General features: G+C 40.3%; 15 protein-coding genes and 2 long non-coding RNA genes across 30 annotated transcripts; 8 read left to right on the top strand and 9 right to left on the bottom strand.

Moving 5' to 3' along the window:
- Positions 1–4230: 4230 nt before the first annotated feature.
- On the bottom strand, positions 4231–7338 carry rpl30 (ribosomal protein L30). The gene is made up of 5 exons (XM_026157067.2): positions 7153–7338; positions 6988–7036; positions 6385–6530; positions 5110–5240; positions 4231–4319 (listed from the first exon to the last, which is right to left on the bottom strand). Exons 2-5 carry the CDS (start codon positions 7006–7008, stop codon positions 4267–4269), a joined length of 351 nt encoding a protein of 116 aa, XP_026012852.1. The 5' UTR covers positions 7009–7036; positions 7153–7338; the 3' UTR covers positions 4231–4266.
- Positions 7339–8370: 1032 nt separating this feature from the next.
- Positions 8371–15925, top strand: LOC113014674 (uncharacterized). 2 transcript variants are annotated; one of them, XM_026156348.2, is made up of 5 exons: positions 8411–8583; positions 8711–8807; positions 11511–11789; positions 15175–15228; positions 15327–15925. In XM_026156348.2, the coding sequence occupies exons 2-5, from the start codon at positions 8717–8719 to the stop codon at positions 15338–15340; spliced, it is 438 nt and encodes a 145-aa protein (XP_026012133.1). In that variant the 5' UTR covers positions 8411–8583; positions 8711–8716; the 3' UTR covers positions 15341–15925. The 2 variants fall into 2 exon arrangements, with proteins under 2 accessions (XP_026012132.1, XP_026012133.1); XM_026156347.2 differs by having other exon boundaries at positions 8371–8807.
- On the bottom strand, positions 15918–27224 carry LOC113014634 (uncharacterized). 4 transcript variants are annotated; one of them, XM_080296581.1, is made up of 8 exons: positions 22560–27224; positions 22301–22391; positions 21580–21667; positions 20860–20901; positions 20662–20703; positions 20305–20347; positions 17578–17633; positions 15918–16659 (listed from the first exon to the last, which is right to left on the bottom strand). In XM_080296581.1, the coding sequence occupies exons 1-8, from the start codon at positions 22561–22563 to the stop codon at positions 16573–16575; spliced, it is 453 nt and encodes a 150-aa protein (XP_080152707.1). In that variant the 5' UTR covers positions 22564–27224; the 3' UTR covers positions 15918–16572. The 4 variants fall into 4 exon arrangements, 1 of the variants encoding a protein (XP_080152707.1); XR_013904818.1 differs by having other exon boundaries at positions 16609–16659; positions 20305–20410; positions 20662–20901; positions 21580–27224; XR_013904819.1 differs by having other exon boundaries at positions 16609–16659; positions 20305–20901; positions 21580–22924; positions 23948–27224.
- A 158-nt stretch (positions 27225–27382) lies between these two features.
- On the top strand, positions 27383–28248 carry LOC145423783 (uncharacterized). The gene is made up of 3 exons (XM_080296580.1): positions 27383–27615; positions 27702–27819; positions 27951–28248. Exons 1-3 carry the CDS (start codon positions 27514–27516, stop codon positions 28109–28111), a joined length of 381 nt encoding a protein of 126 aa, XP_080152706.1. The 5' UTR covers positions 27383–27513; the 3' UTR covers positions 28112–28248.
- A 1414-nt stretch (positions 28249–29662) lies between these two features.
- On the bottom strand, positions 29663–32786 carry LOC113014905 (2-iminobutanoate/2-iminopropanoate deaminase-like). Of its 2 annotated transcripts, none has more exons than XM_026156716.2 (6): positions 32505–32786; positions 31663–31768; positions 31507–31561; positions 31351–31419; positions 30571–30626; positions 29663–30068 (listed from the first exon to the last, which is right to left on the bottom strand). In XM_026156716.2, the coding sequence occupies exons 1-6, from the start codon at positions 32567–32569 to the stop codon at positions 30012–30014; spliced, it is 408 nt and encodes a 135-aa protein (XP_026012501.1). In that variant the 5' UTR covers positions 32570–32786; the 3' UTR covers positions 29663–30011. The 2 variants fall into 2 exon arrangements, with proteins under 2 accessions (XP_026012501.1, XP_026012500.2); XM_026156715.2 differs by having other exon boundaries at positions 32279–32691.
- A 1298-nt stretch (positions 32787–34084) lies between these two features.
- On the bottom strand, positions 34085–41254 carry stk3 (serine/threonine kinase 3 (STE20 homolog, yeast)). Its single transcript, XM_026156479.2, has 11 exons — positions 41095–41254; positions 38675–38755; positions 38421–38549; positions 37867–37981; positions 37384–37548; positions 37072–37239; positions 36839–36976; positions 36385–36510; positions 36090–36291; positions 35796–35986; positions 34085–35667 (listed from the first exon to the last, which is right to left on the bottom strand). Exons 1-11 carry the CDS (start codon positions 41115–41117, stop codon positions 35509–35511), a joined length of 1497 nt encoding a protein of 498 aa, XP_026012264.1. The 5' UTR covers positions 41118–41254; the 3' UTR covers positions 34085–35508.
- Positions 41255–46714: 5460 nt separating this feature from the next.
- On the top strand, positions 46715–58470 carry spag1a (sperm associated antigen 1a). The gene is made up of 8 exons (XM_026155806.2): positions 46715–47215; positions 48314–48413; positions 49497–49649; positions 49837–49994; positions 53878–54019; positions 54788–54914; positions 55025–55162; positions 56297–58470. Exons 1-8 carry the CDS (start codon positions 46861–46863, stop codon positions 56300–56302), a joined length of 1179 nt encoding a protein of 392 aa, XP_026011591.1. The 5' UTR covers positions 46715–46860; the 3' UTR covers positions 56303–58470.
- Positions 58471–58529: 59 nt separating this feature from the next.
- On the bottom strand, positions 58530–89127 carry LOC113014347 (E3 ubiquitin-protein ligase RNF19A-like). Its single transcript, XM_026155804.2, has 10 exons — positions 88908–89127; positions 68244–69120; positions 64758–64966; positions 64459–64603; positions 64168–64330; positions 63770–63884; positions 63437–63595; positions 62454–62673; positions 61708–61851; positions 58530–61583 (listed from the first exon to the last, which is right to left on the bottom strand). Exons 2-10 carry the CDS (start codon positions 68849–68851, stop codon positions 60797–60799), a joined length of 2550 nt encoding a protein of 849 aa, XP_026011589.1. The 5' UTR covers positions 68852–69120; positions 88908–89127; the 3' UTR covers positions 58530–60796.
- On the top strand, positions 72651–73723 carry LOC145423782 (uncharacterized). Its single transcript, XR_013904817.1, has 2 exons — positions 72651–73151; positions 73309–73723. It is a non-coding gene; the product is annotated as an uncharacterized LOC145423782 (long non-coding RNA).
- Positions 89128–92138: 3011 nt separating the features above from the next.
- ptpn2b (protein tyrosine phosphatase non-receptor type 2b) lies at positions 92139–110320 on the top strand. 4 transcript variants are annotated; one of them, XM_026156256.2, is made up of 10 exons: positions 92139–92379; positions 92911–93001; positions 93090–93190; positions 97816–97914; positions 99687–99824; positions 100442–100651; positions 102370–102531; positions 104046–104242; positions 104875–104970; positions 109374–110320. In XM_026156256.2, the coding sequence occupies exons 1-10, from the start codon at positions 92293–92295 to the stop codon at positions 109393–109395; spliced, it is 1203 nt and encodes a 400-aa protein (XP_026012041.2). In that variant the 5' UTR covers positions 92139–92292; the 3' UTR covers positions 109396–110320. The 4 variants fall into 4 exon arrangements, with proteins under 4 accessions (XP_026012041.2, XP_080152801.1, XP_026012040.2 ...); XM_080296675.1 differs by lacking the exon at positions 109374–110320 and adding an exon at positions 105756–105898; XM_026156255.2 differs by having other exon boundaries at positions 92153–92379; positions 104046–104251.
- Positions 110321–112296: 1976 nt separating this feature from the next.
- Positions 112297–115168, bottom strand: psmg2 (proteasome (prosome, macropain) assembly chaperone 2). The gene is made up of 7 exons (XM_026156209.2): positions 114946–115168; positions 113980–114151; positions 113627–113685; positions 113405–113523; positions 113144–113323; positions 112788–112908; positions 112297–112688 (listed from the first exon to the last, which is right to left on the bottom strand). The coding sequence occupies exons 1-7, from the start codon at positions 115000–115002 to the stop codon at positions 112608–112610; spliced, it is 789 nt and encodes a 262-aa protein (XP_026011994.1). The 5' UTR covers positions 115003–115168; the 3' UTR covers positions 112297–112607.
- A 3399-nt stretch (positions 115169–118567) lies between these two features.
- On the bottom strand, positions 118568–128280 carry LOC113015139 (putative 2-ketogluconate reductase). 3 transcript variants are annotated; one of them, XM_080296033.1, is made up of 7 exons: positions 128103–128280; positions 127850–127971; positions 121980–122358; positions 121714–121885; positions 120594–120772; positions 120423–120519; positions 118568–119387 (listed from the first exon to the last, which is right to left on the bottom strand). In XM_080296033.1, exons 2-7 carry the CDS (start codon positions 127964–127966, stop codon positions 119231–119233), a joined length of 1101 nt encoding a protein of 366 aa, XP_080152159.1. In that variant the 5' UTR covers positions 127967–127971; positions 128103–128280; the 3' UTR covers positions 118568–119230. The 3 variants fall into 3 exon arrangements, with proteins under 3 accessions (XP_080152159.1, XP_080152160.1, XP_026012861.1); XM_080296034.1 differs by having other exon boundaries at positions 127856–127971; XM_026157076.2 differs by lacking the exons at positions 127850–127971; positions 128103–128280 and adding an exon at positions 124445–124581.
- Positions 128281–132220: 3940 nt separating this feature from the next.
- On the bottom strand, positions 132221–133884 carry LOC145423744 (uncharacterized). The gene is made up of 2 exons (XR_013904785.1): positions 133553–133884; positions 132221–133429 (listed from the first exon to the last, which is right to left on the bottom strand). It is a non-coding gene; the product is annotated as an uncharacterized LOC145423744 (long non-coding RNA).
- A 2416-nt stretch (positions 133885–136300) lies between these two features.
- LOC113014818 (neurocalcin-delta B) lies at positions 136301–156934 on the top strand. 2 transcript variants are annotated; one of them, XM_080296578.1, is made up of 4 exons: positions 136301–136505; positions 150875–151305; positions 153079–153184; positions 154733–156934. In XM_080296578.1, the coding sequence occupies exons 2-4, from the start codon at positions 150928–150930 to the stop codon at positions 154825–154827; spliced, it is 579 nt and encodes a 192-aa protein (XP_080152704.1). In that variant the 5' UTR covers positions 136301–136505; positions 150875–150927; the 3' UTR covers positions 154828–156934. The 2 variants fall into 2 exon arrangements, with proteins under 2 accessions (XP_080152704.1, XP_080152703.1); XM_080296577.1 differs by having other exon boundaries at positions 136302–136505; positions 150872–151305.
- Positions 156935–161260: 4326 nt separating this feature from the next.
- On the bottom strand, positions 161261–181790 carry grhl2b (grainyhead-like transcription factor 2b). 2 transcript variants are annotated; one of them, XM_026156590.2, is made up of 16 exons: positions 181410–181790; positions 179554–179725; positions 178949–179016; positions 177236–177608; positions 176569–176627; positions 176274–176430; positions 175384–175495; positions 171379–171473; positions 167604–167762; positions 166697–166754; positions 166381–166520; positions 163516–163553; positions 163286–163377; positions 162438–162523; positions 162244–162308; positions 161261–162154 (listed from the first exon to the last, which is right to left on the bottom strand). In XM_026156590.2, exons 1-16 carry the CDS (start codon positions 181427–181429, stop codon positions 162040–162042), a joined length of 1809 nt encoding a protein of 602 aa, XP_026012375.1. In that variant the 5' UTR covers positions 181430–181790; the 3' UTR covers positions 161261–162039. The 2 variants fall into 2 exon arrangements, with proteins under 2 accessions (XP_026012375.1, XP_026012376.1); XM_026156591.2 differs by lacking the exon at positions 181410–181790 and adding an exon at positions 181122–181339.
- Positions 181791–189928: 8138 nt separating this feature from the next.
- znf706 (zinc finger protein 706) lies at positions 189929–192593 on the top strand. Its single transcript, XM_026157224.2, has 3 exons — positions 189929–190047; positions 191599–191734; positions 191860–192593. The coding sequence occupies exons 2-3, from the start codon at positions 191600–191602 to the stop codon at positions 191953–191955; spliced, it is 231 nt and encodes a 76-aa protein (XP_026013009.1). The 5' UTR covers positions 189929–190047; position 191599; the 3' UTR covers positions 191956–192593.
- A 4549-nt stretch (positions 192594–197142) lies between these two features.
- On the top strand, positions 197143–205961 carry LOC113014748 (14-3-3 protein beta/alpha-A-like). 2 transcript variants are annotated; one of them, XM_026156468.2, is made up of 6 exons: positions 197143–197280; positions 199131–199462; positions 201001–201124; positions 201767–201930; positions 204201–204296; positions 204395–205961. In XM_026156468.2, the coding sequence occupies exons 2-6, from the start codon at positions 199133–199135 to the stop codon at positions 204470–204472; spliced, it is 792 nt and encodes a 263-aa protein (XP_026012253.1). In that variant the 5' UTR covers positions 197143–197280; positions 199131–199132; the 3' UTR covers positions 204473–205961. The 2 variants fall into 2 exon arrangements, with proteins under 2 accessions (XP_026012253.1, XP_026012254.1); XM_026156469.2 differs by having other exon boundaries at positions 197240–197350.
- Positions 205962–207470: the final 1509 nt, after the last annotated feature.

The raw sequence follows: 207470 nt of genomic DNA, 5'->3' as shown, positions 1-207470 counted from the left end.
AAGATGCTCTTCCCTTCGGCAAACAGGCTCTTACTTGTTAGTACGTTATTGTTACTCATCTAGCAGGAAACCCTAGAATGAGAAACATTAGTCCATCTCTAGTTTCAAACCTAATATCTTCATTCTGATAATACATCAGACCAATACCTGTGCAGTTTATCATGTGACCTGATACAATGAGTATCATCATACCTACCGGTACATTCAGCCACGTTGGTGAGAGACAGGGATTGAAATTAAATTAAACATCTTAAGATTCTCCTTACTTTCATATTTTCTGTCAGACATACATTTGTAGAAGCTTTTTTCACAGTTGTGCATAATGAGCTCACCCTGTTTGAAAATAATCTCTGCATTGGGTTTTAAACTGTTTCTCTCTCCTCTTGGCTCTGATTGATGTCAGTGGCCATCTGTTTACAGAGAGCAGCCAATCAGAATAAAGTTGGCTTTAATGGGAGGAGCCGAATGGAAGGAGCTCAAACTAGTTTTATATACTGTGATGAATGGGAGCCCAGTGTAACGGGCTTTTTTTTTTTTTTTTTTTTTTTTTTGTGAGGTGGGAGTCCATTTAACATGCTGATACAGAAAATTATCAAACCGGTGCTTTTCCTAAGGCATTTTTTTTGGGAATCACTGCAGCAAGTAATAAACTGAATCATATATCCCAGCTGATTTCTAGCCTCGTGTTTCTATTATTGGATTCCAAAAATAAAAACATGGAGCTGAAACTGAACATAGCCAGCTAATTTAAAGAAATACTGTTATCTAAATAAAGTGTGGAATATGTCTTTTTATGTCTGTGTCTGAGCTTTTTTCAAACTTAGCCAGCATTTTTTCTCCTCATACTTCAGCAGCAGCTCTAAACCTTTAAGCAGCCTTGTTTTGAGACTACTGGGGGGAAAAAGGTCCTCAGAGCAACTGTGTACAAACAAGCTGGCAGATGAGAGCGGATTTAAAATGCTTCATAATGGTGGCCGGCATTACCTTGGGTCTGATGGTGCGATCCCAGACAGACAAGCTCACCTACTTTCTGCCACTGGGACGCTGACAGAAAATAAACTGGGTCACATTCTGTCCCTCTTCTTGCTGAACTGCTTGTCCAGGGCAGGGCTGCAGCACTGACATCTGATTCAAAAGGACTCTTTGAAAAGGGACACAATAGCCAGAAAGGGTTTGTTTGTTTTTTTGTGTGTGTGTGGGGGTTTTTTGTTGTTTTTTTAAAAAATATTTTTCTTCAACATCTGGCAGAAGGATTTGTACAGAATGACTATCCTGAAATTCTTCACCAAAATGTTTTTCAGGATTATTTTAACCAGATAAAACAAGTAAAGATAGATTTACTGAATTAGATACAAAAGAGAGACCTAAAATAGCTCTGTATGTGCAACCAGACAATGAGGGAAGTGTAATGGACAAAGATCCCAGTAAATGTCCACTCAGATTTAGAGTAAGTGATGCTTTTTACCACTGAAAAGTAATCAGTATAACATACAGGGCCTGCCAATGTGACGCAAAGAACTTTATTTCAGTTAAAAAGTGACATCCCAGAAAAACAAAAACTCATGTTGATGCCCCCAAAGTTACGCCGATGTCCTTTGATATCGTCCTCATTTCACACAAGGCACCTGCTTCATTAGAATGATATTACCAGAAATTATTTCATTCAGTTTAATTGGGAAATGAGAAAATGGCTTAGAGAAACAATGAGTGGAAGAAAACTGGGCCAAAGCACTCGATGGATGATGGACAGCTTGTATCTCTCTGGGTCATTGGGCAGGTGCAGCAAACTTACTGTTACAGCATCTAAGAGATTAATTTATTATATCATTGGTATCTTTCAGCAGGTTTTCAGGCACTGCACTCAGCCCACATGCTCAAAACATTCAAATTTGCACTAAATAGTACATCAAACACATTTTCCCAATGCACGTCCATTCTAAGTTCATGTATGCATTTATAACTGATGTCACCAGTTTGATTATAGCTTTAAATTGGTCTCATGGTATACACAGCAGTAAAAACAAATAGTTATTTCAGTAATTTGATTAAACATGTGAAAGATCACAGTCCCATATTTCTCACAGTAAGTAAATGTATTTTAAAGCACCTTTTAAAAGACAAACTGTGACGTGCTTTATATCAGATAAAACCAACAAAATAAAATGAATGAATGAACTAACCTTATGAATAAAATAAAGTTCACTATCAGTAACATCATAGCACCCACCCAGCTGAATAGAAACTCTGTCATGCTAGCTAGTACACAGTATGAGTTATTGTAACTAACTGTAAAAAGTTGGCACAATGAAAATAAACTACACCTAAACTTAGACTGCAGGTTATAACTTCTCACCTGAAGTTCAGTTCACCTGACACTCGGACCGGCGGCTGCCTCGGGTCTCTCCTCCTCCTGCCTCCCCTTTCCCTCATCTACCCGCTGGCATCTGTGGAAGCTCCACCATAGCCACCACCAAACAACGGAGTTATTTTTACACATCTGCCAGCATCTGGCCAATCCACCACCTTTCACTGTTTATACGCCCGCCCCCCAAAAAAACACAAAACCCCAAAACAAGCAAACAACAAAAAAAAGACCATTGGCCATTAAAAATGAAAAATCGCCAGTCCAGCCATGCTGCTTTGTGAACGAGTCCACTAAGATTACAGGTCACAGATTGATCTCCACAACTGTAAAGGTTTTGTCTCCATTAGATGTAGGGATTGATAACAAACCGCGTGCCATTAGAGCCCTCTTGCTCGCTGATGCTCACCATTCAGAGTGCTAGAGGTCAAAACCAGACCTGTGAATTGAATTCTGATTTTAATGGGGAGCCTTGATCAGCAGAGGTGTGATGTCTCAGTCCTCAGTGAAACCCATGGATGTCTCACTTTGAAAGGCATCTTTACTAGTCTGCTGCATTCAAGGCTCGAACCAGAGCCAGTTTTTATTAAGCCCTGGCTGCTGGGGATGTAAGATATGTGTGGGGGTTACCAGCATTTTTAAAATTATGATCAATGCTAAACACATATGGTGATGTTAAAGTTTAAAATCACTAAGTTGGTCCATGCACATTTCCATTGTTTTAAGAAAGATTTGGATACTTTGTTAAAATCTCATTTTTAATGTGCCGTTTTCTAAAAATAGGTCTATGGGAGATAAACCCAGTGTGCTCAGAGCCTTAAGATCACATCACATGGTCATCCTCAGATTGTTTTCTCTGCTCCTCAGGCAAACTTTTCTTTATTCTGTCATATGTAAGGCCCCCTGTCTATCTGCCATTGCTCTGAATTGTTCATGTTTCCCTGAGTGGTTCTCTCTCAGATGAAATCCTGAGAGCAGGCTTCTCCTTTTTAATACAACTGATGCAACTGCTACAATTTAGGGCACCAAAAAAATAAAAAAGGCCAGAGTCAGCCTCAGTCTGACGTGCATCAGCAGTTAAACATGAAAGGATTAATCAGCTTTATCCACCCACGCTACCAAACTGCCCTTCAGCAAGGCATCCGCTACAGCAGAGGATTTTTGTGGCCACGCCGTGACCTCTGTAGAAGTAAAAAGCTACACAGAAACTCCACAGCCTCATGGATTGGTTAACACCAGTTATGCGTTTCAGTGACTGCCGGGAGCCCTGCTACATGTGAACTCACAGCATACAAGACTTGTCCAACACACTGACGTTACACAAGCGCTGAGAAATGATGCTGCTCATCACCTACACTTGTTCATGCCGGTTAAAATCTCCAGATGAGTTACATAAAAGATTACATCGACAATATTAATCTGAGGCTTTTAAAGAGTGACTGACAACCAGGAGGCTAAATTTATTAAGTCTGCATTTAGAGAAGGGGTTTATTTTAAAAATCAAGTCAGCTATGTTTACAAGAGACCTGCACCACTTTGTTTTTGGTTCTAGCATTGAAGATCCAGAGGACATCAACTTTATGTGTAACAAATGTAGCCAACACCTTTTAAAGCTTTTAATGCCTGTGACTGAAGTGTCCTTACTCAAATACAGTCACAGTGCAGCACACAGTCATCCCAAAGCTTTATGTAAGTGACGGGGAAACAAAATAAAATGGCATAATTTTGACTGTGTGATAAATGGTCAGATCCTGGTGGTTTATGAGGTGACAATCCTATGAAGAAAGACCTCTTTAAACAGCTTCCTGTAACTGTCTACACAGGAGAGAAAAGGTTACAGCAATCAGAAATGAAAAGACAGCAGCTTCTTTCTGTTAACACCAACTTTATTTATAACAACAGATCTACTGAGCAGGCTGCTGCTGTTCCGGCATGCTCCTGATGATGTCAGAATCGCCTGAAGAGGAAAAGAGGAGCAGAGTCAGAGTCACTGCCACATATACAAAGACGCACACTTATACCGCCTGAAGAAATGCTGCATGTCCTTAAATGCCCCACACAAATAAAACAATAATGACACTGTGAGGATAAATGTTGCCACTGGAAGATCTCTATATAAACTGACTGTAAAGTGCTGGCAGTTCAACTAAAAGCTCTGACTAGCATTCATCTAGCAAACCACTAGTCCTGAGTGGGACTAGTGACAGCATCTGCCTCTAACAGGCTCAAGAGAGGAGGAGGGGTGTCAATCTACTCCCCAGGGAAGTCCACCATATCAGTGTCAGATCTGTCACTTTTGAGATATTTACTGTCATTTTAAAGCTTGTTTTGAATGTTATGTTGATTCATGGATTATGGTCATTTGTTCCAGTGGCTTTTCAAACTAAGAACAGGGTGCTAAAACAAAGACCTAAAAACAATCATTCCCTCCTGGCTACTCTCCATATTATGTGTTAAATGCTGTCCCTCTAGTACTTGTTAACTAAGATAGTTACATCTGGAACGTTTAATATCTCCTAGGGAACTAAAATATTGTTTTGGCTGAAATTCTTTTAGATTTATGTTTGTGAACTCGCCGCCCACAAATCAATTTAACTTGCAGGCAGTGATGCACACCAGCTGGTGCCTCAAACATCCCACTGGGCTTTTTTAACACTTTCTCCCACAGCGTATATAACATCTAATTCCTGTGGAGGTTAAGAAGTGGTTCAGTGAAGATAGGTTTCACAACAAAAATGAGTACTCACCAGGGTCGATGATAGCCAGTGTGCACACCCTGTAGTATTTGCCGCAGGCTGTGCCCAACTCGATGTTGTTTCCACTGTAGTGGTGGACACCAGTCTTGGCCAGCATAGCATAGTATTCAATCTCAGATTTCCTGGACAGGTAATAAAGGTAAATGTGAGCCAAACACACATGTGGTCAAATACTGCAACAAAGGGTAAAGCTGACACAAGACAATTTAAAATATAAAGAAACAAGTGCAGATAAGTACAGCCATAGATCCTTCTAACACTTGATTATACTGACTGTAGAGAAGTTTCTGCACATTGTTTTTTTGAGTTAACCACTTTATAATCAACATTTAGATGAAATTTGTTAAAATTGTAATGAATATCTCAGCATCTTCTACAAATCAATATTGGAGACAATTAGTGTACAATAAATAGCAGAGATCCCAAACTTTTCTGAATTATGACTGGCATCTGCTAGCTGTATCACATGAGTATGATTACATCAAACATGTAGCTGTCCTTACCTACTGAAAATTAAGTTTACACATGTATACTTTTGTGCCTCTGCACTAAAAGACAGCGCAACAAGTACAACCTTCCAACCTGCACAGAAATTACAAGGATGGGACCAACTATCTGATAGACCACCTGCCTCACGCCTGCATCCAAGCAACGTACGTTAAACCAAACACACACAAACGGAAAACGTATCACCACCTTCACAGGAAGATAATAGATATGAAAATCCAAACAACTGGGGTGTATAATTTCTAAATAACCTCTCCATGTGTGACGATGTTTGTGTAAAATTTTGTTCAGAGTGGCAATGGAGGCAGGGTACATACAGACATATATACATACACTATGATCAATGCAGTAAGATTTAGAGAAAGTGTTGATAATTGGTCATTTACTTTGCAGGTACACAGATTCTTACTATTGAAAATTAGTTGAACTATTTATGTTTTTGCTCATTATTACGCCATCTTTGAACATTTAGCCTGAATAATACTGATGTGAAACAACAAACAATAGAAACATTCACTGGTGAATGTCGTCTTATTCACTAGCACATATGTAGCAGCTCAATAAGGTAATACCAATTTATGTTTGCATCAGTGCCCTCCCATTAATTAACCTCACTTGACTTAAAAATTTTTTTTAAAATAATAAAGAAATAAAGAATTCCTTTTATTGTTAAACTTGTCATAGTTCTTTGTAGCACACTTTCGATTCCTTAGCTAAAATAGTGTATAGAAAAATATATTTAGGAAAGTCTTAATATACCTGAGAGCTGGGCAGTTGTTGGCCAGGATAACCAACTTGGCTTTTCCCTGACGGATCATCTTCTGGGACTGTTTGTAGCCCAGGACGTATTTTCCGCTTTTCATCACCAGCTGGAGACGGGAGTTGATGGACTCCATAGACTTTTTCTGAACACAGACACACACATATATCAAAATCTGAAGTCGGTGACAGTACAGGAGCTACACACCTCTCACACTCCACTACATATCGAATATAATAAATATGATAACTATAATAGGACACATAAAAAGCGCACACATTTAAACATGTTTTAACTTTATATTAAAGGGGGAAGGGTCCACGTTGCTGTCGTCATTTTCTATTAGATTTTATGAATTAGCATTAGCTCTACTGCCGGTACAGTTAAACATGAACTAAACGGGCGGCCACTAATAAACACTGTCATAACAATCAAGTATTTCATAAGATTTAAAGCAGCAAAAAATCAACACTAAGTGACACTGAGTAGAAATATCAAGTTTTAAGCGGAGTACTACAGCGCTAGCTAGCAGGCCCCGGCAGTTACACGTCTCCACGTGAAGCCTGGCCGTGCAGTAGCGCGTGCACTCCGGCCTCGCTCACCGTCTTCTTTGCGGCCACCATGTTTGCGGTTTAGTCCGGACCGGCCAACCTGCGGGCAGAAGGAGGATAGCAGAGGACTGTCGTTAAAGAGTGGGTCACAGCAAAATGTGAAAATGTGGCGAAAATCATATTTATTTTATAAATAAAACTCGGAGCTCGTCTTACTGTGAGTTAACTCCAATATGGCCTCGGAGAGAAAGGAAGTCCCATGGTGCACTGCGCTCGTATCACTTCGGCGAGCATGCGCAGAACAGGACTGGGCAGGCGGCTAAGGGTCATTTTCAGATACTTCTGCAGTGAGATATATAGTGGACAAACGCGTCTATTTGAAACATTTTACTTAGCTTTTTACTAAAAAATTAATTAATTAAACAATATGTAATAGCTAAACTTAAGCAAATCTGTGGTGTTTTACATTAAAAAAATGTGTATTATGGTAGTCTTTAGTATGCCTAAATATTAAAAGCAATACATAAATGGATTCATGCAACTAAATGTCATTTGCATAATATAATAAATAATAACTCAGAAGATTAACTATTTTTAATCAGTGTTAAAAAGCGATGTGTTGTTTAAAGATTGTACTTTACCACTTCCGAACGGTTGTGCTTTTATTTTGAAATTCGCTGCAGCGATCTAACTGAGTCCTCTTCACCCAGTGTCCTACTTTTAATGTAATTAGGCTGCTTTAAGTCGATTTTTAGTATCAAATCAATCATCGATTATTAGTTTGGTTTGTTATGAATATTTTCTATACTTCTGACAATCAAATGATGAATGGAATCTTTTTAACTCCGTAATTTGCCTCGAGTTCATTGAGTTCAGTGCCATCTTCATGTTTAAAAACTAAATGCTGACATTGCTCCCCCAACTCTGGAATAGCTTGCCAAACCTCATAAGAACTTCAATAATTTAAAAAATTAAATCGGCTCTTAAGACCAACATATTTTCAGTTGCTTTTGGTCAAGTCTGAGGTCCCGCGTGGATTGGTCACACAAATGTTTTCTATTATTTTGACTGTTTTTATATATATATGTTTTTTGTTATTATTTTTTAATTATCCATTTTATTATGTTGTCTGTTTATGCAAATGTAATTATACAATTAGGCTCTTGAGACCTGAATTACAGATGTGTGCGCCTGTTAAGCATTTTGGGTCAAAGACCGTCTGCTATATAATTAAAATGATCATGACTTAAATTCTAATATTACAGTTAAGCAAGCTAATTAATATAAAAAATGACAAACTCAAGGCTAAATTAAATATTTTGTAAGCTATACCAGCATTAGGGCTATTTACTATTGATGTTTGCTCAGTGGCACGTCGGCAGTAGAGCTATTTGTTGGTGTGGCGAGAGCGTCGCGCTTCACTTTCCCCGCCCCAAGAGGTGGCTTTTGCGCTCTGACTGAATAATGTATTTTCGTCCCTGAGCCAGCCTCAGGGAAACAGCCTAAGTTACAGTACACAACAAAAGCCAACATTTCACCTGCGTGCCCAACTGGAGACCTGCAACCACAACACAACAACCTGAAGTCGTTTACTGCAGGAAATGTGCGTAATTACGCACGGAACTGAAGGAATTTAGCGACCAGACGGTGCGTTTAGGCTGTCCTCCGAGGGTTTCTCATTTTACAGAAGCGATATATATGCACGACGTCATCAGTGCAGGCACAGTCAGTCCTCACCTCTTAACTTTGAGCTCACAGTCCTCTGTGTGCACAGGGCAGGATGGGATGCTCCACCAGTACCCAAACTTCAGCGGTAGATACGACTCGACCAAGCGCTAAGCTCGAGGAGAGCAACGGAGCCAGCACTACAGGTGAGACAAAGAAAGAAAAAAACAAAAAGAACAAAAAACATTTATACTTGTAAAGTATATGATATTAAATAAAGGTAGTGAGATTTCTGAAAACATAAACATCTGTCCAGTCGGGAGATATGTGCCATTCACTGCAAGTATCTTGCAAGTGGACAAATTTGATATTGTTTTATTTTGTCACAGTAAATATGTGAGAGTTTGACTGGAAACAAAGCTCTCATCCAAAAAAAAAACGACATCATATAGTTAAAAAATAACTTTGCATCTGTTTCTAAACTTACTTTCTATTGAATTCAGATTTGTTATTCAAAAAGGGTTTGATTAACAAATTTATATGGTTATTTTCATTCAGTCAACACAGTAAATAACTTTCTAACATGCTGGTAGGAATGTTGCATCATCCCTTTAATTATACTGAAGTGAGCACTGTTCTGATAAGGACTTGGTCTAAATGCAAATGTACAGCATCTGATGTCTTTATTTTTAATGAGGCAGAGCTCCACTGTGACAGGATGGGAAAGTTTATTGTCATTATTTAACGGTGGTTCCTGGCTCTGTCCTCTCTTCGAGAGAGACGGGGGCACGAAAGCAGATTTAGTGACAGTCTACAGTTTCATTAGGAAATGGAGAAGCCACTCTGGACGCTCCTTTGTTGTAGTAGGTCAGCGATGGCCCCGGCTGTGGTGCGTTTCAAGATTAAAAAAAATATGTTCAATTTTTTTTAAGTGTCATTTTTTACAAAACTTTTGATGCATTTGAATGGTGGAAATGTGAGTGTGCAGTTCTGCAGGCTTAAGCATTGTTTGACATAAGTGAAAGAAAAACTGGTAAAAGATTCACTAAGTGAGACCACCTCTGAGCAAGTGTCTCTTTGCACTCATTACAGGCTGCTTACTGCCCTGAAAGCATGGAGACACATACACAGAAGTCAGTACTTTCATGGACTTAGCTGATAAACCACTGACCCTGTTAAAGTGACAAGGAGAAATTTGCTTAATAAGTATGTGAGTAAATTTCCCAGCAGCATGGAATTAAACAGCTCATTCCTGTTTGTGACTCCCGCCTGTGCTCTGGAAATAGTGTCTTAGAGGTCACATGGAAATCCATCAGGATGTTTTCTTAAGTTTGCATGTGCCTGACTCGTTTCACTGAAAGTCACTTGTCACTCCCAACAGAGGAGAAGGAGGAAAAGTTTGTTGATTTAAAGACAAGTTATTTCAGTGCAGACAGACATGGCAAAAAATGAACAGAGGATCTAGTCTAGAATTAGGCTTGATCAGTTTATCCATCTACATCCAGGATATATTTGTATTGTTACTTGTTACAGTTATTTGATATCTCTCTTGCTGCATTGAGCATGTGTATGACAAAAGAATTTCCCTCGGGATAAATAAAGTTCTTTTTATCTTATCTTATCTTATCTTATCTTTTACATGCAGTCTATGTGGGCTTTATTGGTCCCCTTAAATCAGCAGCCTTCATTCAACTTTTCCAATTATGACCCAAAATCACAAAGACAGCATGTAGAATAATGTTTTCTGAAGTTTTATGTTGTCGTCACTGCTCCTTCGTGACACCTGTTTCAAGAAGTAATTTGCTTCTTCGCCAAGCTTCGAGGAGCTTTGAGAATATTAAAAGTTGAGAGTTAAGACTTTTGTGATCCATGCAAATACCTGCAATGCAAATTCTTCCGAAAAAAGTCAACAGGGAAGTGATGCACCCTGTCACGCAGCAACCTGTTTATAGAACTGTGCTGTTTGAGTATTTAAGTATTTATTAACCTCAGTAATAGAAACATTAACTTCCTGTCAGGCTCCTTTTATGTGTGAGCATTGGTTCTTCGTGCTGTGTTTTGTTTTTTTTGCTTTTTATACTTTAGCCCTGTGTTTTAGAAGCAGTGCATGGATTCTCAGCTCTTCCTGCTTCCATGGTTTGCATTCAAACATTCACAGTCAAAAATAAATAGAATTAGTTATCCACTGTTGGATGATGTTAATAGAATATTTGTGGCCTAACATGGGCCGGTCACAGATGAACTCTTCCCTCTGGTTTTGGATAAGTGACCTGTGATGCCATCATGGAGGGAAAACAAGCAAAAAATAAACTGAGGCAAAGGAAACACAATATTGATCCTACCAGAGTATCACTCAGGAATGCTTGTTCTTAGCAGATATGCTTCGTTTTTTAGATCTCTATATTCCACCGTGTCCTCAAATGACTTCTTTTGAATTGGTAAATTAAACTTAACTCAAGGTCCACTGATTTCAACGATCTGTGAGGTGAAACAGAAAGCTTTATAGAAAAATACTATGAGTGTTTAAAATCAATTTCAGCTAAAGGAGCACTGAAAATTATCCGCAGAACCACATGATCACCATTGGTAACCAAAAGTGAAAATGACCCTGGTGTCAAACTGTGCTATACGAGGCTGTGGCTCACAGTCACTGCTCGGGACTTTCACTCTTATTGTACATATATGATATAAACAGAGTTTTTTGTCAACATTGTATCATATTTTCACTAATATTGATAATATAAATACCTTATAATATGTCTGGCTTTAAGTGAAAGCCATTATTACTGTGTTTAAACTATATATCTACTGTAATCTATATTGCAGCTGTAATCTATAAAACTAGCTGTTCATATTATCCAAATAAACGGCCTGAATGAATGTTTGCTCATGCTTTTTTCTGCTAACAGGAGCGGCCAATGAAAATGGGAATGTAGCTGAGGACAGTGAAACTATTCCAGACCAGACACCTGCTGAGGGAAGCGATGCCAAGCCTGGAGATGAGCCTGCTGAAGAGCCTGCCGTGACAGCCGCGTCTGCAGACACCACAGCTGCAACTCCACCAGCAGCAGAAGAGTCTCAGGATGCAGCCAGCAGCCCGCCCGCTGAGACTTCAGCAGCAGCAGGAGACAGCACCGCTGAGACAGCAGCAAGCTCCTCAGAGGCTGAAGCTCCTGCCCCAGAGCCAGGTAGGCGGGAGTCACAAACAGGAATGAGGTTAAATACTCACAAAAGGCCTTTTACTACATATATTCTTAGAATCTGTAATGTTTTAATGTTTTATTTTGAATTCTTCTGCACATGACAACACCACTGTATCTTCAGTCTGAGCTTATAAACATGCACATTATAAATGCACGTTGTAATTCATGCAAAGGTGAACATTTATGGGAATCGCTGCTCACATCCTCGTGAAACGTATCGGGCAGACAAGGACAAGAACCTGTGTGTGCGTGCATAAGTTGGGTTACTTAAAATGACACTTCAGAACATTTGGAGTGGAAGATTTTCTCTCTTGACACCTCTTGAACAAGTTACCACAGTAGTCGCATAATTAATGTGTCCAAACAAGTGATGGATAAAATGTACAACAGTAACCTGAGCGGTGCTATTCCACCTCAACATGGGATGCCGCAGTACAAAGGTACGTAATGTCTCTTCCGTTTTTAGTTCCTCCGCAACTGTAGTAACTACGCAGTATCCAACAACACACTGGCATGACTTTGGCCTCTAATGAACACACCGGGGTGGCCACAAGAATGCGTTTCCAGGTCACACCTATGATCAGTACCTATTAAAGGATCTGTCTGCATATTGCACAAGCTTAACTGATCAGGTTAAATTTTCGTATGAATTCTTTTAATTACACGCTTTTGTGTAGTCGTGGATTAGACTACTTGTTGAAGTTTCACTGACTGAAACACACACAAAGCGTGATGTTGTTGAGGGTTTACCTTGTAAAATGTAACATTTATTAAAACCTGGCAGCTGTCATTAAGGGATTTGACATTTTGATAGAGGATAAAAAATAGCTGATAGCTTTTGTTTGGCCAAAAGCATTGAGGATATTTGTGTGATTTAAACTTGGAAATAAAGCATTTGTTGTGTTTGCTTTGCCTCCCAGCCCTCTGCTGTGAGTAGGACTCTAAATTAGAAATTTCTGCTGTAACTTCCAAGACAGCACCTCAGCAGGCTCTTCAGACCTGCATTGTGATAATAGCTCTGCATGCCTGTCCGCCAGCGATCATCTATACATGGAAGTGCTCTGTAGGAAGCTGCATGACAAGAGCAGCATTGCACTCACTGCTATCACAAAGTTACTTCGTGATGCAAATGACGAGCAGGTAGCAAATGATGATGAGGTCAACTTCATTTTCCTCTTTGTCTGATGCAAAGTGTTCATTGCAGTAAAGCGGGCCGAGCAGGGTGGCAGGTTAAACATCAAACACCAAACTTTTTAGAGGTTTTAGCTTCTATGAGACTCGATGCTGCTGTAGTGGGCGAAATTAAGTGAATGTTGCTTATTTATAAAAATGTATTCTTGTGTCTTCAGTCTAAGATCTGTGATGATTCTTGGAGTAATTTTTAGCCACAAAATAGAAGCATGAATGCCCATGTCTCAGAGCAATGCTGAAAAACTGTTTTATGCATGTGCTACTTTCAGACTTGACTATTGGATTTCCTTTTCCTTATCAGGTTTTCCTAAAATTTCCCTGAAAAGCCTCCAGTTGATCCAAAACACTGCAGTGAGAGCGCTAACAGGGACTAGAAAGAGAGAGCATGTTTTTCCCATATTGGCTTTTTTTCACTGGCTCCCTTTTTAATCCAGACTTGAATTTAAAACCTGTCTCCTCACATGCAAAATCATGAATAATCAGGCCCCATCAAATGTTAAAGACCTCACTTTGTTCTCCGCCTGCTGGCTTACTTGTGTTTAATAGAGTTTCCTAGAGCTGTCAGGGTTTAGGAGACAGATAGTCGCTCTACTTTTAAAATTAATTTTAAAAATTTCCCTTGTGATAAAGTTTATTCTTAGACTTACATTCATAGTCCTAGACTATAGTGATATTTTTACAATTCAGATTGTCTAAACACTCTGACGGTAACTGGAAAGAGAGACAATATTAGCGTCTCCAGATCCAAAGCACTGATTGCTTAGTCCCCATCATGACTATAGACCTCATACAGCCATATTATCCCAACAGAGCACTTTGCTCTCAGACTGTAGGCTTCCTAGAGTTTCCAAAAGTGGAATAAAAATTGTACAAAAAATATTCATGAAGTAATGCTACCATAAAATCTTCATGGATGTGTCTCACAGATTAACTGTTCATCATTTAATCATTATAGTTAGAAAATCATGATCTTCACCCCCTGCGCCATCCAACTTCACTCACTTTGAGTTCAAATATGGCCACAGCCCTGTGTAGAGATGCTGGATGGAGCATGTGTTTGTGTTGCCAACACTTTGTTGTCACTGTGGTATCATTAAGATGCAATCTGAGTCCACATAGAAACTAGAGCGTTCCAACACATATAGGGCTTCCACCAGCGACGAGCGATGTCGGGACGGCTGAGCCTCCACGCCTCCATTTCACAGCCAGTGGAGAGAGAGGATCGAGTGTCACATAAGCAGAGCTGACAGAGCGGCTCGTCCACTTCTGACGCAGCTACAGGTTGTTTTTAAGGAACGACTTGCTGGAAATCTGCTATTCCTAGTTCTGCAATATAAGTTTTAACACCTTCAGATTAAAGGTGTTTGCATGGAGATTAATTTCCTTTTCTGTTTGGGAGGGAGGCTTTAGTTCAAGTTCATGCAAAATCTGCACTTCAGACTACAACAATACTTTGGGAGTGTGCTGTAACACAGTCAGATGTTTTGTTTGTTTGCATGCAAACATGCTAACACTTCAACTCGGTTCTGGTTATTGTGTTCATTATGCTGCAAGCTGGAAATCTGACAGGATTAGAGTGCTAAAACATTTGAAAGGGGGTGATTTATGTTCACAGTTTTTCTAGCTCTATGTTTATATTTTTAACTCTAAACTACAATAGCTTAGCACGTCTTAGTCTGTCGCAAGGTCAGTTACTACATGTCTTCCTCCCAGTTTTCCTTTCTTCTTTCCACTGTCCAGTCAAAATATGGGCTTTAAATAAATATATTTTAAAAATGTAATCATAAGGCAACCGAGAATGCTGGCAGCAAGTATCCTAACAGTCCATCGAGCTGTTTCACATTTCTGACTTGGTGAAAGAGACAAAATACCACAAACCTGGAAAAATACACTCATCTTTGTTCTTCTGCTTGAGCCCACCACACCTGGACAGGTGGCCAGTCTGTCATAGGGCTAATAAACCTCACATAACATAACCTGATACCTTAAACAAACTGATCTAAAATGTGTGTGTGTGGTGCAGTAACACTGGGGACAAGTGTTTTCAGGAGAGTTTGTACCAGCTGTGTGGACAGAGGAGGACAGTAGTGTTTGGTCAGCACCTAAAGGCCAAAATAAGAAGAACACAGCTTAAATATGACGGCTTGTTCGTGTCTTAATTTGCTGTCTTTCTAAACAGAAAAAGGGGATGCCGGAGCGACTGACTCAGAGCCCAAAACAGACGAGACACCTGGTGAGCATCCCGGCAGCTTCCTCTTTATGTCACATGATCCACAAATTGGTATTTGAACTCTTCCAATATGCGTCCTCCTCTCTGCGTTTCTTTTCCAGCTCCCAGTGAGTGACGTGCGACATGACCGACTGCACAGAGGAGTTTATCTGCACGCATGAGTGAAAGTATGTCCGTGTGTGTGTGTGTGTGTGTATGAGAAAGAAAGACATTGTCTTGTTGCCAAGATCCAGACCCCATGGAAACCACTTTGAGTCCGGGTGCTCAGTCACCACTGTGCCTTCTTCCTCCTCCTGGATGTCTGCAGTCTCTCCTCTTTGACTGTGAATAGAGTTCAACAGCACTTAGGTTTCTTTATCTGTAACAGGTAGTAAACAGCTGAGAGAAGCTTAGATTACTATTTATTATCTGTAATGAAATAGCACCATAAACTGTATGTCCTTAACTTATTCTTGAAACCTAAGAGTTTGTTTCTGTGAAAACGAAAGCCAAAGTATATTAGATATTAGAAGATATTATATTTCTTTTTTGGGGGGTGAGGGGTAGCTAGCTTTGATTTTATTATCATATTTAAAGTAGGCGTAAATCTAAGAGGGTTTTTTCCTGATGTGTCATGATTTTTAGTATTCCCAAAAATCTGTAATTAGCAATAAGCTGTTGAAAAATTAAAAAGATCTTAAAATAAAACCGAGTACACATATTCTCTGTGTTTTAATTCGATGCAGGATGAAAGCAAACATGTCACACTGTGATACAGCATTTTTTTTTTTTTTTTAATGAGTGAAATTATCAAACCAGAAGCCAAGAGGAGGTTCAGATGATGTTGGGGCTTTTCCATCTGAGTGTCCAGTCCCACTGGATCCCTACTCTTTGTTTAATGAGCAGCCTCTGAGGTGTTAACAACTGAATGTGTGGACATCTATGAATGTCCACACAGTCTCCAACATTTCTGTGGACTTTGTTTACTTATAATTTTGGGTGTAATGAAAAAAACGCGTCAAATTTTTCCAGCAAAATTCCCTCCGCAACGGCGAATTCGTTGTACTGTGTTGTATTTCACACATACTAACCCATCCCTTCTCTGTTATGGTCAGTTCAGCTTCCCATTTCTTTTTAAGGTAAAAGGTTGTATCCTGTCTATCTTCTTCTAATGATCTGTAGAAGATGGAAATTGCTTTGAATTGTTCATAGCAATTGATTACTAGTTACAACTCAATGTTGCTCTATTGTAAATTTAAATATTGAAAGACTGAAAAAGACTTTGGTGAAATTCAGCGTGGCTCTTCAGGTGTTCTCTGGAAATACAATCAGGCTTCCACACTGAATCTATAATGACACTTGGTGGCGCTACAGCTTGTTAATGATGCGGCCGGCTAGTCTGGAGTCAGAGAGAGGACCGAGAACAACAATTGCCTCAATTTCCACCAGCCCACCCTGAGGAGAAAAGGAGGAGACGCAGATTGAGGCAAAATATGAAATGATAATATTGTCCAAAGATGAACACACACAGTCATTCAAAATCCCCCGCAAAAGGTTTTTGTACAAATCTCTGTAGTCCTATGAAAAACCAAGTGATCCCCATGACTCTGTAATTGTAGATCCACCTTTAGCAGCAATAACTTGAATTTGGCCTTGTTCTTTTTTCCAGCATTGCTTCAGTTCATTGAAGTTTGCAGGTATTTGTTTATATACAGCTCTCTTAGAGTCAGACTGATAGGCAGCATTATTTGCTTCTATAAGATCATTACAAATGTCCCTGCTTGGCATTTTGATAACACACAGCTGAATGATCCAAACCAGCAAACCGCCAAAACTTCTGCTTTTACAAAGGTGTTCACACTTGCTGATCATCAGATAATCCAGTGCATTTGATGATCAGCACCTGTCTGCTATTTACCCTCTGCATTCTCTGAATTCAGCTTCTCTGAAACTGTGAGGATGTGCTTTTTCCCCGCACAGCTGTTTCCCTGGCGTTTAATGTAAATTTAACCCAAACTGAACAAACAGTGGAAAAACAGGACTGAACATGAGGAAAATACGAGTTTAGCTTATACAATTTGACCGAATCCAAAAACGGCATTTGCAGTACATTTACTCATTTGTCCAAATAGCAGCAGAGTCTCCGCTGTGTGACAGTGTAAGCAAATTAAGTCCGGAAAACATGATTAATAGTTTAATTTGTGGTTTAAAATAAAATGCAAATCCCTCCTTTTTCAACCTTTCCGTTTCTGATCAGCATAAAAATGAAATTCATGACATCATCCATATGTGCACAGTAGCAGTGACTTTAAAGTGGGTGTGTCATAATGTAATACAGTGCTAAAGGTGTGTAAAGCTGTGGTTAACACTCACTCTGGGGAGAGCAGCGACTTGGTAGGCAGCTCTGGCAGGAAAGTTACTGCTGAAAACTGGGGAGGGAAAACATTTTCATTCGATTTGCATGCATTTGCAGAACCACGGTGAAGTTATTCACTTCCATCAGTGAACCCATCTATGAATCTCAATTTGAATGGTTCATTTCAGCTTCTAATAATATGAAAGGCTTTATTTATGAGTGGTTAGATTATTTACCCATGTATTATAGATAAGCAATAAAACAACAAGCACAGGTGCTTTGCAGCTGCTGGGAAGAAAGTTCCTTTGGCTGGTGTATAGCAGCAGCTGAGGATGGCTAACACACACACACACACACACACACACACACACACACACACACACACACACACACACACAACCTGGAAAGGCACTTTTTTTTCTTAACTTAAGATTTATTACTCATTATTAAAGCTTAAATGCAATTTACAATAAGCAAAACCAGCATCTACGGCTTAAGACATTTTAAAACAAGGTAATAATGCGCTGCCAGTATTGCAGCTGCATTTAGTGGGGGGTCAGCCATTATTCATTTATACACCAGCTTTCACTTATAGAAGGAGTTATAGTTGTGTGAAGGTTCACTCTGTACACGTGCTCTTAACCGGATGTCCTTTAAACCAGTGTTTATAAAGCCTGACTTTAGAGGATCAAAGTTTTAGTGAAACGTCTCCTCACCAGGGTCAGGGAAAGTAACCTGCCTGTGGTTTAGGTGGCAGTGCGAGAGAGAAAGGTGGGAGTTAACATCCATTGCAGCAATGCCTGCTGGGAGAGGTTCGGTTACACTTGTGTGCCTGCACAGTGGTGTCTATTTACAGCTCTCTGGGTGCCCGAGCTTCCATTACACCTGACTGTTATGATCGGCGAGGAGGATGTCATCAGGAAGAATTACACACTTTTAAAATTTTATTTAAAATATGCACTCACTGGCCACTTTATTAGGCACATCTTTTCAACCGCTTGTTAATGCAAATATCAAAATCAGCCCATCAGCAACTGAACTTAGGGATGTAGACACGATCGAGACGACCTGCTGAAGTTCACACTGAGCTTTCACAAACTGCTTTTCCACCAAGGTATGCTGAAGAGGATCTCTGAACCTGGGCTACAGCAGCAGAAGACCACACTCTGGGTGTCAGTCAGTCAAAAACAGGAAACTAAAGCTAGGACTTGCACCAGCTCACGAACATCCTGCCTTATATGATTAAGGCTTCTGCTGCTAGTGTTGGTGTAATGGTTTGGGGGGAAATGTCTGTGAAGGTTCTCAGTCATCCGGGTCATCGTAGTCAAAGGAGCTTGCAAAGAAAAGCGTCTGGACTTCTTTAAGTTGCTTGAAGACGTTTCACCTCTCATCCAAGAAGCTTCTTCAGTTCGGTTTGGGGGGAATTTTCTTGGCTTGCTTTGGGCCTTTTTAGTGCAAAGTAGCCACAGGATATTGTTTTTTTCCTCCATTAGATCACTGATAGGCTCCAGATAATTTTATTATATGTATTAGGGACAGTAACAGCATATTAGTATTCCTGTAACACACGCCGGGCTTCATAAATAGGAATGTGTAAACATGTCCACAAATAAAAACAATTTGAGGTGAGTTTCAGTTTATTCCTCTGATCATTTTCACAATAAAAGTCCTCTGAAAGAATCATTCATCATCTGTTTTACTTCCTCATTCCACAAACTCTGGGAGACATTAACTGACTTCCTCAAAGGTCCTTAAGCAGGCCACACACACACAGAGGAGGGAATTCACTTCCTCACTTTTAAGAGCAGCCTCCTTAATCATAGCCTCATTACCATAGTAACGCACCAGGACGCAGAACAACCCACCGATCTATCTAAAACACTCAGCACTCTGTAATTCAGCAGAAAGTCTCACACTGACCTGAAAATGGACCACAATCAGCTCTTATATAATTTAAATAGAATAACTGGCCACTGATTTGAGGAAAGCTCTGACCATCTTGGCTCAAAGCTGCCCCCTTGTGGCTACTTTCATGAAGAAGTGCATGCAGCGCAGTTTTTTAAGGCTTCATTAAGACTCCAAATTAATAAAGAGGCTTTTTTAACTACCACGTGACAGCATGAAATAAAGGGAAATCCTGCCATGTGTGTGAGACCTGTATGCAAGGCCAGCTGTCATAAGAAAGCAGACCACAAATCTACTACACATGTTCATTCATAAATTCCTATAACATCTCTATTTTTCTGGCTTGGATCCTCAACCCGTTGATAGGCAGCTCTGAACACCACATCCAGAACACCTTGGATTTTGTTGAGAAGGTGAGAGATGTCATTATGGAGGCAGATGAAACAATGGTCTTGTACAATGTTACATCTCTCTTCACTTGCATCCCAGTCATGGAGGCGTTGGAGGTAGTTCGTAAGAGATTACAGGATGATTCCAACCTCAACAACAGGAACACTCTCAGCATCGACCAAGTGTGTTTGCTTTTGGAACAATGGGTCAGTTCCACAGGCAGAAACATAGGTGTGCCATGGGTTCCCCAGTTTCACTCATTGTGGCCAATTTGTACATGGAAAAGGTGGAAAAGAGGGCTTTGTTTTCCTACCATGGAAACACCACCAAGTCATTGGTTCAGGTATGTGGATGACACCTGGGTGAAAATCAAATCTCAGGACGTACATCAATTCACGCCATCACATTAACTCGGGAGTCACACAGAAAATGTATGCTTGACGACTCACCGCCAGTCCCTGTAGAACTACCGGTCTCCAAACTGCAGCAGCTCTGCCACAAAGTTCAGAGAGGAATGTCAAAACCAACAGAAGAATATATTAGATGGATAGAAACCTGGGAGGAGGCAGCAAGGGGGAGGATTAGAAAAGGAGAGAGGAAAAGGTGTCTAGGTTGGTAAGGTTGAACTACTGTTGCTTAACAAATGTAACTCTTGAGACAGTATAAATCTCACTTCAAAAATGTTAAAACAATACAAAAAACAACAGGCAACAACACCAGAATCAAGGGATTAAGTCAAGTATTTAATTTAGAACAAGTCTGACGTATAAATGAAAAAGTCTCTGATGTGCAGTCTTGATACTCACAGCTTTCAGCAGCTGCTCCACCATCCTAGAAAGATCAATTTCCTTTAAGAAGTAACAAATAAAAGGATACCTTTTCTTTATAAGCCAAATCTAAATATGTTTGAAGGCCGCTCCAGTTTCAGGCAAATATTTCTTGACTCTTGCTTTATTCCTGGAGCCACTGTGAGTGATGCAGTTAGTGTCTCTGTGTTTACACACCTGGAACAGTTTCATTGAGTTCTGAACACTTGGGATCCTCCACTGGAAGACACAGACTTAGGTCAATTTTTTTTGCTGAGTATATTTTTCACAATATACTCAAAGAAGTAAAATGTTCTAACTCGGCATATCACAATTTCAGATTTTCACTAAAGAATCTTAGAGAATGACAGATACACAATATTCAACTACAAAAAACAAACTATAAGTCAAATCTAAATATATTTATTGCAGGCAGCATTTTGAGGCTCAAAGGTTTCAGCATGTGGTAATGAAGCAGAATGGCAACGGCTATACGGGGCATATAGGAGACATTGGTGTTAACTGCTGACCCGTTGGACTGTGCCACAATTGCACCTCAAAAAACACAGGCAGAGGAATAAGGACAACAATTTAAATTTCAAGTATCATTTAATTTTAATTTGTTCATTATGGTGTATTAAAATGAATCCACAGTGATATAACTACAGATCCAACTTTGATCCATGATCAATTGAAATAGCTCCAGCTTACAAACACAAGGAGTTGTACATGTTAGTATGCCACCACTAGATGGCAGTACAGTGAGTATTGAGGCAGAAGGAAAGACTAACAAGGACTGTCCAGACCTGTAAGATTTAGCTGAATGAGGGTCTTACTTTCTAAATCTTATGCAGTTTTGGAAGCCACGCTGGTGTACATTTTCATTTCTGCGTGGACATGTACTGAGGTTTAACTCACCAGCATGACAACACACCAGTTGAGGATCCCTATGTAGTTGCTGTAGCCGCTGGCTGAGCTCAAGAGAGACTCCTGTAGATCTTGACATCTGCAGAGAAGCACACAGTCGGAACGTTCACCGATGAATTTTAGAATATAATCAAACGATATCCACTCTTTCCTGTCTCACTCTTTTACAGTATCCTATCTCTGGTTTTGCCTTCTTTCTGTTTCTGGTGTTTATTTTCCTTCTCCTGAGCCTGCAGCCGATCTCTTTCACCTGTTCATTCTTTTTATACATTCAAACACTAATACAGACACAGTCGGGGCTTTAAGTCCATGGTTTAAAACAGATGTGAAAGAAAAATCATGATTATTGCATAAATGTCTTTTTGCCTTTACAGAACATTAACAGAAAAGTTTGTATTTCTTTCTAACTTAAAGTCTTAGAAGACAGGAGCAGCCAGACAATTTTCACACGTTTGTATCTTGTTTAAACACCCTCAAAGTTCAAACCTTCCTAGAAAAATAGGTGCAGTATTATAGAATGAAAACAAAGATCAAACCCTGTTTTCAGGTCCAGAACATGGGAATAGAACAGCTGCGAGATAATTCAACATCAATGGTAGCTTACGGAAGTAGAGGAAGCAAGAAGAATGAATTGAGTAAAGTTTGATTTGTCTGACTGTTTTCTTTCACTTAGTGTGCCTTATAATGGTCCGAAAAATACGGTAACTTCTACCTTCTTTTAGTATGTCCAGAAGTCCAACTTTTTGTGCTATGGTTACCATCTTCCTCTGCCTTTTGGGTTGTTGTGTTTGCTGGGGAGAAAACTTACAAACATACAGTACAGCACTTCAGAGTCACACTGGTAACAATCAAAGATTTATGTAAATTTGACAAGCTGAACGTATTCTGTACTGTATCACAAAATCATGAGGATGTGTGCTAGTCTTCCAGCACCACACAGTATTGAGGAGCAAATATCAGTCAGTGTATACCCATGATAGAGCGCAGTCCTGTCTCGGCCACATTAAACCAGTCAAAATACCAAACGAGGCCAACAGTGGCTCAATAAAGCCATTCTCCACAAGGACTTTCCATGAAGTTCGTCTTGGATCGCCAAGCGAAGAAGAATCAAACCAGCCAAGAGCAGATGAAGTGGATGAAGGTGAAGCAGGGCAGCACGGAGGCGAAAAGAGCGAGGGCAGTGAGGCGAAAAGAGATGAGAACAAGGTTCTCAAAAAGTAGATGACTGATGAGGTTATGTTCTGGTTTTCTTTGTCAGGCAGGAAGGAGCCCAGCGGGCGATGGTAGGTCATCACAGTGAAGGCGATAGCCAAGGCCGAGCCGACGGCTTTTAGAACTGAGGGAGAATGAGAGGCAGAGTTAGAACAAGAAAAGAGAAATGTTGTGAAGTGTGACACTCCACATAAAGCCAAACCAGCAGACTTTTAATGTATCATAACTTTGGCATATTTACAGAAATTTTAGGTTCATGTTGTGAATATATTGACCATTGAAGTACAAAAAACATAAAGAGAAAATGATCTAAATAACCTAGCCTAATGGTTGTGTGATGTATCAGTGAATAAAAATATCAACTGTAAACATAATTAACTGGCACATAGGTGTGGAAACTGACTGAAATTGTCTGTGGAGATTAACAGTAATTTTAAAAAAGAGCTAAATTTGTGCTGGGCTAAGATATTTAGACCATTTTCTCCTTCTTTGTGTTGGTAAAATGATCAGGGGAGCTACTGGAATTTTGCTTGACCACGTTTTTAAGAGAAGCCATAGTTACCTGTTCTTTCATAATATAGTCTGTTTCAGTTTAAGCGTTGTTTTCAATAAATTGTATGCTCAAAAAAAGCTTTATCTCAATCCCATTGCTTCTTGTTGCATGTTGAAGCTCTACTTGGAATCTTGTTAAGATAAAACCATGTTAAATATATATTGGTTTGCCAAGTGATCTTAAACGTTTGATAGGGGCTGTACACTGGCATTCAATTCTCTGTATAGAGAACACCGGTTAGCTAATGGTGTCGTCCAGTAGCCTAGCACTAGCAAAAAAAACAGGAAGCCAAAAGATAAATTCATGTATGAAATCCAAATAAAATATGTATAATGCTTACCGTCTATTAAAAAAATGTAATATAAGATTAGAATAGTGTTTATTTGTCTGCTTATTTATAAGGAACTCCATTAGCTTCCACAACAGTGGTTGCTAGTCTTCCTGGGGACTAAACCATCAAATACAATCAATTAAAATATTACACAATAAAGTGGATGCAAAATATCCACAATTTGGCTCTTACATCCACAGTGAGAGTTTACAGTTTTTAAAATAGAAGCATATAAATATCAATAACACTGAGGCAAAACACACCAATAATGTTGTTTAGATATTCTACTTTCCATGTTCCAGATCCCCAGAATTGATATTTTCACCGAATGGTCTTTTCTGTCTGCCAGTGTGTCATGCAGATTTCAAGATTAATAAGCTCTGACACTCAACCTGACAAAGTGTGAATTTGCCAAGGCCACTGTAACATACTTGAGCAGGGAAGTGGGACGTGGTCAGGTGCGATTAATGAATATCCCACACCTAAATAAAGGACTTGAACTGTGCAGATTCCTGGTAGGTTATTACAGGAACTTCCGCAAAAACTTCTCCTCCATAGTCCAGCCATTAACTGATCTACTTAGTCCAAAAGTGGATTTTATATGAAAGTGCAAAATTCCTCCTCTGCCACACTCCTGGCTGTAATCTAAAGCACAGCGTTAACATAACTTTATGGCAGTTCAGGTACTACCATAAACAAGGTATAGCGTCACATCAGCAGTGACAACATCAGTGACATCGCTTCACGTCCTTTATAAGATTTTTTTTCCTGATGTGTCATGATTTTTAGTATTCCCCAAAATCCGTAATTAGTAATAAGCTGTTGAAAAATAAAAAGATCACCTTAAAAAAAACCTAGTACACATATTCTCTGTGTTTTAATTTGATGCAGGATGAAAGCAAACATGTCACACTGATGTGTTACAGCATTTTTCTTTTTTTAAATGAGTGAAGTTATCAAACCAGAAGCCAAGAGGCTTGATGTTGTGTCCACTCCTACTGGATCCCTACTGTCTGTTTAACGAGCAGGCTGTGAAGTGTTAACAACTCAATGTTGCTCTTTTTTTTGGCACCTGTTAGATGTTTAGTAATGATGCTGGATTCGTGATTCCTTGCAAGCTTTGTTTACCATGTAACTGAGAGACATTAGATGCAAGCAGCTTGACTCCCGGGGGCGGGTCTAGCGTTAGACGTTTTCTCACTGGCTGCGTGCGCAGAGTATTACTTTGAACAGGAATAGGAAACAAGCATTAATGAACAATACTAATCAGATGTTCTACAGCACCTGAAACATTTGAACAAGCTAAACAAACACTGGATGACTGAATAAAATTAGCACTAAATCTGGTACTTGAACACAGTGAAATCTCTTCATTTCTAACATATTTATGGCTGTGATGAACACGCAGCGCTCTGAAAATGGGCTTAGGTTAAATTTAGAAGAGGGATGAATTAAAATTTAAAAAAAAACAAAAACATATTTCAAATTAATGTATGAATTTAACTGACAAATTCTGAGAGCCTGTGGGCGGGACCTATTTTCAATGGGCGGGACCTATTTTCAAACATCAAAGCAAAGAGAATCAGGCCATGACATCACAGTCACCAAAATTCTATAAATAGGGGTGAAACAGCACACTGGTCAAGCACGTTTCTTACTTACAGTCACGAGCGATTCACTAGACGAACTTTTGTTCTGCTACAGCCAACTTCAAACCCTGATTCACATCTGAATATCGAATTCACATCTGAATATCGAATTCACATTTGAATATCTTATTTAGTGTAACACGCTAAATTTGTTTCAAAGTTAAATATCAAAAATGAGCAATCAGGAAGGAAAACCAGAATTTGTCTTCACTCTGCCAAAGAGTGCACTCGACAACCTCATGCTGGTTAGGAAAGCCTTGCAAAACTCTCTGACTGAAAACAAACTTTTAAAAGAGGGTGAAAGTAGAGCCAGACAGCAAATCAAACAGATGATGACTCAAATTTCAAACATGCGCACCAAGCTGGAGCTGTATGAGAACCAAGCTGCAGGAGTCACTGACGAATCAGTGTCGCGCAAACCGCAGGTGAGCAGCGCCACCAAAGAAAAAGAGGAACAGACGTGTTCAGATCAGGAAAAGGTCAGCAACCTTGACCTTGAGATGAACCGTCTGAAAGAGCAGCTTCAGCAGAGGGACAACGAAATCCTGATGCTGAAACAGGAGAAGGACACTCTGTCTGCCAAGTTCACGCAGCTCCAGAAACATGAAAGAGATCTGAAAGAAACTATGTGGAATGCTCTGTGGAAAGAACAAACACTGAGAGAGAATCTGGAGCAGGAGAAAAAAGTCCTGGAGGAACAAAACAAGAAACTCCTGGAAGAACAGAAAGTGGTGAATGACACAAAAGAAGAAGTCAAAGAGGCCATCACAAAATGTCAGGATGCAGAGAAAGAACAGAAAGAACTGGAGGAGGACAAGAAAGCTCTGCAGCCACAGAGTGAGGACTCCAGCGAGATTAAAGAAAGTCAGGCAGAGACAAACATACCAGAAATGCAGACAGAACTGGACACGCAGAGAATAGAATTAGTAGAGTCTCAGACTGAAACACAGGAGACGGCAACCCCACAGTCGTCCTCATCTGATTGTCTGAGTGGGGAAAAGTTGTGTGTCAACAAAGTGATTGAGTTGGTGGTTTCACAGGCCATAGAACAAGTCTCCACTAAATACAAGCTCTTCACAGAGCGCCTCACTGCTGACTGCATCAGCGATCGCCTGATTGAAAAAATTTGGCCTGAAATTGAGCTGAAACATTTGGATCTATCCCCCAAATGTCTGAAAAACATAGACAAGGCCATTCTCAAGGATCTTTGCAAAAGACACAACTGCAAGGGAAAATATCTGATTTTCAATCTGAGGGAACAGCTTGATAGTATTACTGTCCCAACCTTCACCAAACACCTGTTGGCATTACCAACAAGAGTACTTAGTGTCTCTAAAAACAGGGAAGAGTACCAGGAGGCTGTGAAAAATGTCACCAAAGATCTGGTAATGCACGCTATGAAGGGAGAAAATGAGGCAGCTACATGGAATGCAGGAACATCAGAGTTTATTGTACAGAGGCTTTCCCACAAGATCTGGAACAAAATTTTGTCCAAAAGCTACAAAATGTCCATGGAAAACATTGAACAACTCGGCCTGAAAGTATCCAATGATCTCCGTGAAAAGTGGCCTTCTCCAATACTGTTAATGAGGTCAAGCAACCCAGTGGTTGACGAAGCGGTCGTCAGCATATTCAAAAAACATGCCAAGCTGAGGAGTCAAAATGTCATCTTGAGGGTTTTCTCATGTGCACGTTAAAATTGAACTGAAACGTGCACGTGATTATGTTACAAAACTCTTAAACTGGCGTCAAATATTCTTTTAATTCAGCAACCTAAATTACATTTTAAAACCCCAACTTCCTTCCCTCATCACTAACTGGCCGAGGCAGATGGCCACCCCCATCTCAGAGCCTGGTTCTGCCGGAGGTTTCTCTCTTTTAAAAGTGAGTTTTTCCTAGTGATGGGACGTTCTGTATCGAGGCTTCGGAGCGTGTGTCGAGTAATGGTGGGGGCGTTTCCGCGAAGCGCGTATCGAGGCTTGCTTCATTTATGGGAGGAGCTGAAAATGATGACGTTCGAAGCCTCGCTGCCCGGCTGTACCACGTGACTGGTTCATGAAGTGGTTCGAACTTTGCCGCGAGCTATGACAGCGATATAAACCCCTCAGACTTCATTCAAAAATGTGGGTGTTTGATGGAGAGTTGCGGTTAGAGAGAGTTTGGAGACCGTTTGGAGGTTTATGAGAGTGAGGAGAGAAAGTCAGGAGAGAATGGAGCCAGCTAAGAAGAGGAGGATGTCCTCCCCTGTGAGGGAACATTTTGATCTTATTCCTCCCAACAAGGTATGTAAATTTCTACAGAAGATGTATTTTCATGATACTGATGGTGCAATACAATTTATGTTAAGCTGTCTTTACTTTTGTACAAGGTGAAGTGTTTGCTATGTGCCAGGGAGCTGGGATATAACAACAACACCTCATCCATGCTTAGGCACTACAGAGCTTTGCATGAGAATAAGGGGAACACCGATTGTGGAGCAAGACCAGGTGAGCCATCAAATGCAATGATAATATAGGATGCAGTAATGTTACTAAATGATATAACAATATTATACAACTGTAATAAGTTACGTGTGTGATATTTATATTTGTGCTTTGTCTTTATTGTCTTTCCTCAGGAGAACAATCTCAAATAGATGAAGACCTGGTCAGCATGGTGATTGAGGACTCACAGCCATTTAGCATTGTGGAGGACAAAGGATTCAAAAGACTTGTTAAATCATTAAATCCTAGCTATGTTCTCCCCACTAAAAAGGTCGTAAAAGCAGTGAAAATTTAGTTTTTACAGAATAAAATGTGAACAGGCAGGACTGAGGCTCAAAGCCTCAGTGTGTAGCTGTCCATACCTCAACCTTACAAAAGCACAACTACTGTCCACACCCCAACCACACCTCACCTCACAGTAAATGATCATTTCCATTTCAAGCATTTCCAAATAATCATTTCCCATACTGCCACTATAAATATACACAGTATACTGCCATCACTACAATATACATGTTTTACACACTCCTTTTGTTGTTGACATTTACAGGCTGTGTGCAAAATGCCACACTCTTCAAATTCATGCCAGCTATTATTTTTACGTCCAGTAGGTGTCCTGCTAGAGCAAATGAAGCTTCATGAAGCTTCGCGTTGGGGTGAACCAATTGGATGAAAAGCTTCAGTGCTTCATGGGGCTTCATCTGCCCATCACTAGTTTTTCCTTCCCACTGTCGCCAATGTGCTTGCTCTAGGGGCTTAGTTTTTGTGCATTATTGTAGGGTCTTCACCTTACAATATAAAGCACCATGAGGGAAGTGTTGTTGGGGCTTGGCGCTGTTTCTTATCTCAAAATGTCCAATTACAACAGGACATTTTACGTTAAGAAACAGCGTCAAACCACAAATTAAAATAAAAAAATAAAATAAAAAAAAACAACTGTGACTTTGTGCTTTGTTTCATTTGCTGTAAATTTGCTAAGAATGTAATATAAGATTAGAATAGTGTTTATCTGTCTGCTTATTTATAAGGAACTCCATTAGCTTCCACAACAGTGGTTGCTAGTCTTCCTGGGGCCTAAGCCATCAAATACAATCAATTAAAATATTACACAATAAAGTGGATGCAAAATATCCACAATTTGGCTCTTACATCCACAGTGAGAGTTTACAGTTTTTAAAATAGAAGCATATAAATATCAATAACACTGAGGCAAAACACACCAATAATGTTGTTTAGATATTCTACTTTCCATGTTCCAGATCCCCAGAATTGATATTTTCACCGAATGGTCTTTTCTGTCTGCCAGTGTGTCATGCAGATTTCAAGATTAATAAGCTCTGACACTCAACCTGACAAAGTGTGAATTTGCCAAGGCCACTGTAACATACTTGAGCAGGGAAGTGGGACGTGGTCAGGTGCGGCCCCTTAGCGCCAAAGTGGTGGCGATTAATGAATATCCCACACCTAAATAAAGGACTTGAACTGTGCAGATTCCTGGGAATGGTAGGTTATTAGAGGAACTTCTGCAAAAACTTCTCCTCCATAGTCCAGCCATTAACTGATCTACTTAGTCCAAAAGTGGATTGTATATGAAAGTGCAAAATTCCTCCTCTGCCACACTCCTGGCTGTAATCTAAAGCACAGCGTTAACATAACTTTATGGCAGTTCAGGTACTACCATAAACAAGGTATAGCGTCACATCAGCAGTGACAACATCAGTGACATCGCTTCACGTCCTTTATAAGATTTTTTTTCCTGATGTGTCATGATTTTTAGTATTCCCCAAAATCCGTAATTAGTAATAAGCTGTTGAAAAATAAAAAGATCACCTTAAAAAAAACCTAGTACACATATTCTCTGTGTTTTAATTTGATGCAGGATGAAAGCAAACATGTCACACTGATGTGTTACAGCATTTTTCTTTTTTTAAATGAGTGAAGTTATCAAACCAGAAGCCAAGAGGCTTGATGTTGTGTCCACTCCTACTGGATCCCTACTGTCTGTTTAACGAGCAGGCTGTGAAGTGTTAACAACTCAATGTTGCTCTGAATTTAAATCTTGAAAGACTGAAAAAGACTTTGGTGAAATTCGTGGCTCTTCAGGTGTTCTCTGGAAATACAATCAAGCTTCCACAGTGAATCTATAATGATAATAATTGGTGGCGCTACAGCTTGTTAGTAATGCAGCCGGGTAGTCAGGAGTCGGAGAGAGGACCGAGAACAGCGATCGCCTCAATTTCCACCAGCCCACCCTGAGGAGAAAAGGAGGAGACGCAGGTTGAAGAAATGACTGCAGAGGCGAAATATTAAATTATAATAGTGTCCAAAAATGAACACACGCACACAGTCATTCAAAAAACCCCTGCAAAAAGCTTTTATACACATCTCTGCAGTCCCATGAAAAACCAAGTGATCCCCATAATTCTGTAGCTTGTAGATCCAACTTTAGCAGCAATAACTTGAATTTGGCCAAAAGCAGCATTTACACTACATTTACTCATTTGTCCAAATATCAGCAGAGTCTCCGCTGTGTGACAGTGTAAGCAAATTAAGTCCGGAAAACATGATTAATAGTTTAATTTGTGGTTTAAAATAAAATGCAAATCCCTCCTTTTTCAACCTTTCTGTTTCCAATCAGCATAAAAATGAAATTCATGACATCATCCATATGTGCACAGTAGCAGTGACTTTAAAGTGGGTGTGACATAATGTAATACAATGCTAAAGGTGTGTAAAGCTGTGGTTAACACTCACTCTGGGGAGAGCAGCGACTTGGTAGGCAGCTCTGGCAGGAAAGTTACTGCTGAAAACTGGGGAGGGAAAACATTTTCATTAGATTTGCATGCATTTGCAGAACCACGGTGAAGTTATTCACTTCCATCAGTGAACCCATCTATGAATCTCAATTTGAATGGTTCATTTCAGCTTCTAATAATATGAAAGGCTTTATTTATGAGTGGTTAGATTATTTACATAGATAAGCAATAAAACAACAAGCACAGGTGCTTTGCAGCTGCTGGGTAGAAAGTTCCTTTGTCTGGTGTATAGCAGCGGCTGAGGATGGTAACACACACAGACAACCTGGAAAGGCACATTTTTGCCTTAACTTAAGTTTTAAACCAATTTTTATAAACCAGTAAAGGCTGAGTTTAAAGGATCAAAACAGAGTTTTAATGAAACATCTTCCTTCCTTCCTTTCACCACGGTCAGGGAAAGTAACCTGCCTGTGGTTTCGGTGGCAGTGCGAGGGAGAAAGATGGGAGTAAATGCCTAGTGCAGCACTGCCTGCTGGGAAAGGTTGGGTTACAGTTGTGTGCCTGCACTGTGGTGTCTATTTACAACTCTCTGGGTGCTGGAGCTTCCATTACACCTGACTGTTATGATCAGCGAGGAGGATGTGAGTAGAAGGCTGCTGTCGAGCAGCAGAGAAAAAGCTAAGTGAGCGCATCGGTCAGGTGACTCCTAAACTTGTCACACTGTCATTTTCCCTGCTAGTGTGGTCAAAATGAAAGGAACAATATAGTGCTGGCTTACATGTCTTGTAGACCTCATTGACGTTGTTGAAGTCATTTATATCTGCGAGTAACACAGTAGTCTTCACCACTGAAATGAAAGGGTTTATGTGCTCTGAAAGCTCGTGTTTAAATTTCAGAACATGTGAAACATACGAGGAGAAGCTCAGTTTCTCACCGTTGCTGTAGTCGCAGCCGGCAGCTTTAAGGATCTCCCCAATATTGATGAGTGCCTGAAGGACACGATGGGAAAGATTTGTTCGTATTTTAGGAATCTGTTGTGGATGCAACTTCTGCTGTAGCTGATCTAAACACTGGCAGAAGTGAGTTTCACCTGTTTGGCCTGAGCCTGCACTCCTCCATCTACCAGCTTCCCGGAGGCGACGTCCATCCCCAGCTGACCGGAGATGTACATGGTTCTGTCCACGATCACCGCCTGGCTGAGGACGACACACACACACGTTTCTTTCTCAGGATGATGTTTCAGCAGGAGAAAGTGAAACAAAAGGCCAACAGTTCCAAGAAAATATTTCCTCACACCATTGCACCACCAGGCTGAATCACCGATACAAGGCACTTCCACTTTCCACACTTTCATGTTGTTTTTGCCGAATTTTTTTTCTTTCTTTATTCAAATCAGGCAACAAAGTATATATCTCATTTACATTGACATAGTTTTTTTTTCTTTTTTCCCCTTTTCCCTTCCCCTCCCCTCTTTTCCCCCTTCCCTTTTGCCGAATTTTGATCGAATGTTAAAGCATAAATCAAGACCAGGATACATTTTTCCAATCTTCTGTCCGGTTTGGTGAGTCTGTGTAAACTAGAGCCTCAGTTTCCTGTTGCTGGTTGACAGGAGTGACATCCACCAAATAAATGATAAACCACGTGAACTTCGATCGAGTTATGATGGATTTAGAACAAGTCCCAGCACTTTCTTCGGGACACCTTACCTGTATATTCCCTGCCTCACAGGAGCTTTTGGTGTGTAGATGATTTGGCGACGAATTGAAGCCATTATAAGCCAGCTGCTTGTCGACCTTACTCGGTTTCCTGCTATGCTGGGGCCCCTTTGCCCCACTGAGAAACTTTTAACTTTGGTTCTCTCTGTGAGTTCACTGAACTGTAAGACCAGGCCCTGATCAAACATCGGACTGTCCTTGTGCTCCCACGTCTCACCTGTATGGGCCGATGGCAGCCGGGGCCGACGCAGTGTTAACGATCCTTCTGTTGAGCGCAGACATGCTTCCCAGATTTCTTCAACTTGCTGCCAACCTTTCCGAAGAGCTGTGATTAATGCAACTGTGCAAGAAAAGCTGCAGAAAAAGAAGGAACACTGTTTCCGTAAAGTCTACCGTACCGCACTGAATAGAGGAGCAGCAGGCGCGCTTATAGCTATAAAAAGGCGTTAAATATAAAATGAAATGCGCCCTTGGCAGAAGAGTTACGGTGAAGGGCGTCAAAGCTGCCTTTATGAAGGCAAAGATCAGCGGTACTGCCCGAAGTTTTGATATCGATCCGAAACCAAGTAAATACAGGGTCGATAACGAGAGCCAGTGGGTCATAATTTATGCAATTAATCAGATTTAATTCACCACTAAATCACAGCGATTTTTATTTTCCACATTAGTTAACACAAAACATACTATTCAGCTTTTCATGGGAATTTTTTTCATATTTTTTGGCATCCAGGAATGTAAATGTACCTGTCTCTCTGTGCTAGAGGCTAAGAATAAAGCAGATGTGACAGTCAACACAAAAACTTTCATGCACTTTTCATAGTGTGTGTTTGTTGTATTTTTTTTTTCAATTCCAAAAAAAGTAACACAAGTCTACATAATGAAATCAGAGTATCTAATCCATCCACATCTAAAGATTAGACCAAAGCCAGCTCTGGTTAACTATAAGTGACTTTTATTACTTTTTCAACATTTTTGAAACTTTATTAAAGTATTACAAACAGAACATAATAAATTAAATGCTTACATTCCACTCTACACCCTTCAATCTTTACATAAACCGAATAAGTGAAGTAAATGAAGACAAAAATCATAATGATATAGCAAAAGGTGGCTTTAGGTAACTGTACATATTACAGCCAGTTCTAAAGAAACAAAACAAAATCATAAAAAACCCCAAAACAAACTATTGGACTTTTCAGTGTTCAATAGTTTTTAATTAAAGCAAAATTAAAGGAAGCCCACATTTTCTTCTTAAACATTACTCTTTCCTTATACAACAGCATTCTACTACAGAGCAAAATTAAGTATAAACATGCATAGTCCAACCACATTTACATGACCAAGGGCCAAAATATTAACAGCCAAATCAGCCACAATATTTAAACCAGTGTCACGAAAAGAAAAGAAAGCAGAGCGGTTAATAAATAAAGTGAATGCTTGTGTGAACTGCAGGCTTAATTCATGAAGGGTTTCCATCTGCTTCACCTACAAAACACATTCATATGTAACAGCAACCAGCAGATTCACTGCACGTTTTTAACATTAAGACAGGATGAATTCATTCATTCACAGGGTCATTATTAGCGCTTAAAAAGTAACACATACTTTAGCAGAAGAGCTGAATTAGAGCCAGAAGCCAGATACATAGACAAAAACAAAAAATGTAGTAACCATTCAACAAGCTTAATGATTTTTGGGAGTAAAAACCTACAAATTCTTTCCTTCTTTTCATTTTTTGATTAAATTCCTTTGAATTTGGTTATTAAAGTGGTCCAACAAGCATATGCAGCATGTGGGAAATTTTACAGCTGACTTCATTTATGATAAGAAAGGAAAACATTCCTCACTTATTAAAAATACAGGGGAAAAAGCCTTCATGTTCACATAAAAGAAGCCAAAGCTTGTGTCCCAAAACCCACAAAGCACATTTTTTGTCTTTTTCTCCCCTTCAAATATCAGGAAACAGAAAGCACTCTCACTGATAGCTGAAAAAAGCTGCAGGGTAAAAAAAAGAAAAAAAAGAAAAAGAAAACTTGAACCAATGGAGGAAAAATTATCATCTAAAAATAAAAAGAACAAGTAGAAATCACGTGTGTGGCTGATGTAGCGGCTCTGGTTTTAAGTACAACCGTTACGTCTTTCGAGTCTTTTTTTCTCAACCTGATGTGTTTTTCCTAAATTGGAAAACAGCAATTAAACCATTTATGCAATAATTCAGGGTCTGGCCTCGTCACTCAGCTCTCTTAATGCTGCCTCAAGTCAATCAGTCAAAGTGGAACAATCAAAAGAAATCAAAGTTATCTAAACTTAAACATTTAAAGAATGCTGTGCAGTGTTTAGGAATGACTTTCACCTTTTCCCCCTATTTGGAAATTACGTTTGTTTAACGTTTCAGGGTGTTGAGGATGAAGAGCAGTGAGGGAGTGTCGTGTGTGTTTACGAGGCACTAAAAGATGCTTCAGATCTGCCACTATAGACTGTGCACTGGGTGTATAAGGAAACCCAGAACGTCATACCTGAAAAACACCTAATTTAAATAAAAGATAATGCAGACTAAAGAGAAGCTGGTCCACAAAATAGCTGAAAACATGCGCAATCTGTTCTTTGACATTCACTGGATTTTTCTAAGCTTTCAATAGTCTCTCGTCCAACTCTTCTCCAGCTGAGGAAACAAACGTGACCATCCAAAGACTCGGTCGTTTTACTACATTGCTTATGTTGAAAAATCAGGTTTCAAATATTTTAAGGCAACTTCATCATCAACATCACCTCGATTGTCTTTGGTCATGGATGAACCTCCACAGCTTTTGTCGCAGGTATTTCCAAACTAGGCTCTATGTTTTATTTACAGTGAAGGTAAAAAGTCTCGGGGAGGTGGGGGGTGGGGGTAATGCCATTGACCTCGCTCGCTGCTCCTGCTGAAGAAAAGGCTTGTTGCTGATTAAAGAGGAAATTCTTTGTGTGACTCTCAGATGTGTTACAGCCACAGCTTGGTTCTCCTTTTTCTTTTTTTGGAAGGGTGTGGATTCCCAGAACCAAACAGACATCATCCAGTAAAGGAAGCATCTTACTTCACTTAGAGGTCAGCTAACAGGCGGCCAGAACAGCAGAGGGCATCCAATGAGATTGTTTTGGTTCCCCCGAAATCACTGGACAGAATTTGTTGTTTACCGTGGCTTAGGGAAATCCAGATTAGAGGAGGACAGGGTCAGAAGGGGCATTTAGAAGTTCTGTTGTCGTCTCTTCTTGGCATCCATTGCATCCAGGATGGGCTGCCTTTTGGCAGTGTAGCGCTGCCTGAGCTCCTCAATCTCCCGCTCCATCATGGGATCCAAGGCAGTCAGGCGTAACTGCAGCTCCTCAAAGTCCAGGTTCTTCAACTGAGAGGCAACACAGACAAACAATAGACGGAAAAAATGAGTCACAACACTCAGAGCTGCTTCTGTTTTGCTGCTGTAAACATTTCCACAATGAATAACACTACAACAGAGTCACGGATGACACTCACAAAGTCAAAGTCTCCGTCCTGAGGCACCTTCCAGTTGTCAGGGAAGACGTTTTTGGACTGGATATGGTAGCCTTGCTGCTCCTGTGCCTGGTTGTGGTTGTAGCTCTCCTGCTGCTGGGCCGCCTTGTTGTCCTGCTTGTCGAAGTAATCCATGAAGGAAGGACGAATCGGCTGCTGGGGGGTGGCATGTCCTGTGGAGGAGGAAATGGGTTAAACTCGAAGGTAACAAAATAAACTTTCTGGACAGAATATTTTGGAGACAGTCTCATTCAGGCAGACATCATATCCGCTCACTTCTCATCGATCCCTGGTCTTCCTCCTCGTCTTCATCGTCACTGTTGATGACCATAGTGCCAAGGTCTGACTCAAGCATAGTGCTGCCGTGCTCAATCATTGTCTGCGCCCCGTCGCTCATAGTGCTGGTGGCGCGCATGGTTCCGGCGCCCTCTGAGCCCGACTTAACCATAGTGTGAGAATCCACCTCAGTCTCTTCCTCCTGGATGGAATAAAGAACAGAGTTAAGACATGCAGCATTACATCTGAGGTTTCTTCACCCCAGACCTTTCTGTGAATAAATCACCACACGCACCGAGTTGTCATCCTCCTCTTCCAGCTCTCTCTGCTGCTCCTGCTGCCTCTTGGCTTTCATCTCCATGGCTTCAGTTATCAGGTCTCTCAGGATCGTAACTGGCTTGGCCTGGCTGATGAATGGATGCTGGAGATTCACAAGACCAAAAAGATAAAAGTTATATGAACTATATTTTACATGCAAATGTATTTCCATACGAGTATATCCACCCAGCATCATGTGTTACACCCTCTGATGTTTCTATGTGCCTGAGGCGGCATTAAATTTTCCATATTTACAAATCTCCAGGGTATCTGGGGAAGACTATTTGCTCTCTATTTTATACGTTTGCTTTCATCTTGTATCAGTTATTTGAACAGGGAAGGACACTAAGAGCAACTTAGTGTCCTTCCCTGTTCAAATAACATAATAATAGTAGTAATCCATGTATGTGGTGGCGAGGTCATCTTCTTACCTGTAGCAGCTGTGTGGCCGTCGCTCTCTGCTCCGGGTTCTTCACTAAACACTTCTTGACAAAGTCTGTAAACTCGTCTGACCAGAGCTCCGGCTTCCTGAATGTTGGAGGAGGGTTGGTCGGGATCATAAAGATTGCCTGCAGAAACACGATAACAGGATTAGGGTGGATTAAAAAAGAGGATAAAAGTTTTTCACAACACATTTAAAACAAGAACAAATGTTTCCACTCACTCTCATTGGATGAATGTCTGCATAAGGAGGTTTACCCTCTGCCATCTCTATGGATGTGATGCCCAGGGACCAGATGTCAGCTACACAGTTGTAGCCGATCTCCTGAATTACCTCGGGTGCCATCCAGAATGGAGTACCGATCACAGTGTTTCTCTTTGCCATGGTGTCCTACAGAGTGGGAATATATATTACCCCCAGACTTTTAGAGCATGACAGGACCAAGCGAGAACTCCTCAGAAGCAAATTACAAACAGTATCATGCTGGCAAACATTACTTCATCTTATCACTACTGACATATGCTGCAATTTTACCGTCAGCTGTCCAGCAACTCCAAAGTCTGCCAGTTTGGCGTGTCCCTCTGTGTTAAGAAGGATGTTTCCTGCTTTGATGTCCCGATGGATCTTCCTCATGAAGTGAAGATACTCGAGTCCCTTCAGCGTCGACTTAAGGATGGTTGCAATTTCATCTTCTGTCAGCTGAGAGATTGAAGATTAAAAACCAAACATGAACAAACAGACCATTAACTGCTGCACTTGTCTGTAGTTTTTTTTTTTAATCATTAGTTCGCTGAGTTCAGTTAAAGACAAGGTCAACCTGGAGATCTTTTCACTTTTAAGTTGTAATAAATACTGCACTTTGAATTGAAACTTTATCAAAAAATATTTTCTTCCTGACACAAAAACTAATGAATTAAAGCCACCATTGTAGTCGTTACTGACAACAGGTCAAAGGCACTTTTAAATAAAGTTTTAGCGCAGTTGCACACGTCGCTGCGGCTCAGCGTAGACACCCACCGTCTTGTTGCGCAGTCTGATGATGTCAGAGACAGAGCCAGCGCCGCAGTACTCCATCACAATCCACAGGTCTGTGTTCTTGAAGTAGCTGCCATAGTATTTCACCACATAGGGGCTGGGGAGGAAACGCAACATGGAGTGGTTATCAAAGGAGAAGATATAGAGCAGAAGTGAGAAAAAAAATCTCATGGATCCAGACACGAGAGAGCTACATGGGCTATGATGATGATGTCATACTTCCTCCTTTATTATCTCTGTAAAATGTCTTTTGAGGCTTTTCCTGGCTCAGAATGGACCTTTGAGAGAAGGCTGGCTAAGTGCAACTGGTCTGCGTACAGTTAACACTAACAGGCTCTTATCTAATTAAACAGAACAACTGTGCAATTCCCTGTTATTTAGGGCAGATGATAAGCAAAAATGTATTCTGAGTCTGCAAATAAACAATGATTTTCTCTCAAACCACTTTACTGGATGCCACATTTTTTATATTGAGGAAAAACCTTGCTTTCAAGGGCAAAAATGGGCGTATGGTATGAGACATACTGCTGTCCCACCTGTCACACTGCTGCATGATGGAGATCTCTTTGATGATTTCCTGCAGATCTGACTCCACAGGCACCTGCTTGATTGCCACCACCTGGCCGGACTCCTTATGAATGGCTTTAAACACGCTGCCATAGGAACTAAAAACACACACAAAGCTTAAAGTCACATGTATGGCTGCAGTACTTTATTACAACTGACAGCGCTTAAAAAACGATTTATTATGCAATGGTCAGCTGTAAAAATGGAAGTTAAGACTTCTTACCCTTCACCGAGTTTCTCGAGAACATCAAACACTTCCTCTGGCTGTTTCGTCAAACTATCTTCACTCAGCTTTTTCAGCTTACTGTAAAAAGGGAATAAGACAGCAATATAAAAGTGAAAGCAATGATAAGTGGAAAAGGCAAATCTAAACATTACAAAACAGGAGACACGGCATCGTTTCAGCATCTGTAAATAAATGAACGGCTGTGGGTGATTTTTAGTCTGGACATAAATGTCAAACACACTGAGACTGCAACCTGTTATTATTTCTGTTTGCTGTCATTTAAAGATATTTTTAGGCATGTGTATCGGTGCTTTCAAACACCAGAATATGAGGTAATACTTCTTCACAGATAAAAAAAAAAAAAAATCAGCACCGCAGCCAAACAGGAATAAGTCATTATTAGTTAAGTTCAAAGTGATCGACAAAAAAAGTTATTGTGAAAGTGAAAACACAACCCAGCATGCACTGTTCACTATTTTCTGACTTGATCAAAAATATTATCACGTGCAATACGAGACTAAAGGAGGTTGTTTCCCCCTGAGCAACGCAAGCTTCAATAAGGTTCCTCAGTCTGGCTCTAGTGAATAAATCAAACACAATGAATCAATGATTCAGTCATTTAAAAATGATCCTACATGAGCTCTGACTAAGACAACAAACAGATTGTGTGTGTTTTTCCTTTAAAAGGGTATTTCTATACTACCCCTTAGAAAAGTTTGCACTATATGAAGCTGGAAAGGCCCTCACATCCTGCTGTTCCTGTTAATTTCCACTAAGCAGAACAGAAACGTTCAAGTATGGTGTCCTCAAAGTCTTTCAGAGAAGCTTTTTACTGAAGGTGAGAGGAGCTGAAAACATTGCCGTTTTTTCTTGAATCCAAAATAAAAAAAACTTATTCAGTCTGAATTTCACATAGTGTTTTATAACTATTTCAATACCTATTATTATATTTATTATAATAATTATTAATATTATCATCATCATCATCACTTATTTTGCTCAAATATTTATTTTTGTAGACTCATTCTTTAATTTCATTGTACATTTATGAATGTTATAGTAAACTTTTAAGCACTATTTACTTTATATTTGTATTGTCTTTATATTACGCACACTTAATTTTATTTTTGTCAATGATTTCCAAAGCAGTTCTAATTTCTTTTGATTTTATCATTCATTTAAAAAATGTTACTATTCTATTATAATCATGTTATTTAAGATAAAATGTTTTTATTGCTAGTTAGTATCTCTGATTATGTTAACTACACACACATAGCTTAAATAGGAAATCTTTCCTACCAAACTCTGTCAACCTAAATGTTTAATAATATTACTTTATTATTATTATTATTATTGTTATTATTCATCCTTTATAGTGTTGTAACAAAAGGGTTGCTCATGGAATGGAATAAATAAATATTTCTCATCTGCACATCTGAACATGTGTGATCTCATAATTTAAAAATAGTACAGCAATCATACAAAGACTTCAGATCTGTCGCCTTGTGGTTAAAAAGCTATTCAGTAAAATTAACTTGCATTGTCTTTTTTTGAGCCTGTGAACTCATGAACCACCACAGAACAGAAACCAACTAAGTAATCAGTAACGTGTAATACTGGTTTGTCTTCAGGAATCGTGCCAAAAAATACCGTGTTCGACATTTAAACAGTTCTAAATGATGGCCTGTGATCTATCAAGCATATATCTCTTATAAAGGATTTCAAGTCACTCTGAGCAAGCAGTAGAAGCTGCAATCAGTATTTGGCAAAGTGGCTTTTATATATCTTTTATTTATTTGGATAAAATTTTTTACTGACATTCAAAATGTTTTTTTTTTTTAATAGAGATCACGCAAAGAGGCAAGCCAAAACATGGAGGACCTTTAACTTTTACAAGGACATTTTACGTGTCCAAGAAAGTCAATAACAATAACGCAGACTCATAAAGAGAGATCACGTCTTTACTATATATATATGTCTAACCCCTTCATAAAGCCTAATAACTAAAGCCTGTTTACAAATATAGGCAACAATATTAGACATAAAAAGACACAGTAATTCAATTTTTGCAGGACACTCGGGAAGCTAGAGACTGATTCAGTGCGATCATTCATGCGATTGAATGATATTTCAAGTGCAAATCTAACCACTGAACAAAACACTCTTACAGAGACTTGGGAACATAAAACGACCACATCATTAGCCAAATCTATTAGACACTCAATTGAGGGCTCAGGAAAGAGCGCCTCTGTGTGAGGAACGGTCTGTACATTCGTGAACAGAACTGAAAGTTTGAGAGAAGACTGGCAACGATAAGTTAGCTTAGCATCAGCTAGCTCGGCGACATCCACCGAGCGTTAGCTGTTCGGCTAGCTCGTTAATAATAGCATTTTTAGCGTAGTCAAATTAACACAAACCTTTTGGGCGCAGACGTTTCCATGATGTACGAGTTCAAAACTAAAAAGAAAACACACTAATAGGGACTCGTGGCACTTTTGGGACCAGCAGTCAGGACGAGAACATTGTCGACTGAATCGTTGTTGTCAAAAACTAAAGCAGCGCCAGCTGAGGGATCGTCAGATGACGGTGTTACGGCCTCAACGCAGCGCCCCCTGCTGGAGCGGAGTACAAACAAAACGGCTTAAAATACTCTCCTTAGAAACATTGAATAATTTGTATCAATTAAACAACTGAAACTTGTGAATAAAATGTTACTGATAATAGAGCTGTTCACAAAAATACAATTGCTTTCTCTGGTCTCTTTCAAAGACATCGTCCGACCAATCACAAGCGACTTTGCTGTGAGGTGCACGACTGTTCTACGCATGTGCAGGCAGGAGCCTTGTGGAGTATGAAAAGAGAGGTAAACAGCTACAGCTAACGTGTTTAAACGGTGAGAAACCTTGTTATTATCTTTCCATCCTGTGTACTCCGTATCGGTTAGGTTTATGCAGCGTTTTTAGATACTTTAAAGATATTTGTTGTTTGCTCTAAATACCGGTTGGGTTGTTTTAGTCTGTTTCGGGCAGTACCATGCTGTTTCTGGTAGCATGTTGTTAACAGTTATCTCTCTGTCTCTATTTTTTTGTTAAGAATCAGAAATGGATACGCAGAAAGATCTACAGCCGCCCAAGCAGCAGCCTATGATCTACATATGTGGAGGTATGTTACAACGTTTACTTTAGTAATACCACCGCTGGTAATGCAAACAGTACGATTTTACCTGCTCTAATGCAAACCTTTCATCACTGCCATCACGGCTGCTTCTCCTCTGGATGTTTTTCTTACATTACACCGCATAGACCTTACATATTGTTCATAATGTGTTCCTTCATAGTAACAATTATCTCATAATAAGTTGACAAATAATAAATTGCAGCTCAATTTAGAGTGTATAACTAGCCTCTCCGACATTAATAAATTAAGGATTAATCCGTAGTTAATGCTTCAGAGATCGCTAAGAGTGTATTTTTCCAGGTATTACAACACTAGTTTTTAGAGAAAACCGTCTAGCACACTATATCATGTCCTGTTTTACCTAATACATGAAAATTCGCATAACTACCGTCTGTAATTATAAATATGAGTTCAGTATTGGTACTAATTAACACTTGGAGCCCAAAACTTGCCTATTGTAAACCGGTCTGTGCATTCAAAGCTGTGATACCTGGCATGTGTGGAATTTCCGTTCACTGAAATTACATCTCAGGTGCCTTTATAGCCTCATGACCCCTACTCCTTTTCTAATCTCTGTTTTAATCATAGTTAGCTTGGGATAAGTTGATTGTATTGTTCTGTATGTATGTATGATGATTTTCTTTTTCTTTTTTTTACCTTGTGGGTATTTGTGCTTCCAGGTGCAAAACACAAGTACTAACTGAGAGTTACTGTCATGGTCCTGGGCCATGTGGGCCCAGTATTCTTAGTTTTCATGTGTTTTTGTATTTTGTTCTTTATTTAGGCCATGCTTCCTGGGTTGATCTGTTACGTTGTTCCTCATGTGTTTTCCCTTCGTGACTCTTACCCCCTGTGTGCCCCTCTGTGTATTTATGAGCCCTCGTCTCTCTTTGTGCTTTATTCTATGTTTTCCCTAGCCCGTTATGTCTGCGTTCTTCCCGTGCTCTCTCTCCTCCTGTCTGAACCTCTGTGCCTGTACCCGTCAGCGTTATGTTCACCCCGCCCTGTCTCGTTATGGTTATCTGTGTCACCTGTGTTCCCCGTGTGTTCCCACTTTCCTCGTTAACCCTCTGTGTATTTCTGTCTGCGTCTTCCTCTGTTCGGCGTCGCGTTCTCCCTCATGTTGCGTGGATCTCCCTGTGTCTCTCTGCGTATGTTAGTTTACTTTTCCCAGTTTAGTTTTGTATTTCCTATGTTCTGCCATTCCAGCATTAAAGCTGTGATTTTGAGTTCATCCCCGTGTCTGTGAGTTTTGCGTTTGGGTCCTCCTCCTGCCTGCCACACAGCGAGTCATGACAGTTACATGATGTTCTTGTGTTTGAATAGTGTCTTTACTACTTAATCCACTGTGGTGGAGACATCTGGAGGACATAACATACACATTAGGCTCACTAGATGTTTACAGTGGGAAATATTAAACCTCCTTTACAGTCTGATACAATGTTACTATTTTGGAACCAATAATAATTATTTCACCATGATTACGTAATGTTGGTCATCTTGCATCTGGAAAAAGAACCACCCTGATTTTAGTTCTAATAAGTTTTTTGGCAAGGTGTAAAAACTCAGTAACAATCTGAATGAACTGAAATGAATACATCTTACACATTATGGACTAAATGTTGGGCCACACCTCTTTGAATTCAGAGGCGTGCGCTAAGTGAATAAAAGTTACCAACACTCTGCTGACTCAGTAGCTGCATAGGTCCAAACTTTCTCTGTCATTAACATCAGCAGAAAAACTATGTGAGGGGGTGTTGCCCGCTGCTCTGCTCTGCTCAAACTGAACTTGACCACATAACACCATGTTTTCTCTCGTCACTTGCAGAATGTCACACCGAGAACGAAATCAAAGCCCGCGATCCGATCAGATGCAGAGAGTGTGGCTACAGGATCATGTACAAGAAGAGAACAAAGAGATGTATCCTTTTGACTTTGTGTGCATGAAGACAACTTGTGAAAACATTAAAAATGACCAGTTGACTTGTTTATTTCAGATGTGAGTCTTTTTGCTAAAGAGTGTTCAGATATTTTGATTTTGATTGATATTTTATGAATTGGTTGCTATGTTTGCTGTGGATTTCCTTGACTCTCTGATTTCAGTGGTTGTATTCGATGCCCGATGAAGAAGAGGAGAGGAGCAGTTTTGACTCTGTTTACTGTTTGTAGTGTGGGATCATGTAAATAAATAGACCTGGCTTCAGATTTGTGAACTACTCATTTTATTCTCGGTCTAAACAATACATTTGCTTGTCAAAAATGTATGAAAGTTTGTTTTGGTTTATTAAATAATAACTATTTTAACTGGTCAAGACTGTTTTTTCCCAGTTTTTCTAACTGATGAGCTGATTTAATTACCGGTAGTAGCATCTCCATGACGACAGGAAAATTTGTGTTTCAGCTCTTGTAGACTTTTCTATATTCATGTAGTCACGTGTAATTGGTCTGTTGCTATGAGATGTTTGCAGCTTTTCGACCCCTGAAATGGACTCTGCCTTTCAGAATAACAAAATGCAGCAGGGGGAAGTAACCTGATTTTGTGTAATGCAAACTGTTTTTTTGGCCTTTTTCATAGTAATAAAGATTAAATGAGACTGCGATGTTTTCTTCCCCTCACCCCCAAAGGTTTTTTTTTTATTGACTTTGACTGTAGGATGGTTATTGGTACCAGACAGGCTGATCTACCAGGATTTTCCCACAGCCATCTCCCAAAGAGAAAAAATATCCAGTGAGTGGCAGTTCTCTAGGTGAAATTGCATCATTGACGCCAGAGAGGATTGGACAGAGTTTTGAGACGATTAAAAAAACAAAAGAAAGAAAAAAGCAACAGTAACTCAAATGACAACTGCTTACAAGCGACTTATTCGGAAGAGCGTATCTGAATGCACAACGTAAAACCCTGAAGGAGACCGGCTACAGCTACAGAAGACCGCATTGGGTCCCTCAGTTTCCTGTCCACAAAGAACAGGAAACATACTGGCTCACCAAAATTGCACAATAGAAGAAGAATTAAAGAGTTAAGGTAACTGATTGCAAAAGGGGGACCAACCTGTCACGATCCTGGGTCTTATGACCCAGTGTTTTGAGTTTTAGTTCATTTTGATGTTTATAGTATGTTTAAGCTCATTAGGTCTCCTATGTTCATTTGCTTATTAGTTCCCCCATGTGTTTCCAACCCATGTTAAGTCTCCCCTGCTCTTCATGTGTTTCATGTCTGTGTCTTACGTTGTCAAGTTCTGGTTGTCATGTCTGCGTCTCATTATGTTTCCTATTTTATTTTGAAGAGATCTTGTGTTTTTATATTATGGTTTATGTTTTGAGTCCTTTGTTGTACTGTTTCTTGTTTCCATAGGTCTGTTATGGTTATCATAGGTTTAGTTCTTTGGCTTTGTCATATGGCTTCCCTGTGTTCCATGTTATGTCCACTGTGATGTTTTGTACCATGTTTCAGGTTCCTATGTTCTGTCTCCCCAGTTGCTGTTAAGTTTGCATGTTTAGAATTCAGTCAGTGTGTTTCCTGTTTTACTTTGAAGGTCCATGTCTCATGTGAGTATTTCTAGTTTTGCTTCCCTTGTCTCGTCAGTCCTGATTACTCCCAGCTGTGCTCTCCTTCTGTCTCATTCCCTCGTTATCCCTCTGTGTATTTAAGCCCTGTGTTTCTCTTTGTCAGTGTCGTAGTCTCCCTCATGCTGTGTGTGATTCTCCCCGAGTCTCCTGGTATACTTTATGATTAGCTTTCCCAGTTTAGTTTTGTATTGCCTGTGTTCTATTTTTCCAGCAATTAAAGCTGTGCTTTTGAGTTCAAGTTCTGTCCCCGTGAGTTTGCGTTTGGGTCCTCTCCTGCCTGCCACACAGCCGAAACATGACACAACCCAGTACAAGCAAGGTGTACTTAAGTGTCCATTGAGTGTATTTTTGATCTAAAGCAGCACTATGATAGCTTTAACTTCTTTAAATTACACTGTTTCCCCAAGTTTAGCTTTTAAGTTGATTTAAATCTAAATCTGTTTTTTTTGTTCATTTAGTCCCTTAATATCTGCATGGCAACTTTTTAGTTTGGCTTACCACAAAGATTTCAAACTGTTGCGCTCTCTCTACTCAAAGGTGCAAAAAGGTGCATATTACACAAATAAGACACAACAAATAATAGATAATAACAAAAAACTAAAATGATGTGTTTCATTAAGATGAGATACCAAATCAAATAGCAAACAAAGCCTTCACTGGGATCATTACTTGCACTTGGGTTTAGCAGCTATTTCATTTCAAACTTCCATCTTTAAAAGATTCTAATAAAACATTTGTGTGAACCTGTGATTTGATGTAATTACATGCCAAAATGTTGACCAATAGAAAATAAGCCTGATTTAATTTCCCGGTGCTGGACAGAGAGCTGCTTCCAGCTAAGATGCTGCTGAGAGAGTTATGAACAACGTGTTCTCATCAACAAAGTAATTACTTTGCTGAACTACCCTTTAGGTGACAAACAGGACTGGATTCAATGATTGTTTTCATTACTGGACTGGGTTTTCCATCAACAAAATGTAATTTTACATGATTAATATTCTGTTTGTTTGCTGTTGATCAGATTTGCAGCTCACTCCAATTATCCTAAGAGTAATTAAACATTTATATCTTTCCACTGTGTCAAAATGTTGCCTGTCAGTTACTTCTTCTCCAGTAATACAGCGTAAATCATGTATAATCGAAATTATAATGGGTTTTTTTCTTACAATTTGATGAATTAAAGCATCAAAGTGTCTCGCATGTGTGTGTCTGGTCCAGGTTTCCTCTGCTCTGAAGTCTAAACTGAGGCTCTCCCTTCAGAGCTGTCCTACTGCAGCACTGCATCGCTGTGGCACTCCCCCCTCCCCCTCGCTGACATCACATCTGACGCCTCATGTCGGGGGTGTGTCCAGCAGAAATCCCCATCCAGGCTCAGATGTAGCTGCGGCTCTGAGAGAGGTAGAGGCAGAGTTTGAGCACACTGCAGAGGGATTGCAGCTATGGGGAACGCGCAGGAGAAACCTCCGGGCGGCGGAGGAGGGGCAGCGAGCGCGGATCAGGCCACAGCAGGGAGTGGGACACGAAGCGGGGGTGGAAGCAGCGGGGGAAAGCCTCACATGGCTCCACAGAAGGGGGCGGTCAATGGCACTCAGAGAGAAAACAGCCCTGCTGGTGGGCAAGAGAAGAAGGAGGACAGCCCTGCAGTGGACACAAGTTACCTGGATGCTCCCGCCGGGGCCCTACCTCCTCACCTGGCCCGGCTCAAGAATGAAGGGAACCATCTCTTCAAACACGGACAGTTTGGAGACGCCTTGGAGAAGTACACCCAGGCCATTGAGGGATGTGCTGAAGCAGGTGGGGGGTGACATGAGCGGTTTCTTTTCTCTTACACAGCATGTGATCCTGGGATAAACAAATCTGATTATAGCCACGATACTATAGCATAGTTAGAGGAGCTTTATCTAACTGCTAATTTCTTGATTCATTGATTAAACCATGTATAGTTTTAGAAAATAACAGTAATTTTGCTACCAGAAAGTTATTTCTTGTTTATTTTCATCCTTGGATTCCTTGGAGTAGCTTTTCCACCTCTGTGACTCAGTGTAGAGTCGCCAAAAACAGCAGATGGGTGTCACAGAGCCTGAGAGACACCCTCTCGTAGCATCTGTGACTTAGCCCTGGTAAGGGTATCACAAACAAGTTGACTCAGTGTCACCTGGTTCCACAATCCAACGTATCCCGTGTCAGTTTTGAATGCATTATACCACTGTTTTTCCAGTCAGCCTGCAGGATGACTTCAGGTCACTTCACTTTTTAGCATGAAGCAGAGACACAAGGCGTCTCTGCACCGGTGATTTGTGATTGCAGTGGAGTGTTGGCACAAGACAAGTTGCTGTCGATGGAAGTCGTGTGCTGATGCATGGGGCTTTTACGTGAGGCTCAATGCCACGCTGCACAGAGAGCACTCAGCTGACTTTTACTCTTGTAGCTGGCAAGTGTGAAGGCTTTTTCTGCACTTGCACTGTAGCCAGATTCCAAACGTTTAGACTTGATTAATCATAGACTTCAATCAGAAAGCTGGTGAGAACAGTGTATGATAATGATGATGCGCTGTGGGTTGTGGAAGCTGTACATAAGACTGATGCTCTCCCAGCGGTTATGAAACTGCACTAGAGTGGAAAGGACAGTGGAGAAAATGACTCTACCGAGGGATCTCTTAACACAGCCTTTTATCTGTCTGCCTTTCACCCCTTCAGCGTTTCTGGACACTTGCAATTGAACTGCTTCACTTCTCTTGATTTCGCTTCTCTCTCGAGCACTTTAGGCCACAAAGTCTAAAGAACTGCTGGTAATATGGATGTGTAGCATGGCCTTACACCTGCTTTTCAGATCACAAGATGACGTAAATGAATCTGGTCATTCAGAAATGTGATTATGGTTGTCCCCTTGCAGGCATTGATAGTCCAGAGGACCTGTGTATTCTCTACTCCAACAGAGCAGCCTGTTACCTGAAGGAGGGAAACAGCACAGACTGCATACAGGACTGCAACAAGTACGTGACTAGTGTCGGTTTTATTACTGGTTATAACTTCCAGGTTTGAGAGATGAATCCACAGATCTGACATCACACCCCAAAACACTGTCAGATCACAGACTGTATTTAAAAGATGGCCAGAACCAGAACCGTTCTGGTGTCATGGTCGTAACCATCTTGTGGAGTGCTAAGTTTATGTGTGATTTTATTTGAGAGATAGCTGGTTTGAAAAGGCTCTGAATGCCACAAACAATTGTTGCCACTTTAATTTTCCCAAAGTGGCAACAATTACAGCCTGATTGGAACATCTACTCTTACCAGTACCAGCTTATAAAGAGAGAAACGCATAGATAGAGATTGGGCTAAAGAGATCAGCCAAGAAAACTTATGAATAACTTATTAAAGGGGGACTTTTTGTGCTTTTTTGTCTTATACTCACTATTTTAACAGAGTCAAAAGTGGGAGACACAGCAGGAACAAATCAGGGATAATGAGACAAGAGAATATGAATTAGATACAAAGCACAAAAGACAAAAGACCACCAAAACGAAGCAGGAAATAAGATACCGACAAAGGCTCGAACATGTGAAGTTAACAGTGAAAGACAAGAGACAGAGACAAGACTGGAGGGACACAGTGGGATTAACAAAAGGGAACCAATAAACCTTAAGTCATCTACAAGCAAGCAAAGAACTATAGGGACAAATAAAAAAGCTCATATTAAATAAACCATTAACAGAAGACCGTGAAGAATACTGAACTAGAACAAAATCATTTCTCAAAACTAGAGGAAGTCATGAACCTGCAAAACTCAAAAGCTGACATTACCCAGTTGGGGACACGTGGGCTGTGTTTTATTTAAATTCAATATTATTTACATGAAAACTGAATGACAAGCTGCTTTTCCACACCCTGATTGTAACTGTTTTCTCTGTAACTGTGGAACACAGCATGTAGATCATCCACAGTGATGCAGTTTTGGATCCAGCAGCTTCCTGCTTTTTGTTTCTTTGCTCTAAAGGCTGCGACAGCCTGTCGGTCAAATATTCATTCACATGTTCAGATCCCTCGGTCTCCGCCTCTTCTCTCTGATCCTCTTAGGGCTTTGGAGCTGCAGCCCTATTCCTTGAAGCCTCTGTTGCGTCGAGCCATGGCCTATGAGTCACTGGAGCGCTACAGAAAGGCCTACGTGGATTATAAGACCGTCCTGCAGTTAGACACAGGGATACAAGCGGCTCACGACAGCATCCACAGGTCAGCTGAACACAAAAATCCAAACACGGGAAACTTCAGCCGCTTCATGTGCTGGTGCATGTTTAGTCAGATTTTACGTAACACCAAGTCGTCTCAGTCATTTCAGTTTCCCTTTGGGTCCCTGCGCGAGTCTTGCTAATGCGAAACACTTTGTGATACTAGTTTCAGTCTCTTTGTTCTCTGACAGGCTCACAAAGATGCTGATTGAGCAGGATGGGCCCGAGTGGAGACAGAAGCTTCCAGAGATTCCCGTCGTCCCCCTGTCTGTGCAGTTGCAACACCGAGAGAAACCAATCAGCATCGAGCAGGCCCAGGCCAGGGCCGCCAGAGCAGCCCAGGAGGAAGGTGAGGAACAACCATTCCTGTGGGTTTAAGTGGTTAAATGTGATGAGCACATCTGATGCAAACAAAGAAGCCTTTTAAAGAAATCCAGATTTTCTTGACTAAAGACAGTTCTTTGGGTGATTTCATTCACGTAGCATTTTTAAAAGAAACAGTAAATAATTGAACAATAAAGCAGCAGCAGAAGTCAGTGAGCAGAATCAGCGTGCAAATGCTGAGTAGTGGTGAAGGTGCTCCAGCTGAGAGACTCTGTGTGTGTGTGTGTGTGTTTGTCTGGGTGTACTATCAATAATGCAAAGTAAAGACGATCCACACAGACTATAGTGCTGCTGTAATGGAACAATCCAGGTCAAGTTTCCTCTGCGCTCGAACTGCTCACAAGAACCAGGAGACTCCAAATGTGCCATAAATGCAAATATATGTAAATAGTTTTGGAGCAGTATAAGGCTGTAAAACTCACAACAACACTAACAGATAAATCTGTTTACTTGTACTTGTCTAATGAAAAACTCCAAACACACGATCTAACACATACAAAGCTGAATGAATATGAAGCCAGAAACAGAAGGAGACAGGAAGTGATCGAAGTTGTAAGTGTTAAAAGCAACATGTGTGCTGCTTAAATTTGTCACAGCAAATACGCAGCACTGTTAATCACTACCTCCTACAGTAATGCATTTTGTTCCATCATACTGAGGAGGAATGACGCCATGCCAACAATAAGAAATGTAAGACAGCATCTTAAGTTATTATAAACTGTGGTAAAATAAAGTTGTGGCCAGAAGTTCACATCTGCTCATTATGAGCAAGAATGTGGTGGTAACTTTGAGGTTTTAATGAGTTCATTGAACGTTTCTTTTTCCAGGGTGGAATGATTGTACTGCACACATCATAATGTCTTTAAAAGATAAGGATTGGGTGATTGGATTGGTTTGAATTTATTTTGAATTTTCTCTGATCCAAACAAGGTCAGCAGTATATATACATACAGCCCCATTAATATGTGGTTACATGCAAGTTGCACCTTGACAAGATGTCTTTGGTAGCCATCAGCAAGCTTCTGGAATAATTCTGGGTAGATATTTGAGTGATTGTAATGGCAGAAAACTTAATTTAAATTAGTTGGTTTTCTGGCTCAGAACCAGCTTTGACGTGTATTACACAAAGTTTCAGCGGGGTTGAAGTTTAATGTTAGCCTGCTTTATCCATTCATAATGGGAACGGGATCATTGTCCTGTTGGAACATGCAAATGTGTTCAGGTTTCAAACATCCAACTGTTGTGGTGAAGTTGAAGAATTTGGAGGTAGTCCTCCTTCTTCATTTTTCCATCCAACAATACCATTGGCAGCAAAACAGCCTCATAGCATGATGCTACCACCACCATGCTTGACAGCTAGTGCAGTCTTCTTAGGCTTGAAAGCCTCACCTTTACTCCTCCAAACATACTTCTTACCATTGAGGCCAAATAGTTTAATATTTGTCTCATCTGACCATTAAACTTTTCTCCAGAAGGAGTTTGCAAATTTGAAGGTGTCGATTTTGGAGCAGAGGCTTCTTTTGTGATCGGCACCATCTCAGTGTGTGGTGTAAAACTGACTTCACTGGACAGTGATGCTGGTGTCCCAGTAGCTTCCAGTTCATGGCTTGAGCCTTGTTGGTTCCTGAACATTCAAATCAATTTCCTCTCATATGAGGGTGACAGTTTGGGTCTTCTTCCGGACATTAGCAAAGTTGTGACACATCTGAATAACTTGTACTTATGTAAAATTGGACTGATGATCTTAGAATCTGCAGTTGTTTGTGTACATCTACAATTCTCTAATACAACAAGTCAATCTGAGTGTCTCAAATGTTCAATTCATTCATTCATAAACTCACGTTTGTGTTGTTTCTGTCTTCATGTTGATTTCCCCAAAACAGGAAATAAAACCGCAAACACGCAACACAAAACAACACCAAACTGTGCTCCTTAATAAAAGAGTTAAAATGAATTAAAATTCTGACAATTATAATTTTATCCGTTAAAACAATTAGACTTAATGAAGCCTCGAGTTCATTAATATGTTAATATGCCTTTAATTGCAACAACACAAGTTAAATGAGCATTGCATTTATTAGTTGAGCTAGCGTTAGTGGCGATGATTAAAGCTATTGCTCTCTCGGCATTTGCAAACACAGCTGTGTTATCCGCCAGAGGAAATTACATATCTATTGATGCTTGGATTGAAAAGAATTAAACACAACCTCTACAGCAAGCTAGCATCAAAATAACCCTGTAATCAAAGATTGCACAAGCTTGTGTTATTATTCTCCCACAGCCCCGAAACCTCCTAACCTGCCACTACGCTTCAGCGCCGGTGCCAGCGCGTCTGTTTTGACTGTGTTATTGGTAATGTTATTAGATTGTATCTGTTAAATTATCTCCTTACAGCTTGACTCCCAGCTTGTATCAGCTTCAGAGGTGATTGATCTCAAATACTCATGCTCCACATATCAATTTAGTTTCCCAGCAACAGAGCACTGAGTGGTTTGTGGTATCGACGGACGTCTCAGCTAAAGGAAAAAAATAAGCTTTCAGCACCGAGCTGCTTCAGAAAGCATGCAGGCCTTTTCACTTTGTGCTTTGGTTCAATTGTAAATGGATGAAAGTAGAATTTTCTTGGTAGAGAAAAATGAAAAAGAGTTTCAAAAGCTGGTTCAGGCTTTTTAATTCAGTAGTTTTATAGTGCTTTGGGCCTGAATGCTTTCTAAAGTAACTCTGTCTGAACACTTTATTAGTTATACTTTGTTATTACTGGGTTGGACCTCCTGAACTGTTGATATAAGGTGGGATTGATTCAATGCTTTCATGTATTTTTGCCAAATTCTGACCCTGACATGTGAATGTTGCAGCAATAATCATTACTCATCAGACCAGACAGCATTTCTCCAGTCTGTCGTCCAATTTAGGTGAGCCAGTATGAACTGTAGCTTCAGTTTCCTGTTTTTAGCTGACAGGAGGTGTGCTCTTCTGTTTCTGAGGCCCGTCTGCTTCAGGTTCCTCATTTGTTGTGCATTTAGAGATGCTCGTCTGCATGACTTGGTTGAGACAAGTGGTTATCTGAGTTACTGTTCCCTTCCTTTCAGCCTGAAGCATTCTCCTCTGACTTCTGACATCAACAGGCATTTTCTCCAGAGAACTTTGGCTCAGTAGATGTTTTCTCTGTTTTCTTTGACCATTGTCCAAAAACTCTAGAGATGTTTGTGGGGGGAAATCCCAGCTGGCCAACAGTTTCAGAAATACTCAGACAGAAAATCACTCACATCACCTTTGTTTTCTGTATCGAATCTTAATTTGAATTTCAGCAGGCCGTCTTGACCACATCTAAATACCTAAATGCACCGAGTTGCTGCCATGTGATTGGCTGATTAGATAATTTTGTTAAAGAGAAGTTGAACAGGTGTACCTAATCCAGAGGCTAGTGAGTGTATATTACTTTTAATGCCTGCTGAGCTCGTTTTTTCGAGAGTTGGCAGTAGTAGCTGTGTCATTTGATTAATGTTATCTTTTTGTGTACCTGTGAGTCTGTGTTTATGTTTAAGTACCGCTGCGTGTGTCTTTTCCACAACTCATTAGCCGCATTGGCTTTTTCAGCACAGCCGATCGCTAACTAAGGAGGAGTTGACTCATCTCCGCTGGTCCACAGAGACTGCTGCCGACAGGCTGGATTTATTAAGGCCTGAAACGGTGTGAAGAAATTGTAGAAGAGGCTTGTTGAAAGACAAACCATTCAGTACTGTCTGCCCCAGATCTGTCTAACCAATCAATAACTTGCACTGAAGAAAATGAACTCTTTATGAAGTTATCTTTTTCAGTTGGAAAAAAAACCATTTTTCTGCCAACAGCCAGAAGAAAAGAAGCCCACTTCACTTTGCTTAAACAGGAAGGCAACAGTCTGGTCAAGAAAGGCCACTTCCAGGAGGCCCTGGAGAAGTACAGTGAATGTCTCGCCATAAAACCTGACGAATGTGCGCTCCACACAAACAGGTATAAAAAAACAACCCAAACAGACGCTAGAATTGACTGGTCTTTGCAACAAGAGCGCCTGAATTACTTTACAAAAGAAACACTGTTTGAAAGGTGGGTAGTTTGATCGCCACCCCCCAAAAAATAACAGAATAGCTGCCTACATCAAGTAAGAAGCTTCAGCTCAAATATTGTGTAAAAATCCGCTGAAATAATGCCAGTTTCTCTACTCTTGCAGCAAAGGCTTAAATGAGAGTCGTTCTTCACCTTCACATTCCCCCAGTTGCTCGTCAGTGTCACAAGTTTTCAATGAAATTGCATGTTTTGATCTTACTTTGTCAGCACAGAAAAATGGCCTCTCGCGGTAGGGAGCTAATTCTCCATTTACAGGTAGACAGGGGGAACAGTAGAGGGCACCATATGACCACCTGGCATGTCAAATCTGATGCACTGCCAGTTGTTGCTCTGGATAAAGCCCCATGAAGGTGTATCGGTATATTTGAAAGGAATTTCAGATGAAATATTGTGTTGCAAACATGAAAGCCTAAACTGCTGGACACATGTGGATTCCCTGTAAATATTACATCCTGCAAAAATCTCTATATTAACAAGATATTGTGCGAAATGTTGGGGAAAATGCATCTGTCCCTACTCTTCTACAGTGCATATTTTGAAGATTTTTCATTTGTATTTGAAACAGTGTGGAGTAATCTAACCATGCGTAGCCTGATCCTCATACTGATCATCACTGACAGAGACCGTCTGACAAATCCTTTACTTCTCCTCCAGAGCCATCTGTCTCCTGAAACTGAATCGGTTCGAAGAGGCCCGGCAGGACTGCGATTCGGCGCTGCAGCTGGAGCCGAACAACAAGAAAGCCTTCTACAGACGAGCCCTGGCTTTTAAAGGTTTACAGGTGCCGGCACGCCCCCTCATAAACCTCTTCCTTGTCATTTTAAGATAATGCGTTGGATTTTTCTTCCCCCTCCCATTCCTGATTTCTCTGTATGAATAAATATCCTCTAGGACTACCTTTCAGCTAGCAGTGACCTCCAGGAAGTCCTCCGACTGGACCCAAACGTCCGGGAGGCGGAGCAGGAGCTCGAGGTGGTGACGGGCTTGCTGAGACAGAGCCTGATGGACAACACCGTGCACACACCAAGGGTAAAACAAGTTCATCATGTCGCCTTAAGCCCCTCAATTACTAGATTTAATTTTCATTGTAGTTGTCATTATGCAACACAAGGTTATAAAACTATACTGGAAGTTCAGTCCCTTTATGCAAGGAGGAGAGGTAGTGAAGGTGGGTGAGATTAAATACCTGGGGTGAACTGTCCAAAGCAAGGCTGCAGGCAGAGTGGAGCGGGTGGAGATGAGTGTCAGAGGAGGGTGTTTTGGGAGATTTAACCTTTTTAACTTGCTTTCTTATGCTTCTTTTCCTTTAAAGGTGATAGCGGCACATATGCCTCTTTCATTTTACTTGTTAATAAAAACCTTTGCTTTATTCGTTTGCCTACTTGTCTCAGTTTTTCAATCTGGACATGCTTCGTTATTTTCCTCACATCCCTCGGACTGTTAGGGAACGTGACAAGGAGCAACAGCAAAAGGGAGGTTTAGATGATTTGGAGACAGTGGCAATGGCAGGAAGTGGAGCTCGAGGTGATGATAAGCTATTCATTGCGAGTGACCACAATGAACAGGATTAGAAAGAGTAGAGTGCATCAGAGGGACAGCTCAGGCTGAGCGGGTTGGAGACAAAGTTTGAATGGTGAGGCTGAGATGTTTTGGACATCTCCAGAGGAGGGATAGTGGATATATTGGATAAAAGATGTTGAATATGGAGCTTTCAGGCAGGATGAAAAGAGAAAGACCACAAAGGAGGTTCAAGGATGTAGCGAAGCAGGACGTCCAGAGGGCTGGTAGGACAGAGGAGGATGCTAGAGACAGGGTGAGATGGAGGCAGGTGATCTGCTGTGGTGAACCCTGAAGGAAACAAACTAAAGAAGAAGAAGAGTGTGGAGGATTAATTTGACGGTTTTGAAACCTGAAGAAAGAAACTGTTCTGCTGGTACGGCAGCTGATACTTGGTAAACAAGTATGGGATGCTTTAATCACTGTAGTTGACAAGCCTCCAGGTCTGGATCCAGACATATCCCATATGTGTTTGTAACGTCTCCAATTAGTTAGGAACATGGCTTTACCACTTTATTATCTCCAGATAAGGCTTCAAGTATGTTACAAACTATTAAGACAAACAAAACCTCATAGAAAAGGCTAACCTTTGATGATTTCCTGCAGGTTTGATGTCTCCTGCTGGTTCACATGTGGAGACAGGTGTGGACACTTACCATACTGCTGCAGGACTTTTAAAGCAATCGGCTACAGCAAATAAGCAGCGTAGAAATGCAAATGACTATTTTTGAACTCCTGGGACGAGAACCGTGGACGACCAGCTTTTCAGCTCTGCTTCATCTGCAATGTGTGCGAACCACACGTAACTCCTGAGTACACAAGCTTACATAACGGTAAGCTTTATTTAAGGAGGCTAATGTCAAGGTACTTGTGACCCGCTCGCACTATAAATCATTCACGTTATGATGTAATGTCCAGTTTCATGTAACAGGCTCCAGAGCACTCTTACTTGTTAAAGAGTGTTGAGAGAGGGGAAAGAGAGTGCGTATCAAGCGTGCCTTACTGAGATTTTTACCACAGTTAGGATGAAATGCGCCAAGATTAAATGTTTAATTTTGATTGCGTTTTTTTTAATCTGCTTTGAAAGGAATGGATCAGTGCAGTGCAGGCAGTGTGTGTTTGTGTGTTGCACAGCAAGATATGAAAGCTTCAGCTATTTTATTCCAAAGCGTTTGTTATTGTTTACATGTAGTGTGATAAGAGCTGCTATTAATTTAAATAAGAAGCCAACAACATCACATAAACTATCATCACTATTAGTGTTGGGAAGTGCCCTAAAAGGCACTAACGTGAATTTCAGCTTCACCGGTTAGATTAGCTAAAAAAAAAGTCTGAGGTCAGCACTTTAGAGTGGACCCATGATGCTTTTCTTTATTTCATGCCTGATAAATGCTGCTGGAATTTCATATTACCACTGTTTCAAAAAATTACATCATCTTTTATAAAGTAATCATTGTGTTGTGTTTAACACTAGCGCTGAGCTGATGTCAGCTCGGAATACCCTTCCTTATATGGTCAATCAGCTCTAGCTATGTCTGAATAAGGAGGCGGAGCTAACAAGCACTGGGTTCTGTTTAGAAGCAAGTCGAAGGGCAGCCAATCAGAATTTGGGCTTGTAGTGAGGGGGAGGGGGGGCCTTAAAGAAACAGAAACTAAAAAGACTTGTTTCAGACAGACGATAAAAGACCAATAAGATACATAACGGTCACTTAACTGCAAATCAAATAATGTTGAATAAAAATTTTGAGTGAGTGGGACATGAACTAAAAGTCCCTTTTAAGCGACTTTTAGTTCACGTACCTCTCTGGGTTTAAATATCGCCCTGCTTAGGTTAGTGTTACAGTTTACAGAACAATGCACTGTACTGTAGCTCAGTAATTAATGTAATTAATGACTGTTTTGTTTTTGTGTAGGTATATAGTAGTTAAATTAAAGCTAATGTCCGCATGTCTGTGCCCTTATTGCTGCAACAAGACCCCCGATAAGGCTCTGATTAAACACCCAGATATATTTATCAAAAACTGTCATATTACAAGAAAATTATTTATTACAGTGATACAAATGTACTTTATTTAAGTAAAAACATCAATAACTCGTTTGAGTTGGGAGCCTAGCCTATAAGAGAAAGCAGCAATGCTTGCAAATTGAAAGCTTGTTTCCACCAATTTGGGGGGGGGGGGCGAGAAGCTCTGAATAAAAACAAAAAAAAAAACTTCATATATCTCAATTATTTACCTGTTATCTCATCCCCCCCTCCCCTCCCCAGTTTCAAGTAATTAATTGAGTTAATAGGACTTAAACGAAAATTTTGACTAATGTACCGTAAATTTTCTTTGGCAGAAAAGGCTTCCATGGAAAGTCATTTTTCAGCTTCCACCCTCAGGCTTGTCATTCTCCCACATTTCAGCCTGCGTTTGTGTGCAGGCTGAAATGTACTTTTACACACGTTTGAAAAGGACAAATTAGATGCTTACCAAGCTTTGCAAACATAATTTATCACCTCTGTCAACTCTCCACAGGAGCAGAAGCTTTTGAAATCACCCACATCCGCTATGTATTTCTTTAAAATGTAGCAAACTGTGCCACAGTTTATTTTGCAAGTATAAAAATATTAGGTTAGTTTTTTCCAGTCTTGTTTTCCTTTGTGTTGTAAAAATAAAAGGCTTATCTTAAAAAAAAAAAAAAAAATCTTGATGTAAAGCTTCATTCATGAATGTAAAAGCATGTACTGTATGTAAATAGACTGAATGCAAATGTAAATAAACTGCTACAAGAATGCATTAATGTGCCTGTGTTTTTTCAAATTGAAACACGAATAAATGAACACAAAACGATCACAGCAAGCTTGATTGTGAAGTTTATTAAACGATATGCATTTGCATGCACATTATAAAGCAAATAATTAGGTAATACATACTTTTTAAAATATCATAAGCTTATCTGACCCAATTAGAAAACACACCTGCCACTCGTCTCCAAATAATAAAACCTCGGAGGATCTATTTGACTCTGAAGTTGTATCATTTTCAGCAGCAGGTAGGTTACAAAACGGAGGGAATAACCTGCAGCTAGAGGCTTGTGAGGTTTACCAAAACATTTTATTTATTTATTTATTTATTTTTAGCAGATAGCCAGCTCACCACGAGCTGCCTGACGTCACAGAGGAGCAATCTGTGGTCGGGCTGAAAATGTGCTCCAGCTGCTGAAAGCTACCGTAGCCTGTAGTGTCACTGTGCTCACGATACTCATGATGCCGACTGCTTTGGATTAAAGGGATCTTATTGCCAACTTGTGCATGACATAAACTTTAAAAACTTTGGCTACTTCAGGGGAATATTAAAAACAAATAATCCTAACAACGATTTAAATTCAGATAAACATTTTGGTTGTGAGTACTGGGTTTAATCCAATATTTTATTGCTCTGATTTTCAATTTCTACGCACTAAAGTAGATTGCTTAAAAAATTATTCTGTCACTGTTGACGTGTCCACTGCAGCGGCCTGAGAGCGGCTCTTTGGTAGTTAACACCAGCTACTGCGACAGTCCGCATTAGCATTCTGGGAATGGTGTTTATCAAGTTTTGGTGCATTTTATGTGGCAAATATAATAACTATCAAATTGTTTTTACATTTATCATTTGTTGAAACACACAGAGAACAAAAACAAAACACAATAAAACCCCTCCCCCTCCCCCGAAAGGCACTGTAGGTTCAATAATTATAAAATTATCTGCATTAATCATTTGCAAGGTCTTCAGAAACATCACAAGAACATGTTGTAGTTAAAATACACCCAAAGCTCTGAATAAAAAATAGCTTTTTGATTTATATGAGGGGAAAACAATTTAACATTACTACTGTACATTCGCTACTGAATACTGATTAAGATTTATGTGCTCGGATAAACTTCTGACTGCAACTTGCTGCGGTGTGCCTGACACGCTTGTTCTTACTGCGTGGGTACTTCTAGTAGTTCTAGTTTTAAAACAAGTCTGAAATGCTTGTTGAAATGTTGGGATCTGCTTTGTTTTGTTTACAAGGAACAACTTAAAAATCCCTTTTCTTAAATACGCCGCACGATTCAATTCAAAGCTTGCAGTGAAGGTTTTTATATCTGCACAGGTGCAACCAAAACAACAACAAATAAAAAAGGAGAGCTCAAGGGATGAGTATTTGAGTATTTCTGATATCACAGTTCCCACCCGCTTATAATAAACAGTTGGACCCAACACAGGGCTTCAACATTAAAACCAACTTTCCCAAAATGGAAAATAAAATAAGCAAACACATGACAGGAATCACGTTTTAAACAAAAAGCAAAGATAATATTTTTCTTATATATGATTGCAGACCATAAAATCTGCGGGTGAATAGCTGGTCCCTCTAAAGTGTAAATGCTTGGCAGACGCCTCCACGCTCCTCTCCGACTCCTCTCCGGCGTTTCTCGCTGCCATTTAAAGAATTCACAGAAAGAGCTGGTGGTGGACCACAGCGGGGACACATCCCTCTGGTTTTTGCTCGTTTTTTTTTTTTCTTTTTTGCTAATGTGCTCAAGGAGAAGTTGGTGTGGATTTTTTTTCTTTATAGCAGCTCAGTTTTGTCAAGACATTTTATTTGCTCTTATCCGGCTTTTTCAGTTCTGCTTCTTTTCTTATTTGGGGAGGGAAAGGGTCAAATCTGGTTTGTGGGATTTGGAAAACCCACCAGGACTGAAAAGAGTTTGCAGATCATCATGAAAGCTGGACCTTCTGCACCACCTGATAACTTGCTTTACACACCTGTCCCCGTACATGCAACTCTACTTACTATAGGCCTTGAAGCACTGCTGGGTGCTTTAACATCTCGCTTAGATGTCACACATCTGGTCATGTTCTTGTTGCTCCTGAAATCCATCCCTCTCTCTCCATCTCTGACTTAAACCTCAACCCTGACATTCAGATATTTCTAAAAATATATATATATAATTAATTTATAGCCTTAATCTTGATCACCAGCTTCCCAAGATGCATGGAGGGTAGGGACGGTGCCTGCGTTTAACAGTGGCACTGGGTGATAAGGCTAACTGAGCTTGCTGTGTTTGTGCAGTATCATGCCTGAAGAGCTCCTTTAGATGTCCGTTTGTATACAGCGTTTTCTCGTTTGGTTTACAGGCTGCACAGCGCTGCAAATGGTCTCCTTCAAGCTCTCATCCTTCTCTGGCTCTGTGTCACCAACACTCTCCTCGCTGATGTACAGAAACGTCCCGCTACTTCCCTCTTTTGGCGAAGCAGGTGGAGATGAAGACAGCAGGCGGCAGGTGAAGGCTGAGTGGCTAATCTGAGGCGGGAAGTGCTCCAGGCGGTCGTGTTCCACCTCTGGCATGGGCGTGATGGTGACGTCACTGAAGGCGCTGATGGGATTATGAGGGTGGGCGTCCATCGGGGGAGAGCAGGGTGCAGGAGCCGGTCTCGAGGTCTCGGGGTCTGAGCAGCTGAGCTCAGATGAGAAGTGGCTACAGTGCGACTCAGCCACAGAAGGAAGGCTGCCGCTCAGGGACGGAGAATCGAACTCTGAGGAATTAGTGCTGCGCTGCTCCAGAAGCTGAGTGTCCATGTCTGTTTGGATCTCGTTAACTTTTGCCTCTCCTTTGCTGATGCTGCTGGCTTTTTTCCAACGCTTGCCCTTGCTCGTTTTGACCCCAGAGGTGGAGGCATCCTTTGACCACGGCGGGCAGGGGCAGGAGTGGTTGGCTTGCTGAGCACAGCGACAGGTGGAGGGACACGAGCACGTAGCTCCTTTCAGGCCAGCAGAGCTGCTACTACAGCTGGCTTCATCCAGGCTGCTGCTGGCGCTTCCGTGTCTCACCTTCTCCTGCTTAGACTCCACGTCTGCCTGCACCTCCAGACTGTTGTCTCTGCAAAATCAAATCACCTACATTTAACTTATTGGATCATAGGGCAGCTGCCTACAAGTCTAACAAATCTAGGTCACCAAATTCCTACTAGAACAAGGAGGATGTGTATAATCTGAGTGCTGACCTTTCCAGAGACATGTAGGCGTTGAGGATGGACCCCGCCATGGCTTTTGTGCTTGCGTTGTCGCTCATTGTCCCCAGACTGACTGTGGCAGACTCCCCACTAAGGCTGCAGCGTTCCTTCTGGACGTCGGCCTGGACTTCCATCCTGGAAAAGTAAAAGCAGTCAAAACAACTAGAAAGTCCAGTTGACAAGTGAACAACAAGCCCATCGATGTAGTTTCAGTCCTAAAACATTTAACACTGATAAAATGGTCTAAGGAGCTTGGAAAGCTCTAAGCTACACAGACACTGATAACATTGTGCGACTGCACCATTTGCCACTCACATAGAAGTGCAAAATTTCTACGATGAAGAGAAAATAATACAAAGAAAAAGAAAAAAAAAGACTAACATGCTTTTTTCTTTTAAGTGATGAAAGTAAAGAATGACGTCTCATAGCTTTTATTTTGAGTGCACTGCTGAGTTAAAGAAAGGAGTTAAGGAAATTTAGGAAGTTAAGGGTTAATTTTAATTCATCTGTCTGTTTTCTTAACCCCTTATATTCAATTTAGGGTCACGAGAAGGGGAGCTGAACCCTATCACAGCTTTTATCAGCTGTCAGCGAGAAGTGGAGTCCATTAACAGGGCCAACAGACACCCATTCACAAGTACGACCAATTTAGAATAGCTATTGGATTTTCCCTCAGACAGTGTTCTGTTTGGGCTCATCTGGGCGTGCTTATCACACAATCAGTCCAGTCCATTTACCGGTTGTAGCAGCTGCCCGAGAGGCTTCCGGTGATGCTGGTCCCAGCGAGGGCTGTGGTGCTGGCATTGTCACTCATGTTATCCCGCTGGGTGGAACTTACGCCGCAGCGCTCCATGTTGCTTCCGCTCACACTGAGGCTCAGGCCCGTCAGACCACCAACACTCGCACCATCGCCGAGGCTGGCGTTGTTGAGGCGAGTCTCCGCTACTGAGGTTGTGTCTGACCAGAGAAAAGGGGGACACAGTGTGAGCTTTTATTAGGCTACAGAATAGTTTGATGGACAAAACTAAAGCAACAATGTGGCTTTCTGATATAGTATTACTGTATCCTGTGACTATAAATGCCCAAAGAAGTGAAACTAATACAAATGGAGCATGGTCAGTAACGTCAAAGTGGACACACATAAGTAATAAACTCAGGAGTGAACTTGGTATGACTTTACCATGCATCCTGGAACAACACATCATTAAATTCTCATTGGAATCAAAAGGACATCATCACGTCTCACACCTTATGTTTCTGAAAAGGTCAAAGTCTTCGCTGTCATCTGTACTAATAATTATGACTTTCATTGATGACAGAAGCTGCGAGAAAACAACACGTCTCGCCGTCACGCAGAGCCCCTAGTTCATCACAATTGCTGATATCGTGCCAGTCATTTCACACAGTCACACGCCCTGAATACTTTTCTGCATCTTCCATCAACAGCCCTTTGAGTAATGAATGTCATGCGCATAAAAACAAAGGCATGGCCAGATGTAAGAGTAATGACTGGTATGCATTCCTAACCGTGAGAACAAACTCATACAGTAATCTTTTCTATCAACCCTGTTAAATATTTAACCTGAAAATTGACCTAAGCTAAATGCAGAGCACCATGGTGCTTAAAACAACATTTTTAATTATTCATTAACGGATCATTATTGTCTGAACTGTGACTTTAAGTTCTTCCCATAGCCTGTGTACAGTATAAGACTCTCACCTGTGGCTGCAGCACCGTTGCCTATGTTGTCATTTTCATCGTCAAACTCAATTCGCACTCCTTTCCCATTGCCGGCAGAGACTCCACAACCTCCGCTCCGGCACAGGGAGATCGGGACAACACCGTAGACGTACGCAAGCATGATGGGAACGCCAATTCCTAAATAACACAACATGAACAAAAATTATTATGACTGACACTTAGGTAAGGTAAGCAGATTAACTAAGAAAATACTGGTGGGCGAAACATGTTTAAACTCAGTGTGTTGGTACAAGCAAGGCACAATATGAAGGCATAGATGGTGAAACAAAACAAAAAGACATTTTTCCTCACCAACAGTGACCGCGGCAACCACAGGAGACACGATCACAGACAACGTCACGCCGCCAGCTATCACCAGGTTCCTCTTGTGTTTGGAGATGTCTTTGCCTTCATAGCGAGTATGAATCTGATGGGAATAATTGTTCAGTATGATTTAACTTCACACGCTTTGCAGTAAAGCCACAAATGATGAACACACACCTCCTTTTGTCCCCACATCTCAAGGCTGACATTTGACAAACTTGTTACATGCAAGATACTGTACTAGGAACACAAAACTGGTACAAAAAAAACCAAAAAAAAAACAGGCATAACACAACCTCTCTGTACTAATCTGCAAGATCTTCACCACTTCTCACTTCTCTGAATACACACATTTTGTACCCCTGTTGCCTGCTGGGAGCTCTCACCTTTCTGCCCACATAGACAGGGATGCCAATGATCATTGCAGGGATGGCGATGCCAGCAATAAGGGCGATACCCACAGGAGCACCCACCAATGTGCCAAGCTGCCACAGGATCTTCTTCTTTCTGCTCCACGGCTTCTTCCCCCAGAAGGTGCAGCCCGATGGACTGGGAGGAGACAAGAGAGATAAAATAGTTTCACAGGGCTAAGACAAAAAGAGAGCTGTAAATATTAAGCTGTAAATATTAAAGGAAACCTAAAAAATAAGAAAAGCATAGGGCGGAGGAAGTCTTACCTTAAATAGTGCAGATCAGAGATCTCCTTCATGCAAAGCCAACAGAACTCACAGCCGCAGACGGCGCAGGTCATGTGATTGCAGCTTCCATCGTTCATCTTGATGATGTAGGCTGCACAGCGAGGGCATGGTTTGATGTCATCACCTGGTGCAGAATAAAACAGACTGAATATTGTGCTTAAAATGATAAAGCTTCTGTGCACTGTGAATTTATCACAAGTGTCCTTTAATGTGTAATGCCAAAGAACAGGTCAGGTTAATCTGAGAGCTTTGTATGGTAGCACCTATCTGTGGGCTACCTGCAGCGCCGCTCTCCTGGCTGTAGCTGAGTGAGGACGACCTGAAACTCCTCAGCCGGAAGTGTTGGGCCCTTTGCTGCCGTGCGGTGTCGCACGTCTGGTTGGGATGCCACAGCTGTTTGCAGTGGTAGCAGAACTCTGTCCCGCAGCCCTCACGCCCGCAGGTGATCTTTGGGCAGCTGGCACATCCAAATGCAATGACTGCATAACTAAAAAGAGAAATGATGGTAAATAAAATTTGGTGAGACAGAATGGACTTGCCGCTACAGGTATAATCAAATCTGGAGGATGGCATATCACCATAGCAACCTACATCAGTCATCACAGTGGCTTATTAGAGGGCTTTTTTTGTGGCAGGAATGTTTCTTTTTATAAATGAGCACATAAAACTTGACAAAGTGACACCATAAAAGCCCGTTGCTGCAGCAGTCATTTATATCCCATCACAACTGCTGCTTTAAATAACCTGCTTTTATATCAGTGACAAGAATATTATGAATGGTAGTGACTGTTTCCCCCGAGCTTGCTGACTCAAAGCCCCCCTCGTGTCCCTCCAGGGGTGAGACATGGGGGATGGTTTCTGTGTTAGATACCGCAGCAGATATGACAGCTTCATTTAAACTCAGAGGCATTCAGGATCCTGCATGATGGTTATCACGGGGACGTGAGGAAAAGCAAAAACAGTGCGACAGCAAGCAGCTTGTAAGGAACTCTTAGTTGCTCCACTCAAACCCTGATCATCTTCCACATTTCTAAATGTGATTGTGTGAGGAGAACATGGAGGACGAGCCTCTTGCTCAGTTTAGGATGAATTCCCAAGAAAAAAAGACAAAAAAACCCAAACTCAAATTAAACAGACGCTGCAGCACCGTCTGACGTACACAGCTGTGAGTCAAGATCTTTGTTAACATGAGATGAGCATTTAATCTAATATAGCCGTTAACATCAGCTGACAGCAAGGGAGCAACAGCAACTGCAGCTGGAAACTTAAAGAGGCACGCTATTTGGTGGGAATCAATGGGATTTATAAGTTAGCGAATGAAGCAAAATGATAAGTTTGGAAGACAAGTTAGTCATACTAAACCCTTAAGGCTAACCTTACAAAAGGTAGATTAGAGTTATCTTAAATGCAAAGTTATATAATTACATCTAACATTTCTTCAAGGTCAGTGGAGGAAGGAGGAAGTTAAAAAAGAAATAAAAAAAAATAGAAGCAGTAGAGTAAATATATAAAACTATTCATCACATGTCAAGTTTCTGATGAAAGAAATGAAAGTGAATGTAAGCATTAACAGATAAACTCTGTTATCCTCTTATTGACACATTTGACAAGCAGCAGTAGAGGCTGAATGTGAACATGTACTTAAACAAAACAGCCAGTCTGCACAGTTTCTAGACAGTCTACACTAACACCTTGGTGAGGTGAACCGATGGCACGTTGTAAAAAGTGGTAAAATATTGCCAAATGGCCTTTTGGTATTATCCCCATCTTGTTTTCCTCACATACATTTTACTGTCAGACCATAATTCAACCAGTTTTAACTGGTAGTGTAACACCTACAGTGATATACTTGGGCTCAACTTTTAAAAGAAACCCCAAGCTTGCCCAAAATAGAAAAACTGTTTCGGTTATGCTTGCATGTAACTAAATAGGACACCATCCGAAACTGAGCAAAACTTCACTGCATAAAGATGATTCAGCTGTTTATTTAAGGAATAATGAGGACTCAAATTTGACAAACTTCACAGTTGAGCTGACCAACAGAGCCCAGTAATTTGCACAATTATACAACAATAAAGACTGAGAGCATTAACCAGCGAGGAGAGTGGCAGCAAGCCAGAGTCGAGCTGTTTGTAGCTGAGTTGCAACAAACTCATGAAAGAGCCATTATTCCAGCAGACAAGGGTCAGCACTGTTGATGCAAGACGATCATGAGAGTGAGTGAAGGGTGAAACCATTTCTGAAGCAGACAACAACAGAGCTGAACTGATCATGGCTGACTGGAGCAAAAATATAAAAAAACAAAGCAAAAAACAACAAAATAGTGCAGCCAGCACCTGGAGCAAAACCAAATACACACTGATGTAAGGGTACATTAGCAGTACACGTATGCTGTGTGCATGGAGGCAGTCACGGCCTAATGGTGCAATGAGAAGCAAGAGACGTATGGAGGTCAGTTCAGGACCCTGTGAGCAAACTATTGAGTCCCTCCCGGCTCGAAACATACAAGACCCTGAACTGACCTTAACCCAGTACTGCCTCTGACATATAAGAGAGAGAGAGAAAAAGAAAGATTTCCAACTGCAAGAAACAGCAGTTTATTAACATTTTTAGGAGGTTTGCAGAGCTCGTTTTTACCCCAAACCAGCAACTTGCAATACTTGCAAATTTTTTCCAACTTTAATAATTGAAATAGGGTTTTTGTTTTGTCTTTTTTCATTCAGCTTATAACTTGTTATTTTAGGTTAAATAACTTTTCGCCTTATTTTAAGATTATTATCACTGAAGGGTGTGTTATGCTTTCCTTTATTTTCTGTCACATGATGCTGAATGTTTATACTAAAACACTGCCATAATTTCAGATAATCTGGTCCGCGTATATAAAAACCTTTATACTACTCAAAATGCTTGTTGTGTGGTGGGTCTTCTAGTCTGATGTCAGCTGATCATGAATTTCCTTATATGGTCATTTAAGGCACAGCTACACTGATGGGAGGCGGTGCTTAGAATCACAAGGTTACAAGCTAGCCAAGTACAGCCAATCAGGAGAAAGAAGGACTTAATTGTACAGAAGCTAAAACGGCGTGTTATTGGCCAGTAGAGGACATACAGTGCACAGGCCAGTGAAGAACAAGTAAAATACACCTGATCCAACCATAAATTAGTTCATGTATTGTTCAGACTGTTATACATGCTCCTTCATTTGTGGCTATATACTGAATATTTGCTCATTTACAACCTATTTGCAGTCTGAACACAGCGGGCATCATCATAAACTGACTGCTCGCTGCTTTTGACTGACAGAATAAATGCGGCTATTATTGCTACGAGTTATTTTTAGCCGAGACATCAATGCAGAAGCTGGAGTAAACTTCACAGGGTCAGATTACAGTCTTGAAATTTCCTTGATCTTCTGCCTTAGTGTGTTATTTTAGGAGTTGGGCACTGGTTTAATCAAAGTTACAGAAGATCAGGCACATCTCAGGTAATTAAAACTAAGATTTTGGCCCATATGAATTTGCAGGTTTTTCAGGATAATATCACAGGCTTAAAATTTTGGAAGCTGTCTGAAATTTACACGTGCCTTGTTGTAATTAGTGCTGCAAATCTCAACTTTCCTTCCTACTCTTCAGTTACATTTGAATGTAAATCTAAAAGCCTTCATTTCCCAAGTTTTTGCCTTGTGTATTATGTTTGAACTACACCAACTAGTCCTGTGTGTTATTCACTCAGGGGCCATCTAATCCCTCAGCTGTGGTTCTTACCCGCAGTCAGGGGCTGGGCACCAGCGGCAGTCAGGTTCAGCCACCAGCCACCTCCTCAGCATGAACTCCTCGTACTTGTCCATGAGGGCTCGGTCTCCCAGGATCATCCTGATGTCGTGGGGGTTGAAGCGCTCAGCACACTCGGGGCAGCTGATGTTGACTCGTGACTCTGAGATCTCGATGCGCAGATACTGTCGCAAGCAGTCTGCGCAGGAGCGGTGGTGGCAGGTCATGATGTCTGGGAAGTGATCACGTGCGTGGCGCAGTAGGCACAAAGGGCACTCCAGCAGCTCTGACGAAGACCCTGGCACTGAAGAAGTTGACGCTACATCTAATGGAGAGTTGGTTGCAGTTTTATCCTGCAAAGTCTCTACCTGTGCAGTTTCGAGGCTGACGACACCATCCACCCCAACTTCAGCTTGCAGAGCCTTCGCCTTGCGCTTGGGGTCACGTTCGGGCCGGCGTCGGCGCCCAAAGATTGCATGGAGAGAAAGACGGCGCTTCTTGGGAGTCTTTCTAACTGTGGGGAGGCTAACAGAGGAGCCAGCAGAGTGAAGATCTCGCTCTGAGCCTGTGCTGCCATGATGCTGCTGGTGCAGGCTGCTCATCACGCCAAACTGGGCGCCACTGGTGCTGTGACCAGCAATTACCACATTGGGATCGGGGATTAGAGATGGTACGGAGAAGGAAGACGGAAAGAGGGACTAGGGTTTAAGGAAGATGCTCAGGAAATAGACTGCTATCTAGGACATGGTGGCAGGAACCTGATTTAGGAGGTGTGCAGGTGTGTGAGATGATCTGCCCTTGTTTTAAGTCACACCAGTTTAAGGGGTTCCTTTATGGCCAAGATGAACAAGTTCAGATGTAGGCCACAAACCTGAGGAAAAAAGAGAGAGAGGAAAATATCAGGTGCTGTGCTGAAGTCAAATGCATTAATTTTTAATTATCTGCTGCAAAAACAGAACCACTTGGCTGCAAAACGAGGCAACACTATTTCAAGATGCAAAACAACCATCCAACTAAAGAGAATCTTAAAAGCAAGACAGCCATCCGTGAGGCTGTTCACTGGCCTCTGTGTTAAAGCGTAACCACTTCTTTGACGTTTAAGAGTTTTCTGGCAGACTGCAGGCATTTTCTCAGGCGTGTCTTCTGTGCCTCTGAGTGTGTGCATGCTATTATTCTCACATAGCTGCATGCTTTCCCTCGAGTGTGTATTAGTCAAGTGTAGGCAAAACAAGACAAATCCTGCGTTTCCACCATAGATCTCAAAAGCAGCCACAGCTGTGCCTGTAGTTCTCTGCAGCCTCACCTAGCCTTAAGTACTTTCACTGCTTGTTTGCACAACTTAAGCATAAGCTCTTCACCTGTAAAAGCAGCGTGAAAACGCACTTGTGGTGGATGTGAAGGGTTTAAGGGTCAAAATAACAGGCATAACAGAGGCGAGTCTTAAATTTCATTGACTAATCCAATCTAGCAAATGAGATCAAAAATGCTTCATGAAGTTCTTTTAATCCTAACCACCTTCCACCTGACCTGGCCTATTTTTATCCAATCCATCCAACACAAAATTTACCATGATTGTTTTGCTTTCAGCAAAATATGCACGCTCTTCTAAACACAATTTTGTTTCCACACCTTTATCTTCTCGCAGTATTTAAAAAAAAATACATGAATAAATAAATAAATAAATAAACAGAATTACAGAAATCAACGCTTTCCAAGTTTGCCCTCACTTGACATGTCCTATATAACTGTGCTCATGTTTGTATAACTGTGCTCATGTTTGTATCATGAATTGCAAAGTATTTTAAAAACCCTAAAGCAATATAAAGGACAAAAGGGATTTCTACTGGCTGCTGCAGGCTGCAAACTTGTGTTTGCCATTAGGGACTAATTTCAGGAAAATTCCAGCGGGAGCCAAAAGGTGACTAATTAACAAGCCTGTTGCAAATCTAAACTGGGACAAAGCAACCATATGCACTCTCGTAACCTACAAACCTCAGTCTGACTGGCTGCTGTTTTTCCACCTTTAAGTACCATGGCATGTAGGCCGAAGTCAGCATCAACTACTTTAATGTTGGGGAAGGCTAAAAAGAAAAAAGTCTTTAGTTGCAGAGCCTGAAACCAGATTCAGTTCGGCACCTAATAATAACATACACTCAACTAAATTAATGTAACATTTTAACACTTTCAGTGAATCTGGTTAGTGGTTTGATCACGAGCTTGAAGCATTTTAAAAAGGCCATTAAAAGATTATAAATGCAATAAAATTCAGAAATGCGGTCTTTCAGGTGCTCACACTCAGCTCTGACTGACAACACCCAATAAAATCTGCAAACATCCAAAAAACAAAAAAAAAACAAAAAAACAAACAAAAAAAAAAAAAAGATGCTTGGATCAAATGACTCTTGATCCCAAACTGCCATTTTTATCTCCCAGTTTAGCAGCAGGCAGGTTCAAAAAGAAAAAACAAAACAAAAAACAACTCAAATGCATCCCAGTAGCCTTTTGATGCTGACTGAAACTAAATTCGGCCGACTTTTTGCACATCTACAAGCTCTAAATACAGCCAGTAGTCTGCAGACAGTGTCACGGCATAAGAGTCCCATCTCTTCAGAGACAAATATCCTGAAACGCACGTATGAACATGACAGATGTATGCAATACACTGGCAAACGCACATCTGACAACACATAATGTATTAAACCAGATGCAGGACTGTATCTGTATTACTGTTGGGACAAAACTGATAAGTACCTACCATTAGCATATGCCCTCATACCTAATGGCTACAATGCAAATGTTATTATAATATAAAAGACTTTAATTATGGTTAATAGCTGCCAGTTTTATTTACACAGCCCTTCACCTGCAGTTAGATGCTCCTTGCACATTCCCAGTTGTGTCATTAACATAATGAATAATGTAAATAAGGATAACCCTTAGTGCATAAACGTTCATATATATTAATGATAAGCTGCTCCTTCTCACACACACAGCAAGGGGGAAGTTACTTTGATGATTCCGTTGTTGGGAAGCTTTTACTGCATTACTGTAATATAAAGTGTTGCCATCAACTCAATGAATAGTATTTTATTTCACTTATCTCTTGGCAGCTCTACATATGTGTGTGTGCGTGTGTGTGTGTGCGTGTGTGTGTGTGCATGCGTGTGTGTTGAAGAGGAGAAACTATGACCGTAAATGACAGCAGTATGCCGCAGTCTAAAGACATAAAAATCTAACAGATAAACACCAATAAATATTTAACTGTTCATTGTTTTTATCTGAAGTCTGTTGCCATTTGTTAGTTTAATAAGTAGAGTTATATATGTTTATCTGATGTACAAGTTTATTACACCAATCAAGAGACTGGCTGGCAACCCTTTGGCAACCTCCGGTCATTAGGGAAAAATGTGTAGTGGTTGCTGGAGCTTGCTGGGTGAAATTGGCTGCAAAGAGGGTGCTGGTTATTGCTTTGGTTGCTCGCACATTGCTGTGGTCACCTGCAGTTTGCATGAAAGATGTCAACTTATCTGCAGACACCCACAAGCTAAACAAGGTGTGGTAGTGAGACAAAACGTTTACTTTCAAAGTAAAAGTTGTGCCCTCCCACTGAAACCAACATGTATCAAAAACAGTGCAACTTTTACTTTAAGTTTAACTGTAGCCTTTACTGGTTTGCAATGCACTCTTCAGAGTTTCACTATTGCTTGGTGAATATTTCCCAGATGGGACTGCTCTCCAGGCCTACATAAATGGGGCTTTAGTAACTTAGTATTTACTTACTAATAATTACTAACTTTTGACTCATGACTGGTGGTTGCCAACTGGTCTCTAGACCTGTGTGACTGAAGCCTTCAGTTTACGTGCACATCAGCTGTACTGATGTGTGAAATCCCCCAGAAACGATAGTTTTCTCAGCACTAAAATCCACACAACAATATTTGTGTAATGGTGGGCTCAATCTTTTCACTGAAATCCATGTGGAATCATCAAGATTTGGTATAAAATAACCGGTCTCAACAAATTCATCACTGGAGCCTTTAGAAATAGAAATGTTGAATTGGTCCAGCCTTAAATGTTAACAACTGTTGTCATTATATGACACAAAATATAGAAGTATTTCTTTCTGTTTTAACCACTTGGTTGAGGTCAATAATTAAACTTTATATTTGTTAAGTACAGCACTTCAGGTTGCTAGGAAGAAATTACAACAAACAGACAGTGTGCAGAAGACTAGACGTTTCCAGCAGACATTTTTTCTTGACTTTACCTCATAAGTATTTTTAATGTTACGTTAAGCTGTGCATTTAACTGTCACATAAAGATAAAGGAGAAAAAGCGTGCCAACCATAATTGCATCTCATTAGGCTGTAGCATTGCAGCCAAAGAATGAAAGTTGTAAAGAAGAATACACCTTAACTGGTGACTCCATTTTTTTTTTTACTTTCTTTAAATAAGAGATTCTGCATTTGAAATTTAAACTATGAAAAGCTGCTGTGTGCAAGGTGACACATGCACAGTGTGTCACTGACTAACAAAAGCAGTAAATCTTCCATATATAGGGCTTTGGAGCGTGATGTCACGGGGGTGGGCGTGGAAAGGATTTTGGCCCGATCCGCCATTTTGGGGGTCTAGCGCAAGTGAAAAGGGAGCGAAGGCACACACAACAGCCATGGTTCGTATTTGCTGTGTGGTCGGCTGCAATGTTCGATCGCACGACCAGCAAGAAAATAAGCTTGAAAAGGGTTTATCTTTTCATTCTTTCCCAACCTGGAAGCAACATGAGGCAGCTCGTGTATCGATGTTAGCAAACGAAGGCGTCCAGCCTGGAGAGCAGCTGTGAGACGAGCTCCAGTTCTCTTCCATCTCCAAATATCTGTTGGTGCTCCAGACATTTTCATTCCGGTAAGTTCTAAATATGTTCATATCACTCTTTATAGCCTATTAGTTTCATTTTCAATGCACTCTGAGCTCATAGCAAATTAGAACAAACATCCTACTGAGTGATTTTGCAGAACTACCGTCTATTTATAGAGTTGCTAATTATTTGGCATTATTGCAGCAAACCAGCCTATGAAATGGATGAAACATCGTGACTGGGTCCCAGCGCTACACGAGGGACCTGCTTCAAACAAACCACCATGCCAATCAGATTACTTCTTCCATGTGAGGGTGAAGAGGTGACCCTCCTGGATAAGATGGTGAAGGTTTGCTGCGTTTGGTGAACAGTGTGATAATAAAACCAGGGAAGAATGAAACCTGCTCCTGTTAAATGTTCTTAAGTCTTGTGCTGTTATTTTTTTCAAAAGATACAGTAAATAAAGTAATGTTAGTAGTGGGTGATATCATGTAAACACTCATGATTTTGTGTAAACATTTTGTCATTTGTAAACTATAAATGACATGGATTCTACACTGTTACTGATGTGATGCTCTATAAGGTGGTTTTAATAAAATAAAATAAAAAGAGGCAAAAATTAGTTTGTTTCTTTATTCAACTTTTGAACAGTGGGACTCAGTCAGTACATATTCAGTAAATGCAAATTATTTACACGGCAGTGCACTACAGGCATACATCTAGACTCCTCCACAGTAGCAGGTGGGATTTTCCTTTTTTGAGGACGGCTTCTTTTACCTGTCACTACAGATGGTCTGTTTATGTTTTGATCAAGAGCCTTTTTTTGGGCAGCTGAAGAGGAGAAGTCTATCTTATGGCCAACCTCTGGCTGTATCTTGGTCACATTACCCAGCAAAACCCAGTAAGCAGGTTCATCTGTAACAGTCCTTGTGCCACGATCAAGACTGTTGCTTCTACTTTAAACAGAAGAGCAGCGACATGGCTGCAGTTCTCTGCGACTCCGGCCATACAGCTGCAGTGGGCGACTTCAACCTTCCCTGTGATGCTCACAGTGACCCATGGCTGCAATGCTGGTTCATTCAGTCTTTGAGAGTGCAGCACCTGAAACACACACAGACAAAGTTCATTTAAAGACAAGAACTAATGAGCCAAGGCCGACACAAATGTGTTTTATCTACTTTATCATAAATGTAACAAAGTGTTTAGAAAGTTAGCACATACATGTGATTTTTCATTTCTTTATGTGTCCATCGCTGCATGTTAGTGTAAATCTGTCTGTTCTCTGTCAGAAACCTGCCTGCAGAGAATGAACCTAAAGTATGTAATGCAAGGATGTCATCACTTTAGAGATGGGGAAAGCATAAAGTGACAATTATGAATCACTTAATATGATAAGGAGATTCTGCAGGTCATTAATCAATGTATAAAACTAAAATAAAATGTATTTTTAGTGACACAGGATACAAACATGGAAGCAAGATGTATAATTAGGATTATTTATAATAAATATGAATAAATTAGTGCAATTTCTTTAACCATAAAGAATAACTAAATCCTTCAGGACAATGTCACATCAATGCACTGAACTCACTGTTATCCCTCTAACAGCCTCCACATGTTCTCACTGTAATTTCCCCTCATGAATGAATTTATGCTGCACTAATGTGAATGTTTGCAGGGAAATCAAACGCATTTCACACGCAGTACTCGAGCTGACTTACCTTTGTTTGAATGACGACTTGTACGCGCTGACTCCACAGACAAGGTACGAAAATATGTCAGGCTACGTCAGTAGCGCTAGGTGTTCGGGGTTTCTACTCCACGGCTGTATTTCATACGGGTCCACATTTCCAATGCACGCTATTTTCTGCAAGTACCGCTGCTTCGCCTCTGGACGCAATCGGTCTCTATACAGTTCACTCTCTTTTGAGCTGCTTTTAAGCATCTTTCTTGTAGTCGTCGTTCCAACACAGTGTGTTTTTTTGATTCGTAGACCCCGAAAATGGCGCTGCGCTCCCACAATGCATTGCGGCGTGACGTCAACTCCAAAGCCCTATTAGACTAGGGACCCTGAAGGCAAGTTATCATACAGCAGGCGAACCGCAACATGGGAAGCACAAGTGTAGGTGATGCCTGAATCCTGCAGTCCTACATTATAACACAATGTAATGACACACCAGGCGAAGTAACCAAGACATGGAGCAAGAGGAAATTTTTACCAAGACAGAAGAGCAATTTCAAGCAAACCACAAGTCAACGTGAAATTACACCCTCAGGCATAATTAAACTGGAAAATCCTTCCTCTTCTATGTGCCAAGCCTGAGCGGGACTTTCCATGTGACTTAGGTCAGTATGCACGATTGTGCGAGCACACGCACATGCATGTATTCAGGTTTTGTGGCTCAGGGGCAATCACATGCAAGCGAGGCTTACACACTGGGATGGTGTCCCAGTTCTTGAGACAACCTCAGGGTAAAAATCCTATTGAGATAGAATAAATGCTTTCAGTCTTCAGTCAACTCTTAAAGGAAATCACCAAGTTCGCATCAGCTCATGCAGTGTTATGACTACCATCGTGAGATGATTTAATCCCATGGTTTTCAAATGAAGATGCAGGTCAGTGTAAGGCCACATAGTTGCCTTTCATTTGGAGCCACACTATAATTTGTGTGTCAAAATGAAGAAGGGGAAATAGCAGTAAAAAGTGTCACTTGGCGTTACCGCGGTAATGGTTTTAACACGTAAAGCTCTTGAGACCAGAGCAATAACATGTTGGCTGCTGAGCTGCAATAAAGGAAATAAATCCAGGTTTCTCTTGCCTGTAATTTTGCAAAGAGACAATTAGGTGCACAGCCAAACTGCAATGGAACATTTTACGCTGTTGCCCTGTGAGTGCATGCTGGCACATCAAGCCTCAATTTCATAAATACTTTTGGTCATTTTTGAACTATTGATAAGTTATAAACAGAACCCCTGGCCCTCGCCCAAACAAACATCCTTTTCCAACCATTTCCAGTACCATCATTACAAAGTGTTTCTTCCACTTCCAAAGGTAAACAAGTCCATCAGCTTAAAAAAAAGCATCTAACAGTCAACATGTCGCTGATGATGATTCCATTCATTTAATACCATGTGCTGACCCGAAAAATCACCCTGATCTATTCAGCGGTAAGGTCACACCAGTGGAACGCTTCATCCCCTCGAATCCAATCAAAATGTCACCACTGGTTTTACAGACATGTGGACAAGCTCTAATCTAATGTACATATTAACTGATATTAAATGTTTTCCATATGATATAATATTTTTATTCCAAAAGTAGCTCTTAAACTCAGATAAAGTGAAAACAACAGGACACATATCAACCTCACCAGAGACCCAATGATACAATATTATCACATTTAACACACAGCAGAATATGAATTTTAGACTGAATTTTGATATTAGCATTGGAATAATATTTTCATGTATTGCAAGTTATCACCTTTTATCAACTTCAATTTATGTCCTTGGAGTTAAAGTTTGTCATTATCTGTGTTATGTAATAAGAAAGTCCAGCGTCTCTTGTGTCTCTTTCTTCAGTAGCTCTTATTGCTGTAATATTGCTTTGTGAAAAAGACAGAATGACAAACGACTTCACTAATAACAGTCATAAGCATTGCCTGCGCCTGACAAACCGAAGTGTTTGTATTACAGTCTGGACTACTGTAGTACTGCAGGTATTTTGAATGTGACACACTTGACTTATAGATTTTGGGTCATAAGCTGCTTATACAGACTTGGACTGCACTGATTCAATATTTGAATCCAATATCAGACTCACGAAACTAGATCAGATATCAGTGACAATGAAACAATCCACAGGACAACCCTTTCTAGGTAGTTAGTACGACACTTTCTCTGCATTTCAGTATAAGCCTTGCTTAGAACCCATATGGAAAAGATATATATAAATCTTATAAAGTTTGTATCTGTCTTGTATGAAATTTGTATGAAAAGCATTAAAGAGTGAAAACACATATAAGATCCCTTGAAAAATTATATAATGAAACTTGTATGTTTTGTATACTTACTAAAAAAATATATGAAAGTAATGAGAAAGTGCCACTTTCATGAGTAATCACATATAAGTTTTTACTATTTCTTTTCCATATGGGAAGTTTTTACTGCACTTACAGTAACATAACTTATTGCTGTCAACTTGATTTATTTATTATTCCACTTGGTCACATGAGTGCCGCTCAACAAGCTGTATACTACATACAAGAAGAGCCATAATGCTTTATTTATGACACCATGATCTGTTTGTGTAGATAACAAAAGAAAAGGGGAAAAAAAAAACATGAGATGTGGACTGGTACATATATAGCACGGTTCTAATCAATTTGGGCACTCAAAGAGCTTTCTGCTACAAGCCTCATTCACCAAATCTCACACACATTCATACTATACTAGGGCTGCTCAATTAATTGAATTTTAATCACGATTACGATCTGGGCTTTCAACGATCATTAAAAATGACTGAGCCGATTATTAGCCCCTCCCTCATTTATCCGCGACACCTTAAAGGCCGGTCCGTGAAAATATTGTCGGGCATAAACCGGTCCGTGGCGCAAAAAAGGTTGGAGACCGCTGATTAAGAGGACCCGAGGGAAGCTCGGAAAGCTAAGCAGAAGTTATTTGGAGAGGAGAGTGACTGCCGTTGGTTGAAAAGAGGTAAAAAAAAAAAAAAAAAAAAAAACTTCAGTGGTGTTGCACACTATTTTATATTATTTTTTAAAGTCATTGTTAACCCTTTAAATCCGGTCAGAGCAGCACGCTCCGTTTTGTGTAACTACTTTTAAATCCCTGTAGAATCTGAACCACGTAAGCTAGCGCAATAATTTGTTTTGCATATGAAACCGGAGGAGTTGTACTTACAACTTATGCCATCAGCTTGTCCTCGGTCACGGTTTCCTTCCACATATAGCTTTGCAAAAATTGCATAAAAAGCGCTTGCAGGAACAAAAACATAATATTCCAGAAACACGCTTTGCCGATCCGATCAGCTGTTCATAACACTTCCCACAGTGAAACAGATGTCAGCGCGAACTGTCTCATGTCCGCCATTTCCTGGCCGAAACCGGAAGTGACGTCATTTTCGCGGAAATGTAGTTTTTTACTTGTAGACCTTAAAAACCTCTACTGGTCATGTTTGACTTTTCTGAATAGTTTCTGGGATGCTTAGAACTCAAATTGCACTGCTGGAAATAGTTTATTTTGATGCACCTGCTGTTTTCTTTGCAAATTTGCATCATAGGATTGTTTTTTTTGTTTTACCTGCAGTGTATATAAAAATTGGTGTATCTCCAAAATAAAACTATGAAGACACTCAAAATAAATTTCCTGTTGTTGTAAACTATTTTTTGCAACTTTTTTGTATTTAAAGTTTTGAAGGATAAGCCTCTTAAATTTCTCCAAGTAGAAATATATGTAAAAAAACAAAACAAAAACGATTTTCAATTTTTTTGTAGTTTATTGCACTTTTTTGCAATTAATGTAGTTACTATGGACTTAATGCATACATATTATTAAAATATGGGCTATAACAGTTATTTAGCAACTTGAAATGCTCCCACAAATGGCACTACAACATGTAAAAAAATAATATAAGCTCTGGCGGACTTGGTTCTATAGTAGGTCTTAAAGGGTTAAATAAATATCGTCAAATAATCGCGATCTCAATTTCAGTGAAAATAATCGTGATTATCATTTTTGCCATAATCGAGCAGCCCTATACTATACTACACTATACTCTACTGTATCTAAGCACTTATACCCAACATTCGGATACACTCACACACCAACATTTTGCTCAAGGGTAAATGGGCAGGATGTGCCAGGGATCGATGCACCGATCTTCCAATTGGTAGAGGACGCGCTCTACGACCTGCGTAACAGCCCCCACCTCAAAGATTTAAAAATAAATAAATACATACAGCATGAAAAGCGCAGACAGTGGACAATGCTGATGGACCAACAACTGGACAAGCGACAGACCGGTTGTACCACATAGTTTTGACACACTGCAGGTGAATGGGCAGTTCAAAGCTGCCCACAAACTGCCTGCTCACTGCCATCGTTGAACCATAATTACCCCAAACGAGGTGCACTCAGACTCAGAGAGGAATTTTGTCACTTATTTTACTAATAAATAACAATTTAGCTAATATTTGGGGCACATAAATCTGTAATGTTTGCTGATGGACAGCACACTAGACACTCTAATAGAAATACTGTGTTGATTAAACTGGCATTTATATATATGTTTCACTGAGTGCCTAGCTGAATTCTCTCACCTCCCAACCCAGAGTCACACACCCTTCATAATGAACCAGAAAACATTTGTTTTGTGCCTTGGGAATCTAGGCTAACATAATTACGGTCCTGTACTTTAAACAGCTAAGCTGTCAACCCAGATGTGGCATTTCCTGTATCATGAATTGGCCAGTTTTTGTTTTTATAATCTACTTTTTCTATTTTTGAACCGAACCCAGTCCGTCACATTTCGGCTCTCATCATCTGACGCCCGTCTCATGTTGATTTAAAATAGTTTGCACTTGACTATGGGTGCTTTTTTGGTAATGTGATAGCATTATGAGGAAAACCTTTGGCGGTGAGTTTGGTGAGTCTATATTTAGGTAAAGATGATGCAAGCTCCCTGGGATATTGATAAAAATACTTTTACCATCCCAGACTGGAAATAAGTGGCTCTGAATGTTCCTCAGAAAAGTGTTTATCACGTACGCCAACTTCTGGTTACATTCCAGCTTGAGGACAGATTTCCTGATCATGACAATGCATTCAAAGTTCTTGGCGTGGGGCCAGGGGACAGCCCAGAGACTAGATGACAAACGCTATAGAAAATCTATTTTTTGTTTTACATAGCTGTGTTTACATATCACACCAAGAAGAAATAATTTAACTTTTGTACAGCTGTCACTGCTTCTATCCACGGGATCAGACGCATGGAAGCAAATTCAAACTGGTTATTGTTCAATTTCCCCGCACTCATAAGGTGTAGGCCAACTTTCTCTCAGCTGGACATCGAAATAAACCTGAAGGGTAATGACTCTATTGAGCCCATTATTTGCCAGACAAATATAATAATAATAATGTCTGACATTAAACAGAGAGTGGGGACAGGCTGTACATGAGCGAATGCCTCTGATGCTGCACTATTTACTAAACAGAGTCACAGGCAACAGGGCGAGGTACTTTTCCACTGTATCTGCTACACAGTGATGAGACAACAGCTTCTTTTGAAGTGCAATGATTGCGTAGCAAAACTCTATCATGTCATTATGACATTCATCTTCATGTATCACCATGGAGACAGCAGGGAAATATGACTTTCTACCACCTAGGACAGGAAGTGCTGATATCATTTTCCTATTTCACAAAGGGATAAACGAGAAAAATGAACCATTTAAATTTCACAAGTCAAGACACAAAACAAAAGACATAACTATTTGCAAAGCTACATTATAAACAAACTTTTCTTTAAGCTCTACATGCCAACACATTGTAATATAAACACAGTAAATAATAAGGCTGTGTTATAAAGAATGGACATTAGACACTCTGAGTGAGCTCTGCTTCATCCAACCATAAACGGGAAATAATGAACCCAACCACGGAGCTGTTGTGCATCGAGCTTTGCGTCAGCACGGTTAATGCCATATACCGACTGAAATCTTAAGCATTTCCAAACAGAGCTGAGAGCAAATTTCTCTCTGCAGCACAGCAGGGTTGTGAACTCTGCCATCATAACCACAGGGTTGTTGAAGAACTTTCCAGGCCTAAACTCCCCTCTGATCAGGCTTATGGTTAATTTACAGTGCTATGGTTGTGTCTCTTTGTGGAGGTATTGGTCTACAGAGGGCCTCTGGAGAGGGGTTTTCACCCTTAGCAAGCATGCCCTCGTCCAGTCCTCCATTAAGCATCAGGGAAATATGTATTTTAAAGACGTTAAAAGGTTTGTGTTAAAAGCCTGAACGAACAGAACCAAATAAAGTTTTAAAAGTAATAAAATAAAGAAATAACCAAGTAAATCTTGTAACCTAACAACATTTACTTTAGTTGGATGTTGACAATGCCCATCTTTGGCTTTATGCCGCTGCTTTTCATTTCACACAAACAAAACTGAAATTATGCCTGCCAGAGCCTGCCATGTAGCCAACGCCGCTGTCAGCATTTATACTTATGCATGGTTTCCCCGCACTGCCGCCAAAACACTGGTTAGCAGTGGGATATCTCTACTCGAGGTGATCCTTTCTCTTCCAGTCAATTAGAAAAATGGCAGAAGAAGAAACAATGCAATCAATCAAAAGGATATAAATACCATCACGAATGCCAAGTTGCTTGGTGATTTCTATCCAGATGCTCTGAAAATTCAAGTGTTAACTTCCAATAACGTTTGTGAAATTTGTGGTTACTTTCACAACTGACTGGCTATGGCAATGCACGTCTGTGTCACTGGATGCTGTGTACACTTCAGTTTCCTGTTTCAAATATTTTTATTGAGAGCAAGTATCATGATTGTAGTTTTTACAAATTGACATAACATAACTTATGCTCCTTTTTTTCTAAACTAACAAGGCAAATAATTAAACAACACCAACAAAAAAAAAAAAAAACAAAAAAAAAACAAAAAAAAAAAAAAAAAAAAAAACCCCGCAGTCACCCATAAGGGGTCCCAATACCCCGGCTGTCGGCAAAAGGGAAGAGAAACAAGTAAACAAAGTTTTATATTTTCCCAAGGTATATAAGTAAAGGGTGCCAGATTAATTCAAAATCTTTTACATTGTCATTCATACTATATCTTATTTTTTCAAGGTGAAGAGTGTTTATAAGTTCAGTAAGCCACATTTTTAATACAGGAGTCTCATTGCCTTTCCAAAGCTGCAGGATCAATTTCTTTGCAATAATCAAAGCATATGCCATAAACCTTTTTTGAGAGTGTTGTAAATTTTGTGTTTCGTTGGAAATCCCAAAGATGATTACTGTCGGATTTGGTTCAATCTTACTTTTAAAAATATTAGACATATAAGTAAAAATATCATACCAAAAACCCTGAAGCCTTGGACATAGTGCAAAACAATGTAACAGATTTCCATAGTGTATCTTGCATTTTTCACAGAGGGGGGAACACTCTGGATACATTTTGTGAAGTTTTTCCCTTGAATAGTGTAGTCTGTGTATAATTTTGTACTGAATTAAACAGTGACGGGAATTAATAAAAGGCGTATTTATGTTGTGTAAGGCCTCCTGCCAGAAATCTTCTGATAGGAGAGTCCCAAAATCTTTTTCCCACTCCTCTTTGATTGAAGTAGTTGAAGGTATACTCATCTCCTGTATTGAATTATAAAATAATGAAATTCTCTGTTCAAACCCCCTTCCATCACTAAGACATCTGTCCAAAGGATCGGACGATATGTTTTCAAATTGTGGCAGGTATGTACGGATATAGTCTCTTAGTTGAAGATATCTAAAAAAATGACTGTGAGGCAATCCAAATCTATCTTTTAAATGTTGGAATGACATAAAAGTATCATTTAGGTATAAATCTTTTAATTTACAAATTCCCAATTCCTGCCATATATTGAAAGCTCCGTCTACACATGATGGAAGGAAAGAGGGGTTAGCTGTAATGGATGTACACATTGATAGTTTTTTCAATTTGAAGTGCTTAATTATTTGTCTCCAAATTTGTACGGTATTATAAATCACTGGATTCGAATTGTAATATGAGTTTGTCAAAAGAATAGGAGAGAGTAGTATTCCACCAACACAGTAAGGAAGGCAATCCTCCCGCTCCATCTGTAAGCCGTTAGGGAGTATTGCTGTGTCATCCAATAGAAGGGAAATTATTCTTAAATTTGATGCCCAGTAGTAGTACATAAAGTTAGGTAGTGTAAGTCCACCAAGGGATCTATGTTTGCATAAGTGGTCTTTTTTTATTCTATGTGTTTTATAATTCCATATAAATGGCATAATGATGGCGTCCATCTTTTTAAAAAAAGATTTGGGCAAGAAAATTGGGATGTTTTGAACCAGATACAAATACTGCGGGAGGAATACCATTCTTATTGAATTCACTCTCCCTATTAAAGAAATAGGAAGTGTCCTCCAGTACTGAATGTTATTTTTAAGTTTCTCCAGTAAGGGAAGAAAATTCTCTTTCATTAGGGAGCTGTGTTTTTTTGGTATTGTAATGCCCAAGTAAGTGATTTTTTCATAGGTTATTTTAAATGGGAAAGATGTAAGCCATTGTTTATTCTCTAATTTAATGGGCAGTATTTCGCTTTTTCCCCAGTTAATCTTGTAGCCTGCGAAAGTACTGAATTTATCAATCACGGAGAGAATTGCTGGGAGGGATATTAATGGTTTTGTTATGTATAATAATATGTCGTCAGCATAAAGCGATATAGAATTAGAAGTGTATGTTGTATCATAACCGTGTATATCCATATGGGTTCGAATTGTCTGTGCTAAGGGTTCCAAAGCCAGGGCAAATAATAATGGACTAAGAGCGCATCCTTGTCTTGTACCTCTGCTGAGTTTAAACTGAGTTGATAATGTCTGATTTGTAAGAATTCTGGCTGTGGGATTATTGTAAAGTAGTTTTATCCAAGAGATGAAATCTTGTCCCAGTTGAAATTTTTCTAGGACTGCAAAGAGGTAGGACCACTCCACATGATCGAATGCCTTTTCGGCATCCAAGCTAAGTATAAGTAGGTCCTGTTGTACCTTGGGGGAATAGATTATATTAAATAGACGTCGAAGATTATTAAAAGAACTCCTGTTTGGAATGAAACCTGTTTGGTCTGAATGCACCAATTTATCTATTACTGTATTAAGTCTACTCGCTAGTATTTTAGCCAGAATTTTTTGATCAGAATTTAATAGAGAAATAGGTCTATATGATCCCACTTCCTCCAATGCTTTGCCTTTTTTTGGAAGTACTATAATAGTTGCTTCATTCAATGTTGGAGGCAATGCACGTCTGTGTCACTGGATGCTGTGTACACTTCAGTTTCCAACATGACATATACTCCAAAGTAGGGCTGCCACGATTAGTCAACTAGTTCCGATTACGTCGACTATTAAAATCGTCGACGACTAATTTAATAGTCGACGCGCCGTTTGAAGCTTTGTAAGATCCCAAAAGACGCAGGAATAAGTAGTAGAATTTAAGAGTGTAATAACGGACTGAAACAGAAGATGGCAGCACTGCATGTACAAGGATGCAAGCTGCCGTTAAACCCTGAAGAAGAAGAAGCTGTGTCCCAGAATTCATAGCGCGGCCCAACGCATTTGTCAACAATGGCGGCAGCTAGTTAGTTTTAATATTACTCTTATTATTCTTTCTGGGTCACAAAATAAACATTTAACATGTTTTCAGGCGAGAATGTAGCTGTGTAAACCTCAAATATCTGCTCAGTTTATCAGGACACCACATATTTTCAAAAGCGCTCCGACGTTTTCTGAGACGTCTGTTACCCACCAGCTCGATAGCTAGCCGGGGTTCAAGGCTCACTCGAGCCTGTGAGAACACCGGACTCCCGGCAAATCGTTTTCAAACCCACCGCCGTCTTTCGCTACTCAGGTTAAACATTTAATATAAGTCACTTAGATAACTTAAAAATTTTATTGTTTGGCTTTTTTTTTTTATATTTTATTTGTTCCTGAGTAAATCTGCTTGGCTGAGAAATAAAGTTATAGTTTTTACACAGCTGAATAAACGTCAAGCAGACAACTGATTATCAGAAGTATGAGATACTCGAGAGTATACTCCGGTGTCCTGTTATATTTTAGATAGCAAGGAGCAGACGGCTGAGTTTATTAAACTCCACCAAAACAATCTGGAGATGTCATTAAAATTTAATAAACTATCATCTTGTCTTTATTTTTAGTTAGCGCATACCTTAAACACTTCAAGCTGTAAGCTAATGATAGTTATATAAGAGCAGATGCATGCTGGTGCAATAAACTGTATGTTTTACGTCCAATGGATGCATGATCTGATTATTCGACTAATCGTAGAAATAATCAGTGACTAGTCGACTGTCAAAATAATCGTTTGTGGCAGCCCTACTCCAAAGTAACCACATTATCAGATAGATACAGACACATATGAGCTACGACAGACGCGAAATGTTCAGCGAGCAGATTTTTCAAGAGATCACTGTAACAAACGTGATACTTGCATTCAGTTTTAGTCTCCAGTTAACAAAGAAACCAATTCGCGTTTTGTACCTCACTCCTTAGCTGGTGTTTGAGGGCTAGTGGACATTTGATGCTCTGACTGCCTAAGTAACTCTCTAATCTATCAGCCTGTCACATGTCAATCAATTATATCCATACCATCTCTTAGTTTGGACGGGGACACACCACCTTTACGTGGCCAGCTGTTATTTCACTGGTTGTCACCTGAAATCGCTGAATATCATTATCCGCGTCATTTCTGGTTGCTGCTAGTCACATCCTGTGTCGCCGCCCCTTTAATTCTCAAATATGAAACCGCAATTAAATATCACCCAGGTCTTTATTTTAGAAAGTACCTAAAATATTTTACAGTGCTCAAAACTGACACAGTGGTGTTTGACTTATGCAAATATTTAACAAGAAAACAGCTGTTATACTTAGCAACCAGAGAGGAAAAAGAAATACAAACTTTAAAATAAACCTACTTCAAATGAATGGCAGTGTTCTTCTATAGTTGAGTCACACTCTCTTAGGAAATACAGCATATTTACTAGATGCAAGTCATGTTCTTCCCTTTCTTTGCTGATGCATTACCATCATTACGGGTCAGTGGATTTGTATAAAGCCATTGGCAGGACATGTATTGTGCCACAATGTGACCATGATTGGAAGCAGAAAGGAAACTTTTCAAGGGAAAAATAATAACTATATAAATAAGAGAAAAAAAAACCCTCCTTGTGCTGAATTCACTAGACCGGTGATGCTTTCCTAAAGTGTTTGCCATACGTAGGTCGATATTTAGGATTCCAATTTTTGGTCCACTGTTAGTTACTAATTTATAGTTCAATAATGACTTGTTGTCTGAAATCGAGTTATTCATTCAGTCTTAACTGTCCTGCTCTTCTTCCTCCAAGAATACCACAGAAGCTCATGTACCCTCTAAATCATCTGAGTTAACAGCAAAGTTGGTGATGAAGACATAATGCCAGCCTGATGTAAACATTACAAAGCCAAAGTCTTACAGCAAGTGAAAGGGCAAACACAGATGTCATGAATGATGTCAAGAGATTCCCAGGAACGAAAGTCATATTTTTTGGGGGCCAACACTCATTACTTTAGGGCAGAACAGGAGACATTAGGGGAATCCACTCCTTCAGTTCTCCACATTGTGCATCTCATCATCAATACATAACATAACAGTCCCTCCACTGTCCGCTAAAGACTTTTCACTATAAACAGCAGGAAGCAGATTGGTGAATTTATGGGGGACGGGGGACAGCACTAGCTATTTCTGTTCTACAATGAAGGAGGAAAGAAACCCCCATAAACAACGACTCACAATTCACCAGCAGAGATGAGGCTCACTGTGCAATATATGCCATGGACACACTGATTTCACAGCCTCTAAATTTATTTGGCTGAAATTCTACTGCCAAAGTCTACTAAAGCTACAGTAGAAGGGATATAACAGAACTAAGCTGAAGATTAAAATATGTCCTGCTTTAAGACCAGGATGAGTTTTATGCACATTTACTACGATATTCTTCAGAAGTCTATTTTATGTTATCTGGATTCCTGGTTACATAATCATAAACACAAAGATAAAGCTGTAATATAACCTATTACTGTTCCCACATAACAAAAGACTCACATTTTAATCATTTGTCACAAGCAGAAAACCCTAAAAACCCTATTAACCCTATTTGACAGTAAAAAAAAAAAAAAGATGTTTAAATATTCTCTGTCAGTTCCCAGCACATACTTATTTGCTAGTTCATTCAACAAGCCACAGAAAAAGTCAACATACGTGTATCATTCTAATAAGATAAGAGGGAATACTGCAATAGAGCAAATGTTGCTTCAGCTCAAGGGTCTTCTGTGGCTCGGCCACAGGTTACTAATAAAATAAAATAAAACCAAGAAGCTTTGAAGGAGTTTCATTTCAGCAGATTTGACAATTTGAGACTAGTCATCAGCTGAAACCAGTTCTTGTTTTCTGTCCCCAAACTTTGTTAGCTGCAAATAAAAGTTAAATGTATTATATCATAAAAGTACAAGAAGAACATTTTAACCTACTTTTTAGAAACCACCAATACACCTGTCAAGGGTTTTACCTAGCTAAGAATGTACTTTTTATTAAAGGCAAGGCAGGCGAGGACACAATGAGTCGGTGTTACCTTACCTGACAGAAACCTAAGGTGTTCTGATCATGTAATAAGGAAAAATGCAAATCATGCTTGAGTAAATAAAGTTCTCTGATGAATTTCCACGAGGGGCTGACCTCTATTAGTCATCTCTTTATTTATTTATACATTTTTTAAAAACAGATTTTCTCATCCGAAAATAGCAGGTGCATAAGATATGTGTAATATTTCTTTTAAAACAAATTCCTAGTTTCAAGAGATGTAAACAATAACATATATTTATGTGTAACATGGCAGTAGTACTACAGCAACAAAAAAGCTGACTAACCAAGTCACTTGTGCCGCTGAAAGAATAGTAAAGTTTGAGTTTCTACATTAAAACACCGAACTGACCAAGTTTTCCTAAAGCTACAGCACAAATGGTTTGGTTCTGTGTACAAATCCCAAATCTGGAATTAATTCTGTTCAAGTGAAATGCTACAGGGGATCAAGAGCAAGCAAAAGCACCGTGACTCACTGACGGAAAGCCCCAGTGAAGATGCCCTGAATTTATTTAACATGCATGCTTTAAAAGTCAGCACCGCCATCGAGGAAGGACTGAGCAACTGATATGCTACTACTAATTAAAACAGTGATACAAAGCGACAGCAGTAAACAATGTACAGAAGTATCTGTATTGAGATCATAATGTAATAGTTAAATTGATTTTACATGCAGGTTACTTAGTGTAAATCATTAACCTTCCCCCACAACCCCCAAAACAGAGAAGCAAACCGTCTTCACTTATAGATATATATACATACATACACACATACATACATGTATACTATATATGTATACATATATATTAGCCTAAATGTCTAACAAAACACAAAAGCAGAAGAACTTTGGCTAAAGTTGCATATTTTCCGAAAGTTCAACTGTGGCCACGGCTTTTAGAGCCCTAAACTAAAAGCTGGAAAGACCCAGCTCTGTCAACTTATTTTAAAAGTAGTAAAAACGTTCATGCATGAGATACCTTACTCGTCGTGTGGAGCTCAGCGCAGAAACGATCTAATATTGTTTACAATTTCCACTTGGCTAACCAGGGTTAGCCTGCTAGCTACGGGTGGCTAGTGACTTAACTTTAATCGCCCAAAGAGTTGCTGAGCAGCTGAGCCGAAGCCAAATGCTCACTCACTAACAAATACTTCAAGTGGGTGGTTTATATAAGCACCCCTTCGCGCTCGTAAACCTTTATTTGGTGTCGGATAAAGGTTTCTGTCGACCACCACTTTAACAAGGAAATTTTACAAGCTAACAAAGCTAAAAAAAAGAAAAAAAATTGCTAGCATCCCAGCAGCCTCGAAGAGAAGGAAGTTCTGATCTTACAAAAGCTCAGCTGGTTCGAGCTACGAGGTGAAAACTTACCGTCGTAAAACCTCCCCCTGATTTTCCTTTACTTCACAGCTGAAGTGTACACCGTTGTCTCCATTTCGCAGGAAGCAGTACCTGAAAATGTGTAGCAGCAGAAAAAACCTGGCAGGACAGCCGAGGTACATTCCCCGAGTCTGATTACCGCGGTCAAGTTAAACACCAAAATAAAACAACATTCAAACTTCCGATATGTAATATGATAATTTCACAATAAATGCTTTTCACGATAAAGGCTTTTCTAATAAGCGGTGGAAGAACCGATGTAAAGCAATATATGTATATATATATATATATATATATATATATATATATATATATATATATATATATATATATATATATATATATATATATATATATATATATATATATATATATATATATATATATATATATATATATATATATATATATATACACATATACACACACATGCAGCTGCTCCTCTGCACATGTCCAAACTATCTCAGTCTACCGTAAGTGTCCACACCTGTCTCTATATGTGATCCAGCAGGGGATATCAAACCTACAGGGAATGATCAAACGTTAGCCTTTTCTTTGGGGTTTTGTTTGTCTCAATAATTCACTACCTTTACTCCTTGCAGCTTCACTGTCTCACTCTCATTCACACACATAAATGGAAGTGAGAACACTTACATCCTCGTTCAAATCTTTAGCAATTCAGTTTCTTCTTGTTTTCTAAAGTCTACAATTTCTAATAGCTTTTTAATAGGTTGCAGCAGAGTAGGACAAACTGCATTCTGCATTATGTTCGACACACAATACAAAAAAGTGCATGACATAAACATTTGTGGCACTATATGTCATACAAAATTATTGATGATTATCTTTCAAATGAAAGTGTTATTTAATTTGGATGAATATTGTATTTGTTTGTTTGGGGTTGTTTTGTTTGTTTGTTTTTGCAGTGTCTGTCTACCATTTAATGTGTGTATCTTATCTCTCCCAAATTGTCTAAAGTTTCTTTAATTTGTAAAACTTACAAATGGCAGAAGATGACACTTTTATCTTGTCAGATGCTTTTTAAATAAGCTGCCATCTAAAAATAAAGAATTTTGTTTAAAAAGGCTAAACATATTAAGAATTTGGATTAATTTGTGCTAAAATGTTATTTTCTGATAAGCTCTTATGAGTAAAATAACATATTATTTGCAAATCCAAATAAAATCACCTGGACAATTTTACCACCTTTAACATTTTACTCTTACTTTTTTACCTACTTTTACTTTTCCCGGACGAAGCTTTTATTTGTGAAATAACTCACTGAGTTAGAAAACTTCTTCCTTGTTGCAGCTGATGACTTGACACGTTGACCATGCCTGTGTTTACGTAGCAGAGGAAACACTGTCCCCCTGCGGACATTGCTGAGTAGTTTTGTAACACACCCACAACTCCAGCATTCAACTTCTTTTTATGAGTCATCCTAATCGAAAAATAACACTGACTGTATTTTTGCCATGACCACTAACAAGTCTTAACCCAAATATTTAGTGGTCGACTACACGGAGAACACTTTTATGTGTCTGGTCTCAACACCAGGACTTTCCTTTACATCTGCTGTACTGTGGGGAAAAAAGAGAGAAAGAAGGGAACGTCACTGTAATAGTAGTTTTTTAAAAATGTTGTCTTAAGAACAACTTTCTTCTTCTCAAAGCAAGCTGATATTTGTTAGTTGTTGATAAGTAACATGTCTTAACATGACCATGACTGCCCAACTTTAAAAAGTTCACTAAAGTTTGTGACGGTGTGCAGACGGTGTACATCACAGTAACTATATAAATTGAAATTCTGTGGTCCTCTATCTGATCCTTCATTCCCTCAGAAACAAACAAACAAAAAGCCAGTTGAACCATTAGCTTTGACAAACCTGCTACAGGTGAAAAGGGAAATGTGAACCTCTGTAACATTAGAAATGCTTCATTTGACCCCTTTGCTTACTTTGACTAACAAGAATCAGGTTACCCAAGTGTACTTTGTCCTCCTGGGAGTTTTGTTTTATTTAACAGAAACTTGTAATTGTTGTGTTGTTTTTGTTTTCTGTCATTGGTGTAATATATGAAGAAAAATAACTCTGCTGTAATAACTCATTGCTAAAACGCCATTCATTAGTACTCCTTTTGCCTTCAAAGTTACCTTCATTTTCTTTGGCCTAGATCCAACAAGGTGCTGAAAACATTCCTCAGAGTGTTTGATCCATATTGACAAAATATTATATTATTAATTCTCCCATTCCAACACTTCCCAAAGGTGCTCTATTGGATTGGGATCTGGTGACTGTGGAGGCCATTTGAGTACAGTGAACTCACTGTGATGTTCAACAAACCAGTTTGAGCTTTGTGACATGGTATGCTATCATGTTGGAAGCAGCAATCAAATGATGGGTACCCTGTGCTCATACAGGGATCATTAGCAAAAACATTCAGATAGGCTGTGGTCTTTAAGCAGTACTTAGTTAGTAGTAAAGGGTCCATAGTGTGCAAAACAATATCCCCACCCCATTACACTATGACCAGTTATAGTCTAAATGCACTAAGTTGCTGCCATGTAATTGTATTATTAGATATTTTCTTTAATTAGCAGTTCAGCCGACATATTTGCTTAAATGAAAATGACTTTATGCTGAAACTTTAAAAATGTATTGCTTTCTAAAAGTGTGAACACTGTTATTTTCCAATTACATAATGTAATAACAATGTATCTATGTCAAAGATACATTTGCTTTTTGAATCATTGTTAAAATGTTTTAGTTTTAAATACTTTAATAAATACCCCCCCCCCCCCTCCCGGCCCCCCAAGCAATCTTTATTTGCCTGCCAGGCTTTTAATTTATTTGATAGAGGTAATAAAACGGATTATTTGCCATCAGAGCAATAGATACTGAATGAAGCTTTAGTGGCATAGAGATATTCTAATAATTTACAAAATACTAATGTAAAACACACACACACCAACACACACACACACGTACACACAACAGACAACTTATAAAAGGGAGCATGGTTAAAAAAAAAAAAGCTTAAAAAAATGCGCACCAGTGCATTTTTAATATGAAATTAGATAGAACTCCGTGGATGTATACTGTAAACTAGTCCTTCAGACAAAGTTTTCTTGGAGTTTGACATCTTGTTTGTTCGCTAAACATCTTTGATGCATTTGATTCGTTAACCGCTGGAGGGACCTCTGTGGCGCATGCGCACCTTTCTCACTTTTGGATGACAACTGCGGCAGAGAGATAACGGACAAACACTCAGCGAGAGCTCCGCGGCGAGGGCAAGGGTTCACTGTTCGGGTAAAGGTTTCTCTGTCCTAAATAAAGTAATGAGGTAGAAAGTCAAAAAGTTAACCAACCCAACCGGCTATGGAACAGATTGGCACGGCTACGGTGAAGATGGACCAGAAGTTTGAGGAGATAGATTCAGAGGGCCGGTGGCAGAAACTCTACTCAGTAAGTCTGTTAGCATAGCAACCGCAAAGCTAACGCGGATTGTGAGTACTTAAAGCGCGCATTTATTGGAGTAAAACTAACAGTCCGGAATGCATTTACTATAAAGTTATAACCGTCTTTCCTAAATAATTTCCTTTGTAGCTCATTTTCATGATTTGCGTTATTTTTAGAAGTCGCTGACATACTTTACTTTTAATGTTACCGAAAGCTTAGTCAATGTCATAAGCCCGTGCATATGGTTGAAGCGATTAGCTACATTACATAGCTACGGACTTGTTTACACTGTTAAATCCGCTCTCCCCCCGGGAAGATCCTGCTCTTAGTTCATATGTAATGACTGCCGAAAGTTACCGCGTGTGTTTACGAGTAAACCAACTGGTTTTCTGATTGCTCTCATGTGATAATATATGCCTAGTGAAAATGCTCAGAGAGGGGCGGAACTGAAAATGTAACCGCTTGAATTTGGTACACGTAGTGATTTGTTTCATTACTTTTTCTTTTGTGTCGCTAAACCTTACTCCCGCTGTCCAGGAAATCAGGAACCAGTCCCACGAGTGTTCCTACAAAGTGGCAAAGTATCCGGAGAATCGCAACAGAAACAGATATCGGGATGTCAGTCCATGTAGGTAAACATTTGTATAAAGGCCAGACTGTTTACCTGTCAATTCACAGCCCATGCCCAAATAACATTTCCCTTATCCCACTTGCAGTCGATCACAGTCGGGTGAAGCTGAAGAACACAGAGAATGACTACATCAATGCAAGTCTGGTAGTGAATGAGGAAGCCCAGAGGAGTTACATCCTGACTCAGGCAAGTCCAAGGAGTTCTACACCATGGTTAACCCTCTGAGGTCTAAGTCATTATATGTGCTATCTCCTAACCCTAATCCTGCCCCACAAATGGTGCTTGGAATTTTATCAAACTAAAGCAAATACCTGAATCCCAAATATCTGTTGAGATGTTCAAAATATAACGCTGAATGTGATTCAGAACACGTTTTGCTTTTGTATGTACTATTTTATGTAGTTTAACAGTATCATTAGCGCATCATAAAGTGTTTAATAAGCTTCCACAACATGGGTCCACAAGATAGACAACATAATCATGGTTATTTTGTTGGCTTCAATCTGTTTTTGTGCAGTAGGACTTAGATGCCTCAAACTAAAACATACTTTACTGCTCTGTCATGTTTTTAGTTTGAAGTCTGCGCTTTTGACACAAGTTGAAACCTTAGACTCGGTGAGGATAAGGTTAAGATGCTAGGTCATCTTAAATCGGTCATGTAGTTTGGACACCAGAGTGTTAAGGATCTTGCTTTTAGGTCCATATAGTCCATTATTTATTAACACTGACTGATTATTTAGGCCCTAAAATATCTCTCTATATACACTTTTAGTTCTGTAATATTTATATGAATGTGGCTTTTCCCCCCAGTTCTTATCAAACTGTGTACATGTGGCTAGTTTGCATAATAGTTTCTGCATATGCCCTTCTTCTCCTCATAATTATTTATTATGTTAACCTGTGTACAATTACCACCCGGTTTGTTATTTAACCTCAGCCTCCAATTTCTAAAAATCCACAAAACCCAAACTAAAAGAGCTCAAAATAAATAAAGCAGGTTGGATGTTTCATTTGCTGTTAGACAGAGTTATTTGCATGTGGAAATAGACATAACACGGCACAGCAAATCCCTGAGCTGAGTAACTCAATCTGTTATCACAAGAAAACAAACTTCCAGGTGAGAATTTGACTAAGGGCGACCTGTTTAGAGATATCGACTCACACTTTTACCCCCATTCTCACATCAAAGAAGAAGCAAAGAGTTAAAGTCTGCATTAAAGTGGGAACATTAGGATTTTTTTTGTAATATTCAGGTTACTGGCTTGACTTGGCAGACGTGAATAGACCTGTTTGTAAGAGGTTATTAATGAGACTTACCTCTGAATGTAACCTAACCCTGTTTGACAAACAGAAACTGAAGTGGTCCTTCTTGCTTCCAGCGCCTCCTGAGACCAAAGCTCTTGTTCAGAATACAATTTTAATTTCTCCTAGTTATTTTGGATTAATTGGACCTGACAGTATAAAAACTAAGCATCACCAAACAAAGTTGTTTTTTCTTCTTATGGGGACACTTGGTTTGTTTTACACCATAAGACAATACAGTTACCAGTGTTTGACCCTTTAATCCCCAATTACTGTGGCTGTAAAACTACAAAATAATTCTGATCTTTGAGCTGGCATTTGAATTTTCTCTCTATCCCAAAATGTTTGATGAGTTATGGTAATGTGAAGCACACATGGTAAAACCTAGGCAGAGCTGATTTCCCTGTCTGTATTCAGACTACAGTACCTTGTAGATACTACTGTGTTGCCATGATACATCAAATATTGCCATAAAGTTGGTTTTCTCTATCTTCCGGATCAGTTTGAATTTTGTCTGTAGGACAAACAGTGACAGAATTACAGTCAGTTAAAGAGTGGCTGTGAAATGGACTGGCCGCTGAGCCGATGGTATATAAAGGGTGAACTTTATTGAGCAGAGTGAAGTATAAGGTGCATTATAGCTAAAAAAGTAAACCCCCCCATATGAGGAAAGCTGGTCATAGGAAGTTCCATAATGATCCATATGTGCTTATTCAAATCCTTTACACACATGGCACACCTGTGGCGGCTTCATTTATTATTTTAGCTCAGTTGTTCCTGATATGGAGATTAGCAGTCAGAAGTAGACAGTTAATCAAAATCCACATTGTTGTTACTGAGGCAGCTGAGCTATCATATGTCTGGTTGCACAGGTTCTGAGGTCCATTACACAGATTTAAAAATACTTCTTAGTAATTCTGTTCCTTTTACTAATTCAGACATGTTTTTGTTGTTAGTTTTATTGTTTAGTTTAATTTGCTTTGCTCATCCAGCCAAAGGACCGTGTCTAATGCCACAGCAAGTTCTTGTGAACTGTGGCCGTCTCTAACACAGTTCACAAGAACCACTATTCCTCTGAGTTTTTGTCATATTTTAGTGAAATAAAATATGCGCGTGGTGATTATCTAATAGCTCTTCACTTAAACTGTGCTGAAAGTCAAGGTCACATTTTTTTGTGAGTTGTAAAGGATTGTGACGGATGAGCTACTGTGTCATTGACGTTATGGCCAATTTAAATTCAACGTCATGAAAGTCCAGTAGTGCTTATTGTATCAATATTGTGCTAATAGATGTTTACCAACACTGTCATGACCTCTCTCATCCTTTATATTTAAATTCAGGACTTTGTATTAGCATGGCAGTTTGTATAAGATATTAATATAACACTAAGATATGGTATATATTAATTATACTCGGTGTGGTCAGTATATCTTCTGTGGTTGTGTGTTTGCTAGTAACTCAAAGAACAAGATATGGCAAAAGACATCCTGAAAACTGTGGAAATATATTTAGTTACATCATAAGCTGTGGATATTACACATGAACTGAAGCTTTCGTGTTTAAAAACAATCGCTGAAATACAGAGATGCTTTTGGAAGCAGCACGTCTCATCCAGCTTGCAGGCTGGCTGCCAGGGTTGCTGCTTGTCGGATAATGATGTCTAAATCTCTCTACCACCGGTTGTAATTGCAGTTTTGTTGAAAATATTTCCTTATATCACTAACTCTGTCAGTGATTTTTTTTTAGCCTTTACTAATTAAATCAGAATGACTGCAACAACATATTATATAATGACATTAAGATAAAAGTCATTTGAAACCTAAGAAATACCACAAGTTTGTGAAGCGAGAGAAGAGAGGTAGGCTAGAAGCTGTGAAACACTCACGTTAACAGAGTTTTATTTATCAGAAGGAACACTGATCTTTTATTGCTTCTTGAAAAGAATTAAAGGGTGTTTTCACATAATTAGCCTTTGAAATTCTTTTTATTGCTACGTTATCTGGCGTGACTAATAGTTGTTGACATTTTGAGGACACAGTTATTACAAATATCAGCTGAAATTCTCTCTTTAAGAGTCAGGAATTCATGCCACAAGAGTTGTGGTGATCATGTGACGGGTTTCAGTTGGTGCAAAACGTTGTATGAAACCAAAACCTTTACCATTGGTTCTTAACCAGACGTGCATTCTTCCTACACAGATTTGAATATTTTCAAGTCTTCAGGAAATGAAAGGACAAATGACTTCAACGGTCATCACCACAGTTAAACAGCCCGGGCTGATAAGACTCTTTATTTATGATTCTGCTCACCATGCACTGACTGCTACCTCGCTAATTTAAAGCTACTGAGCGTTTTCACGATTAAACACGACAACCCTGTATCGCGTGTTTCTCACTTCAGTAACAGATTGTAAAGAGTTGGGCCGGAGGATATTTTTGAGATGTTGACTAACAACATTTTTTAGTCTAGTCTTACACACTTGAGTTCTGTCAGTCATCCATAACATCCAGTGGGTTATTTTTTTTTCACACTTTTTGTTTTCTTGTATTGCTTCTTTGGAGATGAGTCATCTGTGGTTTGTTAAAATGTTACAGCATCCCACTAGTCTGATCAGAGTCAGCTGAAAGTAGTTACACAAAGCAATCATTACACATTTAAAACTATAACCAAAATTGCAGCAGTTACTTTCCACATCAATAAATGTGATGATGATTTTTTTTTTAAACTTTTAATCCTTTAATTTTCTTTCTTTTTAATCCCGTATGTTATGTTTTCTTGGCTGTGATGATGGGCTTCTCTGTGGCTGACGACTGAAGACCGCGTAAAATGTTCCTCAGCATAACTCCAGAGAAATGGCTCGTGAGGTCAAGTTAATTCCTGTAGCACATTTAAAACAAAGTGCTGTAAAATTATCAACAGAGTTTGAAAAAAAGGCATCATAAATTGAAACTCATTATGATTGAAATGCTGAAGAATAAAAAAGAGTTTTCAAAGAGTTTTGAATGTGTCTAATGTTGGAGAGGTCCTGATGTGAAGGAGCAGGGTTTTTTTAATATCAAAAAAATGAGCCGGTCATCTTGATGTTTAAGCACTTGTATTTTTTATTTCTGTTTAGCAGGAATGCAGCAGAGACTACTGACTACTGTACCTCTGTCTTATGTATTCTGAACATAAAGGCAGACTTTTAAGAGACTCATGAAAGACCTTTGACATTTTGATGGTTTTCAGCCCACCAATAATTTACTCAGCTCAGCCACATGGTAACCTTTAGCAGTTTTGATCTTTAACTCTTGCTGTCATGCGGCAAATCTCTGCGGCATGCTGACCATAAGATTAGAGACCAACCTCTGTGTGTTGCATGGCTAATATATTGAGTGGATCTGATGTTATTGTTCAAAGCATAGACATCACATGAATTTGTTTTGTGGACCTCCCACTCTTCCAGCTGTGTAACTGATTGAAGCGTTTGTTTGTTTTTCTGTTTATTTATTTATTTATTTTGTCCACAGGGCCCCCTCAGGAACACCTGTGGTCACTTTTGGCTCATGATCTGGGAGCAAAAGACCAAAGCAGTCATCATGCTCAACAGAGTCATAGAGAAAGGCTCGGTGAGTGTAGAGTACAGCAGATACAGATTACACTCTCTGGTATGACTTCTGTTATTCGACTGTGTGCACCCACACACAGAAATTTGCAGAAATATCAAATAGACCACAGAAAAACTTGTCAAGAGATCGACTGTTTTATCTTCAGCCACACACACACACACGCACACTTACTTGCTTGCTGGTAGTGTGAAATAATTTAAGCACTTTTTAGTGCTCATATTAAACTTTTTAAATGGTCAGATGTCAAGTAACACACCACATTTACATCCACGATGAAATATCCAATAATCATGACTGCATCCATGGATCCAATGACGTTTTCCTAAGAACTTCACAGCGAGGTCTCACAGTGTTTCGGTTTGATGTGTATTTGCAAAGGGTTCAGTTTTCCCTCGTCTCATCACAACAGTAGAGAAATTCCCACATCCAAGTCTTGACTTGACTTCAGTTGTTAATTACTTTTAAGCTGGCCCAGGCCCACACTCTCTGGTAAATATTTTCATTCAAATCCTTCACTAAGCTTTAAGTAATCCTGTTAATAAACAGGGAAACAAACAAATGGACAGACCTAAGCATCACGTGACCTCCTTGGCAACAAAAAGCCAACATTTGGTAAAAAGAGGCAGTCGGTGATGGCGATGGATAATCTCAACCCCCCAACTGAGGCCTCACAGACAGCTGTTTACTCAACAGGGTCGGTTCCTTACACATCTTAGTATCGTCCTTTTCTGTAGCGATTTTAAATCTGGCTGAAAATGCAATCTTTTGTTTTTATTTTCCAAACCAGCATTCCTGAGATGTCACAATGTGATATTAAGCCCCTTTTTTTCATAATCACAACATTATCTGATAACAGCTCTACTGTGTTTTTTTTGCCTATACTGGCATGAAACCTGAAGGAATTTGTTTTTCTTACAACACTGGCCGACAGACCTCGCAAGGATGACTTAAGTTGTCTTTTTCGACACGCTCGTGTTACTCTGCACACACTGAAACAATAACCTGGCATCCTTATATTTACACACTGCAAAAGCCATTTTGGAAAAGCTCCATTTGAGTGGGAGAAATGTGTTTTTGTTTGTTTGTTTTTTGTCTGGATGCAGAGCTGCAACATGAAACGTGAAAAAATGTGGGTTTATAAATTTTAGAGGCTTAATCTGTATGTACTCTCGCCCTCCTCCTGTCAGCAGGATTACTGGAATTCAGTGTTTTGACAGTGTGTTCACACACAGATGTATTGAGTGGATCTGGGATGCAGCCAAACCTCTCAACTCCTCTAACTCCAGTGATCCTGCAATGTTCAGATTAAACACGCACACTAAAAGTCTGTCGTGCAGAGCAGCTGTGACCTCTCTGTTTCTCCGTAAAGCAGCTGAAGTGGATCCTGCTGGGTCATGAGATTCACTCTGTGCCGGTTTTCTTTGAAATGAAAGATACAGAGCACCTAATCAACAGATATTTTTAAACTCACAAGGATCTTCTCTGTAGATTGGCAAAGTTGAGTGATAAACTTAGACTTGCTGAATTGGAATTGAACAAGGCTTTACATTTGGCAGGGACTAACTGACATAAACGTCTACAGGAAGGAAGTACACAAATACTTTTTTTAAGCAGAGTTATACATGTTTTGTGTCATGTGACGTTAGCGTCAGTGTCACCGGGTAGAATTAAGAAGATATTTGACTGCAATGTGTGTAAAGTTATTATTCAGCGTCCCTGAATAGCCGCTTCTACTTCTCCTTTTAATGTGTGTGTTTCCTCTCATGTGATAGGAAAAGTGTGCCCAGTACTGGCCCACAGCAGAGGAAAGGGAGATGGCCTTCAGAGACACACGCTTCTTGGTCACACTGCTGTCAGAAGACACCAAGTCTTACTACACCACCAGAAGGCTGGAGCTGCAGAACATTCAAGTAGGCCACAGCATTACTCAGTGTGGGGAATTACCAGCAAAAGGTGGCGAAGGAGAAGTAAAATTTAGAGGTTTCACACCAAAGATTTGCCCTTATTCACTAATGACACATATTATTATTATGTTTTGTTTTTTTATCAGATTTTTACAAAGCTTTTCTCCCACGCAAACAAAGGTTTTGCAGTGTGGAGGTGGGAAGATGTCGATGGAAAATGTAAATGAGGTGCAAACGATGCAAGAGAGCAGTCTGATACGTTTTAAATAAATGGCAAATGCACAAAGTACAGCGTAAAATCAAATCATTTAATTTTGAGTTTCTGTAATCCTCCAGCTACTTGTTTCATCATATTTAAAATGAGCGCCAAAAGGAGCGTTCTTAATGGAAATTTACAGCCAAGTTTATTTTGCTGGATTGGTGTTTTTTCAGGAGCAGGTTTATTCAACAAAAAGAAACTGAAAGTGTTGTTGCTGACTTGTTTGCCAAGTCCAGTTCTTAAACTGAAGTAACCTCCAGTTACCCCAGTCAGCACTGATAAAGACAACTGAAAGTGTAAATACACATAGAGCAAAGTTTTAGAGTTTAACTGCTAGTGAGCCCTGCTTTATCTCCTTTCACAGACAGGGGAGAAAAGGGAGCTCTACCACTTTCATTACACAACGTGGCCCGATTTTGGTGTCCCCGAGTCCCCGGCTTCCTTCCTAAACTTCCTCTTTAAGGTGCGGGAATCTGGAGCACTGGGCACAGATCAAGGACCAGCTGTGGTGCACTGTAGCGCTGGAATCGGACGCTCAGGGACGTTTTCACTAGTTGACACATGCCTGGTCCTGGTAAGTCCTGGGTCTTTGTTCTACGCAAGCTCCGACTGAATGCGTTTCATGTATTTTTGCTACCTCCACCAAGGAGATTATTTTTGTAGTAGTGTTTGCGTGTGTGTCATTCTGCCTGTAAGCACAATAGCTTGAAAAGCTTTGAATGAATTTTGATAAAACTTTGTAGGGGTGTAGAGTGGGGTCATGTTAATGGTCCATTAAAATTTGGCTTACATCCACCAATGTCTTCAGGGTCAACATATTGATTTAATGGTCGAAAATTACTAAAAACGCTTTATAACTTAGAAGCTACAAGTCTTAGAAGCTTGCAGTGTATTGTCAACATATAGAAAGTATGGTATATAGAAAGATTTATCATATCATGCCACATTTGACCTCTGATCTTTCCTTCACAGTCAACAGATTGAGCTAAAGGTCAAAGAGATAATAATGCTATATAGAGATATTTTAAAATGTGTTTCTTACTGCCATTGTTTGTATTGACAACATAGAGGCAGTGCTATATGGGGATTCTAAGTATATTGTTACTTTGGACCTCTGTCCTCTTCTTCAAGGTGAAATAAGGTCAAACCGCCATAAAAGATCTTTTGTGTTTAAAACTCTCCTTAAATTCTGCTGCCTTTGTTTGTATTGGCAACATTTAAGAAATGAAACTGATACATGGGGATTTTAAAAATCACTTTATAGTTTGGATCGAAGTTTAATTGTGTCAGGTTTGACTTTTGACCTCACTTTTACATTTCACATATGCCTTTCCTTCGAGTTGACCTCAGAATCTGTTATTTTCAATGTACTACACATTTTCTTATTTACGTTGAAAAAGGACAAAGAAAACAAAAACAAAATGAATATACACAAAATACAATACTGTTCTCTTAAATGTAAATACTGCCCAGAGGGTGCGCTGCCCTGGGCGAGGTTTGCCCTCTTTGACCTGTGCTTATTTTAAAGATTAACACACAAGTTATTATTTGACATTTGTATGTGCACTTTATGTTAAGAAATGGCATGAGCTCAGTAACTTTCGTAATGAATCTATTGGCGCTTGAATATGAAAATAATTGTGTTTGAATGTCTGACTGACGCACCTTAAGCACATAGATATAAGAGAAAAAATGCTGAAAAAATAAAAGTGAAGTACATTTACGTTTATCCCACACTCCAAATACAACACAGTTTTGCATTTTGAGAAAACGCAGTATAAGGGTACAAAAATATTTTTAAAACTTCTACACTGAAATTATGGCTGTCTTTGCTTGCCCTTCCTCCTAAAAGAGCACAGTAAGGTGTAGCTTTAGAGGCAGGTTTTGATAGTTTATATAACATCCTGGAAATAAAGCCTGTTGGGAAATGTCAGAAAGCTCCTTTTTCCTCTAAACCAGCTGGCAAGCTGTCACTGTGTTTGTGTTTCATTGACAGAATCTGGCAGGCTTCCAGAGTGATAATGTTGTACTGTAGTTAACCATTCACTGTCCTTATTTTATGTGAGTTTACTCACTATAGCCTTCCAAAACAGACAGTGCTTTGAATAAATACAGGATTAACTTAAAAATACAGACTCAAACATTCAGGTTATTTACAAGTTTATGCTGTAGATGAAAAAATAATGGAGATTAAATTGATTTGGATTTCCCTTTGAAAACATGGGTTAACATAAAGAGATTTGGGATTTCCTTCTGGTTAATGGAAATGTGTATTATTGCTGTATCTTCTAGATGGACAAGAGGAAAGACCCCTCATCAGTAGACATCAAAAGCATCCTGCTGAACATGAGGAAATACCGAATGGGCCTGATTCAGACTCCTGATCAGCTGCGATTCTCATACATGGCTGTCCTTGAAGGGGCAAAGTTTATCATGGGAGACTCATCTGTACAGGTAGCTGTTCCAGACAGGAATAAAAAAATAAAAAACAATTAGGTGACTTTCTTTCTCAATCCGTTGTTCGTGTGTAAATTTGGAGGCCTGTGTGTAGTCCCACTTTTTTAGCAGGAGTTATTTTTTTCTGAAAAAGATTTAGAATCAGCAGACTGCGAAATATTTTCATATTTTACTGGGGGCTTACTTTGTGAATTAGTCAAAGAGAGATGGTGGAATATTTGGGGATTGGAAAGCCAGGCTGACAACTTGAGATCTGAAGGCTCAAACAAAGTATTATAATAAGCCCAGTGTGAATTACAATGCAAGAAAATGATAACTAAAACATTGGTATTCTGTTCTTCCATTTAAACTCAGACTGTGTGTTGAGTCTGAGCTTTTCTAGGACACATAGATAAACACAAGTATAGCAGTAAATATAAATCAAACGCATGGTATCTGTTTACTTTATATGGAAGGAATATTATTTATCTACAAAATCCCCAAGTTGTAAATCAAGGGAACTATATTTGTCAGTAAGGGAGCCACATTATGGCCACACTGATTTGGTTGGTGTGCATCACTATGATCCTGCTGGGTGCAATGTGTTCCCAAGAAAATTATTGCTTTTTGCTTCCTGCGCACTTGTTGAAGTAGTAAACATAAATTTTTTGTTGCGCAAAAGGGCAAGTGTGCAATTGTAAAGCGCAAACTGCGTCCAGGATGGAAACAATTGTATTATACTGCTAATACAATATATGCTAATACAATACAACTTTGACTCTTTGCAAACATCTGCACAGACAGCATGCAAATGCTAAGCTAGGCAAGACTCAGAGTGATGTTAAAGCTGAGTGCATGCAGTCCTCAGCCCAGCACCCAGAGCCTGATCTTCAACACGTAACAAAGGAAGTGTTGAGCAGTCAGACTATACCCTCCATTACTCCCTGTTGATGTTTCTACAGTAGAATCACCATGGCGATTGCCATGTAACGTGTAGTGTAACTAATTACTCCCTCGAGGGAGTAGTTAACTAACAATAAATGTGTAATACATTACCCCAACACTGCTACAAACCGAATACAAAGTCAACTTTTAGTCTTTACTTACAAAATAACTGTTTCCGTCTTTGCTCTCTGTCTTCAGCAATTATTGTGGAGATGAAGACAAGAGCAGACAAGGACACAGCAGTAATGTATTCAGAGCTAATAGGTTTAGAAGACTGCGATACACACTACCAAATTCTTCTTAAAATTTAGGTTTTGTTTTCTTTTGAGAGTCCTAAAAGGTAGACAGATTTTACATTGTATTGTCTTTGAATCCTTATCCTTGAAAAATGCTATCTGAGACAGTCCTTTACATGCAGCACCAGGCGCTCTGCGTTGTATTTACGTATTTAACCTCATAAACCTAACCTGCTCTATATACTTTTGTTGCACAATGTCATTTTACAGAGTGGAAACACACAGAATGTTTTGTCACTGGAAAAAAGTACTGCTGTTCCCATCCTGTTTGCTGTCAATCTTTCCGTGTAGAATCAGTGGCGGGAATTATCCAAGGAAGATCAGGAGCCGCTATCAGAGTCTCCCCCTGCACCTCAGCCACAGGCCAGGTGTCCGACGGAGCGGCACAATGGCAGCCAGCAGGAGGACGGAGGGGACTACAGACAGGACGGCAAAGCGCCTGCACAGTCTCCCTGCAAGGAGCAGGAGCTCGATGGCAGCACAGCACAGTCAGTACAGTGAGTCTGATAAACAAAAAGCGTGTGTAGATTATCAGCCAATAATCAGCTGATTGACCTATTACTGGTTCAACTTCTAACAAAGTATGAATGTCAGAGTGAGGATAGATGTAAAGTGAATCCGATGAAACCCATAAAAAATAGAAGAAAAAATTAAACTGGGATTAAAAAACCAAACAAAACAATGAAATTAACTGAAATGACACTTTGTACTTAAATTTTAAATGGCAAACTTAGAGGAAACATCTTTAGTTTTAGACTTTTTCAGTTTGGTCACATTTGTCAGCACAGCCGATTGTCATTATAAAGTGTGTTTTAAAACTGGTCTGACTTCTTTATTCTATCCCAGGCAATTACTTCCCACATTATAATAACTGAAAATACTGAAACTTACACTGATTCTAATGAGAACCAAACTGAAATGAGAAAATCCACTCTGGAAACAAATCTGAGAAAAACTAGAATCTATAAAACCAGGAGTAAAAACTGATGACAAAATGTTAAACTATACCGTCTCTGTTTGGTGTCATTTGGACTTGGCTACAGGCTACATGTGTAAAAAAAAATTAAATGTACCGTTGTTACTAAACAACTGTTTACCTGCGTTCCTCCTTTCTACGCAGAAAACGACGCAGGGAAGACAGCATCTCCAAATCGAGCACAGCCAAGACACCCCAAAGCAAGTCCAGGACAAATGACTCTGAGAGGAAGAGAAAAAGGTGATTAAAGTTTTGGTTTAAACCACTTTTTACTCTCTTTTTTGTTTTTTATAGTCAAATCATCAAGTTGGTGTTCTCTGGGATGATTTTTCATGCACCATGTCAGTACCTGCTGAAATTTGGACTGCCAAGCGTTACATATGTGTGTAAAAAATAATCAACGTGGGCAAATTTAGGTAGTCCATTGGGGTTAATTACCCCAATGGAAGTCAGGTACACCACTGTGTTGTATTTAATAAATGGCTTTAGCAGTAAGCGAGGTGTTAAAATGCATAAATTGAGGCATCGAATGATTTTGCACTCTCTTAGGTCTTTATTTTCTTGTAGACAGCGGAGAAGAATTTTTATTTGACCACTGTTACGATGTCAAATACAAGAGGATACAAGTCATTTTTCAGCTACACTTTAATTTACTTTAAGGGATACACAGGCTTTCCCAGTGTGTGACTTAAACCTCTAATAGCAGAAGTTACCCCAAGTCGGTCTTGAAACTTCATTTTTTTTAGCTTTTATAATTTTCTGTTTCTGTTTCTCATAATTCTTATGCATCGACTCCTCTAGCCTAGCCAGCTGACACACAGCTTACGTTCTCATGAAGGCACAGGTTGACACCTTATTTCTGATGACAGTGCACCTCAAGAGAAAAAAAAAAACTGCTTCTCACTGAATCACTTCTGAGAAGGCAGCCTTTGTTGTGTGACATGTCAGCGTTGTTCCAGTAATACAGGCAAAACTGCGCCATTTCTGTGAAGATCTTACACTGTTGTTGTGGTTCTCCTGGACAGTTTGGGCTGCATTTGCTGCACATGACAAGAGCTCGGCTGTCCGGCGGGGGGCGGTGTATCTTTACCCCCCTCTGAGGCAGCAACGACAACCACGGAGAGCGCGTTTAACGGACGAAATTTACCCGCAGCTTTAAAAAACAAAACAAAAGAAAGAACACCCACTCTTGTACATGGAGGTCTGTGTGTTTGCGTGTGTGCAGGTGTGTGTATGTAAGTGTGTATTGCTGTGTTTTCTCTTGGGGTTTTGTTCTTCCTTTGATGATTTGCTTGGCTCTTGTGGTTTTGGAGTTGTTAATTTTGGCTGCACTCTAGCATGCTGCGCGAGTGTGAGTACATTTGTGGTTGTTGGTTTTCGAAACTCTGAAATGTCAGGTTCGGTTGGAACAACGCAAAATGCTAATTATTATTATGCATCATATATTTGAATTTGCCGTCAGCGTTTTATCTCTGCAGTAAACCCTGTCAAGAAAGTGGGCGTACGAAAGATTAATCAACAACCTCTGCTTTGAAAATAAAAGTCATGCAAGGAAGGAGGCCTGGAAAGAGAAGGCAGAAGCATAGATTGTCCCTTGGCAGTTATAGAAAAATACATCAGTGATTGGACCTTTGATGAAGCCCTCCATCCTGCCGTTCTGACAAATGAGGAGTGGGTCTGACTGAAAACCCAGCTGAGTCTACTGATGGTCAAACGCCCACAGCTTCAGTTTTAAAATCTTGATACCTGTGCTCCAGCGGAAATCCACTCGGTGTTTTGTCAGTCGATGTATTTCTGAAATATTCGGTTGTTGTAAGCAGCTGAAAGTGCCCCTCTATGGATCAAACGCCACATCAAGATGCAGTCAGCGCTAACTTTTGAAAAATCAGCAGTCTTAGCTGCTCACAGCAGTTTGCTTTCTGTTTTCACAAAGCTCATTTTAAGCTATTTGCTGGCTAACACACAAAATAAGCAGCACTGCCAAAGTAGCAGTGAAACACCAGAAAAGCTTTTTTTTTTAAAAAGGCTCTGGTTCCAGATGTGAATTTCCCCATTCATTTTCTCTATTTACTTTTCCTAAAATCCTCATACTGAGAGTTTTAGGCCTTGATCAAAGCCAAACAACCCATGAGGTAAAGCATGACCATAAAAATCTTTGTTTGGGATCACAAAATTAAAGGAAAACAAAAGAAAAAAGGTGCATTACTGGGTACACAATTAATGGTGAAGAAATTACTCGTCCCAATAGTGCAAAACCTAATCAAACTGAATTCTTTTCATTTCTGTATTGCTGTAAAATAATAGTGTTGTGTGTGTGTGTGTGTGTGTGTGTGTGTGTGTGTGTGTGTGTGTATATATATATATATATATATATATATATATATATATATATATATATATATATATATATATATATGTGTGTGTGTGTGTGTGTGTGTGTGTGTGTGTGTGTGTGTGTGTGTGTGTGTGTGTGTGTGTTTGTGTTTAGTAAAGGATAGTGTAGTTGTGTGTATGGTACAGTTCTTTGTTCCCGATTGCAGTGACAGCTCTTGCAGTTTCTGAACTTTCTTCCCACTAAGCAATCTGCAGATTTAAACATTGCCACGGTAACACCAGCCTCCACCAATCACAGACGTTGCCGATTCAATTTAAGATTGTGGGTAGGCTAGTTTTGTTTTTTTGGTTTTATGGCCCATAATCAAAAATCCTCCTGGAGAACATGAATGGGATTTTTACTTCTGGAACCTCACCTGTGTCATTGTAACATTTGTGAGAGGAAGCAGCCAGAAGTGCATCTCAAACACACAAATCAAAGAGTTCAAAGATATATTGATGTATTTTCAGGATGATAATTAAAAAACAGTCTAAAGAGTACACAGCTGATTGCAGCTGCCTGTGGCTCTGCTAAGGCGTACCCTGATTTGTGATCCTTTTTCTTCTAACTTAATGGAGACAGTAAAATATATTAAAATAATCTTGTTGAATTCGGAAAGCCTCCCTAAACAGTTGCCCCCCACATAGAAAGAATGCAGGTTTAAAGAACATCTGCTTTGGCTTAACTTTTTAAAATAATGAGTGGATATGTCTGGATTTGCTGCATGTTTTTTCTATCTTGAGGACTTTATTGTGTCTGTTTTCCTAGTGGATTTGTGTATTGTGAAGTGCATCAATTGTGTTTTGGACTTTATAAAGTTTGAATATTAAATCAGCAGCTTTTCTTACTTAAACAGGCTGGAAGATCAAAAACACTTCCTGTTGCTCAACTAACAACTAATTTTTAGATCCTTTTCTTTTCTTTTCTTTTTTCTTTGCTTGTGTGTCTGGAAATAGTTGAAGTGCCTGTAAGTTACGTAAAGCGCTTCAGTGTTTACTTCTATCCAACCAACAGTCCCAGACCTCAAAACGGAAGAGGCTGAAACTACACACATGTAGTTTGATGTGTTATTAAAGCAGTCAGAGTTAATGTAAGTGTAATTTCAGGCCCGACTCCAGCTCTACAGCAGTCATCTACGTTCTTCATTTTAGCACTGATCATTAGATCTAATGGAGAGGGCAACTTTTGCTTTACTTTACAAAAATATTGAACATTTCTCTGAGATGTGGGGAAAAGCTTGGCTGTATCCGTAACATACCATTGTTGGTTGTGATTACACTACGTCTTTACCCTTGCACGTTGGAACTGGAGGAGCTGGTTTGGTAGCTCACTTTGACTCTATGACTACATACTACAGTTGTGTGCAGGGCTTTTCCTGCCTAGAGGAATTTCTGGCACCCTCCAGAAAGTGCAATAAAAATCACTGCCATTGTTTGTTGAAATAGAATTTACTCGAGCATGATAGACTTGAATTAACACAGACTCCTTACCTTTACTGTACTCTGGGTGCGGCTGGGTACTACACTGTAGCATTTCTGTATACCTGAACTTCAGTAGTGTGTTGGTAACGTTCCCCACAGAAGCACAGATTCATACAGTACCACAGCCAAGTGTACGCATCATCAGCAGCACAGGGCAAACCACACCAGCAGTCAAAACACGAGCAACTTCAGCAGCTGGATACTGTTGGAGGTTGGCCTTTTAAAACAAACACTGGGCACTGAAATATCATATTGGTATCTAAAAGCTAGTCCTAAAAGCAAAGAACGAAACAGGGATGTCTTTGGACGCTTTAAAATAACGAAACATTTTCGTGTTTCAGCTGAAAGCTTCTGAACCACTCGGGGGTTTTCCTGGCTCTCATCGAGCCTTTGGAGGGTACATAAATATGATTGGTTGAGACAAAGACCTCAAGTTACAAAAGGTTACTATGGTATTGCTGGCCATAAACAAATAAACAGTTGTGGTGATCTTTTTCTTTTGGGGGGGATTTTTGTATGCAGGAAACCCCCTGTGAGTGTGACGAGTTTTATTAAGCATAACAGCTGCTTTTGCTGCTCTGATAGTCGGTCTGATGTTGATGTGATCAAAGTGATCTTTAGATTCCTGCTTTCTGCGGTTTCATCACGGCAGCTCGGCCAAGCCTAAGATACTAACGGGATTTTTCGTAGCACGGCTTCCTTTGATCACTCTTAAGCTTCACTGACCGACAGAAAAAAGTTTTTTTGAGTTTAACAGGAACTTATTTTTCTTTATTTTCTTTTCACAGGGCGAAAACCAGCGACTACTAACCACCTCCACCTGTAGCCACAACTCTGGCAGCAAAGCCAACATCGGCAGGGAACTCCAGCTCTCTCCCAATCTTCCTCACCTCCATGTCCTCAGCTAGCGCTCCTTTTCCTTTTCATTGCTTGTGTGTCTTTTTTTTTCCTTGCATACCGGCCTATCATCATTAGTTAGAGCCAACATTTCTGTTTCTTCTACCATCAGGAACACATCACGTCCACCTCCGGCTCACCTTTCCGATCTCTCATCCTCATTGTTTACAGTGGACACTTTGACATTCGTTTAAAGACAAGCACACCAGCGCTTTACCCCTCTGGCCACACCTCAACCTTAAACTGTCAATGCTGCTTCCGGAGTCAAAAGATTTGTTTTTTCTTTCTCTCGCTCTCTTTTTTGGCATTAATAATATTATTTTGCAGCTTTCTCATTCTTTTACGCTCATTTACATTCATGAAATTCAGACTGAAAATAGGGGCTATGCATTGCCAATTTGTAATGCTGTTTATATGTGTATTTTTGGAAAAGGGTAAAAAACATTTTTTCAGAGGCAAAAGTAAAAAATGTTCTATTTTTTATAATAAATTACTTGAAGTTTTTCAGGTGATGTGGGGCCGGCTGAATGAAACACACTGTCTCGCTCCCATGTGAGAAATTCAGTGACATGTAATGTTTCCATGATGTACATAGTGTTCTTCTTTTTTTTTTTAAGAGAGATGTGTACAAAATGACATATTTTTGCTTGTAAAGGAAACCCTGAATACCAAAAGAAGAAGAAAAAAGGACGAAAGCTTATGTTACACACCTGGATAAAGTAGAAAGCTGATTTAAAGCTGACTTGTTCTCCTTTTGAAACAAATTGTCTTAAGTTTGTTTTTGTTTTTTAGAGTGTAATCTGTAATTAAAACTGGTATCATCTAGTTTACATACAAACTGTTCTTCTGTGGTTATTTATCTACAAACCTGTTGGTTTGGTGCTATATTAATGAAATATAACAATAATAATAATAATATTAAAACAATAATATATGTCTTCTTTTGGATGAAAAGAAGTTGGATAAATTGGAAGAATTAGTATTTGGTTAGCTAAAATTATCAGTTGTAAGCTAAACGAAGATTACAAAGACACATAACCATCCATAAAATTATATTTAGTCATTTTTTAAATGTAATTTTATGATGATTTGGTGTTCAAGATGTAAAACTAAACATTTTTAGTAGCAGGAGGATAGATTTTTGTCAGTTTTTCCTTTAGTTTTCATACTAAGCTAAACTAGCAGTATGTAGGTTGTTGCCCACAGTGGTTGTAAATGCTGAGACCCAGTAAATATAGTAAGAGCTATACAACAGAAAAAACCCAGTTTAAAATAGTTGTGTTTGTCCATGAACAATTTATTGTGTTCAAATTTTATTCTATGTTGTATTTTGTTGGTTTACTTCCGTGGCATCTTATAATCTTCTATCTAAGTTCAGGATGTGAGAGAATCCTAAAATTTAGGATAAGAAATATTGTCAGTATTAAAATATTTGAATTAAAAACCTGAATTAAAACTATATAGAAAACAAAATGCAGCTTCTTGCTTAAGAAATGGGACGACTAATAAAAACAAGACTTGGAAGTGGGCGTGGTCAGCACCAGAAGCAGGCTGAACTGCTGATGACAGGACAGTTTTGACTGTCTCATTGTTGCAGCAGATTCATCAGACCAGGAAATATACTTCCAAATTTATTCTATTGTTTAGTTTTGAAGCCTCAGTTTCCTGTTCTTGGCTGACTGGAGTGGCACCCAGCGTGGTTTGCACTTCTGCATATCTCATTTGTAACCAGTAATTCTGAGTTACTACTGATTTCCTGTCAGCTCAAAGCAGTCCTCTGCTTCTCCTCTGACACCAACAAGGTATCCAGAAAATCACTGGATATTTTATCCTTTTCAGACCATTCTCTGGAAACTCTGGAGATGGCTATGTGGGAAACTCCCAGCAGATCAGCAGTTTGTGAAATACTCTGACCAGCACGTCAAACAACCACACCACATTCACCAGTGGCTTAAATGATTTTTCTTCCTCATTCTGAGGCTTGTTTTGAACTTTAGCATGTCATCTCAAGCATGTCTACATGCTTAAATGCACTGAGTTGCTGCCGTGTGATTGATTGATTCGATTATTAGAGCAATTGAAAAGGTATAACTACAGAAACAGGTGAGTATCTTTTGTACCCTAACAAAAAAATAACCAAAACAATATTATTTTTTCTCTTCTTCAATGTGGTCAATTATGCCTATCAAATAAACATTAAGTGGCTTGTGTGTACATATTTAATAACTTATTTATGCCTAAATGGCACTTAGTAGAGTGCTTTTATTACAAAAAATGTTTTGAACTCCTTAAATCTGCCCCTGATGAATACCCCCATATTAATTTAAAAAGATATAATTAAAAGTAATAACTTGAAAAATCATTAGCAGTAAAAACTGAACTGAAATGAGCAAACAAAAGTGTGAAAATGAAACTGAAAACAAATCCAAGATACAAAACTATACTAGGAATCCTCAACTGCTTATACACCATTTTATTTAATGTCCTCAGTTCAAATTTACTTGTTTCTTTCAAATTATTCAGATCCAGGACTTTATTTTATTGCTCTCCCTTAAAAAAATCTCTGCTGTCAGCAGGACATTCCTTTCCCACAAGTGGTCTACACACAGAAAATGATTCAGACTGAAAGGAAAACCACAAAATGGCTTGAATCGGAGCGTTGTGCTGTTGTTACCATTATAGGTTGTAGAAAAGAATCAAATTACAGAGAGGTGGGACTGCCAGGAATACAGCATGGAGCCTGGCCAACCACTTTCAGTTAAGTGGGTGGAGGCTTAATCCAGTGATCCACAATCAAGATGAATTCACACCACATTCCTGTAGCAACGTTTTATTAGAAAAACATTTTTTTAAACCAGGAAATAGCAGTCCAGAAGTGAATGTTTGGGTCACATCCTGTATTTGTACATTTTATTTTGTTATGTTTGAGTTATTTAAGATACATTTCCAAGACGGAGGAGATTTATGTGGGCAATTTCCATCTTTCTATATGTCAGCGCTGCCATCAGTCACCGGGTTTGACCCCAGTCGAGAGTTTGCTGAGGTCTGAAAACGACAATATGTGGAGCAAACGTCTTGCATTAAACACAAATTATAGAGGGTAAAAAACTAAAACACTATACATATCAGAACAGTGCAGGCGGGATGCCGTTTCCAAACAGGAGACTCCAGGAAGTCGGGATCTTCCATTTGTTGGGCTGTTTGCTCTGAAAGGAGAATTGGAGAGCAATGATTCTCCTCACAGTGACATTACCACTCCTCTGAAACTTTAGGTTGCTTTAATGCTGCGCCGTGGTGTCACTTACATTATCGTCCAGCAGATGGAGCCAGTCGTTGAGGTGGTTCGCCAGAGTGAAGGCATCGGGGATGTTGTCACCTTCTGAACAGAAGAGCAGCAACACAGCCAGCGGGAGGTCCTCTTTGCAACTGTGCAGCACACGTGATCACACAAACACAAATAATATTAACAAGGAAGTCTTACTGAGGCGTTTCAACATACTGAAAAAGTGTCTGAACACACCTTTATTGTGATTTATATTGGAATAATTATTAAACTGTAACAGTGACCCATGCTCTTACACACAAAAATAAAAATCATTTTAAAACCAGCTCCCTGTGTTTTTGATGATCTTTTGTCTACCTGCAGGTCTCCTGTCTCTACCTGTCTGTGTAAAGTCCTTTGGTGATGCCTCCTCCGGGGATGCAGAGTCGTGGTTCCGTGTTTCCGTCTGTGAGTCCGGGGAAGGCCGGGACTCGCTCCATTTCCCTCCAGCCCAGCTCCTTCAAAGCGTCCGCGCTCCCTTTCAGCAGGGACGGCGTGACCAGGTACCTCAAAGGAGTGCTAGCAGAGACACGTGTTTGTTGAGCAGACATGATTGAAAAATGCAAAAGTGAAGAAATAAGGCGATGGCGTCGTACTTACCCCTGCAGCTGCTGGTCATCTCTCTGGTAGGCGTGGCTGCTGGAGAGGACGACAGTCCTGGAGAAGCCGCTGGATTTGATCCAGGACACGAGCAGCTGACGAAACTTTTTGGTCTTTGACTGCAGTTTAAACAAAGGTAGAACAAAAGAAAACAACAATAGGCATACAGTATGAAGGGAACTCAGAGAATGAACTGACGTCATACTGATGACTGATTGTTACCTGAAGAATTGGTGCTCTGATCTGAAGGACCGCCAGCTTCAGTTCTGCTGCTGCGTAAACTGTGGATTACAGAGGGTTACTTTTCTTTTGACTTCACAGCAGCTGCAGACAAAACTGCTGATCACCTGACTGATGGTTGACAACAACAGGACTAATGTCAACTAATAAGACAGTGCTGATTAAAAACAACCAGAAGATCACAGTTGGGATAGCGGACATCCCAGCGCACAGCAGTAAAGAGACAGTAGACTTGAAGGGAACATTTCTGAGTTGTTTTGTTTTTGTTTTTAATTTCTGATCAGAAATGTCGACATCTCTGTGTTAGACAGGCACCAGCAGTGACCCAACTGTACCTTCAGCAGGAGTGTGCAGCTCCTCGCCATCTTCTTTGCTGCTGGCATACGGGTTGTTCCCGGCCATCGGGATGAGACAGTCAGTGTGTATGTGGCCCACCCTACTCATGTTCAGAGTGGACACGATGAGATCCACGGCCAGCTGACCCACGTTACCTACAGCCACCGCAGGCTGGAGGAGAAAAGAGGGAGAGAAGTAACAAAAGTAAAGAGAAGGCGAGAATCGTTTTAATCACTTTTTCCTTTTCCTGAGCACATTTTAGTTGTGCAAAACATCTGATAAAGAAAAACATGCGTTAGAGAGGTCCAGTTTTTACTAGGCCTCTAAGTTTTTTTCAAGTTTTAGGACAGTTGCATTTTTTTTGTAGTTTTATTGCACTGTGCAAGTTTAAAGTCACCCCTTATTTCTTTATATTTTGCAATAACAATGGAAAACAGGTGCAACAAATTGTTCAAACATACATGGAAATACAGCAGGCAAAAACAAATTTGCACTATTATTCTTTAACATTTTCCATAGATGTAACTAAAACAATGGGAATAAACGTTGCCATGCATTATCGTGACAGGGTGCGCGTAGTGTCATGTGTCATTCATTCATCCCTTGAGTTAGGTGTCTTTTATGAGCTTGAATGATTCACAGGTAAATATTTAGTGGCTTGACACACAAAAAGACTGCTCTGAAAATACAAAGAAATAAGGGCTGGCTCAAGACTGTGCCTCTGCGTCCCTCCACAGTGGACAATAAGGCTGTAACCGTGGCGCAAACACCCAGCTTGAATCCAAGGGGTTTAACAGGACTTTTGCATTACACGTGTAGGAATTAAAGGTATTTTTATACACAGCCAGTTTCTTGGATGAAAATCACAGAAGTGAAGCTTTTGTTTTTCCCTGGTGATTACACGAGTCTCATATGAAAGCATGAAGCAGGAACTGATGGGAGGATTATTTTCGTCCGTCACTCACCATGACGAGGGTAAAATCTCTGAAGGAGGGTGCTGAGCTCTGCGAGGAGATAAACATGGTGCTGTTCAGCCAGCAGGCACACACGACCCTACAAGCCTTCAGATAAACAAACTAAATTAAAAGTTAGACGTCTAAATTACAATCCCAAGGCAACTTTCGCTTCTATTTTCATTCCTCGCGTTGTGGACCTGCTCGGCTCTGTGTCGACTGTTGATGACGGTTTCAGTACCACGCGGGGATGCCCAAGTTAAATGTTACAGTGAAGCTTTGTTTGTTTTTTAATAGTTTTAAGTAGACTTCTTTAACAAGCATCCACAGATTTGTTTAAAGCTCCAAGTGTTTTTTTTTACTTACTGTCATTTAAAGTGGTGTTTTATGTGTTTCTATTACGATCAGGCATGTTAACGGTCAGACTGTAGCTCTGCAAAGATTTACTGCGCGTTAGAGATCCTCAACTCTGTTGCCTCAACTGTGCTGTGTTCATTTATCTATCGATACATACATCCATAGATCCATCCATCCACCCATCCGTCCGTCCCTCCTTCTGTCCTTATATGTACTATTGTATGTGTGGTAAAAACATACATAATTTATTTACACTCGGCAGAATTGCACATATAAATATATATACATGCTTCACAGAAGCATCAGGAGTCAGCTGATGTTCATTCACGCTTCCTTTCATTTTTATTCTATTTTTATTTCTCTTTAAATGAAGGATGCCTTCAAGGATGTGGTAAAGGGATAATATATTCCTCTCCAGCTTGTTGTGCTTAAAGTAAGATTAAAGGTGGTGTAGAAGATGAAAATTGCATAACAATCAGACATGTAAGTTACTAAAGAGAAATAGCTTTAATTAGTCAGTTTGCAACAGGTCAGTAACATGGTTGGGCATAAAAAGAGCACCTTAGAGTGGCCGAGTGTCTCAGAAGTAAAGATAGCCAGAGGGTCAACAATCAAGTTTACAAATTCTGGAACAATTTTAGAATAATGTTCCTGAATGTAAACTTTATGAAGATTCTGAGAATCTGTAGGAATCTCTGGGCGCAACAGACAAGGCTGAAAAATCGATACAGGATGTCCGTCATCTGTGGGCAAGGCGTTAAAAGCAGGCCTGATTCTATCATGGATATCCCTACATCTGTCACAGGGTGGAAGTAATTTTAATCTTTTATTCTGTGAGTTTCACGGTGTCTGCATGCTTTTATTTTGAAAGTGAACTACTTCCAGCCCACATCTCCCCAATTAAAATAATGTCTTCGCTGGGCTAAATCTAATTTAAACTGAACTGAGGCAAAGTGAAAAACTGTTCTATGGTCAGACGAGACAAGATTTGAAATCTTTAAAGTCAGATGTGGTAAACAAATTATGAAACCAACTGAAGAAGATTTCAATGTAAGGGTCTTCAAGCAGCTTTTTAAACTTTTTTAATGTGTCTGAAACAAGCAGAGCATCATTTAAAACACAACTTAATGATTCTGTTTACACTGTATGCAAGAAGCCATTAACCCTGAGTACCCCACATGTAAGAGTTCATCATTATTATTATGTGATGTACTGCTCTGGCTGCAGAGCGTGGGTGTCTTCAGAGACATATTACCTGGGTAAAGGTTCAGGATGAGTCACATCTAAAGCTGCAGCTCGAATTTCTCCAGACTGCAGAGCTTTGACTAAAGCATCCTGATCAACAACCAGACCTGAAACATGAAAAGTCACAAAATCAGGCTGAAAGCACAGAGACTGGTGAGGACTCGCATCTCTGCTGACGTTGACCAGGGTTGCAGTGGGTTTCATGAGGGACAGCTCCCTCATGTGGCTGATCAGGCCTTTGGTTTCAGGGGAAAGGTTGACAACGAGCACAACAAAGTCGGCCTCCCTCAGCAGGTCATCCATGTTCTCACAGTAACTCGCCCCCCACTGACTGCTCATCTTCAACGCTCCTGAACAATACACACACACAAAATAATCACAAATGTACAATAAACACTGTATTAACGTCAGATTTAAAATTGGGATATTTAATATATATTTAAACAGCATCAAGTCAGTTAAATATCTGGTATATTGATCAGTTGAGTAGCAGAGGGAGTTTAATCAGTATCAAATGCTTTGGTGATGATAAAAATTAACACCAGGTGCACTAAAGTGGCAACAATGAGACAAACCTTAAAGCAGGAATTGGTTTTACAGGCGGAGGCTAGTGACATTTTTCTCTCTTCTTCTTTTCAAACTGTTTTGTCCCTAGTTTTGCATTTGGCTAGGCTCAGTGTCACTACTGGTATCATGATGCCTGGACCCTACAAAGGCTGCACTAGTAGTCCAAGTCCTCCAGCATGGCACGCCAATACTTGCCAGAAGATTTGCTTCCAGCACAGTCTCAAGAGCATGAAGGAGCTTCCAGGAGACAGGCAGTTACTGTAGGAGAGCTGGAAAGTCCTTAACTCATCAGCAGGACTGGTATTGGCCTCTTAGTGCAAGGAGGAGCCTGATAAGCATTGCCTGAGCTATAAAATAACCTCCAGCAGGCCACTGGAGAGAATGTCTCTGACTAAACAATCAGAAACAGACTTCATTAGGGTGTTCTGAGGGCCCGACATCCTGGCCCTGTGCTCACTGGAGCCTGGTTAACATATTCAATAGAATACCAGAATTGGCAGGTCCAGGGTGGGCGCCCTGTGCTTCACACTGAGATCTGATTTAATTTTGTGTTAAAGTGTTCCTTTAATTCTTTTGAATAGTGTGTATTCATTTCACTATAGCAGGATATTTTCGATCAGTTATTACAGAATTTTCTGTCGCATAAACTCATAAACTGTCCAAACTGTGCTTACCTTCTGTTTCTGTTGTGATACAGGATCTTCATATCAAACCCTTTGCTTCTCCGAGCAATTCTGTATCCGATGTGTCCCATTCCTATGATCCCCAGAGTCGACCCGGTGACTTCGACTCCCATCGGGTTTTGTGGTATACTGGTAGTATTGGGGTCAACAGCTATTTGGTGACCTATGAGAAACATTTTTCTGCTTGTAATAAAGTTGCTTTTCTGCAACCTTATTACATTATTACCACTAGCGGCCCAGCAAATTTTAGGGTTGCAGTTATGCTGCAGTAGGTCTAAACTGCTGGGGGATTCCCATTATGCACTGAGTTTTTCTTCTTCAGTCAACTTTTTCACTCGTATTCTGTTTATACACCTCTCTACATTAAATTATTTAATTATTATTAATCTCTGGCTCTCGTCCACAGCGTGTCTTTATTCGGTCTTCCTCCCTTAATCCCAACCAGTTGCGGATTAAGGGTGCCGCCCCTCCCCGAGCCTGGTTATTCTTCTTGTTGAAAAGGAGTTCTTCCTTCCCACTGTCACCAAAGCACTTGCACATATGGGGGCCATATGCTTGTTGGGGTTTTCTCTGTTTTCTTTCTTTTTTTCATTGTAGGGTCTTTACCTTACAATATAAAGCACCTTGAGGCAACGGTTGTTGTGATTTGGCGCTATATAATTTCAACATTAAGTTATAAAAATTGAATTGAATTAAAAAGTAGGCAACACAATGGCCTCAGTAAAAGAAAGAAATGAGTTCCAATAGTGACCAGTAGAAAACCACCACATTCACACGGAAAATAGGGTACACAAGATTTATTTTTCTTTCAAAGCTGGAGATGTAATTCTGGCCAGCAGTCCAGGGCATAAGTGCACCATGGTCACAGTTATCAGCCTGGTTCCAAACAGGAAAAGATGGTCACTCATAAGGACAAGCAGTCACATATCAGCCTTGCAACTTCCCCAAAAAGACTTTCCACCCACCTAAAAGGCCTTGTGTTAGTAGGAAGTGAGTAATAATAATGAGTAAGAATTATAATAATAATTACACATATTTTCCACTGAAATGACATCAACATACTTTAAAAACATGTGACATGTAAAAATAAGAAGTTTTTTTTTTTAAACTCGATTAATAAACTAAGAGTGGTTGCATTCAAGCTGCAACTTTTCTTTCGTTCTTTGACTTTTATTGCAAGTTTTTTGCTAACGTGAACATGAAACAGTTTTTCCTCAAACGAATTAAAGTTTCAACAGTCAGTCAGAGATTCAACACAGTTTATCCTATAGCAGGAATATTGTCCTATTCTTCACAAAAACCTACGTTTTTACAGTTTGTTGCCCAACAAGTGTCCACAATAAAACCAAAGAGCCAAAAATAAATCTCTAACTAACACCAGCTCACCTTCTTTTATAGGAGGGACAGAAAAAAATAGAAAAAATTCTTGGCAATATTAATTAAAATCATTTCAACTTGACTTCATTGGGAACAGGTAGGCCATTCACAGCTGCTACGGCATTATCCACCATGCACTGAACCGTCCGTTTTATTGTAGCATAGGTGTAGGTGCCAACGTGGGGTGTGATGAGTACATTAGGCAGGCTGAGGAGAGGGTGATCCCTGCACAGAACACAGCAAGAAAAGCATCAGGAGACAGCTGATGTTCATTCATGCTTCCTTTAATTTTCATCCCATTTTGTGTGACTGCATGCACAGGCTGGTAAAGGGGGGATATTTTCCTCTCCAAACAAAATGAACACATCAGAGAGAGCGAGGAAAAACGGCTCAGACTGAAACACCACAGAAGACAACAAAAGTGCATGATGACAGAATCATTTCCATTGTTAATACCTAACCAAATCACAAACACTCTCAGGGAGGTAGGTGTAATATTGTCACAATCTACAATGAAAAAATACTCTCATGAATTTCTCAAGGCAAAAAAATGGAATACTATTCAATGGCCAAGTCAGTCACATAATCTCAACCCAATAAAAGATCCTTTTCAGATAGTGAAGACAAAACTGAAAGAAGAGAGACCCACAAACCAGCTGAAAAAGAAGGCGGATGCAGTAAAGCTCTGGCAGAGTAGAAAACACAGCATCTGGTGACACTCATTGGTTCTAGACTTCAGTAAGTCATTGACAGCAGAGGATTTTTAAACAACTGTTGAAACCCGTCCTTATATTTAGCTTTTGTTTTTAGTTTTTCCAATTAATTTTGAGTGTCTAAAAAATGTGTAAATGTATATATAAACATGTCTGTAATTCCTAAAGAGTTAATCTATTACTTCTGTTGAACCCCTTGAATTAAAGCTGAAAGTCTGCGTCTTAATCAGACTGTTTGATTTAAAATCCACTGGGTGGTGAACAGAGGGAAAATTACAAAGATTTTGTCTTTGTCTGACAAATAATGGACTTAACTGTACATCTTGAAAAAATATTAAATGTAAGATTCTTCAAGCGTCACACTGAAACCAGCACTGCATGGCTTAAAACACAACTTAAAGGCCCTGTTTTGTTCTAATAAGAGTCTGTTTACACTGTATGCAAGAAGCCATTAACCTTGAGTGCCTCACATGTAAGAGTTCATCATTATTATTATGTGATGTACCGCTCTGGCTGCAGAGCGTGGGTGTCTTCAGAGACATATTACCTGGGTAAAGGTTCAGGATGAGTCACATCTAAAGCTGCAGCTCGAATTTCTCCAGACTGCAGAGCTTTGACTAAAGCATCCTGATCAACAACCAGACCTGAAACATGAAAAGTCACAAAATCAGGCTGAAACTCAGAGACTGGTGAAGACTCGCAGTCACAGTATCCTCACCTCTGCTGACGTTGACCAGGGTTGCAGTGGGTTTCATGAGGGACAGCTCCCTGTGGCTGATCAGGCCTTTGGTTTCAGGGGAAAGGTTGACAACGAGCACAACAAAGTCGGCCTCCCTCAGCAGGTCATCCATGTTCTCACAGTAACTCGCCCCCACTGACTGCTCATCTTCAACGCTCCTGAACAGCACAAAAAAAAAAAGCAATCACAAATGTACAGTTAATGCTGCCACATTTATTAATGTCAGATTTCTTTAAAAGCTGGGATTCAAAAACACTATAGTGCCAAAAGCATTTGCTCACAAAACACACGATGACCTCAAATGAATGTCGTGTTTTTAATTCCGCTCCGGACTCGTGAATCTCAACCCAGCAGCAGCGGTAACGTTTGCACGTCCTCTCCCGTTAATGCGGCAGGTGAATAATCAACTAACAGTGCATATTATGTTAGCGCGATCTGCCTTATTACAAAGCCTGCCATTACTGTGCATTTAGGTGACCATGATGAGAGAGACAGACAGAGTCTGGCTGGCTCAGATGCTGGCAGTTCTCGCTGCAGTCTACCGGTAGCATCTCCTTTCGGGCCAGGATAGACGAAAGTTCAGTAAGTGAATGTGTTTAATTGTAGGCAGGGACATTACTGGATATTCTTGTGTAATTGCTACAGAATAATTTATTTTATACTTTGTTATTGCTACAGAAGAATATTTATTTTATTATTTTACGTTTACAATTTTTTTTTCCTGGGGACCCTGTGACACCCCATTGAAGAGCCATAGGCTGGATCTCTTAAGATCTCACTGTTGGGTTTGTAAGACCATGTTACTCCTAAATTTCTATCTTGTTCAAAGAGAAGATATTAAACAAAGTTCCAAGCTAATCGACCTCAGTGTTCTCCTTTTTTAAAAAGAATTGATAAGAGAATTGATAAAGAATCGAATCATTAAACAGAATCGAAAACGGAATCGTGAAAATCTTATCAATACCCATCCCTATTTACAACGCTACATCTGAGTTTTGCATTGGGTGAGTGAATACTTCTGGCAGTAGTGAAGTACTGTGTATCTATTCAGGTCACTTTAGCAGGATTTTTTTGATCTGTTCGATGAATTGGTGCTTACCTTCTGTGTCTGTTGTGATACAGGATCTTCATATCAAACCCTTTGCTTCTCTGAGCAATTTTGTATCCGATGTGTCCCATTCCGATGATCCCCAGAGTCGACCCGGTGACTTCGACTCCCACCAGGCTTTGTGGTATACTGGTAGTCTTGGGGTCAACAGCTATTTGGTGACCTATGAGAAACATTGCCATATTTCCAGTTTAAATATCTTTGGGTTTTACTCAAACTGCTCCACCCTGGGATCAGATTTCAACCTTTGACCTCACCTTCAACTATCTTTCTTGCGGATGCCAGCAGCAGACCCATAGCCATATCTGCAGTGGCGACACTCACCACGCCGGGCGTGTTGGCCACCTTCACCCCGAGACTGGTAATGTACGGCACATCCAGGTGGTCGATGCCCACTCCTCCATTGGCGACCACTTTTAGTGATGGAAGCGAGCTGAGCAGCGACGGCTCGGCTGCAGGGAAGGTGTTCCACATCAGTATGGCCTGGATCTTTGGGCCGTGCTGCTGGGGGTTTTGTAGAAAGTCTCTGAGGCAGATTATGTTGAAGTGTTGTTTTATTATGTCAGTGACCTCTTCGATGAAACCCTGCTCGCCCACCTCTGAGATCAGAGCCCACGGTTTGTCCTCTGCCATCGTCTGATTGGATAAAGCACAGGATTCGTAAAGGAGAGGGTAAACAGAAAAGAAAGGCACTGGGACCAGTTCCCACCTGTTTCCAAACTTTACACTACGATCTGGATTATTGCCTAGCATTGACATTAGTTAAAATCCAGTTTTATCTTTTTTATTATCCCCAAATGTATCATCCAGATGACTAGAACCACTGACAGGTAAATTGAATGACATTGGTAACCAATGCTACGGTGGTACCTGTCAAACGTTGACGTGTATTTAGTATTAAGTACATAAGAATTGCTTTTTCTAGTCCATTTCCTGAACATTGTAGTTTCACTACGGCAGACCCACGTCATTGACAGCTGCCGTGACACCATTACGTAGCCATGCTCGTAGTGCATGTAGCTTGGGAAGGTTTCTAATGAATCGCTGCATTCTTAAAGATTTTGAATGGAGTCAGGTGACCAAACAGAAAAAAAACCCATTTCAAATGGAGTTTAAAAAAATGGATGTACATGGTTGTATTTTCTGTGATAGTGAGTTGGCAAATCTTTTATTTTAGTGTATTACAATGCAGTACTTATGGTTGCAGGCCAGGGGACTCATCCTGCCCCAGGATGTGAAACAACTGTGAAAATAATCAAGACTGGAATCTGTTCAATGAATACTACCAATTTGCTTTTGTTGGGGGAAAACTCTGTAAAAGACCCAGGAGAAATAAAGACACAATGAGACAAGATCACTTTTTATGCTTTAACGTGCACACGGGTAAGCTGTTCAGAACAACTCACAACGTGTACAGAGGCTGGGCACTTTTTATAGGAAAGACAGTGAGAACAGGATAAGAAAATACAAAACAGATAAAATAAACAACTCCATATATGGCGCTAGTCTCGTCAGCAGAGAGCTGGGAGAAAGCTGTGAGAGATAAAACAATCTAAAACAATATGTCCCAAAACAGTATGTCTTTGCTGAGAAAGTCTAAAAAGATAATTCTAAACTAATCTAACCATAGACAAAAGGGCATGCTTGCACATTTAAAAGAAGGTAAAGAAACATAGAATCATTTTTCCTGTAACAGCTTTTAACTGAAATATTTGTATTCACAAATGCAGAATTTTCAAGGCTAACCCTGACTTGACTGGAAGAATGATCTAAATCTGTTTAGTAAGTTTCCGAAGGTATTTAAAAATGGATCAGCCCTTAAATTATTCTCATTACTTAATCATTTTAAGTTAATCTTACTGAGTGACCCAGAATTATGAAGAACAATTACCAATTAACAAAAAAGTTTCAACTAATTCCTCTTGTGGGACACCCACACTGTATGTGTGCAGAGCTTCAGCTCCATGCACTCAATGACTCTGGAGAAATTAAAGGACATAATAGTTGACATGAAATTCTCAGTTGATTACTCTACCTGTGTGCCAACATTCACAAAGATGCCGCAAGATTCCAGAGAAATTAAAGGAAATTTCTTCTCAACTGCAAGAAGATTTGACTGAATTTCCAATAGAAGTAAATCAAATGAAAAATTAAAAAACATATTCTCTTCATATCCTCATTTTCATTTCTTCATTTACACACACACACACACACACACACACACACACACACACACACACACACACACACACCCCTTTACTGTGTCTTCAAAGGCACACTATAATAAACGTAATTCTGATGTGTCAATCCTTTTTTTTTAGTCTGTTGAACAAAAATAAGCAACGAAGGAGAAGCGCTACCATAAAACTTAGTGCAGGAGCGCAAGAAAATTTAAGCCGCAGATAAGCGGCGGTTAGCTTCACGGAGACCATTTTAAGGTCGTTAGGATTCTCAGCTCTCTTTTCCCTACTCCCTTATGTACCATCCTACTCTCTTTCCTTGACCTCGATGACATTTCGAAGTCAAAGAAAAGTTGTTAAGAAAAGGCGACAAGGTGTACTTTTGGAAGGTATAGCCCTAATGTTTTCTTAAAATCACCACGTTTTTCATTAGCTCAGTGTTTTAGGTTAAATGCTCTGTGAGACTGTCGGTCACAGCCCACCCCTGGACCAGGCTCAGCAGCACGACCCACAAAACCTGTTTATGTTGTAAATTCACTCACAGTTGTTGAGCTCTTTCCCGGGTGCTCCTCAGAGAGGAAGAACTCTTTAAGGAACGCGCAGGATTTCAAAATAAGGGCTCTTAAAAGCAGTATGACTTGAAACGACAGATGTCTCCTTAACATGGATTTCTTATTCAAACATTTAAACTTAGATCATATTATTACATAACTGGACGTCTTTATTTACTAAAAATGACAGCTCACTTATTGTTTTTAATCTTATATATATATATATATATATATATATATATATATATATATATATATATATATGTATACAGTGGGGCAAAAAAGTATTTAGTCAGCCACCGATTGTGCAAGTTCCCCCACTTAAAATGATGACAGAGGTCAGTAATTTGCACCAGAGGTACACGTCAACTGTGAGAGACAGAATGTGAAAAAAAAATCCATGAATCCACATGGTAGGATTTGTAAAGAATTTATTCGTAAATCAGGGTGGCAAATAAGTATTTGGTCACCTCAAACATGGAAAATCTCTGGCTCTCACAGACCTGTAACGTCTTCTGTAAGAAGCTTTTCTGTCCCCCACTCGTTACCTGTATGAATGGCACCTGTTTGAACTCATCATCTGTATAAAAGACATCTGTCCACAGCCTCAAACAGTCAGACTCCAAACTCCGCCATGGCCAAGACCAAAGAGCTCTCGAAGGACACCAGGAAAAGTATTGTAAACCTGCACCAGACTGGGAAGAGTGAATCTACAATAGGCAAGCAGCTTGGTGTGAAAAAATCAACTGTGGGAGCAATCATCAGAAAATGGAAGACATACAAGACCACTGATAATCTCCCTCGATCTGGGGCTCCACGCAAGATCTCATCCCGTGGGGTCAAAATGATCATGAGAACGGTGAGCAAAGATCCCAGAACCACACGGGGGGACCTGGTGAATGACCTGCAGAGAGCTGGGACCAAAGTAACAAAGGTCACCATCAGTAACACACTAAAACGGCAGGGAATCAAATCCCGCAGTGCCAGACGTGTTCCGCTGCTGAAGCCAGTGCATGTCCAGGCCCGTCTGAAGTTTGCCATGAGAGCACATGGATGATACAGCAGAGGATTGGGAGAATGTCATGTGGTCAGATGAAACCAAAGTAGAACTTTTTGGTATAAACTCAACTCGTCGTGTTTGGAGGAAGAAGAATACTGAGTTGCATCCCAAGAACACCATACCTACTGTGAAGCATGGGGGTGGAAACATCATGCTATGGGGCTGTTTTTCTGCCAAGGGGACAGGACGACTGATCCGTGTTAAGGACAGAATGAATGGGGCCATGTATCGTGAGATTTTGAGCCAAAACCTCCTTCCATCAGTGAGAACTTTGAAGATGAAACGAGGCTGGGTCTTCCAACATGACAATGATCCAAAACACACCGCCCGGGCAACAAAGGAGTGGCTCCGTAAGAAGCATTTGAAAGTCCTGCAGTGGCCTAGCCAGTCTCCAGACCTCAACCCCATAGAAAATCTGTGGCGGGAGTTGAAAGTCGGCGACAGCCCCAAAACATCACTGCTCTCGAGAAGATCTGCATGGAGGAATGGGCCAAAATACCAGCTACTGTGTGTGCAAACCTGGTAAAGACCTATAGTAAACGTTTGACCTCTGTTATTGCCAACAAAGGTTATGTTACAAAGTATTGAGTTGTATTTTTGTTATTGACCAAATACTTATTTGCCACCCTGATTTACGAATAAATTCTTTACAAATCCTACAATGTGAATTCATGGATTTTTTTTTCACATTCTGTCTCTCACAGTTGAAGTGTACCTCTGGTGCAAATTATTGACCTCTGTCATCATTTTAAGTGGGGGAACTTGCACAATCGATGGCTGACTAAATACTTTTTTGCCCCACTGTATATATATATATATATATATATATATATATATACACATTTCAAAGCTTTAAGCATTATTAATACCTCAGGCTCTTCATGCAAACAGAGTCAGAGAGAGTTATTTCGATCACGTTTGTTCATAATGTGATTGTTTACTTATTACCGTAACAACGATAATAATCAAGTAACAATTAAAAATTAGTAACGAGGCAATCCTTTATATCTTAACCCTTATGTGTAACCAAATTCAACAGGTGTAGACTTATTAAACAACGCGTGCGGACATATATGACAGTTATAGACAGATATACTTGACAAAAGGAGCTTTAACAACAACAACAACAACAGCAATAAAAGCAGCTAGCATTCAATATTATTATCTTATTTTTTTTATTCATCATTTCATAAGAAGCTTTTAGTTAAGGTCACTGCCCCACTTGAGTGGCTCCAAACTGTGGTGGTTTTACACACTTGCCTAACAAGTGAAAGACGCCCAGAGACGCAAATCCCTTTGGGGTTGTGTCAGGAGCATTCCACATAAAAATAAAGAAAGAAATTAAGAAATCATCCTTAAGGTGTGTGGAGAGGAGCAACAAAGTAGTGAAAAGAAATAGGTTTGCATAAAAATTAAGAATTGTTGAACAGAGGAAAATAGATACTCCTGCTGAAAAATAGTATTATCACTGTTTAAGGAAGTTAATTTGAAAGATCATATTTGTTAAGCAAAAATACAGAGAGACTGAAAGAGTCTGGGGCAAAACTGACTAGAAGAGAATAATAAAATAGGAATAAATGGGGATAGTAGATCCCTTACTGGATTATCAGCCTAATAAAAGATTAAAAGCTAAATAAGTTGAAAATGGAGCTGATTGAATTGAATACAAGTGCAAAAAGGATGAATTGGATCTGGAGCATAAAATAAACTAGATCATAATTATAATATATACAAATTAATAATAGCAATAATAATTTAAACTAATATTAATACTATTAATAATAACAGAGCTGGGATGAAAACCAGATAAATAAATCACACAAACACATAATAAATGACATAGGGAGGTTTGTGTGGTGTTTGGCAAATATAGAAGGTAGTGGTGATGATCTAAGAACATCTGGTGTGGAGGGTGTGACAGAAAAATAAATAAATAAGAGCATATTTTGGTTAGAAAGAAGATACGAGAATCAAGATGCCATCAACAAATAGATCTAAGTGAAATGCAGGAGTGTAGAGGATAATAATAATGTCTCAGAGATTGCATGTCAAATGTACAGTGAGGTTTAGTTATCACTTAGCTTTGCTATGTGTTGTCTTGCTGTTCATATGACTCGGTTTAATAAACCCTGTTTCAAGAATTCTGCTCTTTTCCAGAGGATCTTTGATTTTAATTGGATCTAAAAACTTGGTTACCTTGTTGTCTTCAAAATTTCTGACCCAACATCATTCGTTTCCATCATTTTCCACGCTGCACACACACAATCTGATACTAAATGATACAGGTCACAGGATCTCCTGAATGTCTTCACTGTAAATGAGAAGCTGGACAATACCATTACTTTCTTTAGCTGGCACACAGGTTTGTGCGGGATCGTCGCCTTAAGAACCCAAGAGGCAAGTGCTGGAGCCCACAGGTTCCTTACACGCCGGGTATAGCACAGACTGCTCATTCTGGCTGAAAAGTTAGTGATATTATGCATATTAATTACGAGCTCAGTAACAAAGAGCCCGTAGGCTGACAAAATTATTCCAAACATTCCTGTGTGCTTGGAGACCAAGTGTTTTTAAAATAAGTAAGAGAGCTACCTTTCAGCTGAAACCTGGGTGGTTTGTCTCTGCTGCGTCCTCAAACTGGCATGAAGAGCGAGCTGGTGGGAAAAGAGCTTGTTCTAGAGAAATATTAAACACATAAGACCTTACGAGGATTATTTCTTTGACAGCACATTGTGACATGTACTCCCTCCAGCACGGAGAAGAGAGAACGGGAAGAAACCACTGTTCCCAGCGACTGGGCAGGTGGCTGTTTCCTGGATGCTGATTGGTGCACCAGCCTTAGAGAACGATCAAAGGTCAGTCGCCACTGTCCATAAAGAGACAGTCCATGAAACTCAAAGGAAGTTTAGAGTACATTTGGTTTATAAGTAATCTGGAAACCATTTAATGACAAGGGCAGAGTAAAAAGAAAAAGCGTCATTAGCACAAAATCAAATAACAAATTTTTACATTATGAACAGTGTTTAACCCCCTAAATATTATGCATTGTACACATGCAATTCATCCTAATTAGCATAACTGGAGGCTATAAAAGCTTTATTTTTTTCACCAAACAACCCACATATGCTCAACCATAAGAATATAAGCCAGTGCATCCAGTTATCCCAAATTTCTAAAAGAGTTCAGATGGGTCACGTTCACATCAGTCATGATGAAAGTCCTGAAAAACTGGTGAAGTCAGAAAATTTAAGGAAAACTGAGGCTGTGGGAGATGAAGAAGATGTTACAGTAACTCAGACATTTTTTTCTGCTTATCCATTTCAGGGTCACAGAAAAGGCTGGAATCTACCCCAGCTGTAGGAGGGGAGGCAGGTTACACTTATAACAGGTCACCAGTCTGCCTCGGGGCTAACACAACTGCTCCTCGACTGGCTCCTCGACTGGCCCCACAGCAGCTTGTGCTCCCACCCTTACATCATTTACCCTGAAAACACATATGTGTCAGAGCCGGATGGAAATAGGAGCATTTTTAAACATGCAAGACTGGGACCAGTCGCAGTTCTCGATGATTTTGTTGAACGGTGAGATGAGCCCAAACTTCAATTAAACAGTCTGACACAATGGTCACTGCTTTCAGAAAATGCACTCATACACAAGAAGTCACGTACTTTAAGGGACGGAAGGCAGAATTTTTTGAGTCTAATAAATATCTTAAAAGATTTACTGATTGAAAGCTGAACTTTGAAACAAACTATGAAGCTGCCAGCAGAGGAAGAGAAACTGTCCTCTTTGTGCTGACTAAGAGCTCTTAACGACCAAAAGCTTCTTACAGCACTGAACTTCTCTCTGAGCCTCAAATACTTGGATTTCCACAAGGACACAGATTACTTTGAGCATGCAACCACTAGGTGGCAATCAGACATTAATCTGTGACTCTGGCGTGGAGTGGAGACCTGCTTGAGACTCTGCAACAAATTAAAGCTATGAATCTTCAGGCAGCAGCCATGCTCTATCACGCAGTTTGCTAAATATATATGTAACATTATATATATATATACATTTTTAAAGATTTTATTACATTTTTAAAATCTCTTGTAAACAACTGTTTTTTAGGGAGATAGAAGATATGCTCACTTAGCAGTTTAGCCTCTTAAATTTAAAATAATGACAAAGTACATGAGCGGAGAAAGACTCTTGTTCTAAGTCTGCATGTCAGTAAGTATAGTTAGAGAAAGGTACACAGACAGTGTGAAATACTTACTTTCTTACTAAAGAAAGTAAGAAAGTAATGCATGTATTTTGGTTTGAAGTGTTGTGAAATGTTGTGTCATCACATGATTTCACATTACATCATTTAAAACTATTGATACTTTTTAAATAATATAAAATGATCATTTTCAAATTAATGCAGGGTTTGTAGCAAAATGTAAGAATGTAGTGTCTTGTTTTGGTTTGATATTTTTTTATGTGTATATGTGTGCGTGTGTGTGTGTGTGTGTACACTTGCATATGGTCTGGTTATGAATCAGTGAACAATGATTTGTAAATTATTAAATAGTATTGAGCAGTGTAGGATCACATAAGTGTAAACATCACCCTACTCTTTTTCAGGCATGTAAATTGTGTTGTATAAAAAAAACTCAACGTTGTATTTCTTTTGCTTTGTTTATTTTCTGTTTTCATATTTACATGTCAGAAATAAAACATTTAATCAGTCAATCAGTCAAGTATCACGCTTGTCATAAATACACAGTGATAACACCCCTAGTTTGGACGGTAAAATATTTGCAAAGCTTGCATACAAAGCTTGTCTAACCACCTGTCATACATGCATTGTAAGCAAACACAAGTTTGCCAGGAATACTGCTCTGCAGCTGTAGTTCTTTGAGATAAGGTAGAAATGCTAAAATTGAGGAGGGATATTTTAGGGCCACTTTTCTTGTTTGATCAAACACATTTTGTAGTGTTGCTGCAGAGCTTTACATATCACCCTCACCTGATGAACCTGAGGTGTTTGCTTTGATGTAATTGCCTCTGTGTGTGTGTGTGTTATGCATCAAAGCATCAGGGAAGGTCATGTGTGCAAGGCGACTGCAGATCAGCAGCTTTCCTGCTTTTTACTGTTGCATAATCTCAGGCTCTCCTCTTCTTCTCCCTCTGTCCTTTCACTCCTCCTCCACACCTGTGTCTGTCTTTTTCTTTTCTCTTTCTCCTCTTCACCGGCTCCTCCCATCCAGCTCGACCTCACCCTTAAGCGTGTACGGAGCTGCAAGCTTCTCTCTTTCTGTGGCCAAGAGTCATTTAGGCTTTCATTAAGCCAGTTCAGATCTCCAGCCAAGCTCCACTTCCATCTGCTGCCACATCTGACAGCAGGTGGCCTTTTAGCAAAGTGTTGACTCACATGGTAAACGCAGCGATTACATCTCCGCCTCATTGCACAGCACTTTCAGTGCTCTTCGTCTCTGATCACGTGATTCGTGTCAGATGAGAAGGTCAAAGGAGAGTTTGGATTTTTGGGGAAATACCAGTTCTTCCAAATAAACACGTCACAATTCATTATGACAGAGTTTGTGGCGTTGCATGTTCGAATCTCATGTCTAAAGAAAGGTGACAGGTGTTACAGCTGGCCTTAGGTGTCACACTTCACATGACACAGCAAAGAGAGAACAGAGAAAGGAAAAGTCCTTAACTACACTGCCTGTAATAGATCGCTGACATGAGGCCCATCCTTACTCTGCTTATCGGCAGCACACAGCTCTGAAGTCGTGCCTTTTTTTCTCTGTATGAGCAGATAAAAATAAAACAAAAAGCCATGGAGAGGACACAGGACTTTTATATTTATTCAGTGCTGTCTTATCTACTTCAACATTTTTTATTTTTGTTTTTCATGTATATTTGAAATGTGGAGGAAAACACAAAAATGTGCTTCATTTAGATGATTTTTTTTTCCCTTGCATGAATGTACCCACGAGGGCAATTAGTGGACTTTGATATTACCATGTGAAACATAGTCAAGAACTAAAGCGAAACATAAAGCTCCGGCAGTAAAAAGTTCACATTTGCACAGTTTCTTCTAGATTGTAAGGTGCAAAGGTTTGTGTTCATTTAAATATAAAAAGAAATGCAATAAAAACTCATATTTACTCTTAGATTTAAAAGCTTTTACCATTTATTCAAGTTCTGTCAAATAAATGTTCCCAAAGTTACACATCTCAAAGGTGCTCTACTGGATTTAGATTGTTGTTGAACATTGTAATGTTCAAGAAACCAGTTTGAGATGATCTGAGCTTTGCAGCAGCCATCAGATGATGCAAGCAACATTTTTTTCTAATCTTCTGTTATCAAATTTCAATCAGCCTGTGTGAACTGCAGCCTCAGTCTCCTGCACTTAGCTGACAGGAGCGGAGGTTGGTGTGGTCTTCTGCTGCTTCAAAGTTCGGAGATGCTCTTCTGTATATGTTGGTTTTAACAAGTAGCGATGCTCAGTTGGAATTTCAGCTGCGTGCCTGAATGCAGTGAATTGTGCTAACAAGGAAAATGAACAGGCGTACCTAAGGAAGTGGACAATGAGTGCATATTGGCCCTGTTACCTCACGGCACAAACCTTCTTTACTCCCTGCATGTGCCTGGTGGCTGTAGGTGCAGACATGAGCTTCAGTGAAAAATCTGAGTGGTTGGTGAGGCCAGAAAAGCAAACCCATTTCCAGGTGTAATGAGTACCGCATACCTGACCTTTATTTAAAGGTCAGTTTTTCTTCACTTACATTAATGATCAAAATCCTGGAGACTTATCTCTACAACGTACAAACTGCAACAATGCAAACAAGTACATCATATCGACTGTACTTTTAAAGGTACAAAAAGATACTCCACATTGTTTCACTACTATTATTTGAACAAACAAAAGTATCTGATTATTTGGCTGTTCAATTCTAAAAAATGAACAATAACTGAGTAAATAAATAAATGAAAACAGATGGAAGATCTCACGGCTAATTAGGGTAATAGTGACATGAACAAACGAGGGAGGCAGAGACTGACAGCTGAGAAGAAAGGATAGGTTTGGCTTCATCGCTCTGTGAATAACTACACGGGGGACAAAAGTTAGTTGTGCGTGCATCAAAATGAAACTTTTTATTGGTTAAACAACAGGACAGTTTTTCTTAAGAAGTGCTCCTAAATCCCTACTGAGATTTCCATCACAGGAACATGTTTGTTTTTAGTACCATTGGTATTGGTTTCGGGCCTTTTCTCTTTCTTGCAAAGATTTCTCTGTATTCTCTAAATCTTGGTAATCTTATGATGACAAATATTAGGTTGGAGAAGTGTTTGCATACACAGCGGCAAATCCCTCCTGATAGACTTCTAATATTGCACTTTATCTTTTGTCCCCAAAATTATGTTGTTGGCATTAAATTCAGAAATCCATCCACAAATAACCGATGTGCTGACTTTGTGCCTAAAATAATTTACAAATCACAGCATTCTGTTTGCATAAACTGTATATTTTACACAAGATCCAGACAAGTCTGTCGTTGCTAGAGGACATCTGCAATCCATTTCTCTCAGTAAAAAGTTGGACTATTTCATTATATAAAACACCTGTCTTCAATGACTCAGGCCACTCTGTGAAGCTGGGCTATTCTTTCAGAGGACATCCCCTCCTGCAGGTGCTGATGTCGTGCAGAAGCAGAAACCACACACATACATGCAAAGCTGACACCTGAGTCGCTGTGAAGAAGCCTGGCACGCAACGCGCATCGTGTTCTGGTTGAGAATAAATTCACCTGCTGGGTAATCCAGTCAGCCTGAGCATTAGCCTGCCGTGCATGACGTACAGCGCAGCACAGTGAAGTCGCAGGTCACCTCAGTGAAGCTGCTTTTGTGTTCTCATTGCTTCTCTCTGAACTAGCATTTGTCTGCAAATACAAAGACACATAAATAATACTTGGAAATCAGACATGTCTATACAGCATCAGTTTGTTAATAACTTTTCGGACCAGTGCCGGGAGAAATTTTTGAAAATAAGAATATAAACTCACTGAGCAGCAAAGACATCATGATGCAATCCTCCATGAGAATCTGAGTGCAAGTTTTTTGAATGTGCAACTTTTCCTTAATAAGATAACAATCCTCAGCCTAGGGACGACTGCCAAACAGCTTAGCTCACCTCCAAACTTTGGCCACACTCCTCAGCAGGTTCAGCAGCTCAAGGCTGGCTCTGTCTGATTAGGTAACAGATAATCATTAAGAAGAGGTTGTTGGGCCTCTGCTGTGCTGCTCAGTGGCTTCTCCATCCAGAACCGCCTACTTAGCCTCATCCGTAAAGCCGCTGTTACCTAATGATGGAGCCCGTGTAGAGCCATGGGCTGACTGATTTAGAAAGACTCTTTGCTGTTTGAGCTGGGGCACACCAGGCTTCACTAGTGTGCGTGTGTGTGTGTGTGTGTGTGTGTGTGTGTGTGTGTGTGTGTGTGTGTGTGTGTGTGTGTGTGTGTGCAGCTCTTCAATGGACAGCCAGTCAGATCAATGTTATGCAAACCTATTAGTCAGAGGTTGCAGTGTTGGCTTCACACAATACTCAGGGACTCTAGCCCCGGGTCAAACACGCTGATGAGCTCTCACCTCAGTTAAGAGTAACAATCGGTTAAAGGCAGCAACAGAGAACTGCGGCTTTATATCATCAAACAGTGCTAGAAAGACATTAATGTCACTGCATTAACTGCATTTTGTCCTTAAACAAGCATTCGTGTTTAAATTTGTACCATTTTCAAACTTGAAAATTGATGCATTGAGATTTTAGCAGCTTTTCCATCTGTCTGTATGTTTGCATATACGGTTAAAACCCAAACTTTTAAATGCAGTCTAATTTTGTTATATTTTTGTACAATCACATTTCCAGAAACATGATTTCAATCGAAGATTTCTGTGTAACGCATAGTTAATAACGCAATGCAATGATCCAGATGTGCAGTGGGTGGCAATGTTCTTATAGAGTGCAATACTATCTTAAATGATTTTATTTCACTTATCATTGTGACTGTTTCACTATAATCACTTATAAAATTGTGATTTTCTGTGTGTTTGCATTGGACAATTCACAATAAAGGAATCTGAACCTGGACCTGATGTGACTTTGAATGTGATCTACTGGGATTTTCCACAAAAACATTTCTAGAGTTTGCAGAATATGATCTGAAAAACAGAAAATAACCAGTGAGAGGCAACAGGGACTTAAAAAAACCCCCCACTTGTTACAAAGTATGCAGAAGAGCATCTCTGAATCACAACATCATGAACTGTAAGCAGCGGGCTACAGCAGCAGAAGAGCACACTGAATGCCACGCCTGTAAACTGGTACAGGAAACTGAGGCTACAATTCACAAAAACTCACCAGAGTTAAACAATAGAAGACTGCAAAAATGATGATGAGCCTTTATGTTTGTTGTTTTTGCTAAACAGCATGAAAGCATGGATCCATCCTACCTTGTATCAACAGTTGAAGCTGCTTATGTTGTGATCATACTGATTGCACAAAACTGTATTTGTTAAACTTTGAATGATCTACTGGGTGTGCTCGCTATCTCCCTGTTTCAACAGATGGTGTTTCATGATCAGATTTTGTTGTTGCAAGCACCACCGCTATGTTTATAAGCTCATCTATTCAGGAAACAAAGTTAAGTGAATCTGAGCAAGGGAGGCCATCACCCTGCTGAATAATTATTCTGAATTCTATTGTAATCCTTTATTACATATTTCAACACTAGAAAGAGATCAAAAGAAGCTGAGATGATTCCTGTGAATGGATATGTGATTAATGTTCATCGAACATTGTTTTGTACAGGTAATGGATTGCTGTGATCAGTGTGATGAGCATTTTGCTGACTCGACAGGAGGGAGGGGGTTCTCGGTGTACTTCATAAGGCCATTAAGAATATACTCCCTGGAACACAGTCTGAATAATCCCTGTGGCTTTGACTTCCTTTAATCATCTTAGCCAAAGCATGGCTCCCAATGTGCCTGCATGGGAACACCTGTACTGGGCCACAGCAAATGGATGGTGGTTATCATCTTAATCACCCTCCTGTTCCTCATGCAATACTCAGAAATAAGCAAGCGCATTTATGCTGATCAAGAGAATGCAAAACAAAGCAAGTAAGCTGAACTTTAATGCAAATGACTGAAAATGTAGTCTTAGTGTCAGCTGTTTATCTTTATCATTTGAATCCATCCGAAGGTCTAGTTTGCACACATCCCACATTAGGGGAGAAACAAACAGTACGGCAGGTAAAAGATACAGAACGCATGCAAAACTGGAGAAAATGTTTAAATAAGAGCCGGAGTTGCCATAAACTGTGTAAATATTTAGTAAAAGGTGGCGCTGTATGTGCAGCGTTATTTAATTTTTTTAATGGTAAATAATTTGTAAGCAATTAATAAGTAAATAAAAGTATAAGTTATTTTAATGCTTTTTAAATTATTTTAAACAGGTTCTTGATCTGTATTCTTGTGTATGTGCATCAGGTGGCCATTAGCCACAAAATGACTTATAAAACAATTACTTCTATATGTTTATAGACCATTATAAAACATTAATAAACATTAATAAGCACATAGATGCTATTAAATACAGTGGGGTTATGTTTCATTTGATATACTCTTTAGTAAACGAACAACTTGTGGCTACAGTTTTTAAATGCTAATCGCCATTCAGGTGCCGGGCTCCTGTTGCCAGGAAACCGTGGCTTCCCATTGGCCGCTGCCGCTCCACGTGATGCCGAGCCTTGACGTCACGCCCAGAGGCTGTGGGGCTAAGCAGAGTGTGTGCAGCGGATCGGGAAAAGAGCCTGGTAGAGTTTGGACTGCGAGCACCCGGGAAACTCCAGCTCACCTACCGCACAGCTCTGCTTCCTCTGAAACGTTCACCGTCCTCGTACTAATAATGGACTTCTAAAGAGACTCCTAACGAGCCCCCCACAGCAACTTGAAAGCGAGGTAAGCGGTCGCTGATGTTGTGTTCGTCTCTTTCTTCGCAGTTTGCCCGCTTCCTCATACTTTGTTTCCCACCCCTCCTCAGTTTTCCCTCCCCGCACTCAGGTGAGATGACTTTACAGGTTGAAGAAGCGTCCTTGTACCGCTTCCAAAGCGCTTGCCTCCACTTTTATTCGCTTGTCTTAAATGACCAAAACAAGCAGCCTTTTTTGCACATGTTTTTCTAACATAACTTTGCAGTTGCAGAGGTATTTCGCGACGCTAGCAGCGGATAAAGCTTTACCTACATTTCTAATCGGATGAAGGTGCTTCTTCTTGTCCTAAATGAGCCCCTGAAGAGAAGAGAGGTGTTCGTTTTCAGTCTTTGCACTCTCCATTTGATTGAAGCAGGAGTGAGAACAGGAAGTGAAAAAAGAAGGGAGTCCTGCTACCACACAAGGCTGAGTGAAGCAGGGTATCTCATTTCAGCAAATGCACATCAGTTAGCCAGTGGATTAAAGCAGGGCAAGGGTAGCTTTACTGGACTGGTGGTGCTGCTTCACCTTTGTCAGGTGAGTGGGCAATCTGCTTTCTGCAGAGTTTCTGGTTAAAGTGTGGGGTGTCTGGTCAGTGCACTAATAAGCTGTTGGAAGAAGACCCAGAAGGAAAACGCACAAAAAGGAAAGCCACTGAGAAACCACCAGAAAGCGTTTCAAATATTTGCAGGCTTCTGCTTCTCTTATCTGAGTCTTTTGCTTTTTGTTTGTTTAGTGTAGTTGCATGCACTGCAGACCACATGTAAGCCTGCTTGAGCTGCATATACTTAAGGCAAAGAGTCTCTGTTAGCTTAAATAACAGAAGTCTGAGCATTTTGACAAACATAACGTGTATTTTAATTTAGAATAAAATAAATCCCACTTGTAGAAGCTGTCCTTTTGATTTCTTTTGAGGGATGGTAAAGGCTTCAATTTTATATAAGTAAAACTGAAATGAATTGAATCTTTTGCTTTATCAAGAGACTCTGGCTTAACCTGACACAAATCATGTTTTGTTTTTCCTATAGAACACACATAAAACATCCCTCTCACTCTTCCTGAGGTTGAGCAAAAGTAATTAATAAATTTAATGCGAGTTAAATGGGTATGGATTGATTAATTTGGTTAGCTCATAACAAAAAAGCTGAATATTTTTGCTGTTTAATAGCAATCAATTGGTAGCAATTGGTGCCCATTATGTGAAGATTTCCTCCCAACAGCATGTAGAGTAAATAATTAATATATAAAATATTGACTCTGTTGGTTTCAGGTTTCCATGAGACGGACCAGCAGCTAATGTAGGATTAAACTGACTGAAGCTCCATCTCCAAGTAGCTCCTCCAGGCTTCAGTTGAACTCGTGCAAATTTCTTTCTTTTTTTAAGGCGTCTTTTTGGTTTCATTTGTTGATGTAAACACTGTGGTGCATTACGGTTGAGTTTCCTCTGATGGTTCCAGTGAAGTGGCCACGGGGGGATCAGACAGGGAGGTGGTGTGAGGGGGAAAACATTAACGGACACAGAAGCCGAGAAATAAATCCGAGAGTTCAGTGGTCCAGAAGAAATGGGAGAAAGGAGGGTCATTCGCATGCAAAGAAAACAGAAAACACACTCACACACGAAACCTCTAGCTTCCAGACTTCTGATTCGATTTTAGTAATTCAACAGCTCGAGCGGCCAATACAGCATAACAAGATAATTGAAAGACCTGTGGAGGGTGGAGTCGAGATAATGGCCCCCTTGGTGTCAAACGCTTTCAGGATGCTCACAGATGTGTGCTAAATTTGAACAGATGTTCTATTTTCACCGGCGTGGGTGTCTTCTCAGTTTGTTTTGGGCCAGACTGACCGCACTGGTAGCCTGGTCTGTAGTTAGGCTTGTCTGAGCAGCAGTCTGCGCCTCTTTAAATTGAATTACACTTTTTTAGAGAGAGTAGACTGGGGGGGGGGATAAAAGGAAGTGAAGGAGAAAGCTGGAGATAACACGAGAGAGAAGAAACAGATTCCGACCTGTCACATGGACTGTGTTTTGGATAGAAAGCCACATTTCTGGCATGCAGATATCTCTGACTGAGAGGGGTGGGAGTTGTTTAGTCATCTGATAGATTGACATTTCCATCTCTGTAGCCTTTTGTCTTTACAACAGGCTGTTTCAGGGAGAGACTCACATTTAGAGACTCTGTGCAAAAATAAGCGGCCCTCTCATGCAATCAGTGGCATTTTGCTGTGAGTGTGTGATGGCGTTTGTCCGTTCTGCAGCTCTGCCTCCTTTGGAGTCGTCGTCAGAGACGCTCCTTTTTTTTCTTCTTTTTTTCGTTTTTATCTTGTTCTCATTCGCTCCCTCATAATGGCTTCGGTGTCATGATTGTGGTTTTCTGCAGCGCCTTGACGCACAACGCTGTCTCACAATGGGAGCTCATGTGCGCTGAATTATGATGAAGTTGTTGCCGTGGGAAGGGAAGAAGTCGTTTTTGACATTGGAGAGCAAAGTGCACGTTAAGCATATGTCGAACGCCAAAAGGTTCGTCGCGCAAGCATGAAGTTAAAGCTAGAGGAGCAGATGGATTAACTGTCTGTTCTGTATGTCCATTAATAAAACTGTGGATATGTTTCAGCTAGACACATAAATTTGGTTTTATTTTATTTACTTATTTATTTTCTGGGGATTTACCAATAAATTGCTGGAATATTGGCTCCCTTGTCTGATATGTATCCTTGGAAAAAAAACAGTAGCTGTTATTTTTCTGTTATTTCACATCAGATTTGTGCTCGCTGAGTTTTTAAAGAGTATGTGGTGAAAGGCAGAAGGACTTTCTTTTGTTTACATGAACAAATGAGAAAACAAAATGGTTATTTAAAACACCAGCATCATCCCAGACTTTCACAGTCAGAAGCTGGAGCTCCTTCAGAGACATAATGATATTTTCCCCCCCCCCGATGAAATGACACACCGGTAGTAATAAATGCATTGTTAAGATAAACACAAACAATAGGGGGTGTTAGAAGACAGAAGTGGCTAACTTTAAAACTTTAAAGCTGTTGCTCACGCTGAAGGTTAGTTGCTAGGCCCAGGTTACCCTGGAAACCCTCTGATGTATTTATATATCTTATCATAAGTCATCACCAGTATCCTGTCATCGGCAGTGGCTTCATTTATGCGTCTCAGAGTCGAGAAAAGCGTTTCATTATTTTCTTGGAGTTGAAGGTTGTTGACTTTCAGCACTCTCTGGTTGTCACGTCACTGAGAATCACTTCCTGTGTGGATGAAGAGCTTTAGTTTTTGTTTTAAGAGTAATTTGAGTTTTTGTCTCGGTTTTAATACCAAACTTTTACATTTTATGCAGCGAGTGATTGTTTTCATGTACTCTGAATCGTTTCTACTTTATTTGATGATTAAGACGAATGATTAAGGGTCTGTGTGTTTTGACCAGTGGTCTATAAATATGTTTGGGATCATGTCACCAAGAAATTCACGAAGTGATCAAATCTGAGAATCCAAAGTCAGAACATTTCAGCTGAATAGTCATTGATTCAGCTCTGGATGATGTTTCACATGTAATTGGAGTTGATTAAGTTTACCAACCTGCTTTGACTTTTAAGTTGTTTCACTTTTCCTAAACCTAAACCTTGAGTCGCTGTCGTACTAAGTTACTACAACTGAGTTTCACTGTTGGTCTGTGCATCCTGTTTCACCGGCAGAAACCCAGTGAAACCTCACTCACATCCTCAGACTGTGTTGGATAATCAGCAGCAATCCCACTCTGACCTTACGCTAAATAACACGGCAGATAGAGTTGCTCGGAGACATTCAAGGAGCTGCTAAGGCATGCTGCACCGAACAGCCGTCGTCACTTGTAACGTGAGTGTGTGTGCTCCCAGAGCTATGCGGCCTGCAGCAGATATCTGAGGTGCTTTGAGATGTTCGGGATCATCAAGCATGTGATCGCTGATGGATGGTGGCCAGAAGATGTTTATATTTATGTGTTTTAACCTTTGACATGAGCGAAACCTCACTTTTCCAGCTGCACGAGACTACCTATGATGCTTCAGTGTGTCTTTGCGCTTCGTTTCTCCCATAAAAAATGCAGGAGTTTGTCGGCTTTGCACTTCACTCCGCTGGAATAACTCCGAAGTTCATCTATAACTAAAACTGCGCTTGTAAATAAGGCTTTCAAGGCCTTGTTGTTTGCTTTCATACTTCATTTTCATGCACCAAACGTCAGTCAAGTTGAACTCAACAAAGCAAACTGGCAGCGAGGATGAAACGAATTTAATAGAAACAGAAAGGACGTGAGATGAAGAACATTTTAAAGCTGCCAGCTGCTTGAACCTCGTCCAGTATTTCCCTTTCATTTGGAATATGTGTCGCAGCCTCCTCTTGGCACGTCTCCTGCAGAAATAAGACAGTTTATTTGTTTGTTTTGTTTGTCTTGTTTGTCTTGTTTGTCTTGTTTATCATTTTTGCCTCATGCTTCATCAAATCACCTGGTAACATCTTTGACCATTTATCCATTAAAGTGGTGGATTTACGTGCTAGTTAACGTGGACTGGCCTGAATTTTTGAATATGGAAGCACTTTAAAAACCCCCACCAAAAATAACATGGGGACAAAGATCTGTGATTTTCAGGTTTGAAGGTCGTACTAAAGCCTAGAAGGCAGCATATATAAGAGTTTTAAAGAGTTATAAAGCCACAATCATCTGATCACAAATTCTTTCAAACGCAGATGAAGTGGAAGAGAACTGCAGATAAGCTACTCAAAGACGAAAGAGGCTGGTTGTGACGTCGGTTTGCCGTTGCGTAAACCGAGCCTCTGGGGGCGTTCACATGTGTCCTCGTCTAATGTGAGATGGTAAAAGTGTCATTTTTAATATCTTATCACAGCTGAGATGAAACAAACTTTTGAATTGCGGGTGGAGATCGGATTGCCGCCCCCGTAGGTCTAATAATTGCTTGCTTGTTAGGTCAAGGATAGCCGCCCTCAGCTCTGCAGCGCGGGCACAGATGCATCATATTTCATTATGAATGTGTCATTCATAAACTGTCTATCTGCGATCGTGTCTCTTTCGGCCTCTCGCGCTCTCCGTTGACCTCCTCAGATCTGTTCTTGGATTATCTGTTGGACTGTGGGGTTAAGATTTACCTGCAGGATATAAATGGAGCCTTGTGGCTGTTGCGTAAGTGGGCAATGAGATGTTCTGGGACGAATGCCGTGTGGAGGCCCTTTGAGTCAAACAGCACGAATGAGTCAAGTGTAGTACAGTGCGAAGAGCTGTCTGCATACTAGGGCTGTGCAATTCGTTGGATTTTGTTTTCAAGACTAGAAAAAGATAAAACGGGGATTGTGGTGATGCTCAAATCCAACTTTACAGCAGCGGCTTTTGACTTTCTCTGAAAACTAAGCCCACTTGCTGTCAGACTGATGCATTTTAAGCATGTTAAGATCTATTTTATGCCAAAAAAAGGTTAAATATGTGTGTAAGTACTGAATCTTCCTTTCTACATGCGGTTGATTTCGGTGTAGTTCTTGGTGGATTTAAAGGTGTATTTTCTCTTCTCTTGGCTTTGATCCTCCTGTTGGTGCCACTGATGATGCTGGTGCTGCAGGTGTGCAGTTTGTTTGTTGGGCTGTTTTTGGAGTTAAATCTGCCTGGAGGCCCAGCAGGTGTATCCCGTCTTCTGCTAAAGACCTCAAACCTCGAACACTAAAGCTCATGGTGGCTGTGTGTGCACCGTCAAGGCCGCACTGAAAGAGACAGCCTGTTCTGGAGAGCTTCACTAACACCTGTGCAGGCTGAGGTCAGCGGCTCTATCTCAGGCCCGTTCTCCCCTCCTCGGGTTAGACTAGAGTCACACTCTTGTGCTGACCTTATGAGATGGTCGAGGGAGAGCCCGGCTAAACCGCAAGATCCGTCTACTTGTCAAAGCATTAGTTATGTAACGGTGCCATCGCTGGTCCGCCTGCAGCACCAGGTAAGAGCCTTACCGGTTAATTGTTGGCAGTGATCTCACAGAGCTAGAAATAGCGGAGTTCTTAGGGTGACTGGCTGAAGAGATGTTCAGCTTTTTTCCCATCAGTATTTCTTTTAAAATACACACAGACCTTCAACCGAGAGCCGTTCCTCTCGACTGTCTCAGAGGGCTGCATGAACTGTGCATGATAGTGGAAGAGAGAGAGCCATCCATGCCTGAATCGAAAACACATCATTAATGGCAAACCTGCTGCAGCTAAGCTTTAATTTAAGTTGGATTTAATTACATCTGATTAACTGAGGGAGACGGGGGTCAGAGCAAAAGGTTAATGTAACATTAGCGATGTTTACATGTGCAAAATTTCTTCAGTCTCATTAAAGCTCAGATCAGATCTTCACTGTTTACACGGACCCTAAATAAAATGATCGTGACCCATCATGACGTGCGTTTACTTGCCAAATAAATTGTTTTGACATCAGAATTTTCTAACCATCCGGAAATAGTAGAAGAAGTTGTTGATGTCCGATATTAAACAAACACCACTGTTTAGATTTCTCTGGCTAATGTAGCTCCTGCAGTTAAAAATGTAGTGCCACAGAGATGGTTTCAGATGCTTGTGAGCAAATAATGATGGTAGTAAACTGGGTTTGTTTGCAGCTGTAACTCCTGTGGTTACCCATAATTGCAGGGTGGTGTGTAAACGGCCTCACACATCATCATAGGAGTAATACTGTGCATTACTAAATACTTAGAATAACTTTATGTGCTTAAATCTGTCTTGTAGTTTTATACATATGTTTGTATGAAATAGTTTGTTAGTTTTTTTATGAGCGGTAATAAAAAGGACAGGAAAACATTTGCTCTAATTGGCCTGTGCTTACTTACCAGTTAAACTGTAAATCATCTCATCAGTCACAGATCACAGTGGAGAGAAAAGAAAAACGCAGAGGAGATGCAAACTAGACACAGATAAACCTAAAGTTAAGTTTTCATTATATTAATTATTTGGCTCGTAATAAGTGTGCAACATGGCTCTGTGAGAGAAATGTGCAAATACAAATTAGACTGGGACAAAGGGGATTGGAGCATTAATTCATAGCCTCAAAGCAAACCGTCTAATTTTTCAAGGCTGCTGTGTCCTCATCAGCCTTTGTGCCATTCGAAGTTTAGTCTGCTTTTCGCTGGAAGATGTGGTGAAATCACTGATTTTATGAGTCTGATAACTCTTTGTCATCATCACCATCACTTTATTTCTAAAGCACTTAAAAAACTCCAACATAACAGCTGACCAAAGCGATGTATAAAAATGAGAGAACCAGAATAAAACAATAAATCAGCTATAAGTTAATTCATAAAAGCTAGTGAATTAACTAGCTTTTATGAATTAACTTATAATTGTATGTACCTGCGTATGGTACAGGTACATACAAAGGGCCAGAGTACAAGACAGATAGCAGCTCACACTGGGTAAAAGCCATGAAGTTTTAAAATCGACGAGAGATGGAACCTGTCTGGCCTGGCTAATTCCAATCAAAAGACAGTTAAAATAATCCAGGCAAGAGGCATGGATCAGTGTCTCTAGGTGGCTTCTAGACAGGATGGACTTGAATTTTGATAGCCACCTCATCTGAAAGATAGGCGACTTAACCACAGCAGGCCTCTCAAAATTTCAAAATCCCTGGTAGCCCTTCGGGCAGGGATTCTTCAGTTTTTGGTAGCCCAAAATAAATTTAAGTAGCCCGAATAAAAAAGAGAGCAATTTTTTGATTGATGTTTTGTTTCCTTTACAATATTATACTTTAATGTATAATATTGTAAAGGAAACAAAACATTAATCAAAAAATTGTTGAAAAACAAATTACAACATTGTATAAAAATTACAATCATCAACTCAAATACTTGGTTCTAATTGAACAGAAATTTATATGAACTTGTAAGAACTGTGTAGGACATGAATCAGTCTGTGTCAGATCCTGAATTTGAAATTTCCACTGAAGTCACGGGTAAGAGACAAGTGGAACCAAGATCTAGCTTTTTGAAGTTTGCAAAGACTGCTACATTTTGCCAGTGGTAGTTCACTCTTTGCAACATAGTATGCTGTTCTAAACAGATTTTTCAGGTTTATTTTTAGTATGTTATTTGCAATTGGTGTTTGTTCTGGGAAAGATATTGCAGACTGAGCAATAATGCATTTCTTGCATTTCTCATGGGTTCTAATGGGGGCCTTTCTTAAAATGACTGGTCCCAGTAACAAAGGCGCTTGTCGACTCAGAAATTGAGAGAAAACCAACAACACACCCGGCAGAACATTATGTTATTTACACGGGTGCACATAAGTGGTCCGCATGTGCGCATTCGCTGTCAAAATAAAAGACGCGCACCAGATAAGAAGTTGCAACGAGCGTTTGCGTCCATATAAAAAGCACTGTTTTTGTCCGCTAGAGTGGGATTTTCACGGCACATTCCACACCACATCTCTGTGCGTTCATCATTTGTTTGAAGCCAGCTCACCTCCTGCAACCACTTTTCCGAGAATACGTGCTTCTTTTGTGGTTCGGACTCCTTCTGACATTTGTTTGGAGATGGAGGAACACCAAAGTAATTGCTTAAAGGAGCTTCTTCGACATCTTTAAGAGTTCTAAACAAATGTCTGTCCTCCTCCTGAAAATCTTATGTACGCAAACACGCGTTGCAACTTCATATCTTGTGCGCGTTTTTTTTTTAAATTTTATTTTGACAGCGAATGCGCACCTGCGAACCAGTTATGTGCAGCCCTGGTTATTTAGCTCGTCATATTGCAGCCACAGAAATTCTTTTGTCCAAGAAACCATAAAGCTGCACTTTCTTTTTGCCTTATAGTCTGATTTGTCATAACTTTTCCGTTTTGTGGTAAGCTTTTCTTTGGCTGTCACTTCTTCACCCTGACCTGTCTTATTTGGCTCAGCAGAACTAAAATATATATCCTGCTGCTTTTACACACACACATAACGGTCAGCGATTCTCTGCGCGATCAACCTCTCACATGTTTAAGCTTTCTGCGGGAGATTTCACTTGTCATGTTTGCATAGTAAGCTAACGATTGATAAGACGATGTCAGAGGAATTGGTGCGCAAATTATCATCACTCACAGATCAGTGCTGTCGCTCTCTATACACAGTTCGCGCAATTGCAAAGTGAAAGCAAAAAACAAGCGCAAATTCAAACGCGATTTCAATATGTCACATATTGACAGTGGCTCACTGATGCCAATGACATAATTACCCAGCTACATTTCCAAAAGAATGCAAAAGCATTGACATATATTTTTCCTTCCTACTATAGCCCAACGGGCAGGGCAGAGATAGATTTTGGTAGCCCGACTGGAAAAATTTTGCAAGCCCTGCACAGTGTTGACATGTGACTCAAGTTTTATACTTAGATTAGTGATGCTGGATTTTTTTTTTTATGTGGGGCCAAAGAAGAAAAGTCAAAGGTAGGGATACAGCTGGAGCCACAGGATTTAAAAAGGAGGACCTCTGTAAATTTCTGTAAAAATTATGGAAATTCAGCGCTGTCCATCCCCTGATGTCATCAAGACAATCAAGAACCAATAATTTAAAGGAAAATAGATTTGACAGTCAACAGCATATGAATGAACACTTTCAAAATTTGATATTCATTCAGGAAGGCCTTCAGCTGGGTGTAAATAGCTTTTTTCCCCCTAAGGTAACTTGGAGATCGGCCTAAAGTCTTTCAATGATGAGGATGTACAGATCCTGAACAGGGAGGAACACTGGTTTGAGTTGAGTTGCCAGTTTTGTCTCTGCTATATCAGTTTATTCTTCTGTGATTATTTCAGCTCTTTAATGGTATGTACGGAAAATTAGCAACAATAAGCAAATTTTATGTAGAGTGAAAATAACCTTAAAAGCAACACATAGACATATTTAAACTGTCAACATGCTTTAATCCACCTCTGCTCTTTCCTTTTTTTGTAAAGCCATTAAGGGCAATACTAATTAACCTTCCCCCTCTGGTTTAAAGTAATGGAGAGAGGACGTATTAGCTGCCTCAGTTCCTCCATATTAATGTTTAAACAGCAAAGCTGGAGGGACTCTGTGTGATTAGGACCGCAGCTAAAAGCAAGCAAACTAACAAGCCATCAGTCGTTGTAGGAAGTGCCGTTTCATTCTTTTCTGACTAATTATGCGCTTTTCTTTTCTTGTTTATTTGGGCCCACTCACAGCGATAAACAGGAGTGATTGCAGGGTCAGTCGTCATGACTACGCAGGACCAAATAATCAAAAAAATGTACCCGAATCCATCGAGCAATTAAAATGCAGATTCGAGGCTGCGGTGGCACCAGTCAACGCGTCAGATAAGGGATGAGTTTATGAATGAAGTGGAAATGTCAGAAAATGTAGGAGAAAAATAAATGTTCAGAAAGGCAGATAAGCTAAATATATAAGCTTATATAAAAGATAAGCTTCTTGTCACAGTCGAGCTGAAGGAAAAAACAAAATAAGGAGCAGCTAAACTAGAAGTGCAATATATATATTTCAATATCATGCAATACTTTTTCATACCACAGTCAGTTCACAAGTTACTGTTTAATACTTGAAATGACTTCATATTGTCCCACATATTTGAATTTATTTGGCTTTGACTCTAATCTCTGCCCAAGATTTCTGTGTCCTCGGTGTATGTGTACAAATGGCAAATAAAATATTTTATCTTATCTTTTTAAGCTGAAACTAAACTAAACCAGAGGGTTGGGCACACGTACGTAACAGAAGCTGTGTTTTTGTATGTTAGGTGTAAAAATGTATTTTGGATGTGATAAGATTTCTTATAAAGATGGATTTTAAATGTGGGGTTCAAAGACACTTGGGGGTCTGGAATTCATAGCGGGAAATGATTTGATGGGGGACTGTTTAGACCATTAATGGGTACTACTGGTTATTAACATTGATTGCCTTCAAGTTCCAACAAACCCGGATCATCTATTCACTCGGTTTGCAGTTGTCTTAGCAATCCTGGGTATGCAGAACTTGCTTCTTAGTCCTAAGCTGTAAATACTGTGTTATCTTTTCTTGGATGATAAAATGTCTGTAAGGAATCACTACTTCTTGCGGGACAACCATTCACTGAGGGGCAGAGTGACTGCTTCATGACTCTTTGGGGTCGTACAGAAGTGAACTAACAAAATTAGCCTTTCAGTATCGCAGGATGTTTCTAATTTTAGAGATATTGCACTCTGATTCTTACATGTGAATCAGTAACATGATGTGAGGTTTTTATTTTTGCTCTAAATGCGGTGAACAAGTAAAATAAGAAAATAAACAAAATAAGCTGATATGTTTTTTGCAGGCTCAATAATTTATGAACTGACACCCTGAAGGTTTAATTTCATACAGTAACTTTTAGGACTATTAAAGCTTATTAGAAGTATGATAATGAACAGATGTGCCTGAAAAAGGAGAGCCGTAAAGGTCACCAGACTCACTACAGGAATCACTGAATGCCCATAGGCTGTATATAAAAGATGGTCACGGTGCCTCAAACCTGCACTTTTTTTGATGTCCAGCAGGGGGCTGGTGCAGATTCCACAGAAGTCTGTGGGGAATCAGACTTAATGCTTACTTACTAAGGCTTCAGTGGGAAAGGGTTCAATCTGTATCCTCATCCTGCTTTTTTCACACTCAGTTTCACTTCACCACAAAGACATTGTGACTTCTGCCACATCTCCAGGGGCTGAGCTGAAGGATCAACAGCAGTACAAACATAAACAAGAGCAGCCCACATTACCAATTGGTCGAGGTGTTTTTGCCCTCATGTAACCAGACACAGCTAATGTGCTCTGTTACTTATACAACAAACACTGGTAAAATTCTGTGTAGCATACACAGACTACCAATTTTCCACAAAAACATGCGGTCCACAGCAGGCTATAGCCTGCAGGTTAAGCAAAAAGCAGCATTCCTTAAAATCCGGTTTAAAAAGAGTTAAAAATAACGCCAAAGATCTAGAAGACATCCTGCAGATACCAGCAGAATCCTGAGGAGTGTAATGTTTAGGGAACGGTGTCCTCAGATTAGTGTGTGTCTTTAATGGGTTTATGAAAGGATAAAGCCCCCCCTCTCTGTCCATATATCAGCTATACCCTTCAGCTCCAGACTGTTTGCGTCTGTCTAATTTAAAGGCACAGACTCGCTTCCCTGTCCGTACATCCACCGTGCAGTCGGAGACCCCCTCCCCTCCGTGTGGCGTTTTGCTCCAGGATAGGTGTGTAAACAGGTGCTAATCTCTGTTCCCGCTGCCGCAGAATGGGAGTGAACTACTGGTAAAACAGCAGGGAGCTCGTCTGAGGTGGCTGCCGCACTGTCTGCGCTCATTGTTTACTCTGAGTTAATTAGAGGATTATAGCCGCCTGTTTATGGAAAATGTGTGAGTGTGAAATAAAAGAAGACGAAATTGGATTTAAGAAAAACCAATAAAAACACAGACTGTTTAATTCAAGGCGCGCGCACACACTTTCACACTTGCTGCAGGATTACTTAAACTACTGTCACTGCTAAATGAACTGATGAGGGTTAAATCTGTTTCCTGCCTTTTTTTAATTTTATTTTTTTTCTGTAGCAGAAGTTTGACTTAATCCTCTTAGCTATAAGAGCTCATGCTGTTTCCACAGTGTGTATGAAGCTCTGTCAATGAATTAATGGATCAGCTAAATGAGCAGAAAACTGTCTGCATACATGATGATGATGATGATGATTAAGAAACTGAAGACTGTACCTGTATGTTTCACTCAAGAGCTTACAATAGACTAACGTGTAGTTATTGTGAGCTAATAAGTTCACATGTGTTTGTTTTTGCTACATTTTATGAGGTTTACAAGTTTCATTGTCAAGATTTGGAATAGGAAAAAGGCCAAAAGCCTGAGTGTAAACAGAGAGGTCCTGGAACTTTATTACCCTTCCTGGAGCAAAGTACCTCCACTGCTTCGACCCGACCTGACATTGCTGATTGTATCTGTCATTATCCTCGGCTAAGCTTTTTACAGCTTCCCTCTTTCTTTAGCCTGAAGAACTCAGCAGCAAGCAGTGTGACAAGGGAGGGTGCTAAACAAATTAGCTACAGGGGAAGACGATGAACTGTGTCCTCTGCTGAGTTTCCTTTCTGCACCAAATTATTAGTTATGGAGGAGTGCAACATTTGTCACACTGTGTTTATCTTACTTTCCTCAATCAAAATGAAAGAAAAGCTGTCAGATGTTTTGATACCAGCTCAATAAGCCATCTCGGCTGCGATTACAGAGGATGTTGATAGCTGTGTCTGCGAATGAGCCTCAGAGTTCATGCAGGAAATGAAAGATGCATCTGCAGAGATGCATGCACAGGCAGAAAGGCATGTTATAGGTGTGGTTGTGCATCTGTCGTAGTGCTACACCATGAGAACATACAATGGTCTTGTGTTGCAGTTGCTTGTGCACAAGATCAAGCTTATGCTTTCCTTTTATCTAGTGTGTGTGTGTGCGCGCATTTTTCCATTTAATCAGCAGCCAAATAAATGAAAAAGATAAAATCACATAAGATAAGAGAGCATGTGCTAGTTCAGCGCCACATAAGTGATTTCCCTGCAGAAAGATAAGAAAGAACAGTGGAGAATATAAACAGATTTAATCAGTGACATTAATTTAATCAAAGGCATTAAATAAAATTTATAAATGGTACAAATTATTATTATTATTATTTGTATACTGTTTTTGTCCTTCCTATTTCTCATTCTTTCTGACCCTTGTGCTGCTCTAACATGTGAATTTTCTGGGTGTGGGATTAGTAAAGTCTTCATCCAAGGGAAAAATTATAAATGCACATTTTACCAAAGTTTGTTTGACATGAGCAGCACAAGTAAATGTGACGTTACAATGCTAGGACATGCCAAAACACCTTAAGGGATAGGTTTACTGCAGTTTACTGTTTTTTGCTCTCATCAGGCTAATTTCTGGCTGCAGCATGCACCGATAAACACAGAGGGAGACCAGCATTTAGCAGATAATATTGGACTGGATGTTTATCAGCTGATGGCAAACTCGACTCAGCGAATGAAACTGTTGTTCCGTGGGTGATGAATGTATATTGAGCTATTCACTCACTCATATGACAGAGCAAAACCGTTTTTCGGCTGTAAAATGTGGATTTATTGCCTTGCCTAAAAATAAAAGCTTGTGATGAATGGTTTTATGTAAATATGAGATATTTACGCGGAAAAGTTAAAGTGTGAAAATGCATTAAGCGCTTTTATTCCCATTTATATCTGCTTCCCGCCTCCTGTCTCAGTAAGCCTCGAGGTCACTGCAGATGATTTTCTAACAACCTTTTAATGTCTTCTGTTTTCCGCTGTCAGCAGTCTAAAGCATCGCTGCCCTCACACCGACTACAGCCTCAACGCAAGCAGTGACCATGGGTAAACAGAACAGCAAGCTCCGTCCCGACGTCATGCAAGACCTGATGGAGAACACGGACTTCACCGAGCACGAGATCACCGAGTGGTACAAGGGCTTCCTGCGGGACTGCCCCAGCGGCTCTCTGTCCATGGAGGAGTTCAAGAAGATCTACGCCAACTTCTTCCCTTACGGTGACGCCTCAAAGTTTGCTGAGCACGTCTTCCGCACATTTGACGCCAACGGAGATGGGACTATAGACTTCAGGGAGTTCATCATCGCTCTGAGCGTGACCTCACGTGGTCGGCTGGACCAGAAACTGAAGTGGGCGTTCAGTATGTACGACCTGGACGGGAATGGGTACATAAGCAAGGCCGAGATGCTCGAGATCGTAACGGTGGGTCTTGCTTTGTTTTTTTGTTCCTTTCTAACTTTATTTCCCTCCATCTTTCTGCTTCTCTAGCTTTATGTACCCCTCAGGCTTTTTAGAGGGAGCTGCATGCCATCATGCTCCCCTGCTCATAAAACTATTCCTGCAGTGGAGCAATATTTTGCTCAGCCATCCATACCAGCTGCTGCATCATATCTGCTTTTGTGCTCTGAACCATTTCACTGCCCACAGCGGGGAAAGCAACGATGTGTAATTTAAGAAACCAGAAGTTCCTCTCTGCTTCCCTAAAAAAGACTCGGCTGCGATGTGTGGTCCACCTTCTGATTGTCATATTGGCTCAACACTAGTTGGGACAGCTGCGCACTTCCCCATCGTTACTCTACAGGAAACAGGCTCCTCGCCTTATTGGACGAATGCTTCAGACGTCAGTCGGAGCATCACGCACGCTCTCACACAACCCAGCAATCCTGTACACATGTTGTTACATCACACGTTGCGGCGCTAAATTGAGCCGAGTACCAAAGAAGGTGTAATCCCATTCTCCAAAGTCGGTGTTGTTTATTTAAAGCGCATGCGTAAGGTGAGATGGAGCCTATATCTGGACATAATCCGATACATTAGCTGTTCCACGCAGGCCGAGTTTGAATTTAGTCTGTAAGACACAGGGTGGCTGTGGCTACAATGTAGCTTGCCATCACCAGTGTGTGAATGGGTGGATGACTGGATATGTAAAGCGCTACACAAATACAGGCCATTTACCATGATGAATTAAGTTTCTTTGTAATAAAACTGTTTAAAAAAAAAAAAAAAGTTATAGTCATATTATGAGGAAAAAGCGGTGAACTAGAGATTTTTAGCTAATCCAGTCGAAGGACCTATTTGTCCATCCATAAATTACAAGAACCTCTATGCTTTCATGACTCATCCAGTGGGAACGCTTTCTGGCCAATCAGCGGCATGCATTCTGTTGACGTCACATTTGTGGGTTGACTCAGCTCACCTGGAATCCTGGCAGAGATAGTGGGGGGGATACCAGGTTCTGCCACCTCATGCCACACCCTAAAATGCGGGCCGAGTGGGTACTAGTGGAAAAGAAGTAGCTTATGAGATGATGAAATTAATCACCATCTAATTTTCAGTTGCAATGATGAGAAAATTCCTCACGATAACAACAAATGTTTCACTTGTTCTCCCATTAAAATCATCCCATGCAGAGATGCAGGAATGAAAGGAAGGTGGGGGGGAAAAAAACCCGCCACCCACAACCCTTCAGATTTAACAAAATCTGAATTAACAAAAGTGATTTTCATATTTTTTTAACCTTTTTTTTTTTTTATTGCGGAAATTTTCTTCTGCTCCATATATTTAATAAAACCTAAAACAAAAATGTCAAAGAGTATTTCTTTTGTTTTGTTTTTGTTTTTTGTTTTTTTACATGAACGCTTTCTGTTTATTTCCCTGCGGTGAAATCAGGCAGCAAAGAGTGAAAAATAAATGAAAGGGCCACTCTATCTTGCTTCTTCCCTGCAGAGATAAGTTGATCAATGGGTCACTAAGATGATCTTTTTTTGTGCACTTTGCAGTTGTGCTTAATGGACTCCAGTTTTCCACTGAGATATCATCTGTTTGTAATGCATTACAGCCACTCTTAGAAAGTTTGAACCTGCATAAAAGGACATTAAGGTTATTTTGTTGTTCAGTGCACGAAACACTATTTCGGTACTATTTTTCCCTCAAAATGTACATACTGAAACTGTTTTTCCCCCCATCTGTCTTCAGGCCATTTACAAGATGGTTTCCTCTGTGATGAAGATGCCTGAGGACGAATCCACACCTGAGAAACGCACAGATAAGATTTTCAGGCAGATGGACACAAATAGAGATGGTAAGGCTTCCTTATTATCTGTTCTTATTATTTCCATTTATTAATGTCAGCAAAGGATGCTCATGTTCAACATTGCAGTTTTCAAATAGTTTGTCTACAATACTTATACTTACTCAGCGTGAGTATGTATAAGCTCTGGTAGTGGAGAGAGGACACTAAGTTTTATCAAAAGCAAGCACTTTATTGGCTGTTTGTAGTCCAAATACTACACTAAGTATTTGAAAATCAGAAATCAACACAGAAAACGTGGACAACATCAATAGATGATCTGCAAGGAAAATGGGACTGTTTATACACTGAGAGCTGATGGGGAATGAAACAAATGTGAAGGCAATCAAGACGATTGTAAAGGCGGGAAGTAAAAAGGTCTAAAGCAAGGAATTTAAAAAAGGGTGAAACTGCACTTCTATAAGGAGGCAAACGCTAAATAAGATCTAAAGAGGAAGAAGAGCCACAGGGTTGAACAGAGGGAACTAAAAAACCCAGGAAGAGGAATTCAAAAAACCAAGAATTCAAAACTGACACTAGCCCACTAAAACTCCATAAATTCAATAAGAAGTAAAGCCTCGTCCAGACAGGAAGTGATTCCCTCATCGCCTATCGCTCTGAAGCCAACAGAGATTCCAGACTCCAGTTGCCACGGTAACCCTGCAACCTATGCATTACCTTGCAGTCGCTTATAATCTGTGCCCCAATGGGTAGACGCTTGTATCGCTCGCCTTGTAGTTGAGAAAAGTTCATCTTAGGATCTGCCCCCTTTGCATTGCCATTTAGTAATTACAAATGATTTCCTGTGTGGACGCAGCCTCACGATCACATTTACAAGTATGGAAACCCTCAACCTGACAGTAACAACAACAACAAAACTAGCAAGTCTTAAACAGCAGTGAAACTAAAGCGAAATCACAACTTAATAATAACATTAACGGTGATGTTAATAATAAAAGCAAACAAAAAAGCTCAAAATCCACACAGAACCCTGGAATCATGACAGGATCTCCCTACAATGAGATCAGTCAGCTATGACTGTGTCTACAGCAGCCCCACCCACCTTCTGTTCAAACCTTCTGTTTGCATGGGTTGTCTAATAAAGAGAGCCAGATTACGACACCACCCCACACACACAACGCACATCTAAATTTTGAAGGTGCTCTTCAGATTTAGAGGAAACTGTTTCACTGGCAGCAGCAGCAGTTATCAGTCTTTTTAACTGCTTTGTTTTAAATTGCGCCATTACAGGAGAGGAGGCCTGTTACTTCATGGCTCACTGCTTTTTCCAATTTTTTTTTTTTTTAGTTTTATTGCAGCTACATTTTAAGCACAAATCCATTTCTTGATTTTTCTGTGTCTGTCCTTAAAAACTGGTTCCCACTCACAGTTGGTGTGGTTGTGCTTGTTGTCTCTTCCTCCTCCTGCCAGCTTTTGCAGCAGTTCATGGATTATAAAAAAGAGCTGAAAAAATAGTGAATATATATTTTTTGAAGCTGCTTTTTAAAATTGAACTATTCATATTGCAGCACCTGTTAAAGTCATTTATGTCTCTCACAGGTAAACTGTCCCTGGAGGAGTTCGTCGAGGGAGCGAAGAACGATCCCTCCATTGTCCGACTGCTTCAGTGTGATCCCAGCAGTGCTGGGCAGTAAAACGAAAAAAGGACTTTTTCCACTGCAGTTTAATAGATTTAACACATTTTCAAAATCTCTCCCATCTGACACACCTGAGATTTTTCTCTTCCACATGGGATACCTCGAGCTTTAGAGGAACATGAACGCAAACAGACACAGATTAACATGCACATGCTACAAATAGTATATAATCTTTCAGATTCCTACATGCACACACGGCTCATGCGCCTCTACGCCTGGTCAAAAACTCCAGACAAACACATGTGGGTTATCTCACATAAGGTACAGATATAAGTCAAAAGAACTGAAATCCCATCAAAGACTTGTGAAACGCAGAGTGAAAGCTGTGCTTTCTGTCTGAGAGGACGGCCAGTGAGGATAATTCAGCACATTTGTGAGGTACTCTGAGCCAAATCAAGTTTTGGCTGTTTGTTTTCCTCCCCTTTGTTGTTATTGAAAGCATTATTCCTGATGTAAAGGGAGTCATGCTGGCTTTGTTCTGTGTGACTGACTGACTGGGTGGTTCTTTAAGTATTGCAGTGTAAATCCATGTCAACACTGGAAAAAATGAAGTAAGTAAGCGTGGGCCTAAAAGCGTTCTGAGCTTACAGTAGACTGAAGATCTGGGAATTGTAGTTTTTAACCAAAGAGTAATTGTAGATGGGGATGAAAGATTATTATTTTTTGTTTATTTTTGTCTTTTGTTTGAATTTTTTTTGTACATTTTGGAGGAATGTTACATGGAACCAAAACTGACTCAGATGTCTAAATGAAGGGGAATATCGTGACTACAGATTACAACCATCTGCTTCTTTGAAAGTGACTTTTCATGCCAAGTTCTGTATCCACACCCACACATACAGTATGTACACACATTAATTTTAACTACGAATACACGAACTTGGCATATGCATAGAAACCGAGCTGTGATTCTCCTTCAACTATAGTTCAACAAGTATATAATTTGAAAATCAAAGATAGATGTTATATGAATATATATAGTACGTACTTATATATTCTTTTACTCTGTGGTAACATTGTAGCAATTCGCTGCAATGGAAGAGATTCATTTTAAAATGTTGACATAAATTATTGGAATGTGATGATGAACATTTTCTTTTTCTTGACAAACATGATGTGGAAGAAAGTTGTACAGTATATTCACTCATATTTATGCTAGAGATGTTAAAAAAAAAAAGGAGAGGACCACACATATTGCTATGCATTCAGCTTTGAATATCATCTGCTGCATTTTAAAACTTTTAAAAGTCTCCTACACTGACGTAAGATAATAAAATGCCGGCAGTTAAGTTTTTCCACTTCTCAGCGTCGATGTTTAAATTCCAATGTAATCTTACATTCTTGCGCAAATGTGACGTCGTGTCCTGAACGTGCAGTTTTTGTCTCACGTGCAAAAAAAATAAAAAATCAATCAATTTCAAATTGATGCTGTGACAGATGTAAATGATAACGGTTGCTTAACTGACAGGTCGATGCACTGACGTTACCGTACATAACCACCTTTATTTGTGAAGCACTTTAAAATGACCACAATGGACCAAAGTGCTGTGCGGAGGAATAAATAATACATAGTAAAGAACTACAACACACTAGCTCACATGAGGTATAAAATACACATTAAAAATACAAGTGAAATTAATAAAACACACAAAACATTAAAAGTAAAACAGCCATACAATAATACAGATGAAACAAGGGTGAAATAAAGTCAGCATCTCTCAAGCAAAAGGTTTTTTAGGATTTAAAACTGAACATGATGTAAAGGAAGTCTTCTTGTCTGGATAAATGTGATATTAAGGTGGAAAAATGATAATAATTTAATTAACACTGTTAACATTTCAATGAGGCGATTGGTACTACAGTCTCACATGTCATTTCAATAGCATCTTGTGGTCAAGTGCCAAATGTAGAGGAATTTTAAAAAAGGAAAAGAAAAAAACACAGTATTGTATCTGTTTATACTGTACAGCTGTGACCTGTCGAACAAAAAAAAAAAAATCCAAAAAACTGTCATTTTGTAGATTTTGTATTGTTAACTTGCAAAATGTGTTCTGTGTAGGATGTCCATTTTGTTATTAAAATAAAGATAAAATGGGGAAAAAGGCTTATTGTTTTTTCACTGTCTTTAATGATATTTAATTTGAAGACACACTGTTAAGGAAGTTGACTGGAAAAAATGTCTACGTCCATTAATTACTTTGTAATTTTCTCTGCAGGCACCTCCACATGGGTTATGTTTGTGATGTTATGACAGCTACAAATACATATTTCTCCACAGGATTAATTAGTTATAATTTGTGGCCTTTTGACTCCTCATGCCATAGCAGTCTTATAATCCCCAACAGATTATATACAAGGCTTAAAAAAAGTGGAAAACAATAATGCTGGATATCTGTATTCATATGGTCTGGGTAATGTGTTAGGAACTAAAGAATGCCATATTGTTTAATGGAAATGGAAATGACCAACCCACAGTGGGCCCCCATGTGGTTGTGCGTGTGCCTGACAATGTCGGGGCATGCTACTAATGAGTTGATGGATGATGAGAGATCTCCTCCCACATCTGGATCCGGGCATTACTGAGCTCCTGGACAGTCTGAGGGGCAACCTGGTGTTGTCGGATGGACCAAAAAAATAATGTCCCAGAGGTGTTCAGTTGGATTTAGGTCAGGCAGCCTTGGGGGCCAATCAGTGTATCAATTCCCTTGTCCTCCTGGAACTACCTGGATACCCTCTCCACATGAGCCCGGGCATGATACCAGTCCTGCTAATGGGTTAAGGACCTTCTAAGATCCTTTTCAGCTCTCCTAGAGTAACTGCCTGTCTCCTGGAATTTCCTCCATGCTCTTGAGACTAACTTTTTCTAGAGGACTGCAGGTGCAGCCTTTGGTAGGGTCCAGGTATGGCCTCATGCTACTACTAGTAACACAGATCCTAGCCAAATACAAAGCTAGTAAAAACAAAACAAAAATCAACAACAGAAAAGATGAGGAATGACAAAAATGGCCTCCAACTGTAAAATCACTCCTGTTTTGGAGGTTTGAACAGAGGGCCCTTTATCATGTTTCCACTAAGTGCAATATTTATTGGTGATGTAAAATGGGGAAACAGAATGACTCCAACCAATTTATATAAAGTCTTATTAGTTTTAGTGTGTTGTTTGTGTTTAGTTCTAATTGGTAAAGGCTAACATGGTGATAAACTATGAGAAAATGACATGCTAGCATACCTGATAGGTGCCAATACGAATGCCAAAATGAAATAATTAATAATTAATAGAAAATACAAAGCATCATGAAATAAACTGTCACTGCAATTCATCAAGACCCTAACGTGCTGGTACCCTGCACAGCAAGTAAAGGTAAACAGATCCCAAATAAAAGACTAAAGCAGAGGACATCAGGTAACCAGTTGTCCCAGAATGCATTCTTATTTAAATCACAATGGTGGCAGAAAGTACTACAAACTATATGTGATTTTCTTGTGTTTCTGTGTTGCCAAATATACTTTCAAGATTTGTTTTTAGGTGACAATGTAGTGGTGTGACCTTTAAACATCTCTTGGAATTTGCAAGCTAGCTATTTGCAAATGTGCTCTGATATTTATGGAGATGCAAAGTCTTGCTGGCCTAACAGCCACCTTGCCTTGCCAACATTCGGCTGCCCAGGCGGTTGGAATTAACAATACTCACCGAGAACAGCCTGGTCCGGGCACACTGTGTTCAAGACCCCATTCACTGTAAGGACTTCTGTTAAACTGAAAGCATATTCATGAAAACTGTTCACCAAGTCACAGCAACATCTTGGACAGCTTCTTAGCTGTTATGAAACTGCAATGAAACTCAAACATTTGGAGCCTCTCTGAGAACAAAAGTTGAACTAAATATTTTATAAAAAAAAAAATATCAGTGGCTCCACATTATAGTTTATACATTCACTGAACAAGTTAAAAGAAAATGCCTTGATCAATCCTGGGAGGAGAAATAAAATCCCTTTAGGATTACATTAAAAAGAGTATCTGATGTAAGAATGAAGCGCGAAACAGTCGCTTTGGTGATCCCTTGTGAATAAACTAGCAGCTGAAAGCTTAAATATTATTTTAATAAAATAAACTCTTATTAGCTTTAGCTAGCTAGTGTACCGCGCTAACTGGAAAATGTTAGCATACTAACATTCCACATTACATCCTCTAGATTACAAATAATAATAGTTCAAATGTAGACAACTCACCTAAATTTTAAAAGCTTTAACATATATATATATATATATATATATATATATATATATATATATATATTTTTTTTTTTTTTTTTTTCCCCAGCACGCCCCTGCGGGCGGTTTATCCTTCAAGCTCGGGTCCTCTACCAGAGGCCTGGGAGCTTGAGGGTCCTGCGCAGTATCTTAGCTGTTCCCAGGACTGCGCTCTTCTGGACAGAGATCTCCGATGTTGTTCCCGGGATCTGCTGGAGCCACTCGCCTAGCTTGGGAGTCACCGCACCTAGTGCTCCGATTACCACGGGGACCACCGTTACCTTCACCCTCCACATCCTCTCGAGCTCTTCTCTGAGCCCTTGGTATTTCTCCAGCTTCTCGTGTTCCTTCTTCCTGATATTGCTGTCATTCGGAACCGCTACATCGATCACTACGGCCGTCTTCTTCTGTTTGTCTACCACCACTATGTCCGGTTGGTTAGCCACCACCATTTTGTCCGTCTGTATCTGGAAGTCCCACAGGATCTTAGCTCGGTCATTCTCCACCACCCTTGGGGGCATCTCCCATTTTGACCTCGGGACTTCCAGGTTATACTCGGCACAGATGTTCCTGTACACTATGCCGGCCACTTGGTTATGGCGTTCCATGTATGCCTTGCCTGCTAGCATCTTGCACCCTGCTGTTATGTGCTGGATTGTTTCTGGGGCATCTTTACACAGCCTGCACCTGGGGTCTTGCCTGGTGTGATAGACCCCAGCCTCTATGGATCTTGTACTCAGAGCTTGTTCTTGTGCTGCCATGATTAGTGCCTCTGTGCTGTCTTTCAGTCCAGCTTTGTCCAGCCACTGGTAGGATTTCTGGATATCAGCCACCTCCTCTATCTGCCGGTGGTACATACCGTGCAGGGGCCTGTCCTTCCATGATGGTTCCTCGTCTCCCTCCTCTTTCTTGGGTTTCTGCTGCCTGAGGTATTCACTGAGCACTCGGTCAGTTGGGGCCATCTTCCCAATGTATTCTTGGATGTTCCTTGTCTCATCCTGGACTGTGGTGCTGACACTCACCAGTCCCCGGCCCCCTTCCTTCCGCTTAGCGTACAGCCTCAGGGTGCTGGACTTGGGGTGAAACCCTCCATGCATGGTCAGGAGCTTTCTTGTCTTTATGTCAGTGGCTTCTATCTCCTCCTTTGGCCAGCTTATTACCCCAGCAGGGTACCTGATCACGGGCAGGGCGTATGTGTTGATGGCCCGGATCTTGTTCTTACCATTCAGCTGACTCCTCAGGACTTGCCTGACCCTCTGCAGGTACTTGGTGGTTGCAGCCTTTCTAGCGGCCTCTTCATGGTTCCCATTTGCCTGCGGGATCCCCAGGTACTTGTAACTGTCCTCTATGTCTGCAATGTTGCCTTCTGGTAGTTCAATCCCCTCAGTTCTGACTACCTTCCCTCTCTTTGTTACCATCCGACTACACTTCTCCAGTCCGAACGACATTCCAATGTCATTGCTGTATAGCCTGGTAGTGTGGATCAGTGAATCGATGTCTCGTTCACTCTTGGCATACAGCTTGATGTCATCCATGTACAGGAGGTGGCTGACAGCTGCTCCGTTCCGTAGTCGGTATCCGTAGCCAGTCTTGTTAATGATCTCACTGAGGGGGTTCAGGCCTATGCAGAACAGCAGTGGGGACAGAGCATCTCCTTGGTAGATCCCGCACTTGATGGTAACTTGTGCTATGGGCTTGGAGTTGGCCTCTAGTGTTGTACGCCACATCCCCATTGAGTTCCTGATGAAGGCTCTTAGGGTCCCATTGATCTTGTACAATTCTAGGCATTCCAGTATCCAGCTGTGGGGCATTGAGTCATAGGCCTTCTTGTAATCAATCCAGGCAGTGCACAGGTTGGTCAGTCTGGTCTTGCAGTCTCGGCTGATTGTTCTGTCTACCAGTAGCTGGTAGACAGAATATGTATATATATATATATATATATATATATATATATATATATATATATATACATACATACATAGCATAGTACAGCTCTAGCTGCTGTCTTTGACTCCAGTTCTATTCATTGTGTTTAATGTTGAGCTGCTTTAAAATGCACAAAGAAAACACACTTGTATATGTAATTTATTAGTTTGGCAACCAGACTTTTCTATGTTTAGTCTAACAGTCTTTCCTTGTGTACTAGTGAGCATGCTAGCATTTAACTCACAGACTCCTAATCACAGTTTTGCCAAAAAATGATATCGCCATACCTTTATTAATTTTTCAACACAACCAAACACTTGAGTTTCCAACAACAACAACAGCATATCGCGTGTCTCCAATGAGATTGTTTTTAGTCTTCAAATGTTATTCTCATTTAGGACTAGAAATCATATTTATTTTGACCTGTAAATACTACAACACGGCTGAAATGAAGGGATATGACATTTTAAAACTTAACGAGTACTGTTAAAGAGTACTAGTTAAAAGTCACTAAAATGTAGCACTTGAAATTCTTGGATAAATTGCGAAATTTAAAATCTCATTAAAGCATTAATAAATAACATCTAACAAAAAAAAGGCCAGCATGCAAAGCTACTAAATTACTTGGGGTAAACTAAATCAAGCTGCAGCTAAATACAGTACATCAGGCATTTCACAAGTCTACTCCTGATGTGTTATTTGGCAACATAAAGTCTGTACAGAATGAGGATAAGCATACATATTCTTTTATACAAAACAAACATGCTGTGAAACTGGAGAATACGAATCTGTGGTCCATCATCTAACCCCAAACCAGTTCATAGGAACGTCCTTTCAACAAGACAATCAGGAAATGCAATTTGCTTCATAGTGTAACAGTGTGGGAGAGATATCACGTGTTTCCACGTTGACCTCAAAGCATCTGTACAGCTCCAGTGGACTGTCTCCAGTAATGCCAGTCAGCTTATCAACCAGTCACAGTGTCTCTTTTGATTTTTTTCCCCCACAGTCTCTTGAGTCAGTTAACAAGCTGTCAAATCTCCGTCAGCATGATCTTGAAGGCGTCTGCGTAGCTCTCGATGCTGAGGATGAAGGTGTCTTCGTTGGAGTAGTGCTCGATGATGTTATCGTCCATGTTCACCAGGATCCTGCCGCAAAAACAGCAAAAGTTTGATTTCGTGTGGAAAAAGTTCAAGCTCCAAGTTAGTTTCCTCTTCCTTTTGTTTGCCTCACTCACCCTTTCTTACTTTTCTTGTACACCTTGGCTATCCTCTCCGTCGGCACGCCATATTTCTCTGATATCTACCGATGAGAAAAAAAAACAGAAAAGAAGCAAAAATAAAAAAGCAGCTTATGAACAGGCGCTCGGGCTGCAAACAATCTGTGCCTTTGACATTAGTTCCCACGTACAAACAGAGAGGCATCACTCACAGCATCCATCAGGCCTCTGAGCGTGGGAGACTTCAGCATCAGAGCGTCGAACACCTCGTCTGTCTCCTTTCTGACATACAGCAGCACTGCAGACAGGAGGGAGGAGAGCAGGCCACCTTTTAGTTTATATACATAATAATGTGCCTATGATTGGAGTGTACAGACGGAAGCACTTAGAGGTATTGTGTTTGTCAAACTAATCAGCAACCATTTATAAATCCTTTTACTACTTTTCATCTGATGTCAACAGTCCTTCGGGGCCACACAAACACATTTTGTTTTTGTGACATTTTACAGACTAAATAAGCGATCGGAAATCTGAAAAATGCAGTTTCATAACAGCCGGGAGGCTGCAAAAGGAGGTGGTGTGACTCAGTGAACCTTGCAAGGAATGAACTTTCAGTCTCACAGAAGAAGAAGAAGAAGTGCTTGGAAGAAATGGAAACGTAAGCATCTGTGAAGCTCCAGAACAGCTGCTAAATGTACCTCTATCTGCTAACATACAGAAGATTACCCGGTGAGACAAATCATAGATGCTTCTGAGAACGGTTTCATGTTGCTTATCCAAATAATCAGTTAAATCAAAATGATCGAATTGTTACTAAGCGTAAATAGTGCTGCTCGTGTTACGTATGATGGAAAATATCTGGATGGAAAAGGTTCTGGGCACGGTGTTTCCCTTTCTCGGGCCTGATTTGTTATAAATTGCATCGTTAATCATTAGAAATGTCAAACTCTCTTGCGTATTTCCCTGCTCTCCTTCCTGGACTTTTTCATTTCTAGAAGGTCACTTAAAGAAGACAGAAGAGATGACGTCCAGGTGTAGGAGAAGGCGGCCATGCTCGTACCTCTCTTGTGCGCCTCCTCTTTGATCTGCTTGTGAGGAGACGGGCACAGATCTTCATCTGACGACCTGAACATCCTCTTCACCACCACACTCCTGTAAACACAGAACAGCGTCAGGTCAAGCGCAAGCACGTCTTCTTTTTTCCATTGCGGTGATGTGCACTTAAACTGCTTTCATTTGCATGACTTATATTTGTATGAAAACAGGAGTTTCGTGTTGACGCGTACTCACCCTTCTCTCTCAATCTCCTCTGTGTTGAAGGTAAACACCTGAAAAGGAAGCTTTAGGTATTAGTGGCAGAAATTAATCTTATTGAAAATATAAAAACACGAAGAAATAAATCTAAAAGTCTTTGGAATTTTCTATATTTCTGCACATATACGATTTACATGGCTCCTTAAAAAACAGTTAAGCAAATGAGACGAGAATGTTTTGCTCGGTTGTTTTTGGAGAAACTTCTCGAGTAGTACAGATTTCTGTTGGGGTATGTATGTGAACCTTCTAAGATGACTTCACCCCGTGTTCGAGGTGACTGATCAGGTGTAATGCTCAGAGTATATTTAACTCCACAATGTTGATGGATTTCTGAATATAAACTGGACATTTGAGGTCCTTACACAAGATTTCTACTGGATTAGGAACTTTTAGGACTTGGATAGCAGGGCTTAGCTCAAGCCGTGTTCAGTTTGGGAGGAGAACCTCTGACCAAGGAACTCCTAAACCCTGCCAAAAGTCCTCTGTGAAGAAGGAAGACTTTTACAATGGCAGAGGTTGCTGGGGAAGTTAAGAAGCTGCCCAGTAGCAAGGCACCAGGTTTGGATGAGATTCTAAAGGCAACAACTGGTGAACCATCTGGTTCTTATATAGCTTTTCTAAACCTGCTCATTCACACAAGCCCTTCTTCTATCTAGGATTCACACAGATTCATATTCCGATGGATGCATTAGATTGAAGCAACCAGGGATCTAAACCACCAGCCTTCCAGTTAACAGATGACCTGCTCTACTTCCTGAGCTACGGCCACCCCAAATGATTTTCATGTGCAGGGAGGCTGGGCTGAGCCTTGGGGATAGGGTAAGGCTCTTGAAGGAGCCTGGAGTAGAACTGTTGATCCTCCAGGTCAAAAAGAGTTTGTCGATATGCTTTGAGATTTTGGTTAGAATGCCCCTTGGGGGCCTCCCTTTCTAGGTTTTCTTGGAGGAAGGGGCCGTAACACTATTATACAGGGTGGTGTATCTTGCAGTAAATTTTAAAATCCATGCCGAATGTAAAGTTTTACATGTAAATGTGTAATGTGTCCCATTCCAGACATGCAGCATATGTCCAAACAATAGTCAAACTCGTCTCGTGCAAGTATGTCTGGAGTCACGGCTGCTGTTCTGCTTCCCCAGCAAAGAGGACGTGTTTTGATCGTTACTGGTTAAATGGCTGAGGAATGAAAGCACTTTGAAATCGGATTATTCTTTTTGATACACCCTGTATATCTTGTCAACCCTGGGAATGCCCCAGGTTCCCCCAGGAAATACTGGGAAGTGTTGCTAGAGAAAAGGATGTCTGGAATACTGACTTTCAGGAAGCAGGTTAATTTTATTCTTCTTTGATTGTATAATTTATAGTTATAATTTGCTTCTTATATTCATTGTTTCATCCTTCCGGGCACAGATCCAGCAAAATATCCCAAAATATCCCAAGCCATCCCAACAATGGACTGTTCTCTCTGTTGAGGTCAGGAAAGCGATTCCGCTCCCTGAAGACCAACACAGAGAGACTGAGGAGGAGCTTCTTCCCGCAGGCGATACGGTCTCTCAATCACACCACCACACAGTACTGACCCACACATACAGTTCTTACACACACACTGGACTTTCTGGACATTGTTTTTGCACAACACTGGTCACTATATTCTTCATTTCCGGTTAATACTTGTACAGCTGCTGTTATTGTGTATATATTTATTTATATTTAGATTTCTTCATACATTCTTATATAGTTCTATATTGTGTATTTTGTTGTACAGTTATTTTATTTTCAACTTTAATTTATATATTTTATCTTATTCTTCCCAGTTAAATTTACCCTTCATTCTAATTTGTGTTGTACAGTTATTTCATTTTTAACCTTAATTTATATTTTATTCCTTCCTAGTTAAATTTACCCTTTTTAATTTTTCATATTTATTTCCTATCTTATTCATAGCCTTTCCTTTTTTTGTTTTCTTTAGGTCACGAGCAGTTGTCCAAGCATTTCACTACATATCGTACTGTGTATGACTGTGTACGTGACAAATAAAATTTGAATTTGAATTTGAATTTGAAATATGGAGGGATGTTGAATTCTTGCGTGTTTGGATTCAGTGTTTTCATATCTCCAAACATAATGCTTCTTATTTATACCCTTAAACTTTATTTTGGGCTCCTCTGGCCAAGAGCAGATGGACAGCAGTAGCGTTCTCTTGTAGCCTTCTTGTGCACACCTTTGTTTTTCAGTCTTGTGCTACAGCTTTTACACATCTGGAGTGATTTTTATGAACCCACCGAGTCTTTATTTGTGTCTGACTGTATATTGATGGAGTTAAAACTCCTCAGAGACGCTTCAGTAACCTTTTCCAGCCGTAGAAGCAACAAAAACGCTTTTTCATAGGTCTTGTTTGCTCATGCCACGATACACTTCCTCCACAATATTAAAAAGATCAGACCTTGATCCTTGCTCGCTATATAAAAACATGGTATCACTTCACACCCAATTCTCATTTCACCTGCTAATCCTCAAGGTTCACATACTTTCACCACTCACAGATAATATTAATGACTGAACATTTTCATATATTTTCATCTCTTTTGTTTAATTCTGCCAAAGACAGACTCGAGGTAAGCTTCCTCTCAGCCTGTAGGCTCTGCAGACGCGCCATTATTTGTTCCTTTTATCCAGTTTTCTTAATAGGTCTTTGTTTATCCCATTGTGTTTCCTCTTTCATGTTGCCACCTACTGAGTTGGGGCTCTCTTTATCTACTCTAAGGACATGTGTGAAATTCAGATATTTTGGGTTACATTTTTGCAAAAATACAAAGTTTGCTTGAAAAAGAAGAGGTGACCTACCTGTCCGGCTCTCTGCAGGTTTCCAAAGTGAACATCGGGGATGAAGAGCACGGGCTGGGCATCCAAGTCGGTCATGGTCTTGAAATAGGTGGTGTCGGACTTCTTGGTGGCACTTATCACCCCGACGCCTCCGTCTTTCCCTGGAGATAAGTCCAAATGAAAAAAGCAGAATATGAATAGCAACAATTATTATTTATGAAGGGGAGATATATTCACAGTGATTTGCAAACCTCAAACTGAACCCTGGAGCTATAATTTTCTCTGATTATTTTTTCATTTTCATTCAAAACTAAATTATTTCTCACTCGGCTCGTACCTTTCGACTTCTTGCGTAACAGTTTTCTCTCCTCATCCCTTATTTTCCTCTCAGCTCCCTGGAAACAAAAAGAAAAGAGACATCAGTTTGTGTATACGAACAAGCCTCAGAAAAAAAACACATCTGTGTGTGTGTGTGTGTGTATGTAAGCTTCATTTTGTGCAGAGGATGCATAAACTGACCACTAGAGGGAGGACTGATGTCATGATATAACTGCCTCACTGCAGCTACCTGTCTGAATATTTTACAGTGAGTGCGCCTCTTACTGGTAACTCCCAGCAGCTCAGAACACACAAGTAACTTCAGCTTAATGACTTCACGTCAATGCCACATGAACTGAGACAAAACCAGACAGCAGTTAAACTCACAGTAGCGTATTTCTGTTCAAGCTTCTGAATTTAGTTCACTGTTTGAGCTGTTATGTAATCTGTACAGAAAATGAAGGCACGAACTTCATTTATAGTCCTTTAAACTACAACTTCTTTAAGTCACACATTTTAGGCGCCTTTAATTATTAAAGAAACAGCTCACAACAAAGATTAATGAGGGTTTTTTTAAGGAAACAGGTCACAGTTCATGAAAAGAGTTTTTGAGGGTATTTATTGTCACCCTGAGTAACACAAGGCAAGTGCATTTTTATATCCATTGTATTCAAGAAAAGGCAGACACCTGATATCTCCATAACTGGGCAACTCACACCAAAACAATCTAGATGGACAAAAACGGCATTATAGGCCAGAGGGTAAACATGCACATGTGCGATTGGAGTGGGCTGTCCCTTTAAAATCTCTCCTGAGAAATGAGTCAAGAAAATAAGAATAATCAAACTTACTAAACAAATAAGGCGCATTTGGTTCTGGCTAAAGGACTCCACATATAAAGAAATACAGAAGAAGTGATCTATCACCTTGTCACAGAAGACCTTGATCTGTGAGTAGGCCCTGTGCAGCGGCCTGTTGCTGCGGTTGTTGTAGCTATAAGTGTCAATCTGGATCATCAGAGGAAGACCCTTCACCCCCTTCTGAGACGAGAAGTCTGTGCTCAGGCAGTTCACTGTGATGAAGATCTTCAGGGACACAGAACAAGGAAGGAGAGGTGGAAATGTTAAAATACTTTAACTCAGCAATTTAGGAATAAAAGTACACTCAGTCCTCACTTTTTTAGATACGCTGCTCTTTAACGCAGATATCCAATCGGCCAATCACATTGCAGCAACTCAGTTCATTTATGCATGCAGACATGGTCAAGACAACCAGCATCAGACAGCTGTCAGACAGTATTTCAGAAACGGATTTACTGGGATTTTCCCACACAATTATCTCTAGGCTTCACAGGATGGCATCACGAGCTCGAATAACTATCTTTACAACCAAGGTATGCAGAAGAGCATCTCTGAATGGGCTACAGCAGCAGAAGACCACACTGGGTGACACTTCTGTCAGCTCAGAACAGAAAATTTAGGCTGACCAAAATTGTACTCTGGAAGATTGGAAGAATGTCGCCCGGTCTGATGAGTCTCAACTTCTGCTGCAACTTTTAGATGGTGGAGTCAGAATTTGACATAAACAACATGAAACCTTGGATCCATCTTGTCTTGCATCAATGATTTAGGCTGCTTGTAGGTGTAATGGTGTGGGGAAATTTTCTTGGCACACTTTGGGCCCCTTAGTACCAATTGAGTATCATTTAAACACAATGTACCCATCTTCTAATTGCTGCTTCCAGAAGTATAACACGCAAAATCTCAAATCACCCCAATGAGTTCAGATGTACTCTGATGGCCTCCACAGCCATCACATCTCAATCCCACAGAGCACCTTTGGGATGTTGTGAAATGAGAGATTCACATCACAGAACGTGCAGCAACTGTGTGATGCTATCATTTCAATATGAATCTAAATGTCTGAGGAATGTTTCCAGCACCTTGTTAGAGTCTGTCCATATTTAAATTCCAAAGCGAGCCAGCATGTTTTAATTTTAAAACTCAAATGTTCGGCATACAGAGTTTTGTCAGCTCTGAAACACCTTTAGTTAGCCAGTGGGAGCCTTTCCCCCCCTTTTTTTGACAGACACTTGGCTGTTAAGTGTCTAACAAACAAAATTCCTTTCCCCTGCGATGTGTTTTCATCTCAGCAGATAAAAATCAAAAGTACAGAGATAACAGATCAGTGAGAAACTGTTTTCTTTTTCATGTGGTGGTGTTCCCATCAGTTAGAAAAAAAAAATCTGTTATGTTTCTGCTTTTCTTGTTCGTCAAGCCTCGGCACACATCGCCATCAATCTTTGGTCTGTGTTATAAATGTGCAGTACAACAAAAGCCAAGGAGGTTGGTCATTAACTTGAACCATAAAAACTCCATTATCTACAGCAGCCAAGAGGAAAGCCTGTGGAGAAGAGGCAGGGTCAATGCTAAAGCGCCATTCTTTTATTATTCTCTGCTCTGCAGTACTTCTCTCACTTTTATTTTCTCTGATTTTTCTATTTAAACACCAAAGCTACAACCGTTAACTGCACCACCCGTTTATAAATACATGGCAGAGCAAGGTGAGCCGCTAAAAAGAAAAGAAAAAAATTGATAAAGATCGAGTAACTGTTTCTCAACAGCACCCTGTTGGAAGACTACCAGCTTAAATCCTTGAGATGTACTTTAGTGACATGTAGGAAGATTACTCGGCCTCATAAAATGAAAATAAAATATTACATGGGAACTTATGCTGTGCACTCTCTCTGGTTTCTATTTATGAAGCAATAAACTCCATTAAAAGTTTAAAATAATAAATAAATATAATAAAAATAATCAAGTACTTGTGCAAAGGGCTAACAAAAAAATCTCCCATTTCTCTCAGAGTAGTTTGTTTGTCTTCCCGTACAATAATAACTTTTCTCTCTAGACAGATGGGCTCTTGTGTCTAAATATTATGTAGCATTGGTCCATTTTTATGCTCGGGCGGGTCAAATCCTGCTGTTTTAACAAAGCTGTGTCTCTCTGATAGACACAAGGTGTTTTTAGGCTTCAGTGCCGTGACCCACGGGCATTAGAAAATAGTGAAACAGGTATGTTACTCTCAACTCATTACAAGGTGGTGCTTGCAAACGTCCCTGGCTGTCACTGGGCAGGCATCACTTTTCAGTCTGCAGGGATAATGGTGTAAACAACCATATTGTAACCCAAACCACAACCTCTTCTTAAACCTAACCAAGGAGTTTTTGGTATCTGCACCTAACCTGTCACTAAAAGCAAAGGTTAAACTGAATGGAAACAAATAAAAATTAATCTCCCAAAACTGGGACAAAAACTGTGATTTCTTGGTGACAGAACTGTGACTTCTGAATGCAGCTCAACAAAAGAAGGCCAATAACTCTTAATATTCGATATTTTCCACTGCTGATGAGTCAAATCAACAATGTCAAAGGACATGCTGACATGGGCACAGTATTTAAACGTTGCATCTGCAAGCCACTTTGCAACCCACCATCACCTAAGCCCCTCTTTTTTCTGCTGTGTCTGATGTCGCAACTGTTGTTCTGGGTTTTGCAGCTGTTTTGATCTCTTTAGGCTTCACACAATAGAACAGTATAACAGTTGTAATCTTCCTTTGACTAAAGCGGCCCCTGACATAAGTTTTTCTTCAAATAAAAAGCACTTAAAGCAGGAACCTCTGTTTCAGGCGTGCACACCATATCATTTGCGCTTTACTCTGAAAATAGTTCTATTGTGTTTAATTGAGGCTCAGCCTCTGGGTGTTGTGTTCTTCTTTATTGCCTTACATCTTATTCATTTGACAAGCAGTGTTTTTCAACTTGCTATCAGGCATATCAGGCGTGTAAAAACATATCATGGAAGTGAAAAAGACTCTGTCTCTTTAAAGTCCTCCTGGTTTTCTTTTAGTCCTGACAGAGAAGAGCAAATACACTAAACTAGCAGGGCAGTACACCTGTTTCCGTGGTTCAACATGCATACGTTCAGGCTCAATAGTTGTGCAGATTCAGAGAGGCAAAAAGAGTGACAGAAGGAAAGAAAGACAGAAAAAGATGAACAGACAGAGCAAATATTTATCTAGAGAAGTGAGCTTGCATTTTCTCCAGCACTGTCTTTGTCCCCAGGCTGCTATTACAATGAAAGAGGCACACAACACGGAGTGATTCACACAGTCGCTGGTGCTCACACAGAAATGAGGGCAAAACAAACAACAGAGGGTGGGGACGGAGACTAGTGTGTGTGTTGGCCCTTGGGGGCACTCTGGAGTTCAAACACCGGCGGGGCTCCGTTTAAGGAGTGGCCACAAAGGAGGACAAACAGAGCAAAGCTACGCAACACTGCCCGGCAGTTTTATGACACGCAGTCAAAACCACTCCGATCACAGCGGCAGAAACCATTTGCCAACGTTTTAGGAATCAATTGTTGATTTCAAAATGAGCGCAAGAGCGTTAGTGATGCCTACGGGTCAGGCAGGTGCTTGCATCACATTCGAAAGTGCTTTTGTTTGCCAACAACTGAATCAGCTCAAAAAACCTGTCCCACTGCTTTTTCTTATTTCCAACACGCCTCCAGCAAGAGTAAATACTATGGAGTTTCTGGGAAAATTACAATGACATTTATTTCCTACACACACACGCACACACACACACACACACACACACACACACACACACACACACACCCAGCCGTAATAAATTTGTACCTTGGCCTCTTCGTTCACATCCCAGGTGAAGGAGACGGCGTTGTAGGCGATTTCTTCAATGTTGCTGATCGTGTTGAAGCTCTCCTTGTAATCAGCTGTGGGGACACACGGTTCATTTCAAGTATGAGTTCTTCAGCAAACAGTCATACCGCCCCTCAAACCGGTCAATAAAAGCAGGTAGCTATTGTTATTTAAGATAAGCAATGAAATGACACGCTTCACTTTTGTGAGATAAAGCCTTATCGGCAAGAGCAAACAGAGACTCGGGCTTCAAAGGCAGCAGGAGGAAACACAGAAGACTATTGGCCGCAGAGGACCACATTAAAAGCCAGTCAGATGAGTGCATCAGATTCATATTGTTGACCTCAGACTTACAAACAGGATGGACTTGCAGGGCTGTGGTATGCTGGCATAATGACTCACATGTGGCCCGGGATTTTATTTCAATGTAAAGAGTGAATCATGACTATCATTACTGTAAGAATGAATTTACGTCTGTCTATTTTAGCAAAGAGATTTCACGCGTCCCTTCATTTTGAGGATTTAGACTGTAAAACTGCGGAGAGATTTGTGCTCATGTGGCCCATTTCCAAAGGTTTATATCGTTATTTGGAAGGAACGCCACAAATATGCAGATAATGAAGAAAGCATTGCCTGCCACACAATTTTTTGCCACTAAGTAAAGTATAGAATCCATCATCCATCCATCATCTCCAAGAAATAGCCTTGGAATAAAAATCTTCGTGTGGGAGGATGAGATCCAATTGTGGTCAGTTCAATGCCCCCCGCCCCCTCTGTCAGTGACTGCTCATCTCCTCCCTCAACCTAACCACCGTTACAGCAATACTTCCTGCTTTCTGAACAGGTGCACAAAGCTGCAAGGCAAGCAGCAACAACATGCCTGTCTGCTAACAGCCCACTTTAAGTAGGCTCATTCAAATGATCCATTCTGTGACGCTGCCCAGGGGCACGACGGATCCCGCCTCATCCCCACTAACCCCCACGACTCGCTATTCACCTCAGATCACCGAATATCTTCGAGTTACCGCCGCGCAGTCTGAGCTAGCTGAAGCTGCGGGGACGACGGCCCGTCCTCGATCGCTGGCCTGGTTTGTCAGCATGATCTTTAACGAATGTATACTTTTTGAAAGATGAGCGTGTCCGTGTGCAGATAATATCTCTCTGTTGATACATGATAACGATCTTTGTATCATATATGCACACCTATAAACAGAAACTCATTACACTAGCAAATGCCAAACAGGGTGTCAAAGAATTGCAGGCTGAAAAAGCTACCACACTTCCTCCAAACAGACGCACACATGCGATTACATGAAAACAGCAGTAAAATACCTTTAATTTCCAAGTAATCATGTTAATGCTGAGATGAATTCAAGTTCTTGCTTTGCAGTTATTTGAAGACTATTTATGTAATTTGATAATAAAATGTGCCATATAATCTTACTCTTTCTCTTAACTGTGTTTTCCTATGTGTCTATGAAGGGACCAGGAAAGCAGACAGCTACATTTGGTGCACCTGGGCAAAGCAGTCCTGGATGACAGAAACTCTTATGTTGGCTCATTAACACCTAAATTAGCATGCTTTCCCTTTAGTTAACCTCTTTTTTATTTAAGTTTTGCGACTCATCTCTCGTTTCATTTAGTTATAACAATCTCTTATTTTATTGTCGTCCGCTGTGTGATCATTTCTGCACTTATCGTAGTCTGGGAACCCGTCTAGAAAAAGTGGGCTCCTATCCAGGATCTGAACACTGAGCCCTTTTGCAAACTGAGGTTTTATCTTCTAGGATTGCCTGGGTGCCCTGTCACAGCAACAGCACAGTGGCTCTAGATCCCTTTAAAAGTACAGTTCAGCATTTTGAGAAATGTTGTTATTAGATGCCTCATATCACTTTCAAATCCGTGGTCACAGTCAGGAAACAGGAGGCTCTGTTTATCATCAAGACTACTATACTTTCTGTCTGTCCTGAATACACAGTAAACCAAACAAACACGACTAAAAGTCAATAATGGATCTTCCACAGGGCTTTAGGAAAACATTTAATGCCAAGATACTGAATCCTGAGTTGGCCCATGTGAATCCTAGAAAGTGCTTTGAGTGCTCAACTCAGTTGCTGCCTCTGCAAGCTGCTTTGCAACCCATCCTCCATCCTAGCTCCTTGTCCTCATGCTATAACCAAGTTGCTGTGCATACTTTTATCTCGGAAATCAGATGTCACTCCTGACCTTTGTGGGTCCAGACTTTATTTTGCTCTTGAGCTCCATGTGTATTTGTGACACACTAAATAAGCAAGCCACAAATACATAGCAGTGGTTGCTGTTTTACAGTTTTACTAATGTCAACATGCATTTGGATTGTGAAGTTGGAGTTGCTGGGGTTTCTCCAACTTCCTGAGTTGGAAATTTGACTTGATGGGTGTTCCACTTGAAAATTCTGATTTGGAAGTTGGGATTTACCACTTCAAATTGAATTCTACTATAGCTGCAACCTTCAAATCTTCTTTGTAAAGTAAAGTTTTTAACCCAAGCTTTTCAGGAGGAAGCGTGCACATCATTACGTAATAAAAAGCAAGGTGGATGTAAAGGAAAAAAGGGGAAAAGGTTATTTATTCCACACATAACTACAACTACAAAACAAGCCTCCAGTTGAACTCTTGATTATATGTTTATCTTACTAATATACCTTAAACAACTGTCAGAAAACTGTTGCTCCACATCGTGCTTACTTGCCTAACTTAATCCACGCATGCCGGGCCGGCCCAACCACACAGACCAACAGACAGACAAACAGAACAGACTCACAAAACCAGGGAGAAAAAATGGAGCACAACATTTACAAAATCAGCTTAAAAAAATCAAGAACAAACATTAAAAACGCAACAAGTTAAAGCTCATAACATATTATTTAAATGTGACTTAATATATTCAAGCTAAATATTGGCCTGAATTCTCTATGACTACAACAGCAGCATTAATCATATATCTTTTGTCTCTGATTAGAGCCTACTTTCACTAAAGTGGTCCTGACACAACTGTCTTTGAAAATGTTCAGTTCTTCCAGTGGATCTACCCATCCGAGAGCAAACTGACCAATATTTTCTTGACTAAAAATGAAAGAAGTCCAAAATGTTAACGGGTTTGGCATCCTCTGGATCGTCTCTCCCGGCAGATGTAAAGATGTGTGTGAATTGTAGGCTGATTGGGACTTGTCTCGGGTTGTATAAATATAAGAATTAAGATGAAGATCTAAACTGGGGAAGAATTACTTCCAACAGACCACGACCAGCTAAGGTAACAGTGTGGCTAGCATTCCTCTCCCTGTCCTGACAAGCTGCCTATGTCTGTGTGTGCTTCTCCCATCGAATTCTCCCACATACCTCTACATCTCCGCTCTCCGAGCAGGCCCTAGCTTGTCAAAAGGCAAACCGCCTACTCGCTTCTCACACACACTCATTCAACAAGGCGTAGAAAAAGACGGTTCAAATTCAAATGCATCAACTGAAAATCGACGGCAGACAAAAGGTCAAAAGTGTGACGATTACGAGTCTTCAGATGAGAACGCGTTTACCCGTGGGAAACGCTGTGAGACGGAGTTTCACAACTTCAAGTTGAACCCTGCTTTGGATTATTGTTTTTCTCTCTTTTCACAATTATTTCTGCTCAGTCTCCCAGGTAATGTGAAAGAGATTAGAGGATTTAAGTGGTGGGTCTCAGCCATACGTAGACATTAGGAGACTCAGGTGTGTGTGCGTGTGCGACGGCCCAGCCTTTTGTCTGATGGTGGGCAGCTGTACGGCCACAGACAGACATCTGGGTGGAGGCTTGTTTGCTCTCAGTTTAGCAATGCTGTGTTTATTGGTTAAGCACATTCCAGCATAAATGTGTCATCTTGTCCTTTGCTTTGTGCGTTTTCATTCACTCATCTGTTCAACATGGGAAGGAACATGAAGACAAAAAGATGGAGGGAGGCAGTGAAAGTCTCACCGATGTCCAGGACTCGCTGTTTGGCCGTGTGCTGCCGGGAGTGCCAGTACTTCCAGTATTTAAGCTGCTCGTCTCGGTTCTTATCCTCACTGAACACCACCATGATCACACTCTGAGGAGGGAGACGAGACAGAAAACAAAACGTTAACACGACTTATGAGTCAGACAACACCAGTCCTATCTGACATTCATTTTTATATTACAGCTTGGCTTTTATTTGTAACTTTGGACTCAGATTATCTCCAGAGAGTTGCATCAATATAACAACAAAAAGGGGATGATCACCTCAAAATTTACCCAAGTTTTAATAAACTCTGTCTGAGTGATTAGGGTTAACTGTTTCCTGCTTATCCTAGCCAAACTGCTCACATCATAATGGCCAAGCTATGAAAAAAAAATCACATTTTATGAAGTTAAAGGCACATATTTTGCTACTTCACAGCTTCATACTGGACTCTATCTTAATCTGAGAGTTTATCTGCACTTTCCATCTGCAGCCAGAGCCGGGCCTTGAGATGACTACATTAGCGATAATACTCTTATTGACACCACAAAGAGAAAATAGCAGAAAATCCGCTTTAAAAGTGAACATTTGGAGGAGCTTGAAGCCTTTTAGCTCAAGGGGATTACTCCTGCATATGGTGACCTCATTTGGGAGTTTGGAAATGTGTAATACGATCAGCAGCCAATCACATAAAATAAGGAAAAGAACAACAGATTCTCCTTAATTTCTTACCTTTGTTTTAGCTCTGTTTTTGATCTCCACATATTCTTCTGGGCAGTATCCGATTCATAACATCTGAGTTTATATTTTAGCAATTTTAGCAATTTTACTTGCTACAGGTCATAATGCCGAAAGAGAGATTAAAGACGGATGTGGACATGCTCACCCGGACTTTACTGATGGGGTGTCGGAGGCGCTTGTTGGCGCTGAGCTCGTTGAGCGTCACAGCGTAGAACTGGCCTTTGTTCAGGTAGGTCATCGGCCCTTCGCCCTGCTTCTGACGCAGCGAGCGCGTGGCGTCCAGCGTGTACTGGAAGCTGTCGCTGTACACACAAACACACCGAGAGCCCCGTGACTGGAAATGACAATCGCACCGAAAGGCTCTTCTGGTTACAAAATGGTCTGCATGTGAACATTTACGCCACAGCCACTGTGATAGCAGGTGGGCTTGAGTCACTTACATTCCCTCCTGATGAAATAAGAAGTCACCTGTGGCTAGAGAGGAAGGCGAGTGGTACTTCTGTTGAAAAGGCACAAAAACACAGAAAAAGAGGAAATTATTCAATATAAAGGCACATTTTAGAGGAACTGCTCAAACAATGCTGCAGGTGGAAAGACGTGAAGGTCCTGGTCAGCTGGAGACCTCCGAGCTACAGGGAGCACATCGGATGGACGAATGTAGTGAGCCTTTAAACTCTGAGTGATTCATATTTGTACATTTATCAGTCTCTGTCCAGCATATACAGTTCAAATCATCAGCAGTCCTCTTGTGTTACATTTCCTGTTTTAGTGCCTGCTTTATTTCTCTTCCCGGCATGCCTTCTAGCACCTCATCATTCATGCAGCGGTGGTTTATAGGATTATAATAACAACACAGCAAAAAGAAGAAAAGAAGCAGACCTGATCCTGTCATTGCAATGCATTGTGGTCTACTGAGCAGCTTTGGACAGTTGCTATATTCGCTGATTATCTTGTAGATTTACTGGCATCAACAGCACATAAACTACAATGCCCAACAAGTTTAGCACCAACAGTGTGCTTTTTTTGTTCAGTGTTCCCTTAAAAAGAAGCCGATTCTATGTTTATCTTCATCAGTGTCTGTTCATGTCACACTCTTTCCATTCTCACCGCGTCTCGTTCCTCTTCGTACGGACTGTCAGGCGGGCTCTGCTCGTCGTCTTTGGCGTACGAGTTGTGACTGACCGTGGTCACCTCATACGGACTCTGTTCGTAGATCACCCGCGCCGAGTCTTCTCCTTCCACCCTGTAGTGAGCCCCCCCTCCTGGCATGAAGACGGGCGCATATACCTCGGCCTTCACCACGGCAACAGCCGGAGAGCCTCCGTCCCCCGACCCCGTCGAGCCGCTGAACTGCTCCCGCTTGGTCTCCTGGTGCTCGGTGTTCAAGGACAGGTTGACGGGGACGGACTTGAGGACCTGAACGCGGTTGTCCACCATCTCCACCTCGCTTTGGCTGCTGGGGTTGTTCTGCAACATCGGCCTGAATAAAAACATGAAATTAATAGGATTACATGTGTTTCCTTGTGAAACGCACAAACTATTAGATAGTAAAATTATTGGGTGAGCTACATCTTGAGGTAAATGTCTGCTGCTCTCTTTACGGCCTCAACAAAAAAAAATAAAATAAAAAAAATAATCATAAGTAGCCCTAAAACTGATGTTCGTTTTAGTAAAAGAAAGGTTCCCTGTGGTGTCTTTTGTGTGAGTTTGATGTACGCTAAAGCAACAAATGGAATAAAACAGGTAAAACATGCATTCACTATAAATAGATATCTGTATATGAATATGCAAAATCTGTCTGCAGGAGGCAAAAGCTTTGGTACTTCAGGAAGCTTTTTGGTTTATGAACAATCAGGTTTTGGTTGCATGCAGGTAAAAAGCCTGCATGGAGGGCATAAAAGGCTAAGCATTTGATGAACTGCGATCTCAAGACCACTGATTATAATCTGATGATGTTTAATGCAGGTTTTTGTAATTTATATGAATACAGCAGTGACTTAGCCGATTCCCAGAAAAATCACATTGCGACTGTATTTTGTGCTTCTTTGCTGTTTTTTAACTTCAGGGGGTCGTTTTTTGGCTTAACTCTAATAAACATGGTTACAGAGGGTCAATGCAGGTCTTTAAAAAAGTCCCCTTTTCATATTTTAAGATGTAAAAATGCGTTCGCCACTAAAATACAACACATGCAGGTTTATGTAGAAGAAGAAAACTCCAATGAGAAGCTGCTTTCATTTAAAGGTTAGCACTAATTTGCAAGTCAGCGTTGAAGAGCTGAAAAATAATAATAAAATAAATGTAATGATGCTCCCAGGCACAGTTTCTCTAAACACTCACGCAACATGTTGTCTAAATGGAAATGAGGCGATGTTTCCCTTTTTACAGATCAGTAAGTAGATAACAGCAGTTTGCTCCCAGAGCCGGAGCGTATTATATCATCAAATCTTTTGTATTCTTCTTTTTTCCTCAGGGAGCGGGAGCCTTTCATTGGCTTCAGTCCAGTCTGGGCTTCTTTCTTTCAGTATCAGTGCTTGGAGTGAAACAAGACTCACTGATCTGTGATATTTTCACACGTTCATGCTCCTGGTGTTTGTCTCATATCACTGCGACCTTAGATTAGATGACTCGCTACTATTGTAACTGAAAGCAATTTTTGAAGAAATGGCTTTTTGTATTAAACAGTTTTCATAGAACATCTTTTTAACTGTCTACTTTCATTGCACTGAGCGCCCTTGTTTGTTTCCACCTGCTGCTGGAAACGTCGACCACCATGTTGGGCGTATTTTCGTGGTGTTTCGAACGAGGCGAGTGTTCACTGACCTCTTCTCCTGTTCCTCTGTAATTTCAGTGGCTTTGGAAAGTTGCAGAAGTCTCTTTTCTTTGGGCACCTACAGAGAAAAGGAGGACAGTCAAGTCACTCTCGGTCAAGCCTATAAGGGAGCTGTAGCTCCCAGTTTAGTGTCCCACATGCAACATGTCACCTGTTTACGTCAGACCTCTGTGCTGTGTAATGTTTCAGTCGATTCAGTTAAAACAATTGTCATTGTGGTCTGATTTAACTTATTTGACAAATCTAAATAGAAAGGAAATGTCCAAAATATGTTAATTAATATGCTGCTACATTTTAATTATTATTTCATCTCCTTTCAGCCAGCTTTCCTCTGATTGGCTGCCCCTCACAAACAAAAAGCTCTGATCAGCAGGTGAGTGCCTGAGATGACCATATTGGGGATATCTGATCTCAGTGACATCATAAACGTCAATCAGTAGAAAAACTGTGTTCAGAGCTTTTAGACAGGGCTTACTTGCACACACACCGAGTTCATTATCACTTTTGCTATGTTGAATGTTTCATTAATGGTACAGATGCATGAAAGAATCAAAGGCGAAGGACAACAGGTGCTCTTTATGAGGGTTTTGGGCACCTTGTAGTAGTCGTAGAGCAGACCCAGGGCGTTGGCACTGTCCTCGTCTCCATTGATGCTCATCATCGCCTTGGTGGCGGCTGTCAGCGGGTTCTCCAGGTACGACCGCCACGCCTCATCCTCGCTGGTGTACGCCCTCCTCTCGTTGGGGACCACCACTACCAGACGTTTGCTTGAGAAGCACAGGGATTTAAACACTGTTTTACACATGTACAGTTTTTTTTGGTAGGCGATCAAAAAAACATGACAACTGTTATTTTCCAGGCTGAACTGTGATGGATGAACTAATTAGCTAGAGCAGCGTTCACGCCTGTCTGTTTTTCTCTGTGTGTTTTCCTCTTTGCTCTTTAGGCTCACTTAAGATCAGATCAGAGACCAGTTAAATACACACAGTGTTGCCACAACATCTCTCTGAGCTCAGCCAATCACAGGAAAGGCTCCGAATGTGGCAACTTGCACAACGAAATGCTCCTGTCATGTCTGAGAGTGGCCATTTTTCATTTGGCTTTCATGTTTGTGGCTTCAACACACTTCTAGACATTTACACAGGAAATATTAATGAGAATTTTTTTCTTTCATAGAGCTCTGTGTAAGTGTATGAAAGATCCGCTTTCTCTATTTGTGCACTGCGACCAGTGATGCAAAAGCTTTATACAGAAAATAAAGGGCAAAAGAGAAGCTCCGCTGTGTCTTCCTTATACTGAGTCACACAAAAAGGCACGATGGCATGCTTTCTTTACCCGGCTGCAAATAAATAATGCTCCTGCCTTTGGATCGAGCTTGTATTGTGAAAGAGGGTCGCCGGAAAGCAGACGTCTGAGCGATGTTTAGGAGTTTTGGAGCTTTAATCTGCTGGGTTTGAGTAAATGTTAACGCTGTGTGTCAAAATAGAGGCAGACACCTGCTGCTTCCACTTATGCGGGAGACAGCAGCTCTGCAGAAAAACTGGAAAATCAACTATGGGCAGCCACACTTTGACAACCATATTTGTTGCAACATATACTTCTAATAGTGATGATAATGGATGAAATAATAATTGATTATCGTGTTGGGAATGATCTAACTAAATGAAATAAGGCATAAGATTATTTTTAATGCAGTTAATCCCTGTTATAACAATATTAGACACAATTACAATTTAAATTACACAGAATTTGGAGAAAGCAGGACACCTGTAACATCTGGTCTGTATTATTAATATTATTATGATTGTTAAGGAAAAAATAACAATTTTAATTTTTAATTTTCAAGAGCAAAATCCTTCTGACTCTATTAAAATTTTAGCGCTGCAGTCCAAAGGTTGATTTCTTTAAAATAACTGTTAATAAATAAAGGAGTTTGTATATCCCGTTAGAAAACAACAGAAGAGACCAGCAGGCTTTACAAACTGTTCCCATTCACAAGCAGATCCAACACGCTCTCTAGGCCTTAAATAGGAGGAGGGAATGAAACGATGCAATGATATCCAAAAGCAGCACAAAAAAGTATATTTTTTTAGTTAAAGTGTTTAAAAATAACAGTCCTTGCACCCTGAAGGTTTTCCCATCAGTCAAAAATGGCGAATTCACCTCTAATGAAATCCACGGCGCCAAGCTTGTCAGCTTCTCCTCCAGGCCCTAGAACAGCTTCATATCTGTCATAAACAGTCCAAACGGAGCGAAACCGGTACGCGAGCCCCATTTTACACCCCCCTTATTATTATTATTTTTTAAAGTGTGTGTGTCCTAAACAAAGGTAATCCCGGGTTTAAAGCAGCTTCGTTTTAATAACAGACTCAAAAGAAAACACTTGAACAACTTTCTCCCCCCCGCATGTAGAAATCAGCAAAGATCCTCTCCTCTGGCTCGATCACTTACTTGTCTGTCTCCTGTGACATATTTAGCTTCCTCTACGATTCTTCCTTGTGAAACTGGACTTTCAAGTCGGAGCAGGTAATAGAGTGAGAGTGAGTTGCCAGAAGTTGGGCTACAGGTAAGTCGACTTTTTCTCGCCCCGCTTCTTTTCTCCCTGCCCCTCTCTCCCTCTCTCTCCTCTCTCTCTCTCCCTGTGTTTGTGTTTGGCTTGCCTCTCCTCCGCTCCTTCCACCTGGGCAGGTAAGGCAGCAGCCAATCCCTCTGCGTCTCTCTCGCTCACCTTAAACGTAGATTACGGTGACAAACATCAGCGTGTCATACTTAGCGCATTGCGATATTTGCCATGACTCTCTTTTAATGGCAGCCGGTCAACTTTGTGGCTCTGAATTCTTTCACAGTGGAACAATTGAGGCTGAGGGCGAGTCTGCCCGCTGATTGGCTGCTGTCGAGGGGAGAGGAGATCCGATTGGCTGCTGGGGGCAGGTAGAGGCCCACCTTACCTGCGAGCGAAGCAAAGACGCCGCAGTGACACAGAAAACGAAGACACACAGGAAACAGATTAGATTTACGGATTTTTACGGCTTCAGATATGATTTGATTCTGTTATGATTGATTATGTTTGAAACAGGAGGACTCGAGGCGTGACTGCACAGCCTCGAACTGGCCACTCACTGCCTCAGGCTGTCTTTCATTCCCCCATCGGCTGATTTTACTTCTGACCCCTCAGATTTCAATAGTGACTCGTGTGTGTGTGTGTGTGTGTGTGTGTGTGTGTGTGTGTGTGTGTGTGTGTGTGTGTGTTCCAGGTAATCTCAGAGCAGAGCGAAGGCAGGGAGGAGCCCTGTCATTAGCTGACACAATGCCATTGTCCCCTTAATGAAGCTATTGTATAAGGAGATCCCAGTGTTTAGGAATACCCTGCCAGAGCAAACAGTGTGTGTGTGTCTCTGTGTGTGTGTGTGTGTGTGTGTGTGTGTGTGTGTGTGTGTGTGTGTGTGTGTGTGTGTGTGTGTGTGTCATACAATGACTGTGGAAGTGGTCAGGTGGGGTGCAAACAATCTATAATTGCTGAATATAAAACTTCATTTTTCTTTTTTTAATGAAGACGGTTGATGGACACAAGTGTCCATTCACAGAGCAGAGACACAGCAAATAAAACTATACTATATAAACAATATGTCGACTTGTTTGGTCAAAGAGAAACAGGATAAGTGGTAGGAAATTAATTATTTGAGCACAATTGTGATATATGTTATTTTTGAAAGCTGAATAAATGGTAAAATAGTTTAAGATTTTAAACAGATAACGCTGTAAACAGATTTACAGCTTCTTCTATTTTTAGGTTTTGACCCCCTGGACATGAGTTTTAATGTGTAATGCATTAATGAATTTAATACCATGAAGTCTAAGTAAAAGAGAATGATGACAGGTAATCTAACCCCATACTATAAGAATATCTCATTTCTATCTTTCTCCCAAGTCCTGAGTGTCAGAGAGTCAAACATATGAATCCAGCTGAAAATGATTTCCTTTTATTTGCACCCCCCTCCCCCCTTTTTCTTAGCTTTTCTTAGCTCTTACAGAGTTACTGAGTTACAAAGACTGTAACACATGTTCACAGTAGCCTCACCATAATTTGCTTTTACATCAACAAAAATGAGTATAATTTAATTTACATTGTTACATCTTTTTGTATGTTTTTAGTCGCAGGATTGAGAAGTGTTTTATTTAAAATGTGCATATTTACCCACAAAAAATGCAGTGCTGTGCACAGTCAAAATCTGTAAAAATACAGTTCAGTGCACCAGTTTGAAGCATTTTTATCCATGCTACTTTTTTACTGTTAATTTTCCTGTGTTTTTTTAACCTCTCATTGAGTTATATCATTTACCATTTTGGGAAATTTCCATAAAAATTAGCAATAAACTGGGAGACAATGACTCTGTGCTGAGTGTTGCTCATATATAAGGAAAATCCCAGTAGACCTGTGATTCTGTTTAATCTGCATTACTGATACAGCTTAAAGTATAAAACTCCTTTATTTTACTCAAAGAGAAGTTTAAAGGAAGGACCTGTATATCTATATGTTATTATAGAGTATTAGTGGTATAAATATTTAAGTAAGCGTATAAAAAGTGAAATTCTTCTGCTGCCTTTGTTTTCTCCTTTGCATTTCAGGGGGAAACAAATCACGTTTTATCTCCTCCGAACCCGAGCAGTTGTCTAAGTCTGCACCTGAGTTTTGTTGAAGCTTGAGAAACGGCTGGGGAGACGTTTCCAAACTGGTTTGATGGAAGTGTTTGCATGACAACATGCCAGCCTTTTGCTTATGAATGCTTTCGGGCGCCTTTATATGGAAATCCAAAAATTACGTTTCAGATTCAGTTAAACCGTCAGCAGTGTGTGTGCGTGCATGTGTGTTCCTGTTTGTGTGTCTGAGGATGCGTGTGTTTGCGTGCCCTGTTGGTGATTACTATCCTCCCTTGTCCAATTTGTTTTACAGAGCACCTGGGCCTTGGCTGAGCTCTCTCTGTGTACGTGTGTGTGTAAATGGGACTGCTAGATAAATACAGGTGGGGTCCCTTTCTTCTGACAAAACACAGACTGAGTGAAAGAGCAACAGAGAGACAAAAGAAGGAAATAAAAATGTTCTATTCAGCTCTGTTGCCTACCTCCTTCCAGCTTTATTGCTGCATTTTAAGATGCATGTGATTACAGAAGAAATAGATTCAACAACACCAGAGAGGTGCAAAATTACAGCGAGGGCTGTTACATTACACAAGAGCGGCTTTTACCTAAATGCACCCAAGTCTGTGTTGACTCATAATCCATGCACGACTCATTAACGCTGCACAGAAAACAGAGTGAGATCAAAATAATGGTTGTACATGAGCTTTTCTCTTATCTTTACCTTCCCCTACATGACTCCCGCCTGCTGGAATCTCAGCCATGGGGCGAGATGACAGCTGAAATCGTGCGAGGGCTAACGTACAAGCTGCCACAAGCAGGCCAAAGCAAGACTGGAAAGTCAGGGGCCACGAGCCACCACATACTTTTCGTGTGTGTTTGTGTGTGTGTGTGTGTGTGTGTGTGTGTGTGTGTGTCCAACTGTGAGGTGAAAGGTGTATCCTGCATTCCAGGCGTTTTTTCGCAGGAGCAGCAGCTTGTCTGGACTTGGCTGGGATTTTGTGTCTGAGTCTACCTGTTTGAGTTGAGAAGCCCACAGCTGAGAAGGAGACAGGGGTGTGGGTATGTGTGCATGTAGGAGGGGGGATGTTGACATTCAGATGGAGGTTAGATCAAGAAGAGGTGGAGGGAGGGGGTGGATGAATGACATGAGGGGTTGCAAACACATGCTTGAACATGAATGAAGCCAAACATAGAGGATAAGGTTGACTGCAGCATGGGTGCTCGAATAATATTAGCTTTGGTGTCAGAATTAATACTGATGACATCCATTAAGCTTCTTCTGGTTATCCAGTTCAAGGTTTGGAGGGGATCATAGGCCTAAAGGGTACACACTGGACACGGTGCCACCCACAATTGAACAAGCAGTTAAGAAAATGGATGGATTGACTTTGTCAGTGTAACGAGCTGTCCCAGGTGTCTCTGTGCTGCTGATGCAGTGGGTGTCATTGATGCAGGCTCTGGACGCGTGGGTTTCCCTCATACAATCCACTGAGAGACTTCTCTGGTTAACTGGTGATTCTAATTTGAAGTGTTTCTTTGTCTTTGTGTGATAGACTCCCAACCTCTGCAGCTTGCCTAATGACATTCAAACTACTACTTTAAGTTGCTCCCATATTCACCAAGAGTCACCAGAGCAGTTAAGTCTGCATTTTTGATTTGGCAGGTTTTTGCACCAGACACCTCGCAGGACCAAATCGGGGCATTTTCACTCATTAGGTGAATGTGTGACTGTGCAAACCACTACACTGCAAAACCACAACAGAAAAGATCCTTGAGGTAACTTAGAAACCACAATTTCTCCAGCATTGCAGCTCTGATGGTCTGCAGCACATGCAGGCAGTCCAACCACCCTTAAGCCCAATTTTTCTCAGTAATGAAACAAAGCGTTGCAGTGGTACTGACACAGTGCCTTTTTACTCAATTCGAGCACGCAAAGTGCTTCCTGCTACAAGTCACATTCACCCAATCACCCAAACATTCATACACCACTTTTCTCTTTGTGTGAGCACTTCTGGTAACATTCACTCCTTGATGGATGCTTTAGGGGAAATTTGGGACTTCTGCCCAAAAGATACTTCAGTGTGTGAGCCACGGATCGATTCGCTGAATTTCTGATAACTCTGTAAATAACCAGCGCTCTACTGGTATCTGGTCTCTAAAGGATTATAGTTAATAAAACTGTCCAAAACTTTCATAAAAACATTTTGTTGTCCTTATAAACTGCTCTTCACATATTTCATTTTTTAATCCTTCAGTATTTCTTTGTGTGTGTCCGTGTGTGTGTGTGTGCCATAGTCTCCAACCTATTTACTTACCCTCTTTCTACCCTTTAATTAGTCTGTCAGAGCACTTTAAACTAACCGTGTGCAATGTACAAACCTCAGTTTCACATTGTCAGATTTTGGTAACTTCCAGGACCGTAAAAAAGATCTGCTTTGTCTGATAAACTACAAATTCCTTTAAATTTGTGCTAAAGCTGCCTTCCAGTGCTGCTGACTCCGTTCACCAACGGTCACAGTTGAAATATCAGAGAGCTGCTGCTGGTGAGCTGTCACCACCTTCACAATCAGCCTCTGTTTGACCAGCTTATGTCTGCCTGACCCAAGACCTCACCTCTCCTTCAGCTGCACTCTGCGAGGATGTAGGCGTGTGTGACTGCGCGGAGGTAAGAAATTAACTTCCCTCTCCCCGAAGGCATGATATGCCCTTGTGATGTGATTTCTCGGAATCAGTTTTAATGAAACAATGAACAGAAACACTCGTTTCCTCAGACTGGGTTGATATCGGCGGTTTAATCTTTAATCGGGTTGATGTCTCTTTCTTCTTTTCTTCTTTCTTTTCTTGCCGTGAAATAACCTTCCGAGCGCTTCCCGTGTTGTTTACATCAATAAAGCCGGGTTGCTGAAGCAGCAGTGAAAGTTGTCGGCTAGTGGATTTGTTGTGACTGTGTCACCGCTTGTGTACAGCCTGACTGGTCTGGCAACATTGTGGCATGTCACAGTGATGCGAGCCGTGGTGTGGACTGCGGCTAAACCTGTTGGTTCGGAAAAAAAGGGAAAGCGCGAAAGGGGGAGCAGTGAGAGGAAGTGGCTAATGGGGAAGATGAAATCCAACTTCCTCTACACTAAACAGCCTCCAGAGGAGAAAAGGAGGCCTTGTTCACCTCTGACAGGGGACGTTTCTCCCTCTGTGTGCGGTTTTGCTGCCAGCCTCTTTTATTTTTCTTCTTAATTCTGCTTAACCTCGTATAAAGTGTATAAACAACCAAAAAAAGTAAACATTTGACAGCAACATAGCAAAAAAGTAATTTACACCATGATCTGGGTGTGAGGAAGGAAAGCCCTCATGGTGGGAGGAGAAGACCCAAATGGAGGAGAAAAAAAACACATCTCTTGCTGTCTGTGGCAAACCCTGCTTATTCATACTCACAATGGACAGCCAGATAATATTCTCCTCCACTGTTGAAGCTGACACCTGGAAGATTTGCTTTCACACAGCCCCTAAGGCTGGAGAACCCCACCCCAAACCTAAGCTAGCAAGTCCCTGCACAACATCCTCCAGGGTGGGGGAATCTGAGCAATGTGTGGCTTTTGTCAACCCACCCCCTACACACGCTTTTCTTTCTTTTACTGTCTGCCCCCCTTCTCAAAGCATAATCACATCCTTCTCTCTTGAGAGATATTTCCCTCTTTTCACAAAAGACTGAAAAGATTATCTCTCTTTTCTTGGTATGGGGAGGTGGAGGGGGTGCGCAACAGGCCTGCTGGAGGCTTTTCTCACAATGATAATATTTCTCTCAAGAAATTCATGACACCTGTTGAGATGATCTCCAACAGGAATATGGACCATAGTGCCTGATAGTGGATAAAAATAGATCCTCCTCTCTCTCTCCTACCCAAACACAGTGGCTGGATTACTCTAATGTGATGAAATGAACAAAAACACACAAACAGCAGGTTTTTTCCTGTTTTTTTTATTCACACTCTTATTAATAATTTGGTGTTATCGAGACAACTTGTCTGCATATCCATCGTGTGATGACTGCAGTTGCAGAACATTTACATATTAGCTGAATTTAGTCAAATAACGAGTGGCGGTGAACAGCTTCACTGTGACCAGTGTCAACGACAGAAGAGATAAACATCTAATGCAGCACAGTGAACCACATGATGGTGCGTACAGGCCGTGCTGCTGCAGTGTTTGCATAGCACTGCGTGGTTAAAATATGTATGATAAATGTAAAAGTGCAGCAAACCTTTGAGGTGAGATTGTTACGATGACACGTCAGGATGTTAAATTTTACTCCTGGTATCATGTGCGTTCCAGTGTTAGTGGACGCTGGTGGCACACTAACAAATTCCTCCACACATCATACCAGTGTTCACTGTGGAGCACGGCCGGTTCCTCCTCCAAAGAGGCCCCCTAGTGTTTTTCTGAGGGAGCTCATTTCTTTTACTGTGGAGATTTTGGGACTCTTTCTGTACCAACTGTTTGCTTGTGTAGCAAGCAAACGTCCACCTGTAATCCCAGTGAAAGACACAGAGAAGAGACAACACCAGTGATGAAACACTTCATAATAATTACAGCAAAATGAAAATATCACAGCTTACCCCTTTATTCTAGTGTAAGTATTTGAGTTTTTATTTTTTGAGTATTTAAGGTAAATATAATTACATTGTTATTTCAAATAAAGTGCGTTGAAATTCCATTTAATTACAGGTGAATTACGCCCTTAGTGATGGACCTTATTATGAAGTGTTACCTGACCTGACATATATAAAATAGCACCATCAGCACCACCAGCTGAAAACCTGGCATATCTCTGTATGGTGTGGAGTGTGGCCTCAACAAATTAGAGGAACCCGGATAAGTGGAGGGCAAAGAAGAAGTGGCAGACCTAAAAAATCTACAGGAGATGAGCAGTATCTGAAAGTCGTGTTCTTAAAAAACAGGAAGAAAATCCAGCAGATAGATCTGGACCTTCAGTTGATCCATCTGTTTACTGAAGGCTCATCAGAAATGGTCTCAGGGGAAGGAAGTATGGCTGAAAATCAGTGGTAACAGAGTTACAGACTGCTGAAATGTTTGATTGAAATCATTGTGACTGTACATAGATGAGGTCTGGATGAGAGTCCTTCAAGAAGCTGGAGAACTACTCCTCAAGAAATTGCAAGAAATTTTGGCTAAGAGAGTTCAGGCTGTGTTGAAGAACAAAGATGTTCATACTTTGGTATGAACATCTTTGTTCTTCAACTTACTGACATTCAATTCGATGGAGTTGTACAAACACTGTTTCTGCCTTTTATCTTGTATTTCCATATGTGTTTACAGATGTTTCAATAAATTGCTGCGCCTGCTTCCCATTTTCATAATTTTCACAGCTTAAGGGAAAACTTTACAGGGAAAACTTTTCAAGGTTGATGATTTAGAGTTGAAAATGCAGACGTTGATAATTATTCTTCATTTGCTCACAACAAATTAAATATTGTAAATAAAGATTTTCTATTTGAATATTTCATTCATCAAGATTTTATTCTTTTTGAGCAGTGTATACAATAGTAAGATTACCATGTGTCAGTACAGAGGAATAATGTCCAATTTTGACTAATGTCCAATTTTAATTAATGGTAATAAAATAAGTCCAATTATGTTAAACGATTACTTTTACATTTTCACAAAATTTATTTTCACAAAATAAATGAATGAAGATGAAAACCCAAGCGTAATATTTGCACTTTTGTGCTCTAAAGATCAGTATTAATGATACAAAACTGGGTACACAATGAATTTTAACTCAAGGCCCATCATATTATGTTTAAATCAAAAAGCTTGACTTGATTTCTCAGTCAGTGTTGGTGTGGAATCCTGTACATGAAACTACAGTGACTGATCTAAACACTTGTACCTCTGTAATTCAGACACTAGGGGGCGACAGTGGCAACATTCTGTGTCTTCAGCACGTCGATTTGAACAACGGTGCATTCAGGGATCCCTTCAATATTTGTACATATCAGCTCACCTTTTATTTAGATTTGGTTAACCTCGTATGCTGTTCCTTTACTTTCTGCATCTCAGAAAAAGAATTTTGGCTGACCACGAAGAGGACTTTTATGGTATATTATGTTACAATGATACTTAATGAACAAACGAGCACAGGTGCACTTCTGATATCTTTAATGACTGATTATTACCTTATCCTGTAATTCGCAATGCAGTTTTATATACGATGAGAAAATGTTTTATCTTGTATTTTGTTTTTATAATTTTTGTCCAAATACAGTCTCTTAAGTAAACATTTTTAGTCGCTAAAATCAGTGAAAGTATATAATTACCGACTCTTGTCATGGTCAATGAACAGAGCGTGACGTTCACCTGTTAGTGTGAACTGTGCAGCTGTCACATTTGAGTGTGCAGGCACCTAGCAAACGACACGTACTCCCATTTTTAAAAGGTAAGGGCTCTTATCTCTGTAAACATTTATTCGCTATAATATAAGAGTATATAGCTTGTCTGTAAGAATGCTACTCCCGGCGAGCAGTGAAATCTTCATATGGTTAAACCGGTCGGCGAAGCTAACACGAATAGCACGTACAGTGTAAACGCTACCAACTGTCAGCTAGCAGCTGGATTAGTGAAGACAAAGTGACGTTAACTTGCAAATTGTGTTGTAAAACAGAGGAGAGCAGCAGACAAACGACGAAACCTCAAAAAGCAGTAAGAGCTGAGTAAATATATCACCGACATTAGCCATTTTTAATGACTAACTAACAGGAACCAGTGGAGCTACTTAGTTTTTAAAGAGCAGCTTGTTTAAAAAAAAAAAATGGTTTTACAACACTTCACAACATTGCTGACCAACAGAGGGCTATTTATGGAAGCGTCTAGTGAGCAAGGCCACATTACCAAGTCCCTGGACCCCCACAGTGCAGTCTGTCAGTCACAGTGTGTGTGTGTGTGTGTGTGTGTGTGTGTGTGTGTGTGTGGGGGGGGATTTCTGCCCCCTAAAAGCAATCTAAATGATAAAATCTGTTGCTTTTTTTTGTGGCCCAGCATTGTGTTGTTGTTCAGCAGAACCTTATTTTTGGTCTATGGGTTAAAGGTACCACACACTCAGTGACTGTTTGTCCTGTAGTTATGAGCCTCGACAGACATCTTGGTTACATAACCAAACCTTTACTGGTATCCACCCAAACCGTTATCAAGCAAGGTTCTCACTCACTGACAATCTGATCTGCAGAGAACAGGCTAAACTAGTCAATTAAAGCTAAGATCAACATTTAAAAGCCTGTAAGAGCATGAGAAAACTTGTTCCTTTGGTTGTAAAGCTTGTAAAAATGCCAAAATGTAATTACCTTGTAGCATAAAGCTGACAAACCTGGTCCTGGTCCCCCAAAAAGGGGGAAAGTTACTTTCTCTTTGAAATGAGAAAATCACAATGGTAAGTGTTTGTAATGTTTAGTGCACTAATACTGTCAAACTTATTTTACATTGTGGGCCACATAAAGCTCGTGTTGATCTTAAGTGGGCCGAAGCAGTGAAATCAGTGTTTCTGTCAGCATAAAGAAGTTTAACTACTTACTATCTATAGTAGACCGTAAAAATGTCATGTGATTGTTTATCTATAACTTAATTTGGTGTAATATGACCATTAGGGTGATGTTTATCAGTGAAGGTAATGCTGTAAAACTGAAACTTAAAATACAGTTAAAAGTCCAAAATTTATGCCATACTTCACATTTTCCAAAGCCATTCAGTGGGCTCGTTTGAGTCTGTGCCAGGCCTCTTTTGACCCCCAGGCCTTATGTTTGACACTGCTGCATTAAACCCTAAACTGCATTTAAGGAAGTCCTTGATTGATCACTGTTTTCTAATTGTTTATGAGCAAACATGGTATTATTAAGCTGCTCCTTACACACAAAAATAACCGTAATTAGTTGTTTACTTACTGATTGCTCATGCATAAGTATTCTGTCCTTACATCTTCCTCTCTCTGCATTCCCAGCATGGCACGAGGGCATCAGAAGATTCAGTCCCAGCAGAAAAACGCCAAGAAGCAGGCGGAGATGAAGAAGGCCAAAGGTCACGATCAAAAGACGGCGGCCAAGGCAGCGCTCGTATTCACCTGCGCTGTGTGCAGAGTAAGTATGACCCCTCAGAACTCCCAAATGAGGGTGGGAGTCATATTTGAAACCAAATGCAGTGCCTTTTCCTCCAAATCCTCCTTTCCTTTAACAACTGTTGGATGTTTCATTTCTTCTCACAGTCTCAGATGCCGGACCCCAAAACCTTCAAGCAGCACTTTGAGAGCAAACACCCAAAATCCCCTCTGCCCCCTGAGTTAGAGGGAGTGGAGGCGTAGGTGGTCGTCGACATGGATACTAAACTCTTCAACCCTGTGCCGGCTCTGCTCTCGTCTCAGTCTGACAGCAACGGATGATTTCACGTGACCAACATGAAGCACTTGTCTATTAATTCTTTAACAGGCCGGGTCGAGTCCGGTGTGCTCGTCTTCGAATACATGTCACAGCAGACCTGTACGACCTGTGAACGATGAAAAGTTGTAAAAGGAGATGGCTTCTTATTCAGCTTCCCTGAACAAACTGGCGTATTGGAGTATTTCTTGCTGCCCGCTCTTGTCTCTTTACGCTTTAGCTTTGGTGGATTGATCGCTCGAGATAAATGCACAGTGTTTGCTGAAGTTACAGCGGTGACAAAACTGACCTCGTCTTCTTAATTAGTGCTTTGAGCGCTGAATGGAAACGGGGACTGTGAATCTTTATCCATAAGTGCTCAGAGCGTAAATCGTCCTCGGTCGTGTCTGCCTGGTTATTACTGCATATTCTCATTTTAATTCATCATAATTTCGTAATTGTTTCAGTAAAAAAAAAGTGACATTTTGATAGCCATTTCCAAGCTGCTGGATGAATTGTAAACCAATGAATGTATGCTCCAATGATGAATTGTTAAGTCATTTTATTAAAGGTTCACTTTGTTGTAGCTCTGCTTTGTGTGATAATGTTTTCTGGCAAGGATGAATTTCACTGATACATTATGTGTTTAAGCAGGTAATGTTATCACAAACAGTCCCTGTGTTCCTTCACTCTGCTTGTGTGTCGGTTGTTTAATTTTGTGCCGAGTAATTTATTGTCTTCCTTCCAAAGTCTCTTTTTTACTTTCTCCTGCCTTTTAAACCTGACTGTTTCTTTTCTTATTACTCAGCGAGGCTGCATGTGAGAACCTGTTTGCCCTTCGGGATTAATGGTCTTTGACTCAGAATCTGGGCAGAACAAAGTCTGTGCGATGTCCGATTGTGAGACTAGCTTGGGCAATTACCGTGGATTTACAGTGAGCGAGTGGGCGTCCAGCTCCACTCTTTCCAGGCACCGCCTTTTCTTAAACCAAACTGAGTATTCCCAATAGTGAGATGGGATTATCTACTGTTTTGGGCTATAAGTGAGGAAAGGACAACCTTGAACAAGTCCAGGCGTGAGCCTCGATTCCATTCCTGAAAACGGCTTTAAAGTGGATCTCTGGAGATCATTTCCAGTGCCATGTTTTTATTTTTTGCACTCTGCTAGATTCAGTTCAAATTCTTTCTTATGCATCTTATATTGAGCCTCTGTACAGCTCAGTGCATCCTGTGTAAAACAAGCTCTGTGCGCTCCTTCAACTTTAATCTGACTTTCTCTGATTTGCTGCTTCTCATGTCTTAGTCATTTAGACATGGTTAAGATAACTTGCTGAAGTTCAAACTGAGCATCAGAATGGGGAGAAAATGTGATTTAACCGGTTTATGGTGATTGGTATTAGACGGGCTACTCTTGAGTATTTCAGAAACTGCTGATCTACTGGGATTTTCCCACATTTCCTCTTTTTGACAGATGGCTATGTCCAGTGAAATGTCTCTGTGTGAAATCCGCTTTTTGATGTCACAGTTCAGAGGAGAATGGCCAGACTGCTTCAAGCTAATAGGAAGGCAACAGCAACTCAAGTAACCATTCACTATAATAAAGACATGCAAAAGAGCATCTCTGAATGCAAACATTGAGCCTAAAAGCAGATGAGCTACAGCAGCAGAAGACCACACAGGACGCCGCTCCTGTCAGGTAGGAATAGGAAACTGAGGCTACAATTCACACAAGCTCACCAAAACTGGAAGAAGACTGGGCAATCGTTCGGTCTCAAATTCCTTTGTGACATTAGGATGGTAGAATCAGAACTTGGTGTCAATAATGTGAAGGTATAGACCTATCATGCCTTGTATCAATAGTTCAGGCTGCATATGGTTTAAACCCCACAGCCTACCTGAGTATTATGGCTCCCTTTATAACCAGTGTACCCATCTGATACGTGATTATATCATATCACAAAGCTCAAATAATGTCAAACTTTTGTTGAACATCACAATAAGATCAGTGTACTCAAATGGCTTCCATAGTCACCAGATTTCAAACCAATAGAGCATTGTTGGGATGCTCTATTGACAAATCTGCAGTAATTGTGATGCTATCATGTCAGCATTGACATTAATCTCTGAGGAATATTTCCAGCACCTTTTTTAATTCTGTGATACCTCTTTAACCATCAGGTGTACCTAATAAAATAGCCAGTGAGTGTACAGTGATCACTGATCACGTCATTTTCTCTGTGCTGTTAGTTACATAGTAACTGTCGAGCAAAACAGATGAAAACAGGCTGGATAAATAAATACTGGTAGTTACACAGTTATTACATTTTTAGTCTCGTGACTGTAAGGCTGTCTTTTTTACTTCAGTTCATTGCATGACAGCATACCGTGCTTGGATAATGACCACTGGTTTTACACTCCTTTTTGTGAGGCAGTGTGGGACGCTTTGGGTGTGCTGCATAGGCTGAGTGAGTAATACCGGACACACCCCGGGAGTAGAATAAAATGTGTGAAGCCTGAGTTTTTGGCTTACGGCTTACTCACATGTAGGCTGGCCCGGTTTATTATAAGCATCCACCACTTTAATAGTATTTACTGTGCGACAGAAAATGAGGAAAATCATAAAACTTTTATGTAAATGAATGTCATTTATGTGTCATCAGCTCTCACCCACCAAGAACTGAATGTATCTGGATACAGAGCTTTAACTGTAGGGATGGCAGGATGACTCACAGAGAGTAACTGGCAGCTGACATGAACATCATCCCAGGAGGTTCTGACATTTTTAACTGAATAAATTAATCTCCTCTCCCAGCTACACAGAGCTTTACTCACCAGTTTAAACACAAATATGTACAGGAAGTGACAGAATCGGTACCAAATATCAAAAACAAGTTCAAATTGTGCATCTGTTACCTTGGATCAGCTGAAATGGCTCAATGTGCAGCAGTTAACAATCAAAAACCTCTAAACCATTATGCAACTCGGTCTGCATAAAGAGGTCTTTAACATGTCCAGTAATGACAAACGCTTCACTTCAGCTGAAACACAATAACTGCAAGAATATAGTGTGTAAGCCAACCATGCAGACATGGCTACAACCACACCATTGCACTTCATGTGTGAAGTCACTCAAACCATAAAGACCACACCATCTGTCTTCTTTGTCATAATTAAATCATTTAGGGGGAAATGTGGCTTGACTTCCTTTAATTCTGACTACTCAGAAGTAACAAACACACACACACACACACACACCACGGTCAGTGAGACGCTGCCTGTTGTTTTAGTTGTTTGAGCAGCTCGGCCAAATGACTCACAACCCACATTGTTCCCCAGCCTCCTCACACATAATCCACATCCTGCCTTCCCATCTGTAAACTTGTGAATCAAAAACACAACACATGTTCATTCATATAAACACATACACATATGTAAGATTTTTTTTTCTACAGCCTGTCTTTGATCTCAACATGCAAGAGTCACAGGAAAAAAATGAGAGCACTCGTACAAACTCGTTACAACTTAATTAGGTTAAGAATTTCCCTGTGGCTATAGATCATCTATTTTCAGCTCTCATCGCACTAGTGAGAAAGAAACACTGAAGCACCAGCTCAACTCCAGTGTCTGGGCATCGTGGCACCTGCTGTGTTGTTTCGGTGTTTCTGTGGAACAATATTTTCATTCATTTAGTTTATGTGTGGTGTAATAATAGCTAGTGATCAACATGTCCAGCAGGAGGTTGGGAATATTTATTTGTATTTGTCAAACACTGCTTATCTACCTTACTCTAGTTCTGCTTGGCCACTGATTAGCACACCTCTAATTCTAAAACTTCTGTGCATGATTTATGTCTCTAAGAAAGTACTGCAGGGTCTGATTGGTGTCTTCGTCCATCCCCAACCCTGATAACAGACTTGCTTGGATCGCTGCTACTTTCAACCAGTTTTACAAGGTCAGGGGAAGTGATCCATCACAATAGACCTAAACCTGAAATTTGTAAAACTAGAATAACTAGAAAAACATGACTGATGTCTGGACTACTCAATGGGTCAAGGCATTTGAATGAAGAAGCCTTTCTACTGAGAAGAGCCACAGTACCTCAGTATTTATATAGGCATTAGATAAAACAGTTTCAGTATACATAATATTAGCCTGACACCAACATAATTTTGCATAATTTCCTCATTTTATCAGTTCCTCTCTATACATGTTAGACCACTCCTTGTAGAAAGCTCTGATGGGTATAGTTTTACATGATAAAGGTGTACAAAGACACCGCTATTTGCAGCTTTTTCTGGATTAAAAAAAAATTAAATGCCATTTTGCGATTTTAGTGTTTGTTTCTAAAAGTAATGACATATATAGAGAGCACACGTTATCATAATCGTTTTTATCACGTTTTCAGTCTCAGTAAAAATGCGTATTCTTTGTGGGCAGGTGTGCACAGCTAACACAAACGGCCGTAAAGGCAGAGTACATAGCGCTGCAGAACTGTACCCCCCCCCCCCCAGCATGTTTACACTGAGTAGGAGATGCTCTGTATCTCATTGTACAACTGTATAGTGACAATAAAGGCATTCTATTCTATTAAACGGCAAATTATGAGAGTGAAACTGAAATTACATTAATATCTAAGCCACGGGCCAATAATATGCTCGTTTGAAAATATAATAAGGTAGACAAAACCACTTTATGTCAATCCTGCCCCACTTCCGGGTTCCTCCTCCTGGCTTCTATCTTCTTGCATAATGACCTTTCACACACACAAACACACACACACTCACAAAGGATTTATTTTTTTTAAAACACAAACGTTTTTCCTTCCAGTGTCTTGATAGATATAAGTATGGTAGATATAAGTATAAATTCTCCTGAAAAGTTTCATTTGATTTATAATAACTATAAACTACATCTCCCAAGCATCCTTGCGGGCGTACCGGACAAACCAAGCGTTTATGCCGTTTGTACGTAAATATAAAAAAAAAATTAAATCTATATTTAGAAGATTTTTTACATAATGTTTTACATTATCATAATCATATTTTTGTTAATTTTCTGTGAGATTCGTTTATTTGTTTTTTGCTCATTCGGCGCAGTCTTAAAAAAAATTGCCCTTAGATTTGGCTACCATAGCAACTCCCTTCTTACGTCACCCATCCGGGCTCGACCCTGCTGCCGTGTCTTTGATTGGAGGGAAACCCCGTGGATGAGCGGGAGAGATCATCAGCTGTGCGGCCGGGAATCAGGAACAACACCGTCTAACGACACTCGCAGGTTAGTTACATCTATTTACTGCTCTTGCTCGGTGGTGTTTTTATCCAAAGAGTCCCTGCTTGTGCTTCTGGTAAGGTATCTTTTTAAACCCTGCATTAATCGCCGCATCTAGCGGCTGTAAGTGGAAATCGTTGATGCTCCGCGCTGCTCAGTCATTGTTCGGTGCTCGCCTGACAGGGAAGCGTTACTTACGGCAACGTTAACCCATCTATTTTTGTTCGCTCGCTGTTTTTAGAGGACGCCTCTCGGCCCTGCTAAGCGGCATTTTTTTGTGAATGAAGCAGTCTAAAATGTGAGAATAACTGTGGCTAGAAGAAGCGGTCTGGTTTGCTTTCCGGGAAGCGAAAAAGGGCGTTCACTGAGGACTGAACGAAGCGAGGCTCCTTTCATTCCTCTAACCGACTCAGTGACACACTTATTATCCTATAGCCGCCTGCAGCGTTAGGAAGCTTTCCCCAAATTAAACGCAGAGACTGTGTAATCCATATCGTTTATTAAGCTCTTGAAAATGATTTTTTTTGTTCGGTCTGCATTCGTGCCTTACATGGTACGCGCTGGGTGGGCAGGTGTGTGAATGAGTGTGACGTGAAACTGGGTGGCCGACATTCCTCTAAGGGGTGCAGGTGGCAGCGTGCAGGGAAAATTTTCTCACCCATTTTGTGGCTTTTGAAATGAATTCATAGGTTTGGGATTTTTTTTTTCTTTTATATATTTTGCTTTGTAAACAGGCTGCACATTTATTCGCACACGTAGTCCTTTTATACTGCAGCATCTTTTACCTGTGAAGGGGTCTACATATTTTTTTAAAAAGGAAACGAGTTCCTCAGCATAGGTTACTGTCTGTATTCTACTACAGTAAATTAGACTTCCTGTCCTGTGCTATGAGCCGATTTACAATCATTTAAGTTAAAACTAAAACAGATCGTTGACTGACCGAAGTTAATATGCAACTAGTCTGAGATTAGCTCAGCACTGTGGCATGCGTGTTAACTGGCTGTAGAGGAAAACGGACAATGTTGACAACTTATGCTGTGGGACATTTTGATGGAAGAACTAAATGATATAAAATAGTCTGTAGACTAATAAAAAAATAACCACTGATGACCACTGATTTCTGGGGAAATGTCCATCAGCTAATGTAAATTTTCTGGAATTTCATAACCACTTATAATTTTTTTTACATGCCGGCTACACTTTTCCTGTGATCTATTATGACATTTTGCCTATTCTTGTCTTCAGGATAGTGAGTCAGAAGAAGCCTAAAACTGTATCTGCTGTACAAGTCGTGATTATAGGCACTTTCCCCCTTTGTATTTCTAAAGACTTAGAGTCCAAATGATTTAGTCACCACTTTAAATCAAGTCTGTGCCCGATCGAGTGAAGACGAGACAAGCAGATTGATTTGTATTTAAGGAAAAAAAAAAGGTGCTTTGCTGGTGTGGACACACCCAGTGTTCCCATGAATTCTTAACAGCCGACACACTGTTGTTTTAGCTACAGTCCTGTCAGAGTTTTTGATTATGTAATATGCTTCAAGGTTATAAATGTTCTATTTTCTCACAGTTAACTAACTGTAATATATAATATATTTTTTTTTTGTTAAAAATGGGGATGTCTTCACAGTCAAAATGTTTAACACATACCTGAGAAATGAGGTTATGCTGGAATAACAGCACATTTACTTGCACAGTAGTCCTCCATTATTCACATATAGTAATGAAATCTACTTTTTCTCTCTCTACAATTTCTTTGCTTGGCCTCCCTTAACACACCGTCCTTAACTCCTGTCCTGTTTGTTTTGTCCTTCCTGACTCCCTTTCCTCTCTCCTTCCTCCACCCCCACATGACAGTCATGGCAGACAGAGAGGAGCTGGTACAGAAGGCCAAACTGGCCGAGCAGGCTGAGCGCTACGAGGACATGGCTGCAGCCATGAAGGCTGTCACAGAGCTGAACCAGGAGCTCAACAACGAGGAGCGCAATCTGCTCTCTGTTGCCTACAAGAATGTGGTCGGAGCTCGAAGGTCCTCCTGGAGGGTGATCTCCAGCATCGAGCAGAAGGCTGAAGCCGAAAAGAAGGCTGAAGCCGAAAAGACGCCTGAAAGCGAAAAGAAGGCCACGCTGGTCAAGGAGTACAGAGAGAAGATCGAGGGGGAGCTCAAACAGATCTGCCAGGAAGTTCGGGTAAGGAGGAGCAGAGGTGTTGAAGCTAAATGCTTGTTGCAAGAAAATATAAATGCACAGCAGCTGCTCCTCTTTGTATTAGTCCAACCTGTATTCAGATAGTGGCCGGTCTTGGTCACCTGTGTGTGTGTGTGTGTGTGTGTGTGTGTGTGTGTGTATTTATTTATTTAATTTAAATAATCAAGCTGCAAAAGCCAACATCGACAGCAGTTTAAAAAGAAAAAGAACAGCTTCCTTATGAATGGAAGCAAACACACATCCCTTACAAAAAGTAGTAGTAGAACCATGCTTTTTACACATTAGTGACACCTACAGGTATGTTGTGGTGCTTGTGTTTATGTGGTAGGGATCTAAAGAGGGACAATATAAACCTGCAGCTAACAGGATTTAAATATTAGTCATAGTTCTCAGCATACAAGCACTTGTCTAGGTTAATATGGCTTTACTTACGTCGCTGTTCACCTCTGAATATCTTAGCTGTAGTATTTAGGCCCATCTTACACAGTTGGAACTATGAACACAAAGCACCAAGTAGGCAAATGAAGGCACTCTTCCTAGCAGTTGTTTGAATATCACACAGATAAACTTCAGTATTTGGGTAGTTTGGATACATCCTGTATTTGCGGATTCACAGCCCTGTGACCTTGTGACCTTTAAAAGGAAACTTAAACATATAGGCCCACTACACTGATTCAACTCCATAGACGAAAGTTTGCATGTTGTAAAGCATATCTAGCTCTACTATAAGTAGATATAGTAGATTAGTATATTTTACTCAAATGAAACTGTCTTTGATGTTTTATATTAACTTATACACAGGAAGCGTCCAGTACGCATTAAAATTGCAGCGCATGAAATAGGACTAAAAAGTTCAGCACTTCCTGCCAAAGTCCACATGATGAATCAGATGGGTGTAGCCTAGAATTTTAAGGCCTAGAATATGATTGGCAGCTACGTTAAAGGAAGAGGAATATTCCCTGCTCATAGTTTCACTGGACAGGTGTGTACTCTTAACATACCTGTCGAGTGATTTCTACATATTTCATGTTAATTGTGGTGGAAATGGGGAAATGCACATATAAAGGGAGACACATTCACTCTTACAAACTTATAAAAAGATATTTAAATTATTTACCAAGTATACTTTGTAAAGAAAAAATAGCAAAGCTCGGTTGGACTGCAGCAAACAGTAGGTCTTGTTCTGCAGTGCAGCCTGGGTGAGATCTACATAGCAGCATGTGGAGCACTTCTCCACCTGCTGCAGATACGTGATCGCTGTTGATCTCAAAAGCATGAGAACTGCTGTTGCGACTTCCAGTGTATGGTGGTGGATTTGGAATACATTCAACCATGTGAGCAAATCCCCTCTGGATGAAGTAACTGAATGATACTGAGCACCTCCATAACAGCACCCTGGCCCAGTGAGGCAGCCATTAGGGAAAAGGAGTTAAAAATGTCACTGGCTCACTTATAACTGCTGGGGTTTGTGTGTGTTGCACGTGTTCTTTAGAGTTAAACTTCCACATTTCTTTTCGCAGGACCTGCTCGACAAATATCTGATCCCCCAAGCATCAGGCGCAGAGGGCAAAGTCTTCTACCTGAAGATGAAGGGAGACTACTTCCGCTACCTGGCTGAGGTGGCTACCGGAGACGAGAGGAACGGTAAATAAAACAGACATCATACACCGCCCCTTCTTCTTATCCTGTCGTGCAGTCACTCAAGGTAGTGATAGTGAGTGCTTATGTTCAGGGTTTATGAAAACCATGCGGTGGTGTGTCACGCAGCTGCCGGTCGGTGGGATGAACGTGTGCTGACTGGGCGTCCTGAACATCCTTTTTAGGGTAGGAGACCCTAGGACTGGTTCAGGTGTTGTTTTTAGCCAGAATGCTAACGCGCTTCTCGTCCTTGACCTACAACTGTCCGCCAAAATGCTGGCAAGTGCTGCTGCGAGGTTGTCATGGCAACTGCAGCAGCAGCAGGGTGTTGGCTGCTTCTAGTTGCCAGAAGGCATTTTAGATTACTTTTCTTTTGTTAATTTTGGGTGGTTTTGTAAAAGATTGTGTTCTTTTGTTACATATTCCATAAAATATCCATCAAATCCGCTTTCAAATGATTGGATACTTCATCTTTTTGGTTCTGAGGACCTGTACTTGACAGTGGAGCTGAATAGAAATATTAATCAGATGATTTTACTTTTTGTTTAATGTATTTTTGTTGTTGTCTAACTTCTAAAAATTCAGTGTGTGGTTTCCAAGAAATAATTTTTCTCATTTGAAACCATATCTGCTTTTTTGCTTGTGCAGAAATTGTTAAGAGCTCACAAGGTGGCTACCAGGATGCCTATGACATCAGCCTAAAGGAAATGGAGGCTACACATCCCATCCGCCTGGGCCTTGCGCTGAACTTCTCCGTCTTCTACTACGAGATTGCAAACCTGCCTGAGGAGGCTTGCAAACTGGCCAAGACGGTAAGAAGGGTCCTCTGTTTGTTGTCCCTCTCTTTAAAAAGCACTGAAGCATCATGAAAATGATGTTAGTACCACTTTTCCACCAGAGGTGTACAGGTACTGATTTTGAGGCCATTATTAATGTCATGCATATCACCTTATGGATACATAAAAATAATAAATACACTTAGTAGCACGCGTGCACTCTCTCGTAGCTGAGTGTCACTCAGTGGTTTCTGTGCCTATCATTGCCATGAGTCTGAAGATTAAATTGATATTCTGCTATCTCCGGTCCTCGCACTGCTGCTAATCTCCATGTCTCTGACTTGACTCTGATTGGTATGACCCTAACCCTTTGGTGGAAATAAGGTTATGCTTGAAACTACACTGTTAGTTTGTCAGTGGAAAGGATGATGAGTCTTTTAAAATTTTCTGCTTACAGTACTCTTTATACTTTAGGATTTTGTTAAAGGAGACCTTGAAAAATGGGGGAGTAAAGGCAGCGTTTCTTTTTCACAACATTCTGAGGAATTGCTGATAATAGTACAGACCCTTGATTAATGTAATTGATACCAAAGACAACATTAAGCCTTTCCACTTCCACGACTCTGTTAGGGTCCACTTGTGTCCAAATGATCGGACAGTAAGTGCTCGAATGGGTGTCTTTGTGCCTGCCTGTATTCTTGTTTTTTTGTGACCATGCTTAGTTAGTGCACTGTAATGTACGAACTATGAATGTGTTACAGCCAGCACACTTCAGAGAAGTAAAACGGGTATAACAGGAGTGACTGGTTGGCCGTTGGGTCTTCTGTTGTCCGTGTCACTCAAAGACTAAAGATAGGGGTAACAGTGTAACTGTCGGGTGTGGGATAAAGCTTTGAATTTTTTTTAAAATAGTGATATAATTCATTCAGACTTTTATTTCACGGTGACCAATCAAATCAAAGTGAGATTTAGGTTTAGATGGAATCTGTTAGTATCGCCACACACTATTAAACCAAAGTCACTGCTATAAAGTAAAATAAAGCTGCTAATGATTATCATTTAGAAATTTCTTGTAATTTCCATGTTAACCTATGGCAACCACATGTCAGGATCCCACAAATTTACTGTGCCCAGGCAAGAAGACTAAAACCCTCCAATAAAGCAACGGACTCGTATTTTGAATTCAATTTTCAGCTCAGTTCAGATTTATTTATAAATACAACAAAGGTCACTTTAAGGAAAAAAACGAATTCAAGAGGAAGATAATTCTGGCAGCGGGAGTACCCGGGGAGAAACTACGCGAATATAGTCCAAAGACATGCAGTTAGTGGGGACAGGTTAATTGGAAACACTAAATTGCCCATAGGTGTGAATGGGGGAGCGAATGCGATTGCTTGTCTCCAGTCTAAGTGTTAGCCCTGCGACAGACTGGCGACCTGTCCAGGGAGTACCCTGCCTCTCGCCCTAAGACAGCTGGGATAGGTTCCAGCTCCCCCCGTGACCCTGAAAATGATAAGCGGAAGCGAATGGACAGATGGATAATTCTGGCAGGGGCAGCCAACAACCAACAGTCAGTGCACCATTGGAATTCCCCAGCAGCATAACTATGGAAGCGTTTGTGACCACCTGATCCAGCCCTAACTATAAGCTTTATCAAAAAGGGAAGTTTTAAGCCTAATCATAAAAGTAAAGAGGGTGTTTATCTCCCGAATCCAAACTGGGAGCTGGTTCCACAGAAGAGGAGCCTGAAAGCTTAAGGTTCTGCCTCCTGTTCTACTTTTAAATATCCTAGCAACCACAGGTAAAGCTGAACCTCACTGCAATACCTTTCATCACACTATGAGAGAACATACTATTGAAAGAAAAAATAAATAATTTGATGGACACCGCAGTAGTCTGGACATTCCTGGCATCACATAACAGCTCGCCGCTAGATTTTTATATAACTTCTTGTGTTGACGTCTTTGGGACACTTTTTTTTTTTTTGTCATTCGATACAGTTAGGAAAAGGCTAAAATAATTGAGTGTGTTTATGGATTTGTGAATAAATGGTCTGCCAGAGCACAGTTTTGTGCAAACACTTGTACTTGTTTCTAAAAGACCACCCCATATAATCAAAGTAGTTTACAGTATCAGGCACAACACAGATGTACCCTTTTATCCTAGAGATCTATAAATGGCTGCTTGTTGTTGCTTTCTGTTTAGCTTATTGTTTTTGGCCCTGCTAATACAAGCTCACTGTAGGCACTTTCAAGACTGTACTCTGGGTTTTGGAAGTCCTGATTGTTTCACTGTGTGTCTTCCAGGCCTTTGATGATGCCATCGCCAAGCTGGACTCACTCAACACTGAATCTTACAAAGACAGCACCTTGATCATGCAGCTGCTCCGTGACAACCTGACTGTGAGTGTCTCCTCTTGATGAAACTATATTAAAATTTGGTTTTCCCTTATGCTTATACATGAGCGCTAAATTTATTATCTTGCACTTTTTAAATGCAGCTGTGGATGTCGGACCCAAGCGGTGAGGGCGGGATTGAGGTAGAAGAGGGGGAGCAGCCAGCTGAAGACAAGAACTGAACTTCAGACGAGAAAAGAAACCCCGCAGTTTTCTTTCCCTTTTTTTTTTTTTTTTTTTTAAAAACCTCTCACCAGCCTAAGTTGTGTGTGTGTGGTTGTGTGTCCACATACATGCACAAATATGTATGTTTACACTCCACTCTGTGTGTAAAGTACAGTATGTGTGTGCAGATACATTGAAGCATTGAAGTGTATGTGTTAAGTGTATCAACACCTCCACAGGGAAAAGAATGGAATAGATTGGTTGTTTTTATTTTTTTTTTTAACATAACTCATTGTGTGACCCAGTGGATGTTCATTTCCTTTAGAATTCTTTTCCTTTAAATAATTTTGTCTCTTTTAGTCCAAATGAAATCCCTCCTTTGGATCCAAATCTGCCCCATTCTCTCGAACCTTATTCACTGTAGCAAACCGCTGCTGTTGCAGGAAAGCAAACCAACCAACCTCGAAGTGTAACTTTGATAATAATTTGTATGTTTTTACTTGAACTGAACATTTACAACCTTTGTGACACTTTAGTCCACAAAACTCCTTTGAGGCACGTGTTAAAAGGGAAAAAAATGGTCACAGTAGTCTGAATTCATTACTTTTTTTTCTTCATCTGACAATAGCAGTACACACATACTGTTGGCAGGTTTCACCTATTACGGTATTGCTTGTATCCATACGGCCCTGTCAGTGTCCAGTGTAGCAGGTAGAGATTTTTTTTTTTTTTTTTTTTTTTTTTTTAAATGGATGGTACATGTGTCATGGCTCAATGGGTTTTTACAGTGCTTTCAGGCATAGGAAAGGTTTTCTATATGAATGACCACTTACAAAAGCTGTAATTTACTTTTGGTTTGTTGAGAGGGTTACATTCCATTTTACTGACATCTTTTCACTCATCAGTGAAACGAGTAGACTGTAATGTCCTGCAGTTTTGCATACCACGTGACAAGCTATATAGACAGCCTAAGATAAAGTTAACAACTTGATAAAATGGCTCGATACTGTAACTTTTGATATTTTATCTCTTCAGCAGTGCAGAGGATACTTTTTGCCATGTGCTTTTATGTGGCTTTCTACTCTTTTTCTATTCAGGTGTTTTTTGTATTTTCTTTTGTTTATTTTATTCCCTTATTGAGTATTGATTTGACTCCTGGAATGTATGTGGTTCTCAGTAGTCTGGTGTGAGGGTTAGGCATCGCTTTTAAAACTGGCAATCTCTGCTTAGGATTAGGTGGAATACAGTTACATTTATCTTCCTTGAAAGTACATTTTGAAAAGGCAAAATTTCAAACCATGGCAAATATAAAAATGAGAATTTTAGGTAAGTTGATAGGAAATTGCATTAAGGTCATTTAGTGATCACAAAGTAGTGCCAGTTTCTTCTAAGTACAGTATCTTGGTTTTAAAAAAAGTTGGGATGCAGGATTTGGCGAGTAACGCTCTTGGGTATGTTATTTGGTTATGTGCTTTCATGTAAGTGGAATTAAAACATTCAAATTAAGATGGTGTGCTCGGTTTCTCTGTTCTTTATGTGTGATGTGAATTGTTGGTTCACAGATTTCACTGAGACAAACCCACAAATGGCCCAAGCATGAAATAATGTTTAAAGCAAAGAAATGAGGGCTGTTCCATACAGTCATGTGAAAAGTTTCCACAGGGCTTCAAGCAGTCATGTGGGGAAAAGTCAAGCACATCCTATGACTCAATAGCTTGTAGAACAGACCTCGGCTACGTTAATTTGAACTTTATCACTCTCTCACATTGTTATGGAGGAATTTTGGCCCACTTTTATTTACAATGTTAGGGTGTTGCTTCAGTTCATGGAGATTTGCAGGAATTCACACCTCTGTTGAAAGTCCCACCACAGCATTTGAATGAGGTTGAGGTGTGGACATAACTGAGCCATTGTAACACCTTGATTCCTTTGTTTTTCAACCATTCTGTTATAGATTTCCTGCTGTGCTTGCGTCTGCAGCAAGACAATGACCGCAGTTTTGGTCAAACTTTAGTTATCAGACAAATCATTTTGGCATATAGAGGAGTTCATAGTAGGATGAGTGAGTGCAATTTGCCCATTTTAGGACTCCTCCACTGCCATGCGTAATCTTAATCATCTGTCCAAAGAACATTGTCCAAGAACTCATCCATCCTTGTTTCGACTCAATTAAACAAAGACCTACTGTACTCGTGTTCTTTTGAGAGAGAGAAGAGGGTTTCTCCTAAGTAAACTTTAAAACAAGCCATACTTGTTCCTTGTTCCGGCTGGGATGTCCACTACTGGGAAGGTTGTGGCATTGTGTTCACACACATGAATGTCAAAATGTCTGCTTTTATAGAAGCGCTCACACGTACTCGAGTGTATTTGATCATCTGCACCATAGCTGCTACTTGACCAATTAATTCCTATGGAAGATTTAAGCGATTTTAGGTGGCTGAAGTGAATAAAATTTGAATGGCATGTCAAATTTCACCCTTTATATGGGATAAAACCTTGTACTCTCATCATATCACTGCCTGTAGAAGAATTATAAAGCAGTTTGAGGTGCAAAATTAACACTAAAGATCAGACACAGTTGTATTCTGGTCTGACGAGAGATGGATGCTTCCTGGACTGAAAACACTGCCCTCTGCAGATAGTGATGTATTAAAGGGCACATGTGATGCATTTAGGTGGAATGTGGGAGAAAATATTCTCACTTATTCACTTTATATCTGTGGGTATTTTTTTTTTTGATCAGTGGGCCACTTCAGATCAGTGGGTCTGTTCACCTTTGATCAGTGACAGTCACTGAAGCTCTCTTTCATTTCTGTAAAGGTATCATTTAATGACTTAAGTCACTAAATATGTATGAAAGCTTAATAATGTAGAGTTAAAGGGGTGTGCATCCTTCCTTAAAACCCTTACATATAGTCCTAAATAACCTCAGACTCTTGCCAAATGAGGGAGGGGTGTCTCAGCCATGCCTATCGCAGTTTCAGTGTTAAAACTGATTAGCAGTTGGGAATGTTG

Source organism: Astatotilapia calliptera, chromosome 22, assembly GCF_964374335.1.
Source record: "Astatotilapia calliptera chromosome 22, fAstCal68.1, whole genome shotgun sequence".
NCBI lineage: Eukaryota > Metazoa > Chordata > Actinopteri > Cichliformes > Cichlidae > Astatotilapia > Astatotilapia calliptera.
Note: the sequence above shows the minus strand (reverse complement) of the source record. Positions and strands in the feature narration are given on the sequence as shown.

Excerpts from the sequence above, each read along its gene's own strand:
- rpl30 (XM_026157067.2), bottom strand. The coding sequence starts at position 7,008 with ATGGTGGCCGCAAAGAAGACG. Across the intron at positions 5,241-6,384 it reads AACAACTGCCCAGCTCTCAG|GAAATCTGAGATTGAATACT; the intron begins GTATATTAAGAC and ends TTACCTGTCCAG. Across the intron at positions 4,320-5,109 it reads ACTGGCTATCATCGACCCTG|GCGATTCTGACATCATCAGG; the intron begins GTGAGTACTCAT and ends TTTCCTCTTCAG.
- LOC113014674 (XM_026156347.2), top strand. The coding sequence starts at position 8,717 with ATGGGATGCTCCACCAGTACCCAAACTTCAGCGGTAGATACGACTCGA. Across the intron at positions 8,808-11,510 it reads CAACGGAGCCAGCACTACAG|GAGCGGCCAATGAAAATGGG; the intron begins GTGAGACAAAGA and ends TTCTGCTAACAG. Across the intron at positions 11,790-15,174 it reads AGCTCCTGCCCCAGAGCCAG|AAAAAGGGGATGCCGGAGCG; the intron begins GTAGGCGGGAGT and ends CTTTCTAAACAG.
- LOC113014634 (XM_080296581.1), bottom strand. Across the intron at positions 20,348-20,661 it reads TGGAGCAGCTGCTGAAAGCT|AGCTGCTGCAGTTTGGAGAC; the intron begins GTGAGTATCAAG and ends ACTTTGTGGCAG. Across the intron at positions 16,660-17,577 it reads AAGTCGCTGCTCTCCCCAGA|GGTGGGCTGGTGGAAATTGA; the intron begins GTGAGTGTTAAC and ends TTTTCTCCTCAG.
- LOC145423783 (XM_080296580.1), top strand. The coding sequence starts at position 27,514 with ATGAGAGTGAGGAGAGAAAGTCAGGAGAGAATGGAGCCAGCTAAGAAG. Across the intron at positions 27,616-27,701 it reads ATCTTATTCCTCCCAACAAG|GTGAAGTGTTTGCTATGTGC; the intron begins GTATGTAAATTT and ends CTTTTGTACAAG. Across the intron at positions 27,820-27,950 it reads CGATTGTGGAGCAAGACCAG|GAGAACAATCTCAAATAGAT; the intron begins GTGAGCCATCAA and ends GTCTTTCCTCAG.
- LOC113014905 (XM_026156715.2), bottom strand. The coding sequence starts at position 32,475 with ATGTTTGATCAGGGCCTGGTCTTACAGTTCAGTGAACTCACAGAGAGA. Across the intron at positions 31,562-31,662 it reads TGCAGGCTCAGGCCAAACAG|GCACTCATCAATATTGGGGA; the intron begins GTGAAACTCACT and ends CGTGTCCTTCAG. Across the intron at positions 31,420-31,506 it reads CGGCTGCGACTACAGCAACG|TGGTGAAGACTACTGTGTTA; the intron begins GTGAGAAACTGA and ends CTTTCATTTCAG.
- stk3 (XM_026156479.2), bottom strand. The coding sequence starts at position 41,117 with ATGGAAACGTCTGCGCCCAAAAG. Across the intron at positions 37,982-38,420 it reads ATCATGCAGCAGTGTGACAG|CCCCTATGTGGTGAAATACT; the intron begins GTGGGACAGCAG and ends TTTCCTCCCCAG. Across the intron at positions 36,292-36,384 it reads AAGAGGAGGATGACAACTCG|GAGGAAGAGACTGAGGTGGA; the intron begins GTGCGTGTGGTG and ends TATTCCATCCAG.
- spag1a (XM_026155806.2), top strand. The coding sequence starts at position 46,861 with ATGGGGAACGCGCAGGAGAAACCTCCGGGCGGCGGAGGAGGGGCAGCG. Across the intron at positions 54,020-54,787 it reads TGTGCGCTCCACACAAACAG|AGCCATCTGTCTCCTGAAAC; the intron begins GTATAAAAAAAC and ends CTTCTCCTCCAG. Across the intron at positions 54,915-55,024 it reads TGGCTTTTAAAGGTTTACAG|GACTACCTTTCAGCTAGCAG; the intron begins GTGCCGGCACGC and ends AATATCCTCTAG.
- LOC113014347 (XM_026155804.2), bottom strand. The coding sequence starts at position 68,851 with ATGAGCAGCCTGCACCAGCAGCATCATGGCAGCACAGGCTCAGAGCGA. Across the intron at positions 64,331-64,458 it reads TCTGATCTGCACTATTTAAG|TCCATCGGGCTGCACCTTCT; the intron begins GTAAGACTTCCT and ends GTCTCCTCCCAG. Across the intron at positions 61,584-61,707 it reads GCCTACATGTCTCTGGAAAG|AGACAACAGTCTGGAGGTGC; the intron begins GTCAGCACTCAG and ends TTGATTTTGCAG.
- ptpn2b (XM_080296674.1), top strand. The coding sequence starts at position 92,293 with ATGGAACAGATTGGCACGGCTACGGTGAAGATGGACCAGAAGTTTGAG. Across the intron at positions 93,191-97,815 it reads GGAGTTACATCCTGACTCAG|GGCCCCCTCAGGAACACCTG; the intron begins GCAAGTCCAAGG and ends TTTTGTCCACAG. Across the intron at positions 97,915-99,686 it reads GAGTCATAGAGAAAGGCTCG|GAAAAGTGTGCCCAGTACTG; the intron begins GTGAGTGTAGAG and ends CTCATGTGATAG.
- psmg2 (XM_026156209.2), bottom strand. The coding sequence starts at position 115,002 with ATGTTTATCTCCTCGCAGAGCTCAGCACCCTCCTTCAGAGATTTTACC. Across the intron at positions 114,152-114,945 it reads GAGATTTTACCCTCGTCATG|CCTGCGGTGGCTGTAGGTAA; the intron begins GTGAGTGACGGA and ends TTTCTCCTCCAG. Across the intron at positions 112,909-113,143 it reads AAAGGACTTTACACAGACAG|TTGCAAAGAGGACCTCCCGC; the intron begins GTAGAGACAGGA and ends TGTGCTGCACAG.
- LOC113015139 (XM_026157076.2), bottom strand. The coding sequence starts at position 124,567 with ATGTTAAGGAGACATCTGTCGTTTCAAGTCATACTGCTTTTAAGAGCC. Across the intron at positions 120,520-120,593 it reads CCTGGTCAACGTCAGCAGAG|GTCTGGTTGTTGATCAGGAT; the intron begins GTGAGGATACTG and ends TTCATGTTTCAG. Across the intron at positions 119,388-120,422 it reads CATCCTGAACCTTTACCCAG|GGATCACCCTCTCCTCAGCC; the intron begins GTAATATGTCTC and ends TGTTCTGTGCAG.
- LOC113014818 (XM_080296578.1), top strand. The coding sequence starts at position 150,928 with ATGGGTAAACAGAACAGCAAGCTCCGTCCCGACGTCATGCAAGACCTG. Across the intron at positions 151,306-153,078 it reads AGATGCTCGAGATCGTAACG|GCCATTTACAAGATGGTTTC; the intron begins GTGGGTCTTGCT and ends ATCTGTCTTCAG. Across the intron at positions 153,185-154,732 it reads GATGGACACAAATAGAGATG|GTAAACTGTCCCTGGAGGAG; the intron begins GTAAGGCTTCCT and ends TGTCTCTCACAG.
- grhl2b (XM_026156590.2), bottom strand. The coding sequence starts at position 181,429 with ATGTCACAGGAGACAGACAA. Across the intron at positions 175,496-176,273 it reads ACCCCATCAGTAAAGTCCGG|AGTGTGATCATGGTGGTGTT; the intron begins GTGAGCATGTCC and ends CTCCCTCCTCAG. Across the intron at positions 162,309-162,437 it reads TCAGAGGCCTGATGGATGCT|ATATCAGAGAAATATGGCGT; the intron begins GTGAGTGATGCC and ends TCTCATCGGTAG.
- znf706 (XM_026157224.2), top strand. The coding sequence starts at position 191,600 with ATGGCACGAGGGCATCAGAAGATTCAGTCCCAGCAGAAAAACGCCAAG. Across the intron at positions 191,735-191,859 it reads TCACCTGCGCTGTGTGCAGA|TCTCAGATGCCGGACCCCAA; the intron begins GTAAGTATGACC and ends TTCTTCTCACAG.
- LOC113014748 (XM_026156468.2), top strand. The coding sequence starts at position 199,133 with ATGGCAGACAGAGAGGAGCTGGTACAGAAGGCCAAACTGGCCGAGCAG. Across the intron at positions 201,125-201,766 it reads TACCGGAGACGAGAGGAACG|AAATTGTTAAGAGCTCACAA; the intron begins GTAAATAAAACA and ends TTGCTTGTGCAG. Across the intron at positions 201,931-204,200 it reads CTTGCAAACTGGCCAAGACG|GCCTTTGATGATGCCATCGC; the intron begins GTAAGAAGGGTC and ends TGTGTCTTCCAG.